The sequence below is a fragment of the Mus caroli genome, unplaced genomic scaffold (assembly GCF_978045245.1).
Source record: "Mus caroli unplaced genomic scaffold, Mus_caroli_1 scaffold_6, whole genome shotgun sequence".
Classification (NCBI taxonomy): domain Eukaryota; kingdom Metazoa; phylum Chordata; class Mammalia; order Rodentia; family Muridae; genus Mus; species Mus caroli.
In genome coordinates, this window is record NW_028227261.1 from 149,056,486 (window position 1) to 149,344,843 (window position 288,358).

General features: G+C 41.1%; 1 protein-coding gene, 1 non-coding gene and 1 pseudogene across 14 annotated transcripts; 2 read left to right on the top strand and 1 right to left on the bottom strand.

Moving 5' to 3' along the window:
* Positions 1–43,318: 43,318 nt before the first annotated feature.
* Fam110b (family with sequence similarity 110 member B) lies at positions 43,319–186,989 on the bottom strand. Of its 13 annotated transcripts, XM_029476528.2 has the most exons (6): positions 128,966–128,985; positions 127,348–127,487; positions 126,535–126,715; positions 126,323–126,436; positions 106,567–106,653; positions 43,319–46,228 (listed from the first exon to the last, which is right to left on the bottom strand). In XM_029476528.2, the coding sequence occupies exon 6, from the start codon at positions 45,911–45,913 to the stop codon at positions 44,813–44,815; it is 1,101 nt and encodes a 366-aa protein (XP_029332388.1). In that variant the 5' UTR covers positions 45,914–46,228; positions 106,567–106,653; positions 126,323–126,436; positions 126,535–126,715; positions 127,348–127,487; positions 128,966–128,985; the 3' UTR covers positions 43,319–44,812. The 13 variants fall into 13 exon arrangements, with proteins under 13 accessions (XP_029332388.1, XP_085695631.1, XP_085695630.1 ...); XM_085839505.1 differs by lacking the exons at positions 126,323–126,436; positions 126,535–126,715; positions 127,348–127,487; positions 128,966–128,985 and adding exons at positions 104,332–104,379; positions 151,525–151,620; positions 186,719–186,989; XM_085839504.1 differs by lacking the exon at positions 127,348–127,487 and having other exon boundaries at positions 128,966–128,993.
* On the top strand, positions 141,341–141,467 carry LOC115030993 (small nucleolar RNA SNORA17). The gene has a single exon (XR_003836585.1). It is a non-coding gene; the product is annotated as a small nucleolar RNA SNORA17 (small nucleolar RNA).
* A 50,460-nt stretch (positions 186,990–237,449) lies between the features above and the next one.
* Positions 237,450–237,869, top strand: LOC147004433 (serine/arginine-rich splicing factor 3 pseudogene; annotated as a pseudogene).
* Positions 237,870–288,358: the final 50,489 nt, after the last annotated feature.

The following is a 288,358-nucleotide window of genomic DNA, read 5'->3' on the forward strand; positions in this document are numbered from 1 at the left end:
AGTCCATCCTCTGACTGTTCCTTATCCCATTCTTCCTCCTCCATCTCCAAGAGGATGTCCCCACTCTCCCACCCTCACCCCACCAGACCTTCCCACTCCTTGGGGCCTCATCTCTAGAGGGTTAGGTGCATTTTCTCTCCCTGGCATTTGACCAGGCAGTCCTCTGCTGTATATGTGTTGGGAACCTCATATCAGCTAATGTATGTTGTCTGGTTGGTGGCTCAGTGTCTGGGAGATCTCAGGGAGCCAGGTTTGTTGAGACTGCTGGTCTTCCTATAGGGTTATGCTCCTCTTCAGCTTCGTACAGTCTTTCCCTAATTCAACAACAGGGGTCCCAGGCTTTTTCTATTGGTTGGGTGTATCTGCATCTGACTCTTTCAGCTGCTTCTTGGGCCTCTCAGGGGGCAGCCATGCTAGGCTCCTGTCTGTAAGCACACCATAGCATCAGTAATAGTGTCAGGTCTTGGAGCCTCCCCTTGAAATGGATCTCAATTTCGGCTGGTCACTGAAACTCCTCTATTTTTTCACTGCAGTTATTTTAGAAAGGAACAATTCTGGGTCAGAATTTTTAACTGTGGTATGGCAACCCCATCCCTCCACTTGATGCCCTGTCTTTCTACTAGAGATGGACTCTACAAGTTTCCCCTCCCCACTGTTGGGCATTTATCTAAGGTCCCTCCCTTTGAGTCCTGAGAGTCTTGTACTTGCAAGATCTCTGGTACATTCTAGAAGGCCCCACCACTTCTTACTTCCCAAGGTTGCCTGTTTCCATTCTTTCTGCCCTCAGGGCTTCACTCCTCTTCCCTCTCTCCAGGATCTGATCATGTTCCTCTTTTCTCCTCCATGTCCCCTTTCTCACCTAGGCTCTTCCACCCCGTGATTGCTTTCTTCTCCCTTTCAAGTGGGATTGATGCATCCTCACTTGGGCCATTTGTCTTGTTAACCTTCTTGATTGTATCCTGGGTACTCTGTACATTTTTGGCTAATATCCACTTATTACTGAATACATACTTTGCTTGTCCTTTTGAGTCTGAGTTACCTCACTCAGGATGATATTTTCTAGTTCCATCCATTTGCCTGAAAAACTCATGATGCCCTCATTCATAATAGCTGAGTAGTATTCCATTGTGTAAATGAACTACATTTTCTGTATCCATTCTTCCATTGTGGGACATCTAGGTTGTTTCCAGTTTCAGGCTATCACAAATAAGGCTGCTATCAATGTAGTGGAGCATGTGCCCCCATGGAATGATGAGGTATCTTTTGAGTACATGTCCAAGAGTGGTATAGCTTGGGACCTCATGAAATGGAAAAGCTTCTGTAAGGTAAAGAATATAGCCACTAGGACAAATCAGCAACCTGCAGATTGGGGGGTGGGGGAATCTTCACTAATTCCACATCCAAAATATATAAAGAACTCAAGAAGCTAACCTCCAAAAAACTAAACAACCAATCAAAAAATGTGATATAGAACTAAACAAAGAATTCACAACAGGGGAATCTCGAATGGCTGAGAAACACTTAAAGAAATGTTCAATGTCCTTGAGTAATAAAATTTGGCTCTAAGTAGCCTCTGTGCAAACCTACTATAATCTAACACAAGGCTGTACCCCTGTAAGCAACTGAGCCTCTGCCAAGCACATGCCAAAGGCTACCGAATTATGCTCAATAAAACAAATACCAAACTGTATTAAGGAGATAAACTTCATATGTCATTCTCTGTCTTTCTAGTATTTGAAACACATAGATCACTCTATTTTAAGTGGGGGTAAATGCTAAACCATCTTTAGTCTGAAATGCTGGTGAGTCCTAATACTTTCTACCCTGGTACGGTTAGTTAAATTTGAATAGGTTCAGTGTTTTCTTTAATATTTAGGATCCACAAGTGTCTAACTGGCATCATGTCTACTGTCTCTATTCCTGAACCCTCAGACCATCAGACATAGCTGTAAAAGTAAAGAAGCTTTTTTTATGACCACGCTAGCTCTGAAATAGTGACACGGAGTCCTGTTGGGTTTATTAATAAGCTTCTTGCACTATAGCTGAGCTACTCTAACCCAATTTCCCAGCCACAGGGTATTTATTACTTGGCATCTTACCTTGCTCTAGCTGCTCCTGTTCCATCTGTCCTCTCCTGAAAACACTCTCATCATAACCCTATGGTGAATCCTCATGGCCAATTGAAATGGAAGTTTCTAGTCATGTCATGTGATGCAGACTCACATGGTATTTGGCAGAGGCAAGACACATGGGAGGACACATGATTTTCAGAGAGAGTATAAATAGGATTCAGCTGACCCTGACAGTGTGCTTGCATGGCTAGCCTCACTCACAATGCTTTGTCTTTGCTGAATTTCACTTCACTGAGAGAACTTTTCATGGCTGAGAACTTTTCCTGGCATCCTGGCTGTTCCTGGTTGCTCCATGATGATTTGGAGAAGGCCTGGTTGTTCCTGCTGGATCATGCCACTGCTGCTTACTCATGGTATTCTGACACTACTGAACTGGGCTGCTGCTATCCTGACAATGGAGATTGGAATTCCCCCAAAGAACTACATCTAAACAGGTCCACATCCCCTTGTCCTAATTGCCTGTCTTTTTTCCTGTACCTTTGGACAGTGGGCTAGAAGAGGGTCAAGTCTAAGAATTTGAGAATCCTTATTAAAAATTGGTCTTAAGAAGTCTAAGCCTATATATAGCCAATTGCCTCCTCTCTCTCTGTCTGTCTCTCTGTCTCTGTCTCTCTCTCTCTCTCTCTCTCTCTTTCTCTCTGTCTCTCTGTCTCTCTCTCTTCCCCCCTCTCTCTGTCCCTTCTTTCCTCTCTCCATCCCTCCCTTCCTGCCTCGCTCTATCATTTTTACGGGAGACCCTTTAACTAGAATCCGGAGTCCTGCCTTATTCTCTCCTACTCAGATGTTGGCTTATCAGTTCTTTATTACAATCAGAGGTGATAGAAAACGATTTTTACACAATGTTGAGACAGGAGATGCTTGATAATGCCAGTTTCCAGGCTGCAACCAGATCTCTGGGCACAGCAATCAGCACCTGAACACACGGTGCACAAAACCATCCTCCAGTATATAATCTCCCTGCAGTGTGGTCCTGTGCCCTGCTCTTCTGCCTTCATGTGCCTGTCCTGATAGTGCCTGTACACAGATCCTCTTCGTTTTCTTCACCTTCTTACCTCACCTTCCAAGAGTGCCTCAGTAAACAAATGAAAAGGAGTTACTATAGTATGATGGTAAAAAAGCTTCACAATACTAAATACTGAGAGAAATCACTGTTCACTCTAAGGGTTGTTTAAAAGTATGTTTTTTATTGTTTCTTAAAAAAACCCTTACTTTTCTCGGAGTAGAGCACCTATTCAAATAATATACCTCATGTTTCTAAAATAAAGCTCGATTAAACATATGATACCCCAAAGTTAGCTTATGTTACCGCAGGATAACCCACTTTGCAGTAGTGTTTAATCTTTAAAGGTTGATGAACCATTCAGTACTGTGAAACATACATATCTTTTTAGGACTCCATTACAGCCTTTCTCTCTCTAGTAGCTTCACAGTCAATACTGATTTAGAACAACATTTCACAAACATAAATATTCAAGAATAAATGTCTTAATATTAGAAGACAGTACAATAGTCAGGAAGTGCTTTGTGCCCAAAGTTTGAATGAGGAACCTATAACAAAAGTGAGATGCAAACCTAAATTATTTTTGAAATAATGGAGAATAGTAAATGTAGAGTTTCTTTTCTTGTTTGCTTAATTCATATCTTTTCTTAGTTACTGTAGGAAAATTAAGCTGCCCCACACAATTATGTAACAGACTTTGGGGAAATTGATATGACACCTATTATTATCTTCCTGTTCTAGATAATAACCATCTCTTGAGCCAGGCAAATGCCCCACCCCTATCCAGAATCACACTAAGTTGTTCCTGGACTTAACTCTGTACCTCAGGCAAGCCTTGAATTTTCCATCCTCCTGCCTCTGCCTCCTGAAGAGCTGAAATTATAGGCTGTACCAACTGACTTTGTTAGGAGACAATTCTTATTACCAATAATTTTCTTTTGTACTTTTCTTTCTATAAATAGGAATTTTAGTAATTTTTATAGTAAGTATAAACCTGAACTTTGAAGCAGTCAACTGTAGTTCAGGATTTGGAAGATCAAATATTTAAATGAGCCTTGAGCTTGGACTAACACTTGGGCTTCTCCCACTTTTTTTTTTAGACTAATCCCTCACATCACAGAGAAACAGCTGTGCAAATGAAAATGTCAAATTATATGCTCATAACAGCCACTAACCCAAAGACTCCAGTCACAAATCCACCCCTTTCCTTCTGTTGCTGAATGCAAATCAGCTGCCTCTGAATCTCACAAGTGCCTCAAGTCAGAACACTTCCAATTAAAAACAAAAGCCTTCATGTCAGAAAAATTCTCTGCAAGGTCTAAAATATACCAGAAGAAAATAAGATGGTATACATGCATACATACATACATACATACATACATACATACAGATGTGTATATGTATGTCGATGAGTTATGAAGGATGAGCTTGTCACCTTATAAAGGGTATCTTGAGGAACCTATAACTTCTTTAGAATAAACACACAAATTATGTCTGTACCAACATACATGTATGTGGTTTATGCTAACAGTTCATGTTTTTATGGAGTGTGTGTGTGTGTGTGTGTGTGTGTGTGTGTGTGTGTGTTACATGCTCTTGGGAGGTCAGAGGAGAACATCACATATCCTTTATTGCTTTTTACCTTGCTTTTTTGAGATAGGATCTCTTATTGACTATGAAGCTGACTCTTTCATCTATGCTGTCTTGTGAGCTCCTGAGACCCAACTGTCTCTGTCTGTAAATGCTGGGATTACAATTACATGTGATCATGTCCAGCTTTTATGTAAGTGCTAAGGGATTTGAATTTGTGCCTTCTCACTTTCACAGCAAGAGCTTTTATACACTGAACCATTTATCCTACCTCTGGGAGGATGACCTTTGAAACAGTATTTGGTCAGACAGAAATCAGCTTATTATACCTGATACAGGTATTTGTTTATCCTCTCTCAATAAATAAGGTAGAGAGTGGTTGAGAAAGACACCCAATGTCAACTTAAGTCCTCTACATGCACAGGAACACATGTGCAAATATATCTGCATAGATACATATACACGCATATACTTCAATACACATAAATACATGTGTATACACCACACTCATACATGAAGTCAAAATACATACAGAATTTTAAATAAATACATAATAGTCTATCATATTGTTCATAGCATCTCTTAAACTATTATACAATTCTTGACATTTAGGTTATTTGGTTGGTTGGTTGTTTTCTGTTTATATAAAAGTGATAATGGATGAATATGGAAAGCAATGTGACATGTGCACAATGTAGACTTTTGTTATGCCACAAAGAATAAAATTATGTAATTTAAAGAGAAGTGGATGGAACTAGAGATCATCATATTATAAAAAATAAGCCAGTTTTATAAACAAATATATTTCCTTTGTATGTGGGATTTATGAGGGATATAAAGTACTTAAAAAAGTGAAGGGAAGTGAGGAGAGGAGAAGTAGAGAGCATTGTGGATATAGAAGGAGACTTGGTAGTCATGTCAAGGAAGTGTAGAAAAGACTGAATATGATCATCCTATGCTGCAGTTCATGTATGAGGAAACGTTATCATAACAAAGCCTCTTACTAAGAAAAGTTCATTGATAACAATAAAAAGTGATGCTAAACTTTTTAAAAAAAATTTTATTAGATATTTTCCTCATTTACATTTCAAATGCTATCCTAAAAGTCCCCTATACCCTCCCTCTGCCTGCTCCCCTACCCACTCACTCCCACTTCTTGGCCCTGGCTTTCCCCTTTACTGGAGCATATGAAGTTTGCTAGACCAAGGAGCCTCTCTTACCAATGATGGCCAACTAGGCCATCTTCTACTACATATGCAGCTAGAGACATGAGCTCTGGGGGTACTGGTTAGTTCATATTGTTGTTCCACCTATAGGGTTGCAGACCCCTTCAGCTCCTTGAGTACTTTCTCTAGCTCCTACATTGGAGGTCCTGTGTTCCATCCTATAGCTGACTGTGAACATCCACTTCTGTATTTGCCAGGCACTGGCATAGCCTCACAGGAGACAGCTATATCAGGGTCCTTTCAGCAAAATCTTGCTGGCATATACAAAAGTGTCTGTGTTTGGTGGCTAATTATTTCACTTCCTTAGTTAGAGTCATACCAGGGTATTTTATATCATTTGTGAGTATTGTGAAGGGTGCTGTTTCCCTAATTTCTTTCTCAGCCCATTTATCCTTTGTATAGAGAAAGGCCAATGATTTGTTTGAGTTAATTTTATATCCAGCTACTGCACTGAAGCTGTTTATCAGGTTTAGGAGTTCCCTGGTGGAATTTTGGGGGTCACTTATATATACACACTATCATATCATCTGCAAATAGTGATATTTCGGTTTCTTCCTTTCTAATTTGTATCCCCTTGATCTCCTTTTGTTGTCGAATTGCTCTGGCTAGAGCTTCAAGTACTATATTAAAAAGGTAGGGAGAAAGTGGTCAGGCTTGTCTAGTCCCTGATTTTAGTGGGACTGCTTGGAGTTTCTCTCCATTTAGTTTGATGTTGGCTACTGGTTTGCTGTATATTGCTCTTATTATGATTAGATATGGGGCTTGAATTCCTGATCTTTCCAAGACTTTTATTATGAATGGGTGGTGAATTTTGCCAAATGCTTTCACAGCATCTAATGAAATGATCATGTGGCTTTTGTCTTTGAGTTTGTTCATATAGTGGATTACGTTGATGGATTTCCATACATTGAACCATCCCTGCGTTCCTGGGATGAAGCCTACTTGGTCATGAGGGATGATCGTTTTGATGTGTTCTTGGATTTGGTTTGCGAGGATTTTATTGAGTATTTTTGCATCGATATTAATAAGGGAAATTGGTCTGAAGTTCTCTTTCTTTGTTGGATCTTTGTGTGGTTTAGGTTTTTTGTTTTTGTTTTTGTTTTTGTTTTTTGTTTTGTTTTTTGAGACAGAGTTTCTCTGTGTAGCCTTGGCTGTCCTGGAACTCACTCTGTAGACCAGGCTGGCCTCGAACTCAGAAATCTGCCTGCCTCTGCCTCCTGAGTGCTGGGATTCCAGCTCTTTGTGTGGTTTAGTATCAGAGTAATTGTGGCTTCATAGAATGAACTGGGTGGTGTACCTTTTGTTTCTATTTTGTGGAATAGTTTGAAAAGAGTTGGAATTAGGTCTTCTTTGAAGGTCTGATAGAAATCTGCATTAAACCCATCTGGTCCTGGACTTTTTTTTTTTTTTTTTTTTGGTTGAGAGACTATTGATGACTGCTTCAATTTCTTTAGGGGAAATGGGACTGTTTAGATCGTTAATCTGATCCTGATTTAATTTTTGTACCTACTATCTGTCTAGCAAGTTGTCCATTTCATCCAGGTTTTCTAGTTTTGTTGAATATAGCCTTTCGTAGTAGGATCTGATGATGGTTTGGATTTCCTCAGGTTCTGTTGCTATGTCTCCTTTTTCATTTTTTATTTTGTTAATTAGGATACTGTCCCTGTGCCCTCTAGTGAGTCTGGCTAAGGGTTTATCTATCTTGTTGATTTTCTCAAAGAACCAGCTCCTGTTTTGGTTGATTCTTTGAATAGTTCTTTTTGTTTCCACTTGATTGATTTCAGCCCTAAGTTTGATTATTTCCTGCCTTCTACTCCTCATGGGAGAATTTGCTTCCTTTAGTTCTAGAGCTTCTAGGTGTACTGTCAGACTGCTAGTGTATCATCTCTGTAGTTTCTTTTTGGAGGCACTCAGGGCTATGAGTTTTCCTCTTAGGACTGCCTTCATAGTGTACCATAAGTTTGGGTATGTTGTGGCTTCATTTTCATTAAACTCTAAAAGTCTTTCTTTCTTTATTTCATCCTTGACCAAGGAATTATTGAGCAGGGTGTTGTTCAGTTTCCACGTGAATGTTGGCTTTCAATTATTTATGTTGTTATTGAAGAACAGCCTTAGTCCATGGTGATCATATAGGCTGCATGGGATAATTTCAATATTTTTTGTATCTGTTGAGGCCTGTTTTGTGACCAATTACGGTCAATTTTGGAGGTTGTACCATGTGGCGCTGAGAAGAATGTATATCCTTTTGTTTTAAGATAAAATGTTCTGTAGATATCTATTAAATCCATTTGTTTAATAACTTCTGTTAGGGTCCATGTGTCTTTGTTTAGTTTCTGTTTCCAGGATCTGTCCCTTGGTGAGAATGGGGTGTTGTAGTCTCCCACTATTATTGTGTGAGGTGAAATGTGTGCTTTGAGCTTTACTAAAGTTTCTTTAATGAATGTGCTTGTCCTTGTATTTGGAGCATAGATACTCAGAATTGAGAGTTCATCTTGATAGATTTTACCTTTGATGAATATAAAGTGCCCCTCCTTGTCTTTTTTGATAACTTTGGGTTGGAAGTCCATATTATTAGATATTATAATGGCTACTCCAGCTTGTTTCTTTGGACCATTTGGTTGGTAAAATGTTTTCCAGCCTTTTATTCTGAGGTAGTGTCTGTCTTTATCCCTGAGGTGGGTTTCCTGTAAGCAGCAAAATGTTGAGTCCTGTTTGTGAAGCCAGTCTGTTAATCTATGTCTTTTTATTGGGGAATTGAATCCATTGACGTTAAGAGAAATCAAAGAAAAGTAATTGTTGCTTCCTGTCATTTTTGTTGTTAAAGTTGGGAATCTGTTTTCGTGGCTGTCTTCTTTTAGTTTTGTTAAAGAATTACTTTCTTGCTTTTTCTAGGGTGTAGTTTCCATCTTTGTGTTGGTGTTTTCCCTTTATTATCCTTTGAAGGGCTGGATTCGTGGAAAGATATTGTGTCAATTTGGTTTTTTCATGGAATACTTTGGTTTCTCTATCTATGGTAATTGAGAGTTTGGCTGGGTATAGTAGTAGCATTTGTGTTCTCTTAGGGTCTGCATAACATCTGTCCAGGATCTTCTGGCTTTCATAATCTCTCCTGAGAAGACTGGAGTAATTCTAATAGGCCTGCCTTTATCTGTTACTAGACCTTTTTCCATTACTGCTTTTAATATTCTATCTTTATTTAGTCCATTTGTTGTTCTGATTATTATGTGTCAGGAAGAGTTTCTTTTATGGTCCAGTATATTTGGAGTTCTGTAGGCTTCTTGTATGTTCATGGGCATCTCTTGCTTTAGGTATGGGAAATTTTCTTCTATAATTTTGTTGAAGATATTTGCTGGCCCTTTAATTTGAAAATCTTCATTCTCATCTACTATTATCTGTAAGTTTGGTCTTCTCATTGTGTCCTGAATTTCCTGGATGTTTTAAGTTAGGATCTTTTTGCATTTTGCATTTTCTTTGATTGTTGTGCCCATGTTCTCTATGGAATCTTCTGTACCTGAGATTCTCTCTTCCATCTCTTGTATTCTGTTGATGATGCTCACATCTATGGTTCCTGATTTCTTTGCTAGGGTTTCTATCTCCATAGTTGTCTCCCTTTGGGTTTTCTTCATTGTTTCTACTTCCATTTTTAGATCTTGGATGGTTTTGTTCCATTCAATTGCCTGTTTGGTTGTGTTTTCCTGTAATTCTTTAAGGGGCTTTTGTGTTTCTTCTACCTGTTTAGCAGTGTTTTCCTGTAGTTCTTTAAGGACTTCTACCTGTTTAGCAGTGTTTTCCTGTAGTTCTTTAAGGACTTCTACCTGTTTAGCAGTGTTCTCCTGTAATTCCTTGAGAAAATTTTGTGCTTCCTCTTTAAGGGCTTCTACATGTTTAGCAATGTTTTCCTGTATTTCTTTAAGTGAGTTATTAATGTCCTTCTTAAAATCTTCTATCGCCATCATGACATATGATTTTAAATCTGTGTCTTGCTTTTTGGGTGTGTTGGTGTATCCAGGACTCATTGTGGTAGGCATACTGGGTTCTGATAACGCCCAGTGTTCTTGGTTTCTATTAGTAAGAGTCTTATGTTTTCCTTTTGCCATCTAGAAACCTCTGGTGTTAATGTTCAAGCTGTCTCTGGTTGGAGCTTGATCCTCCTATGATTCTGTTAGCCTCTGTCAGCACTCCTGGGAGTCCAACTCTCACCTGAGGTCCAGTGGTCAGAGCACTCTCTTCAGGCAAGCTCTCCTCTTGCAGGGCAGGTGTCCAGCAGTCTGGAGCTCTGATCCACCTCCTAAGTCCTGGGGTCAGAGCCCTCCTTGTAGGCCGACTCTCCTCGGGCAAGGAAGGTTGCCAGGGGTCTGGGTCTCAGCTCTGCCTCCTGGCTAAGGATGAAGGCCCGATGGGATCCTAACCAAGAAGCTCATTTGCTTCTATAGTCCACATGCTCTCTGGTGATCAGGAGGTCCTGGGTTGCTAGGGGTACTGCAGTATGGAGATTCCTCTGGTGCTCTAGATGCCCTCGGCCGGGTTCACGCAGAAGATGCTGGGCTGGCCCTAACCTTAATTGATCCCAGCCTCAGGTCAGGCAGGGTTCCTTTGTCCCTGTTCCTGCTGGTACAAGACCCTCCTCGATTCTTTGGAGCTGATGTTGCGTTCTACTCACCTGTGATCCCAAGGTCCTGTGGCATTATACTTTACATTTCTACATACAAAATTTTTTAACTAATATACACATATGTTTAAAGTTTGTCTTTTTTCTTTGTTAGGATTTCTAGTGCTGTGATAAAATACCAAGACTCAAAGCATCTTTGGAAAGGAAATGGTTCATTTCAGTTTACAACTCTCAGGTCTGCCTGCTTCAGTGATGAAAATCAGAGCCACAACTCAAGCCAGAAACCTGGAGGCAGAGACTAAACCAGAGAAATGAAGACATGCTCCTTATTGGGTTGCTACTTGTGGCTCGCTCAAACTACTTTCTTATACCACTGCCTGGTGTTATGGGATCTAGTTTTGTCTTGTTGGGCTGTCCTCTTTTGGAGGCCTGCTGAAACAAAATACCCATGGAAGGAGTTACAGAGTCAAAGGATGGACCATCCAGAGACTACCACACCCAGGGATCCATCCCATAATCAACCACCAAACACAGACATGATTGCACATGCCAGCAAGATTTTGCTGAAAGGACCCTGATATAGCTGTCTCTCATGAGGCTATGCCAGTGCCTGGCGAATACAGAAGTGGATGCTCACAGTCAGCTATTGGATGGAACACAGGGCCTCCAATGGTGGAGCTAGAGAAAGTACCCAAGGAGCTGAAGGGGTCTGCAACCCTATTGGTGGAACAACAATATGAACTAACCAGTACCCCCAGAGCTCATGTCTCTAGCTGCATATGTAGTAGAAGATGGCCTAGTTGGCCATCATTGGGAAGAGAGGCCCCTTGGTCTTGCAAACTTTATATGCCCCAGTACAGGGGAATAGCAGGGCCAAGAATTGGGAGTGGGTGGGTAGGGGAGCAGGGTGAGGGGAGGGTACAGGGGACTTTAGGGACAGCATTTGAAATGTAAATGAAGAAAATACCTTAAAAAATTGAAAAAAGAGAAGTGGAGGAGAGTGTATCTTGGGGAGAGACAATGTGGGAGGGGCCGGAAGGAGTAGAGAAAGGGGAAACTGTGGTCAGAATATATTGTATAAGAGAATTCATTTTCAATAAAAAAGAAAAGATAAGAATATACAGCACAGATCTTTATGACAAATATCTAGTAACTTTATAACCAGCCATTCTAGGCAGCACTGATACTGGAAGCATTTCAACTTTTCCAAACTTGAATGCTAAAAATGATCTTTATTCTAATATCAATTTTTCATTTTCTTATATAAAGTTGAACATATTCATGTGCTTATGGGATATACCTATTTTATAAAGCCACCATGTATAAGGGAAGGTGCTGATTTCCTAATTGATTCTTGATTGAGTCAATAAAGAAGGCCTGGAGCCTATTGCTGGACCGAAAGGACAGGTAGGACTCCTGGGTCCCAGGAGAAAGAAAGGAGACACAGGGAATGAGCATGGGCTTTTCAGCCAGGCTTTGGCAGGAGAAGCACTGAAACCTTCTTGGGGAAGCTAATAGCAGTGGCTTCCACCACTGGCATATACTTAGAGATGGGTGGAGGCTGGCTGATATAGGCTAGCTGATAAGTTTAGGGCAGGAGATTCTGTTCCCAACAGTTGTGCTAGTAGGCAATTTCTAATGTAATAAAAGTGTATGAGTGTTTTTTTTATTCTGCAGAGCAAAGATGGAAAGAAAAAGAGAGAGAAGTGGGGAGGGGCGTACGGGGTGCAGGTGGGGAGGTAGCTGGTTGCTTGGTAAAGCTAGCTGGGAGAAACAAAAGAGAAGCAGAGAAGGAGCCACTGGAGCATGGACAGGGTTAGGGGATAGTTGTGATAGATCCTAGGCTAAGTCAGATGGAAGAAAGGGAACCAGGAGAGGTCAGAGTACAGGCAGAGCTCCTGGAAAAGGTGGTAACATGTTTATAAAATTACATGCAAGAACCATGAGATGGAACTGGTATATCTTCTTCCATATTACTCCAGTTGTTATAATTTTAATATCATCTCTTACTGGACACCATTCTTCATAAAATCCAAGGCTATAACATGTTGCCATTGCTTCTGGCAAAAATGAGAGTGTTTAGTTTTGATTCAGCAAGCTCTTCAAGATACTCATCCAGGAATTAGCCTGAAAACCATTTCATTGATAAAACCCATCATGACAAGTCCAATCACAGGAGGCTCCCTTCTTTCCTATTGAATGCACTAGTAAGCCTCAACTGAGATTTGAAAATAAAGTGTCTTCCAATAGATATTGGCAGTGTTTAAGGTGAGGCTTGTCTAGAGAAAGCTGGCCACTGGGTGCAGGCCTTTAGGGTTTTTAGTCATTACTCTTTCTTGTCCTCCTTTGACTTCTTGATTGTAGACACAATGGACTAATCACTTTCCACCTCTACTCTAATGTTTCCCAACTGTGATGGGGTAAATTCCCAAAAATCACGAAGTAAACATTCCTTTCTTTGTGTTGTGTCTCATCAGGTATTTGATACCAGCAATGAGAAAAGTTATTAATATACCTGCATGGTTTTGAGGATGAGAGAGTCTGTACTCTGCACAAACTGGATGCTTCAGAGCTATGAATTGAAGGCACTAGTGCCAATGTTTTTCATTTTAGGGTCTAGAATGCCTTTCTGATCACATTTTAACTACTTCTTAAAGCACTCACCAAGGGTCAGTATTTGTCTTAGTTTTAGAAGTGAACTTACTGTGTTTAACAAATGAACTCACATGGCGATAAACAAAAAGAAGCTAACCATCCAATTGTAAATACTACATCCAATTGTAAATATTATGTGTATATGAGGTTCCCCTGACAGAAAGTATGCAAAGCAGACATACAGTGAAAATAGCTTGACTCTCTAGCTGGAGGTGAGGAGTATTGGTTAGGGACAGCATGCAGGTTAATAACAGTAATGTCTACCATAACAAGCCAAAGAAATATGGAGTTTTATGACAATGGTCTTCATCAATTTTCCTGGATTTAGAAGAACCCAAGAGACAGATTCTAGGTGTGTCTGTGAGGGCATCCCCAGAGAGATCAACTAAGGAGGAACAGCCACTCTGAGTGTGGGTGGTACTGACCCAGGAATTAATGATCTAGGCTATAAAAAGGGGCAGGTAAGAGGAAAGTTCATGAGCATCCATCTTTTTCTGCTTCCTTTGGATAAATTGTGACCGGCCACCTAATATCTGCATGGTCATGTGTTCTGTACCATGATGGACTGTATCCTTTCAAATCATGAGTCAAGTAGGTTATTCCTCCCATAAGTTGCTTCTCGTTGGGTATTTGGTTGCCTCAATCAGAGAAGTAACTAATACATGTACTTTAATATTGATTATTCTAGATGTTAATGAAATTAACAGATTCCAAAAGGTCAGAAAATATGTTTCCTCAAGGGAAAAAAAGGCAGGACTGTGAGGCTTCCAGTTTTGTAATTATAACTTAATCTTTGTTGTTCAAAAGTTTTATAGTTAAAAAATAATTCTCTCTCTCTCTCTCTCTCTCTCTCTCTCTCTCTCTCCCTCCCTCCCTCCCTCCCTCCCTCCTTTCCCCCCTCCCTCCCTCTCTCCCTCCCTCCCTCTCTCTTCCTCTCTCTTTGTTTTTTGGTTTTTTTTTTTTTTTTTTTTGGTTTTTCGAGACAGGGTTTCTCTGTGTAGCCCTGGCTGTCCTGGAACTCACTTTGTAGACCAGGCTGGCCTTGAACTCAGAAATCAGCCTGCCTCTGCCTCCCGAGTGCTGGGATTAAAGGCGTGCACCACCATGCCCGGCTCAAAAAATAATTCTTATCTACTACATATATAGCTTCTATCCATCCTGCAAAATAAACTGTGATAATCTTTTGTTCTACCTTATTTTTCTTATTAAACAAAAAAGTTTGCTCTTGCCAATGGAAATACTGATGACATATCAGAAAAGCAAGCCTATTAAATTCTATGGCACATTCTAAAGGAATGATTTTTAAATGGAATCCCTCTTAAAAAAACTTGTATAGATTTGATTCTATTTCCTAGACATGGATATACCAATGAAAATATGTACTGCTAATATTTTATGTGTCTGTGAACTACTGCTATATGTTCTTGGAATTATTTCAGTTACTCTGTGCCATAATCCATTAAGGAAAACAATTTTTCATCCATGACATATCTAAAAGTTATCAGTTTTTGAATGCTCCTGAGAGGTGCTGTTGTGTGGCATTTAGTTGCTGGGCACTGAAGATGCCAATGTAAAAATGCTTGAAGATTATCTTCACTGCTTTGAATGTCTAAGTGCACACCTTTCTTTCACATCCCCTGTTAAATCTCATCCTAACTTCTGAGTATAATGGAATTTTAATCAAAATTCTCTTAGGGAATTTTTGGAAACATGCAAAGAATTCTCAAATCTATCTATAATTATATATGTACAATAAATGGATGATAGTTATGTAAAGAAAAGGTAGGAGTCTACTTTATCAGATACTAAAACAAGAAATTATAGTTACCAATCACTATCTATTGAATATTTACTATGGCCAACTGGATGTTCCCATAGCAATGTTGAGTGCTATGTGTTCTATTGAAGCACCATATACTGGTTGTCCATCTAGGTACTTGAGAGATAATTGTTGAATCCTTTGGGGAAGGAAAAACAATTTGTCCCTAGTGTCTACTCTGTATATGCTATTGATTATTATGTCCTAATCTTCTAGCACCATTATACTGAATGTGTGCCTTAGCATGATGTTACTTTTGACAGAGTTCTCATTCTCCATCAATAGGTATAGAATAATGGTTGATTGCTTTCTGAATTACTGATCCATATGTTCCATAGATTGCTATTGATAATGCTACAGTGGGTCTTGGCCTATCTGGTTTATGTGTTCTAATTTAAAGACTGACATGTTCCTATTTGCTGTGACATGTCCCTAAGTGGGGGATAGATGATATTGTAACTCTACCTATATAATTTCATGTAAGGCTTAAACTAAAAAAAACAACTGCACTAGATACTTTCTTATTGCACAACTGTATACCCAAGAAGTAGCAACTGAAAGAAGGTATCTATTTTGCTTACAGGTGAAATAGTTACAGTCCATCTTGGTGGTGAAAACACAGCAGCAGGAGTGTGAGGCGACTTGTCACACTGAGTTGACAGGAGAGAGAATAATGAGTGGATCCAGTTAAGAAACCTCAAGGTTTACCCCAATGACTCACTTCTTGCAGGCTGTCATACTTCAAGTCCCTGAGCTCATCTGGGATCAAGTGTTCAGATATACAAGTCCAGACAATTTACCTTCAATCAACAGAAAAAATGCTTTTGCAGATTTATGATATTAACTTACAGTACTAGGTATGCTCTCCCTACCCCATACAGTGCTATTCTCCCTTTAAGTGGAATCACAATGGCCTGGGAACCAATAGATATGAGACCATATAATTTCTATTTACTTGCTGATCTTGTTGAAAGGTACTGTAGTTAGAGATATTATATCTCAAGGTACATAAGTAAGTTATGTATTGCAATCAGAAAGAGTGCACTGCAATGTTTAAAGGCTTAACATCATAATTATTATTCATTCTGTATCATTTCATTAGGTTAAAAAAATAAGTAGACACAAATGGTTTGGCGAGTTTTCTTGTGATATTGTAGCCAGATGATAGCTGGGAATGGGTCAATCCAAGCTGGTATTCAGTCTGCAGAGGTCAGAGCAGTTGGAAGCTGTAATCTCTTCATATGGCCTTCCCAGCATGGCAGACTCATATTCCTGCTCTTCTGATATCTGCTCTGCTGACCTGAGAACTAGCAGAATTGTGTGGGACACAATTTCTTGGACACCAAATGGAGGGAGGGAGATGAAGAGATGGTGAGAAAAAATCCAGCAGGAGAGGACAGCCAGGAGGAACAAGATGAGCAGGAGACATCACACCTGTCAAGACAATTAGAGACTTTTCCAGGCTCAAGGGAAAGAGGAAAGCCCTTGGCTCTAGACAAGAGATTTTTAATGGCACACTAAAGGTAAGCCCATGAAAGGGAATATAGATTAATTTGGTGGTAAACTCCACAGGATATAGAATAGTTCCTTCAATTCCACTGACTTCAACACTGAGCCACATGACCCACTCATGACATGTGGTATCTGCATTTGCATGGAGCTCTGTGCTTAGAAGGGTTGTACAGGTCTCAAATGTTCTGTTGTTGCCATCTTGAAATTATTTCTACATCTTTTCAGCAGATATTACATTGCTCTCAAACAGTGGAGCTATATTACTGAGACTGTCTGGTTATTTCAAATTTTTCCTTTTGGCCAAAAATATTTTTTTAAAATTCTTTTAGAGAAGGTTAGATGGTTTACTGGGCTGATCTATTCTATAATCAAATCCCCAATAAAGAAGAGACACAGAACATTGTCTTCTAATGATCTGTGTATTCTCTGCAAAGGGCCAGGGTGATAGATAAAACTCACTCGTTACTCAGCCTGGTGATCTAAGTTGGTTCCATAAAATCCACATACAAAGCCTGACGTGGCAGCAGGCATATGTTAACTTCATACCTACAAGACTGGTGGCAGAGACAAGAGAGTCATCCAGACACTCACAGACTAGCTAGCCTGGAGTACATTGGGCAACAACAGTAAAAAGGAGACTCTGTCTCAGCTAGATGCAAGGTGAGATCTGACCCCCAAATTTCTTCTCTGACTTCTATACAAACACTAACATACCGAATAAACCTAATAGTCTAGTCTAGTCTGTAGAGAAGTATTGTCAAGGCAACATAGAAATTAGAAACAAAGGTTTCCCCATCCTATGAAAAGCTGGCTAAAGGCAAAGGGCTAGGTGGAGGACATTTTCCTTTTTCCATATATGTATGTTATGTGTGGGTTTATGGATATCTCTCTCTCTCTCTCTCTCTCTCTCTCTCTCTCTCTCTCTCTCTCTCTCTCTCTCCTGCCCCCTCTCTCCTTCTCTCTCTTTCTCCTTCTCCTCCCTCTTACTCCCCCTCTCTCTCACACAGTTGTCTATCTATCTATCTATCTATCTATCTATCTATCTATCTATCTATCTATCTATATCTATCTATGTCTATCTATCTATCTATCTATCTATCTATCTATCTATCTATCTATCTATAGAAAGAGGTGGTTATGGTATAATCTGTGGTAGAAATTAGTAGTTTAGACTAGATATCATCTATGAGGAATTATAGTTGAGAAATTTATCATCTGGGCATACCAACTTAGCTTTGCTTATAGAAGCTGGAAATACCGGATAGTTGCTTGTTGTAAAGGAAATATTCACAAGTCACAGGCCTTGTCATGTATGGAATTGAAGTTAGTGTTGCAAACTAAACCCAGTTTGCTGACAAGTCATGTGACTGTTAAAAATATCTCTGAAGACTTCAATGCTGTGGTATCATTTTGGGTAGTATATTTGGCCCAAGAACCACAATCCCAAATCTCCCACTCCTTGGGTAACTTTGTGTGCTACTTAGTGTTCCATGAGCAAATTTCATTCTTGATAACTTCAACCAGAGTACAAGTCTTACACAATAAAATCAGAATTAACATACATATGAAGGCAAATAAAAATAGTTATTAACATTGGGAAATTATTCTAAAATTTTTATGCAATCTCATTTTTAGGAGTAGGGAAAGGACATTTCTTCTTAAAAAAAAATACACAAAAAATTGGCTCTGCTTGGGAAGCCATTGCTGCTCTTGTGGAGGTAAATGTGGTTGTTTGTTTGTTTGGGTATGGTTTTGTTTTTAATTTGACATGGTGCTATGAAATGAAGATGGCAAAAGAAGCAGCATTGCTAGCTCTAGAAATCAGAGTTGTGCTGAGACCAAGTGACTTTGAGTGCCTGCCCTAATTGGGATGTCTTTATTAATCACCACTGCCTATTAAGGCACAGGTAAGGATATAGATGAGGAAGCAGAAAAAAAAATGGAGACGCATGCTGTGAAATGCTGTCTTCTGCATATGGCACAGCTAATGTTCTCATGAACCCACGGTAGCTGTTGTTATCTACGCATGACTTACACAAGATGAAGCCACCCAAAATTTGGTCAAAGATGGGGAAGGGGCTTTCTAGACCCCACCCCTTAACTGAGGAGATATTGGCAGTTGATAGCTGCTGTGAGAGAGAATCATTCTTTTATGAGGGTGTGACCTTTAGTAGGATTTCCGAGTTCTAGTGCATAGCTGACTCCCATAAACATATGTTCAGCACTATTTGATTTACTGACTACTCACATGCAAAAAAGATGTTAGGTTGGGAGAAGGGATTTGGAGGGGGAAATAGAGGTTGATATAATCTTAGTTCATTGTAAAGATAAATGTAAATAGATGTAAATATGAAATTCTTAAAAATAAATGAACTGTTTTTAAATTTTGACTTTGATTACAAAGTCATTGGGGGTGATGATGCCAGTTTCTGAGACAGAGAAGCTAGAGTGGGGATAGAAGAAGAGAGAGATATGTTAGGAAGTTAATGCAAGATATAATAGCATGGAATTTGAAAACCTGCTTGCTGTGTATGGATGAGATAAAATGAAAACATAGCATGGAAAGCTCCAGAAAGACTCTGGAACACTTACTTAGTCATCACCAGAGTTCTGACAAGAACCACTGTGTTGGGAAGTGCAAGACACAAAGAAGGCAGGGGCAGAGAACTCAACCATTCATCAGTCTGGCTATAAATAAAGAAGGGTAGGACACAGCTGGATGCAGGGCAGGGACTCATCAAAGAAGAGGCTTTCTTTTTAATGGTGCTTTAAACATTAAGGATTTGCATCCCACATGGGCAGGTAGAAGACAATACTGGGAACTGCTACCAGAAGGAACCAAACTCTTGGGTATGCAACTTGTTAGGCACACCAGGTAATACAGTTCCTACTTTATAACAGGAGTAAGGAGAGGTAGTCCTAGCCTACCTGATGCTCGACAAAAGACATACTTATCCCCCCCGCCCCCAGAAGCCATGATAAGAGGCCTGCTCTCGCCACATAGGGATGTTCGACAGAAGTCACCAAGAAGCCCACCTGCTACTTGATCCACTCAATGTGAGAGTCACTAGGATGTGCAAGTATGTGTTGGACAGATGAGAGAGAAAGAGAAGCACAACAGTTTGAGCACTATAAAGTGATGCAGAACTAGAGAGCCTAGGGTAGTGCGGAACAGCCCAGCCACCTAAGTTCACGGTCCTGTCCCCCCAAAAGAAATTAATACATAAAAATAATTTTAAAAATCTCACCATGGAAGCTGTACTATATCACAGTATGTCACCCAATACTGCTGCTGAGAGCAATGTCTGAGTCCATGGCCATGAAGTAGCAGGGTTCTGTGTTGATGTCCATGGCTCATGTTACCACCAAAGGCTATATCCGTGTCCCTGGCCTGGGCTGACAGCTGGGATCATGTTGATATCCAAGGAAGGGCTTTGCAGAGTTTGACTTTACCCCTCCCTGGCTGTGGCACTGGGAAGAGCTGGCCCTGCACCACGCCTGGGCAGTTCAGTAGAACTGGCCCTGGTGCTGGTGGTGGTGGTGTTGGTGGTGTTGGTGGTGAGCTGACCCTGCCCTTCATCTGCTGTGAGAGGCATGTGTGCTACAGAGATGCCCTCCCCACCCTTGCCTCTGACCACTTTCAGGAGGCAGGAGAGCTGGCCCCAGAAGTTATGAGAGTGGAAGAGCTGGCGCCGTTTCTTGCTAGCAAAGGCATTATCAAAGCTACCTGGAGCAGTGCTGGAGAGCTCACCATGGTGGTGAGGGTGCTGGAGAGCTGGCAGGCTGATTAACTCAGCTTTCACACAGGCACAGATGCAGGGCTTTGAGTTTGCTCACCCCAACATCTATCCCATCTATGAAGTGCTGGCGCACATGAAGGGGAGGGTGGGTCCTGCAGATCCAAAACTATAGGATCTCCATGATATAGGGCAACAACAGATTATATGAGAAGAGTCCTGGTGAGGCTCCTGTATTTGATAGTGTAGCAGAAGTCAGAGGCCTTGAAAGAGACCAATGACTCATTGCAATGAACATTTGTCAGTGAAGATGAGCAGACAAAAGAGTATATTGGGTGACATACTGTGATATACTACAGTTTCCATGGTGAGATTTTTAAAATTATTTTTATGCATTAGTTTCTTTTGGGGGATAGGTTGCAAGGGAAGAGGGTAGAAATGAAGGGATTGGAAGGTGAGTAAGATTGGGTTGCAGGATGTAAAATTCACAAAGAATCAATAAAACTTGATGGAAAAGATCCACAGCATATAAGACAATAGCCACCAATATCTGTATCAAAGTGGGGAGCTGTGGGAAGAAATTAATAATTCAAAAGTCAAAAGGGAAGAGGACATAGGATATCATTCATTACATGTGGTAGAGTATATTAAATTTTATACATGTCCAGAGATTTTTGGAAGAACTAGGTAAACTTTTAGTGCACAATAAGATAGGGACAGTTTTAGTGGCACAAAGGAAAATAAAAATTCTTTATTAGTTAAATATATAATCATGGTAGAAGGTTTTCAAATTCTTTTACCATAAAGAAAATTTTTATTTGCTTAATAAGGTGCTAGCATGTTTTATTTTCAAACTTTTTTTCTTGATTTGTTATTTCATTAGTTAATCAGGGAACAGAATTTAAGCATCTCATCAAGGTAGCGAAAATGATGCACTTTAATTTAAAACATTACAGAGTTTGGTATCCAGGATAAACCAAATGGCCTGGGATTTAGACTCTTTAATAAGTTCTGTGTTTTCATACCATTAGCCATCTGGTTATGTGGCAGACATTGAAAATTCAGGAATATGTGTTCATCTAATATTCATGGAAACCAAATAGAAGTTATTCTTTAGAAAAAATTACCAATACCTCTGGAGAAGTGGCAACATATTTTGTTCTTAGGTTATTGTCTGTTGTGGGTCCTTCCTACGCTCTTTACTTTGTTCTATATGCAACTGGTGCACACTGTCTGCTTTTGACTGATGGGTTCAAAATATCACCTGCTTTCTTTCTATAGGGAGCCGCTTAGAGCAAGGGGCACATTTACAGGTAAACATAATTTTCATTTCTGAACTGGCTGTCTTTGTTATTTTTTTGCTTTAGATCTTTCTGAGTGTGGCAGGTTCAGAGGTTCAATCATGACAGGCACGAAAAATCTGTGGTGTTTATCTTAGATCTGTAATAATCCACACAGAATCTTTATGAGAATAGTTTTCTTGGAAGTTTGCAGGTACCTCTGGTTCATTTTATATTAGAGATTCTGGGTGAATTCTGTCTCTTACCATTTTGCCCTTTTTGCTTTGGACTCTGACAGCGATGGGGAGATGGTAGTGCTAAGCAAACCTGTGAAATTTTTAAGAGACAAGAACTACATTTGCATGCTGATTTATAATGGATATCTGAGGAAAAAGGATAGCTCTTTTAGATATGAGTCACTGACTTACTCATGTTTTGTTAGTTTTAGTATTAATAACTTTAGTCCTTAAAATTATAAAGTATTTTTCTATTTCAGATACATTGCTTTGTATTCATCTGGTTTTTTTTTTTTTTTTTGGTTTTTTGTTTTGTTTTGTTTTGATTTTTGTTTGTTTGTTAAGCATTCATCTGGGTGGTGTCAATTGCTTAACCTGTCTTGGGAATGAGATTAAGCATTGGGTGGGCTTCTATTTCTGGGAAACTGGTATGCCTAGCCAACTCAAGAAGAGCTGTCTTTGCTCCTTCCATCCCCTAAGTGAGATACCATCTCTATATCTCCACAGAACTACAGTAATTGTTCAACACATGTTTCCACGAGGTCTTGTGAGTCCAGCACTGCAGCAGAACCAGAAATAACAACTATGACACTTGGCAAGGTACACACCTTCACTTCTTAGTCACATTCCAGTGTTTGGTCCAGTGTTGATAAGAGTATGCTCGGCTAAGCTTGTTTTAGGTTTGTTCCATTTAGATCTCAACTTCCTTGGGCTCCCAGTGTTCTTGTTACGGTGCTAACAGATGCACACACAGCAAGCTGCATCACACAACGTACTAAAGGTCTGCGCTGGAAAAAGCATCTCTGCTGCTCTCATCTTCGTGGACAAACAGGTCCATGAGCCAGGTTGGCCATCAGTAGCATGGTTATTCACTCTTTCCTTGGAGTCCTATTGAAGTGAGACACATCTGCAAATCTGTCATCTGTTCCTTCACAAACACCTACTACGTGCTAACATTTTGTAGGCTGCTGAAGAGTCAGTGCTTCCCAACAAATGCAGTGTCCATGTTTTTTTTTTTTTTTCCTACTAAGCAATGAAGCACACTGTGTCTCCTTAAATGCAATGTAGGCGATAATTAAAACCAAGGTCCAACCTGCTTTTGACAGTGAGGGAAGTAATTCAGAGTATTCTCTCTCCTGTAATATATTGCAATGGTCTCCACGGGCTGCTTGGTCATCTGTCTGAACAGTGGGTTCCCTCAGCAGCAGGCACGTGGTCTGCACCTAAAATGTTTTTAGGATAAATACTGAAACCCAGGTCCCTCCCATCCGCCACAGTGCTGCTATTAAACTAGTGGTGGGAGATGGATCCTTTTGTTGTGTTTTGTTTCTTCTTTTTCTTGTTTTCATTCTTGCTTAGAGGTTTCACTTTCAATCTGTTTCAGACTTGTGTTTTTATATTTCTACTCTATCCGATTAAGTAAACAAGCTGATAACAAACTTGAATATCAATGTTCTTTTTAAAAGAAAATCCTAAACATTCATTCTGTTTTACCAAATAAAGACTCAGGGACCAGATGCTGTGGTAAAAGCCTGTTAGCTCAGAGAGGCAGAGAAAGCATCCTACTCCACTGACATCTCAGAAGGCAAAAACAAACAAACAAACAAACAAACGAACAGCAGTTCTCTTCTCTGAAGTATCTTAAAAACCCTTCCAACTGAATGTCCCTCCTTTCTACTTCCTGGGTTCTCTTTATCCATCCTCCTGAATTCCTTTCACTCTTTATGCTTCTTTTGCCTTGTTCACTTCCTGTCAACTATTTACTTGTTCTGCCTTTTGATCTATGTTTGACTTTATTCAATGGTGTTTACAATAAACATAAGGATTAAAGGTATGCGCTAGAGCTGAGTCACACCACACCTAGTAACAGGTTTTCCCAGTACACAATCTCATAATGTGATCAAATATCCTTCAACACCCTAGGGCTGAGCCACACCACAACTAGAAACAGGTTTGTTTTTTCCCTCAGTATATAATCTTGGGGTTCAGAGTGTGATCAGATATCCTGTAATATATCAACTCTGAATAAAAATTCCTGGATATCTATTTACTGACTCTTATGGTTTTGTTTTTTGGGGGTGGCAGTGTCTAATAATATTTTAGTTATACAAACAAGCACAGGCCAGTCTTAGAACCTCAGTCAACCCCTGTTCTCTGTTCTCATTATATTTTTATGAACCAGTAGCAGTAAGTTTTTAGACAGGCTGCTGTTCACATATCTCAAGTACCCTGAACAATACTGCTCTGCATTTGCATGACAAATTCCAGCATCCAAGCAGATACCATATCTGAGAGCTCCCAGATGTTTCCAGCAAAGGGGAAAGTGTCATTTATTTTGGGAACGGTATTCTCTTAAACCATTTGTCTTCAGTTTTCTTTAAATAACCTGGAGACTCCTGTGAAAATACAGGAGAGGTGCGCAGGGGTAGAGACATCAATCTCAGGTTGTACCAACCGCCCCCTCCCCCCCAAAAAAAAGAAAGAAAAAGAAAAGAAAGAAAGAAAAAAATCTCAGATGTGCAGTCCATGGACTTCTGGGATGTTCTAACACCTTTCACATAGGGGTCATCACCACCAATAATAGAACATTCTATGATAAAGATGCTTTGGACATCATCCAGAGTTTTTAGGTAGAACCTTTGTAAAGTCAGAGTGTCTAGACAAAAACTATGGCTAGAGCATCAAATATTTCTAGCTTCCGTATATCTCATGCAGTGTTGGCTCTTTCCAGCTGTAATGTCAGCACTGGCTCTTTTTAACTACCTTTAGGGCCTGTGTCAGGTGCAGGGCCCTAAAGCATTATGTTTAGACCGGTCAATCTCACTGTGTCCTAAATTCATATTCAAACATGAAACTGAAAACCTCTGCTGCCTCTTATGAAGATCACCCCCAAACTTCTACAGCTAATACCCTTCAAGTAAAGAACATTTGAAAGAAAAAAATAATCCTTAAGCAATAGAGCTCTTTTATACAAAATTAAAATTTACTATAATTTTTATATGTATCAATGTTTGCCTACATATATGTTTGCATGCTACATGCATGCTTGGCACTCATGAAGGACAAAATAGGGTATAAAATCAGCTGAAAGTGTTCCAGATAGTTGTAAGATACCACATGTATCTTACAAACTCAGGATTGTTGCAAGAACAGTAAGTGCTCATAACTGCTTCTCTATCACCCCCACACCCCAAAGGATGGGGATTTTAGATGAAGAAAATTGATAGTACTCAAGAAAGTCTAAGTGGTTCAAGATAGAATTCAAAGTTACTTAACTCATTGACCTTTTTCATACTGTTGTTCTCTGTAGTCAACTGTATACAAAGGTTGGAGTGACTAAGGACTCACTCATAGTAAGAAGGTATATATTTCCACCTTGGGCTTGCTCATAGGGACTCTAATCCATTCCCACATGCGCAATCTATCTCTCCTTTATCCTCCCTGATCCAGGTCCCACATGAAGCCTTATTGATATCGTAGAGCATAATGACTTACAAATAACTGGTGTCTTAGATGTCATCAGAGTGAAGATATCTAGAAAACCTTTCCTTTTTAGGTTCTTGACAGTAGCACTTTGCTGTTTCATATATACCAAGTGACTTAGGTTTCCAACCCCTAGAGGCTTTTTATGTAATGAAAGATTAAATAGTAAACTTTGAGGGGTGTGTGTGTGTGTGTGTGTGTGTGTGTGTGTATGTGTGTGTGTGTTAGGGCACTGCAAGTTTTAACTTACTTTCTGTTAAAATAAAAGAGGTTGTTGAATGGGCTATGATTCCACATCTATTTACTCTTGTCTTAGACTTGAGATATTATAGTCATTTCACCAAAACCTCAGATTCTGATGAAAATTGTTCCTCTTAACACTTACATAGAAAATTGTATCTTGTATTATAGATGAATAGCAGCCAGGTGTATAACATGAATCTCCAGATAGAAAATCTGCCTTCTAGAACTAGCAGGAAGTTAAGAGGATGGATCCAACTTCAATCAGGTAACATTCTGGTGACATGGCTGTTATCATCCCTGCTAGGTGTTCATTTGTGTTCACATCTCCTGCTGGTAGCAGAAAGAGGAACGTAACTTGAGTCTCCTGGGTATCCTGCACTAGACCTCCCAGCCTTTGGTGGAGCTATTCTGTCCTCCTTGTGTATGTAAGGTCCTGTGAGGGGCAACAAAAAGTAGAGGGCAACTCATCCTGGAGCCACGAGTTCTGGATATAGGTCAGGCTCTGTCTGCTCCTTTCTGGTTTTCTGCTTTGGCTAGGTCATCTTTAACTTTACCAGGCCCTCACTTGGAAAAGAATCCCTCCTGTATCACAAGTTTCCTTTGTCATAGGGCTTGTGATGAGAGCCAAGCAAAGGTCTCTTTGACTCTTGGACCTCACATTCTTGATTCACAAAGTCCCTGTGTAGGCAAGTTCTTTCATTCTTGGGGCTTCTTGGAATATTTTTAATGTTAGTTTGCCCCAATACTACTGGTGTTAAGTGGGTTCCCTAAGTTACCATACTGCCCTCAGATTTATTTAGTATGAAGTTAACGTTTCCTTGGATAATCAGCTAGCTAAGTGTGTGTGAATGAGAGGAGACTGTCTGAGCCTCTGGAACTCTCCCTTTCCTCGTCAATGAACTGGAGCATCCTGTCTAAATCTATTTTTGTTGTGTGGATGGCAATATGCTTATTTTGTAACTCTAAGATTTCTTTATACTCAGTTGTATAAATTGGACCCTAATGATGTAACAGTGAATAAGACAGAGGCTTTATGTCTGAGCTTTTCATTTGATTCCATTAATCAGCAGGGCTGTTTTTACACCAATACCATGCTATTTTTATTACTATAACTGTAGTACATCTTAAAATCTGGAATGGTGATATCTCCAGTGGTGCTTTTATTCCTCAGGATTGTTTTAACTATCCTGAAATTTTATGTTTCCATATGAAATGAAGATTGCTTTTCCAATTTTTTTGAAGAAATGGGTGTTAAAAATTTGGTGGGGATTACATTCAATCATTAATTTGCTTTTGTAGGATTGACGTTTACAGATTATTAATCCATGAGCATGGGAAATCTTTCTATCTTCTGGCACCTTCTTCAACTTCTTTGTTGAATGTCTTAAAGTTTTTAATCATACAAGTCTTTCCTTTGGTTGGTTAGAAGCTCCTTGAGGGTGTTTCTTTTTGTTTGTTTGTTTTGATGATATTGTGAAAGGCACTATTCCCCTAAGGATTTTTTTTTTTTTTTCGAGACAGGGTTTCTCTGTGTAGCCCTGGCTGTCCTGGAACTCACTCTGTAGATCAGGCTGGCCTCAAACTCAGAAATCTGCCTGCCTCCCTCCCGAGTGCTGGGATTAAAGGCGTGAGCCACCACTGCCCGGCTTTTTTGTTTGTTTGTTTTGTTTTCTTTATCTTTTCCCTTTCTTTCTTTCTTTCTTTCTTTCTTTCTTTCTTTCTTTCTTTCTTTCTCTCTCTCTCTCTCTCTCTCTCTCTCTCTCTCATCTTTCTCTTTCTCTCTCCCTTCCTCTTTCTTTCTTTCCTTCTTCCTTTCTTTCTTTCTAGGCACTTAGTGCTATGAACTTGCCTTATCGAAATGTATTTGTTGTGTCCCATGGTTGTGTGCTGACTCATTTTATGTTATCTTGACACAAGTTAATTTTCTGAATCTAAATAGAGGAAAATCCCTCCATAAGATCCAACTGTAGATCATTTTCTTAATTAGTAATTGATAGATGAGAGCTCAGTCTATTATGGGTGATTCCATCCTTGGGTTGGTGATCCTGGGTTTTATAAGAAAGCAGACTGAGCAAGTCATGATGAGCAAGCTGCATGAATTCCTGCCTCCAGGTCCTGTTTCAGTTCCTTTCCTGACTTTCCCCAGTCATGGACCATTACCTGGAAATATAATTTACAATAACCTCTTTCCTCCTTATGGGGTTTCATCACAGCAATAGTAACTCTAACTGACACATTGGTTTGGATAGGTTGCATTCATTTTTATTCAATTTTAAAAGGGTTTTAAAAGGGTTTTAATTTATGTCTTTATTTCTGTGTTGACCTATTTATCATTCAGTAGTGAGTTGTTCGGTTTCCATGAATTTGTATACTTTCTGTTGGTTCAATGCAGCTTTAATTCAGGATGGCTATTTCAATATTTCTTAACAGATGGTGATCATAAAAAACCTGATAAAGCTTGGTGGTAGTAGCATACACATTAAGCCTGTAATCCCAGCACTCAGGAGACATAGAGAGGCAGAAAATTCTAGGCCAGCCTGGTCTAAAACAGAGAGAATTCCAGGGCAGCCAGGGTTACACAGAGAAACTGTCTTGAAACGCCAAAAAGCAGCTTTTAAAATGCATAGAAGGCAGAAAAACATGACGATGAAAGCACGTGTTTCTTCTTACTGCTAGTGCTATTCTTTTCCTGGGTGTTTTATAAAATAAGACCTTTCAAACTTGTAGTTTGCAGTTCTTTATCACCTGGTATAGTTCAGATAGAGGGTTAGATACCCCAGTAAGTTAGCTACATTCTAGCAATGCTCTTATAGACAGTAAACACACAAGGCAGTAGCAGAGAAATACCAAACATGAATAGTACTTTACATATTCTTAAGCTGAGATGACTATGTCTTTTAAAATTACTAAAATTGTATGTTTTTACCAAAAGAACATATGTTTTTCAGCAAACTTGCTGAAACTCAGGCATTCAATGAAGCTTACCACAGAGTAGCTTTGTGGGAGATAGCACAGCAGTTCCCTCCAAATGTGTTGCTTCTTAAAATAGTTGGGAGCTCTGCTTTCAGAAGGGTGCTGGAATGGATAACCAGCTGAGAACAATCAGTCTATCACCTGCTTTATAATTGTATCTCACTCTAAAATAAAACTACAATTGAATCATTCACATTACTCTCCCTCTATCAGATCTAATTTGTAGTCTGGATTTCAAAACAGATACAGTTTTTAAATAGGAAGATGCTCCTCGGAGGCTAACATGTATCTCCTTGCAGTGCAGAGCACAATAAGGTTCAAGTTAGCCAAGTTCAGTTCTCATATAAAGGACATCTGACCCAGAGACTAGGGCTCAGCTGGTCACTATACTGCTGGAATTTGATCTCGCAGTAAAAAAATGGGGGGGGGGGAGATCGAGTGTTGAGCATCCCAGAGAAACACAACCCTATACACCAGGTAACTGCATGCAGTATTTAATGAACTTCAAAAACTAGTGAAGTTGTGAACCAAGAGATTATGCAGGTCTGAGCAGAGCCAGCTGCTGCTCTGAGTCTTTCAGAAGTAGCATAAAGTGAGCTGAAGTCAGGGCAGTTCTGTATCCTGAGTACCAGGCATCATCTCTAGCTATGAGTAGCCTCTTTTGCATCTCAATGCTTTGTCAATTTGGTTTTGCATGGAACTTAGGCATATTGCACCATTTAATTAATTATTGATTGGTTATCATGTCTGAGGCATGCAGGCTGGATCTTACAACCATAGAAGAGAAGAAGACAGAGTCCTGTCTATGAGTTTAAACGGAAATAGGAAGGGCAACTGCTCCACCCTCATGCATGATAAGAATTATGGAAAAATCCTAATTTTGATCTCCTCTTCTTTTGTTCAGCATTCTATAAACACTGAACATTTCTTACATACTAAAACCAAATAAATCTATGACCTAAAGTGCCCATAACTTATACTGCACAGTTTTCCCCTTATGGAGGGACACTCTTGAGTGGACTGAGTAGTGGACTTTGACTGAGAAGTTCTTAACAGTTCTGTTAATATTTTTTCTTGGACCCTGCGGAGGACACAAGTGAAATTTCCATTTGAACACAATTTTCAAAGGGAATATAGGTCTGAGGAAACTGTCGCCGATCTACAGATCTACAGAGTCTAAACTATGTAGTCTACATACTGTCTAAGCCAATGCTTGCTCTCTCAACAGCACTACATCTGGGACCTTAGGCAGGACTTCACTATACGCAGCAAGAGGCCAGCTAAAAAGGACCTGTGAAAACAGGGAGGGGCATGTTTTTATCTCTTGCAGAACTAAAAACTGGACAGATGACAATGACTGCACCCGGGTCCTGTGTCCCCTGATCAGTTTCACGTCACTGGAATGCCTCAGTCCCCCTTTTCCCGAGTGCAGTCCCCCTACTACTCAAAGGGAGGACTGGAGACTTCTGTGTGGTCCAGAATACATGATCTTCTCTAACTGGCTTTCTCTAAGTCACAGGCACTCCATCACCCAGTGGTTTGCTGACTGGGAGTTGGATGGACAGAGAGGAAGTGGTAAGAAACTTGGAAATTTAATAGTAGTACCTCCCTAAAGAAGAGGAGAGGTGGACACTTGCCAAGGAAAACCATCAGTGTCCATAGACAAGGCTTCTCAGGACACAGAGGCATATCCAAAATTATTGTGGTTGAAAATAAGCAGCATGTGATTCCTTCATGGGAAACATGGGATAAGAAAAGGACAGCAGCACAGGAGCCTTCTTCTGATCTCCTTTACATGACAGCCCATGGGTGTAGAGCCTGGTGTCTTCTGTAGCTGCCTATATATGATACATTGGGCACCCATTAATGTAAGTACATTCAGAGTAATCAGATCTAAGTAACATCAACCTTGCTTGACAAATTATTTAGGCTTTCATTTGGAGCACAAGGAATCGTTCTCAGAGAGTAAGATGCTCTGAGTACATGTGAGTCAAAACAGAAAAACTAAACCCAAACCATAAGCCAGGATCCTTCTTGGGAGCACTCACTCTCCTGAGAGGACTTCCTTTCCTGGGAACACTCCCTCTGCTTTCAGTTTTGTGAGCACCATTCTTGGCTTGTCCAGTCCTCATCACCTATCTCTAGCTTTCACACTCTTTAGTCAGTTGACCTTAGAACAAAGTCTTTCCCCTTCGTTCAGGCAGCAGTATTGTGTGTGTGTGTGTGTGTGTGCGCATATATGAGGAATCCAGGGATCAACACTAGGTATCTTCTGTTGTGCGCACTTATTTTGAAACAGGGTCTTTCCTTGAACCTGGGGCTCAGCAATTTGTCTACATTATCTGTCCAGAAAGCCTTCCTTCACCTGATTCTGATCCACACATCCTTCTGTCTCCCCTGTGCTGAGACTACAGGCATATGCCACAATGTCCTTCATGGGTAAGTGCTCCATCCAAATCCATGCTCTCATACCTGCACAGAAAGCACTTTACTAACTAAGCTAGGTTCCTAGTCTCTGGTACAGATTGTGAGTCCTTACCTATGCCTTTAGGTGATACACCTGCTTTTGAGTCACCAATGCCACTGTGGGCAACATCAATGCACACACTGGTTGGCAAAGCTAGAATTGGATGGAAGCATCCCTTTGGTCTGTTCTGTATCTCGGGGGTGAATGGATGCTTATGTTTCATGTGGTGGCTCTCTTAAATAGAGAAAGAAATCTTTCAACAACTTACATAGATCATGGTTTTGAGGCAGACAAGAGTAGGAACTGCCCAGTGAACCAGGGTGCCCCCCTTTAAAAAGGTATAACGGGTACAAACTTTCCCTCCTATGGGTAATTTGTATTCAAACACATTCTAGTAGGAAAGATTCCCACCAACTCAAGTTACTATCTTGTATGTATGCTTTTCTTAGTTCAGGTCTTATTGCTGTGAAGAGACACCATGACCATAGCAACTCTTAGAAAGGAAAACATTTAATCGGGGCTGGCTTACAGTTTCAGTTACATGTAATGGCTTACATGTCCATTATCGTCATGGTAGGAAACACGATGGTGTGCAGGCAGACATGGTTTGAGAGAAGGAGTTGAGAGCTCTACATCTAAAACCGCTTGCAGCAGAAGGATTCTGTGTTCCACACTGGGTGTAGCTTGAGCATATGAGACCTCAAAGCCCACCCCAACAGTGATACACTTCCTCCAACTAGGCCACACCTCCTAACAGTGCCACTCTATGGACTGAGAATTCAAACACATGAATATATGGGGGCCAAACATATTCAAATCACCACAATATTGGAATGTATGTAGATATGCTTAAAACTGTGGAATGTACAGCTTGGCCTAGACATGTTCAAATTGCCCCAAACTACGCTTCAGCCAATATGTCAATCAGGGATAAAGATGCAGCCCAATCTCTGCTCTGATAATTGGCTTCTCTGTCTGTGGAGGCTCATAACAGCCTTTGTCTACACATTTTCTTAATCCACTTCCAATTCTGTCTTCTATGCTTTTGACCTCACTTTCCATGAGTCTTTACTTTGACTATTGCTTTTCTATGCTGCATTAAAGTCTTTGTTCATGACACAAAGAGCTCAGCTACTGCATTACATAAGACCTCTGAGCCCCCTCCAGTAACTGTTTTATGAAGAGACCAGACCATTGGTTTTTCTGGCCTATAATTGGCTGGTATATAGGGAATAGACTCTTGAGTCCTTCTGCAGGAGTCATCTGCTATGTGGTTTGGATTCCATCTTGTGTATTATCCGCAGGATTATTCATTTTTGTCTATAAGGTCTCTGATGAAAATTACATCAGAGTTCTTAAAATGCCAGGCAAGAAGGATGAAAAGTTTAAAGAAAAAAAAAAAACATAGCAGATTATTGTATCCTCTATTCATACAAATTCATAAATGCTATAGCAAATTCTCTTATAATTAAAAATGTATGAGCACACACACACACACACACACACATGTACACATAAGCACACACATTTGTATAGAAACCTTCCATATCCATAGCCCCTCAACCCCTTGATATTTTGGAAAATATCAAGTATTGGGTTCCAATACTTGATATTTCCCAAATTGTTTACTTTTCAATGGGTTCCAGAACACTTGAGTGATGCTGAATCTCTGAGGTATCCTGGGCTGTTTCTGTGGAGTTATTCATATAAATGACTGCTGGCATGCTCACAGATTTCACAGGTTTTGCCCAGTGTCCACTCCTGGCCTGTTTAACAAAATATTGTTTGTTGTGGGCTCAGTACTTATGTTCCCTCAGCATTCATATGTTGAAGCCTAATGCCAGCATGGTGGGATTGGAGGGTTGGAGTGGAGTCTTTGGAAAGCATTTAGGAAGATTTTGATGAGGTCACCAAAGTGGGGCTCATGTGATGGGATTTTGGAGGGAGAAAAGAGAAGTGGGAAATTATGTAATTATAATATAATCTCAAAGAACAAAAAAGAGTCTTTTCTAAAAAACAAGAAGCAATGTAAGAGGTATCAGGAAGAAACAGAAGACAATCACCTTCATGCAAGGAAGTGACCTCACAGATCCCATCTTGGGAGCACCCTGGTCTTTCTGTCTTAGAATTTTAGGAAAGAATACAGTTTAAGCCATCATGTCTGGTATTTCACTAAATCAGCCGATGCAAACCAAAACAGTGCCTTTCTTCTGCTTCAAGTTGAGTACCATAAAAACAACTCTCTACTACTGTGTTCTAAATGACTATCAACAGACACGAAATCATTAGTATTGGTTATCTACTGGGCATAAACCAAAACAAAATCCATGGAAAATAGTAACAAATAGTACTACACCAAGTTTGAGTTTAGTAATACAGGGTCAAAATAGTATACGATGATCTCCAGTGCACATGGGGAGTTGGTTGTAGGATCACATGCAGATGCTAAAATTCATACACACACACACACACACACACACACACACACACACACACACACACGCATAATACACTTATGTATCCTCTCATATATTTTAAGTTACTTCTACAATATAGAATAAATGATATGGGAAGGTTATTTCATTACTGTTTAGGGAACAATGGCAAAATGAAGAGTCTGGCTATGTTCAATATAAACACATGAAAATATTTTCAATCCAAGCTTCATTGGGTCTGCAGATGAGGACTCCATGAATACAGAGGACCATGCAGTTCTCAGGGCTGATTTCCTCTTCTCCCTGCCCCCACAGCTTACATTTTCTAACATTCTCATTCCTGTAGGAAGGAAGCCTAAGAAGCACAGTGGAAATCATAATTGCTTTGACTGTTAATTGACTACAGGCTTCTGAAAGATGTGGAAACCTACAGGTACCAGGGATGTCGTCTAAGACTTTAATTAACCACACATGTGCACGCGCTCCTACACTCCACTGCAATCACAACAGTTTCAAGACTACAGTTAATTTTTGTAAAGTGGTAATCAAACTGGTGAAAGTTCTTGAGCATAGCAGAGGAGGAGCGGTGCCCCAGATGAACCATGGTCCTAATGTTGGGGTGAGTGGGTTCCATTGACTTGCCAGTGGATATTTAGATAAATCTATATTAAAGCAACATTTTTTTAAACAACAAAACCATGGAGGACATGTCACCAGGCTGTACATAATTTATTTTGGAATATTCTCTACCAGGAATGATTACCACCTGCAAACACAAGAGGAATTAACTACCTGTGGACTGTAGGAATGGCATAGCTGGGGAAGAAGGTAGTTTGATTTATCTCAGTGGACTTTAACTGGAACTGGAAAAGAGGAAGGGACACAGGTGATTAGCTCCCCCTGGGCTTCTGTTCTCTTGCTGCTATCCTGCCTTCTGATGTTTTACAAAGCCCAGGACACTTGCAGGAAGCAGTCAGTAATCCTTTACTGCATTGAATAAGGGTTCCTGAGGCCTGTCTTTTCTTAGAGCTGCTGCCCCCGCCAGAATGACCATCCAACCTTCTGAGCAACTTCAAGCCCCTCAGGAAAGAGTCTTGCAAAGAGGAGGGGAGAAGGGAAATCCTTCGTAGATGTTTAACTCTTTTGAAAAGGTGTAACCTTCACAGAAATGATAGCCAGGGGAAAAAACAATAGCTCCATCTCATAGACAACAAAACGGAATCCCAGGGAATTTCGAGAAATAATTGAGGTGCACTAGGCAATTGGTAGTTGAAAGCTCCAGTCTCCAAGTGAGCTCTTATATTCTCAACTGGGGGATGTGAAAAGGGATTTCACACTTTTTGAGAGCAGAGAGGTGTGAGTAGTGGACTCTATCTGTGTTTAGTGACCACTGTCTGTGAGCAGGGAGCACTGTTTGTAAGTAGGGACAACTGTCTATGAGCAGTGACCACTATCTGTGATTAGTGGCATCTTGCCATGAACTGCTGTCTCTGGCTTCTCTGGTGAGACTGGATCATGTCTCAGACATTATCTAGTTGTTGGTTGGCTCCCATCAAGGTTTAGAACTTCTCTGGCTCTGAGAGACTCCATCTTGGACTTCTTTACTGAGCTTCAGTTCTTGGTGTGTTCTGTAGGAAGGGTAGTTTGTGGATATTCTCTCCATCTTGTCACTGAACCTCTCAGCTCTGAGCTTAGACAGGCTTTTCCAGAGACAACCTAGGACACACCTCTAAGAACATGTCAGCAGTTGTATGTGTGTATATGTAGTGTGGGCTGCATACTATATGTATACTCTATTACGTTTAAAGATATAAAAATTGTGTCCATTTGAACTATCCCTTATTTTCATTATCTTTATTAGTTTCCATTAACTATATACTAATATTTAAACAAACATAAAAGATAAACAGTGACAATTGCAGTCACTAATAGCAGGAAGAGCTGAATGGTTAGGACAAGTGACAATTCCCTTTAACTCTCTTCTCTTTTTTGATACTTCAGTGAGGTAGGCTTGATTATGATGGTCCTGGAACTTTGCTAGTGACAGGGAATGACAATGGGTTGGCCCCATTTCTTTTTGCTCCCCAGTCTCTCAACTTCTGTGGTTCAAAGAGAGCTATATTACCAAGGTTCCTCAAAGGAGGTTCTGACAGGAGGAGGCAGAGACTCTTATACACTAAATTCCCCAAGGAAATCCTAGAGAACAGACCTGTATGCATTTCACTCATGTTTTGGCCTTAAGGACATTTGATTGCAGGACATTGATTTGACTTTCACATAGACGTTTATTCTTTTTTTTTTTTTTTTTTTTTTTTTTTGGTTTTTCGAGACAGGGTTTCTCTGTATAGCCCTGGCTGTCCTGGAACTCACTCTGTAGACCAGGCTGGCCTCGAACTCAGAAATCCGCCTGCCTCTGCCTCCCGAGTGCTGGGATTAAAGGCGTGCGCCACCACGCCCGGCTTAGACGTTTATTCTTAAGCATCTTGTGATTATGGCCAGCTCAGCCCTCCTCATCCTACTGCCCTGCCTGTGGATTGTTGAAAGTGACCAGAGCCTAAATGGCTTCCAGTTATTTTGACAGGGACACTTGTCTTCAGTTTGCTTTGCTCAGGGATGCACTGTCAAATCCAATTCCCATCTTTACTGTTTTATCTTGTTTTCCCAAGGAGCTATTGTCATCAGATCACCAGTACATCTGAATTTCATAGTCTATTTCATCTACTCTATGTCTTTATTTAAAACCAAATTTCCCACCAAAAAAAGCCACATCCAGGTTAACAATTCTGCAAGACTGATTGGCCATTTCTGATTTTTGAAACAAGTATAGTGTAATGCGACCTGAAACACACTTGTCTGGAGCAAATTCCTGAAAGAATTCAACATGTGTACGCATATGAACACCCAGTCATTAAGTGCAGAAAATACAAAAACCCATGTCTGCTATTAAACTGGCTTTACAGGCATCAGGTGGTAATGTTAAATGTGGAGACCAGTTGAGAATGTGAAACACTATCCAGATCTCAATTCACAGATTCTTCACACCCAAGAATTCTCAACAGATGGAAGCAGCCCATAAAACTAGAGAAGGGGTCTTCAGGGGGGCCAGCCGGTGCTACAGCAGATGCCTGAGCACTGAGCTGCCCTGAGAAATGTGAAACACTGGGCAAGACACATTGGGCCTTTGTCCAGAGCTAGCAGAACAGGGCCCTCCCATCCCCAGCCCCCACTACCTCCACCCTCTCCCAGCCACAGACAGGAGCGATACACTTCCCAACCATGTGCAGTTGTCAGCTCAGGAGGGGAAAATAAAAGCTTTCATTGAAATAGCTACAGGCCTAGGATGTTACCAAGGCATATATTTCCGCACTTCCCTCCAAATTAAAATGCTCAATAACTCCAATGATGGCCTAGAACTTGCCCAGAGAGTGCAAGGATCAGGACATCGTCCAGCCTGGCTTAGATATACTCAAGCAAGGAGCTCACCTTGCTGCTGTAATCCCTCCATTATGTACAAGAAGAAAGCACTAGAAACATTTATGTGAGCCTACCAATCCTTGAAAATTGGTGACTCATTTATCCTTGAGAAGGCAAAGAATGCACTTAAGGAGGGTGTAGTGAGGTCTTCTCCTGCTTCTCACAGCAGAACTTCCAGATGTTATCAATTGAAAGCCACCAGTGCAGTTGTTTCCCACCAAGGGAACAATTGCATTCAAAAGTGGTTTGCTCCCTCCTCCTCAGCCCTGATAGCAGAATTCCAGAGAACAGAGGGTGAGCCTGTGGGTAGGCCAGTGTGCACAGTGGAAGCATGCATGGGTGGCTTCCGAGTCAGACGTGCTGCTGCTAATCTGCTGGGAGATCCTCATTGGTTAACATCCAGTAGCTCACTTGGAAGCCATTCCACAGACCCATTCTTCTCCAAGACTAGGAATCATAGAGAGATCCCAGATTCTATTTATCATGTATCTATTTACCTCACATCTCCTTCCAGCCCATGCCAGGTGGTCTGCTAGGCATGGGTCAGTCATACCATAGAGACAGTGCATATCTTCAGGGAGGGAACCTTTGGGAAACTGAGGCAGAGCCATGCTGTGGCAGCAGCTGTGGGTAGAGAGTAAAGGCAATGGGGGTATATCATAGGCAGGGGATGCCTGGGGTTTTGCAGTTATAGAAATCTGACTTGAGAAATTACTCCTGAGGACCACTAGCCATCTATAGATAAAGTATTTACAGAAGCAACAGTTAAAATGTAGGTAGTAACTTCAAAATTTCCCCAAATTTCTTAGAATGCTTTATCTGTATGAAGTTTTATGACATCTAGGGTTAAATAATAAACAGTTATCTAATCCTAATAGGAAAATTTGAATCAAAGTAGCCAATGTGTAGTTTTTGAGGCAAGAGACATGGGACAGGGAAACAGATACTCCAGCTTCCCTGTGAATTACATCATAAATTCACTGGAAGTTGAAGACATGCTGAAAGTATGTCTCATATGCCAACCTACCAACAATTCTATCTTAGCAAGCCAGTGAACTGCAGAGATCAGCTTCCAATGACCAGATTCTTGTCAGGGCAGGGAAGCAGCCAGTCACCTGCCTTAGGAAAGATCCAAATTCAAAGGGTTTCTACCAGATATTTAGGTTCTTGCTGTTTCATTTCGGCATCACGGAACACCTGGAGCAGGCTTGCTCACAAATTGCTGCTCTTTCTCCCCATGGCATACTAAGATTTGGCAGCGCCCATTATTCCTCCTTGGTGAGGTCAGAATACCAGCTTCTTCCATTCTAGTGCCACCAACCAGCCTGCAGGCTCTATATAATCCATGAGTGTCTTACCGTATTTCTCTGTAGCTGTTTCTTTGCTGTGCAACAAGCTGGAGGACCACTGATCACTCCTGTCAGTCCCAGAAGCTTCAGTCCTGATACAAATAAACATGATGAATTTTTGTAAACTACTCATTATAAGGAAGAACCTCCAGTCAGTACATACATTAGTTTTTCGTGTCGGAGAAAATTCTGCAATGCAACTTCCTGTTGAGGATCAAACCCAGCTTCTACCAGACTAGATTCCAAGATTCATTTTCATACATACAAAGGAGTCTTAGGATGTTTTATTAACCTTGGTTTGTTTCCTTCTTCCTAATTATTGAATGGGTGCCCTTGAGAAAAAGCATAATTTTCAGATACTCTGTTGGCAAGGTGGGTTCTTATTTAATCCTAAAATTCTTGAGAATGAAAGAATGTGACTGAGGGCTAATCCTAGAGCAGCATTCAAGACACTAATACTTGTTTAAGACTGAGATGAATGGAGTGTTCAGCTAGTGAAAGGCTCATTTTCATCCCCAAAGCACTGTGACTTGGTGTATGTCTGGCTGCATCCCATCTGTCAGCTTCTGTCAATCAGAAAGGCTAATGAGTCTTTTTGAAGGTCCCTTCTATTCAAGAAGAATCCTTTGATAGACCCCATTTCCTTTTCCAACCAACACTTGATGGCAGCTAGTGCATAAAGTGCCATTCAGTGCAGTGTCTGGGCCTCATCTGTCCCCTAGTCACCAATAAAATATAAGAAAATAATTTTCCATATTCTTTAAATGTATCTTAATGCTTCAAAATTCAAACTGTCAAGAAATACAGGCATTACATGATCCTGCCCTTTTCATCGGTGAGGAAATGGAGGTCTCCTGTTAAACAGGGCGGGGGTGGGGGGCTCAGATTGTGGAGGGATGAGATGCAAATGCTGAGCCATCTCCTCTGGCAGTCCCTTCTGCCAGGTTTCAGAGAAAGCAAGAGGGTGAATCCTCTTGAAGTCACCTTGGAGAGAGGTGTGTATGCAGCTTTAAGGTGGGGGTTCTTATAGTGTAGTGTGTGTCCAGGCAACAATGACACACCTTACAACCATTTCCTGAGCTAGTAATTGAATGAGTTAGGTTTGACATTTTCAGTCCTCTTTTCTGAGTTAAGAGGCTAGTTCAGCTTTAACTTATAGGCATCCTTGATCTCTCTGTTTCCTAATGCATCTATCTGCACAGCATGTACCCCCACCAGGCTCTGAGAACAGAGAGATGCTGACTCCTCCAACAGTTCTCATGTGTTTCCTGACTGTAGATTTGTGGCTATTTGTCTCTGCTCTTTAGCCTTCCAAACATCCTTGATCCAAAAAAGGCAGGATGTCACTTAAAAATCTGCAAGGAAGAAAGCTCTTTCAGAGAGCCCTGTCTCTCTGAATTCACTGATTGCTACTCAGGTTGAAGCAGTTGAAGTCTTTTTTCTAAATTTATGGGATCCCATTTAGGTGAACGGGGAATTGCTGGAAGTTGAAATGCCTTTGACACATTTACACACCTTGGCAGCAGATTTAATGGTCAAATGAGCTGAAGGTCCCTTCTGTTCTGTGCGTAAACTCTCGCTCTGGTTTTGAATAAAGCTCATAGACAATTGGAGCAGGGATTGCAGTGTTGAGTTCAAGTTTATCCAGCACCTGCTTCCCATGGGGTCTTCATCTCCTTCATCCCCTTCATCTCCAAGGGGTTGATGTTCTTCACCTCTAATGTATGGGTAGAAACTACCACTTGGGTCTCCTTGGGACAGAGTTTATATTTTAGTCTGGGGCTTAAACATGAAGCAAGGTGAATATGATTAAACATCAAAAATGCTCTGAAGTTTGAAGACAACTTGATGCTCTGAGTTCCTATTTTGGAGCATTTAAGATTTCAAGATTTTTGCATTATGATCATTGATTCGTAAAGTCTATGCAAATATCCTCAAATCTAAAAAGCTGAAAAATTCTAAATATTCTGATCCCAAGCATGTTTTGGATAAGGGATCCTGAGAGTAAAGATAAACACCACCATGCCTTGCCCACTGTTGTTGCCAAAATTTCACATCACTACCAGTAACCACTTATTTTATATCATATACTCTGGACTACTGTGTTATATATACACTGTGACGCCTAGGACTGTCATCCTAGGAGATTTTTTTCCTCTCTCACAAGGAATATAGTTATCAGCAAGCTATACTTTAATAATGGCACAATGTAGGCTTACACAGGCTGGATTTATGGCCATGACAATAACCACAAGCTTGCAGGGTAAGATTGCCCAGGGACTAAAAAAAAAAAAAAAAAAGTTACTGAACGGAGTGTTGTCTTGAAAGAGTATCTTTGAAACTAAGGGGAGAGTGAATAGTCTTCAGAAAACAACACACTCCTGAGCCACAGCAGCTCATGGTTTAAAATTATGGCTGCTTGTCCTTTGACTTTCATCCATTATCATGGGGCCTTCTTGCAGGGGGTACAGCCGCGTGGTAGAGCTTTTGTTTAGCATGTGCAAGGTTATGTGTTCAGGTTTTAGTTCTATTCCAAGTACCAGCAAATTAAAACCAACCAACCAAATAAGTAAATAAATAAACTCCAATCCAAAGCCATATTCATAAAGCACACCTTACTCTTGCCATGTGGGCTGTATTTGGGGATTCGCTTCCTCTAATGCTCTGATTGTAATAGAGGTGTAGGACACCGGACAGTCCTGCCTTCTTCACTCAGTCCTTAGTTATTCCTAAAGCATAAGGCAGATGGCTACTCTCTATTGTCATCTTGACTGCATCTGAAACTAACTAAAATATAAATGATTGGGTACACCACAAGGAATATTTATTTATTTTTTGTAGAGAGAAGACCTACTTTTAATCTTGATCTTTGAATTGGGATCTTTAATCTGGGACACATCTTCTCCTGGAAGCCTATGCAAAGGTAATGGAAGAAGTAAGTTTGCTCTCTGTTCTTGATAGCAAGTCCATTCTTTTACTGGCCTTAGAGTTTGTTTTGGGATCCTAATGTATAATGAAGGACAGATGAATCATCTGGTCTCTCAGACTGAACAACTACTGGATTTTTGGGCTTCTTCTTGGTAGACAACCATTGGTGGACTAGCTGAAACATAGCCCGATAGCCTGTATGCCATTGTAATTAAACCCAACTGTGTGTGTGTGTATTAGTATTTTTGTATATATTCATTCTATAAGTTCCGTTCCTCTGAAGAACCCTGATGAACTGATGAATACTGGAGAGAATTTTCCTGTGAGGAATTGAGGTTACTTGCCATGGAAGCCATATTAGAGAGTGACTTTCTAGCCTGTGCATCCCGATGCACTGCCATCTGCCATCTTGTGAACAGCTTCATGAAACAACCTGTCAGGAACCGCTTGGCTAAGCCAGTCCAGGGTTTTTGGTGCACAGACAAGATAACCAGAACTTACTGTTTTAAGTGGCTGAGTTCTGGGGCAATTTATTACACCATGTATTATAAAATGAGTAGGAAAAGATCTTGATGGTAACTTGTCTTTGTAGAATCCTGTGGGCATAGATGTGTCTGAAGTCTGAGAGGTAGATGTTGAACATTCTCTCTGTGTTAAGAAGTTAGGATTTATCCTCTCAACAGTCCACTCCATTTAACCATCTAACCATCAAGAAGGTGTCTGCTAGACCGAGGCATGTCAGAGGGCTGAGTGGGGTTGGCTGAGGGGAGGCTCCCATTTAGAAATTTTAGAAACAATACTTCAGATGATACGATCAAAGCTAAGCTAGACAGCAGCACTGTAATGGATATGGAAGAACTGCTTTAAGATTTGGTGGTTTTTCAGAAAAAAATTGAGTTTGTTTCCAGGACTCTTGAATGAAGTCACCTTATATTCACGTGTGTATGCCTACATGAAACTCTCAGGAGCTGGAGGAAGGTATACTTTGTTGAGTACTTCACATTTAGAAAATGAGCCCCTATTAAGCAATCTTTTATAGAAACATTTATAGAAACAAGCTCTCATCTCTCACAGGAACAGAACGCCTCACATTGTCCAGTATATAAATGAGGCTAGGAGAGTGGACTGATTCTTAAGGATACTAGCTATATAGTGAAGGTTGCAAGCATAATCTACAACCAAACTAGCCCAAGCCATGGTATACACTTGGCCAGGAAATGTTCATCTCCCCAAAGATGGCTTTCTTAGGAAAATAACATTTTTTTAGTATTTTAATCGCTCCCAAAATTGCTAAGTATGCCAACGCATCTATGTCTTAAAAAGTCACATTTCTATATATGCGACAAGTAAACAAACCTTTTGTTGGTTGCTTAGAAAATTTCTTATTCTATTAATTTGAAGATGTATCACTACCATTCACAGGAGAGTTCTAAAAAAAAAGTTTCTTCTGGAAAGTAGGGTTCTAGTCACAGGGGACACCAAGCGAAGCAGAATGAATTGAAAACCAGTAGGAAGAGTCAAAGATTCAAATTTGCCTTTCAGAAGATAAAATATATATCAGTAAAATAGGTTGACAATCATTAATGTTTTTGAAAATCCCATTTTTATAATGCTTCCTTATATTTGCATAAAGTATAACCTTAGAAGAAATTGTTTTCAAATTTCTTGATTCAGTACTCATTGACTCCTCAATGTTCAAGTAATAAGGCAGGACACAGTCCCTAAGGAATGGTGCTTCTCTTACAAAGTAGCTTCGAAAGTCTAAGTCCTTTTGCGGTAGAGGCTGTTGACCATGGTGGTCCAGGGTTTGCCACCTTGAAAGATGAATAAGTGGGTAAAGACATGACCACACAGAGTGGTACTGCCATTGAGCCTGAACAAATGAAAACAGGACTAACCATTTCAAAGTTATGCTCCCCACAGTAAGAATTCCAATATTTCAACTAAAGAGTTATTCTGAAAATTTTGAAAAAGTCCTGATGTTTAAGTAAAGGCAAAAATAAAATAAGTGTTAACTAAGTGAAAAGGTGGCATATTTTAGGGACCTTGCAGTAACTACTTTAGCAAACATGTACTGAAATAACTACAACTAAGAATAGCGTTGCTCATAATTGTTGAGATGGGGTGAGATCAATGTAATGGAACAATGTTTCTTGATGCCTATAAAAAATGTGCTTCTGACCCATAGTCTACAGTGAAATTCTTATGAAGAAAATAAAGGACAAAGAAATCAGCACAGGTAAAGCCTACACCAGAGCTATTTATTAACATAAGTTTCTTCTTAGATTCCAGAACAACTAAAGTATGTACAAAGTCTTACAGCATTCACTCCGTTTAAAGGCTCCTAGTAGCTGATGAGGACCAGGATGGTTCTGCTGCGAACCGAACCTGTGGGCTGTGAAGCAGTGCAGCAGCAGACCACCACTGGGGTCCTCTGCTTCCACTGCCAACACTCTGGCAGCTGGCTCATAGCTCCTGGAATCACCTCAGGGAGGGAGGGCAGATTATTATGGGAAGGGGCAACAAGAGACAACAGGGTGGAAAGCTACAGTGTTTCTACAGTTTTCTAGAGCTGTAACAAATACCCTCAGCCTGAGAGAGGAGTATAAACAAAGAAAGCATCGCACTGCTGCAATGTGAAGCTGGGAGCACGTGGACAAGGTGGAATGGAGACTATACTGGCATGAATGGTATCCTCACTTCCCTTCACGTCTTCAGAGAGTACAAACCTGCAGAAACCCAACCCATCTGCCCCAAACAGAACAACTACCAGGGGAGCAAGGGAGAAAAACAACAGGAGTTAGTAGTTCTTGGCCAAAAGCACAAAACAAAATAACATTTTAAAAATAGCATTCCATATCAGCTTTAACCAGCTGTAGAGTGGCACTTCCTGTTGGGGTAATACTAGAGATTTCCGAATTATCCCACTTTGAACAGCATCACCAGTCTCTCCACCCTTCTCCCAATCAATATTTAACCTTTTACATTTGCTTATCCCAGATTTTATCTGATTGTCTTTCCTGGGGTCATTACTACAAAAATACCAACTTGTACAGTGAATTGGAGTGAGGACTACACTGTTGCCCCACAGCGCTCCACGAAGTGGCAAGAGAATACCAAGCCTGAAGCACAGGAGCAAGGTCCTCCCACTTGATTTTACATAAAGAAACTCTAGCCTGGCTCTATCTGTCAGTCATTCTGTGTCTGGTGACAAGTCCCATATATTTTCCCAGTGTTATGGTCTCCCATGTAGGCAAAGTGGCTTTTTGTTTCAAAAAGATTCTGCTCTCAACTTAAAAGCCAGTTGATAAAATTTTTAATTAAGACACAATAGCGCAGGGTATAAAAACACAAAACCACATAAATATCGAAGAAATCGAAACCTTTTTTTTTCCCCCTGTAAACAGTTTTGCTTAAGAGCAAAGCCCTAATCAGATTCTGGCCGGAAACTTTTGGCAGATGAGTGTTCAGCAAGGTTCTGCAGAGGTGTGACCAAGGAAGCCAGGCCAGTCGCCATGTTGACAGGCATGCAACTTGAGAACATTGCACAACAAGCAACACAAAGGGTGGAGAAGCTCACAACACTTCAAGGAGACCTCACAACCTTCACAACTGTGTATGCACAGACAGACCCACCCCTCCCTCCTTTTCACCACTGTGCCTCTTACACGTGGGACACCTTCTGTGACTCTCTAGCTTGTTTGATGCTATATAGCCACTTGATGATTCTAGCATTTCTTTCGATGGCAGAAATGCCATATGGCACCCGGTCATTGGCACTGTCATCATTTCTAAGGTCACTGTTACTGTCCTGAGACTGTTCACAGTCTGAGCTGATCATGCTTGCGCTGCGGAAGTTGAGAGATATGATGTCAGAATTAGCCCTTGCAAAGTTCTCCATGCCAAGATTTTCCAGCTCTTCCGGGTCAAGTCCGCAGTAGTTGAAGAATCTCTCCACGTCTGCATCTACTCGGAAATACCTGTCACTCAAGTCTGACTTGGACCGCTGAAGGGAAGGTCTCCGGCTGACTCCACAGGCTGGTTCCACCTGGTCAGCCTCGGGGGATTTCATGGCAGCCACCTTGGGCTTGGGAGGCAGGGGAGGGGCTGAACTGCTGCAGGGGATGGCTTTAAGGGGCTTCACACTGGTCACTTTGCGGATGTCTGAGGAGCTGTGTGAGACGTGCAGGAAGGACTCCGCGGACTGCTCCAGCAGCCTCCTGCTCACATGGGAGCTGCTCTCCTGCGGGCTGCCATGGCCAGGTGTAGGGCACACCTTCAGCGACTCTGCGAAGGAATGCCGGTGCAGGTCAGTGGTGTCCCTGTGAGGCGGCCAGTTTCGGGAGCTATGCTTGTGGCCAGAGCCAGAACTGGACCCCTCTGAGCTGTTGATGATGTTCTTGAGGATCTCAAGCTTGAGGGTCTCACGTTGCACACCGCTCTCGGTCTTGGCATGGTTGCCGAACACCTTGAGAGTAGGGCTGCCCAGTGCACGCTTGGTTCCTGGGCACACAGGAGGCTTGGCCAACACGGCCGGCTTCACTGGCTCCTGCTTGGCATTGATCACCTCCTGGCTCTTGACGTATTTGGCCTTGTCAGCCTCCAGCCGCTCTACCGCACTGAGTCTCTTGGGGTTGGGCTCAGCCTGCCTGCGGAAGTAGTCCGGTCCTTTGTTCAGGATGCGCAGGGGCACCGCCGACGTGAAGGTGCCCGCGGGGCTGACAGGCTTCACCATGCTACCTGTCTGTAGAGTCTCCGTGGGCATGGTGGGCGGTCTTTCCCCGGCAGCCGTGGTGGATGCTCTTCTGGGTGCCTCTGGCGGGCCTGAACAGACACATGTACACGAAGCACAAAGGGCAGATGAAGGATCCTGGAAGCAGTGTCAGCCGCGGCTGCGCCTCATCTCACAGCTCATTAACCTCCACTGTGGCTTCGGTGCACTTTTCTCCCCTTCCAGGCCGCTCCTACACAAAAAGGCCACAAGCCACAAGTTCCTTTTAATAGGCTTGGCTACCTCCTTTCTTCTCCCTGAAGGCTGTGGGAGTCTCCTTCAGGTCTTTGTGCTCAACTGCAGGCAGAGCTGAAACACAAAACAACCAACCGCGGGTTAGGAGGGGCGGGTGACATCACAGCTCTAGCAACAGAGGAACCCCGCAGTGCTCCCACCTCCGAGGCACCCCTGCGTGCCAAGAGACCCCCTAAGGTCAGTGAGGCTTGCAACTGGCAATTCCCTGTTAACCGGAACGGAGGGCAACTGGGGCCTCTCATGGAGCCTGCGCTGCCTCCGGCAGCAGCCAGATGTGGGCGTTTGCCAGAAAGAAAGCAGCAGAGGCTTCCCACGGAACTCTTCCAGCTGCCTCCTCATTGGTGAGAACCGCCTCCTAAACACGCCTGGCTGGCATCACTTAGAGTGAGACCCAGGAAATACTCCTGAATTGAGAACTGAGGGTTCAGCCAAGCCCTGTTCCTTTCTGCAGCTCATTAAATGCTAGGGGCTTCCTAAGACCTCCATCTGTTTTCGCAGCAACGTGGGCGATGTGCGCTGCTGTATCCCTTTTGCAGTGCTGTAAAACTTGTTACCACTTCTGACCAATCTGTCAGTGAAACCTAAACCAATCATTTCTTTAATAATAATCAATTCTTTAATAATTCAAAAACTGGAAAGGTGATGAGAAATGGGGGTGGCAAGAAACAAATCAAACCACAAAAGACTGCAAGAAATACAACCAGTTTTCAGTTTTCTGACTTTTAGCAAGGAGTATTTCAAAGCATTGTTTTAGAAACCAAGAATGCATGTGAAGGTTTTCTCATTAAAATTTACATTTAGTTAAAAATAACTATTATAGAAATACTCGGAGGGAAACCATATGAGTGGATAAGTTAATTATAAAATGCTATATAATTTCTTATACTTGACAAGTGTGAAACATCGTCTTTCCTTTTGCTAGTAGGAGAGCCTACTTACCAACCATTAGCATTCCAAAGCAGCCAGACAATGACCTCACCAGTGTTCTCTTATAACAAGGAATATTAAGAGAGTGATACATCTAGCTAACATGCTGAGTTACAAATGTGAACAACATCTAAGGTGATATTATTGTAAGTTTTTCCTGTCATGTGAGATACTGAACACAGGGAGGAAATAACCCGCATTTCTCCTGATAATTTTCTCAAATGCTTCACCTCTAAATACAATCTATCCCGCTTTATTGAAGCCAATTTTCATAATCTACAAAGGGATTTGTTTTAATAAAAATGTGTTCCTATGCAATATTTGAGAAACCCCAAGGTGATGAATACATAGTGATTTCCTTTAATTGTGCGATTCTAGTTTGATGCCTCAATTTGGTGAAAAAATAAAATCAAACAGAATACAACACCCTGCCACCACCCATGAAAATGAAATGAGATTCTTTCTTTGAATGTAATTTGAAGAAAACTGCTGGAAGAAGCCCTAATTCCTTGAGCCTGTATGTTGGTTAATCTGCTATTTAGGTTAGGGTCCATCTCACTGGGCAGGGAACAGGGGAGTCTTGATGAAAGCAGCATCCTGCTGCTCTAGTGAGCAGACAGCATAGCAACCAGCAAGCCTGGGCGGGGAGGCAAGCCTGGCGATCACAGGTATGGAAGAGAGAGATGCACGCAGTCAGCCTATCTGAGGAAGGTGTCACTGTGGCCTTAGAAATACCTTTCTCTGTGACCTCCTTCTTTTTAACTTTGACCCCTTTGCCATAGAAGCCAGAGTACACCCCCCCTCCCTCTAGAAGCAGGGTATAGAACCCACAACCTGCCTTCCCATAGGTAGATCGTATGTTTTAATGTGCTTTCTGTTCATCAAAAAACCAGGTGGTTCACCTTCGGTCTTTGAGCTTTTAATCCAAAGGCTCTAATCTAATGTAAACCTATAATCAACTATTTTCCTGGATTTTTTGTTTGTGTTTGTTTTTGTTTTGGGAGTGTGAGAAACAAGAAAGGGTCTTTTATATAGTACTTTACCCCTGCTGGTTAACTATACAACTGTCAAAATGCCTCTGTGTCAGGGAAAATGCTGGAAGGTTAGGAAAGAGTGAAGAGTGGGCCTTAGATCTATGCCTAAAGAGAGTAGCCCTCCAAGGTACCCACAGATGGAACAGAAGGCAGCAGCTGAGTGACCTTTCATAGGCATGAGTTAGATAAAAGTCCTATAATCCATTCCTGCTCAGAAACCTTGTGGCTCAAGGACTTAAGGCAGGTACTCATTTTAAATTTCAAAATAGGCTGACTTAACTTCCCATGCTTTCTGCTCCGACTGTTCTTAGGGGAACTTTCTCCTGAGTAAGGGGTGTGGTGGTGATCAGACAGCATCACTAGTACGACATTCTGACATCCTTGCTGGCCTACGCTTCTCTCTGCTCTCCTCTCTTCCACTTTCACTCTATTACGATCAAAGGCACAACACATTATCGACACAGCCCAGCATGCCCAGCTACCTGTGAAGGCAGGCTTTGGTCACCTCTGAAACTCTAAAACCCATCAGTACTCTGAATTCACATGACTGGGAAATACCAATGCATCTTCTAGGAGCCTGTTCTAGAAAAATGTCTGTTCTTCTTTTCCTATTACTTTCTTTACTCCTGAGACTGGCATCATGGGGAAGGCTCCTTAGGTTTCTTAGAAACTGCTGGAAATTGGCCAACATGGAATTGTAAAGCCAACATGGAAGGATGATGTTAAAAACAGTAACACTTTGTAACCACCTCCTATTTCTTCTTTCCATTTCAAGGTCTTCCCTTCTTCTGGGCCATTCTCACTTCTGTAGTAATTTTTAAATAGTAATGAGAGAATACCCAAACAATCAAAAGGCACTGTGGGAAGACTCCAAGGAAAGGGAAAAGCTACAGATATGTTTGGTACTCAAGGATATTAACAGTCATACTTGATGTCTGCTATGTCCAATAGCTGGACGTAATGTGGTGGTGTAGGTTGCTCTCACTTAGTTCACGGCATCTGCTCCACTATTACACATGAGGAACTGTTGTCAGGGGCACAGCTGTACAAGCCAGGAGAGATAATCTGAACTGTATGGTATAGATGATCCAGGAGGTGCCCCAGAGCTGTTATCTCAATGTCACAGACAAAGTAACCATGGAGTCCTCCAGGGAATGCTGTAGAGCACAAGACCCTGACATCTGGCACAGGCTCTCTAGTGTGGCTGGCATTAATCACAGCAGTGAGGCCAACTGCTGGGCTCAGACTGGGGAGTTGAGCTTTTTTTAGGGAAAGGAAAAATTGATCTCGCTCTCATAATGTTCCATAAATAAAAGTAACTATAAAGTCTTGCTTTGTTTTTCTTTCCCTTTGGTGGTGGGGACAGAATCCCAGGCTTGTTTATGTAGAAGCACAGCCTTTATCACTGGCTATACCCCAAGGAGGGTTTACTCTCAGACTCCAGTCACATGGCTTAGGAGGCAGAACCTGACGGACAACCTGACAAAGGGAGAGACTTCCCCTCAGATCATGCTGGATCCATTCTATACCTGAAGGATAAAAAGACCAGGATAAAGAACCATGGTTGAGTTATACAGCAAAACAGCTGGGTATATCAGGGCAGATGTGAGCTCCACAGCTATTGTGGGTGGAAGTGTCATGATGTTTGATGGAGTTCTGGGCTGGGTGGAGGCTTCCTGGTCACTGGCCCTGTACTAGTCTCAAGAATAATACATGAGAATGCCAAGTGGGATTCAGGAGATTTCCATGAAGGCCCACATTCTCCATTTCTTGTTAGATCCTAAGAGATGCTATTGTATTAGAGTAGCAAGGAGGGAGGAGAGGAGGCCCAAGTCTGGCTTCATGTGTAAACTACAGAACTCACATTACAACATCACAGGAATGGCTAAAGCCACCTCAGATTTTTAAAACCAGTGTTTTGCATCCTTCTAATTTCTTCTTTATCAGTCACTCATGGGGTTATTTAGGTAAAGCCCTGTCTGACCCTCAAAATGATACGATATATTAGGGAACATTTAGAACCTTGAGGGGTTAGGGCCAGAAAATATCCTCTATGTACATAGTTCATCTGAAAACATCCTCTAGTCAGTACTCCTGAAGCTAGGCAAGACATGCCTAGCTCTGCGGGCTGCCGAGGGAGGGGAGAGTGCCCAGCTTGAACAAGAAGCCCCAGTTCAGGGCTGTCCAGGGACCTGCCTCTCTGTTGCTTAGGAGCAAATCCAGAATTCTGGATAACATTCTGTCTCATGAAACTCTGTAAGCCAAGTCTGCTCGATTGAGTTGTTTCTTCTCCTTTACTCCATGCATTTGGTAAATAAAAGAGGAGTACCCTCCAAATTGTAAGTAGGAATGAAAGCCACTAGAGTCAGAGCACAGTCTGTGGGAACTGAACACACCCACAGAGGTTTCCAAGTGTGAAAGTGGGTCACTCTCCCGGGCACTGCCGCGGTGTAAGTCCGGGAGCAATGCTTCAAAGAGCATGCCTGGCTAATTCCACTCAAAGTCTGCGGAACAGCTCAGTCTTGATTTGCTTATGTATAGAAGCAAACATGTTGGTCTGGTGAGCTGGAAATGCCCTGCTCATTCAAGGGAGTACACAGCAGGCAAATGCAGCTGCCGGGCCTCTGAACCAGGATTGCAGATCTAATTCTTTGGGTCTCTCCACCTCTGCGCACACAAGATCCAGTTTGTGTGTTACTGCACTCTGCCATGTGGCCTCTGGTCTAATGCCCCTGCTTTTACTTTGCAGGTTGGCTCTAGCAAGTCTTCTTTCTTTCTCTTCCTTCTTTCTCTTCCTTCCCTTCCCTTCCCTTCCCTTCCCTTCCCTTCCCTTCCCTTCCCTTCCCTTCCCTTCCCTTCCCTTTCCTTCCTCCCTGCCTTCCTTCCTTCCTTCCTTCCTTCCTTCCTTCCTTCCTTCCTTTCTTAGTTATGACTTTAAGCATAAAATTGCAACATGATTAGGAGTAATCCCAATATCTACATCCTAGAATTTTCTTTTTTAAAAACACAGTCATATCATTTTCATGCGCCCTTCTGAACCCTTCTCCAATGCAAGGAATACACTCAAACTATGAGCACTCACTAAAGTATGCACTGTGTTCAGCCTAGTGATTCTTATCTAATGACTGGGCAGTTATGAGTAAGCTATCAGGCAGAAAAGCCACAGACAACGTAGGGAAATTCAGGCTCATCTGCTGAAGAGTAGTTAAATAATGTGGTGGGAATGTCGTCAGCCTAGCAACAACATTCAACTAACTTGAAAGACACTGAAGGCCAATGAGCATGACAGGGGACAAAGGGACAAGACTGCTAGTAGGAGAGACAGGACATTCGATTTTATAGACAATAATGAGAGGCCATGAAGAGAAGTGAAGCTATAATAACATGGTCACAGTTTTACCTTTAAAACAAAAATTCCCTGGCCAGTATGGGGACAGGTTAAAAACTTGTTGCTAGGTTTCAAACTCAGGACAGGCTGAGGTGCATCCCTCGGTCCCATACTGCATCCTCCAGCAGACGGGCCTGGGCTGCTCTTCCTCCAGAGTCTCTTCTCTATATAATCCAGATGTTTCTGGCTACTCACCCCCCTTTCGTACCTTTGGTCTCCTGGCTGCTGCACCTTCCACCCCTCTCTCCCCTCTTTCTTCACCTCCCCCTCTTCCCACGTGGCTCAAGGTCATGTCCACTCTGAACTCTCTCAGATGTCTCTGCCTGCGCTATGCTCTCCCACACATGTGTAATAAGCTTTTCTCCTCTGCCATACCTAGGAGAAGCCATATCCATTCCTTTCCTTTTCTTTGTCCATTAATTTACTAAACACAACTGCAGAAGAAACAGCTGGAAAATGAGGTTAAAAACACAGATGACTAATATCCACTTCAACTTTCAACAAGTTCTCTAAACTAAAACTGGAATGTTTTCCATGCTCAGCCTTCTGCCAAAGCAGATTTTAAAATGCCTGTCTTCTGTCCCTGTCAAAGGTCTTTTCCCCTTAATAGTCTCCTGTCCCACCCAGTTGGTTCTACCAAGGCTGAGTACAAAATTGTTCCTGTCTGTTTTCCTGTTACCATCTCCCAAAGAATACAGTGTAACTATTTACAAATATTTACCTCTATTTGTCTGTATTACTTTTCTATTACTGTGACAAAATACTTGACAGAAACAATTTAGAAAGGGGAAAAGTTTTATCTTGGCTCTCAGTTTTTGAAGGTTTTAGTCCATTATAGTGGGGGAGGCATGGTAGAGCAGCCTACCCAATCAGTGATGGCAGAAACATATTATAGAGGCTGTTCACATGGCAACAGACCAGTAAGCAGAAAAGATGCTAGCACCAGGGCATGGGTATGACCTTCAAAGGCCTATCCATAGTGATCCACTTCAGTTAGTCAGGCCCAACCTCTTAAATGTCCTACAATTTACCCAAACAGCACTACTAGCTGAGGAACATATGTCAAAAAACCCAGTCCTGTGTGGGACATGTGAGATTCCAAAGGTAACAGTGGCATTATGGATAATCTAGGGATTACTTCAGTATGTATAACCTGTGGTGGCAGGCAGCATGTACCTCAGGGTCACTGTTGATAGAGCTCAACACAAAATCATAAATTTGCTTAAAACATATTGAATTGTTCAAGATACTTGTGTAACTTGACTGTGCAGTTCTTGTGTAGTGAGTGAGCTTTGTAGGCAATAATGTTGTACCACACATCAAAAGGCTAGATATGGCTGGCAGGAGGATGAGTGTAAATTTTAAGCAAGTAATTCTTCCATCTTAGATAAAGTATTTGAGCATCCATAGATTCTGGGTTGTAAGGGATTTCCCAAAGCATCTCCCTTATGGAAATCTAGAGAGAGGTGAGGGGATGGAAGAGGAGGGCAGGGGAGGGGAGGGAAAGGGAGGGAAGAGAAATTGGGGAGATTTGGGGGAGGTTATTTGGATTTTTATCTGGGTTTTTCATAGGATTTATAAGAGTACACAGAGACTTTGTCACAGTTAGACTTAGGATGAGAAGATGACAATGCTCAAAGGTGTTTATGATGCACACTACAAGGAACCTCAAGGTAGATAGAACAGGCTGTGGATTCCAGGCTGACTTCTGAGAAACAGACACACTGCATGCACTTTAACCCTCTCCCCCTGACCAGTCTTGCCAGACACTATTATGGCAGCTTGGGAACCATTATGCTTGTTTACACATTTGCTTTCCTCCCCCAGGCTTCCAACCAACTGGTTCCTGTGTATATTTCAGAGTTGGCAGTAACAGGTCATCACAGACAATCACACTGAACATGTACTAAGGAATCAAGCTTCCTGGGTGGGGGATTTAAAAGAGACAGTGCTATTCCTGGTGAAAAGTATTTACTCGTCTCACGGAATACGATTAGCCAGGTTGTCACGTTTGCCCCTTTCTGTCCTTTCCCAGTACAAGTGTACTTTTATACCATGGCAAGAACTTGTAAGGAATGCAAATATAAGATGGGTGTAGTGGCACATGTAATTCCAGCACTTGGGAGGTGGAGAAGGGGGGCATTAAGCTTATCCTGAGCTCCACAGCTAGTACAAGGTTGGCCTTGGATGCATGAATACCTGGGGCCCCTGGGGGTGGGGGGCGAGAAAAAGAAAAGAAAGAGCAAAAAGAAACAAATGTGAAGGTGAAGATCAGAAGGAAAAGCAAAAATGGGACTGAAAGGTAGACCTGTGCACCAGAAAAGACTGAATGTGCCACTGTAACAGGATGAAAGGTATGGATGCATCAGAAGAGACTGAATGTGCACACAGTAAACTGGACAGAAGGGAAATGTTTCCAACCAGGAGGAAAAATCAAGTCAAAACTTGAACCTCTTCAGGACCAGAATGATGTGTTTCTTCCCTTCTCTCTACAGTAAAATCCCTTGCCATCTAGAGTTTGGCAGATGAATTTCAATTACCCCTATCCCCTCTCTCTAAGTGTTGCCATTAGCAATCTGCTTCAGGCTATAAATAAAAATCACCTTCTTTTAACACCATTGAAACCTTTGATAACAGCCATTTATTTTATTTTATTTTTTTATGATGATGATTGTCTTAGTTAGTTTACTGCTGTGAACAGACACCATGACCAAGGCAACTCTTATAAGGACAACATTTAATTGGGGCTGGTTTACAGGTTCAGAGATTCAGCCCATTATCATCAAGGTAGGAGAATGGAGGCATCCAGGCAGGCATGGTGTAGGAGGAGCTGAGAGATCTACATTTTCATCTGAAGGCTGCTAGCAGAATACTAGCTTCCAGGTGGCTAGGAATGAGTGTCTTAGTCCATGCCACAGTGACACACCTAGTTCAACAAGGCCATACCTGCTAATAGTGCCACTCCCTGGGGGAAGCATAGACAAACCACTACAATTTTGATACGTGTTTTGTTTTTTTTTAATTGATTATAGTCAATCTTTCAACCAAAGTAATTCTCTAGGGAGATAGCTCAGTCAGTAAGCCTAAGGACATGCAGTTGTTTGATCTATAGAACACTGGTAAAAACAAAACAGCCAGGATTCTGGAGCCATCATTATCCTCAGCACTGGAGTGGGGAAAGAGTGTCTCTAGAGCTTCTTGATCAGCTAGCCCAGAGAAGTCAATGATTAGCCTCTATAAACACGCATCTGAAAACTTGCACACACATGGACATATAGCATGTGGATGTCTACAAATGTACTATACCCTTCCCCCTCTCCTCAAGTCTCTGGTCTTAGATTTCTATTTTGTTTTAGTTACATATTTTAACTTTTCATAACATAGTCAAATCATTTTCTCATGCTTTAATTTTATGTAATTCCTCATATCTGACTGGTTTTGACACATGCATTTTTTTTTAAACCAGAATATGGGGAGCTAATGTTGGGGCTAGTATGTAGATGCCAGGGAGGGTAATGCTCACCTGTCAATATTTGAATAAACATGGGTCAGAGAATGTAATATCTACTCTGGTGGATCATACATGGTAAGCTGATGGCCACAAAGATATACCATAAAACCTACCCAATGGTTCTGCTCAGTTTGGGGAAATTATTTAGATGTGGAGTTTATATACAGGGAACATGCCTTGTCTGAAAACCTGAAATGCCCCTTACTTTTCTTAAGTGGTGACATGATGCTACATGTGGGAAAGCCCACACCTGAAATGTGATTAGCTATGGTTAACAAGCAGGGGCATTCAAAGTACTGCACAGCATTTCCTTCAGGCTGTGCGTATAAAGCATACACAAAACATAAGTGAATCTCTTGCTTATCCCCAAGATATCTCATTACACACAGTCAAATATTTATTCCCTCACCCTGTCCCCACCAAACAGCAGGAATCTTACAGGTTTCTGGTACCAAACTGCTGAACTAATGGATTGTCAACTGTACTACATTATTCCTGCTGCCTCTGTGGTGTTCCGAACTGAGCTATTCCAGAGAGAGTTTGCTACCCACAGTGTTCTCCCATGACATCAGGCAAGCAAAGAAAGCAGGATTTGTGGATTGAAGGTGGGGCTGAGGAGAGTGCCTCAGGAGAACAGTAAGAGGAGAGCTGTGCTCAGAGCTTGGGTGTGCAACAGAAGGGCCACACAGGGAGCCTGACACAGGTCCTTTGGGGCTCAGAAGCCTGGGAATTAACTTGCAACTAGAAAGTGGGCAGTCAAAGTGCTAGACTCTAAAACCAACAAAGAGCAAGTACCTTTACACAAGTACCAGGGGAAAGGTTGCTGTGGACCAGGGGAGAGATGCAACTGTCTATCAGAAGCCTGCAGGGAGACTGCCTGAAGCCCCAAACGAGGAAGCAAGAAAGCAGTGAGCACCCGTTAGTCAGGGTGAAGACACAGTTCCTGCTTCCATTCGGCAAGCCAGAACCCTCTGAAATGTGGCATGAACAGGAACAGCGGATGCCAGCAGCAAGAGCCCAGAGAGCCCATGTTGCCTTCCCTTATACACACATTCTCTTTGGTGCACATCACATGTCTCCACAGGGCTTGCTCTGGATTGCAGAGGTGACACCTAATGACGAATGGGAAAGAGATTCAAGGAGGGAAGAGGAAGAACAATTTTACCCAAGTCTCCTTTTCCCCAGAGGCTCTCAGAGCAATTCAAGGTAGAGCTGGGAGAAGGAGAGGCTAACTGTATGTAACCATGAGGGCGGAGCTCTCTCTGTGACAGGAAGGTAAGACCTTTCTGCCAGAAACCGAGATGAGGACTCTAAATTATTTAGGGACTGCAAAGGCCATGTGTCACATCTGAGATACTAGTCAGGGGGACAAAGGAGAATTCAAGGCACTTGGGAAAAAGAATACATCTTTCATTTTACCTCTGAAGGGATCAAGGCCAGGAAACACCACGAGCCGCCCACCCCACCCAGACTCCCCTTTGCCTTGATGTTTGCATCTGGCTTCTGAGAACCACCTATAGTTGCAGTGCTTGGATCTTGTACTCACAGACATGAGGAACTCACTAGTCGGCCTGGCCTGACTACTTGCTGCTGTGGGAATGTGAGCACCCATCAGTCCCTGAGCTTCTCAAGTCAATACTACTTAGCATGATGTGGCCAGCTCACAGGTTTCTGCTCCAGTTCTATTAAGTGATAGCTCAAGTGCTCAGTGTGACCAGACCCCACACTCATTCAGCCAATGCAGGCTTTGCATTAACTGCTGAGCCTTCTGTTCAGAACTTGGCACTGATAATCACCATCATTCTGTTTCAAGATAATTAATAATAATAATAATCTTTAAAAGATCATTCCACCAACTCTCACATGGTAGAATTAGAACTATTTGCAGTAGTTCTGTGAAACTGGATTGCCTGCAGTTTCTGCCTAACAGGTCACCTGGATGCCCTCATTTTTTTTTTTTTTTCAACTTGAGGTTCAAAGAAAATAAGTGTTTTCAAATTTCAAAGCAAACAGTTACGGGAGCAAACTGGGCCAAAGCAACAAATGGAGCCATTATTAAAGATGAAATCCAGTCCAATGCAGGCAGGAGGAAAAAAGCAGGATGGAGCTCAGAGCCTGCTGGGTTCTAATGCTCTGTCCTTCGCCAAGGTCCTTTAGAGAACATGCACACACGTATCATTTTCACACAGAGTGAATCACCGTTAAGAGTGTCCACCTTTAAATGAACAAGCAAATGAAACAGAATCACAAACAAACAAAGTCACATTTCTGGCTCATTGTTCTTCCTTAGTATAAGCAAGTAATACGTGGTTATGAGGCCAGCAGTCTTTATTCAGGAGCTCTGCCCTTTATCTGGGAGAATAGAAATAGATGCTATGTGTAGCTGGCGCCCAAGGTCCTGTGGAAATGCAATAACAAAAGTACTTCACTGAAGTGTAAAGTTATCAGAGTTCCTAATGAGTAGTAATGCAAAGCCTGCATTAGCACAGTCATCCTGAATCAAACACAGAATGGGGCTGCTGTCAACTGGCTTTGTTCTCTTCCCTTAGCTCTGCCTTTACCTCTACCATCGTGTAAGTCTGTGCAGAATAAAAGTCCAGGGCCTCTGCCCTCTATGACAGACCCGTCCAGTCCCTTAGTTAGAGAGTGAGCTACCTGCCCCATTACCTGAGCCAAGAATAGCTGCCTGCAGCAGCAATTTGGTGAATGCTTGCCCCAGGAACTGGAGAGGAAGGGCAGGGCTCCTAAGGCCATCTGCAGAGGTGGCCAGGTCCCCTTTCAGGAAAAGTGTGGTTTCATGGCACACAGAGACCCCAGAGCAAGGCTCAGGACTGCTTGGATCTGGCAAGTTTTGTCCAGCTCTCTCTCCAACATTTATCTTATTTTTCTACCTTTTGCCTATCATTTTGCCTTTTGCTTTCACATTATTTGTGTACCTCACAGTAGCTTTGTACCCCAAGGCTCATAACATAAAAATGATTACTGCTGTAACACACATAAGCAGAATACTTCTGCAAGAAATTTCTCATTTCTACTGTATAGCCTTTGGGCAAAAATTAAAAGTTACACTGAAATAAATATTACAATTTGTGTTGTAAGAATCTGGGAAACATTTAAACTTGAAGGAGGCAAAATAAGGCAGCATTTTCTTTAGGAAGAAGGGCCCAGTCCTTTATGAATACATCAGGCACTTGCTGTATAATGTTCTTTAAAAGTTGTCTACTAAAAATGTCTGCTTCTCCCTAAACAGGGCTTTACCATCCATCCCCTTAACAGTGATACCCCTCATCACACAATGGGACTGCATCCTGATAAACCCATTGGAAACTGGAAAGGCATTAATCCACATTCCACACTGAGCCTTCTTGCTTAGCTATTCTCTGAAGCTGCATGCCAACTGCTTCCCACTGTGACCCAGAGAAGCACTGTGAGCTCTGGCTTGCTTCCTGTCACCCAGAACCACAGGAAAGGACTGTATGCCCCTCTGCTAGTCCTTGGGAGATCAACACTCCATGTTCAAAGAGTATTGTGTGTGTATCTCTTTTGTATCATCATATAGTCAAAAAAAAAAAAAAAAAAGTAAGTTAAGCCACTGGATCAGGAGGCTGGGTTTCTAAAGCAGGTACTACCAACTTTAAATGTCTGAAGTCACAATGGAAGTGCTCTGTGCCCCAGTGGAAGGGGCTTGACCTAGATGTAGGAACAGGGATACTCTACTATCTGACAATGTTGCACTGCTACTATGCCCCTTAAATATATGTAGGTCTCCTAAAGTCTATGTCTACAGGCTCTCTTCCCTCTAAGGCCTCACCTCTTCCCCATTCTGCTCCTCCCTCCTCCTTCTGCTCCTCTCCAATACCCCGCCCTCTTGGAACTTGTTAAACTGACAAGTAACCAAACCTTTGGGAATCCTTTCTAAGTTGTTCTCCTTCCTGTCCTTCTGTCCCAGGCAGTTTCTTCTGTCCCTAACTCTTCTTCCAAGCAGCCATCTGGCTCAACATATCCAGCACAATGCCCAGTGCTGCTGGAAGCAGAGCCTGGAACCCATGAGGAAATGATTTCCTGGTGTGCTCAATTCAGAATGCCTCTCCCTCAAGACAGAAAGACTAAAATCTACAAGGTTTCTACTGTGCCAGTCCATATAGTTTTGATGCTCCCCCCGCAACTCTGTTGTAGAGCAAGGAGGAAAAACACACCCCTGGGGATGGAGGGGGTGGGGTGGAGAGGTGGGGTGGAGGGGGTGGAGGGGGTGGAGGAGGTGAGGTGGAGGAGTGGAGGGGTGGACGGATGGAGGGGGTAGAGGGGTAGAGGGGGTGGAGTTCACTTAAGAGGCTCCCCAAGTATCCTCATCACCTAGACTCTTAGAGCTCAAATTAAAAGTAATCTAATAAAAATTTAAAATAAAAAACTACAGACATCTCGGGGAAGACCCTTTACTGGGCCTGAAAACTTCACCTAGAAAACTAGGAAACAGACCAGTTCACACTATTCTGACATAGCATCTCCTTCCAAGACACTACCAAACTCTGTCTCACAACTTTTAAAGCTTCTGATTCCTAGTTACCAAAGTAACTACCCTCTCCCTGCAGTTTAGAGATTGGCTTTGAGTATTAAGATGTGGTTTTTGTTGCTGTTGTTATTTTAACAACAACAACAACAACAACAAAAACTTGGCATACAGGTCAAGAGGTCAGAGCGGATGTTCAACATCCTCTCACTCTCTCCTGAGTGCTTCCACTATGGCCTCACGTCTGAGATATCCATTATCAGCCATGCAGTGGCCGTCTGTCACCTGCTAGCCAGCACACCAGGTAGGACAGCCAGGTAGGACACAAGCCCTTTACTACATCCTGGGTGCCACCTGAATGAGGACAGAATGAGGCCCAGAAGACTAGCTAGCATGTCTGGTTATGTCTTCTGCACACTCAAGGTCTGGCTAGATTCAAACCTGCCTCCTGTGCTGCTCTGGACAACCACTGGTGCTGACATCAGCAGTAAGCAAGGGAGGGAGGGCAGAATGCAGGCAGCAGTCTTTTATCAGTTCTAGCAGAGTCTGGCGGGACAGCAAGGGGAAGCCCCAACTAGCACTCCTGCCACAGGGTAAAGTAGGGAGAGAAACAAGAAGATAGGGAAGTGTCCTGAAAACTTGGTGGCCAGAGCCATTCATAAAATGTGAAAATAAGCCCAAAGAATCCAGTATGAGATAGAGACAACACAAGCTCTTTGTTTGATGAGATTCTCCAAGGGGCTCTCAAAATGTCACAGCACCCTCCTTCATGAAAAATAAACATTCTAGTGTTTTGCTAAGGAAATTAAAATATCTTCTGAGCAAAGGAAACAATAATAGAGTCCTGACCCGACCAGATAAAAATCAGAATAGGAAAGCCTCATCTTCTTGGGCTGCTCTGTGAGAAGGATCAAGGATCGTACAGACCATGGCACCCACTCACCAGGAGAAAGGCAGCCTCTCACAAGCTCTCTCCTCAGTGAGGCATGCTTAATCAGGATACAAAACAGAGGAACTGGAAAGAAAGAAGACACCTGTAGTGGGTCTATTGATCTAGAAAATGTTTACTGATCCTCTGCTATGTGGCAGGTAGGGAAAAATATGAATGACCTATGGAGCTGACCTGTGTGGCACACATAAAGATAGCACGTGGTGTGACATGAACAGATGCTGAATAGACAAAGAGAGCAGAGATTTAGCATGGGAGAAAGTGCTGTCAACACCCACAGAAGAGATAAAGGTATGGGAACTGAGGAGACCCCAGAAGAGGAGAAGGGAATAGGTTTGTTTCTTGAGTTTTGAGATGTACCGACTGCTAGAGGTGGGTGTGCAGAGCTGGGAGAAGTATTCACTTCAAGATGGCAGAGGTGTGGTATTTACGTGCTGATGGGAAATATACAGTACAAAGAAAAGCACACCTCTACATTGAAAGAAAAGGAATAAAAAAATAACTGCAGGGCTGGAGAGATGGCTCAATGGTCAAGAGCACTGACTGCTCTTTCAGAGGTCCTGAGTTCAATTCCCAGCAACCACATGGTGGCTCATAACCATCTGTAATGGGATTTGATGTCCTCTTCTGGTATGTCTGAACACAGCCACAGTGTACTCACATACATTAAATAAATAAATACATACATAAATAAAATAAATATTAAAAAAACTGCTGAAAAATTAACTGCAAACTGAACATGGAGGGACAGTGGGTCACAGGTGTCAGAGATGGAATAGGATGCTTCCTAACTGTTGTGTGACATTAGGGAGATGGCTCTGAAAGAATTCACAGTGTAGGTTTATGTCAACCCTCAGAGCACCAAAGTGGCACAGGGAAGGAGTGTGTTCAAAGGCTACAGGCTGAATGGAAAGCTGGAGGAAGTTTCCTAGACGCAGATAAGTTAGCAGTTACTTTAGAGCAGGCTGTGAACTACTACAGAGGCAAAAGCTAGTAGACACCGGAAACGTTAGTTCTTCATCTGCTGGAAATCTCCTGCCAAAAGTATATGGTTTGAATGAAAACTTTACCTACAGAACAGAGACAGGAAGTGTTGCTTCTGCAGCTTTGGAGTTTACCAATGGGGAACTGGAAACCCCAAGCAAAAAGAGCAGAAAGCACATAGACATTCAGTTGTGTGACCCTGATCAAGTGGTACTACATGCCAGGCACTGTGCCAGGTGCTAGAGGTGCTCACATGAAAGGGACAGATGCAAACACTTGTGCCCATGGCATCCTCACACATTTTAGGTCAGATTTCCTAGCTGGATTCTCACATAATTGTGCTCTGTGCACATAGGGAGAAGTGGTTGGGATGGCAGTGTGCATGAGGGTAAGCGCTGTTTGACCTGGGATTCACCACTGACTCCTAGGTGACCCCGAGTCATCTTCAGTCTCTACCCTAGGCTCCTTACTGCCAATGGCTTCTGTTGTGGGAGGTACTCAGATAAGCACTGGGGAAACCAGGAAGGTTAAACATATAGGGTTGTCCCTCAAAGGGAGGAATATATACACTATTTTCTGCCTAGAATGCTGGGAGTACATATGGTTAATAGTCTGGTGACCTTTGTGCTATCTGTGTGGCTGAGACCATACCAGATCCTCCCCCAGATCCTTATTACGAGCCAGTCAATGTATAGAATCCATCTTTATGGGCGATGTCACATGTACTTTACAAAGACTTTTGATGCAGTCACACCTTGAGCTTTAGTGTTAGTATCCACACTACATTGAGTTAATTGTCACGGGGAAAAATTTCACCAAATTGTGCTGTGCTTAAATATGCCAAAAGTGAGCTACGTGGGGTCAGACTCCCAAAGTTGAATCAACATCAGCTACTGAGTAACACTGAGGCAAATTAGCTCCTTCCCTCTACAGATCATTATTCTGCTGGCTGTGGAGGCTGTAAAGATCCCCAAATGTTGGTAATGAAGTATGGAAAAGGCTATCAGGTAAAGTCTGTGTCCAGAACAATTAAAATAGTCCAGATCTAGAATGAATTTCTCTGCAATGAGAAGAACTTTTTAACCCAGAGAAAGGGTTGGATAGAAGAGGCTGGCTTACTGCCTGTCCTATAATGGGTAGGAGAAGAACGTTAAGTTCCTTTAAGTTTTGTTCTAGGGCTCCGGAAATTCTCACTGCCTAGGCTGAATTTACTATTTTCACTGAGAAAAGAAAAACGTAAGACAGAAGTTTGAAGATAAAGTATACTAAGTGAGAAGCATGAAAAGCCTAATTGCAGTGTAATGAACTAAGACTGTGGCAAGAAAATGTATGTGAGCGATTAGGCCTGTGAAGAAACAGGTACTAAAGCAAAGGGTATAAGGGAAGTAGGCTAGATGAAAGTGATGAAGATAAACAAGTAGGGACCTGGCTTGCCTTCTGCAGGTGTTTTAAAAGTTGCACATCTGTACTGGGCTGATATTTTACATCCTATATGAACCCAGACTCCAGGCATAGAAGCAGAATGGTTTTAGGTATGCATGCATATGATGTTACTGGTGGTGAAGATTCTGAAACTACTGGATGGGAGTTTATGGCTGACCAAGAAGACCCTCAGGGACGAATCCCTAGGGATGCTCTCCTGGCGTTAGGAAACAGATGGCTGTAGCCCGGAAGTCTACCACAGGTGTCAAGAACAACAAAAGCTGATGTTCTCATAATTAACAGTGTTAAAATGATGTATTATATTTACCTGTAACTTGTCAGCTTACATTGGAGCTCATACTATCCACAACGCATCAGAAAACATTTAGCCAACAACTGCAGGCCAGAAACCAAGCCATTAAATCTTACAGTTAGACCTAGTGTACTGAGACAGGAAGTCCTAGTCTCAGAACTGAGGTGTGCCACATCCTCACCCTCAAGGGAATGCTTTGGGTTGCATAATTTCCCTCAATTAACTTGGAAAATCCAACTCTTCTGTGGAATTCTTTTCTTTTATTGACTACTAGAAGCACGGTATTAGATTTTTGCCTTTTGTGTAAAATCTTTGAAGGCAAACGGTGGCTTTTATACCCGTATCTATTTGACTTGCTGAAGCATTCTGTATTATTCCGAGTGTCTAAAAACCAAGGAGGCTGAGTCTTCCTACACTTACAAGTATGTCTGAAAAAACACTTTAGAAAATGAACCCTATGCATCCATAGAGTCGATTACTCCTTTTATGAAGTCATAATCAGCCACCAAATGAAATTGACTTCAAGAAGACAGTAGAACAATATGTAAGAAAGTTACTCTCTGTTTCAGAAAGTTTCTCAGTCAGTGCATTTTTAGTCCATGGACAAAGGATACCTAGCCTCTCGTTTTCCATGCCAGCTTTGTCAAACAATATGATACACAGCACAAAGTGACCTACTTCACAGCTAAGAAAGTGATGTGTCATTCCAAGGTCTGTTTCTCCATGCACAAGGAAAAACCAAACACTTCTACAGTCATTCCTCTCTGGGAAGGCTTCCTTTAAGCAAAATTCTAAAAAATAAAAGAAGGTGTGTGCATGGTTTTCCCCCCTGAAAAGCATGTGCCAAATATTTCCTTATGGTAGGACCATTTGCTATCCTTGGTTTAGCTCTCATGCCAGACTATGGATGTGCCGAACAGTGCCAGGTGGAGCAGTAGGGAATGAAGGGATATAAAGATTGCAATGGTTCTTCATAGAGTAGTTTCCTCTGGGAGAGTAACTCACATGAAAGAAAGCATGGCCCCAGCATCTCTACTCCTGTGGAAGAGTCATGGTACAGTGAACTGCAGCAGATGTTGGCCTTCACTGACCATGTCTGGACTGATGTCTTCTAGTGACCACTGAAGGTCATAGAACAATTAGCCACAGCAGATGTTAGCCTTCACTGACCTTGTCTGGACTGATATTCTCTACTGATCATGGAAGGTCACAGAACACAGTGGCCTTCACTGACCACATCTGAATCCTGTTTCTTATCTGTTCTCTGTGACCTTGAACTAAGAAATCCTCTTGGTATTCGCCAGCTCTCACTTGAGAACAGGAGCACTGTGCTCTAAGGCGGCTGGAACCATTCAGCACACAACCTGACACACAGACACTGTCGAGGAAATTCTACAGCAGGGAAGTTATTTTTATTGGAAAGAAATTCTAAGTATCCTGTGAGAAAAAATACTTTCTTGATAAACACATTGGTTGCAAAACCGTGTAAACGTAAGGACTTCTTATAAGATCAGACATACAGAAATGAAATCCATTATTTAAAAATAAATCTATCTAGAAGCTTGGGAGGTCCTACATTAAATTTATTACCTGTTTGAAGAAAATGCTCATGTTTGCTATAGTGAATTTCAGTCCCTAATAGGATTTTTCCCCCTCTCTCAGTGTTTTCTTCTTCTCAGCATGTCTTACAGCTTCCATTACATTGACATTTAGGGAGTTTATTTTTTAAAGTATTATAAAAATGCAATTGTATTTTTAATATCCGTTTTCTTATTCCTGCTGAAACTACTTCTAACCTGTAGTCTCGTATTTGAAGTTTTATAAATTCCTCAAAGTTCTCTATGTACACAATCTCACCAGACAGTCAGACAACAAAGAATAAGCTATTGTAAGAAAATTAGGCTAACGATATGGAACAAGTCTGGATTCCCATCATCAGATGAATGGATAAAGAAAATGTTGGGTACATACTAGAGTTTAAGTTAGCCATTCAGAAAACCTTAGTTCCCAGGCTTGTGTGGCCAGCAATTTACCGAATGAGACAAGTACCCAAGAATATATCTTTATAACCATATCTTTCTGTCTGTCTGTCTTCCTACCTATTTACCTATACTTACAGTAGGAAGGGCACTATTATAGGCAAGAAAGGAATCAGCAAAGGAGGGTGACAAGGCAAGTAATGGGAGGTCAACACAAAGTGCAGTGATGTAGGAACATATCCTAATGAAGCTAATTTGTTTGCTAGATATTTAAATACAATTAAAACATAATAAAAGTAGGCTGAATGAATAAGAAGACAGATAAGGAGCAAGCAAACCTTCCCATCCCTTATTTGCAAACGTACAAAATATCATCTAAAACTTATATGGAAAAGAGAAGAAGCCAAAAGAGCTAAAAGGGTTCTGGCAAGGAGAGAAGGTTGGTGGTACTTTACCTCCTGCACAGTCAGAGACATCCAGGGACAGTGCACACACATGGCAGGAACAGAGGGAAGAACACAGAAACAGCCCCACATTGGCACAGCCACCTCACCTGCAGCTAAAGTGCAAAGCGAATTCCTGGGAGGGGCAGGCTCCTGCACAAACAGTGCCGGAGTACCTGAGTTCCATGGGTCAAAGCATGAAAGACCTCAGCACCTCACACCACATCCAAATGAACTCAGAAGAGCCAATTTCACACGCAGTCAATCGGAAACAGAAATGTTTTCTGAGACAAAAAGAAAGGAAGAGTATTTATAGGACCAGCATTGAATGAGACATCTTCAGAGAGGACACGCAAAGTATGAGCCACGGAACAAAGAAGAAATGGATAAATGTGCCCAAATCAGGAAGGTAGGGTAGTGTTTACTAAATGGCTCCAAAGCTCTAAAAAGAAACTTTGTTGTTGTTGTTGTTGTTGTTGTTGTTGTTGGGGAAATCCTTTCTGTTACTATGGGTCAGGATTTGGTATGGTAAGGAATGCAGTCTGTAACTAGCACTGAAGGCAAAGGTACTACTAAGGAACTGCTCATATGCCTCAGAGACCCCAGGGGACGTATATGACAAGTTGGGCTTTGGAACGAAGGATCTGAATCTTTACTGTTCATTCGTACATGTACAGTGTAGTATGGAATTCGTGGTGTTCTGTCAATGTTGCTAACCATTTCTTATTGTTAGAAATCCTACTTTCATGTACAGGGTCCTATGTTACCACAGCTGTTCCCAGTTGCAGCTAGGTCTTGTTGCAGACAGCAATGCTTTAAGAATATGTTGATTAAGAGGTTAAACAAAGAAAGGAGAATATTCCTAAACTGGATATTTGTCTCTGAAACGTAGAACAGACCACTCACTCTCCTGATGAAGCTTCCCTGTGTTTTTCTAATCCATGTAGAATAAGAGTCATTGACAGCATACCTAACATTTCTTAACTTTCTTTTTTTTTTTTTTTGGTTTTTCGAGACAGGGTTTCTCTGTGTAGCCCTGGCTGTCCTGGCACTCACTTTGTAGACCAGGCTGGCCTCGAACTCAGAAATCCGCCTGCCTCTGCCTCCCGAGTGCTGGGATTAAAGGCGTGCGCCACCACGCCCGGCTTTCTTAACTTTCTTTATGTCACCTTATTTATGTATGTGATTGTTTGCTTGTTTATATATTTATTACTTTGGCTTTTTGAGATAAGGCCTCACTGTAGATCCTAGGCTTGCCTTACAACTAGCTCTGCAGCCCATACTACTTTCCAACACAAAATTCTCATGCCTCTGTACCTCATGGGACAATACTCACCAAGTTCTGCAGTTTTATTAAATTATTATTTTATTAGAAATAGGTGTAAAAAAATCCCAAATACCCTGAAAGTTCATGTTGTGTGTAAATGTGAAGGTCTGTCCTAATAACTATGACAGACATTTTTTCTTTTAAAGCTAACAAAAGAATTCTATTATTTCTCTGGCCTCCCATCTGAGTGCTCCATGTGGATTTTGGATACATCTTATTATAGTGCATCTCCCATCGTTGATATCCCTAGAATGTTAGCTTTAAGGACTATACACAGAGATAGTAAAACATGCCCCCTGGAGAATATGTGTACACTGTAGAGGAGAGTCATAGTCTGTGTGTTACTGGCCGATTATGTCTGTTTGCCTTTGAGACTAAAGTATGTCCGGTAAAGAGTGGAGGCTGAGAGTAGAACCCACAACTCATCATAACCACAGCCTATGAGAATCTCACAAGCACAGAGTAGCCAGGGTTCTCGAGATGTCCATTTGGGACAGCACAGCTTACTGGTGGGTGGCTAAGTCCTCTAAGGAATGGGGGCGGGGGGTTCTGCTAACGTAGACAGTGTACAACTGGAAGAACTGGGACCCATCCCAATAACTGAATGAACAATAAGTCAAACCTGTCTTCCCCTTTGTCTCTGCCACTACATTGACAAAAATAACCACTTTCCCCAAAATAAAAGTGGAAAAGGATGAAAAGGAAGTGGTATGAAGCACAGTCAGGTACAGAAGTAGAAAGAAAGGCTTCCTTCACACATCCCAGCCTCCTCTTTTCTAGAATAAGAAACACCATTTTCCTTATAAATAGAACAAAACTGAACCCCATGTCACAAATACTCTTAATTAACTTTCTGCTTTCATTCTGTCTTCTGAAGTGCTTCTGCAGGGTGAGAACTGTATTTCAGAACCTACAATCACAACTGCTATGAGCTTAAGTCTGGCACAACTGACAGATTTGTTCTCAATTCCTATTTATAAAGCAGAAACTGTGATAAGTCAAATGACTCCTGATTAATTTTAGCATATAAAGCAGCTAGCAGACCATGTCTATTTGTGACAGAATTCAGCATTTTCTGCACAATTCTGCTCTGAAGGGTTACACAGAACACAGTTAAGGAATTTGTCTGCCATTACTTGTATAACATACAAAAAAGTATTTTCCTAAAGATCCAAATGTTACTTTGGTTCAAAATGAAAGCATAGCTTGTTTAGTTAACGATTAAATTTCTCTAACCCCTTAAGATGGGAATTTAAATAATAATAATAATGGCAGACAGAGCAAGGCAGACACACAGTGGCCCTTTAGGTACTTGCTTAGTTGCTATGAGAAAACACCCGAGGAAAGTGGTGAGGAAAAGAAGAGAGGGTTTCTTTTCGCTCACAGTTTGCGACAGGTCCAACAGCAGGTGTGTGGGGCTGCTGGTCATACTGCAACTTCACCAGGAAACAGGGATGAAGGCTGGTGTTCCCCTACTCTTTCCATTCCTCAATCCCCCAGCCATGGAATGGTGCTGCCAACATTAGTGTGCATCACGTAACCCAACTTAGAAATCACAGGAAGGCAGAAGCTGGTCTTCCAGATGATTCTAGATGTTAACGTGACAATCAATATTACCATAACTGGAGGATCGTGCCATAACTAACTGAACAGAAATATAGGTGGGGTGTCTGGATGAGGTCCTGGTGAAAAGTGAGAGCATTTGCTTGGCACCATGTCCCAAAAGGACAGGTCCTGGAAGCAAGAAAGGAACAAAGAGGGCTGGACACAAAGCAGAGAACATGGAGTCTGTGAAGCTCCAAACACAACTGGGAGGTGGGGTGAGACCCAATCCTACCACAGCTGTAATGGAATTCTCCATGACAGTTCCCAGAAATTCTGAGTGAAGAACAAGGATGAAGGCAGTCTGTCAAGGACATCCAGACAGCTGTGGGACCTTATTTGTTCCTTGCTGAGTATGCCTAAGGTCAAGAAGTGGGACATCACACAACAGGAAGGAATTTTTGCTTCTTAGAGAAAACGGTCCCATCCTGGGAAGATGTTGTTTTAGAGGGACACCTGCTGAAGTTAGTTATCACAACTTAGATCCATGCATATGGCCATCTGTAACTCCCATCTTCATACAGCAAGATTTCTGATTGATTTGATCCACAGGAAATTTCTTAAAGTGTTAAAGGATTGCCGATCTGAGACTCTGACATGAAAGCCAGAACCCAATAATCACACAGAAGAAAAGAGGCCTATGGAAGATCAGATATTTAAAAGACATTTGAAGACAACTTCAAAAGACCGAGAAAACTGTCCAGAGAAATCCATGGAGCTACTGAAGCCCTAAAGTAAAAGCAAATGATTTTAAAAACATAAAACAGCAAAATAATTGAATTCAGAAATGAAATCTACCCTTCAAATAATTCAAAAATAAAGCTTGAAGAATAAACAGAGTGTTTCCTGGAGAAACATGGCTGAAGTCAGCCAACGCAGAGGAGATGGTGACAAGGAATAGGGCCCCTAGCTGGTCCAATATTCAAGGAAGAAAACCACCACTAGGGATGAAACAACATTGATCAAAAGCAAGCATTTCAGAACTACTACCGGAAACTTAGGAAGGCCCAGGAATAGCGAGTAAGAATATCAAACACCCCACAGTGAGGCAGCCACTGTACAACTTGAGAACGTCAGGGGCAAAATCTCAGTTTCAGAAGAAAAATACTTCCACCCAGGACACACAGGAATCGAGACAGCGCTGTTTCATAAAATCAGCACTTAATGTGTCTTCAAAACTCGGAAATAGGATCTTTTAAAAATAGGAAACAATGACTAATCTCTAGTGTGATACTCAGACAATCCTTCAAATGTAAGGACAGATAGAGAATCTTGCTGACAGGAAGAGAGTCAAGGAGACTGACCTCTAGATACTTTTACCTAGAAAGTGTATGAGGGTGCACCTCAGTACAATTACATAAAGAAAGAGACTTGGCATCCAAGCAAGAGGGAATCTCACCCAGAAGAGTGACTTCAGGTAGGTCCAGCCATAGCTCATGAAGCTGTAGCACAGCAGCTGCTAAGAGATGAGCCACAGCATAGAGATTCAGATAGGATGAGGGATAAACATGCACAAAGCATTACTCAGAGGCATATGCAGAAAGGTCAGGACAGGTGACCGTGAGAGCGGTGTGTACGTGACTCCAGTGTAAGTCAGAAAACAAGGCAAAGGACAGGGAAGAAGCATACACTATGAACAGGCAAGTTCCGGACAGACAAACTATGCAGCACAGTCCCAGGATACACAGCTCTGCCCTACCGATAAAAACTTAAAAGCAAACTCCTTACAAAGTCTCTATGATTTGTAAACACTGCTTTCTAGCATATTCACTCAGCAACTCAAGTATAAAACCAACCCTACATGAGTCAAAGCTTGGATATAGGTTTTGCATATAACACAGATTAATTTACAAACGGTCTACAATACAGACTAATATTTACAAACATATGTAAGTAAAGTATTTTCAGATGGCTACTTTAGAGTCTGGGAAGTGAATGTTCACGAACTCTCAATTATATTTCCTTACTTTGATGATCTCTCCCAGGCGTCTGGGCCCACATCAAAGGCGTTCTTATGCTACTAAATCAATGAGGCAATTTCAGATGCAGCCCTGGGTTTACTTACTGACAATGGAGTGCATTGAACCTCCCTGGCTTCCCTCATCCTGGTCTCATTCAATCTCCTCCTGTCACTTTCCCATTGCAAGACTGGCTTTTCTGTATTAATGTGTCACCAATTGGATCATCTAAATGTTCTGTCTGTGACCTGTTCTAGAAGCCAAGAAGCTACACTGACATATTAAGATACCCCACAGCTCAGCTCAAACATAGAAATCACCAAATACATAGAACTGCTTGAGAAAAGCAGCACATTTCTGCTCTGTCCCCAACCTTCTGCACCTCCATGCCACATGGGACACTTCAGCACTAACCAGGAATACCTCTCTCCAGGTGGTGTCCCCCAGGGAGGGCTGGGCCTCGAAGATTCTGACTATGGCTATCCCTCTGGGCTTCTCAATAACTGTTCTCTAGGTTTTAGATGAAACTTAGGTACAGTCAGTCCTTTCTTCTCACCTTGGGAATTTCAAGGATCCCAGAGGCTTGTACTTAAAATGAACATAGCTTTAAGATATAACACTTGGGCAATAAATCACTGTCTTGATGATGTGAGTTGAAAGTCCAACCATGGAATTCTCCAAACCTATCCTTGCCCGCAGTGGATGGGCAGTGAATAACTTCTGAGATGGAATACTGAAATTTATATGTGCATGACCCAATTAAAAAATAAATTACAGAGAAAGCTGCTATTTGTTGAAATATCAAAGACAAACCCGAAGTATCTTTTTCAGCCAGTGGGCTTATTCTCTCAATCTCCCACTGCACATCATTACTACGCAGTCTACAGGACAGTTCATCAAGGAAAGAGGGATGATGAAGGTGAAGAATGATGACTCATCAAGAGATCTCCCAAAGCAAAGAAGGCATTACACAGGACAAAGTACTTAGAAGCAAATGCAGTCTGGCTATTTTCTTTAAGTGTGCCATGTGCCCTTCTTCACCCCCGTCCCCCACTTTCCTTGAGCCCTTGCCTCCTACGGAAGCTGGCTTGTTTCCATGGAGTCACGGATTTACATCTATGATATAGGTCTTACTCATTTACTCACTTGTTTGTAGTCAAGCTCCAGGCTTGACTATGTAAGTATGAGCTTATAAGCTTGATGTTGGTAAGACCTGCCCCTGGCTCTGCTATATAGTGGCTGCATGACTATGAAAAATGAAACCATATAAGCATAGGTCCTGACTTGATGGTAAAGGAATGGACATTATATTTTGTCTTGCCAGATTTCTGGGGACATAAACTGAGATGAGTATAAAAAAAAAAAAAAACCAAAAAAACCATGGGACATAGTGCCAGGCAAAGGACAGGAGCAACTACATCTGTGTAGCCCAGACTCTTTCCACAGGCCAGCCTGAGAATATCTGATGGAGTGGTGGGAAGAACTGTTACCACCAATGTGTTTGTTATATACCATAGAGATTCCAACAAGACTATAAAAATTCAAAGAGAAGAGAGACTATTTTTAAAGCAATTTCTAAAAAAAACTCCTGGTAATGAGAAACAAGTTACTTTTGAGCTAGATCTTGTCACAACAGGGAATTTACTCACCACCATGACAGAGTCATATCCGCTTTCTGGTAGAGTCTAAATGTTTGTATCCCCGCAAGCCATCTGTTGACTCTCCAGCACAGCAGTACGTGGTCTAAAGAAGTGGGGGCTTTAGGTGAGTGAACACATCATGAGTCTCCACTGCCATAGCAAGGCTTACTGCACTTACAACATAGGCTGAAGAGACTGTGCTTGGCCCTTGCTGTGGTAGGACAAAGCTACGAAGAAGCATCACGAAATGCCACATCTGCTTGTCCCGCCATCTTGGACTTCTCAGCCTCCAGAGCGTCTATAAATACTTAAATAAACTTATCAGCTTAAACATTAATTACTTATAAAAGAAGTATGCTGGTATATGCCTATAACAGCACTCGGGAGGGAGAGCCAGGAGAATCAGAAGCTTGAGGATAGCCTTGGTTACTGGCAAGACAAGAGGGCAGCCTGGGCTACAGGAGACGATGTCTCAAACAAAACAAACCAAAGCAAAACAAATTAATTATTCAGTCTAAACTTTTTTTTTTAAATAGCAACAGGAATGGACTGATGTTCCAATCTTAAATGAAGAGCAATCAGGTTGAGAATGAAGAACAGGACAGTTCATGTGTTCCATCCATACCTCCTCCTGGCTCTGTTAACCTTGAGCCAGCAGGCGGCTGGAACACAAGTTACAGTGTATTAGTTTTTTGGTTTCCAAAGGCACAGAAATATCATGAATGATGGTAATTTCTAATGTTTAAAGGGATATATAAGAAGAATGTCTGTAGGCAATGGTGAAATGAGAATCTAAAAGCAAAACTGCTAGAAGCACTATATGGTTGAGTAGGGTTATGTATTTATCATCATGATTATTTGTTTTAGGGTAGTAAAGGGGAATCATTTTCCACAGGCAATACTAAGCTAACATCTAAAGTTATGTCCATAAAAGAAAGGTGGTTCAAATACTTTCTATGGTTCAAAAGAGGATTTTTAGAGTTTGTAACCCGCAAATGACTTAGGACATGTCAACTGATGTTGCTACAAATTCTGGCTTCTTTTGAATGGAAAATTATAGGAAAACAGGAAAACATTCTCTTCAGTGAAGTCTTTCCAGAAGCCTCTTTGCCACAAACCACATGGCTGTGTGCTGGAAGCCTGAGTTAGGTAAGAAGGGAATGGAAAAAAGGACAGACACACAGACACAGGTACAGAGAAGCTGGAATCAGTGTGTCACACACGGATAGAGATGCACAATCAGCAGCCTGGAAGCTCAATTCCTTTACACATCTGAATCAAGGAGGTGGGCCTATCGAAAGAACTGAGCAAAAAGGAAGGGTTATTGTATGCTGCTGGACAAGGAGGCAGGTTTACTGTACACAGCTGAATGAGGAGGCAGGGTTAGCTAATCCCTGTAGGGGCTCTCTACAATGAGGCAATCTGAAGCTCTAAATACCTAGGAGGCAGAAGCTGTGGTAGATACTCTCTGTACAGTCAACATCTGCACATGAACCAGGGAAACCAGGGCTTTACCATTTCCCTGACCCTGACCTGGCTTTGTTATTCCCATGAGGCCCTGGAATTCTTGACATCACCATGCTCATATTAACAACTCATATTAACTCAGGACTCCATCGCACACCCTTTTTCCCCTGAAGTACAGCACAAAGGTACGGACACACTTCTACAAGGAGCATCAGTGCAGACATGAGCATGGAACATGGAAGATGTTTCTTACCACTAATCCAATACCTGCCAGACCACCAACTGATCTCTTCTTTCTTAGCAAATAGATGAGAAGGTTCCTGATGGAAGAATGCTTGAAATCTGAGTGCCCTGGAATTCAGCTGGTTTTCTTCTTGGGGATCAGGATGTCTGGAAACTAGAGCTTTTCTGTCTGTCTGTCTCTCCTTTCCTCTCCGCCTATCCCCCACCCCATCTCTCTCAGGAAAAACAGGTTTTCTACAGGAGCTACTGCAATGAGGCAAAAGAGAATTCAGAACAGAACTGGATTCCATTCCAAATAAGTCATGGTTCAGGAGGGAAGACAGCAAGGGAGCAGAGCTGGGGCCAGTGAGTCAAAGTTACTGAGCAGAAATGTCTGGTATCCGGGGACTCTGGCTCAATGGACCTTCTATGGCTTTTATTGAAGGCAGGCCACAGGGGGTAAGAAGAAAAACCAAATTTGATAATGGTCATATACAGTGGGCAGGTAATCTCTTGCTACCACAGTGTGATCCAGGATCCAAGGAAGACAGGCCATGACTTTCTGGCTTTTGAGGCTTGTAAGAAGCTGACCATCCTGAGCACTATGGCAAAGGTATTTCCAGGACAGAATGTGTGTGTGGACCACATGTACAAATCCACAGCATAGAGCCATGCTCACAGCAGAGTGGGGAAGCAACACAATGAACTAAGTCCTTTGGGATTATGGACATTGTGTTATCAGTAAAACATTAATGACAAATGGTAAATACTTTCAAAACTAAAAGCTAATGGCAGGTGTACCCCAGAGTCTATCCACAGGCAAAGCTTATATATAGCATTACGCAATTATTTATAAGGACAAATATCTTTTGGTATCAATGTTTAAAAAGGTTATACATCTAAGTTTTAAATACATAAAGTACATTTATCTTTCAGTTTTTGAAATGAAGATATCAGAGAACCTAAATCTATTAGGCTTAATGCAGACTAATTAAGAAAAACCTGCAAAAACTGCTTTCTAGTTATAAATACAGATTATGTTTACTAATATACATATTCATGAGGCACTTATTATACAACCATTACAGAAATAACACTTGGTACAGGGTGCTTCTTGTGAATCAGAACTATCACAAGGACAATGACATAGTAACTCCTACTATGAAGTCTATGAGGCAGGAAGGCTGCATTTTATACATCAAGACACTGAGAAGCCAAGACATTAGGATGCTCAATAATTCATCCAAGAAAATGCTTGCTCTGCCTCTGCTATATTTCGAACATGGCAGGCTGGCTCCAAGAGTGATGCTGCTCATGGTCAGACAAGAAGAACCTGAGCTCTGAGAGGTGTTCCTTCCTCCTCTTATTGGCCTCCCTTACTCTTGTTCCCTGCGTATACACAGCAACAGATCTGACCACTCCTCAGTTTTCCCCTTTCTCACTATTCTCTGATGTGTTCTTTTTTTTTTTTTAAATTAGATATTTTCTTCATTTACATTTCAAATGCTATCCGGAAGGTCCCCTATACCCTCCCCCTCGCTCTGCTCCCCTACCTACTCACTCCCACTTCTTGGCGCTGGCTTCCCCCTGTACTGGGGCATATAAAGTTTGCTAGACCAAGGGGCCTCTCTTCCCAGTAATGGCCAACTAGGCCATCTTCTGCTACATATGCAGCTAGAGACATGAGCTCTGGGGTACTGGTTAGTTCATATTGTTGTTTTACCTATAGGGTTGCAGACCCCTTCAGCTCTTGGGTACTTTCTCTAGCTCCTACACTGGGGGCCCTGTGTTCCATTCTATAGATGACTGTGAGCATGAACTTCTGTATTTTCCAGGCACTGGCAAAGCCTCACAGGAGACAGCTATATCAGGGTCCTTTCAGCAAAATCTTGCTGGCGTATGCAATAGTGTCTGTGTTTGGTGGCTGATTATGGGATGGACCCCAGGGTGGGGCAGTCTCTGGATGGTCCATGCTTTTGTCTTAGCTCCAAACTTTGTCTCTACAAATCCTTCCATGTATATTTTATTCCCTATTCTAGGGAGGAATGAAGTATCCACGTGTCTTCCTTCTTGGTTTTCTTGTGTTTTGGAAGTTATATCTTGGGTATTCTAGGTTTCTGGGCTAATATCCACTTATCATTGAGTGCATATCAAGTGACTTCAAGTTCTCGGTTAGAGACTATTAGGTTCCGGGATTAGGGACTATTGAGGTAAGTAGGAAGATTCAAGTTCTCAGTTAGAGACTATTAGGTTCCCAGATTAGGGACTATTGAGGTTCTCGGAGTGAGACAATTAAAGTTATCCAAAAATTAAAAGAAAAGCAATTGGTTGCAGCCCCTGAAAAGGTGCAGAAGGGCAAGGTCATCCATTATTTGGGAAGCAAAATAACAGAACGATATATAACTCCACAGAAGATTCAAATCAGAACTGATCATCTAAGCACTTTAAATGATTTTCAAAAGTTGCTAGGAGATATTCAATGGGTTAGGCCTTATCTGGGTCTAACAAATAAGCAATTGCAACCTCTTTATGACATCTTGCTAGGAGCTTCAGCCCTGGATTCAGAGAGAGTTCTTACAGAAGAAGGAAGGGAAGCCTTAAAGTTAGTAGAGAAGGCTATTCAAATTGCTGCTTTAAAGAGGAGAGAGGGTGATCTTCCTATATCATTATGTATTTTGCCATCAGAAAATCAACCTACTGGAGCCCTTTGGCAAGGGGCTCCTTCATTATGGATCCATCCTAAAATTTTCCCCGTCAAAGTGTTATCCTATTATCCTGCCTCAGTTGCCCAATTGGTATTGCTGGGTTTACAGCAATGTGTGCAGCATTTTGGCACCCCTCCTGATGAAATTATTGTACCATATGATAGTAGACAAGTTGAAGTGTTGTCTGCCACTGTAGATGACTGGGCAGTTTTAAGATGCAGTTTTTTAGGCAAGATAGATAATCATTTTCCCAAAGATTCTATTTTACAGTTGTGTAAAGCTCACCCGGTAATTTTTTCCTGTGATTATCTCTCGAGTACCATTGAAAGGGGCTCCTCTAATTTTTACAGATGGATCAAAGTCAGGATGCGGAGCCTATTTAGTTCAAGGCTCTGCACCTATAGTTTTACAATTCCCCCCCTGCCTCACCACAAGTTATAGAATTACAGATTGTGATTAAGGTTTTTGAACAACATTCAGGGGCCTTTAATTTAATATCAGATAGTCAATATGTGGTTAATGCTCTTGATATCTTGGAGGTGGTTGGTAGGGTGAATCTTAGGTCCAGCATTGGGGATTTATTAAGTAAATTACAAAATTTGCTATTGCATAGATCCTCCACCTTCGTTGTTCAGCATATCCGAGCTCATACTGGGTTACCAGGTCCATTGGCTGAGGGTAATGACATAGTGGATAAAGCAGTACAAGCTGCTGTTTTTCTGGCATGTCCTGCCCTTGACCTTGCTCATGATTTTCATTCTAAATTTTATGTAAATTCTAAAACTTTAGCCTCTCGCTTTGGGATCACCCAAGCAGAGGCCAGGGAGATTATGAAGGCCTGTCAGGCCTGCGCTCCTTTATTACCTCAACCCTCCTTTGGAGTTAACGCACAAGGGTTACTCCCCTGGATGTAACTCATTTTGTCAAATTTGGAAAACTACAGTTTGTTCATGTTTCAATTGATACTGCTTCTGGAGTCATTTTTGCTTCTTTGCATACTGGAGAAAAGGCCTGACATGTCATAGGTCATTGCTTTGAAGCATGGGGCGCTTGGGGTCAACCCAAAGAATTAAAAACTGATAATGGTCCTGCTTATATTTCCAATACTTTTGTTAGCTTTTGTAAGATGATGGGCGTTTATCTTGTACATGGTATTCCCTATAACCCTCAGGGGCAGGGAATAATTGAACGTGCTCATCGTACCTTAAAAGAATGCTTAATAAAACAAAAAGGGGGAGTTGCCCTAAGGGTGACTCCCTGGCAATGCCTTTATAGCCTTATTTACTCTTAATATTTTAAATAAAGATAAATTTGATTGTACTGCTGCAGAGAGAGTCAGTTATCCTGATGCATCTCAGAAGGGAACTGTTAGGTGGAAGGACGTGTTGGATGGCCAATGGCATGGGCCAGATCCAGTGTTTGGGGAGAGGGTCTGTTTGTGTGTTTCCCCAGGACCGCAGCCAGCGTTGTGGGTACCTGAACGACTGACTCGAGTGCTGAAGGATGACCAGAGGTGTGATGCTGATTCTCCTGGGAATAGTGATGATGGTGGATGGTGACAGGGTGCAGGAGTGAGGAGCTACGATGGAGCATCATGTTGGTGTTTCCAAAGCTGCTACCCTTGACCCATTCTGCTCAAGTGTTTCCTCATTTCTTTACCTTCAATACATCTTTATAGCTACCCTTTTTACCTGATGATAAAGAAGTGGAACCGGTGATTGAACCTCTCCAGCTTGCCCTGTGAGGTGTATTGTGCTTTCAGCTTATTGTAAATATTTCTCAAGATAGTATGTGTGTGCAATTGTATAATCAGACTGCTGCGTGGTTTGATAGACCTTTTAATAGTTCAACCTGAGCTAATGCTACTTGGATCAGAGGAACTTGGCCTGCGAGCATACCCAAGGGCAATGCTAGCATTCCACCCCAACCACACTGGGCCCCATTTTGCAGAGGTGTACGAGACTCTTTGCCTTCATGGACTGGATGTCAATCCCGGAAGGCCGCTTGGGTGGTGAAAAAGTATTTTACCTTTTCTCCATATATCAGTTCCACAAATAATCAAATGTTTGTAAGTTATAATTGGACATATCAAAGCCTAGCACAGCGAGGGGCTAATAATCCTTTTAATGTATGGTTTTTATGTGGGGTAAATGGAAGCTGTACTGATTTGTCACCTCTAAGTATACTGATGGGTGGGGCCTGGGGAAATGCTAGTTTTTATTGGAACGGGTCTGATTTGTTTGAAAATTCTGTGTTTTGGCTTCGAGAAAAAATATGTCTTTTGTGCCTACACCTGTGTCTGTTTGGTCCCCTTTTGTGTTTTTAGTATATAATGGTAGTTATGATAATGAGTTTATTAATCATAGTAGTGATAATTGCTTTTATGGTATGTATTGGAATGCATCTGTATTTTCCTTGGCTGTGGTAACCCGTATGCCTAGATTTGTACCCTGGCCAGTGCAAACTCCATCTGTGATGACACTGTTTAGACCTAAAAGAGATTTTGAGATTACCACTGCCATAGTCACAGCAATATCGGACCTCAAGGAATGGGCTGGCATAGGAGGGCTGGGGATCATCTGCGTTGCCACAGGAGTAATGGCCCTGTGGTGCATTTGCCATATGCAAAATAGGCATACTCGTGTGCAGGCACTGTTGATTCAGGCTTTTGCAGCCCTAGAGCTGGGACAATCTCCTCAAGTGTGGTTTGGACTGCTAGAGAAGTAGTCAACGATGGGTAAGACTCCCTGGAGGTGTTACCAACCTAAGACAGGGACCAGACCACTGCTGTCTGTCCTACCGATGACAGGTAAGGAGCATTATCGCAGGGGGCAACCTAAGACAGGCATTCTCTCTGCCAAAATAATAAATAAGGGGGAGATTTGAGGGACGGCTGCCAGGTCTTATGACCTGTGCCTGACTTCCTCATTATCTCAGACTCAGCCACATCCCAGCCGTCTGCACTGCACAGACGCCATGCCTCGTCACCTCGCCTGAGGTGTCTTCACGTGCTGTGAACCTATTGACTGCCGTTATGTGACTGTGGTGATTGGGAGGAGTCAGTAGGGTATTTAAGGTGTGCCCCGGGGTTGTTTGGGGGATCCCTGTTCCTGCATTGAAATGCTAAGTGTTCCTGAATAAACCTGCTTGAAGAAGGACAACGTGGTGTTGCGTCTTTCCTGCTGGTTGGGGTGGATGTAACACAAGAAGTGGGAGTGAGTGGGTAAGGGAGCAGGGCAGGGGGAGGGTATAGGGGAATTTTGGGATAGCATTTGAAATATAAATGAAGAAAATATTTAATAAAAAAAGAGAGAGAAAAAAAGAAAAAATGTTCAACATCCTTAAACATCAGGGAAATGCAAATCAAATCAACCCTGGGATTCCACCTCCTACCAGTTGGAATGGCTAGGATCAAAAATTCAGGTGACAGCAGATGCTGGCGAGGATGTGGAGAAAGAGGAACACTCCTCCATTGCTGGTGGGATTGCAAGCTGGTACAAACACTCTGTAAATCAGTCTGGCGGTTCCTCAGAAAACTGGACATAGTACTACCGGAGGATCCAGCAATACCTCTGATGTGTTCTTAAAGATTGACTTTCTCATCATCTCACTGGGAACTGCATTTGAATCAAGCCTTCTTTGCTCTGTATTGGCTCTCCAGAGAGTACCATACTGAACATTACTAGCTTTCCTACACAGTTTGCCTTCTACTTTATCAGGCTTAGAGAAACCATTTCACTTAAAATTTCTAATTGGCTTACCTGTTATTGATTCCCCGCCCTCTCAAACAAATCACTTAAAGGATTCTGAGCACAACTGCACTAAAGTGCTATAAAATAAAACAGGCAAAGAGACTCTTAACTTTTAGCCATCCCAGGAGGGTTTGAGAGCTGTACTTTCTGGTCTTCTCAGCCATGACTGACGGGCACACGAGCTTGCATCTGGGCAGCAGATGCCCAGTGCCATGAGTGCCCCCGTATGAGAAGCTTGGGACTGTTTTAGGGTAACAGCGGTTCCTTATGCTCTATACTTTATCCTGTCTTTCTGCCTCTGGGTTTGAGAATGATAAACCTGAAGAGATACTCTGAATAAAAACAAAGGAATGTAATTGCATTGATAATCTGTGGTTTACTATCATGACAACTAAATTTCAGTGTCTGGGAGGAAGAAAGATGAAGCAGGGGAATGCTGCTTGATGGCTTGCTGCCCACAGCTTGCTCAGCCCATTCTCTTACCTCACACTTGATCACATGCCCAGGACTAACTCTGCTTATATCAATCATTCTGATGGAACCACTCCCTCAGTTGAAATCCCCTCTTCCCAGGTGGCCTCTAGTTTGTGTTGACAAACAACAAAAGATACATCCCCACCGCCACAAATGGAGACAAGTGGTCATTTTCTGGAGATACGAAAGTTAGCAGATTTTCATGCTTAGTGTCCCTTTCTTTGTACGGCTTGGTTGGTTTCTTTTCTTTACACCCCCAGAATATAACACAGTATATGGTATAGAGTTTATAAGTATCTGTTAAATAAAAATGAACTGACCAAATTCAAAACCCTGCCAAAGGCTGAGCTAGAATTCCAACCTGGGCCTTTCTGACTGTGAAGGCACAGTTCATGAACACTGTTGTTTTCTTCATTTTATGCTGTTTTTGTCTGGAATCTTTTCTCTGTTGAAAGGCATATTGGTAAAATAAATTTCTCAAGGTACGCTGCAAGACTAGTGATATGTGTGAGCATGGAAAACGAGGAGGGGAGGGAAGCAGCCTGCAAGAAGATCCCAGGACTCTGCCTGTAGCTCCAGTCACTGCAGACATAGCTGTGTTCTCATGAACAGAATTTATTGTTTACAAAAGCAGTGTATGAGTAGTAGTCTTTACTAGGCAAAATGCACACAAACAACAGTCTTTTCTCTAGTCCTAAAGAAAATGGAAAATGGAAGGCCATCTGTAAGGAACCAGAAAGGGCTGGGAACCCCAGTGGGCTATGAAATATTTACAGCACAGTGTCACGTTGAGCCACACATTTTGATCCATGTAGATTGGTCAACAATGTATATGGTGTCTGTTACAAATTAAAACAAAACTGTCTTAGTTAGGATTTTATTATGCTATGAAATAGCATGGCCAAGGCAATCTGGGGAGGGGAGAGCTGACTTCACCTTGAGGGTCTCAGGCCACACTCCATCACTTCGGCAGTTACGCCTGTTCTCTGTGACTCAGGTGCTCATGTCTAACAAGACAGAAAACAGTACCCATCTCCCACAATTGCAAACTGAATGAACACATGGGAAGTGGCTAGAACATACCTCAGTTTTATGGCTAGCTCTCCCTATGGAACATCATACATGAAACCACTGCTTTGTTTTGCTCTTCCAACCCTTGTCAGCAAATACAGGAGTGCCTTGTTAGACTGAAGTCCAGAAAGATTAAGTAGAAAAAAATTATAAGAATACACAACTCATAATCTTTAGATAATTTGGTATGCTATATTGTCATAATTATCCTACTCCACACATTGTTCTTAAACTCTTACCATGTCTGATTTATAAATTAGATTTATCATAGCTATTTATTTATAGGTAAAAGCCTAGATTATGGGTTTGGATACCTGTGACTTCTGAGATCTGTTGAGTCACCTAAATTATACAACTTGTTTTGATAAATAAGAAAAATGCCTGTTTTGGCTTTGAGACAGTGGGAGAAGCCCCCAGTCATATAGGATGGTCTTAGAAGGCACAGTGTTTCTGAAGTCAGTGTAAGGCTTTCTGTGGTGCTGGAGGCCGTAATGGTGGTATGAACACTGTTCAGAATGCTAGTTACATTGTATATAAACAACAGTATATTTAAGGAAATTCTGATTTTCATGAAAATATGCAAATTGTTCTTGTATCGCTACCATTATAAATAGTTATCCAGCACAAATCAATTTGATGCTTAAGTAAGATCTAGTATAGATTCTAGGAACAAGTCTCTTGGAATAATAAAATCCTTCCTTATAGAGAAACTCTATCAGGACATCTGTGTCTGCTCCACACCATAGTCATATGCTAGACAAGCATAGGCTCTTTGTACAAATACTAGCCTTTTAGTCATTAGTACATTTTTCTCTTCTGAAGTGACAGGCTATGCTCATTAAAGACCCAGAGGTCAGACCAGAGCAGACTTACTATTAGTGGCCAGATGACACTAATGGCTGGGCACCAAGAGATACTCTCAAGCACTGAATCTACAAATAAAGTGGCACGAAGGGCACGGGCTTCTTAAATAGGGGGTGACACACTAAGTGACTTGTGCTCCCTGTCTGCTTTCTAACATTGCAGATAAGATGTGAGCCTAAAACTATTACAGCTAGGAAACCTCATGAAATGACATTCAGGATTACTAGCTAGGATGCGTTCTTTATTAGCCAATCTTTCCTAGGAATAGATTTGCTTCTTTATTGTTGTGGTCTGCATGTGACCTCCTAACACTTCCAGGCTCAAACTTAGTCATTGGTGCAACCACATTAGCAGGCATGGACTGCAGAAGGCCAGCAGCCCAGGAAGGCAGAGCCCTGTGGATCTCCCTGGAAGAAAATGAGGAGGACTGAGTTCTCTCTGTCTACTGTGAGGACCTAGCAAAACTGCCCATCTATGAACCAGAAAGGAGACAATCTACTGCCATCATTACTTTAGTTCCAGACTTCTGAGAAGTAAATTTCTGCTACTGGAGTCATGCAGATTATGATCTTAATCATAGCAGCCTAGACAGACTGACACTGAATTTAAAAGAAACCTTTGAGCACACCTTGGGATCACGAAGATGAATGCTTCACCTGAGGCTGCATCAGGAAGCACACTGCTAGAAAGTGCTCCCAGGTTTATAAGAATAATCGATCATAGGGACTAGCCCAGGGTTGCATGGCAACAAGACACAACGTACTAGGAGAGTCCGGGGTCAGTCCAGCTGACCTTTAGCACTAACCTGCCCCATGAGAAAGTGACCACCTCCCAGAAGGTGGTTTCAGTTTATTGATAGTGCTATTAATATATCCTCAAGGGCCATACTTTGGTAACTTGAACTTTGGAAGTCTCTCTTTTTACAAGGTGATTTTTTTTCAAACGAAAATGAATTGGTAGTTTATCCCAGAAATTATGAAACTGTTGATATGTCAATATTAATTTTAAACTGTCTCATTGTAAGCGAGACTGTACTTAAGAACTATGTAAAGAAGATTAAGTTTTGTCATCACTGACTCGTGCTTGAAGTGTAACCAAGGCCAACTGTAAATACTCAAGGGCAAACTTAACTAACTTGTATCAGTTACATAAGGCATGGCACTTGTCTAACACAATGTCACCTACAAATCAGATGCTAAACAAATGGGTTAGAACCTAGCACACCTCCCTCCATCCCTACTTGTCAGCCACTAAGGGAGATTAAAACAAGCTTTAACTAACTAATCACTTTTATTTACAGGATGAAACAATTTGTTTAAATCAGTATTTGATAGCATAATTGAAAAGCAATTATGCATGTGTAAATATAGATCCAATTAACTATACATAAAATGCCTGAAACAAAACAAAACAAAACAAAACAAAACAAAACAAAACAAAACTTCACACTGGTGAGTATGTACAGACTTTTTCTCACCATTTTCTCCATAAATAAAATAACAGAGTTCAACAACTTACATAAGCATCCCGATTCTATGTGCAAACTCTGTTTGTAGGTTTGTGTATGCACTCCTCAGGAGGGCGAGCAGAGGTTATATATGTGAACAGTTGAGAACGTCACACAAAGGACTTGAACACCTTTAGATTTTGGCATCTGAGGAATCCTGGAATTAACTCTCAGTGGAATTGGTTGCACATCTCTGCTTACTGATCATTTGTACCTGTTGCACAAGCATTTTAATGTCTATGGTTTAGATTCCTAGTGTTCTACATAAATAAATCTGGACGCTAGTAATGGTCATTACTTTCATGTCCAAAGGTTCTCAGCACCTGTTCAATAATGTCTGCTTACCCACTTCAAGGTTTCTGCTTCTACTCTACTGTGTTAAAGAGTCAGATAACTAAAATTTTAAAATTCACATTAAAGATATGCAAATAATAATGTATTGAATGAGGCCTAGTATCTTAGGAAAGAAGAGCACAGCTCCCTGCTGACACAGGGAGGGAGCTGGTTCTGACTTCCAGCCTGGCACATGAGGGCTCAGGCTGGCTCAGCATTAATATGTGCACTTAGAAGACTGATTTCTGTTTGCAGGGAGGGATGCTCAGCATGGCAAATAAATACAAAACACAAAATTAAGTTTATGAAGACTAACAAGTCCACATTACTCAAAATGAGTATCTTCCTAACAAGAATTTAAGAATTATTATAATCAGGTAAAACGTCTGACCAATCAATTTATGAAATTATAAATAATGCTGTACTGAGAACAACAACATTCTAAACAGAGCATGAAGTGCTCCCTGCTAGACGACTGTGCTTTAGACTCCGTTCTCCCTGAACATACCTCAAATGCAGTCTTGTTTTCTTTTCTGTATCTCTTCTTAACATATTGGGCACAATCTAACATGGATAAGTTAAATGGTTTGTATATAATCACCTGAATTATTTACTTTTCTGTTGTTGTGAAAAAACCCCATGACCAAACATCACAAAAAAACAGTTTATTTTGGCTTATGGTTGCCATGGTAGAAAGGCTTAGCAGCAAGCATGGCAGCAGGAGGCTGGGAGCTCCCAGGGCAGCTACAGGCTTGAAGCACAAACAGTGATGGACATGGAAGGAGACTATATATACTCCAAGCCTATTCTAGGGGCATGCTTTCTCCAGTAGGTCTGTACATCTGAAATCTCTCCAAAGATAGCTAACAACTGGGGACCAAGTGTTTGTACATCTGAGTCTATTGGGTCCTTTGTTGCTTTATTTTTGTTTTTTGAAATAACATCTCTCTGTGTAGCATTGGCTGTCATGGAACTCACTTTGTAGACCAGTCTGGCCTCAAACTCACAAAAATCTACCTACTCCTGCCTCCTGAGTACTGGGATTGAAGGTATGCACCACTATTGCCTGGCATAACTGGGTCATTCATCATCATCATCAGTCTGTGAAAATTTTCTCAAAAACATGAAAAAAAGGTATTTTTTTCAGTCTAATTTTCTACTCCATTAACCTGTATTTGAAGGGGGAAAGGGGAAGCATAATATTTGCCCAACAATGAAGCTGAAATCATGTTTTAAATTTTCCAGAATAAGAAACAAGCCTTCTCCAGATTTCCAAATCTCAAGGAGGAATTTGTTTTTAGTATTGTATCCCACTGTGTAAATGTAGTTAACAAAGTGCTCTGTATTTCAAAACTATTAATAATAAATTTCATATATTCTAGCCATGCACCCAGAAAGTTAGATATAAGGCAATGGGTACATTAACTGACTTGATTCAATGACTGCACTCTATTCATACATAATGCCACTTTGTATTTCCAACAGTTAGAAAATTGTAAATTGTCAAAGTATAATAACAAGGAAATTTTAAGAAAAAAATGCTACCAGATAAGAGATCATTGAAATAGAGATGCTTTTGCTTAAATCCCAATTTAGTGTTCATTTTGCATGAATCCGAGCAACACTTACCTTATATTTTTAATCATGGTGCTAACACTTATATCTTCTGTGAGACTTATATTAGCCATTGGTTTTCTTAAGATTTAAAATTTTAAGATTCTTAAGCAGTGTCCTTTTCTCTATCATTAAAAAATGGCTAAGAATGTCATAAAGTTTCTGTATAAAGGTTTCCTCCTTTTCCCCTAATCACAGAACTTAATAGTCTTTTGTTTTAGAACATGTTCAACTAGTAAATACACATCACTACATCTTACTCCCACCAAAACACTAGGGATGATAGGGAACCATGTTCTTTGGAGGGCTTCCTAAATAGTTAATTCTGATCAATCTATATTTTTAAAGATATCCAAAAGCAGAACAAATTTCTACTCATTTTGAATCATGAATTATTTCTTTGGATAGAAGCTTCGGGTCTTCATGGAGCCTCACGTATCCACACTCAAGGGAATTGTTTCCCTGGCAGTACAGGAAGAGAAGCATGGTCACAGAAAGGGGGAGTGGTGTCTACAGCTTCCTTGGTCACATCCCTGGGCTTCTGAATGAATACTCTGAATAACCTCAGCACGCATGTGCTGCAGGCTCTGCTCACAATAAGGAGCTGGCTGCATAAAAGGCAGGTTAATGGCATGAAGACTGCAAGGTGTTATTTAGTCTGAGGGGGAGAAACCAGGGCAGGCTGCTGGCACTGGCAATACTACAACTTTCCTGTGTCTCTGGTGGAAATGCCTGCTGGCCTGTCAAGTGTACTGGGCATCTTGCCACTCTCCAGGATTCCTAACCTTCTTCCTGGACAGCCTTTCTACAACTGTGGAAGTGGAGCTCAGGTGTGGGGACAGTGTGAGCCAACCAGCATCCGCACTGCCCTCCTATGGAGCCTGCTTCATTCTGCCTAGCCCTAGACAGCACAGCCTCTGGGCAGGATTAACACTGTAGAAAAGGAAACCCCTTTTCAGGGCTGTTGTTAGGAACAGCCAGTGTGTCTTTCTTTAAGACTAATAAGTGAATTAAGCCCTGGGGCCTTCAATAGTTCTATTTTCATAGACTCTTGCCATGGCCAAATTTATTTAGTAGAAAATTATTCTTGTAAATATTATGGTAATTTTGTCAAATTGGATTATAGTCTTTCTTGGTGCCTGGACTATAGAGAACTTGGTACCTGACCTAAGCTTCTACTAATTCATTTGATCAGCTGACAAAAATTTATTTATAGAACAGGGATTTCTGGGCCATGCTTCAGACTTTGTTTGGTGTGATGTGACATACAGATATGATAGAGAGGTTAAGGTCTAGTAGAAAAAATTAAAGTGAAAGAGGTTGCCTCGAGATGATACTTGTACATATAAACAAGAAGAGTGCTCTACTAACCCTGCTGCTCACTGTTAGCAGAGTGCTCTACTAAACCTGCTGCTCACTGTTAGCAGAGTGCTCTACTAACCCTGCTGCTCACTGTTAGCAGAGTGCTCTACTAACCCTGCTGTTCACTGTTAGCAGAGTGCTCTACTAAACCTGCTGCTCACTGTTAGCTAGATCCCCAGAAACAGAACTAGCCCCCAGGAGTCCCTACTAGGATCTGAAAAGGTTCAATGTGTTGACATCATGCTGTTGTGTGCCCATGCACAGTGGACATCCCCACCCCCAGAACAACCCACTTGCATAAAAAGTAATGAGGTTCTTGGAATGAGTAGAAAAGAATTTCTTACATTAGCTGCAGCTTAGTAAATGCTGAAGTGGGAGGTGAGACAAGTATGTGGGGTACGTGGAAACCTTAGAGCAACTTAAGATAAGGGAAGCTAGGGAAGTAACTAGTCACGGGATGGATGAGGGAGAACACTGGGACCAAAACACTCCACGCCCTGGGCTGGATATTTGGGGATAAGGGCAGCAGCAATTTCAGGACAGCTGATGTCTCCAATATTCCAGAAAGTACCATGTGAGATTCAAGGTTAGGCTGGGCTTCATGTTTGTCTGAGTCAAGCCTGAGATTAGACCTGTCTGAAAGCAACATTAGCTTTCTGTCCGCCTGTCAACATGCCAAAGGACTGGGATATCAGCACCTGCAGCTCCCAGTTCTCCACTTTTCCTAGTCTCCAAATGGCTCTTGGCTATGGAGAATGCACAGTGGAATCGGAGAAGTACGAGAGGATCGGTCACCCGTTCATCACATCTGTATCCCTTGGGGTATATCAAGGATCGAGTCACCATGTCTGTGACACTCACTGTGTGTGGGGGATCATCTTCTCATCTTCATGTCTATCTTCTCTGTTAGGGAACATCTTAAGTCTATCCTCCCCACCCCACTGTGCTGCAGAGGGTCGTCTAGTCTCTACATCTACCTTCCCTCAGAGTTGGAGAATATCTTCTAGTCCTCTTGTCTTCTCTCTTTCCTCCTGAGATGACTTATAACTTAATCATTCCTTATAGGCATCTTCACTCCAGACTCAGACAATGTTTTGGAATACCTTTGAAAGTCTTATTTGGGTGGGGAGAAGGTAAAGTTGGTGAATGTAAGATATATTACATGAAGCTAACTGTAAGTTTTTATTTACAAGAGGGCTGAACCTCAAAAGGCTAAAAGCCACTGTTTCTTGTCTGTTGCAGAAGTCACTTTAGTAAAGCACTGAAAAGTTAGTATGGAAAGATCCCACTCCCAGATGGACGCTGAAATGCATCCCTTAGTGCAATTTAACCAACCTGTGACAGCACAGACATTGCTCAGATAACAGGGCATACTGCATGTAAGCAAGCATCCGGTAGTCTAGGGCCTTCTGAAGCACAGTAGAATGAGGCATCCAGGGGTGCTGGGAACTGTCTTACAAGCTGTAATCAAGTTTTCTCCCTCGGCCTACAAATGAATAAACTAAAAACACCGGGATCTCTTTATACTATTCATTATGGTAACATCTTCCAAGATCAATCGATTTTGAGGTTTTATAGTTATATATTATAAGATTGAATGATACAAGCTTTAATTATTTTAGACTTTTAAAAATAAAAATTGTATGCATATTAAAAAAACATCATGAACTTTGAATCTTGATGACTTATCCTAGCAAAGGATTCACAGCCCCCATGAGACTAGAACTGTCATTAGAATTTGAGCTGCCTATGGCCATCTGCCTGTGGACTGTGTTAGTAAAGCCCTTCCTCTGACATACAAAGAGCAAAATAAACTTCAGACTATAAAACGTTTCACTGAAAAGTACCACAGAAACACAAGTCTTTGAATATCCAGGCTTTAGATTTCTGACCCTTTAACATGACAGATATAAGAAGGTCCAGTGCTCGGTAAATAGAAGGCAGCAGTGACTATACTTCCCTGCCTGAATCTGTGAGGTCAGCATTCATGGCTCCAAAGTGAGGAGCATGGATTAAGAAAGAGGTAAATCTGCTAGGACTAAACCTATCTAGGGATTTTTCAGGTTACTCTTCCCCAGACAGCAGAGTTTAATAAGTATTCACATTGCATTATGTATCAAAAGTCATGTAAAGATGATTTAAAACCAATGGGAAAGTATGTATTAGGATATATGCAAACACTTATGTATTTTACATAAGTGATCCCTGAGGGTTTGGTATCTAAGAGGATCCCTGAAATAATCACCTACATTATCAACAGGCAGTGGGTTGCCTTTAAAAAGACACCAGTGTATTTGGAAATGCTTACAAATACAAAGGGTTATGGGTGAATTAGTGTTTTAGCAATCTAAAACAAAATGGCAAGGGCAGCTCCTGTCTTTCATGACAGTGTTTGCTTTGCAAAGTTCTAAGCATAAAAATAACCATATAAATGAGAGCTGTGCAATTTGTACTTAATGGTAAAATTATGACTGTTCTGTGACTCTTAAATATGTCCTATCATTATAATGAACACATAATGAAGATAACTTAAAACACTATAACTGACAAGCACACTGAGAATTTTCGTGTGTGTGTGTGTGTGTGTGTGTGTGTGTGTATGTGTGTGTTTGTGTTCCTTATTAGTACAGGTTGGAATACAGCCTACCTTCTTTATCTTATCACAGTACACACAATGTAGTGAGCATCTCTTCTATACTTGGACTTCTGTCCTTTCAGTCAGAGTCAGCTCCCACTTAGCTCTTTATAGTTATAGTAACTTTCAAGTCTGTCTCTGAGGACTTCTTTGTTGGCAAGCTCAGTGATGGCACTGGTCTTTGTCTATTTGTTCTGGTACAGCTGATCCTTTGCATCTTGTGCTGGCTAGTTTATGTCAATTTGACACATGCTCGAGTTATCTGAAAGGTAGGAAGGTTAGTTGAGGAACTGCCCCCATAAGATCTCACTGTAAGGCATGTTCTTAATTAGTGATCAATGGGGATGGCCCAACCCATTGCAGCTGGTGTCTTCTCTGGGCTAGTGGTCCTGTATTCTATAAAAAAGCAGTCTGAGAAAACCATGAGGAGCAAGTCAGTAAGCAGCACCCCCTATGGTCTCTGCATCAGCTCCTGTCTCTGTATCATGTTCCTGTTGCATCTGAGTTCCTTTCCTTACTTTCTTTGATGAAAACAGGGAAGTGTAAGTGTAAATGAACCCTTTCCTCCCCGACTTGCTTGGTTAATGGTCTTTCTTTGCAGCAAAAGAAAATCTTACTGAGACATGTCACAACATTCCTTACTCATAAGCTACTAATTTGGCCTTCACTAAGCTACTCTTGTTTGGCAATAGTCTCTAGGAACAAGATCTGGTACACTGGCAAGCACCTATAAATGTGGTTCAAGTTTCACCCCCAGAAGCACCACTTTTTCCTTATTATTCTGTATCGCCTTCCCACATTGACCTACTCTTGGCAGTCTTCTCTTGTTAAGTGTCTGTTTCTGTCCAAATTCTCATGAGTCAACACTGAGAGACAAGGAGGCCACACATCCACAGCACTCCTGTCTGTGCACTGTCCTGAAGATGACCACAGTCACACCACTGGTGGGACTCCAAGGTCAGGAAAGACCTGCCATCACCACGCACTGTGGAGGCCAGGCATCACTATTTGCACAGGGATCTGTGGAAGGAAGAGCTGACTCTCAGGTTTACATTTTGTATACACACAGTTATTATTGGCTAAATTTGAACTATGGTGTTGGGAAACTGTTTTTTATTGAAACTAGAGCACAATTAATTAGAAACCACACAGACTAGAATCATGTGAGCAAAAAATAATGATTAGGAGCAATCTAAATCCACTAGACACATTGTTCGAACCCAACAAGCTGGAACAGAGAATTGTTAATTTATTTATGCTGATAACAAAACCACCAGCTCCCCAAGCTTTGCAAACATTTGAAATTAAAAAGAATATCCAAATACAAGAAAAATAAAAATAAGAATCTGAAAATGAATCCATACTTTCACATTCAATAAAAAAAAAAAAAATCAGGTAGAAAACAGCAGACACTGGGCACTTCATATACACCATCTCCCTTGAATCACACAACCCCGGAGAAACCGAGGAACACTACAGTGAAGTAGCTTGCCTGATAGGCCAGAATGTCATTAGGCAACTGAGCTGTGACACAATGCTGGTGCAGGGCTTTGCCCCAATCTTTGGTAACAGGCAACTCAAAGTACTTTTAGGAAAATGCAAGTCTTGTAAACTGTCACATTATCCATATTAAGATTTGGTTTTTCAAAGCAACTAGTCCACTTGTTTCCCAACAAGTCTTGGGCTGTATGCTTGATAGGCACATTTCAGAGGAAGCTCACAAGCTCACTTATTATAAATTAGGCTATGGGGAAGACACCTGCTCGCCTGAAACCTCTTCAACACATCCAATAGTATGATGTGCTAGATGCAAAGTCACCGATTAAAATGTAAGCTGTACATTCAGAAGACAGGCACCATGTTTTTACGTTGAGTGAAATGGTTTTCTATGTTGAAGATGTCGCTGAGACATTCCACCTGAGAGTCTCTCTGGAATATTACCTTTTGGAATATTCGAGTGGTTACATGTGCATAGAAACAAACACAATTTCAAACATTTAAATAATACTGTAAAAGAAAACGGAGTATAATAAATTCTTGACAGCACCTATCCTATGAAAATAAAGACTTGACAAATTACAGGAGTAACTGTTTAAAATGATTAAAATAATATCTTATAGCACAGAAAGCTAGAAAGAAGTTTATTTTTAACACATATAATACATTTATATTACTTGAAAATATGTACAACTGCTGTCTTTCAATGGATAGTTTTCTCTCAGGTGCTCTCAACCAACTCCTAACATCATTATCATATATAGATTAAGGCAACATTCAGCCCTCATCCGAGACACTGCTGTTTGTGGTTGATGATGATCGACACAGAGCCTCTCAACTTGTCAAGGAGTAGAGGGAGAATAAGCAACTAGGTAATGGTCAGTCCTAAGTGGAACATATGTATTGCACCCCTACCCCAAGGGTTAGGGATCGTTGCAAAGGAGATGTGGGAAGAGGGTAAGGGGGAAACCACAAGAAAACAGTGTCTTCTGGCTACACCAAGGTGGGTACACATATGAACTTGTAGACCTTGTGACACTGTGTGTAAGACCTGTTCAAGCCCAAGCCAGTCCAAATCCCAGCATGGCAACTGTGAGCTACTAGAAGAGAGTCACTTTTCTATAGGAATAGAGCCCCTGATCAGTCAACTGTGTTCCAGTGGAAGGCTACACATCCAAGAATGTCTGGGCAGAACAAATTGACTTTGATGGGGTTAAGCAGACATAAAGTTGGGTGGGAAAGGAAATTAGTGTAGATTTGGAGAGGATGAATATGATCAAAATAGGTTGCATGAAAATATAGAAGGAAGATGAAGAGGAAGAAGAAGGTGAGGAGGAGGAGGGGGAGGGAAGAGGGAGGGGGAAGGAGGAGAGGGAGGGGGAGGAGGAGGGGGAGGGGGAGGGGGAGGAGGAACAGCAGCAGCAGCATGGCCACCACCCTCAACCCTGAACATTAGGTTGTAAAAGTTTTGTTACTATTTTTGGAGAAAGCGGGTAGATCTACCTTTCTACCATAACTCTACATTACATGCCAAGAAATATCACCCAATCATGTTTTTTGCCAGGTACATCCTGAAAGATGAATGCCGTAGGAACATCAAAGACTGCAATATGAGTAGTCTGAGAAAAGATGTCTCCTACTAGCCTTTCAATTATTTACCTAGCAAATGCATACTGAGGAAGCCCAGGTCACAGCAGAAAAAGCAAGTCAACAGACATTTTGGCCTCTATTAAAATTGAGTTCTCATTGAGGAAGGAAATAACGCAGTGGTCTAGAGAATAACTACAATTCACATTAACATTGGAGACTTTTAAGTTTTAAATGCTGCTCGTGGACCTTGGAAACAGCAGAAATAGTCAGCTACTGCTGTAGCTCTACACATGGCTCTCCCTGTGTTCTGGGATTCTCACTGAGACAGTGGCTCCTGCCTCTTGGGACCTAGTGTAGACTCGCAGCTTACAGGAAGCAGGCACCAACAGGTACAAATAGTGCTTAGAGGCACTAGGTCCTGTTCCATTTAGAATTATGGTTGCCTTGTTGGCTGGAAACATCTGTCCACCACAATCACGTTACAATGTAGTAGTAAAGGACTACTGAGAAATACATTTTAACAATGTGTCTGCCTACTAATGTAGTATATGAGAACACTAAGCATGCCCAGCAGAGACAGAGATCAGAGGAGTCAGGAAGTAAGGAAGAGTGGAGCAGACATGGAAAGGAAGCTTGCTTTCCCAAGTTTTAATGATATGCTTCATGCTGCTATTTATTCAGAACTTAAACTTCCAGCATTTAAAAATTTTGGATGGTCTCAGTATCATCTTAAAAATTATATTTAAATGTTTAAGTGCACCACAATTCATTATCATCAACCATTGAAGACTTCTGTTCAACTCCTGAGATTTCTCTCACCCTCTCATTAAGGAATGAACAAGCAAAGAAACACTACTACAAAACCTATTGTCAATGAGGAAAGTGAAGGTATGTATGCATTCCCAGCACTGACACAGGCAGGATAAGGATCATCTCTCTCCATAAGCATGTTAGGATTTAAAGTTTAAAAAAAAAGCACCAACAGAAGAGTTGAAAAAAATAACACTACATTCTTCCAGATGTTCTCCCCAAGCCGAAAGCAGGATGTGGAAATGCTAGCCTCAGTCAGGCACAGTAATGGGGGAGCCCTCATGACAATAGTAAGCCTGCCTTAGTATTACTTACATCACATTTAATAGCATCCTGATATTTGCAATTTTATATAAATGCTTAAAAAAATAAAACCAGAGTCTGATTCTAGATGAATTTTTATTTCCTAAAACTAGTATAAAGTTCAAATTTCAGGAACCAGGTTTATAAACTAGTAAGCTGTTTCCATGGCAACTGGCTGCTTTGCAGTGGAGAGATTGGTTCACATTTATCTTGTATTCTGGGGACCAGACACTAGGAAAAGAGATGCCTAAATTTTTGGTTTTCAGGGTAAGTAGCATAATAATTTGGGTTTTGATTTTTATAAGACTGTCAGGTGGAGAAGTTGACATTAATATTTAAAAGTTACCTAATCTTAAATGTTTCCCTATTCTTTGATCTACCAAAGACCAGCAGGGGATCAGAAATATTTTCTTTGGGATAAGCTGGTACTCAGTATACTTCATGTCATGCTATGACTTATAGCCACCTTGATTGCAAATTTCTGTTGTGATGGCTTGGGAGCAGCTGCTAAACCAAAGATGGGACACATGTAACCACATGTACACACATGTAACCTCATGTGTGCTGCAATGAGTGGACAGTATCCCCTAGGAACCTCCTGAATGCTGAGGGATGAGGGATTCATGGTCAATGGATAGTAGTGACTCACACATCCCTCCACTCACATAGGGCAGAGGCTTTCCTCAGCTGGAAGAAGAGGAGGCAATCATGTGTACCCTGAAATGAGGAGGGCACTATCTTCATGGACTTACTTCAGAGAAACACGTTGACTCTCCTGTGCTTCAAATATAACTCCTGGAAACAGATGTGTCAACAGATGTCACTCTTTGGAGGAACACTGACACGCAGTATGATGACATAGGAACATGGTGGGCAGATGGCCACCCTGGGAGGGAAGGGGAAGCTATGCCCTCAAAGCTCACCTATCCTGAGAAGAAGGCAGCCTCACAGGGAAACCTGGCTTCCAGTTTTCTCATCTGTTAAGAGGGGACATGCTGGAGATTAAGAACATCTTGGAAATGTTTTAAGAAGGGAAATATTAGATGTCATAATTATTGCTGCTGCTGTTTATAATTGCTGTTGTTACTAACATTAAGATTAGGTAGTATCCCTTCTCAGGCATTGTGTGGTGTGAGAGGGTGTGCTCGAACAAACGCATGCACACATATGGAGGGTGGGGCGGGTAGGGGCCAGGAGAGTTGACACATGCCCATCTTTACAGGTATTGATATGAGATCACTGATGTAGCTCAAATGAATGTTCTGAAGAGCATAAATACCTTAAGCTTTATTTAGAAAAAACTAGCAACTTGCAGGTGTGCTACCCAAAATGTGTTGATGCATGAGAAGGACAGAAACATGTATTTATTACACATGTATAAAAGGCAAACTTTCCTAAGCAGCATCATAATGGCAAATATTAGGTTTTTGTCTGTCTGCCTGTTTCTATGGTGGATCAATCCAAGCACCTTATGCATTGCTGGCCCAACACTAGTAAGTACTGCTTCTAGAAATGCTTTCTTCTAAAACTTACCTTATGGTCTAGAGTAAATAAAGAACTATTTAAACTACTGTAATGACTAACTCAGATGCTCTACTATTTCTTAAAGCCTACATATAATCTATGTATAATCTTTAGTTTTCTCTCAATGAATGTCTTTTATATTGTCATGAGCTTTAGTTTTGTTTAAGGACTATTTTTCACAGCAAATTGAATCCTAAAGCAAAACCATAGCCTCTATTGGGAAAAAGTTAAAAAGAAAGAAAAGCCCTTTGGATACTTAGTAGAAGGTAAGGCCTGTCAGCGCAGATCCCATTACACGTTTCCAAGCTAAGGGAGCCCACCCAGGCCCCTGTAAATACATTTAGCCATTAAGTCTAAGTTAAGGTGCCATGAAGACAGTGTATATACAAAAGCACAATGAAAGATAGCAGCCATTGGATAAAGGCACCACCCATCTCCATGTAGACCCTCAATGTAAATAGCAGGGCTCAGAAAGAACCTCAGTTCCTCAGGACAGTAGAAGGAACAGCCTGGACACAGATGACCTTCAAGTGACTAAATGCTTTATGATCCTTTTATACTAACATCCCCTGCCTCCAGAGGACAGTGCAAGGGGTGCCTGTGATGGGCAGGATTAAGATCCCACAGTAGATGTGAGATAAAACCGATCAGCTATGAAGGTTTTATATCAGCTCCTCTGTCCTTTGTTGGGCCATTTGATTGTCCTCCTAAAACTTCAGAGCCATACTGAGAATTTTTACCGCTGCTTACAGAATATTCATGGCACTCGTTCCTCATGCTGTCAGAGAAAATATTTATGTACAGAAGAACATAAAACTGTTGCAACAACAAAAATGCCACAGATTTACAAGGGACTTTAGTTACGAGGCAGCCAACGAGCAGTGCTCACCTTGACAGCCCTCTAATCCAAAGGCCAAGGTTAAAGGGAAAAAATAACTGTCCTTGATAGGTTTTGGATAAAATCCTACTTCATCTTCACGCTGACACTCTTCCTCTATGGCATGCGACCACCAAGTATAAAGGCATCATTCTGAGATGCTGCTCAGTTTCCTTCCTAGGTCCACATACATTCCAGTGCACACCATCAATCAGCAATCATAAACCTTTCTAAAGTTTGGGAAATGAGGTAACAAGAAACATAAACAATTCCTATACTCAAACCTCTTCCAGAAATGAAGGGAACACAGATAATGTTTTATAGTAAGAAAATGGAAATCACCGTTCAGAATTTCACTATAAAAGACAGACAGTCCTGTCTAGAAAGATCATTCTATTGCAGGAGTTATACAATAGATATATGACTTTTAACACCATTTGGAACTGGGAATTTATCAAATCAGTCAAATAATGTTGATGGCTGAGGAATACTGGGGAGAAAGACTTTTATCTAGACTCACTAGGTGTATACATATACACATTAAAGTGAGATTTAACAACGAAGCTAAATTATGGTCATTCCTTAAGCTTAATTATGACATAGATATAATCCGAACATATTAGAACAGGGGTACATTTTGACATAATCTATGCATTGATTAAAATACATAAAATTTTCTTTAGTTCTATTTATTTGGCATCCCTTTAAGGCAAAGACTGTAAGTTCTCAGGACTAAGTACTAGGTGTTTGGGAATGTTATGTCTGAAAAAGACTCTTGACCTTGGCCAATAGCAATATTTTGGAAAGCTACAAATTATTTTTATGAGCCAAATCACATTCCACTAATAACAACTGGCTCATGCCTGTATTGGTTTCACTGATATTACCTCTGTGCTGGCTCCTAACAAGCTTAGAATGTAATAACTTGGTGCTGAGTGAACTTTAAAGTGGTTTTGTTTCAGCTGTAGTTTTCTCTAGAGCAGCAGTTCTCAACCTGTGGGTCACAACCCTTTGGGAGTTGTATATCAGATATCCTGAATATCAGGTATTTATATTCTTATTCATTTCTTCCTTTCTTCCTTTCTTCCTTTCTCTTTTCTTCCTTTCTTCCTTTCTTCCTTTCTTCCTTTCTCTCTCTCTCTCTCTCTCTCTCTCTCTCTCTCTCTCTCTCTCTCTCTCTCTCTCTCTCTCTTTATCTCTCTCTCTCCTTTTTCTGTCTTCTTTCTTTTCTTGGATATTTTATTTATTTACATTTCAAATGTTATCCCCTTTCCCAAATTCCCCTGCAGAAACCCTCTATCCCATCCCCCATCCTCCTGCTTCTATGAAGGTGTGCCCCACCAACTCACTCATACCTGCCTCCCCGCCCTCTCATTCCCCTACACTGGGGCATTGAGCCTCCACAGGACCAAGGGCTCTTCTCCCATTGATGCCCAAAAAGGCCATCCTCTGCTACATATATAGCAAGAGCCATGGGTTACTCCACTTGTGCTCCTTGGTTGGTAGTTTAGTCCCTGGGAGCTCTGGTTGGTTGACATTGTTGTTCTTCCTTTCTGCTCCTTCAGTCCTTTCTCTAACTCTTCCATTGGGGACCCCACGATCAGTCCAATGGTTGGCTGTAAGCATCCACCTCTGAATATGTCAGGCTCTGGCAGAGCCTCTCAGGAGACAACTATATTAGGCTCCTGTCAGCATATACTTCTTGGCATCCACAATAGTGCGTTTGTTTGGAGACTGTATAAGGGATGGATCCCCAGGTGGGGCAGTCTTGCAATTATGAGGTAGCAAAGAAGTAATTTTATGATGGTGGTCACCACAGCATAAGGAACTGCATGAAAGAGTTGCAAACATTAGGAAGGTTGAGAACCACTGCAGTAGTTCACCTAGCTGACATGGAAAAGCAGTTTGTAATAAAGACTGACACAGAGCAATTTGGGCTGGAGGAACCCTACATTTTCACTTCAAATCCTAAGTCTGGCACTGTGGGTCTAAGACTCAGCAGTGGCATGCCATTCACCTGATGAGCAAGGGCAGCTCTGCTCCCAGGCATCTAGATGTGGAGCTGTGGTGAACAAAGAAATACATGGCCTTGTGGCTTAGCTTTTCTACTTACCCACGCAACTCCTTCATCTAAAAAGCTGAGATGCCAATTGTCTATACCTCACCACTCAAGTCTACTGAATGGAAGTGCATTATAAACTATATAGGCCTATGACAAAAAGCACTTCACAGCAGTGTCTGCTCTATTGGCAGGCTCAAACCAGATGAAACCATAGATGAAGTCAGGTAATTTGAACTCCAGAAAGCTAGGTAGCCCTGCCATGGATATGGACATGAGTATGATCTCTCTGAGAAGAATATGTAACAAACATGTCTAATAAATGAGAAGCCATGCCTTGGTCCACAGAATCAAGAGGTTTAGTAAATGGACAAGTCCCACACTGCTTTAAAGCAGTGATGGCACAGTACACCATGGCGGCCTGTGGTGGAGAGGCTCTGTTCATCTCATGGTGACAAGGATAAGAGGAGAGGAAGGCACTGGGATCTAGAGCAAGGGCACAGCCTAATGGCTCATCTCCTTCACACTAGGATGCCCTTCCTCCAGGATTGTCAGAGCTTGAGGAAGGCAGCAGAAAAACAGTACCCTCTCTTTCTGAATCAGGCTTATTAACCTCATAAACATGTAAGTCCTCTTTACTGAGCCAGATCAGTAGATCCAGAGTTAAAGCCACCTTGTTACTCTTACCCTGTCTATCATTTACCAGAATGCTGCAGAACAAAATCTACAACAATATCAGATGAATCATGATCAGTACCTTGTGTGTACTCACATGCTAACAAATGCCGAAGACTAGGCATGGACACTCTCTCAAGGGCCTCTGAGCACACACAATGCCACCTTGAGCAGGTACAAATGTAGGTCTAAGAAGCCTTCCCTGTGGAGGGAAGTATGAGATGGAACTTTCCTCACAAGGTGGGCCTGACCCAGGCATAGGTTCTACTTGCAAGTCTCTTGGCTATCAGGAATCTCTGTGATTTCTAGACAACATAATATTATCATCCGCCCAGTGACATTTCCTATATTATGTTTGTTAAGATACCAATCTATTATGGACATTTAAAAAACATGGTGTTTGTTTTGCTATAGAGAGACACCATGACCATGGCAACTCTTATAAAGGAAAGCACTTAATTGGGGCTGGCTTAGTCCATTGTTATCAATCATGGCAGGACGCATGGACACACAGAATCAATCATGGTACTGCAGAGGTAGCTGAGAGTTCTACATCTGGATCAATAGGCAGAGAGTGACACTGGGCCTGGCTTGAGCTTCTGAAACCTCCAAGATCCCCCTTCCCAGTGACACACTTCCTCCAAGACCATATCTACCTCAAGAAGGCCTAGTTCCTACTAGTACCTCTCCCTATAAACCTATGGGGTCCATTTTCACTGAATAAAGATTCAAGAAAGGCTTCTGAGCTGCAAATGCAAACAGATCCAATCCTCTTCAGCAGGCTGATGCATTCGTAGGACACTGAGGTGATGCAGGACCTTTAGCCAAACCCACAGAATGAGAAGAGTGTCCTGCTTGCTTGCTTAGATTTGCTTATATTTTTGAGCTGATATTTGTGGTTTTAATGGAAAAGTTGCAATGATTTTATCATATAGTTTGAAATGAACCATGAAATTGCTAAAAATCAGTACTAATTTCAGCACCACTTGTATACAGACAGTACTGTAGCATAGAGTGCTAACTGCACATCCCAGAAGCCCATTTATGAAGGCTGATTCTAGAGTGGCACTCCTGTGAAGTGTTTGGGACCTTTGGTAGGCTGACTTTATTTAGGTCTCAGGGATCTAACCTTGGAAATTAAATGACCCTTATCATTTTGACTTGAGATGTGATGGATTCTGTAATTCATACTCTTACATGAGCAGAATAGATATAGGTACTATGTCTTTGGTCTTCTAAAACCGTAATGTAAATAGACTTCTCCCTACTTTATAAGTAGCCTGTCACCGGTGTTTTATGTTAAGTTGGAAAGACATTTATTGTATAAATTACAGATTTGTTAGATGGTTCAATATTCTTGGATTCTGATAACTCACAGGGACGTGTGCATGTGCACACATACATATAAACACACACGCACGCACACACACACACACACACATACACACACACACGAGTGGGAAGAGGAAGCAGAAATCAAGAAGCCATCCCTAACTGTAGTGAGCCAGGTAATGCAGAGAAGAGTAACAGGCAGTGACTTCAGACAAGACAAGACTGGAGATGCTAGATAAGTGATGGTTCTGTAATATAAATGCATTAAGGCACAGGTAACTGTTAAATGAGGGATGACTAGGGGAGTAAGACAACAAAAATTTCCATTTGATAACTGGAAAGCAGGAAACTGGGATGGGCTAAGTCAGTAACAAAATTTTCTGGGAAGGAAAGATGGTCAGAGCACAGACTGCCTCAGAGAAGGGTCTATAGCACCTGATATATGAAGGAGCAACATATTAAGATCAGACACTCAATGAGGCTTGCTCTCTGAAGGTTTGCTCACTGCCTGTCATAGGGAACGTTGTTTGTCTGAAAACTTAGCATTGAATGTGTCATACAGAATTAGGTCCATTGTCTTTGTTCCTTTTACTGCTGTTTTGATAAAATACTCTGACAAAACAATTTAAAGCAAAAGGATTTCTTTTGCCCATCCTGTTGGAGGAATCAAAGCAACAGGGGCTGGCATCTTGTTATATAGTGTCTACAATCAGGGACAGACAGCTATGATGCATGATAGCTGACTTTCTCCACTTTATACCATCCACTGTCCCTCACCCAGGGAATGATCTCACAGTTAAGGTGGGTCTTTCCTCATAAATTATCCTATTGAAGAAAATCCCTACAGGCACGTCCAGATGCCCACCTGCCAAGTGATTCTAGATTCTGTCAAGCTGACAATTAACACACGACATTTCAAGACAGGGAAACTTGGAGAATATGTTAGCTAAAGACCAGGCATAGAAGGTCTTCTTCACTGACAAAGAAGACCTTCCCAAAGACAAGGGAATACAACCTGAAGCACTGTCAGGCTTTCTGTCCCACTTTTACGAACAGAAATGATTTCTTGAACTAATGCAACAAAACTGAGTTCTTAATACAATTTCATCTCACACTATGGCAGATATAGAGCAGAGTGAGGAGTATATATATATACTCTAGTACTTGCCAACCATGTGGTCTTTTGCACATGTGCCTCCATGCACATCTCAGTACATGAAACACTCTTTCACTCCATATGGAGAAATGGCAGTAGATACTTCAGACATTTAGAAAAAAATAAGAAGCTATATATTGCTTAGGACCACTGCAGCCACTATGCCTGCTTTCTTCTCTAATGTGCATGCTCTTATAGTCTCATGCACCAGTTCTTAACTTTAGTCTCTTTATTTCCCTTCTTAAACATATAGAATCATTCTAATACCAAACTAGACATCCTGATTTCTCTCTCTCTTTTTTTTTTATCATTCTATATCTATTTCCCATTCGATTTCCATTGTCCAAATTCCCACAGCCAAGTTCTCTGTTGTATTTGTTACTCTTTTGCTGAAGAGAAGTCAACTGGTGTCAAGGTTAAACAGCTTTGACATTAGGGCCCTGGGTTCACTCACAAGGTTGCCCTTTGGCCTGACGTTTACTCTCTTTGATCCCTGCTACAGTGTGAATTGGATTTTTGATGTTCCCCACAGGCCTGTGTGTCAGAGGCTTGTTTTCCAGGGTATGCTACTCCTCGGTAGTGATATGCCCTATAGTAGGGAGGTAGGTCATCAGAGGAACATATTTTCTATATACTAAAGGGGCTATAGGAAGCTACCCTTTCCTTCATTTTTTTTTTTGTTAGAGATAAAGTGACCATATTACTGTGTCACACTTAACAATAGAATGTCACTCTCAATTAAAAATAATGAATTTGTCGATCACATACTGGGACCTCCAAACTGTGTGCCAAAGTACACCTTTTCTCTTTACATATCAATTACACCAGGTATCTTGCTATGCTGTTGAAAATTTCATGAACATAGCCCCATTTCCTTTCATCTACCCACTATGATTCTAATGCTTTCATTTCAGGGTATGAGAGAAGAACAGATGTGGTATGAGCCACCTCCAGCACAGTGTTCATTTCCATATTATGAGCTCAAGTGCAGCCTGGCCTTCATTTCTGTAGATTCAATCCAGTGACTACCCTGACCATGATACTATTATGATCCATCTCTGTGGATAATTAACAACTGTTTATACAAGACAATAAAATTAGTCTTTTACTTGATTAAAAGGGCATTTGAAGTGTGTCAGAGATCTTAATTGGTGACAGCATTATGATCAATAATTCTTAAACCTTACAAGAAATATTTACTAAATTCTCAAAAATTGGCCTTACATTTTCTGTCCTGAGCTGGAGAATTTTTTTTTAGAGAATGAGCTATCTACTTCTTCTTACGGAAACCTTTTTAGAATAAACATTTAAAACCTTAACTGCTTTTGCAAAAGAATGCCCTATCTGTTCCTTCTTGTTAAAAAGCTCTGGCTGGCACAAGAGTCTCATTACAGAAGCTGACTTGCCCTGGTTCCTGAGGAGACCTTGCTCAAGGTCAGCTGAGAGGGCCCAGGGGGCATCCCACCTGACTGTGCTGGGGAACCTGAGCTCTGAGTCATTCTCTTGGCAAAGAGCTGTTCTGGGAAGAGAAAAGCCAGAGGTGCTGGTGTGAAAGGAGGCTGAGTCACCATAGGGAACACAGGGATCTTTATGGAGGAAAATTGAATCCAAAGGAAAGAGGAAGTTTGAGAAAAACTCACATGGTGTTTGAGTTGGGATCAGTTAACACCAAAAAGTGTGCAAGGGCTGAATTTACTCTCAGTGATTTCTCAAGCATCTAGTAGGCACAGTATGAAAAAATTACAATCTACCCCACAGAAGTTTTGAAGACATTAACTTTTCAAAGAGAAACTGACTTTATCAGTTACTTAAGTTTGATTAAGATAGCAACAAAGCAAAAGCAAAGGGAGCTATAAGTTTGTTTCCTGAAGCTGCATTCTCTAGAGGGCTTCTCATCTCAGTAAGTGGTACCCTCATCTCTTTTACAATGGTATAGGCCACACGTTCAGGAGTTCTCTTGTTCTAGGATAATTAAACTAAACAGGCATTTGGGGAAAAGAGCACAGTAGGTTCATTTTATTTCGATCACTTCATGCCTTCATTTCCCTTTTTAGTTTCTTTGAACAGGGAGCCATTTCAAGCACCCAGTGTCTACTCAAAAACAACATCATTCTAAGTACACTGTTGAGAGCACTGAAAAATGCTGGTGATGGAACCATACGGATGCTAACCTAGATAATGCACTAGCTTATATAGTAACAGAGGTTAAGGACCATTGGGGTGCTAACCTATACAATGCACAAGCTTAGATGGGAACAAAGGTTACGGACCGGACCATCGAGATGCAAAAAGAAATTGGCAGATAAAAGCACGTGGACAAGAGTAAAACAAAACACATACTTACATTTCTTGCAGCACTTAAAAGAATGTTTCTATGCCATTTAGGAGAAAACTGCAAAGGATTACATAAACAAATCTAAGTAATTTTTACTCACTGACCTGACCCTATCAGAATTAACCAGGGCAAGGCTAAGAATTGATATGGATAACCCAGCTAATATGTAGATAAACCACACTGTTCAATCTTTCTAACCATCCAAACACAGGATCTGGATCAGTAGCTCTGATAAAGTGCCACATAATTACTTAGGCCCAGGAAGGTACCCGACTGCCATCCCTGGATACCAAGAAGAGAACCTCCTCTCTTGTGCCAATACTGTAACAAATACTTTCCTCCCCTTCCTATGTCTAGACATCTTACCAATATCTCTATTGACTTCCTGTTATTCCCATTTGACATTTGGGATGAGATGGTAGACAGACAAAGGTGAATAGACCAATCCATCTGCTTGGTCCGAGAATGGGAGAGCTGAGGTCTCTTCCTGTTCCACAGATCTCCCTGGATATTTTCTTGTCTCTAGGGATGCAAGCACAATTGTTCCTAGCAGGTACCTGTTGATCATAGATATACATCATGTAGGCACATATGTGAACAGGAGTGCAAGGATCATAGCAGGTGTTGAAATGTCATGGTTTGTGCCAAAGCTTTCAGGCTTATCACCGTGTCTCAGGAGATTCCCTCAGTAATGGATTTACTAGGATGGCTACACACCTTAGAACACTGGATCTCAACTTTTCCAATGCTGTGGTGACTGCTCCCCCCCCCCAATAAAATTATATTCATTGCTACTTCATAACTGTAATTTTGCTACTGTTATGAATCATAGTGTAAATATCTAGCTCTTCTAATGGTCTTAGGTGACCCCTGTCCTGTGAAAGGATTGTTCGACTCCCAAAGGGGTCCCAACTCATGGGCTAAGCACTGCTGTTCTAGAACAGTGCAGAGTGGAGAATACAGGACCAGTTGGAAGCATTCCCTGCTAAAGCCACCTGTGCTGAGGTACAGTTTTATAACTCTAGCTCTACCAGGGTTAGAGAAAGAAGACAGTGAGTTTTGCTCAGCCAACTAAAGCCCCAGCTTCCACGTGAGAACCTACAGCTAAGATAATGGTGAATAAACCTCAGGGTGCAGTGTTGAGGGATGCCAGGGTCTTTCCCTAAAATCAGCCCCATGCTGTAGATTGCAGAATTCCACCTTACTTAGGCCGATTCTTCTTTGGCAGCAGAGTTAGACTGGGAGGTTCCTGAAGAAGTGATAACATCAGCCAAGCATATCTTAAAGAATGCAATAGAAGTAGTCATAAAATGCATGGTGGACTATGTAAGTGACGCCATATCACATGTGCATGCTGGGAAGGGGCTGGAAGAAAGCTGTCCATCAAAGTGAAGGCCAGGTTCACCTGCTATGTGGTCAGAGGTTGTGGCCCTGGTACTATGGAAGACCTTTCCCACTCCTTGTCTCACAGAATGTGTGATTCAACTAGAGAGAGAGATAGGGTTTTTCTATTCCATCCCAACATTTTTGGTTGATAACATTGAGCTCTCTGTCCTAGAAAGGGATCCATCTGCTTCCTATCGAGCCACTGTTTATCCCCTTCCTCAGCCTGTTCTTCGGTAAATGAGTTTGACGAGGAGAGGAGAAACAGAAAGATTTCTGTGTTGTCTCTGTTTGTGGGAGAGACCAGAAAGAAGACCTAGGAATGGCTGGCTATGTATCCAAGTACCTTGAGGCCAGGTCTGCAGGTCTGGCTGATCTGAAACATCTATCTGGTCCTCTCTGTCTCAGTCCCTAGAGTGGAATTCAGCCTCTGTTCTCATCACTCCAATTCTCATGATGGCCATCAGTTCACCACATCAGCTCACCACATCAGCTCCTAGGACCCACATCCTCATCTCTTCCCCAATCTCAGTGTGTTTACTTCTCATTCAGGGGCAAAGAGGCTCATTTCTTAAGTTGTCTTCAAACTCAGGCACACAAATAGAGCCTTCTGAATACCTGGGAGGTTACTGGTAAACATTCCTGTCCATAGCAAATGGCAATTATTAGCACATATACAGACAAGAAATGAGAAACCTTGGTGAGAACATCTTGGTCATGGCTGGGCTTACTTATTTATTTAGTGTCTGAGAGCAAAATATTTAAGATCTCAGGCTCTTTGTCTTAATAACAATGACACAGGTTTCAGAGGCAATCAATATCTTCTGCTTAGAATGGATGAAAGCAAAGCCATACACTTACCTAAAAGGCAATGAGTATTTTATGGAATACAGACAGAAGCCAAGGAAAACCTTCCTTGCTTAAAGCACTCTCTGCAGCAGGAGGTGTCTGAAACAAACAGGAAGAGAAGGTTGCTAGTGTTTTCTTATTTGCCAAAAATAGGGAGACCATTAAATGTATTCAGCAAGAGAAAATGGTAATTCCATTAAAATTAGCTAGTATATTTAAATACTAGGTAGCAGACACACAAGTAACACAAATGCATTCATTTTTGTATATTTTATTTATAAGGCACTTCTACATTTCAACCCCTGCTTTACTTTGTTTTTAGAAGAGAATTTCACCCCAAGAACAGAAAGACCAATATGAAGTGCGATGAGAGAAATCACATAAGCACAATGTCAGCGCTGGCTGCTGTAACCACCCACAGAGCAGGAGACCCAGGCCCACCCAAGGGAGAACCTAGTAAGCATCAATCAGCAAGCTGGAGCAAAGATCCTGATAGCCACCTCATGTCCCTGCTAAAAGTAGCTCTTCCTTCGTTCATTCATTCATTCATTCAGCAAGTACTGAGCATTTTCTGTGAGCCAACTACTGTTCAAGGCTCTAAGGGTATAAGACAAAAATCTGTGATTTGTTGGAATTTACAATCCAGAGAAGAGTAATTGGAGAAGAAAAACAAAATAAAAACAGATACCATCAATGTCCTGCTGACAAGTGGGCACTGAGAAAAGCATAATGGGATTATGGCTGAGAACCCTAGGGAAGCACATTCCAGGCAGAGAGAAAAGCCAAGCTCCTAAGGCCAACTGGCCTGGCTGTTCAAGGAACCCAAAGGCCAAAGAGGGGGGGAGGGAGTGTGACTCAGCTCAGGGGTGACCAGTGCAAGTATGTGGCACACATAGGAAGCCCACACAAGGCAGAAGCTTGGAGATGTTTACTTAGAAGACAGGCTGGAAAGAAGCAATCAGACGCGCCAGGCCTAAGAAAAGCGTGGCTTCCCCAGGCCATCATGCCTGAGTGCTGCTGGCTGCCCAGGCTAGCATCAAAGAGGAGCAGTCTTGCAGACTCAGCCAGTGGGGTGCTGTGACAGTTACAAATAGAGGCTACTCACTTCAAGGTTTGAAAAGGAAAGCACCCAAGCTGGTTAGGGAAAGCACTGTAAGAGGGGCTAGCAGGTTCTTTGACTAAAGAATGAACACAATACCAACTTTTCATTTAGTGATCTTTACATACAGTAAGATATGGCAAAAATTCTTGGCCCTTGAAGTTATACTCCCTTCCCAATTCATCAAGACTTAAAAGACATCTAAATTTAAAGCACATGAAGCTTGCAGAAACTACTTTCTACAGGTGCTGGAAAAGCAGATGCCGTAGTCATGGCAAGGTGCAGCAGAGAGCTATAGTCAAAGGCAAAGGTTTTACAAGCAGATCTTTACTGAGTAGCTGGAAAATAAAGGACAAATTATTTAATAATCAATTGGCACCCAAGACCAGAAAGTACGTTTTATGGCAATGCAAACAAATCCAAAATTAATTATAATTAATCATTGAATTACTTAGAATATAACAGTCATCAAAGAGTTTTCTGATTCTTTCTAGGTGAATTTCAAATAAGTGGGTACATTATTAAGTCCACTGTGATGCAGATTAACAATAAAAATATTTCCAGGCAGCAACCTTACATGCATTCTGAGACAAATCAACAGAGGAAGAGAGTAAATGATAGTTTATATTTCTCAGGTGTCGAAAATAGAACATGACGATACTTCCAGCATGAGTAGCAGATGTGCTGTATCAAGGAGAAAACTAGTAAGCTGTGGTCCAGGCTGCATCTTCAAGCCCCTCTTCCACCTCCTTGTAATAAACTGGTTCTTCACACTGGGATCACCTAATCAAGGCAGAGGTCTGCTTCTGCTCCCACTACTAGTTATTTAATGGCTGTCTTTCCAGGGAAGCACTTCTTACAGGAAGGGTCAAGCCTTTCATCCCCACCCCCACCCCAAACTAAACCAAACCAACCAACCAAAAAAAAAAAAAAAAAGTAAACAGAGCCTAGCTTATGGTAAACATCTCTTATGCAGAATAAAATAATAATAGAAAGAAGAATAAATCTATTTAAATTTTTTTCAGATCCAGGCAATTTCAAAAGAGTCAACCCTGAAATATTCATTAACCGCTAATGACATCTTCCCGTTCTCTGGGAATCACAGAATCACAGGTACCCAAGTGTCCAGTCACAGCCACCAACAGTGCTGCCCCAGAATTCCTGTGCCCAGCAGCTGCACTTCTCATTGCTCTTCTCTGTGACAATTATTTTTTCAAACCCTGCGCAGTCGTGCGATTTAGCGGCATATCACACTCTACCAACTGAACTGTACCCCACCCCCCTGAAAATGCTTTAGTTCTTAAAGTATCATATTTTATGTTCACACTGATACACTTATTTTTGATTGGTCAGAGCTATTACTTTTCTTCCAATGAGCTACAAAATTAGGAGGAGAATGAATAAAATTTTCAAGTATCAGAAAACAATCCCTTTTTATTTTCTTGTCTCAAGGATAGACTCTCCTTAATGTACAGAGAACAAAATAGCTAAGTGTAAGTCTGAAGATAAAAGTGTATGTCTTCGTGTTGCTTTGCAAAAACACCAACTTCTTTTAGTTCTGCTATGAACACAGCCTTGTAGTAGATGTTACCTGGCATCATGGGCCATCAGCAGACCATGCACAGTACACACATTTATACTTAAGGTTCTAAGAAATTCCTTAAGGCATGGTGATTCTTGAAGAGCCAGCCTCAGCCCCAGGGCACAGACATCACTACTTTCTAGCTTTTCCATTAACACACAACACTTGGGTGCAGCTCACAGGACGTGCCCTGTGCAGTCTGATAGGGGAGAGTGACTCCGCAGTAAATAATGAAAAGACAACAGCTATCTATTTTTAAGGTGATTCCCTTAGAGAGGTAGGGAGTATTCCAGCAGACAAAGAAGGAAGCAAGGGCTGAGGATATAGTTCAGTGGCAGACACTTTTCCAGCATGAGTTGGGCCCTATGTTAGATCCCAATCCTATAAATAAATAATTATTACATATAATTATGATATAATTGAGGATATTATAAATAAAGTTATCATATAACTACGTCAATGTATCCCTCCCCAGATGAGTGTCTGAGCCTAAGTTTTAAAAGGAAGAATGGTTCTGTCTATGTCTGCAATAGGAAGAATGTCAGGCCAAGAATGATGGTCATACAGAAGAGATGCCTGGACTTTTGTAGAAAACAAACAAACAAACAAACAAGCCATCATGACTGATTATAAATTTTAAACTGTCAGAAAATATCCATTTTTATTTTCTGTTCTCAAGCATAGATTCTCCCTAATGTATTAAGAACAAAAAGTTAAGTGATAGAAGTGTATGTTGTGTTACTTTGCAGTAACCAATCTGCTTTTATGAGTAGATGCTAGCTGGTGTTCAGAGGCCCGTGGCTGGGAGTGTCCACAGTGAGGGTGGATTAGGTTTGTATGCAGCAGGTGTCATATGAAGAATGGCTGTGTGTTCATTTCACCCCCACAGTGTCTCACAGCTGAGCACATCTTCCCACTGTCTCAAGGCTATCAAAGCCACAATGCCAAACTCCATTACTGGCCATGGAACTTCCACAATGCTTCTACTTTCCTCTTGAAATTGTTACCTGAGTAAATGCTGACTGGATAATTTATTCCTTCCCAGGAAGATTTGGGAGTGAAGGCATGTGGTATGGTGAGGTATAGTTAGTAACCTGAAGTGTTTCTCTGCCCAAACTGTGTACTGGACTGCTTTAAGCAGGATACAGACCTAGACAAGAGAAGTTATATTCACAGAGTATATAAACTGCAATCTTGGCTTTTCAGGACCAGGAAACAATTCCTGACAGTTTTTAGAATCTGCATGACTCTCTCTGCTGATAGCAGACGCATGGTGGCAGCTGGCCAGCCCTGTGACTGGTGACTCAGGACACAAGTTTCTGTGGAGTCTGCAGGCTGACACAGAAAGACATCGGTTTTCAAGTTTAAGGACTAGGAGAGAGAGAGAGAGGCAGGGGCTCTGAACCCAAAACAAGGTTGTTTCAGGTGCTTCTTTTAACCTTGGTCTGGCTAATAACTATTTTTTCTTTCATAATAGAGTACCTTTATTGCAGAACTTAAGGGTTTTTTATCTCCCTGTCTGGAAAATGAATCAGGCAATTCTTAATAGAATAAAAACTGTTGAACATGGTAAGAACACATCTCCCTACTGTGACATTCCAACTGCAAGAGCAGCATCTTTTGAACAAAGCCTGGAGGTGAATACTTCCTCAGGCGTGGTTGATAAATACCTACATGTGTCTATTTCCCAAAAATGACAGCTGCTAACACTCACTGTACTAAAGAGCTTCACTGAAACTACAAGAGGTGAGACAAAGAAACCCATCCAAAATGAAGGCTGCACACATCTGGGAAGAAACAATAGTACATTACTTCTCCAGCTAAAAGCCAGAGAGCAAATCACAAGCCTTCTGCCTTCCTCTAATTAAAGTATTAGCTACTAAATTCTCCTTGTTTTTGAATTATCTGGGAGTCAGGACTCAAAGTGAAGTCAACAGCCCTGACATACACTAACAAAGACACCTAGATAGAAGCAACACCAGCTTTCCCAAACCGAAAAGAACCAATAAGAATCACTCCCAGCACATGCACCCTTGCATTCAGGTGAAAACAAGGCTCCTCCGTGAATAGACAAGCAATCTCTCTCTGCGAGAATGTGTATTAGTATGGAGCACTAATACACAGTGCACAGACTGCGTCAACAAAGCAAGATCAAATTAGACAGATGACACTATCAGCACGCTTCATTTCATGCATGGCTGTGTTGCTCATAAGAGAGAAAGACTCGAGTAATTACCGTGAACTGAGACTCCTTCACTGACCTCCGCCTGCAGCTAGCTGCAGGTCCTTATTCCACCGAGCCTTTGCAACAAAGAACACCTGCTCTGCTGAGTAGGACTCCTTCTTTAATGTAACCAACCAAGCACCTTGCCTATGTTCTGCAAGAACACAGCACAGTGCCTCTGTATCTACGTCTCTAATGCAGCATAAAGATTACTGTGGAAACCTATCAAGCGGGTGAGCAGCAACGCCAGCCAATGAGGATAAGGCACATGCGGAGTCCAGCACATGCTCTCTGAGGCACAGGCTGTCACCAGCACTGAGCAGGCTGCTAATCTAATTATAGCTAGTTTGCTAGCACAAGAGTTACTGGAGCAAGGCACGGGAGCAAATTAAATTTTAATAAATTAAACCCCACAGACACAATCATCTTGATTTTCTGTCATTTTAAGGATTAATGTATCACCTCCTAAACCCTAAGTGAATTTTAAAGTGCGTTCTTATTTCCCTCTCATCTAGAGAAACAAAGAATATTTAGATCAATGAGTGTGCTACCTGCTGACTTATACTTAGACCCCAGCACTGAAGAACTCTAATCAATTTGGAGGCACAGACATACTAGTGAGGGAGCTAGAAAATCCAAGCCTAGCTTTATTTACCATGATTAGTAATTTGCCACTAATTTTCAAAAGTGCTGATCAATTAATTTATTCTCAATATAGCTTAAAATGCCATGCAGATTTCCATCCACAGTGGAAAAATGCTAACCAAGGTGTCAAAGATCATCATCCTGAGTATAATGATAAATAATTCACAGATCACAGAGAAAAAGTGATCGCAAGTCATTCTAAAAGGTGAATTTGCCTGTTACACAGTTTACTGAGAATGCTGTCCTTGGAGCCAAGTTCTGTGAGAGGCAGCTTGGTATAGACTGAAAAGCATATGCTGTAATTAGTAGCGTGCTCCCTGGCCTTACGAGCTAGAACTTTCATTCCCAAGTTGTATGACCCATGACAAGTATCTAGATGTCTCTGCCTCTCAGACATAACAGAAGGAGTCAAGACAAAAGGTTATTACCAGTGCGCTCTAAGCAGTGAGCACATGAGGTCAAAATTAAGCAATCATTTTTATGGAATAATTTGACCTGCCTTCCGTCCTTCCTTTCTTCCTTCCTTCCTCCCTCCCTCCCTCCTTCCTCCTTTCCTTAACTGTATCAAGGGAAGTAATAAATAATTAAATAATTAAATGATAAATGGTAATGGTGCTGACAGCAAGCCTGACCAACCACAGTTCTTTCACAAGTACTTACTGAAGTTTGGAGTCATTTCCCTACCTCTGTGTATGGAACATTCTTGGTTGTCTACGAATGCAATTATATATGAAATTATAATATATATATGAAATATATAATATATATGAAATTATAAACATAAGTGAATCTCATTAATGACAAACAGAGTAGACTATAAAACACACATTTCAGAAGTACTTGGGTTTTGTAATGAGAAATTAAACTTCAGAGCTACAATTTAGAAAGAAGAGGAAGAGCAAGCTCACCTAGTAAAGGCAACGTTAGCTGTGAGATGAACCGACCTGTGCTTCTCTCAGCATTAGTCTCCTTCCTCCAAACAGATTCTATAGGGTGAAAAGCTGAGCAAGTCTGCTCATTTTTAATTCCTGGACAACAGGCTGCTCTACAAAGCCAAGTTCCACTTCAAGGATGCAGTGTAAATCTCTTACTGTCACACATTCCATTCTTTTGATATTTAGCTAAAACTTGTCACAAAGAGCTGCTGTATTCCACAGGCACTGCAATTTGCTCAGATATTCCTAAGAATCATCAAGAGAAATGGAAAACAAGTACTGACCAAGAACACGTGACTCTTTTGGAAAAAGAAACCAGCGTGAGGAATGGCTTGACTCATGTATCCCCATGGCTGATGATTCATGAGTGATGCTCAGGCAGGAATGCTGACATCCACAGCAACCTGGAACTACAGGATAATGAGAAGCTTGCCAGGGAAAGTGGCTGCTGGCGTACTGCAGTGATGGGCAGAGCCCATCACAGTTCTCATAAGGCAGAAATCTAGAAGGAGCTCCCTTGGTCCCTTGGACTGAAGCACAGCTCTCTGCAGACTGTGGGATGCAGACTAGTAACACTTCTAAGCATTTATCTAGGAAGCATCTAACAGTTTCCACCTTCCTCTTCCTTTAACAGGCGGCTAGCTCTAAATAGGCACTAAAAAGCTGTTTGATTAATTTGTTTCTTGTTTATTTTGTTGAAGACATTAAACAGATACTTTCCAAGAGAAGGAAGCAACTGTCCTTTCTTGGATCTTAACCTCCAACAGATTCCAATATTTGTTTGAAGCAGAATAACAATTCATCAGTAGTCTTTCATAAGGCCATTCTGTGAGGGGAAACAAGGCAATGCATTATCTGTCCCTCTATGTATACACAAGTGCCTGCACATCGCACATGCACACACAGGTAATAAACATTTCTTGTTGAATTTCAGTCAACTCATCCTTGATTTTGAAAACAAAAAAAGCATTTTTTCACTAGGTATAAAGGCAGGCTGAGCTGGGGAACAATGCAGGACTAAGTGTTCTGATTCTACCAGAGCTTCCACACTGACAGGGAAACAAATGGCCACTGTGTCATTATTAATGAACAAATGAGCACTAAGGACTCAGTGAACCGCAGTGTAGCATAGGATTCTGAAGGTACCTATGTGGGTTAAGAGGCTGCTCAGTATTGGGGACCATTCTCTGCTGCTTCTGTGATGACAACGTCAGAAGTTGTGAAGGTTGTGAGAGGCTACAGAGGCTGGAAAGTGCAACAGGAAGAGAAACAAAACCAGGCCAAAGTGGTAAAAGAGTGGCAGAAGTCCTGAGGAAATCTAAATGACAGCTGGACTTATTCCTGTAGACCTTTCCTGTATCAGTCTCTCATGATCCCGTCCTATTCTCGTTGCTGTTGTTTTGTTGTTGTTACTTTGCTTTCATCAACTTGACACAAGCTAGAGTTAATTGAAAAAGAGGAAATCACAGAGGGAAAAAAATGCATCCTTGCAATCAGCCTGTAGGATCCAAGCCTGGGCGCACTTTCTTAATCAGTGATTGATGTGGGAGGGCCCAGCCTACTGTAGATGTGGCCACCCCTGGGCAGGTGGTCTTGGGGGTGTATGATAAAGCAGGCTGAGGAAGCCATGAAGAGAAAGCCAGTAAGCAATTTCCACAGCTCCTGCTTCCGGTTCTACCTTGGCTTTTCTAAATGGACTGTAGCACGAGATAAGCAAGGGAAATCAACTCTTTCCTCCTCAAGTTGCTTCTGGACATAGTGTTTTAGCATAACAATAGGGAGCCTGACTAAGGCCATCCTCCACCATACACAAGCCATCCTGCACCCCACTGGGCTTAGGGCAGGAGATGGCATAGTCTCTACTGTTGCCCTCAAGGACACAAGGATTTCCAGGTACACCCAGTTTCTCCAGTTTCCTCCAATTCTGTTTTGGTTTTATAAACTTGGAGCATGAGGACTAGAAATCAAGTGGCTTGTGCTTTGAGTATTTCCAGACAATCATGTTAGTTTTCTACCCTTGGAAAAATTCTAGGGCTTGCACTCTAAAAACAATGTGGTTAAAAGCCAGGATTTTGTTGCAGTATATTTGATCACACTGTGAACTAAGATATTGTGTTGTTTACTGGAAAACCATTTCTAGTTGTGATGTGGCTCAGTCTGAGCACACACCTTTAATCCCTCTGGCTGGATTCACAATATACACCTTTAATCCCAAGGTAAAGTTACTTTGTAGAAGGAAGCACCCATGTTTGAAAGTAATGTCTAATTGAGTGGCAAAGAAAGTGATGAATCAGAGAAAAATTTGACAGAATAGGATCTGCCCAGTTTTCACAAGAAGAGAAAGGAAAAGGGAAATTACTTGAGAGAGAGAGAGAGAGAGAGAGAGAGAGAGAGAGAGAGAGAGAGAGAAAGGCAGTTTGACCAGGACAGTTCTAGAAAGGTAGGTTGCAGAGAAAGAACAGGCCAGACATAGGTAAGGACAGAATGAGCCAGAGAATGAGAAGGAATCAGAAGATCAGAACAGATTGCCAACAGATTGCCAAGTTTGAGGCCAAGAAGAGCAACTCAAGAGAAGCCAGATTGAATCAGTCAGCTTGTTTGAATCAGAGTTCAGAAAGAGCTCGTAAGGTGAGCTTTTTCTCAGTAAGCCACAGAGGCTGAAAGCCTTCTAGGCCTAGATAAGATTGTATGAAGGCTATAAGCTTCCAGGTCTAGACCTAGGTTAACAGACTGAGACAGTGAGCCTTAGAGATGACAATTAAATCAGGAGAGTAAAAGATACTTTTACAGGGGTTGACATTAATGTTGGTTTGGAAGGTTCTTGTTCTCCTCAGCTAGAGGCTTCCCCAAATGCTTCCAGATGAATATTTTTTTATTTTAACCTTTATTGAAGAAAGGAGATAACAGGCTCAGGGTAGTTATGGATAGAGCTCAGACTTCGGATCCTATTTGTTTTCACATGGTCCTGGTCTAATATATGTATTCTTGAGAAGGGTCTCTTTGAATATGCTGGGCTAGTGTTCCGCCTAGAGCTATATTCCTAGTCATCATGCTTGTTCCTACACAGCAATAATAAATCCCCATGGGCACAATCTTCAGATTAGACAGTCGACCACAGATTCCTAATGATAATACACAATAACCTAGCAACAATGAAGCAATATAATTATAAAAATTTACTATTTACAGTGTCATCACTGGACACTCACTGTCCCTCTATCCTTAAGTTGCGGAATGCTTTGGATGTTCACAGCACCTTCGCAGGTCCTTGTCTGTCATCACTAACCTCTGTGTCCCATAAAGGATCTTACTGGGCTCCTGCTACAGTGATCATGAAAAATTACAGTAGAATTTAAATATTTTTTTAAAAATGGACAAGTGGCTGAGCATTGTGCTGCACACTTGTAATCGTATAGCACTTGGTGGCAGAGGCAAGGGATTGCACATTTGAGGACATCCTGCACAACACAAAGTTCAAGGCCATTCTCAGACACAGAGAACAAAAATCTCTTAACAAAAAAGCATGCACACATTTTAGCTGGGCTTGCCGTGTAAGACCCACATGCCTCAGTTGCTTGAAGACTCCTCTAACTTTAGCCCTGTGCAGTATCAGCACCACTGTCTTTTTAGTGCATCTCTGCATGTCTTGCTCACCATTGAGGCACATGAGTCATGAGTTGTGCACACTGCTACTTTAAGATGATAGTGCATGGAAACTTTATGGGCCTGCATGCTTACATATTCACATAGGGAGGCTGACCATTTAGATCTTAATCAAAGTACATCTATAATTCCTGAACATCATTTGCTATTCGTGTGAGAACTTCCCTGGAACTTGAAGGGAATGGGAATCTAAACAATTACTATCGGAAAGGGTCGTTTCAAGAATTTGGAAATCAAATGCTAAGTGCTCTAGCAATATTGTATCGCTAGAGTAGTACCGTTGTATAGTTTCCTAACAGTGTTTCCTAGTTAATAACTTTGGTAGATTAACTTCTAACGGATAACAAAACTAATTCAAAATGACAAATAACACAATATTGTTAGGAAAAAAGAAAGATCTGAATGGAAGTATACAAATGTCTCAGCCCCAGGCCCTCAGCAGAACACAAGAATTTGATGTGTCTTGAAGTTTCAAAGTTCAAAAAAAGCATACACACACACAAGCAAGCACACACATTTTTCAGGGCAATTGAGAAAAAAAATCCTGAAAGGTTTACAAATGTGTATATTTTTACCCTCAGCAATCCCATGTTTGAAAACTCTGCCTGAAGAAATACTGGACATGTGTTTACCCCACAAAAGGGGTAGTTTTCACAGTATCTTTTGAAATGCCATAGCCATAAAACTCCTGAAACTCTTAATAGTCAGCGACAGTCAATGATTAAATAAATGATAGAATGTTAGCAAAACTAAAGAAAAAGAAAAGAAGAAAAGCATGGTCTCCAGAGGTGTTACAGTCCTGGGTGTGAAAAGCCAAGAAGTCAGTACTGTGCACCAGGACTGAGACTGAACACAGACCCCCTGACAAGTTCATACACATGTATACTGCGTTCTTAGCACACTCATCCTGCCTCCCTCCTTAGCCCCACTCCACCTGACCTTGCCCCAAACAAGCCCACCTCCCTCTTTCATACTATTTTGGTTTTTGTCTGGTTTCAGTTTTGTTTACTTTGTGAACCACTGAGCTAAACCACAGCCCTGCCATGGGTATGCATGTGCACCTAGCCACTGGAGCCTGTGCAACCCATCAGTGGCACAGCACTGAGGGTGGTGACTCCCTCTCCCACAGCTCTCAGGCTGCTAACAACTCCCTTTCAGGGAGCAGGGACCCACAGGTACCTCATCCATCCACGACTGCACAATGGAGGACCCAGGCTTGTATAGGCTCTGTGCTGTAACCATATTTGCTGTGAGTGCATTGGGGCAGTGGCCAGGCATCCATGCCGTCCTCCCCAGCAGCCAGCTTACATCCTTTCTACCCTCTCTTCCTCTAGGATGGCATGGCCACATCATTTTACAGATACATGTAGCTCTATGACTTTATGTATACATAAAGGTCTTGCAAAAATGCTGGGTGTGTAATTTTCATGTCTAGATAGTAGAGACAATGGATGTATCTGAACTGTTTCATTTTATACATTATTATGCTACATTAAGCATAAATATTTTATAAAATGGAATCCTCCAATTTAGAATCAAGAAAGTAACAAAATTGTAGAAGGCATCATTAGGGATGACCGAGCCCAGGCATCAAAACATGAGCTCTAGCACTGCACTATACGGTCAGTGCCTAGGTGACCAGTTGGGATTAGTAGCAACCCACAGCTCCAGGGCACTGATTCTTGCTGCCTCATGCCTTGCTGGTCTGATCTGGCTTACCACCAGTCTATGCAGTACAGTCTGGCTCCACTAAACAGTTTGTAAAGATGGCCTCAGGAACAGGATTTTGATGGGCTAGCCATTCCCAACTATCACTCAAACAAGTGCGCTTGGAGCTGTGTGCAAATTTGTTGGTTACAGAGGCACTAGGAAAAGGGCCTGCTGGCACTAACGCAGTCCTCAGTGCTATATAAGCCTCAGCTATCTCATCCCTTAGATCTCTAGACACCTCTCTCCTTTTACCCAAAGAGATCTTTATACACTTGGATCATGTGGCCTGAGTTGAGAATCTCAGAAGAATCTGGCAAGTCTAAGGGATGGGGAAAATGGAAAGCAATTGATTTGTATAAAAAGTTAGAAACATCAGCATGACTCAAGATGGACTGGAACCTGGGTGTCTTTCTGAGGCTTGATGGTTTGTTACTACTATCCTAGGAATTGAAGTAAAACGAGGGAAAGAAAGCCAGCAGCATTCATTCCTGTGCCAGCTTATACTGACTACAATTTTACTTCCACAGTTCTGGAAAACGTGTGAATCATAGCTTAGTAACATTTGAAGATAATAGTTTTCTATGTCTCAAATATCATAAAGATATTTCCATTTATATGTGTTTTATGGTTAATTTCACTGTTCTTTGGGGCATTTGTTTTTTAAGTTCTACAAAAGAAAATAATGAGACAATGGGATTTCCTTAACAGACATTTACCTTTAAGCACATTGAACTGTATTCCGTCTGCAAGGCTATCTTCATCCAGGTTGCTACTGCTGTAATGAAACACCATGGCCAAACACAACTTGGGAGGGAAAGGGTTAATTTGCTCACAGTTCCATATAACAGCTCATCATCAAAAGCACTTACAGCACAAACCCACTCAAGTCACGAACCTGGAGGCAGGAGCTGATGTAGGGTGCTGCTTATGGGACTTCTCAGCCTGCTTTCTTATAACACCCAGGGCCATGAGCCTAGGGAGGGCACCATCCACAATGAGCTGGGCCCATTCCCCCAATCACAAATTAGGAAAATGTCTGACAGGCTTGCCTACAGCCCATCTTATGTAGGCAGTTTCTCAACTGAAGCTCCCTCCTCTCTGATGACTCTAGCTTGTGTCAGGTTGACATAAAACTAGCCAGTACAAAGGCTAAGTATGTAATTATCTATAAAGCCCAAAACTGTTTTTTTTTTTTCAATATAAAATAACCTCCTGCAGTTTCGTCTCAGAATGCTGTGCTTTTCATGACCTGTATCTGGCTGCTCCGTGTGTCCCCTGCTTATACATCACAATACAGGTACATGTCCTGTTCAAAGTTTCTTTCTAGCAAGGAAACAGTTTTCCTGGTTACATAATCCTGTTAAGAGCACTGGCAATAATTATCGTACCCTTTTCATTTCAGGAGTGTTAGTCTTCTACAGCATTCATCACTCAGTAATTTGAACAAGAAAAGTATTGTGTCCTTCAAGAATGATGAAGTTACATAAAAAATAATACTCTCTTGAAAGAAGGAACCAGAGAATAGTTTCTAAATAAAGATGAAAATCTGTGTCACATATTTAAGGATCTTTCTTAGGTGAACAATATACACACTATGGACACAATAAAAGCAGTTCCTTTAGACATTGTTGGGATAGCCTGTGTGTCTCTGGTGAAAATCTTCGTCTGAGCTGTGGGTTGTGGCTGCATACATACGGAGGGCATCATTCTAAACATAAAGGACCCAGCAGAATAAGCACAAGAGAGAGACAAGTTTATTCCTCTATTACTTTTATCATGTGTGTGTTACTAGTCCTGGAAGTGAACTGCAAGATACTATATCATTTCTTAGGCTTCTCTTTTATTTTATATTCAAAGTCTGATTGGAAGGGAACTCAAATTTGATTATATCCCTCTCAAATGTCTGTTCAGGGTCTCTGCCAGCCAGTGCCCTGTTTAGAGAGCTACCTTAATTCCACTGCAGGCAGATTCCCTCGGAGGGAAACTTTCCATTTCTCTTACACATACAAGAATATGACAGATAGGTTTTTATCCAAAAAATATGGCTCAAGCCCACAAAAGTGGCTTTGTACTAATCACATAGAAGCTTCAAATTAATGTCCAAGAATCATTCTTTAACAGGCAAGTGTCCCAAGTACCTAAGAGATTAGCAGAGAAGTGACCTAGGGTCCCCAGGGCAGAGTCCAGAACTGTCTGTGATGTACCCTTATGATATTCCACATGCCATAGACCAGAGATGTTTTGTGGCTTTAACCATCTTCCCCATGATGAATAAGGAGGAACTTCAAATGTATTTCTATTTTACCAACAGAAGCCATGTGATGCAAGCCCTGTACATACAAGGTACCTTGTGTTCCGTATACTTGAGGGCATTAGGCTAAGAGTTAGCTTTTGTGTTAGCTTTTAGTTTCTGTAACAAATATTGGAAATAAATCAACTTAGTAGATGAAGATGAATTTAGTGTACAGGTTTGGGCTTTCAGTTCATGAGTGTTCTATGGATTGGGTCTTATGTTGTGCATGACACAGTGACAGGGTACAGAGCACGGTAAGATTCTTCATTGCCTTGCTCCTCCAGCAGAGTGACATGGTCTGACTCCTGAGAATGAATGTTCCAGCTCTTCTGCTGGGATGCCTGACATCACAGAGCCAGGGCTCTCCCATGGGTCTCCTTTCTTGGACAGGAGCGACAGAGAAACAGGGAGGGAAGATCTTTTGATTTGCTTGTCATTTTCTTAAAATGCCCTCATTTTCAGTAGCTGTTACACACAATGTCTCCTTGTTCTTTTTGCAAAATCATCTATGCTCTCCCAAAATATGCTGTACACTCTGTACCTTTTGGGAAAATGTATTTTACAGGAAAAAAATCTCCATTGGTAACCTAGAAAAAGCAACTGTTGACAATACTGGTTGGTTTCAGCACTGCTTAATTAGCTAGAATTTTGGTAAATGTATCTACTATATCTTCCTCTTTGATTTCCTAGTGTGGGCAACTCCTTATTCTGTGTTCACTCATGCCTTCACACACGAATCCTTTCTGTGTGACTATCTGACCCACATCACAGTGAGATGGAATGCACTGCACCACATTTTTCATATCTGAATAAACTGAAGTCATCCAACTGCAGAATGTATACTCTACCTGCAAAACTCAATGTCAGAATCATGCATTAATGATGGGTGCCTTGTGGCAGTGTGAGTCACTAGGAGCAGCTCAGATGGGTGGTATAAATATTCACAGAGATAAGAAAGGATCTTCCTACCTGAGGAGAACAACTGAACTGCCCCATGCAGTAAATTTAAGAAGGAAAGACAAGTGTCTGGAAGTGTAACAGCACAAGTACAATTGATTCTGACAGATACATTCAGAAAATTCAAAAGCATTTCAATACACAGTAAGGAAACAATTGGATACCCATTTAAAGAAACAGTAAACTGAGACCCCTGCTTCACCAGAAACAGCCACTTGAGATAGACCCAACCTGGGAATTACTCAACACACATGAACACACAAAGACTCGTTCAGCAACATTTACAGTAGCTTTCTTCAAAATGCTTAAGAGAAAACCATCAGACAGTATTAATAGGAGCAGAGATACACAAATGGTGGAAAGTGCACACAGTGGGAAACTACTTTCAACAGGGTATGACTAGGTATCAGATATGAAAGATGATGCTCAAAGACATTATACTGAATGAAAGGAACTATCCCAGAGATTACTTGCTGTATGGTTTCATTTATTGCATTTAAAACTAGATCCAACTGACTTATGCTGTCAGAAAAGAGAAATCACTGATTCTTGTCCAACTGTAAAGGAGTAAAAGAGAAAAATTTGCTGAGATGTTGCAAATGTCTATTCTGTAGCAGTTTCCTCCAAGAGTAAACCATTCATCTAGGGAGAGGGAGCTCCTTAAGACGCAGAATATTTACACCAAGGTAAAATAAAAAGCAGGTGAAATAATCCAACCTGAGAGGGAGCTCATTAAGCTCAGAAGTAAACACCAGCTTCAGGAAGTTCCTGAATCAGACCAGATAAACAAGGCTTCTCTCTACACAAGCTTGTATTGTTATACAAGGACAACTGAAGGATACTCTCATATCTTCTGAGCTACCAAAAAGAAGCAGAGACCAGTCAAGGTGGCTGGAAGAGGCTAAAACCAACCGTGTCTACCTGGAAAGGATACTCTCCAACCTGTTAAGTTGACTGCAGGTTGTACAATGTGCTCCAGATTTCCATTTTTTGTGAGCTGTCACCCATACTAGGATGGCTTTGGTAGCTTAGCTGTCTTTGAATCATTTCTGTTCCTTTTAAGTAACCTCTCACCCATATTCCTGTAACTAACCCTAATAAAAGTCACTGGCTCACCAAGTGGAACTTGGTGGTACCCCTACTCAGGTCTGTCATCAGTTCCCTATTGGAGTAAGCAGATATTTTCCTGTAGGCATAGTGTCAAGGAACAGTCTCTATGAGGGTGAATGTATTTGTCAGAATTTACAAACTGTGCACCTATAGTAAATGCATTGAAGCAAACTGGTACATAGTAAGTTTTAAGGCTCCCCCCTACACATACACACCTGCCAAAAAAATTTCTCCAAAATAAAACACTGATCTCATTTCTTCTTAACTTAAAATCTGAGTCATACTACTTCAAAGTTTCAAGAAACAAGAACTTGGAGCTGGGCTCTGGTAGGTGAGGAAATTGTTTTTTTTTTTTTAATTTTTTTAAAATTAATTTATTTTTTACACTCCATAATCTATTCTCCACACACACACCCCATCTACCGTTCGACCATTCCACATTCCATACCTCTTCCCCATGCCCCCTGTCTCCACATGGATGCTGCCCCCCCCCCCCCCGCACCTGACCACTAAATCCCCTGGGGCCTCCATTCTCTTGAGGGTTAGGTGCATCATCTCTGACTGAACACAGACCCCTTAGTCATCATGGAAATGCAAATCAAAACGACAATGAGATTCCACCTCACATCAGCCAGAGTGGCTAAAATCAAAACCTCAGGTGACAACACATGTTGGAGAGGATGTGGAGAAAGAGGAACACTCCTCCATTGCTGGTGGGATTGCAAACTGGTACAGCTACCCTAGAAATCAATCTGGCGGTTCCTCAGAAAATTGGAAATATATCTACCTGAAGACCCAGCTAAACCACTCTTGGGAATATTCCCCAAAATGCCCCACCATACCACAGGGGCACGTGTTCCACTATATTCATAGCAGCCTTATTTGTAATAGCCAGAAGCTGGAAACAACCTAGATGTCACATAACAGCAGAATGGATACAGAAAATGTGGTTCATTTACACAATGGAATACTACTCAGCTATTAAGAACAAGGACATCCTGAATTTTGCAGGCAAATGGATGGAACTAGAAAATATCATCTTGAGTGAGATAACTCAGACCCAAAAGGGCATGCATGGTATGTATTCACTAATAAGTGGATATTAGCCAAAAAAAAAAAAAAGAAGAAGAAGAAGCATAGAATACCTAAAATACATTCCACAGAACTCAAAAAGGTCAACAAGCTGAAGTGCCCAAGTGAGGACACCTCAGTTCCACTTGGGAGAGAGAAGAAAGTTGTTTGCAGTTTCAAAAACAAAAGTATCCTTTTAGAGAGTTCTAAAGCATGCCAGTAAGAAAACACCATTGCTTGGGTAAAGTGACTCCAGTGACACTATGCAGGGCAAGCAAGAGTATGGCAGGGTGCTCGCCACTGAGTGAAGGAGAAGAAAGCAGTGCCAGTCCCTGGTCAGGTTTTGCTTCACGCTGTCCCGGGCACACTTATACATGCTCGGCCCACACTGGACAGCATCAGTCATTTGTTCCAGCAGCCACTGAGAAACATAACTGCTGTAGTCACATGGTGATGGAGAACACTGGTGGAGAGACCACTAACCTCATACAGTCCACACAGGAATAAACAAAGGAAGAAAATCAAAATTGAAAAGTAGAAAAGATGCTATTCTAATTTGCTGTTTTGTTGCTGTGGTTAGCTTATGATAAAGGGAAGGAAAAGGCTCATCTGGCTTGTATTGTGAGTAACAGTTTACCATTAGAGTATATTAGGTGCTCAAGCAGGAAATAAGTGGAACCCAGGGAGGAATGCTGCTCACGGGCTAGCTCACTGGTGCATGGTTAGCCCACTGACTCATACAGCTGGGGCCAACTAGCCTAAAGCATGATGCTGTCTACTGCGGGCTAAAATCAAAACAGTCTTTGACAGATGGAAGATTCTCTCTTCCCAGGTGACTCCAGGTTATAACAAGCTGACATTAAGAACTAATCAGGACAAATGTTTTAAGCCCCAAGGAAGTAAACCACAGTCTAAGTATCTCAATATCCAAGAAGTAGCCTTGCAAATAACTTTGCACTCAGCACTCAATTATGCCCATACACAGACACCTGTGTGTGTGTGTGTGTGTGTGTGTGTGTGTGTGTGTACCTGTAAGTGCATGAGTGTCAGCATGCGTGTACATGAAAATGTCCACCAACTCTCTGGGGCCTCTTATCAATGATCCCAATCCATTTCTCTATTTATGTCAATAGCTTGTATTTCAGGTTGTAACAGAAAAGAGAGATGCCTGAAGGAATCCATGAGTTTACCACCCCAAGCCCTAAAAATTAGAGAAGAACCCTGTAGGCTACCCACAGACTGCATAGCAGGAGCTCCAGCTAAGTGTGGTTACGGTAGTGAATTTGCTTTTAACATTGGTGTACATAAGTCAAGCAGTAATTAGATTTTGCTGCACTGAGCAAGAACTGTCTGTCAACCTCCCCCACCAGCCACAGACAAGTAGCCCATTGCCATTCAGAGCACAAGTGTCTTTATATTGAGCCTTGTCTTCAACCTTAGTAGTAAAGTGCAGGACTAGAGAGAGGTGCAGTAAGTCACAGAGCTCAAAAATCCATATTGTGTGGCAATAAGACTGGGGATGGGATGAACAAGGCTGGGGGAGGGGATATGAATTGGGCACCATGGAACATGACTTAACAACAAAGGGTCACATCAGTTTAACGAATACAGTAGTCTGAAAACGAACCAGCTTATAAGAAAAGCAGTGTTGCAATCTTCACAGACGCAGACATAAGACATGGACACAACACACAGACAGAGGACGCAGAGTGAAGTAAGAAACCATATGATTTTAGTCAAAGCAAATCCAACCTTAGGACATAAACATATCATCTTGGACACTTCCTACAGGAGGCTGAACCCCATCGGCACATGCATGAACTACATTCTCAGAAGAATTTTAGTTCTAAATGGTATCAAGTTCTGTGAAGGGAAAGCTAACTTTATAAACTTTTGGCACAATACTCCTTAAACCTAGGGCCATGTGCATAACTAGGCAAGCACTCTACCCCTAAATTATTTCTCCAACCCTCTTCTTACTTTTTATTTGAGTCAAGGTCACATTAAGTTGCCTTTGAACTCATTCTGTTGCCCAAGAAGGTCTTACCTTGCAATTCTCCTGGGCACACCTTCCCAGGAGGTAAAATTGCAGACCTTCACTACCAAACAAAATATCTATGTACCCTTAATCTGATCTGATGGGTTTTGTTTTGGTTTGGTTTTTGGTTTTTCCAACTTATTAAAAATTTTAAAACTGCAGAAATTGAAATAGTAATAGAAATCCAAATACCAATGAAGTATTATTTCAAACTGCTGACCATCTTCTATTAAGAACTCATCCTGGGAATTTTCAAAGCCCAAACATGAATTATAACGAAATCATTTTATGAAAGTTTTAGATTTTAAAAAGCTGTATGTGATGGCCTGAGGATTGGAACACTTTTCATCAACAACCACGCAGTGTTTCAGGTCATTATAATATGAAACCAGCCACATTTAAAGCCTAAATGACCATATATGCAAGTTAATAAAATGTTACCTGTATAACAGAAGAGTGGATTTGTCCCAAAGACCATAGGTTGCCAACCAGTAATGTAGATGAGACTAAAACATTATATAGATTTCAGCCTCCAGTACATATTGGAAACTGAACCTTCAGAGAAAGAAAAGAACAGAAATAAGCAACTGTCTGTCTCCAAATGTACATTATACATTAGATGCAGGAATTCCAGGCTGTTGCTAATTTCTCACCATGCAAGAGGAGATATAGACTGGGTATCTTTCCCACACAAAGCCTGTGAGCAGGTGCTAATGTGGCTCACTGCTGGAGACAGTGCATAAGCTGTATGAGGTTCAAGGATTCCGAAGGAGTGTCACTTGTAAGAGCATGGCTGATCTGCCTGGAATCAACATTCAACAGGCCCAGTACACACTGAAAACAAAAAAAGAGTCAGATGCCTTACTTATGAGAACAATTTACTAAACCTCAGGAGGGAACTGAAACTATCATGCTGTGAAAAACACATAAAATAATAAGGGGACCAGAGGAAAATAGGGCACATCCTTCCCAAATGGCACAACAGGGGCTGGGGGATTATATCACAAGCAAAAGAAAATAGTAGCTAAGACCCAGTCTTTACACAAGAACAGCACAACAGGGGCTGGGGGATTATACTCACAAGCAAAAGAAAATAGTAGCTAAAACCCAGTCTTTACACAAGAACAGCACCTGCCATGGACATAACCAGCACACTGACAGGCTCACCTGAGAATGTCACCTACCACTCTCTTTAGGATATCACACCATACACTGCAGCACACATCTGTCCCAGTCTTGTTTTACCATCCTTATTAGAAATCCCAAACTACACGTTTTTCTTCCACATTCTCACTTTCATCTCACTAAAACGAACTGCTCAGGAGTCAGAGAACCTTGTCTCTTTCTTCCTGTTGCAGACCTGGCTTTCAGGGCAATGCTCTGGCAAAGCCAGCTCTCAATAAATACTGTTGGAATTAGTGTGTGTCATACTCGAGGCAACTTTTCCATAAAGCACTGGGACCTACCATTTCTCTCTGCAGGATGAGGGGATGGCTGCACCCACTTTCTACTGCTGTGGAACTTTTGCTTAGTATAAAAAGATGACATTAAATGTTGGCCTTCCCATGGCAACAGAGCAAGAGTTTTATTTTCACTTTGAGCTCCCCTGTGAACATGGAACATTTTAGTCAACTCTGTGGTGAGAATTCTACATTGAGTATTTGAAAGCCAGCATTTTACTCTTATATAAAAACAGATGTCTCCACTCTCAGGTTCCCAGGCTCCAGATAAATTTTTTTGCTGTATGTTTTAAATTTAAAAATTATTTAAACAGGACAAAGAGCAGGAAGTAAAATTCAAACTTCCTTTGAATACAAATTTGGGGGGAATCACAGAATTCTGATCATGTGTGTGTGTTTGCAACAGAAAGGCATGGGTGTCAGAAACAATGCACAGCTTGTCACTATAGTAAACGGTACCAGGGAACCCCAGGCCACCTCATTTAAAGCAGTGCCACTTTTCTGGAATAGGTAGGGAACAAAGTAAGGCCAGACACCATAACCTCGTATAATGCGCACTAGGCGCCTATGGATGCATACTTCTCTGGCTGACAACTTCTATGAAGTGAGTTCAAGATGTACACATGAGTAAAGTATACCCAGGAACATACATGGACGCTCCTTAGTGAATTCACCCAGGGTTGCCTAACAGCACACCCAGAAATCCCCTCTGACAAGTAAGTCAGCAAGTCTCTAGAAAGCAGCCAGACTCCTTACTGTGTCTTTAACTCAGCTTCTTTTCTTATTAGCTCTGTTAATAATGATGTCACTACAATGCATTCTAAATTGCCCTTGTCTGTGATGCAAGCACATTTACGTCTTAATTCTTGACCATGTGCTGCTTCTGGACTCTTGCCGTTTGTCCTCACTACTGTCTACACCAAACCAGTGTTTGTCAGATCTCTGATTACCAACTCAGGCTGGCTCCCTGTAGCCCATCTTGTCAAGTTCACCATTCTCCCTGGGATGGGCCCTGACTGTTGATAACAAAGCCAGGCTAAACCTTTCACTTGGTCTAGTTTAGGTTTGGTGTTGAATGTATGGCTGCATGTTTGACTCCAGGCCTCATCTGCCCACTACTAACTAGGGGGGCAACTGACCAAAATATACAGATGAATGAATGAAATTATAAGCTCAAATCTCCCAGTCCTGATAAGTAACAACATACAGGACGTACTCCTTTTCTCTCCCATAGAAAAACTGTAAGCTTAGGAAGAAAGAATACCCATGAAAAGTAGCCTGCAACATGTTTAAGTGATATGGTTATGATGGTTCAGTGAATGATGATCACACACTCAACAGGGGACCCAATACAATGAGGTCATAGCAATGAGGTAGCGCAGTATAATAGTGTGTTTGTGGCACAGTGCCAGTCACATGAAAACAATACAAACACTGCTGGGCTGGGCACTCTTCTTGATGAGAAATGACTGTTGCTGGCATATGCACTATCCTTGCCAGTACTGGGATTAAACCTAGGGGCTTCCACATGCTAGGCAATTTCTCTAACACTGAATTACATTTCAGACCTTTAAAACAATCCTTTGTATCTTTTTTAATTAGAGAGAAGGTCTTGTTAACTTACCCAGGCTGATGGCTAAGCTGCAATCAACCTTCTGGAATATCTAGGATCCAAAGATATATTATACTTTTGTCATTATGGTAGACTTCTACAGATATCTTTATTATATACTTAATATATAGCTTCAAAAGAAAAACTGTAAAACACTCTGTTATGTTATTCTAGAAGTAGCCTCACACATCTGCTGCTGTGTCACTGGACTGCACCACAAGGCCACGTGACTGCCAGCCTCACAATTTCCATCTTGTAAGTATACTGCATGATGCAGACAGAATTACCCAAGGACAAACTTCTTAGAGCAAGTGAGGCATGACTATTTGAGCACTGGAGTTAGTCTGGCAATTCCCAAGCATTTTAGCTGAACTTTCTTGGGGAGGCAGAATCCTTAAGTGACCCTATGATTTCCACTCGCCTGTGTTCACCTGAAAAATGTCCTAAGACAGTAACTCCAGGATTTACAGTGCAATCTGGTCTGCAGGAAAGGAGACAAGACAGCCCCGGGCCATATCACAAGCTTTAAAACAGCTCTGTCTGGTTGTTGACATATAAGAAAGTGCAGACACCAGATTTGTGCTCCTGAGAAGGCCTGCATGACTGACCTGCAAGTAGTTTCAAGTGGAAACGGAAAACAGTCCCCAGCTAGCAGTCAAGACACTGGAGCCACAGCCCTGTCAACAACCTGAGCTTGCTCAGATTCACCCCCAAGGCCTTGCCTGAGAACATGGCTATGCAACGCTAACACTGTCAAATCTTAGCCAAGGATCTAGCTGGCCTATGGTGGGCTCTGGTCCTCAGAACTGGGTGTTGTTTGTGGACTTTTGGACTAGAGAGCATTAGAGCATTAATGTGCTTTCCTGTGTTCACAGAGAAATAACAGCATTCCGTATGCACTGGAAACACTGCTCACTGTCCCCACAGACCTGAGCACTCAGCCAAAGGCAGAAAAGCAGATGTCAGCAGCCGTCAAGAAGGCATCTACCCTCCCTACAAAACCGTGAGCTCTCAGAAGGCAGAGCCACAGGGCTGTAATGCCTTGATGACTTCTGTCTCCTGACCTATGTTTTCATAGGGACAATTTGCAAAACAATAATGGACAAGCTGCTTCTCTCAAGTGCTCAAACAGGAATCAGGCCTTTTGTGACATTGCATTAACGCCATTATCAATGACAGAAACAAAAGTAATAGAGCTTATTATTAGAAAGTCAGCAGCAGAGACTGTTTTGTCCGTTACTTTTCATCAGATAAATATGAACTACTAAATACAAATATTTATAAGAGAAATTACTGTTATTTCAATGTAGACCCACTTGTTCTGTGTCTACTCCATGGCAGACATTACACAGCACAGGTAAGTCAACCCTGGCTCTCCAAGCAGCCACCCTCTGCTAAGGAGGGGTGGGGATAGCTGCAGTAATGGAAAGCACTAACAAGAACTATGGTTTCAGAAATGAGTAAAATGATATATTTTATATTATATTTTAAGGAGGGTTGTAGTTTAAGGCTAACCTACAGTGTGTGATTTAAAAAAAGATACTGTTGTGAGGGGAAGCAGATCAGATGACTCGGATCCACTCTTCTAAGCACCAAAACAATGGGACAACGATAATTCCTTTTCCATAACATAGTGAGCATCCTGCGCGGAGCCCCACAGAACCTGTCCTAAAGGACACCTGAGCCTTCTATTTTTATCCTCTTGATATGAGCAGGTGATTTCCTCAAAAAATGTTTCTGCAGATGCTTTTGGATGAACTTAATTAGACAAAACCACTGCAAAGCCCTGTGGGCTGGACACCAAACTGCCAGCCAATGCTGAATGATGTGTAAGCAGGTAGTGTACAAAGCAGTTGAAGGAGATCTAGCACACAGATTTCCACAGAACACAGGATCCAGGGAATGAGAATCATAGGGCTTTCATGCTAGCAACTATACTAAGGCATAGGAAAAAATAATAACAGAAGTTAATGTTTAAATTAATTCTTACTTGGTGTAGTGGCTATTCCTGGTTGTCAACTTGACTATATTTGGAATGAACTACAATCCAGAATTAGAAGGCTCACCAGTGACCCTTATCTGGAGGCTTGGAGATCCTTATCTGGATCTTGGTATGGAGATCTTGAGCCATAGTGGCTATGGATTCCAGAAGATTAAATCTCCGAGTTTAAGGAGATTTAATCTGGGCTACACCTTTCATCTGGGATTAAAGGTGTGGTGGAACACACCTTTAATCTGGGCTACACCTTCTGCTGGAGACAATATAAGGACATTGGAAGAAGGGAGTCTAGCTCTTGCTCCTTCGCCTGCTTGCCGTGTGAGACTGAGCAACTGCTAGATCCTTGGACTTCGATTCACAGCTGCGACTGAACCATTGTTGGGAATTGGGCTGCCGACTGTAAGTCATCAATAAATTCTTTTACTATATAGAGACTACCCATAAGTTCTGTGACTCTAGAGAACCCTGACTAATACACTTGGACATTATATTTCCCTTTTAATTTTCACTCACTGAGACACCAAAAGGAAGCCAGTGTTTAAAATCCCCAAATCTCATCATTCATTATGTACATCAACAAGCACACAAAACCCTTTATGTCCTGTAACCAGTTTTTCACAAAAACAACCCAAAATGTATGGAGACAGGATTCCTGTATTACCCTGTGATAAAAAGTATGATTTAGTCTTAAAAAAAAAAAAGATAGGGAGAGGAGGAGGAAGGTGGGGGAGAAAGCAGACAGACAGACAGACACACACACATGCACAAGCACACACAGAGGCAGGGGCAGGGGCAGCGGCAGGGGCAGGGGCAGGGGCAGAGGCAGAGGCAGAGACAGAGTGTCAGTCGGAGAATGATGGACAGGGAACCTCGGGTCCACAGTTGTGTATTAGTGAGCCCCAGCTTGTTCTCATGGGCTCTAGGAACCTGAACAAGGAATTATGATTGAACAGGAGATGATCACTGGGCCCTTCCAAGGAAACAAAAATGGTATTGTAGATGTAGCTCAAAAAGTGCTCAGATAATAAAATTACTCAACCATCTTAAACCTCATTCCCCACATCCTCTCCAAACACTGGGCACACAGCTTCAGGTGTGTTTTCCTGTGGACAGATGAAATAAGCTGAAATTCTGAGGCACACTGTGTCACTGCTTTGAAGAATTGAAGAGTTTAACACAGGAAAGAAACCCACTAGATTTCTGTACTTCTGCTTAATTGGTGTCAGTCCTTAAATGGCAATTTTAGTACCTCTGGGAAACGTCCGTACTGTCACCAGGATTTTCTCTACATAACTTGTCTAATCATTTTTTCTTTGCTTTGCAAGTCTGGGACCATTACAGATAGAGACACCAACTCTAGAAACCTGACATATATAGCTAAGTCTCCTGACTTCAACATTCATGTCCTTAAAAGTCTATACACTATATGTGAAGCTAACTTATGTGAAGTTAACTTGCAGCTAACCCTGACAGCACAGTAGATCATGTCCCCATCACTGCTGCTCAGGAGAAAGCACAGTGGACAGTAGACTACACATGTATTTAAACCTAGCCACTGAGGTTGCCTGACTTGCAATCAATCAGTCTTCCTGTGAAATTAGTGTGGGGAGGTGGTGCATGCTGACAGGAACACTGACCTGCTGGGTGTGGGGGCCAGCAGTGCAGCTGCCTAGCATGCATAGGTCCTGCTTCCATACCCTGTAGCACCACAGGCACAAAGGAAAAGAAAGAATGGACTGCTTTTTGTCCTGGGGTGAGATCTGGACAAAGGTCTCGTTCTTTGGATCCCTGATCTAAGTGAGCAAGAAAGCAATTATATACATATAGAGTATACGGATATGGTAAAGGCTTTCTGTTCATTTCAGTTAAGTTGACAGGAGACTGTGCTGTAAAGAGAAATTTCATTATACACTGCACACTACAAAACAACAACAAAACCAAACCAAAACAACTACAGTATGTGGAACCAGAACTCCGACATTCATTTTTAATGATTAATGCCTGGCTATTAAAATTAAAACAGATTAAAAATATTGTATCTTATTATCTCAACTGTAAAATGAGCACTTCTCAGAATGACCCAAGTCATACAATGAATTAATTTCTGAATGGATTATGATGATTTTTTTACATTTCTGTATTTTATATGAATATTTAGAAAAGAACTTGTTTTGACAATTCTATTAAGTTAGTAATTCATAAAAAAGCAATATTTTACTACGTAATGCAGTTGAATTTGCTATCCTCATGCCTTAGCTTCCTAAGTATTTGTAAGAGGCACCAGGCTAGAACTGTTGTGAGAATTTAATTACACAAGATATAGAAATTAAATTATAGCCAATCTGCTCAATGAATATCTCATTTACTCCCCTTATGTTAAAATATTCTTAGCTGGAAGAATCATTTTTCTGTAGTATCCAATTGTGTATGTTCCCCTTAAGATACATATGTTGAAATCTAGTGAGCAAGGCAATGGCACTGGGGAAGCCTCTGAGTGGTTCTTTCATGCCCAATCCTAAGGGCAGAGTGTGCCTATGAAGGAGCCCAGCTTCTTCTTCAATTCTGCCATGTGAGACCACAGGAGCTGCATGCTTAAGGAAGGAGCCCTTGACAGTTCAGAGCCTGCTGATGGCTTCCAGTTGTTTCCACCTTCCAAAACTCTAAGCAATAAACTCCCACTGGTTTTAATTTACTTAGTCTAGTGTGCTTTATTATATCAGCCCGAATAGATTAGATACTCATTTTTTCTTTTAAAAGTATGGGTGGGTATTATTTTTCAACATGGACATTTGTGCACCACATGGATGTAGAGACTTCAGAGGCCAGAAAAGGGCATTAGATCCTGTAGAACTGGGATTACAGATGACTGTCAGCCACTATGTGTGTGCTAAGGATTGAACTTAGGTCCCCTGGAAGAGTAGCCAGTGTCCTTAACCACCAAGGAATCTTCCCAGCCTCAAATTAGATATACTTTTTGAAAGTGTGTCAGTCCCCTATTTGGTGCTATAATCTTAATACAGTTTCCTTACAAAACTACTCCTTGGTTTGCATTCCATACGGTATGGTTTTGACACACATCCAGAAGTACTTGAATTTTAAACAAAATTTGAACTCATGCAATCAATAAATGAACATGACCATAGGATGTAACTTGGATCTGAGTGGTTTTAGGGCAAAGGATAAAATGTGTATGTATCATCGAAAGGCATCACTTATAGAACTGTTTGCAGAAACATTTAAGTGTCCTACCTATTAAGCATGTGGAGACTGCTTTCAAACTGATGGGCAGATTACCTCTTCTACTTTGTGAGCATTTACTCAATTCCCTAAGTAGTCAAGGATGACCTTGAACTCCTGATCCCCTGCCTCCACCTTCAAACCGCTGAGATTACATGTGTGTGCCATTTATCAGTTAATATTCTGAGGAAAGATACAGTAGCCAGGAAAACTGTGAAGATGCTATCAGGGATAGACTCCCGGCACAGCATTCTGATTTCTACTGGCAGATCACATTCTCTGCTGCCACGTCACGGACTCCAGACCACACTTCCTAGGTGCGACATTCTTACTGCACAGACCTGCAACATACTATCTTGCCAATTAGTGTCACTCTACTAATTCTTAAAGTAATTAACAGACTACTAAGCTCTGACTTTTAACTAATTAAATCACGTTAAAGAGTTTTCATTTTAGCTAGATAAGTCACTATTGTCGAAAACAAAGTAGAATAAAATCTACATCACCAATTTACACAGAACATGTTTGTTTGCCCGATGAGTAGATAGAGGGTTCCATTTCCATCAATCCATAAAGTCTTCTGACAGTTCCAGGATATAAGATTATAGCCACAACCAGCATTTTGTTACAGTGTCCATGAGTCCCTAGAACAGGAGTCACATAGCTAGAAAGGCCCCTGAAGATAGGAAGTGTGAGCTAGCAGGGTTAGGACAGCTAGGTAAAGGTAGCTATGTGATATGAAAGGGAACATGGGGAAATCAGAGAGGGCTTTAATTACAAAAATGTAACCTCTCCCAAGCCTGAAGCTGGCAGAGCCAGGCCTTGACTTTGCTGCCACTAAGGAGATTATATAGGGTGGAGCCTGCCTCCCTAGATCACTCTATTGTTCAGCCACTGTCACTGTTCCTCTTCAAGATACTGCTACCTGCTGGGAAGCTGCCCAGCTATTCCTAAGACCACACCCTATCCTACACTCGGTCACCTGCAGCTGGGCTCCAAGATGAATGGTCAGGAATGGGCCTCCCCCTCCTTTATAAGCACATTCACCATTAAACATTTGAGCCTTGATCAGAACCTTGTCTTGGCTCCATTTCTCTCTCGTCCACCTAGTTCCCCTCTCTTTTCAGCCCCAGTTTGCCTCCCAGGTGTAACCCAGCTCATTTTAGCCGCAGCCTGGTTTCCAACAGTTTGGCGTCCGAAAGTGGGACCTGAGGAATGGCAGAAAAAACGCTGGAGGAACGCTGCTTGGTAATGGAGCTCCACGGAAAGGAAAGAATCAGAGAATTCGTATGGGGCACGGTGAAGCAACAGGTAAAGTGTTGCTGGAGGTGCGGAAGATACGGGCTAAGGTTGGAATCAGTGCTAACCCAATGCTAGATTCACTTAGGTCGGCAGCAATTTATCGGAACTAGGAACTGCTTTAGGCAAGAGGAAAAAGGGTTTAAATTAAATAATCAGGCAGATGTCCGCAGATGGGAGCTGCATCAGGCGGCAAAAACAGTGTTTGTAATAATAAAATAATATAGAGGAAAATGGATTTTGAAACTCTCCCAGAGGCAGAAAGAAATGTCGGGGATGCCCTGCCTTTTTCTCTCTAGCCCCTACAGCAGAAGTTCTCTGCCCTCTTTGTGTTGTCTAACATCTAGTGTCTGGTGCATCTCATGTCGATCCATGTGTGTTTTGTCTCGTTGTCTGAATGACTGAATGTTCTGTGTTTAATGTTGGAAAATTAAGATGGCTAAAACTTTATCTGCTGGTTCAGCAAGAGAGTGGCCACATGCTTTAGCCAGGATCAGACACAGCAGGAGAGCTCCTGCTGGAAAAACAGTTTTTTGAGAAACTGAGTTTGCAACCTCTTAGTTTTAAGGCAAATCGGCTGGTAGTGAACTTCCTAAGAAAATTCTCTGCAATCGTGATTATTGCATTAAGCTAATGACAAGGTGCTTTTTGTCTTATAATTATAGCTAGAAATTTTGAAATGCTTTGGTTGGTCTAAATTTATTAGGCTCGTGTAGCCACTTCATTTGGCTTTTTACTGGTCTTAGAGGTGTAATATGCTCTGTGTGTCTTCATCACAAGATTATTAGCTTATAAGTTATTGGGTATGATCTAAAAGGTATAACGCTGGTTACTAAAAAGTTAGTTTTAAATAGCTAACTCAGGTTTGGAGTCTTTCAAACACGTGGCATAAGGCAGGCCATGAGGCTGGGCCTCTAAAGATACTTCTAGCTGAGATAATATTTAATGTGATTCTTATCTTAGAAAGTAGAATTAAAGATAAGATTTAAAGCAATGTCTCTTTAATGAAGCATTGAAACTTGCACTGTCATGCATTCATAGGTATAAATTGGCAGCCAAATTTTGCAACATGATAGTGAAGTTTTGATGTTGATTCTAAGGTGATAAATTGTTTTGAAATTGGGTTTTGCTTTCCCAAGGTTGTAGTTATAGTCTAATATTGCAAAAGAAACTTAATAATTCCGAAATCTGTCCTCACAGCAAGAGGAACTAAGCTCAGAGCAGCCTCTACAGGGGTGTGTGTAACCCAATTCATGTTAGCCGCAGCCCGATTTCCATCAAAATAGGGAAGGAAGGAGAAAAATACAAGATAGGAAGAGGAGAAGGAGGGAAAATAACAATAAGGATGTCTAAAAACGTCATGAAGAATTATGGTTTTATTCACCCAAAATTGCATATATTACATATAAGTATGTGTGCACATATACATGAATAATTTAAATGAAGTTATCCTACTTGGGCTGATAATGGTCCCACCAAGAATCATTGACTCTAACAAAATCATCAATAACAGGCATAAGAAACCCATTTAAGATGTTAGTTGGGGGAGTCCAAGAAGCCCTCAAAACAATCTAGGCTGTTGCTGTTGACTTACGTTGCCGCTATGGTGTTGAAAGCGAGTCTCTATTGAAGAAGACACACATACTTTGGACACAGGACTCAGAAGACTCAAGTTGGATCTTAATTTAAAGCCTTCTTTCTGAGGATGAGCTTCCATAGTCCAGCAGGTATGAACCCTGCCAAGGGAGGAAAGCAATTGCTCTACCCAGCTGCAGCACCTATGAACCACAAGAGTAACCAGCACTGGCCGAGGATCAAAAGGGCAATGGTGACTCAAATCTTGGTGGTAACAATCAGATCTCTAATTGAACTTAAAAGACTCACTCAACATGGGGGGATTCATATTTGCTACAGAAAACCCAGCCAAATACCCAAGGCGAATAAGGTCACAAATCTTATGTGGGAGAACCCACAACCACCACTTAATAAGCCAGAAATATTTCTTTCTTTCTTTTTTTTCTTAGACATGGTTTCTCTGTGTAGCCCTGGCTGTCCTGCAACTCACTTTGTAGACCAGGCTGGCCTCGAACTCAGAAATCCAACTGCCTCTGCCTCCCAAGTGCTGGGATTAAAGGTGTGAGCCACCACCGCCTGACCAGAAATATTTCTAACTCCATTCTAAATATTTATCCTTGCATCCACAGATGAGTGTAACTCTCACATTCATCAAAAAACTTCTATTTGCAACAGGGACTAAAAGAGAAAACAAAAACTGGTCAAAATACAGAGATCAGGTGCTCCTAGGATGCCAAGTCCCAATGGACATATCTACTATACAATTCCCGCACCTAATGTTCAGAGATCATTACAGAATTGGTAAGGAGTTGAGCAGAAAGACAATAAGAGCCAGAGGAAATCTGTTGTGAGGTTGTGTCTCCTAGAAATGGCAGGGAAGTGTTAGCCATGATACCTCAACAATAATATAGAGGCCTAAACAAAACCAGAACCAATAGGAGCAATATAAATGCTACTGTGGAAGAGGGAACTCTCACTGGGCAAAGACAAAGAACTACAGGCAATTAAGAAATGCTGAGAGCATTATAGACTTCTCCAGGGATAAGCCCTTAACTAGTTATCCAGTACCCAGTGGTTAGTCCTGAGATACACACACACACACACACTCAGCACTAAATGATTCAGCAGGTATTATTTATTATATCTATGCGTGCGTGCAGTTGAGATGCAATTAGGGGAAAAACATGAATTGGAGAGAAAGCAAACGAGACACATTGGACTCAACAGAGTGAGGAAGGTAATAGGAAAAAAATGATACAATTATATTTTAGTTTAAATTTTGTAATGGCTAAAGGTCTTCAGAAAAAATTAATCAGTGATTATTTCTAAACAGCAGTGAAGGTTCCTGATAGAGAAGGAAGTTTTGAGGAGGTAACAGCTTTCCAACAATGGCCAAATCCTTACTAGGCAAGGCTTCATCTGGAAGGCATAGTCCAGAAACCCGAGGACGCCAACACCTGTTGGAGCACAAGGACCGCTGAGTGCACAGCTGCTGCTAGCACTTGAGCTGGCTCTTCCTGTGGCTTCCCCTCACAGTGAGAGGTATACTAGAGGACAGACATCTTCAGATTATGTAATCATCCAGGAACAAGACTCCATTCCTAGCAGGGTGCTACTGTCCCAAGGCTCTTATACCCTTCCTGCTGAGGGCCTGTTTTCTTTCATGTTACTTGAATGGCAGCCAATCACCAGAGTATGGCCTTTCCACCCTGAGAACCATAGCCTTCTCTGAAGTGTAATCAGTATTTAGATCCTGGGATCCCAATGGCAAAGAATGTTAGAACAAGCTGCAGAGCATCAGAGATCCAGGCCAATCTGAAGTATGAGATGAACACCTAAGAATCAGAAACTGACCTGGCATATTAATCAGCTTCTCTTTATCTATTTTCAACTTATTTTGATGTAGATGAGGTTCTTAGATATTGAAAACCACACATGAAAAAATTGTAAAAAGGAATTAAATGTAGATACGTAGTACTTCCAGCATCAGGCACACTGGTATGTACTGTGCTAGACAACTGCAAACCAGGCATGAAATGCTGGCATGTGGGCGGTACATTGTGGGACCTTGTGGGGTGGTGAGCTGTAATAGGCAGCCTGGTCCATGGTCCAGCTCAGGCTTAAAACCCTGGTGACCCAGCAGGTGAGTGTCGCCTACAATGGATGGAAGGTGTTTGCCATGCCCCCAGATACCAGGATCCTGACAGCAGGCCTCAGCTCTCCATAATTCTGTGGTTATCAGTCCCGTAGGGCAATGCCCCAAGCCCCTGGCATTCTGTCTGGACTCCACCCCCACAGTTACCTAGCAAGAACCAGGTATGCTCCTCCCCACAGTTACCTGGCAACAGCCAGGTAGGCCTGGCCCACTATAAATGGGGCTGCTTCCCCCCTCCTCTCTCTCTCTCTTACTCTTGCCCTCTCTCTTTCCCTCTTGCTCCCCCTCTTCTCCATATTCTCCTACCCCCTCTCTCCACGTGGCCATGGCTGACCTCTACTTCTCTACTTTCTCCCTCTCTCTGCCTTTCTCTGCCTCTACTACCCTCTTAGCTCCCCTTCCCTAACCTCAGGCCCACCCAGAGAAAGTGGGGTATGGTTTCACTCATCACAACTCTCTGCCATGACAACAAATGCTTTAAACCATGGACTGCCTCTTCTCATCAGGATCCACCACGCTAGAGCAATGGGGCAGGTCTTCCTTTAAAGAGCCACATCTAATCTCACACAGGAGGCCTCTCTGCGTTCTCAGCCACAGTCGCCACCAAGCCAAGCTGCCCTACTGAGCTAACCATGGACTCTCCTCCCCACGGGAATCAGCTGGCACTCTCCTCACCCCCTCTTTTCTCTTTGGCTCGGGCTAGCGCCCAGCCGAGGGCCCCCACTCCATTCTCAGCTCTTTCAGGGCATCCGGTGGAGAACCTGCCATCCCTGGCCTCTGTGCGGCTCAGGGAACCATTAACCAGCCCCGGCAGTTCCATGAAGACCTCAGACTGTGTCTCCCCACTGCTGGAGTGGGCTACTGCTGCTTCTCACAGCCTGATGCCTGCCCTGCAGTAGTGTGGGGTATGCGCAGTCCAACTTCCCACGTCCTGCCTCCATGAGAGGCTCTAGCCCTGTGGTGGACTGGATGCAGGACATCATTTTAACCCACAGTGTATGTGGCATTAGAATGGCTGGTCAACACTTAGTTCTCTTCTCCTAAAAATATTCTTTATTACACTCATTTGTTTGGTGTGTGTGTGTGTATCCAAATGTGGATCTCAGAGGAGATCTTGGGGAAAGTTGGTCCTCTCCTTCCACCGTGTGGGGATACTGAGATTTGAACTCAGGTTGGCTGGCTGGGAGGTAAGTGCCTTTACCTATGGAGCTAACTGCCAGCCCCAGTTCCCCATGTTTAAGCAGCCTCCTAAGAGGAGCCTACTGGCATAATTAAAACAAACACAGTAAAGGTGTCCAGGGAAACTAAGGGTCTGACTTAAAAAAGCTATCCACACAAGAACCAACCAGGGAGGAAATGGGCCCTGCAGATGCTGCTGCTGTTGCATGTGCTGTCCTCTTTACTACTGCCGCTTCCGGAAAATGCACACGCTACCCTTCAAATTAATTTACAACTACAATGTTAGAACTTGTTCATCCGAAATGCAATCAGTGCAATTCACTGGACAGAATATGTGGAAGTAAGAAGGAGTAAACAGGAGAGGTTGATGCAATAGCTCTACTCTGGCTGTGCCTTCCTCTTCGTGGGTAGACAGGAAGTAAGGCAGGAAAGTTGGGAAGGCAGGCAGGCCACTGCATATTTCATAAGACAAACCAACTGACTTTTAATTCTGAGCACTGCTTCCTAGTAGACAGCAGAACCAAATCCCATAGCTGAAAGTGAGAGAGGAGTGGATACAGGCAAAATGGTTTCTTTGGGCAAAGTCCTTATGTACTAAATGTTTAATACCACAAAATGTGGTTAACCCCAAATTGTTCTCGGCTAACTAGTGTAGCACAAAAACAATGTCACAAATTGGTGACATATGGTGGTTCCTAGTATGAGAGAACTTCATCCAGAAGAATGATTTCATTTTCTTAACTAATGAGCAACAAGACTCTTCACCTACTCTGATTGTCTTTGACTGTGGCGGATCTCAAATTTGCAGAATATAAAAAATAATGACAAATCTGCCTGTGGGATAGGGATATGCGCTCATCAGTTAACATGCTGGTTGAAAGATCACCATTAATTACTCATACTGAATCACTGATCATCCCTAATCATAAAAATGGAGGAAAATACTGCCTCTAGGGGCACTGCAGGTGTGGCTATTGTGTCACATGTACACTACTAGGTGGCAGATAGAGGCTATGCCTACATTCAGTGTTCTGACCTGTGAACATCTGAATGACTAATAGCCTAACATTCCCTAAAAAAAGTGAGCCTGAAACAACCACTATTATGGAGAGAGGGTACCCAGACAGGGAGTTTGTCTAAGATGACCACCAGACTGGGATGCAGGCCCAAATTGGCTCTCAGGGTGGGAAGTAGGCTGAATACTAGCAACCTGTCTGAGATTGCAATCCCTGGACAGATATGAGCTGAGACAGATGACCCTAATATAGGGCCACTTGAGCAGGCCAAGGTGAGAGATGACCCCAAGACAACCAGCAGACCAGTGCCATGGAGCCGGACAGCCTGAGATGACGAACAGTCTGGTGCTGAAAGGCCTACCAGACCAGTGCCATGGAGCCGGACAGCCTGAGATGACGAACAGTCTGGTGCTGAAAGGCCTACCAGACCAGTGCCATGGAGCCGGACAGCCTGAGATGACGAACAGTCTGGTACTGAAAGGCCTACCAGACCAGTGCCATGGAGCCGGACAGCCTGAGATGACAAACAGTCTGGTGCTGAAAGGCCTACCAGACCAGTGCCATGGAGCCGGACAGCCTGAGATGACTAACAGTCTGGTGCTGAAAGGCCTACCAGACCAGTGCCATGGAGCCGGACAGCCTGAGATGACTAACAGTCTGGTGCTGAAAGGCCTACCAGACCAGTGCCATGGAGCCGGACAGCCTGAGATGACGAACAGTCTGGTGCTGAAAGGCCTACCAGACCAGTGCCATGGAGCCGGACAGCCTGAGATGACGAACAGTCTGGTGCTGAAAGGCCTAGAGGACCAGACCAGTGCCATGGAGCCGGACAGCCTGAGATGACGAACAGTCTGGTGCTGAAAGGCCTACCAGACCAGTGCCATGGAGCCGGACAGCCTGAGATGACGAACAGTCTGGTGCTGAAAGGCCTACCAGACCAGTGCCATGGAGCCGGACAGCCTGAGATGACGAACAGTCTGGTGCTGAAAGGCCTAGAGGACCAGACCAGTGCCATGGAGCCGGACAGCCTGAGATGACGAACAGTCTGGTGCTGAAAGGCCTACCAGACCAGTGCCATGGAGCCGGACAGCCTGAGATGACGAACAGTCTGGTGCTGAAAGGCCTACCAGACCAGTGCCATGGAGCCGGACAGCCTGAGATGACGAACAGTCTGGTGCTGAAAGGCCTAGAGGATCCGACCATGCTCAAGATGAGCCCTGCTACTGAGACCACTCCAGACATGACCTAGATGCTCAGAGACCCTGGCCACTGCTAAGAGGAGTGAGTGCTGTAGAGATGAAACAGAAAGATGTAGGCACAATGAACAGTGCAGAACTGGAGACCCAAAGAAGAGCCTGATCTGTGAGTATCTAGTGATGCCTCCTGGCACCATGGTGGGGTCCTGGCTTGTGTTGCCACTGCGGGCCACATGTGCATCTGTGTCTCTGAAGCATCAGGGCTCTGTTACCACCCAAGGCCAGTCCAATATTCTTGCTGTGGGCTGCCACACAGGGTCAAGTTGACATCTGAGGGCTGTGCAGAGCTGGCTCTACCCCATCAGGACTTCCAGGAGGAACTAGCGCTGGGGCTATGAGAGTTGATCACACCCCTAGCCAGCTGCACACAGCCAGAGAGCAGACCCTCACATTTCAGAAGATGCTGGTGGGCTGGACCAGAGGATATGAGCATGGGTAAGCTGTCCCTACCATTTATTTCCTGTGCAATGGGGTGACAAGGGAGAGATGCCCTCATCTCCTATCCTCTCCCTTCCCCCTCCCCGCTTCTCCCTATAGCAGATGGGAGAACTGGCCCTAAGAGAGCTGCCCTGACCCTCACCAACTACAACATACAGGAGAGTAGGCCCTGGACCTTGACTGGGCATCAGGGTAGAGCTGGCCCTGGTTGCCAGAAGAGGCAGGCTAGTGAACCTGTCCCAAGTGCATAAGAGCAAGAGAGCTGGCAGGCTGACCAGCTCAAACATTGCTCAACCTTTGATCCAGGGTTTTGAATTGGCCCACCAAATGTCTACCCTATTGATGAATGCTAGAGTGCATTCAAGAGACTGGTCCTACAGATCCAAAACTACAGTATCTCCATTACACAGAGCAACAACAGGAAATCAGAGAGGTGACCCAGTGTGGTTCTAATACTCATAGAGTAGCAGAAGCCTGAAGCCTCAATCCAGACCAAGGAGTCACTGTAATGATCATTTGCATCCAAAAAAGTGTGGACAAAGGGAATACTATGGGACGCACTGTGACACAGTATAGCTCCCATCATGAAACTTTATTCTGTTTGGGGAGAGGTTACAGGGTGGGTGGAGATGGTCCAGAGGGACTGGCAGGATGGGTCAGACTGGGCTATTAGGTGAGCTCTTTCCTCAAAATGAAATAAATTTCCCATTCCTAAATGTTTACTTCAAGGGGTAAACACAGCATTTGTCACTATAGTTTATTTCAATAATATAGAATCATTTGTCATCAAGGTTTCTGAAGCAAGAATAGCAAAGAGGAAATATCCTAAAGTAGACACTTTCAGCCTCATTAGAAACGGAGTGTACACACACACAGACACATATACAGAGAGAGACAGAGACAGAGACCAAGCAACCTTGGGGAGAGCTGCCCTGCACACAGGCCACTGACACAGGTTTCTCAGTAATGACCACACTTCAAATATCATTAAATGAACTACTTAGAGAAGAACAAAGTGTTCTTGCCATCTGCTTGCTAGATAAGCAGGAGTCCCAGGCTGCAGGTGAACTTGCTCTTGGCAGAGAATTATTCATGCCCACAATAATAAGTTTTAAGAAAAGAAGAAGGAGGAGGAGGCTTACTAAGCAGATGTGCTTGGGTGTGGAAGATAAAATCTTTGAAGATGTGACCTTCAAAGGAGGCTAACTCACTCTAGGGACTTAAAATCATCAAAGATCATACCAGAAACAGCAACCAGAGGGGCCTGGCGTCCAATACAGTCTCTATCACAGAAGTAATTTCTTGAATGACTTATTTGGTAGAACTATCAAAAAGCACTGGATAAAAATTTAAGACCATGTAAATACTGTAGAATTCACAACAGTAAGATATTGTGTGTGTGTGTGTGTGTGTGTGTGTGTGTGTGTGTGTGTGTGTGTGATGAAAATTCAACAGTAAGGAACAGAAAACAGAACTGGAGACACAGGCTTTGGTGACCCTGAGCACAGACCTGAAAAATATTCAGGCCTGCCTCTGCACTGCCTCTGTCAACCAACAGCCACACTAAGACAAGTCATGCCATGTTCACATGGGGACCTACTCCATGGACACCACATTCTGGCTGTCAGACAGCTCTGCATTGTCAGCAGTACCCCAAACACAGCCAGCTCTGAGAGATGATCAGGAGAAGGCAGGGCCAGAGAGGTACAGTGGCATGAGCTTGTATGTGCATGAGTGTGTACCAGTCATGAGCCCAGGTCAGGTGAACCCCAGCCTGAACATAAGCACACTGAACCATCAGTGAGAATGACTCAGAAGGAGCCACAAGGAGCCTTTCTTTCTCACCCAGGTAACTTTTCTCAGAAATAACATGCAAAATGTCCTGGGCCATTCAATGCAAAGTTACAGCACAGGATAACAACTCTGGCTGATTAGCTATGGGATCCTTAAAGCTGAAGGCCAAGTTGCTGTGGGTGCTGGGAACATCCCTGTTAAGTAGAGCCTCATGATGCTGCTCAGGAATTCCCAAGAGCTAAGCATGAAGCTCCTCCATCTTTGATAGGCATGGGGGCAGGAGACGGTACTTTTGATGGGTGACTTGATGCACCTGTTCGTTTCATAACTGTTTAAATTAGGTATCTATGCAAAGAATCAACCTAGAAAAAAGCATCCCCACCACATTCTTTTGGCTGTGCTGGAGGCAGGCAGCAGTAAAACCAGTCCAGTTTTCTCAATCAGTGTTAAATATGGTCCTCTCTGCTTTATACATTTCAAGACTTCAGAGGCATAAAACAACACAGTTCTGAGCAGAAAGCAGTCAGTGGCAACAATCCCAGGACTAACGGTCAAGAATGATGGTAACTGTCACCAGATCCACAGTGAGTATCAGCCGAGACTTAATGTTTTAGCAAAATGAGTCTGTGGTATATTATGCATCATCAAACAGCTCTCAGTGAGGGAAGGCCAATGTGTCTCTCAATGGATACAATTACCTTCCTACAATACACATAAATTGGATGAGCTACTGAGGAAGAGACTCTAGAACTCATTTTGATCTAATGTACCCTGAATTTCAACCCAATCAACCCCTACAAGAGCTGTACTGTAGTGATGCCTATCCGACTAGTGACGGACTCTAAAGAAACTAGAGCAGTCTGAGATCAGAGGTATTCTGCAATGGGCAGAGAACAGAGGGAAAGTGAAGACATCAGGGTTGATGGCAACAGTGAGACGAAATGGCAGTTTTCCAATGCTAATGATCTGAGGAAACAAGTCAAGACACTGCTAAGAACAATTGCTCAATGAAAAGAGACTCCACTAGGCACATAAGCAGGTTGCAAGTAACATTCGACTTGAAAACAAAAGTTCATCATTTATGACTGGCATGTACCCTATAAATCAAAGATTTATGTCAGAATATAAGCAAGAAGGAAGACAGAAGTATATATACATTTGAGTGCATACTCCTGGAAAAAGCTAAAGGTACTGTTTTGATTGTTTAAAGGGACTCCTATATAAGCAGAAAAATCGGAGCACCTTCTGTAGATGGCTAATCAACCTCCATTACAGACTATGTTGTAAAGAATGTAACACATCATGGCTTCATTACACTGACATGTAAAAGGCCTATCACTATATAAACACCTCACAAAGTCAGGAAAATAAACCACACCTCCAGGAAACTGTATTCTACTACACATAATAAATGCAAACTATAGTGCCCCAGCCATGGCTTTACTTTCCACACCTTCAGTGCCAAGTGATCAACCACTGCAATCAATCAATCAATCAATCAATCAATATATGGAAAATTAAGTGGAATGATCTCAGATATTGTAGCTGCACGGTAGTTCACTGCTTATGTTCAAGCAATCTGTTATTTTACTTAACAATGCCCCCCCAAGTGAGAGCACGCACAGCAACACTGTTGTAGCTTTCCTTACCTGACTATTAGTTACTGTCATTACTCTCCTGCTGTAGCTATTTTATACGTTACACCTTTACCAGAGGAATATACGCATAAGGCAAAACTAAATTCAGGGTTCTTTGCCATCTACCATCTCAGTCAAAACTGCATCATTAAAGTATAACCTCCTATGGCTTAAGGGATTCATGATAATAAGATGCCAATCGCAAAATTCATTTTAGAATGATATAAGACTGGATTCTAGAAATTAAACATAATTAGTATACTCAGAGAAAAATATGTAAATCCTTATCATTGGCCAAGTTTAAAGAATTTCATGTTACTCCATGTATTCATGTTACTTCATTTCACGTAAGTTTAAAGAATTTCATGCTACTAGATGTATTCGGTAAATACATGTTACTTCATGTGTTCATACTTAGTTTGCTTTGATGATACATTTCAGACTGATAAAGGCAAATAAGATCAATATGAGAGGTGAAATCAGAGGTCCCTGTGGCCTTCCTTCACTGTGATAAAACGCCCCATAAAAACAACTGAGAAGATAAAAGTTTGTTTGGTTTAGCTCAGTGTTAAAGGTTTCTATCCTTGCTCAGCAGGCCAACTGCTCTAAGTCAGGTCTGTGGCAAGGCAAAATAACACAGTGGTACAACAGGAGAGAGAAAATCAGACTACCTTGTAACAAGCAGCAAAGACAAGACTAAGAAAAGGCATATTCATCAAAGGCACTGACCCCAGTGACCCGCTTCCTCCAACTAGGCTCTAAGAGCTTTTTTTCTCCTTCTTTTAGGATTTTTCTTTCAAAATTCATGATAATGTGTGTTTGCTTTGTAGTGTGTGCTACATATGTGTAGGAACCTGCAAAGGCCAGAAGCAGATGTCAGATTCTGGAACTGGAACTACAGGTAGTTGTGAGATACCTGATGTGGGTGCTAGGAATCAACCTTGGGTCCCCTGGGAAAGCTGTGTGTGCGCATAATCATCACCCCCATCTGTCTATCCAAATAGGTTCTATTATCTGATAACCACTGAGTGTGGACAGAGGACGGATCTACTGGCAATGAATCACCTGAAGAAGCCAGCAGCTCATGATCTAGTCTTCCCTGAACAGCACCATCAGCCAGGGATTCAGCCTTTGACACCTGAGCCTTTGGGGATATTTCATATGAGAAGCAGAATGTCTGGACAATGTATATTTAGGTGTGGTGGGGACTGTCTTCACTACCCACAGAACAGCACCTAACATCTTGGTTTTCAGAAACTTTTACTTTGCTCTTCCTCAACTTTTGAGAAGAACCTGTGTTCTTCTAACTTGTTTACTTATCGGACAATCCATAACCTACCTCATACAACCACGTACTGTGTCACCGTTCTCGGAGCAATGGGATCTGGGAGAATGGAGGCACTAAACTGGCATACTAAAGCCTCAGGTGATAGCCAACTTTATTCAGAGCCCCAGACAATGTATACTCTGAGGGCTAAGAAAGGTCACTTGAGTGAAACTCTCATGAGTTCAAGCTATATTCAATCACAAACACAAGCCGCATGGGCCAAAAACATTTTTCCATAGAAGCATATAAAGAATAATTGAAACCTTTAATTTGACAACAGCAGCAAGCAAGGAATAATCTGCAGTAAACTCACTCCTATCCATCACACCTGGGCAGAGCACGAGAAAGCATGCCAAGAACAACTCCGTTTGGAAGAAACTGAGGTCCCAAGACTCTTGCCTTGTTTCCTTGGAGTGCTCTAAAGAGCACTCAGGATTCTCTTCAGATGACTCACTCTATTCCTGGCCTATGTTTGAACAATAATGAAGTAAAAAGTGCAAATAAACTTCAAAAGTCATCATGAAAGGAGATCAGTGTCCAGTACTGAGAGGACACTTTTCAAGTCCAGGGCTAGATTTCTAGCACAGGATCTAATGCGATCCCTAAGGTTAGCAAGTCTTCATTTTGAACAGAACATACAACTTAGGCCAAAGCATGGTCCTTCCTTGTAAAATGCAGGGAGATTTGTAAAAATTCAGCCATAATACCGCTATCTGCCAGACGTGAGTAAGGACAGAACAAGTTCTTACAAAATTAGCTGAGAAAAGATGAAGCAACGGGCACCAATAAAACGGCCTCAGAGAGCAGGGGCTGAGAGGCATCGCCAGGGATCTCCACAGGGCCTAGGACCCTGCCCCCAGCACAGGCTAGGCAGGTCTGCCAGAGCAGAGGCTACAGAGCAGCAATGGCAGAAAAGGGCTATCAATGCTCAGAGTTGCTACTGTTGGGTAGGACACTCATCCAGCTCCCTTTTCAAGAGGTCCAGACCACAGGCAAGGAACCTTGGTACATCAGAGTTCTTACAGTAAGGTTCAGAGGGATGAAGCAGGCAGGCAGGAAAAGAAGGGTGGGAGAGAAGCAGCGGGAAGACTGCAGGAGGAAAGCAAGTCTGATTCCAGACATCTGCACCAGCATCATCAGAACTGCATTGAAATGCACACATCCTCCCAGTTCTTTACAATTCTCTTTCACAGGGAGATGGAGAGCAAATCTGAAAGTCATCATGCCCTCTGGATCTTAGCAAATGGGTTCTCATTTGCTCAGTCCCCTTGAAGCAGTTTCAGTTCAGTTCTCATCTGCCCTGTACGTGTCCAATGCTGGCATAGAGACAACGGAGAACGGGCACTACCAGCATGGTTCAGACACAGCCCCTTGCTAATTTATAAGATTTACAGTGGATTATATAATTCTACTTTCTTTTCTTTAAAAGCTCAGCCTCTGCTGTGTGTGTGTGTGTCTGGAGATAGAATCCAGTAACTTGTGCATGCTGAGAATAAATTCTACTCCTGACCTGTACCCCAGCTCTATACAGTATTTGACTGTTAGACAATGCCATTCATTTTAGCTGCACAGAAAGCAAATCCTATGAAATGACTGCTTAGGAAATTCTCTAATGTGACGGATTTAACTGTGCTTTCAGTTCAAAGGACACAGAAAAGAAAGCCAAAATTTAAGTAAGCTGCATTTAATTTATGTATAGTGTATGTGTGTTGTTCAATTTCAGGTTGGTTTTCTCCTTAAAGTTTTAGAAAAGTACATAGAATGAATGTGATAATATTTCAAAGCTTTTCATCTTTAAGAATAAGAAGAAACACCATCTAATAAGATAGAACCAATAAATACTGTTGTACATTTAATTGCTTTTAAACTTATAAAACCTCAAGACTATACTGCTCTTTGTATTTAGATAGTAATGGAAAGATCAGAAAGATTTAGAAATATAGAGCTATTCACTCCAATTGCCACTCAGAGGCATAGCTTTTATGAATGAAATTTTATGATCAAGGAGGAGGCAGTTATTTATTGAACAAACAATGAGGTTACTGAACTAGGAGCTTTCTGAATTCCCTCCTACTGTTGGGCTCTCGTCAGCACTCTGAATGAAAGTATTGGTCCTATTACAAACATACCATGGTAACACTATTGACTGATATCATGGTCATTGAGGGCTTCCTCACACAACAAGGTGTGCACTTTGTGCCTGGAACAGCATATTTTATATATGCCAACTCATTCGGTACTTGCAGAACTGTGGGGAAAAGTGTAACCATCTACATCCTGCAATCAGTAGAGCATAAACTGTGTACACATACAGGTTGTATCTAAATGGGAAATGCATTCATGTTATACAAAGACCTTGTATATATGGAGGGAAGGTAAGTTTATCTAGCCCTTTCCTTGTATATACGGAGGAAAGGTGATTTTATCTAGCATTTTGGTGCACCTGTATTTTTACTGTGAAATAGGACAGGAATAGAAAAAAAATTGCTCCTCTTGGACCTGCCATGCCAGGTCTCAGGTCTAGGGGAAATGTCTGTATGTCAGGTCTCAGGTCTAGGGGAAATGTCTGTATGTCAGGTCTCAGAACTAGGGAAATGTCTGCATGTCGGGTCTCAGGTCTAGGGAAATGTCTGCATGTCGGGTCTCAGGTCTAGGGAAATGTCTGCATGTCGGGTCTCAGGTCTAGGGAAATGTCTGCATGTCCGGTCTCAGGTCTAGGGAAATGTCTGTATGTCAGGTCTCAGGTCTAAGGGAAATGTCTGTATGTCGGGTCTCAGGTCTAGGAGAAATGTCTGTATGTCGGGTCTCAGGTCTAGGGGAAATGTCTGCATGTCGGGTCTCAGGTCTAGGGGAAATGTCTGTATGTCAGGTCTCAGGTCTAGGGGAAATGTCTGCATGTCGGGTCTCAGAGCTGGGGGAAATGTCTGTATGTCGGGTCTCAGGTCTAGGGGAAATGTCTGCATGTCGGGACTCAGAGCTGGGGGAAATGTCTGTATGTTGGGTCTCAGGTCTAGGGGACATGTCTGTATGTAGGGTCTCAGGTCTAGGGAAATGTCTGTATGCGGGTCTCAGGTCTAGGGAAATGTGTGCATAGTAACCCTCTGGGGAGCAATACTGTTGCTGCTGTGCTGACCCGTGAGTAATTCTATTCTAACAGTCCTAAGTGGAGAATAAATACAAACATAAAGTAGGTTCCTATAACTTGGGAAAGGCTGCTGTAAGCAAATGGCCAAGTCAGTCCACAGACAAGAGCGTTCCTCTCAAGGACACCCGGGGTGATGAAGGAAGAAGGTACTTGAGTAGCTGCTGGCCTCCATCAGACCAGCACCAGAAGCCTCTGGACTGAGGTGGGGATGACATTCTCAGATGTGTTCTCCTCCAGCCCCTTCCATGCCAACCAGACGGCTGCAGAGAGGGTTAAGGTATGTGTGTCCCAAACACTGGGCCCTGAAAGGACTCCACATGTGTGTGCTGAATAAATACAGAGAATAAAGGAAGCAAATAGAAGGGCAGGCGGGAAGGAGGGGAAAAAAGAAAGAGAAAATAAATGAAACTAAAACAATAAGGATACCAAGACTCCATTCAGCACATAAAAGAATGCGTTTACTTATGGGTGGATTTATATGTGAGTTTAACAATATATTTTAAAATATGGTTACCTTTAATTTCACTTCTAGGCCATAGAGTCCTGGAAGCTTTTGATTCAAGACCCAGAAAAGATAGGACTGACGTTCTCAGTGTCCAGCTCGGGATTTCTGAAAAGAAATGGACATAGACTAAACATCCTGCTGACCAATAAGAGGGATTTCAAAGAGCACTGAGATGAAACCAGTTTTCATTGAATATCATAAGGCACTGCATTTCCTAAAACTCTGAGGGGAAATATGGGTTGGAGGCCCTCCTATAGCAGGCTTTAAATTGGTTTGAGGAAACAACAAAATCAGAAAATGGGTAGGTGTGCTCTGTGTGCTCAAGCAGCCCCAAGGGACCTGAGAATTACCCAGGGATTCACAAGCCTGCAATGCAGCATCCCTTGGAGAATGTTGGGATTAGGCTTTAGCTCCTGGGACTGGGTGAGCAGGAAGGAGCTGCTAAGACACCACAGCAGAGCTCCTCAAAGGAAAGGGAGCTTGTACTTTGAGAACTCAGTTCTTGTAAAGGGAGAAAGGAGTGTATTTGTTACAGCTGTTCCTGTGCCCCAAATGCCACACTGACCTGGCCTCAGACGAGAGTGTTCCTGTACAGCTGTAGGCTAGGCCATTCTCAGGAAAGAAAGAAAGGGGAAAAAAAAAAAAAAAAAAAAGCTTGGATTGGACATGTGGCTGGCCCTAACCAACATTCTGCATTTTTAAAAACTGGTGAGAAACTGAGGCTCCCTAAGGGAAGTGGTTTCCCACATCTACTCCATGTGAGACTGCTTTCACTGTGTTTGGGGATAGCTGGATGAATCATGAAAGCAATGTTTATCCAGACATCTGGCAGCTCACAAGAAGACTCGGTGCTGGAAATTTTAACTCTCTCTTCCTCCCACATCTGCCTTTGTCAGATGCCACGGTAGCAAAGGACTGCATCTTTGAAAGTGAGAGGCAGCATGAAGCAGAGAGATTCTGGCTGCACAGACATCTTCTCTACTGAGAGGCACTTTCCATGCATGGATAGAAAAATAATTAGTATCTGAGGAATTACTTGAAATTGTAACGTTAAGGAACACACCACTGGGGTCTCTGCCAGACTCCCAGCTACCATGTGTATCTTTCTGGACTGAGGCATGGTGAATACTGTACATAAAGTTTATATTAGTAAGCCTGTGCATTGTGACCTAGATTTATATGGCTTCAAAAACTGCAGAGAAAGCCTGAAAATGTCTACTTTAATAACAACTAAGAATAATTCATGCCCCTCCTCCAACTATCACCTGCAAACCTTTCCACACTGTCTGCTTCGGTTTGATTACTCAGTGATGCGTAGAAAAAGCGCAGAGTAGATCTCAGCACTAAATTGAACAGAAATGACGACTGAACTTGTGTGCCTCCCTTTGCTTCCTTTGGTATGTGAAATGTAATGACACTGTTTTATATGGGATTCCAGGGATTTAAGTCAATAAAATCATATACTTTTAGAATCACATTAGAGCACTTTAAATATGCGTGAAGTCTGAGTTCAGTTTAATTCGTTGTGATCTAAAGTAAAATAAATGGTTTTGCACTATGCTATTTTGCAACCAGAGGAGTTTTGTTTGTTTGGGGGATTTGGGGGGCTCAATTTCTTTTTCATATTTATTATTATTATTGCCTACTTTCATGCTTTTGAAGAGAAAAACTAAACAACTCAATTCCATCATGATTTAGTGATATTAGAGTCCCACAGTTTGGGCTGAGATGGGGAGTAACATAAGTAAAGAAATCCAGTTTATCTTCAGAGTAGCCATGTGAAATCAAAACCATCCCAAAAAATAACCAACATCATATACCCCTGAGCCTTAGAGACCCTATGGCTATGTGCACAGCTGAGACATTTTTACTGAGGAGATGAAAGCCCAGAGTGGTTATGTGGCCATTTCAAAGCCACACAGCACACCTCTGGTATCAGTCTTCTTACACGCCAACTTAGTACTCTATTACATCACAGTTGATCTCTAATTTCCACAAAGCTCTGAAAAGCTTAATATTATGTCTATTTTAAGTGTCAAGTAAAAATATGCTATGAATATTTAAGGCATCTTAATATCATAAGGCAACTTAGTCACTATAGTATAAGCTACATTTTTGTTCTACTGTTTATATTAGCTGATGTGCTGAAGCCCCATGGGAAACTGAAGTAAAATGTGGGATATTCTAGACTCCGGTAATCCAAAACTACAATTTCTCTCTTGTTCATAGGCAGAACATAATGATAGGGTTTGCTAAAGCACAATTTCAAGTGATTTTATAGCCATCCATCAAGTAAACTCAAAGTGTACAAAAGCTACGTGTAAAGCAAGAATCTGAGATCCACTCAGTATCAGACCCGCCATGAAGAATCTGTGCTCTCTAAATCTCTAGAACTGCTCAGTTCACTTAGACCAGCACTGTGATCAGCAGTGACCTGCTGACTCCTACTATCTGTGTCAGTTGGTACTGGGTGCATGAGACCCAAAAAGCCTGAGGCAGTGATCTGAAGGCCCCAAAGAGCTGAGTCTGTGGATGCAGGATAGGTGTCACCTAGCAAATCCACTGGTGGTTTCTGTAAAGAGCATGAACTGACACACACAGGTAAGTAAGGGGTGTGTGCAAGGATGAATGGGAAATTCAACTACAAAGGGCAGCAGGGGACAGAGCACTCCACACATGCTACAGAGAGCAAACAGGCCAGGGAAAAAAAGGCCTCCGTTAGGAGGAATTTATTTCTTGAATCTTGAATCTGTGAGACAGTTAAGTATAGCCAGCCTGCTGTAGTCAATTTTTATCTTTGGATTTAACCAACAGTTCTTAGAAAATATCAGGGGACATTTTCATCTTAACTGAACTTACAGAGTATTTCCTGTTCCTGATCCTGAACAAAGTAATGTAACAACTATTCACACAGCATCTAACTATCCCACTATTCGAAATCAGCCAGGGGTGATTAAAAAGTATATGGAGGATGCCTATAGGTTCTATGAAAACACAATGTCTGTTTATATAGGTTCTATGAAAACACAATGTCTGTTTATAAGAGGGACTTGAGCATCCACAGACTTCAGCAAATGAGGAGTATCTAGAAACCAATCACCTCAACAGACCAATAGACAACGATGGCTTCCTTATATTTCTTCATATAAACTCACGATTATTATATAATCTCATTGTCAAATGACCATACTAAGGAAAAAGCAATGGGGTCTAGATTTCACACTTTGTTAACAAAGAAACATATTACGTAAGCATACAAAGAGATTGTCAGCATATTTTTTTAAAAGTACAAGAAATCCTTAATGATATCTATGAATTTGCTACTAGAATTGTTAAATAAAAATCTGAAAATGCAATTATTAAAAATCCAAATGTTACATATTCTCTGAAAAAATAATTTATCAGTTTTTTCTGAATCAGAGAACACATTTGTCTTAGTAATTCTCCTTCTAGGTATCAGGAACTAAAAAACACATAGTTTACACAAAAGACTGACACTGGAATGTTCACAGCAACCTTATTCATCAGGGTCCCAAACCCAAAATAACCCAGATGTTCATCAGCTGGCAAATAGATAAACAAAATGTTATGTGGAAAACACCATTCAGGAAAAAAAAAAAAAAAGATTGATGCAAATAACAATATAAAGGAATGAAGGACCACTGCATCCTAGGAAAGATGCCAGATATGAAGTACTAAACATCTGGTTGCACTTACTGAAAACTCTTGAGAAAGTAAAACTTCATCAATAGACATCAGATCAAGGACTGCCATGAAAGAAGGAGAGGAACTAACTACAAAACAAAATGAGAGACATGTCAGATGATAGAAACTCAGCCCATGAATGGAATAATGGTTACCTGTACATATCTGTGCTACTCCTGAACTATAAGACAGTAAGTTTGACTGTATATGCATTAATTACATATACATTGTACCTCACAGATATAATTTTTAAAAGTAGCCTAAGGCTCTCTCCACCTCATCTCCTCTTCTCTCTCTGCACATGAGCCCTTTCTCTCTTTCTCTCTTTCCTCTATTCCCCTCCCCATGAGGACTTCTCTGACCCCAGTCCTTGAGGTCAGTGAACTCGCCTACTCAAGAGCAGCTTCCCAATAAATGTGCCTTTTTATCTCCATCATTTACTCTAACAGCCCCTAACTTCACCTGTAAGACATGAAAACCCATTGTGGAATGGTTCTCCAGATCTTCAAATACCTAAGGGTCAGAACAGCTAACAGTGGCTACATGCCTGGAGACCACCAAAATTAAAGACATGCTCACAGGGAAATGCTTCCATTCTTCTACTATTTCTATAGCCTTGCTAATAGATTTCTTAGGTGAGCCTAATAATATTTAGTTCATAACCAATCTCTTCATTACAAGAGGATAGATATATTTTTACAATTTGATAGTTCATGAATGGTAGAATATGGGAGACAAGACATGCCAAAACTGTGTGGGGAAGCCAACTGTGAAAATTTGAATGGATGTGAGAAGACTGTGAATCAACTTGAAAACTCTTCTTAAAATACTTTGACTAAAATTTCCCAAAGGACTTCCATGTGTTGGTGTGGGGGACAAAATGGGGTCCCACGTCCACTCGGGGTAGGACTGCTGGGTCGGGTTGGATGCGGGAAGTTTGACAGAGTGCACCCCCACTGAACCACTGGGCAGGGCTGGTGTCGGGCTTTGAGAAGCCACGGGACCCCACTCCAGGGATGGGGAGGTGCAGTCTAGGGTCCCTGTGGGCCTGCCAGAGTTGGGCTCCAACTCTCAGGCACCACAGATACCACTGGGTACCAAGGAAGAGCTGGTTCTGGGGTCCCTGGGCCGCATAGAGTCAGAGACATAAGGTGTCTTGGACACCTCAGATGACACTGAATGTTGCAGAAGAGCTGAGAACAGAGTGGGGACCCTCAGGTGGACTGGGCCCAGGGGCTGAAGGGAAAAGGGGCAGGAAGGAGAGCGCTCTGGCTGGTTACTGCGGGATGAGGATTTGGCAGGGTTGCTTGGGTTGGTTGGCAGCTGTGGCTGGAGGGAGACCTATTCCATTGCTCCAGCACGGTGGGTCCCGGGTCCCAATAGAAGAGGCAGTCCATGGTTTAAAGGTATTTATTGTAGAAAGGCAGAGAGAGAGAGAGAGTGAGAAAGTAGAGGTCAGCTATGGCCATGTGGAGTGATGGGAGTAGGGGAGTAGGGGAGCAGGAGGGCAAGAATAAGAACAAGAGAGTGAGAGAGAGGAGGGGGCAAACAGCTCCTTTTATAGTGGGCTGGGCCATCCTGGCTATTGTCAGGTAACTGTGAGGGTGGAGTCCAGAAAGAATGCCAGAAGCTTGGGACTGGTCACACACCTCTCTGCAGGGGGTAGGGGACTGTGGGAGGTTGTAGCTGTGACAGGAAACAGGGACCCAAGAGGCATGACTGAATACCTGCTGTCCCATGCAGGCAGAAATCAATGCCCACTAGGTCACTGAGGTTCAAGGCCTGTGCTCGACTAGGGACCAGGCTGCCTGTGCACAGCTCACCACTCCACATTGGTGACCAGATAGAAAAATACATTAAGATTAGGCAAGAAAGTCCTTGCTCATACCAGGTCAACAATACCTGTGGTAGTTTGGTATGTTTGGCCCAGGGAGTGACTTTATTGGAGTAGGTGTGGCCTTGTTGGAGAAAGTATGTCACTGTGGGAGTGAGCTTTGAGACTCTCATCATATGTGCCTAGAAGTCAGTCTTCTTCTAAAGGTCTTTAGATGAAGATGTAGAACTCTCACCTCTTCCCACACCATGCCTACCTGGACACTGTCATGCTCCCACTTTGTTCATAATGGACTGAACCTCTGAACCTGTAAGCCAGTCCCAATTAAATATTGTCCTTATAAGAGCTGTTTTTTCCATGGTTTCTGTTCACAGCAGTAAAACTCTAACTAAGACAGATCTAATTCCTGATTTGAGTTAAGTCGTTTTAGGAAGTTGGTTGGATTTAAATAATTTTGGGAAATTAGGGTGGTATAAAAGGCTGAGAGTTATACATCTTGATCTAAAAAGGCTGCTAGAAGACTGAACTCCGTGCAGCTAGGAGGAGGGCCTCAAAGCCCACCCCTACAGTGACACACTTCCTCCAACAAGGCCACACGGCTTAATAATGCCGCTCCCTGGGCCAAGCAAAACCAAACCACCACAATACCAAAATTGCAATGTCTTCTATGGCAGAAGTCATATATATGTATGTGGAAAAGACTAACTATTTCTTGAAGTTATCATTCAACTGTAACTGCATCATAAATACAAAATAAGCAGAGACTGCACTGCCTGAAGCAAGATGCTCAGTATAACAAACATGAGTTCTATTTTATGAACTGCTTAGCACAAGTAGGGTGATAGTATGCCTAGGGTAGGCTCACAAGTTTCCTCCTAAAGCCCGTCTTAAAGGCCTCTTGATCTTTCATAGTATAATAGCCCTCCACTATTAAGGCCTGAAAATGTTGCATGAAACAAAAATTGAGCAAGCTAATGTTGACACAAAGGCATGCACAGCTAGAACAGTGTGGTGGTTTGAATGAGAGTGCAACTCACAGGCTCATATATTTGAATGTTTGCTGAAATGGTTTAGGGAGGATTAGGAAGTGGGGCTTTCTTGAAGGAGGTGTATCGCTGGGAAGGGGTGGGCTTTCAGGCCTAGTCTCCTTCACTCTTCGCTTCCAATTTCCAGATAAGATGTAATCTCCAAATTACTGCCTGACGCCATGCTCCTGCCACGATGGTCATGGACTCGCCTTCTGAAACTATAAGTGGCCCCGCCCAATTAAATCCATTCTCAAAGTTGCTTTGTGTACCTTCACAGGAATAGAAATGCAACTGAGACAAAAGAAGACCTAGAATATTTAAATCAACTACCAAATTTCAATAGCATGGAAATGGAGCAGTGGAGGGACAGCCAGCATTCTGAGTAGCAGAAGTTATAGAGAAGTAATATGGCTCATGGCAAGCACATTCTAGTAACTGAACAACATAATATTTGAAAAGGCTCCCTTGTAAAACTTGTAGGCCTGGAAGCAGCAATGAAGTAGTAATACTCTAACCTAATATTTAATAGGTATACTTCCTAGAGCGTATCACTGCCCCACAATATGTTTCCCAAAACTCAAGCTTCAACCTGATCAGCAGAGCTGACTATTCCCAAGTAGCTCTGCTCACCCCTCCATGCTGTGCTCATGCCTTCCTTGTGTTCTGGACTTCCCTTCTGTAGCCGATCTCCTTACACCATTTCACAGCTACACAAACTTAGCCTGATAGAGGATAAGGGCTTTTATGGATCAGCCCCATCAGCAGCTGTTCCTCATGTGCTTGGGCCCCAGGCACTCAGAACTGTGAGCAGAAGCTCCCAGCCAACCATCCTTTGTATTTTATCTTGGGTACATCCTGTCTGCTGTCTGAATGCCTCTATGTCCTGGCATGTCTGGAGACCTCAGATCACCCTGCTTTTGAGTGCATTCCCTTGGCCTATCTAAGCTTGATTTCTTATTCCCCCTGCCATGCCCTGGTGCCTTGCTAGGTCCCAGGTAGATACTCAGGTAAGATCATCTACTGTTGTAACTCCCATTGGATCATAAAACTTTCCTGGTTATCTCAGTCCCTAGGACTGAACCCAGGAGTGAGACTTCATATGTTTGTGAATGAGTCAGGGTTCCAAAGACAGAACAGTCATTTGTGTTCCTGATCTGAGCTGTCTCATCTATTCAGTGCTGAACCACTGGGTTATGTGGCCACTTAAGTAAGCCCAAGCAAATATTATTTTGAAGTTATTAAAGGTGGAGGGTTAGCAACTATCAAAACAAATAAACAAACAAGCAAAACAAAACAAAGCACAATGCCTCCTTTAACTGGGACATGGGGGGAAGCCAAAATGATGAGCAAAGGACAATTCTAGACATTCTGGTCACCTCTATTTGAATCCTGCCTCTGGAGCATGGTATGACTTAAGTAACTCATTTCCATTCTAAAAGCCCATCTCCATGTCTGTAACACAAGGAAAATAGAATGTTTACCTAAAAGGTTCATATTAAGGATTAAATGTCCAGGGCTCTGTCTACTCTGCACTGACTAGCTGTGCAGCAGTGGCCATGATAGGCAGAATCAGAACACATTCTGGCCACTACTGTAACTGAAGATCTGAGAGTCTCCTTGGGGAGATGGCTTGTTCATCAACAATGCAAACCGCTCTTATGTTAGATGAAGACATTGTGACAAACTGTAAAACTGCAGGGCACACAGGAGGCATGCCACAATAGGGATTGTTGTTTGTTTTCCTAACTCTCCCCCTCTCCTTTGCTTATGGATCACTGATTTCTAACAACCTGGACGTTTTCTATCTTGTCCCAAACAGGATTATACAATTAATGACAACAGTTTGAAACGCAAACTAAAATGAAAACAGGTACGGCTGTTTCCAGGAAATTAATTTATTTGCACTACACTGAAAGAGAGTCCCAAAAATATATGGTACACAGAAACTTTCATTAAATACACTCAAATTAAATTCACCCAGCCCATCATTTTTATTCATGGATTCTCTACAAACAGCCTTGGCAAACCACACAGTGGAAGAAAGGTTATGTCCATGTTCAAATGTCTAGAGAACAACTTGGTTGAGAAATCTCTGAAACTTGCTGCATGCCAGCATTCCACACCTTTTGAGGATGAGTATGTACCAAATACCCAGCTGTAAATTAACAAAAGAAGCATTCACTTGTAAAGATGCACATTTACAAGAAGAGCACTGTATCTCAAATGCACCCTCCCATACTCCTATAAACGGTACAGAGTCACACAGCTTATTACACATAAACATAAAATCTTAAATCTAGCACATTGTTAGCTGTATATTATTCAATTAATAATGATGCTCTTTCCCCATGGTTATAAGTCAGAAGCAAGAAAATTCCCAACCAAATGGCCAGAGGTGGCTAGGTGGGTCTCTTATTTATTCTAGATACAAGAATACAAACAAGAGCAGCTGAAACAGTAGCAATCAGATGGGAAGAGGGCAGTGAGGCCTCCTTACTTTAAATGTTACCAGCTGTGAAACTCTGATATTTCCTAAATCCACTAAGAGGTATCTCGGTAATGGTCAGGCCAGTCATTCCATAGTGACTATTCTTAGATGTCCAGTAGAAATGTGATTTGTGGTTGTTAAATTCTTATATGTAAAATCTGTTATTAACTTATGGAAAATATTTCTTTAAAAAACAACCACAGGAGTAGTGAACCCCCAAACACCTAAGGCAGAAAGAGTTGGTCTTACCTTGAGGGTGACCCCTAAAGTATTGTTTTTAAATGACTAGCTATTAAATTACTCATTGTGTTGTTTGAAAAATAAAAATTAGAGAATATTGTTTAAGTCACCCTCAGATATAATGCCAAAAAAATGGTGTCAACAAGTTTCTGAGTCCTATTATTATACACTGGCAATTTTCCCTCCTTTCTAGCCTCTCCAAAAACCACTGAAGGAACTTCACATAAATGAAGTCTTTCTTTTTACCTTAAAAAGTCCAGGCTAAGCTCATGTAGTCGAATCAGTGAGCTTCATTCCAGAGAACCAGTCTCAAAAGATAATAAACACAGCAAGTGTATACGCCTACATGCATGTGAACATGCGAGTGTGCTCACAAGAGTGAGTGCACACGCGCGCAGACACACACACACATTAGATCTGGAGATGATAGTAGCAGAGTACTGGCTCTGTGTACTATCCCAGTACTACGAAAAAGAGTCTTTACAATATATTCAATGTTGGGTTCAGGACACAATGTCTTAGCCCACTGAAAGACAACAGGCTCTGATGCCTGTCATTGACAAGGACACGGCTTTCCCACATACCTTTGTTCCTTGACAGATAATCACTAACAACCCTCCAGCTTGGTTCCCTCATCCTTGAGAGAGATATAATTGGAGTCCTCCTCAAGTGCTTTTCTGAGCAGGTGGCACTTATTTCAAGCCAAAAAAGAAAAATCTCTACTCTTGGCTTTTCCAAGAAGATCCATTCATCTCCTTCAGAAACAAATATAAAGAGATGTCAATATCAACACTAGTATTTGCTACTAGTCTACAAAATGAGGTAGAGCATTAGGAAAATGTAATGCAATGTATTGGGCACAACTTTTCTTTAAGGCTTCCGCAGGTTTTATGGAGACATGTTTTTATATTTTACATTGTTAAAAATTGGATAAGATATACCTTACATGAAATGTCTCATCTTAACCACTTTAATCATCCACTGGGTGATGAAACACACGTACCGTGCTGTGCGTCATTACCAGAATCCTTCTCTAGAATTATTTTCTTCTTGAAAATCTAAATGTTCTATGTTCTGCTCATTAAGCATTTCTGCATTCTTTTCTTCCCAGTCTGGGCCTTCTCCCTTTTCCTTCTTGGCTGCCTAAACTTGATACTTGGTACAAATAGAACCACATAATACTGTCACTTTGTAGCTGGCTTCTTTGAAGTTGCATAATTCCCCCATGCTTCAGCCATGCTGTCCCGTGTTTCACAGGACATTTCTTCTTGTACCAGAACACTCAGCCTTCATGACCAAAACAGAGGGCCACGTGCTTCTCAGCAGTAAACCCTTTGAATGTACAGCCAAAGTGCAGACTATTGTGTGACCCAAAACAAGAGCCTTCTTGAATTGTCAGGATATAGAGACAGCCCCTGCCCCCCAGCCTCAAAATGCTATTCACGGGCAATGTGAGCATCTCCCAACAAGGATAGGCAGGGGAGTGTGTTACCTCAGTCACATGGCATGCCTATAAAATAAAATAGGAGGATTCACTCTGGTTCAACTCTCTATACTCATTTTTTGCTTCATTCTATGCTCAGGGTTCTGAGAAAGTCAATATTTGGAAAAATGACTAGGCAGCAAAATCGAGACTATTCAAATTAATGCCTCCAGAGTATACACTTGAAACCCATGTCCCTATCATATTACTGGCAACTTTGCTACCTTAATAATGAAACACAGTAAGAATCTCATAATCACGTAACTGAGGCCAGAGTGCTTCGGCTTTCAGACTTTCACACAGATAAGGAGTCTTCTTAAGGAAGGAATCCATGTCTAAACACAGAATTCACTCTGTCTTACTTTCCCTACAAGATGTTTCTCAAGGTAACCTTGTATCCTCTCATGTCCATCAAGCTGCACTCTCAAATCAACATGGGACTCAGGAAAACCACTACTCAGTAGCCAATACATAACTGGTTCAAAAAAGGATCGTATTTACAGCTTAGTGGTCAGAAGTGCTCACTTGCTGTCAAACAACCCCCAAACGGAATTTCACTTCTTCTCGGAGTTTTTCTCAGAATCAAATACATACATGCATACGTACATACATATTAATGACAGGATATTGAAAATAGTAAATAATAATTACATTTCAGTTCCTAGTGGCAGAAATACTATACATCATATACATATGATATCAATACTATACTATACTACATGAGGATTTTCAGCTTTTCATGCTTCCTGACACCCCTGTCTACCACAGTAAAACCACTTCCTCTCTTGCCCTCATTGACACTGCAGAATTCAACTGACCATGATTCCAGGTGCCATACTGTTTAAGACCTTGGGCCCTGGATGTTATTTGTCCTGTCTGCTCACCTAGCTGATAAGCAACTGGCTTAAACAAGTAGCTGACCTGTGCTCTCATTTGATCTTCATGACAGCCCTAACACATCCTAAATACATGCTTCCCCAGGGCACATCGACTGAGCTGGGTGTACCCATCATCTTCCTTGCCCTGAGTGAGTCCCCTCTAGATACCAGAGGCACTAGCACAAAGCATCCCCTAGGAGAGTCTGGCTGAATAGTCAGAGTCAGACAGTTTAACCAATCTGGGATATAATGAAAGACACACACCCAGGCTCATCCTGGGTCAAAAATGTGACCTGCAATCCCGACAGATCAAGCAGTGCCAGGAAAAGGGGAGAGGGTGAGCTTATCCCTTCCCACCACTGACATGTAGAGCATGCCAGCTGCTTCAGTTACACCTTGACTGAATCCTGGTAGAAAACATGGAGCTAAATCCCAGAGCAGAGTTCTGAAGCCCCTGCTGATATGCAAAGGAGAATTGAGGTCATTGCTATCACTAAGCTTTGAGAACATTCATTGTGCAACAAGGGACAATAAAATTTTTACTTTAACTTCTAGCTTTCTTTCCTCCCAGTAAAATCTTTTATCTGAAAGTATCTATTTCACAGATTACAAAAACAACCAAACTTCATCAAAATGGCATTAGGAAAGTTCTCCTTCCTTCCAGCCACACTTACCCAGGAGAAATCAGCCTTCTCAAATGCTAGCACTGAGTGAAAGGTACTTACTTGGCTTGTTGTGTGAGACAGTCAGATTAAATGGGTCAACTACATAATTAAGCCATAAAAATAGAATGGATTTAATAATGTAATAATAAATAGTTCAATATTGGGGGAGTTAAATTCATTTCCAAATAAAACTAATCTTAATTGTAGTATACACATTCATTAGATTTCTACTTGAAATCCTCATAATTTTGCAAAAGATCTGATTTGGTTCACTGAGGACGTTTTGGCATTAAAAACTGAGACAAAGTTCAGAGACTGTTACATATTTCCACATATTTAATTAACGTAATAGCATCTAAATCAATTTTTGTTGGAATAAGAAAAAGTATTTCAAGCATGTATATTTAACAGATCTATCTTAAAGTAAAAACCAGCTAAGCTTTCTGAAAATAAAAATAGCACCCTGCCAACTATTAAAATCCTAAGAAAAAGACTAGATTTTCATTGGATAATTTTGGCTACATTTAAAAGTACTTTATTAAAGTAGCAAACACTGTACAATATATTTTCTTTTAAAATGAAACTGAAGATAAGTGGTTTACTTCTGGGTCTCTACCATGCTTATCAAATGGTATCCCCCAAAGCAAGCCCTGACTAACACAGGATTCTAACTGAGAATAAAGGCATGTCCAAAGAAAGTATGTAAGACTGATTCTATTAAAGACAAAGGATCATCTATGCCCGTGCTGGTGAGACAGGCTGTCATCCCAGCACTGAGGAAGCAGAGGCAAGAGGATCTCAACTTAGAGGTCAGCTTGTGCTAAACAGAAAATTTCAGTCAAGCCTGGACTACTGAGCAAGGCTCTGTCTCAAAAAAAATTCAAATGCGTGCATACATATATACACATATGCATGCACATGCATGCATACTAAAGAATCTGAAGGCTGCATTGGAGATTCCTGTTGAGAAGGCTCCAGTCCTGGCAGGGGCTCTTCCTATCCCACACATCCTCTGCAAGGTTTTCATCCGGCCAACCACATCCAGACCCCTTCCTTCATGCCTGACAATTCCAACTGAATGCACCTGTTGTCCCAGTTTCAACACTGGCACCTCAAAGGTAAAATTTCATCGGGCAGTTTAGAATCACCAGCAAAGATATCCCAAGAGTCAAAAACTAGGACAGATGGGCAAGTCTGTGTTTGAGTTAGGCTCCAGGTGACACTGAACTTCAGTGCAAAGCACTTGTCTGCTCAAGGCTTCCTAGTAACCTGTGTACTAGAGAAGATCCCCTGAAATCCCACAACCCTAGTCTAGAAAGGAGGTCACTACACAAAAGCCTGTCGTTTTAAGATTTGACACTTCAGACAACAGGGAAGGTCACCTTGAACAGCCTTTGCACAGAGAACTGGTAATCTGGCCTGCCATGTTAGCTCTGATAGTGTCAGTTTTGTTTGAGCCTCTTCCAAAATGGAGAACAGAAGACAAAACCGTAACACTTCCCAAGTGCACCAGGACCTTAATGCACAGACAGTTAATCCCCATTCACAGGAGGCCCATGGTCTAGTCCCAGTCACAGAACAGGAAGAGGTGTCCCAGAACTGAAGGTAGCAGCTTCACCCCTCCTGTGCTGTGCTTCTAAGTGTTTATCAGTTTTCAGTGGTGTTAAAAAGAGAAGTGACCTTATTTCACAACAATGAGCCCCTGAGAGGGCTCTGAATAGATTCCTCCATTAACTCTACCGTGGAACAGGCACAGAGCCTCCAAGGCCTGATGAAATCATCCCACATTGAAAAGAAGAAAAGATGTGTGAGAAACAAAACAGTCTCTGTAGGGAACGGACAAAGCCAAGAGGTACCAAGATGTTACAGTGTCTGTCTAGGAATGCAGGGCAGAAAGACACCGGGGGTTCAAACTTCAACCAACCCAGTTCCCTTTGCACACTGGCTCAGTCTGGACTGAGACTCCTCCAACTTCATATTAGCCTGTAATCTGCTTTCCTACCACTCTCCTTCCTGGATTCTGGTTCAGTAATTTAGAGGACTTACATTTCACTCATTCTATCACCTAGAAAGGCCTTTTTGATATAGCTTATTACTATTGATACAGCCTAGGAAGAGCCAGGCTGGAGCAGTTCCCAAGGAGGGAGAGATAGTACCCAATATGTACCATAACCCAGCATGGGAGCCTAAAGACAGTGTGCTCGCTCTCTCTCTCTCTCTCTCTCTCTCTCTCATTTCTCATTCTCTCACACACACCATTCTGCTACTGCAGTACTTTTGGCACTTCCTGATATGATATTCTTTTACCTACACAGGGCAAAGACAATATAACAGCAAGAACGTGAGTAGAAGAAATCCCTTCTGTAAGTACAGCCAAGTAGCCTCATACCTAGAGACAGAACACTAATTCCAAACATAGCCTGTAGGAAGGCATGTCCTATAACATCTCCAGTGTGGAGGCCTTCAACATACAGAGTGGCCTAAACCAAGTTAAAGGAGGGCACAGTCCAGGTAGACCAAAAGTCAGGGCCTCTGAGAGCCACTCTATTACAGCAAGCTCCAGTGTATGAGCCATCAGACACAAGAAAAGGTAAGATACTACCCAGCACATGTACAACTTGAAGCCTGTCTTATCTCTGTACCAATGCCTGTTATATAAGCAGCACAACAGCTGGAGACCCATGACTGGGATTCATGGGTCCTAACTTTCGTAGGAATATCTCAGATGCTTCTAGGTTTTTTTGTTTTTTTTGTTTTGTTTTGTTTTGTTTTTGTTTTCAGATTTGGAATATTTGTACAACTTGACTGAGAGCATCTCAGGGACCAGGGTACTTCAAAATCTCAAACTGATTGAAAGAACAGATTTCTAAAGTGTTCAGATTTTAGAAAATGTGTATCTGCAGAGGGTGGAGGGCATTGAATATATGATAATAACCCTGAGAATGTCCAGAGAATTGGAGAAATGCAAATGCAAATCTATGGGGCCCTTCCGATCGAACCTGGTAACCTAATGGAACAAGAAGAGACATGAAACCCTTGGTGTGGTCTGTGTTTAGGGAGCCCATTCTGCCGGCAGTTACTACTACTGTCTTCTGCTCACACAGGGCCATCTGCTGAGCAGAGCGCTGCCAAGAACACCGAGTCAAGGAATTGCAGAATCTTGCATGGCAGGACTCAGGAGAAACAGCAGGTCACAGCGGTGAAGCACATGCTGTCTTGGGTTTTCCTTTAGCCATAAGGAGTACAAGAGAAACAAGGGATGGACAGTATTATGGCTTTAGGCTAAGAAATAGAGAAAAATTATGATTACAGCAAATAATTCGTATAAAAAGTGATAGGTACTTGTCTTAGTCAGGGTTTCTATGCCTGCACAAACATCATGACCAAGAAGAAAGCTGGGGAGGAAAGGGTTTGTTCAGCTTACACTTTCACACTGCTGTTCCTCACCAAATGGTGTCAGGACTGGAACTCAAACAGGTCAGAAAGCAGGAGCTGATGCAGAGGCCATGGAAGGATGTTACTTATTGCCTTGCTTCCTCTGGCTGGCTCAGCTTGCTTTCTTATAGAATCCAGGACTCCCAGCCCAGGGATAGCACCACCCACAGAGGGCCCTTCCCCCTTGATCACTAATTGAGAAAATGCCTTACAGCTGGATCTCATGGAGGCATTTCCTCAGCTGAAGCTCCTTTCTCTGTGATAACTCCAACCTGTGTCAAGTTGACACACAACCAGCCAGTACAGTACTCTTTTGCCTTTTTTCAAATTGTTTCATATCTTCAAACCTGGGTGTATTTTCACACTTACAGACGTTTCAGTTAAGAAAAGCAACATTTTCCATGCCTGGTGAGCAGGGGGCCAGTGACCTCCCATAGCAGCCAGCACAAATGTGAGCTGAAGGTGCTTCCGGGAAAGATGGAGGCATTCACCTCCACAGCAACTCATCTTCCATCCTCCGTAATCTCTCGGGATGTACTTCCTCTATCCCAATGGCAAGCTCCTTCCTCATATTAGTCGTTCAGAACATCTTCCCTGCTCCACAGCTACCCCAGACACTGTTCCTCAGTCCCAACAGCAGACTCCTCCAGCTCATGAGCAAGTGCTCACCCTGACCACCCACACAACAGCAGAGAGTTAAGTCTGAAACAGCCAGCCAGCCAAGTCAGCTGGATCCATCGTGACTGACATCCTGTTTATTGCCCAGCTAAAACGTATTTTATGCCTCTGTGTTCAGGCTACTCAAGCATCATGAAGACACGATTGCTTCCTTTGTTCTTTTTATCAGAACACATAAGGTCAAAGAAAATTAGAGCAGAGACATTATAACGGGAGGCTTATAGATTGATCAAGGAGCATAAACCAGAAAGGAAGCAAAAACGAGCCTCAGACCGAAGGAAAGCCAAGTGTGGAGGCAGAGGTTGTCAGAAAGAGGGCTGCAGATGCAGGGCCCAAGCCAGGGAAGACCAGTAAAATACTTGATACTTTGTTTTAAGCACAGTCCAGGGCTTTGAGCAGCCAGAAGTGCAACTGGATGGTATCTCAGCTGACTCAGATGTGAGTACAGCAGAGGCAGGAAGACAAGAAAGGGAAAGAATTCCAAGGTGGAAAGGATGGGATACCCCAAGAATGCAGAAAGGACCTGGGAAGGGCAGAAATGCGGATGGGGGAGCTGAGGGATCCAAAGGGGTCTCAGTTTCCAGTGAGCTCCCACTCATGAGGAAAAACATCTGAGGAGCCTGCCCTGCCCTTCAGGCTGCAGTCTGGAGGCCTCAGCTCAGGGTACATTCCTGGTGGGAGGCTGTCTCAGTCCTGGGAAAGAACTCATCCTGTTCTAGAAAAATAGTCCTAGTTTTGTTGTTGCTTGATAAGCACTATCATCAAAAGCAACTTGGGGAATGAAGGGGTTTGTTTGGTTACAACTGGTTGCAGCAGGTTACAATTCATCCTCCAGGGAAGCCCAAGCAGGAACTAAAGGAATGGCTGCCTTTCCATGGCTTACTTACCCAGGTTTCAAATACAGCCCAGTACCACCTGCCTGAGGGTGGCATCACCCACAGTGGGATGTGCCCTTCCACATTACTTAGTAGTCAAGACAATGTCCCACAGACACCCTCTCAGGCCAATGTAGTGGAGGCAATTCCTCAACTGAGATCCCCTCTTCCCCAAGTTTGTTCTGAGGTTATTTCAAGTCCACAAAGGGAGCCAGCACTGTGGGCTTCCCAGGTCTCTACAGAGATGCGGCTAATCTACTGAACACTCTCTGAGCCCCAAGCGCTGCTGCCATATATGCTGCTTCAGCTTCCAGGAACTCGGCTCCTGTCTGCAGAACAAGGTCTCTGCTGAGAATTCTCTGTGCTACACATCAAAACGCAAGGGGAGCCATGCACTCTGACACAATGTTCAATATGAATTTCTTTTTCTTCAAAGAGGGGATCATTAAGCCACTGAGGCTGCTACTCTAGTAGATAGTATTTTATAAAAAATACCCTAAACAGAGTGGCCTATGATCAGAAATTTATTTCTCACAGTCTGAGGATGAGAAGTCCAAGGTTAAGGTGTCTACGGATCTGTTATTGGGTAAAGGTCCATTTCCTGGGTCATATATGAGATACCACTATATCCTTGAGAGCAGGAAGACGCAGAAGCTCTCCCCGACTCTTATAAGGACATCTCATAAGATTCCACATACCATCTGTGGACTTCTCCTCCCTCCTGACTTAATTACATTCCACTTCTCCCCAATACTAGCACTTTGGGGACTGCAAAATAACAGTGCCAGGAACAAATATGTAGTTGGAAAAGCCTGCCTCATTTTTCCATTTATTATGATTTTTTGGTAGACTTAAAAAAGAAAAAAAATCAGTCATAAAAAACAAATACTTTTAACTGAGTAAAACTAAAATAAATAAATAAGTAAATAAATAAATAACTACTAAAAGTACCTGTTTCCTTTGTGGAACTTCCCATATTAGATTTAAAAATGGTACAAGCCATCAGAACAAACTTATTTGATGTTGAAATCAGATAGCATATATTTACAAGTTTCAAAACATTTCCCTCTATTTTAAATCTCAAAAACAAATGAGAATGAAAACTAAAACTCAAGTCTAATTGGGTGAAACTGCTTTTATGCCTTAAATTTGAACAGAAGCAATACTAAGCATTAGTCATGAAGTGGAGAGATGCTGGTCTGTAAGGAGCTGACACCAATGTGTGCGCATGATCATCACCACACACCCCTTGTATAATAAGCTGAAGGGTACCAAAATTCCTCTGCCAAACAATCTCTACTAGAACAAACAAAAACAAAAAAAAACAAAACAAACAAACAAACAAACAAACAAAAAACCAAAACACCAGATCAGACACACAGAACCGGAGCAGCTGTATAAGATACAGCCATCATCTGAGAGCAGCTGTATAAGATACAGCCATCATCTGAAAGCAGCTGGTGTAAGATATAGCCATCATCTGAGAGCAGCTGTATAAGATATAGCCATCAGCTGAGATCAGCTCTGTACAATGCAGCCACCACCTGAGGACAGCTGTTTAAGATGCAGCCTCAACTAAGGGCAGCTGTGTAAGATGCAGCCTCAACTGAGGGCATCTGTGTAAGATGCAGCCATCAGCTGAGTTCATGGTAGATGTGCTGGTAGGAGGGAGGTGCTGGAAGACAGTCCAGAATGTCCTAAAGAGGACCCTGACTTAGGAGGACCTAATCAGCCCATTTCAACACATTGGTAAAACCATTATTTTCCCTGAGTGATTTACAAACATTCACTTAATTAGTTAGGCACACTGACCATGCCACAGGTACATGATAGCTAAGGCTACAAGCCAATCTGAATGACCTATAGGGTATCAAGGTACTTTGGCTTGACATTCTTACCAGCTGTGCCTATGTTTTAAGAGGATCTTATCATGGAATTGGTGGACTAGGTAAAGTAGGTGAGCAGTCTATAACCACAGAGAACAAAAAGGTGCAGGAAGACTGAATTCATTCATAGTCTTCCCAGTTCCCTGTCTGCCTGGCTGCTAGAGCTCAGTATCTAAGAATCAGAATGTTTCATGGGGAGAAATGGCTCCAGAAAACCCTAGGGGGAAACACCAGTTGGAGATTGAGAAGGAAAACTGCCTAGTCCTGTGCTAGCAAATGCTGAAAGTAGAAAAACCTGCAGGAGAAATCAGATAAGCAAGGAAGAAGTCACGAGTTGTGAGAGGGCAGAGCTGCTTTCACCTGGAAGAAAATGCAGCTTGCGGAGGATGGCGCCTCCTCTCTTTCTGTGTGTGTGTGTGTCCCTCTGTCCCCTGCCCAACCCCAATTTGTGGGACTGTCATCACTTCTAAGGAAAAGTTAATAATTTTCTTTAATTCAAGCAATTCCAATAGACCACAAATCTTTTCTGAAACTACTTAAGAATATTTCATCCTCTGCTCCCAGAGTCCTCTGGAACACACCATGCTGCCCTAAGCAGCCTGCAATCCCCTCTAGAACTCCATTCTCCTTCCACCTTCATCAGACCTGAAGAGCCTGAACTATACAGGTTAGCTTCCCTTCCCCCATCATTCCCTGCTTGCTGAGTCCTCTGGAGGACCCAAGCTGCCCTGAGCAGCCTGCCATACCCAGAGGATCTCCATTCTCCTGCCATCTCTCTGCCAACCATCATTGGCCTTGAGGGTCCTGAACCATACAGACTAAAAATACCCATCAGAGGCCTGCCACAGGACCATCAAGATTAACAACCCCCACCCCAATAACTACTACAACTAGAACATCCAGGCACCAAATTCACGAAGATGCCATAAGGTCCTCAAAAGAAAACAACCAAAAAATTCAGGGCAAATATGACACCATCAGAGAACAGCTACCCTACAACAGCAGCTCTGGAGATCCTAATAACTGAAGCACAAGAAAATGACCTTAAATCCAATCTTATAAAGATCACAGAGGTTTTTAAAGAGAAAACAAATAAATCCATTAAAGATATACAAGAAAATACAATTAAACATGTGAAGGAAATAAATAAAACTGTGCAAGACCTGAAAATAGGAAGAAAACCAATAAAGAAAACATAAAACAATAAGGGAATCCTGAAGATGGAAAACCTAGGGAAGAGAACAGGAACAACAGATACAAACATTACAAACAGAATACAGGAGATAGAAGAGAGAGTCTCAGGTGAATTTGATACAATAGAAGAAATTGATATATCAGTCAAAGGAAGTGTTTAATCTAAAAAATTCCTGACACAACATCTAGGAAATCTTCAGTAAGTGAAAAGTCTAATATAAAAATAAAAGAAATTGAAAAAATAGAGTACCAGCTCCAAGGCCCAGAAATATTTTCAAAAAAAAAAAAATCGTCAAAGAAAACTTTCCCAACCTAAAGAAAGAGATGCATATAAACATACAAGAAAATTACAGAGCACCAATTAGAATGCATCAGGAAAATCCTCCTGTCACATAATAATCAAAACACAAAATCTACAGAAGAAAGGAGGAATATTAAAAGCAGCAAGAGAAAAATGACAGGTAACATATAAAGGCAGGTCTATCAGAATTATACCCAACTTCTCAACAGAGACTCTTAAAGCTAGAAGGGTCTGGGCAGGTATCTTGCAACCTCTAAATAACCCCACGGATGCCATCCTAGACTACTATATCCAGCAAAACTCTCAATCACCACAGATGGAGAAAACAGGATATTTCAAGACAAATCCAAATCCAAATAATATCTATCCACAAATCCAGCCCTACAGAAAATACTAGAGGAAAACTCCAACCCAAGGAGGATTACTACATCCATGAAAACACAGAAAATAATTCCAAGGGAAGCAAACGCAAGCACACTAACATCAAAGTAACAGGAATTAAGAAATACTGGTCATTAATATCTCTCAACATCACTGGACTCAATTCCCCAACAAAAAGACACTGGCTAACAGAATAGATGTGAAAACAGGACCCATCATTCTGCTGCATACATGAAACATAATACAAGCAATAAATACAGCCATCACCTCAGAGTAAAGGGCTGGAAAAACGTTTTCCAAGCAAATGGACCCAAGAAGCAAGCCAGAGTAGTCATTCTAATATCTAATAAAATACACTTTCACCCAAAATTAATCAAGAGAGACAGGGAAAAACACTTCATATTCATTAAAGGAAAAATCTACCAAGATGATATCTCAATTCTGAATATCTATGCCCTAAACACAAGGGCACCCACATTTATAAAAGAAACACTTCTAAGGCTTAAATTGCATATCAAACACCACACAATAATAGTGGGAGACTTCAACACCCTACTCTCTCACCAACAGACAGGTCATCTAGACAAACACTAAACAGGGAAATAATGAACCAACATTATGAATAAAATGACCTAACAGACATCTAATAGAATATTTCACCCAAATACAAAAGAATATACCTTCTTCTTAGCACCTCATGGATCCTCTTCCAAAATTGACTCAGGCACAAAACAAGTCTCAACAGATATAAGAAACTTACAATAATGCCTTGTATCTTTTCAGGCCACCAGGGATTAAAGCTGCACTTCAACAACAGAAACACTGGAAAGCCTACACACTCATAAAAATTGAACAACTCTCTACTCACTGATCTCTGGGTCAGGGAATACATGAAGGAAAAAGATAAAGAATTCTAGAAGTCAACGAAAATAAAGCCACAGCATACCCACAGTTTTGGGACACAGTGAAAGCAGTGCTAAGAGTAAATTTCATAGCACTAAGTGCCTTCACAAAGAAATTAGAAATTTCTCATGCTAGCAAATTAAAAGCATACCTGAAACTCTGGGGGTGGGGGGTAAAGAAGCAAGCATACCAAAGAGGAGTAGAAGGAGGAAATTAATCAAAATCAGGCTGAAATCAATCAGTTAGAAACAAAGAAAACAATACAAAGAATCAACTAAATCAAGAGCTGGTTCTTCAAGAAGATGGACAAACCCTTAGCCAAACTACACAAAAGACAGAGAGACAGTATCCAAATGAACAAAATCAGAAAAGAAAAGGAAAACATAACAACAGGCTCTGAGGAAATTCAAAGAATTAAAGCCTATACTCAACAAAAGTGGAAAATCTGGATGGAAATGGACAATTTTCTAGAGAGATACCAGGTACCAAAGTTAAATCAAGATCAGACGAATGATTTAAACAGCCCTACAATCCCTAAAGGAATAGCAGCAGTTATCAAAAGTCTCACAACCAGATAAAGCCCAGGGTGAGATGGTTTTAGTCCAGAATTCTACCAAACTTTCAACAAAGACCTAAAGCCAATACTCCTCAAACTATTCCACAAAATAGAAACAGAAAGATCATTGCCAAATTCATTCGAGGAAACCTCAGTCACCCTGATATCTAAACCACACAAAGACTCAACAAAGAAAGAGAACTTCAGATAGATTTGACTTATAAACAGGAACACACCAAAAACATCATCCAGCATGATCAAGAAGGCTTCATCCAAGGGATGCAGGGATGATTTAATATACAGAAATCCATCAACAATCCACCAATAAACAAACTGAAAGAAAAAAAATCACACAATCCTCTCATAAGATGCAGGAAAAACCTTGGGCAAAAACCAACATGTTAAATACTTTATGTTAAAAGTATTAGAGAGATCAGGGATACAAGGCACATAGCTAAACATAATGAAAGCAATATACAGCAAGCCAATAGCCAACATCAAACTAAATGGAAAGAAACTTTAGTGATTACACCAAAACCAGGGCTAAGACAAGACTGTCCACGCCCTCCCTATCTATTCAATATAGTACTCAAAGATCTAGCCAGAGCAACATGACAACTAAAGGAGAGCAAGGGGATACAAATTGGAAAAGAAAAAGTCAAAGTATCACTATTTGGTGATGTTATAATAGTATACATAAGTGGCCCAAAAATTCTACCAGGAAACTCTTACAGCTGATAAACATGTTCAGCAAAGTGGTTGTACACAAAATTAACTCAAAGAAATCAGTAGCCCTCCTTTATACAAATGATAAAAGAGCTGAGAAAGAAATTAGGGGAAACACCCTTTACAATAGACACAAATAATACAAAGTATCTTGTTGTAACTCAAACCAAGTAAGTGAATGATCTCTAAGAAAAGAACTTCAAGTTCTTGATGAAAAAATTGAAGATATGAGAAGATAGAAAGATTCCCCATACTCATAGGTAGGTAGGCTTAACATAGTGAAAATGCCCATCTTACCAAAAGAATCCTACAGATTCAGTGCAATCTCCATCAAATTTCCAACACAATTCTTCACAGACATGGAAAGAACAAATCTCAATTTCATAAGGAAAAGCAAAAACCCAGGACTGAGAAAACAGTTCTTAGCAATAAAAGACTCTCTGGGCAATCACCACCCCTGACTTCAAGCCATACCACAGAGCACTAGTGTTAAAAATTGCATGGTATTGGTACAGAGACAGATTGTTGATCAATGAAATAGAATTGAAGACCCAGAAATAAACCCACACACTTATGTACACTTGATCTTTGTCAAAGAAGCCAAAAATATAAAATAGAAAAAAGAAAGCATCTTCAACAAATGGTGCTTGTATAATTGGAGGTCTGGGCATAGAAGAATGAAATAGAACCATATTTATCACCCTAAACAAAACTCAAGTCCATGTGGATCATGAATCTCAACAAAAAAACAGATATACCAAATCTTCTAAAAGAGAAAGTGGGAAATACCCTTGAATGCATTGGTACAGGAGACAATTCCTAATGGCTCAGGGTCTTAGACCAACAATAGATAAATGGGACTTCATGAAACTGCAAAGCTTCTGTAAGGCAAAGGACACTGTCAATAGGACAAATCAACAGCCTACAATTGGGAAAGGATCATCAATAACCCTATATCTGACAAAGTGGTAATATTCAAAATTTACAAAGAACTCAAGAAGTTAGACACTCACAAACCAAATAACCCAATTAAAAAATGGGGTACATAACTAAACAGAGAACTGTCAACAGAGCAATCTCAAATGGCCAAGAAGCACTTAGAGAAATGTTCAAAAAAGGAATCATAGGGGAAATGCAAATCAACACATCTCTGGGGTTCCATCTTAAACCTATCAGACTGGCTAAGATCAAAATCTAAAGAGATAGCTTGACATGCTGCTGAGAGGGTCAAGCAAGGGAAACACTTCATTGCTGATGGAAGTGCAAACTTGCACAACCACTTTGGAAATCAATTTGGTGGTTTCTCAGAAAACTGGGAACAGTTCTAATTCAAAATGCAGCTATACCACTCCTGGGCATATACCCAAAAGTTGTACCAACATTCCACAAAGACACTTTCTCGGCTATGTTCATAGCAGTTTTATTCATAATAGCCAGAACCTGGAAACAACCTAGATGTCCCTCAACTGAAGAACGGATAAAGAGAATATGGTACATCTACATGATGGAACACTATTCAGCTATGAAAATCAAACACATCATGAATTATGCTGACAAATGGATGCATATTGTGAATATCTCCCTGAGTGAGGTAATCTAGTTCCCAAAGGACATATATAGTTGTACACAGTTATAAGTAGATATTAGCCATAACACACAGGATTCCCATGCCATATTCCACAGACCTAAAGAATTTAAACACAAAAGAAAGCACAAGTGAGGATGTTTGATCTCATTTAGAAGGGAAAATAAAATAGTCATAAGAGGCATATAGAAGGAGGGAAATGGACAGGAGAGAGGAAGGGGAGGGAAACTGGAGGGGTGTTCAGGATCAGCAGTGGGAAGAGACAGAAGAAATGGCCAGATGGCCATGAGAATGAATGGAAATTTGCAACTGATGAAAGTGGGAGTTGGGGGCATCTCCAGGACATAACAGAGATATGGGATAAGGGAGGCACACAAGAATCAATGGGGTGACCTTAGCTGTGACTCACAGCATTGGAGTATTGATCCTGAAGAGAATACCTCCTGCAGCCCAGCAGGAACCTCAGTGGAGCAACAGATACACCAACCCATCCACAAAACATTCAGCCCAAAATTTATCCTGGCTACAAGAAATGCAAGCATGGAGAATAGAGCAAAGACTGAGGAAATGGCCCACAAATAACTGGCCCAACTTGAGACCTATCCCATGGGCAAGCACCAATCCCTGGCACTATAATTATACTCTGTTATGCTTGCAGGCAGGGGTCTAACATGGCTGTTCTGTGAGAGGCTCCACCAAGCAGCTGACTCAAGCAGATGAGGACACCCACAGTGAAAGAGTGGATGCAACTTGGGGACTCCAATGATAGAATAGAGGGAAGGATTTCAGGCCTGAAGGGGATAGAAACTCCACAGGAAAAACAGGGGAGTCAACTAACCTAGACGCTTGGGGCTTTCAAGAGACTGAGCCACCAACCAAAGAATATACATAGGCTGGACCTAGGTCTCCCTACACATATGTAGCAAATGTGCAGCTTCATGTGGGTCCTTAACAACTGGAGTGGGGTCTATCTGAAAAGCTGTTGTGGAATATGCTCTTCTAGTGGAGGCTGCCTTGCCTGGCCTCAAAGAGCAAGGATGTACCTAGCCCTTCAGTGACTTGATGTGCTAGGCTGTGGGAGGGGGAAATACCCAAGGGATGCCCTACCCTCTCATAAGGGAAAGGGGATGGGGGAAGGATTGTGGGAGGGTATTACCAGGAAGGAGGCAGTGAGTGGGATGTAAAGTGAATAAGTAAAATATATAAATAAACAACCAAATAAATAAAATAGTTCAAATTCCTGCAAAATATATATTTATATACAGATGATAATAGACTCTTCCACTATGAGCTATAAGTATAAATATATAACCAAGAACGACTATAAAATCTTCAATAAATCAAAGAAGAAAGAACTAAGTTTCTACACAGTCAGTCCTATCCCTTCAAACTCAATAGCCACTCTAGGCAAACACGGCGAGTTAGGTTGCATCCTATAGACCTAGGAGCCAGGTATGCAACATGCTGGAGTCAACTGCCTTCGGAGAACATCTACATCCAGTCATCTAAAAAGCAGTGGTCATTTCTCTCACTCACTCAGATTCACCCAATAAGAACAAAGTTTGATTAGGAAGAAAAACACAGCATTCCAACTAATGGTCATGGGAAAGAACACAGAGCAATAAGAATGTTTTTAAATGCATAAATCACAGCCAAATCTACAAAGAGCCTCCCAGTTCAACACTTTACTGTGAAAATACACACATCAGGCTATCACCCTGTGTCACCAGTCCCCACTTACTGAGCCCAATTTCCAAATGTCTATTATTCGTTGTTTTCACAGTGCTACGAATGGGTAGCACCCAGGGCCTCTGCACATTAAGCAAGTGTTTTCAACTCAGACTGTTTTCAACAAGAGTGCAAATGGTGGTCCTTGCTAAGCCAAGGGAAGAGAGGTGACTAATGTAGCTGTATGTGTGGCGACTAAAGGTGCATGCGCATCCATGACTATGGGGTATTGGCACAGAACTATGCCACCAGCAAGAAAGAACACTGAGAAAGACTAAAAGCTTAGAGACTGCCCAAGTGTTGTTATTTCTCACAGGATAGTTTTCCTCTGAAAACTGCAGATAGCATTTAAAACAAAGCACCAGCAGGTCACGGTAATGAGGTACAGTACCCAAAGTGACGGAAAACAACTAAGCTGGAACTGGGAGAGGAATCCCAGCCCAGAGCAGCAGCTGCCAGGGTCTTTGGCAACTGGAGTAATTCAGTAAGCACTGGCCACTTTCACACGGGTGACACTCGCCTGCTACCGTTACTCGCATTGCTTCTGAAATTTGTGATTATTTTTTTATTTATGGGTGTATGTATATTTTTGTATGGATATATGTCATATGTGTCCATGCCTGTAAAGGTCAGAAGAGCAAGTCAGATCCCCTAGATATGGAATTGCAGGCCACCTGACAGGAATGAGAACCCAGGTCTGGTTCTCTGGATTGCTACTTCTTCAGCCCAACTCCCGTGATTTTATTATATAATAATTGTTCACATTTTGTCTAGGCTCAGCCCCACAGTTACCTAGCAACAGCCAGGTGTGCCTGACTCACTATAAAAGGGGATGCTTGCCCCCTCCTCTCTCTCTTGCTCTCTTGCTTCTTGTTCTTGCTCTGTCCTCTCCCGCCTCCACCCTCTCTCTCCAGGTGCTCATGGGTGGCCTCTACTTCTCTTGTCTTCTCTTGTCTTCTCTCTCTCTCTCTCTCTCTCTCGCTCTCGCTCTCGCTCTCTGTCTCTCTCCTTTTTGCTGTCTCTCCTACCCTGTCAACTTCCCTCCCCATGCCCTGAATAAACTCTATTCCATACAATACCGTTGTGTGGCTGGTCCCTTAGAGGGAAGGGATACCTCAAGCATGGGCCCATAGAAGCACCCCTTTCCCTCACACCTGACTATACCTCTACCAAACAGATTCCTCTCTCCCTTATCTTTTAACAAAACATAACAATAATCAAGTATCTATATGAAGTATCTCAGGCCTCAGGTGACCTGTGTGGTGAGTGACATTCAGATCAAAGACCAAACATGCTTTTTCTCCCACAAGCCACTGCAAATCTACTGGCCCACAAAGAAACCCATGTTTCTAGGCACAACTTCTTCCTCCCTCCAACTTCTCTGCCCCCATATAATATTGCAAAGGCTGCAGAAAACAGGTATGCATTGCTCCACTGAAAAGCCAGTGGCTGCAGAGTGTATGCTGTGATGAAGGGAAAGACTACCTGAGATCAGGTCTTTTGGCTATGTCATCACAATCCCAGAGGATACGGGCCTCCTTGCCTGCAGCAGGGCACTGCAGCTGGCACCATGCTCAATGCCCAAACAAAATATATGTGAAGTTTTCATTAGGGATGAGGGCTATGGAGGAAATCAACAGTAGCTGAGAAAGGGGCTACCACTCTAGCTTCAGCAATCATGGCACACCAGATACAGTAACTTTTGTCCCAAGACCCAAAGGATAAATCGTAATACAGGGAAGGAATGAGGCACGAAATCCAAAGGAGAGAAAGACAAGAGTTCTGCACTTTGTAATCTTCTCACCTAACTTCCACAGTGGTCTTGAAGTAGGGTTTATAGCCTTTCCCATTTTAAAGACAAGACACTGAGGTTGTGCAGCCTCGAGCACTAAATGGACTTCAGTGAGCCAGTCTGCACCCTCACACAGGCTGGATTGGGAGACATATCCCTCTTCTCAAGGAACCTGCTTAGCTATTAACCCGCTACAAGTACACTTTTGACCTGGAATTCCCAAGACCTCAGCCTATGTAGTGATACAACAGAGAAGTGTGGGTCTCCCTCCCATATGCACGCAGAGTGTCTGAATCTCCCTGAAACACAGCGAATCTGGGCTTCTGAGAGTCCTGGTTTCTGTGATACCAACAACCTAGACTGTGTGTGTATATGTGAGTGCAATGCACTCTGGGATACCAACAACCTAGATTGTGTGTGTATATGTGAATGTAATGCACTCTAGGATACCAACAATCTAGACTATGTGTGCACATGAATGCAATGAACTCTGGGATATCAACAATCTAGACTGAGTGTACAGGACTGCAATGTACTCTGTGATATTAACAATCTAGACTGAGTGTGTACATGAGTGCAATGCACTTTGGGATACCAACAATCTAGACTGTGTGTGCACATGAGTGCAATGCATTCTGGGATACCAACAATCTAGACTATGTGTGCACATGAATGCAATGAACTCTGGGATACCAACAATCTAGACTGTGTGTGCACATGAGTGCAATGCACTCTGGGATACCAACAACCTAGACTGAGTGTATACATGAATGTAATGTACATCTCCTCACGTTTGTGAAGCTCACTAAAGAGAGTCTTCACACCTGGTGTAGTTTTCTGCTGCAGTTTCTGAGTTGGCAGATGATTCTACCAGGTGTGAAAATCTTTCTCCCCAAGCTCCCAAACCCAGGGCTTAACTCACTTTTGTCAGGGACAAGCAGTAAGATACAAGTTAACAAGTCCTCCAGCATTGATCCCCAATGCACTGATCCAAAAGCACACCTAGTTTCCTGTCTCATGACCTGGAATCAGGATCCGCATCACAGCTGGTGTTGTGTCACAGTCCAAGTGACACTGTAGTTCTATCCCAGTGGCATGGAGAATGATGATCCATCCCAAAGTCAGAGGTGTATTACATGAGGATGAAAAATTCAGAATCCCACAGATACCAGGCCCCTCACCCTTCTCTGCTTCCTTCAAGACTACCAAACACTGCTCCTCCCCACTCCAATACCTTGATCATAGCTTCCTGTTTCCACTTCTCTCAAAGGATCCACTCACTATCTGTCCCCTTCCCACAACTGAGGCTCCAAATCTGCAAATTAAAGCCAAATCCTCATACACACAGAATGGAACACACACACACACATACACACACACACACACACAGTGATCTGCAAGGCCAACAACTGACCAGGTTTTGTCTCTACTGTTTGTCTTTGCCAAAGGGCATTTGCATCAAAGGGTGCCTCCTTTTGTTTTGTTTGGTTTTGTTTTAACTAACTTTCAGCCCTTACTAAAGGTCTCTCTCACTGAGACTCTCCAAACCACAATTCCACACAGGTGGGAAGTCTTCCCCATTCTCAACTGCACTTGGAATTCCTTTAAGTTAGGTTTTTGCATATTCATTTAATTTGGCAATTCTCAACCTGTTAGTTACAAAGCCTTGGGGGGGGGGGGGTCACATGTCAGATATTTACATTAGTATGCCTAACTGTCAAAATTACAGTTATGAAGTAGGAATAAAAATAACTTTATGGCTGGGGTCACCACGGCCTGAGGAACTGTAGTAACCAGCAGAGTTAGGAAGGTTGAGGACCACTGATGTGACTTACTCCCTACTTCTCTATGCTTCACTCTAAAGAGCTTAGTTTTGATTATCCACCTGACCAGGTCTGGAATCACCTAGGCAACAAGCCTTCAATCACACCAATAAGGGCTTATTTAGGTGAGGCTAGCCTCTGAACATGACTGTGAAGGATGCTCTTGATATTATGTTAGATGAGGCAGGAAGACTTACCTCAGATGTCTATTTTGTACCCTAGGCTTCCCTTCTGAACTGCACAAACACAGAAGGCTAACTGGGTAGAAGCCACCATCTCCTGTTGCCTCCTGACTATAGTTGCAACACCTCACCCTCCTGCTCCTGTGATGCCCGTGGAACTATACACCAAAATAAACCTTTCTCCTTTAACGTGCTTTTGTCAGATACTGAATCATACCACAAAGCTTACAGTTAAAGGAAAAGCAATTAATATATGCCATGAATAGGCGAAGACCACATCTTTTCCTGGCTAGTGACTGTAAGCCATGAACAGACAGGGACCACATCCTTCTGGCTAGTGTTTATTTATTTATTTTTTTAAATCTGGCAGATAATGAATCCTCTGCTAATAATTTTTAATATATTAACCTTAATAGGACAAATTATTAACTATATCCTTTTGTATAATTACCCCCCCTTTTTTTTTAACAAAGTTCCAGTTTGGGGGACCAAAGCACTGCTGGTAATAATGGTCATTTTAAAGTATTATCCATGATTCTTCCTTAAGAAGACATCTAAAAAGGTGAAAATAATTTCTAGTGTCAGTAGGAAGGAAAAAAACCCTGCTTTTCATTACAACACAAAGACCCAAAATCCCATGTGCTTAAGATTGTGTTTGTAAAGGTCTTCTCAGGAGCTGGACAATTGAAACCACATTGACCTTGGCCTGGAGCACAAACCACACCCTGGGATTCTTACAATTCTTCCAGGAACCTGTCTGCTAAATGGCAGTTCCTCTAGAACTAGGGGGCTCTCCATCCGACGTGCATCCAAATCATTTGCAATTTTAAAGTCAGTGCAGGAAAAAAAAAAAGTCCAGTGCACACACTCATGTGCACACACACACACACACACACTTTCTTTTTTACTGTCAATGCTAGAAAAAAAAAAAAAAGCAATTTCTTTGGCTACTAAGCTTTAAAAGTGTGCGAGTAAGTGTGTGTGTGTGTGTTTGTGTGTGTGTGCTCTCACGAGTGCGGGCACACACACACACATGCGCACATCTTCTTGAGAGCACTCTAGGGGCAGAGGGAAGGGAGGGGCAGTTAAGGTTCATAAACACCAGGTCCTTATGTAGTCTCTCCTATTGTGACAACTTTATCATATGAAAAAGATTAAAATTCTACCCAATCCCCCATCATACACATGGAGAAACCAAGGTGTCAAAATAAGGAATGCACGGTACATGTTTATTAATATCACTTTGCAAAATAATCATTAAGAAACCTGCCCAAGTTGTCTACAAATAAGATGAGAAAGGACTGTGGTAGAGTAGAAAGGTTGGTTCTCATCTTATTGCTGCCATCACTGCTGTGGACAAGGAGAAGAGACATTCCACAGCCATCACGCAGTACTTTCATGGTCATCGACAGGTTTGGGAATTCTCATTGCCCAGAATCACAGTTCCATCAGGCTTTGGGGACAGCAGTGTGCCTGAGTCACAGGCTATTTTCAGGGCTTCTCAAGCCCTACTTGCCTTCCTACACGTATTTGTAGGGGAGTCAACTGAGAAATACCATCCATCTTTGTTTTTGAAAGATTAGTTGAGGCTGGGCCTCAACTGTGGTACAAAACCAGCTCCCAGTCCTGCGTCCCAGATGAAAGGGATCACAGTAAGCAAGCTCATCGATGGAGAGAGCGTATGTCACAAGGCCAAGTGTAGAGCTGGGCTGTCAGGAGCAAAAACCCCAAACAGACCCAACATGACTCACAGCCTCAAGGTCTAAACCGTCTCTATCAGCCTTTTATCTAATTCAAAGACACTCAGCTGCATCCTTCTCAACACTCAAACAAGTCATCTTTGCCACACATTGTAAGACTATTCAGGAAAAGGAAAAACAACTCGATTTCTCCTACTTTTGGACTGATGATCAAGCACTACCCTGAAAATCCAAATCCGATCATTGAGTGATGAGATTTTTCTGATACCAAACCCCTGAAGAAGAGGGCGGTCAGCTCCAGCAGCTAAGAGGCGGCAAAGCTTTCCCTCTCTGGGCAGTAGAAAGCCAGGCTCTGGTACTTACATCTTGCTATTTATTAGCTATGCCTCAGTCAAGTCACTAAATTCACCCACAGAAAGCAGATAACACAAGTATTGTTTGTTAGAGGAGTAAGAGGAAGCCTAGAGATACGCTGCTCGCAGCACTGGCCTTCACAGGTACGCGATTGGGAGCCAGAAAACCTTTAACTGCGTGGACTAATTTACTTCCTAGCCGGGTACACAGCCAGCATAGAATAAATTCAGAATCTTCACCTTGAATATCAATTCTCATTGTAACCTGCCAGGAGCCAGGAAAAAATGATAAGAGGTAACAACAACAACAACAACAAAAAGAGCAGAGGGGAGCAGAGCCTTCCCAAATAAATTCAAGAGGGGAATAGGTTCCGCGCCCTTTATTTCTCTGAACTGGAAGTCCATACTAGAAAAAGAAAAAGGCCAGGTTAGCTGCAGAGGCTCTTGGCTTAGCTTAGGTTAGTCCAAAGTCCACCTAACTCTAATGAAGAACAATAAAAGTGAGGAGACCAGCTAATAATTTTTATAAGCATTATACACTTAGCATCTAGAACATTATTGGACTCTAAAAAGAGAAAAGATTCTCCAGGTAAATGCTTGCCAAACGTTAAAAAATGCCAAGAGAAAACTTAAGAAACCGTGTCATTCCTAACACTTGCGCAGGCTGCTGTCTGTCCCTCCGGTTGTTTTCACACCTGGCCAGCACTAGTGCAGATTAATGCTGGATGTTCCTTAAGCATACCTGTGCCCTGGCTGAGCTGCCAGAGTTCCCCACAGCACCACCTACTGTTGATGGGCTATACCTACAGCAGTTCAGCTCATACAAAGCCTATCTGTAGCTAAACACTTAAGGAAAAAGATTTCCACTTAAAATTCAATAGTCGGGACAGAGGGTAAACTGATAGCTGAGTGACTAAAATATAAAATATCTAAGCTGCAAGCATTATCTTTTGTTACTGAAAAGGGCAAGTAGGTAATTTTATTTTTTTTTCTCAACCATTTAGTCTAGAGGTATCGAACCAAAGGCTTTAAAGCTAGAGTTATGATGTGCTATGAGGGGGTGATCACTCAGCAAATGCATTCATCTTTCATTAATGGCAAGCATAGACAGTGTTAACCAACTTCTATACCAATGTGAGTTTTCCAACTAGAAACTGAGAGTAGTATTCTACACCTAAGGAGGAGGGCGATTTGACGATGAGGTTCACAGCAGAGATTTTCCTTCTGGTTAAGCCCTTCATGGACAACCAAGTCTTATTACAAAACTCGCCAGGCCACGATTGAATTCAGACTCATAGACCAGACAAATACCAAATTCCCCATTCCCAGCCATTGAGGATACACAGAGCCAGCAGCCTGTCAGTCTCCTGCAAACAACCCAACCTCAATTCTGATCTAAAATTAAATCACTGACTCAAAATAGATCATGCTTTGAAAGATCTGGGATAAAAACAAACAAAAGACCCACTCCCCCCCCAAATAAAACAGCAAAAACATAGGTTGAAAATAAAAACAAAAATAAAAATATCTAACATTTCTCTAGAACCATCTTCCATGCCCTATGATAAGGCTTTTGCAGATTTTCAGGTTCAAAAGGTAATGCTGTCCCTGTGTTCAATCCGTGATTTTTAAGTGAATAATGAAGAGATGTCACAGATTATATGTAATGGGGTGAATCAATGGCACGTTACCATCAACATGCCTGCCCTTATCTTAAAATAACTATGCTTAATAAATGCCTCATTTGAATGACAAGGTCTCAATACCACAAAGTGAATACAAATACAACAGTAATAATAATGATGATAATAATAACAACAATAATAAACGATGCTAATAATAACATCAGCAGCACAGGTGCTTCCACATGACTTAGATGGTGGAAGCTAAATAACTCTTTCACACCAAGAGAGGAAATGAAAATGGAAGTCATATTATTCATACAGAAAAAAAATGCTGATTCTGCTATCATATTCCTCTCTGCAAAAATAGACTCGGCAGTCCTCACAAGCCAGCCATGCACTGTTGTCACAGATGTGCGCCAGATTTGCACAGGACATAACTTGGCTGGGGGGGGGGGGGGGGGGACCTGAATCTTAGGCAGGAAAGAATGCCTGTTCTTTCTTGGAGGAGAATGTGGTGACTGTCAATAAATCTGAATAGCAACTTAAAAGGGTCAGAAAAGCTGGGAGTCCGGTGGTTTTATTCTCACTTTGGGAAGTAATCAAAGTTATCGGTCTTCCTTCTCCACTGGCCACCACAGAAAGACTTGTCACTGCCGTTTTCACCATCAGGCTCCTTGCTATAACAAAAGGAGGGCAGCACAGACACCAGCTTCTCACAGCCTAGCATTGTCGCCAAGTTCTGAGCACCGCTAAGTGACAGGGGCACGAGTGAGCCAGGACCAATTTTATTCTATTTCCAACCCTCATGCTTTCAAAGAAAACAGACAACCGAGCTGTGGGAGGACTGGAGGGAGGAGGCGGTGGGGGCAAACAAACTTTCAGAGCCCCGGGATCTGCATTCTTGCAGGAACTGACAGCACACTGACGCGCCCACGGGATGACCTGGGTGGGGATGCAGCACGGAGTGGGGCTGGGGGCCGCCGCGTCCTCGCCCACCTTCTCCCCAGCAGTCAGCGCTCCTTCCGAGCCTGGGCCTCATCTCGGGCCCGGGGCGTGCAGCCGAGCGCGGGGCGGACAGCGGGCCAGGCTCCTCGGTGACCAGGCCCGGCCGAAGCGGGACCCTGAGAGGTACTCCCCACCCGCCAGCGCCCCCGCTTACCTTGGCCGCACTCCGGCCCCTGCAAGGCGGCCAGGCCAGGCACCAGGCTCCGGAGACCGCGAGAAGGAGCTTGGGCCCGCGATGCACTGCAGGCCGGGATGAAGTGGCCGCCGGGTCCCCGCCGCCGGCTCGGAATGGACCGGGTTAGCCGAACCGGCCCGGATCGGGCGGCAACGGAGGGCTGAGCTGACCGCGGCCGCGTTTGCTCCTCCGCACCGAAGGGGCGGGCTCAGGCAGGCTCCGCAGGAGAGCGAGGGAGGGAACTTGGAGCCAGTTGCTGCGGCCCAGAGCGCGTGTCCCTGCGCAGCCGGCACGCCCCCAGAGCGCCCCGCCCCCAGCCTACCTTCCCGCCCCACCCCCTCCGCACCCGCACTCTTCCTCGTTCTCCTCCACCCCGCCCACCTGCGCCTTGGCCCCACCCCCATCAGCCCCACGCCCACCCTGTGCCCTACTCCCCCACTGCTCCTACCCCTTGACGCTCTGAGATGTGACTCTTCCACTCCAGGCTATGCTGGTTCCTAGAACATGTGGGCAGATGTGATGAGCTTTTCTGATAGCCCCTTCTTGAAGATCTTGCCAAGTCTCCTACCTCACATGTGGTTAGTAATAGGGTTTTCTCCGTGGGCAGGAAGCATTTTAGAAAGACTAAGTATGTTCTAAATGAGTTTTGCGAGTGGGAAGTCTAAAAATTAAAATGCACGTATATCAAAATAACCGAATTTAAAGGAGATTAGGGGGATCACATATATATTCCTTGCCCCTCAAAAAAAAACTATTAAGCAAAATTTCTCTATTTTTAACCCTTAGTACTATGAAATGTAATGACATTTGTATGAGTTTTGCGGAAAGGCCATCTATACATATTTAAATTATGCAACTTTTGATTCCCTGTAGTTCAGAAATTATCAACTAAAAATCAGATAGCTACAACAAATTTCTGGCTATTTGCAAGAGTACTGTGTTAGCGTGTGATGTAATGCTGGGCTTTGAGTGAAGGTTGGCATGCAAACGGGGTCCTTGTCAGCCTCTTTGCCTACTCCAAAATCCCTGTCGGTGGACTGAAGCTATTTGTCATCATTATTATAGCAAACGCAGCCAGTTTCTAGCCCAAACAGACCCCACCTCTGCACTTGCTTGTTCCATTCCTTCTTTTAAGCCTTGCCACTTCCCACTGTGTGTGACTGAGATGCAAACTTCCATTTGAGTGCCCCGGACAGGCAAGTAAAGAATATCTTTACTCTGGAAATAGAGATGGGAGGAAGGAGGTCATGACCTACGCAGGAAGTATCAAGGTTCTTTCTCCGAAATATGTCCTGTAAGCCAGCAGCAGCTGAGTGTGCCCCACCAGAGAACAAAGGCAAGCCAGAAGGAAACCTTCACTAGAAGGGGAGTCAGGAAAACTCATGTCTCAACTAAGGTATCTGTGCAAAGTGGACTACACAGCATCAGCGTGGGGCTTCTGAGGACATGTGCCGCTGAACTGCCTTCTTGCTCCTTCAGTTTTGCAATGGGCTCCCGTTCAAAATGTTGACTTATAAAATCATAAAAGATTACCCTGGGCTTCGGAAATCAGAAACACACCAGTAGCTTCTAGCTTTTGTGTTGATCCAACCAAGTAATTTCTTGATAATGAAGTACAGGTCAAGAAGTCACTTAAGGCCTTTATTTCATGGCAAAGGCAAGCGGACCTCTGTGAACTTGAGGCTGCCCTGGTCTATGGAGTGAGTTCCAGAACAAGCAGGGCTACACAGAGAAACCCTGTTCAAAAAAAACAAAACAAAACCAAAATACAACAACAACAAAACCCTGGGTTTTAACAGGATTAAAGGATCTCATTGAGGGTGTTACTTTTCAATATAGAATCATATTATACTCCAAACCCAATAAGAGATGTGTTCACAGAACAAGAGTAAAACAATAATGTCTAAACCAGAATCTCCTAGTACATTTTCTGTCTTAACTATTAGTACGATAAGGTGTACTTTTACAACTCCCCATTGTCTGCTAATCTAGGATCAGTCTTTTCGAGACAAAGTCTGAAGGGCTACCATAGTCTTCTGGAAATTCACCACACTAATGTTTTTTGGTTTTTGTTTTAGTTTTTTTTTTTTTTTTAATTAGAATTTTCCTGTGCTTAGAGTATTGTTCCAAAGAAATGGGCCATTGGCCTGTGCATGGAATTCATTTGTGTCACAAAGATTTTTGTCTCATAAAGTACATAACAATGTTTGATTGGCTCTGAAACAAGCATCTGTAGATAGAGTTTTTCAGTATTAGCCACAGTCTCTGATTGCTTGACTTATTTCGTGTGGGAGAACGATATGATATCTACAAGAGGGGAGACAGAGAGCTCAGCGGTGCTATTGACACGGGGAAGAACCTAGTCTTTCCGTCACTGGTGACATTTCAGGAATATACAAACCTGTGAACTGAATAGCAATCTACTGTAAAGAGTTGTGCTGCCCACTGGAGAGACAAGGAAGAAATCATAGCTCAGCAGCTTGGAAGCAATGTTAAGGAAAAGATCCTTGGTATCCAGGCGCAGACTCCAGCAGCATCTGGACAAATGTTGATGATACTCCAGGGAGAATCTCACCAAAGGAGAAGAGTTCCCCAGCACCCTCAGCCAGGGTTCCAGTACAGTCTATTTCTTTGTTCTCTTTTAGTTAGGTCAGGGTCACACAGGTTCATTTGTCCAGAACTCCCCCCAAATCACAACATAATAGAGTGCTTTCCGGCAGGGGGCAGAGTTATCCAGAGAGCTCCTCACAGCATGGTGTCTCCAGAATGGGGAGCAGGACACAAGCATGAGGACTTTTTGTTTTTGTTGTTAACTTCTCCCAAGAGTTTCTGATGGTTGTTAAAGGTTAACTTGTGCTCTTCATTCTACAGGGAAATCCTTGAGAGATCTCATCCAAACGTCTATGGGTTTGAGTTGTATATAAAGTTAAAGTTATTGGTTGAACAAACTCCATTTGTCTTTTCCCTTCAACCATCAGTCTGAAGGTATAGAAAAAGCAGGGAGGAGAGATCAGAATGTGCTTCAGGAGGGGGGGATGGGTTAGAAACAGTAGGCAGCAAGAGAAAGGGCAGCCGCTGGCAAGAGAGAGAGAGAGAGAGAGAGAAAGGCCTTGTCAGTTGTTGCAGTGTGGTCACTTTTCCATCAGTAACAGCCTGGGTTTATCTAGTGCTGCTGGTCTCATAGTTTACCTTGCGCTCCTGCACAAGCTCAGGGCGCTGATGGGTGCTCATAGACAACAACCAGGACCTACATCACTAAACTCCAATAGCTTCCGAGATACTTAGTCTGTTAGGGCATTTGCATGCCTCATTTTTAGTTAACACAGGCCACTAACCATAAATATTATGATGAACATTCCATGAAGATATTGAGGACAAGAAAAAATAAGAGACATACCCAAGGTTAGAGTTAGCAATTACAAGATTTATGAGCTGATCCTTGTGACCTGCAGTCCATATATCTTCTACTCTAAATCAAACATGCTCACAGGTCCCACAAATCATCTGTCCAGTGGGTCAGGCTAACCACAAGAGGCCACCGGAATGTAAATGAATTGAAGTTTCAACACGTCTAAATCCCTTGCATTTAATTCTGATTCACTGAATTAAACTTTTTAATTTTAAATGTCAATGACTTAAATTTTTCTTCCCCACAGTAGATTCTTTTTTCAAGTATTCACTAACAACACGTGGCTGATGGCTGCCCTGCTGGCTGGCCCAAATTAAGACAAAAGCATTTTCATTCCCCTTCATACAGTTGTCTGTGTTGTCAGGTAAGGCAAAGTTTTCTATGATTCAATTATCTGACTATGTTTTTCCAGTCCATGTATGCTAACTGTTGTGTCCTAAAGGAATAACCGGTTTCTGCATCTACCTTCATCAGCAAGGCATGCTGGACTAAGAATCAAAGGAAGACGGACAGGCTGGGAAGTCACTCTTCAGGGACACAAATGGCATACCATGAGGCCTCTGCTTCCAGACCTCCCCACTGGCATCTTCTTGCAAATACCTGCCTGGCACTGAAAAAAATTGTGTTCCTTGCAAACCTTTTGCCCCCAATTCTGCTTCCATGCATTCATATGCTTTCCCTATGGATGGTCCTTTTCTAAATCCATGCCTCAGAACACAGCTGGTGTCAATGGGGGACTTGATCCCTGATCTTCACTGTTACCCAGGCCATTGTTAGGTGATCAAGTTTAATGTACATTAAATAGTGTAGTATTTGCATATAACCTGTGAATAATCTCCTGTAAATGTGAGCTCTTATCTGGCCTGTTTGTAATACCTAGTGCTCGGAGAATAATTGCTATATTCTATGGCTTAAGTACTGTTCTCTAAGTCATTTGTAGCCCTTTGTAAATGGCCGTTATGCTACATTGCTGATGGAATGGTAGAAAGGAGAAAGGTTTGTATATGTGTCACACAGACATAATGATTTCTGAATATTTGTGATTCATGGTTGATTTAATCCCTTGGATATGGGGGCACTGACTTTCGGCTTCAGAATTTTAACATTCAGTTTCCACCTTTTGTACCTCCCTTCAGAGCATTGTATTTCTCTAGCTTTCTCCTAAGTTTACTCAAAGAGCAGCAATGAGCTGTTTGTAACTAATCTAATATTCACCTCGAAATGGAAGCTTGCATTTTGACACTTTTATAGAAACTTAACATTACCTGACATTGCTTCATAATGTATGCACATAAAATGGTTGATAAACTACAATGGATTGAAAATTGGAAACAGCTGTGCCCGCTAGTTCCCGAATGCAGTCCCAGCCACCTGAGAAGCTAGAGCACTTAGTTGAAGTAAGTACATGAGCAAGTGCAAGATCAAGGTCAGCCTGGCTAGTGTAGGGAAACTCTGTCTCAAAATAAAATAGAAAGAAATTTTGAGATATACCTCAGTAGTAAAATGATTGCTTAGTATGAAGGGGGGTCATCAGAGCTTAGTTCTAGAACCCCCTTTGATGGTTTGAACAAGAATGGCTCCTATAGGCTTATATCTGAATGCTTGATAACTAGTTGGTGGAATGTTTAGGAAAGATTAGAAGGTGTGACTTTGTTGAAAAAGGTCTATTTTTAGTGTGGACTTTGAGGTTTCAAAAGCCCTCCTCAGGCCCAGTCTTTCTGTCTCTCAGTTTTTCTCTTTCTCTCTCTGTCTCTGTCTCTCTGTGTGTGTCTCTGTCTCTCTGTCTCTCTCTCTCCCTCTCTCCGCTGTCTCTTATTTGTAGATCAATCAGATGTAAGTAAGCTCTCAGTTACTGCTCCAGTGCCCTGCCTGCCTGCTCGTGTTATGCTCCCTGTTTTGATGCTTATGGACTTACCTCTGAAGCTGTAAGCAAGCCCTCAATTAAATACTTTATTTTATCAATTGCCTTAGTCATGGTGTCTTTTCACGGCAATAGACAAATATCTAAGACATTACCATTTCTACAAAATGAAAAAAGAAAAAGGAAGGAATAAATAACTTAAAAGCACCCACAGATAGATGATAGATAGATAGATAGATAGATAGATAGATACATAGATACATAGATACATAGATACATAGATACATAGATACATAGATACATAGATACATAGATACATAGATACATAGATACATAGATACATAGATACATAGATAGTATACTCTATCAGATCATCTCTTTCTAGGCCCCAGTACTCACCTCTACCTCCTTTCAGTGACTGATGTATTCATCACCCTTACTCCATCAGGTAAGCTCTAGTAAAACACAAGAAACTTAATGCAGAAAACTAAGTTTAAAAATAAAAGAAAGGCAGAAGTAGCAGTAAAGGAGTGTCAGCCTGAGCCTGGAATTTGGCAAGGGCAGGATACTCTTTCCCTGGGAGCACATACACTGCAGGTAACACCATAGCTGCCCTGGACATGGAGCAGGTTAATAGCAAAGGATCAGAATGTGTGCCCATGGGAAAAAAGCATGCTTCCCAAAGTCCAAGGCCATGAGGATACACAGGTACTTCCTTCTGCTGAGCTGACTTGAACTCTAGCATTCGTTGAAATAAGATGAGTTCTCATTATCACTGGGTCTGAGACTCACACCAACTTCCAGATTTTAAAATAGTTTGAAAGGATTATATTTTCAGAATTTGCTGATATCAGAAACAGAACACTGGTTTAACAGATGCCCTTCAATATCATCAGGAATAATATGAACCCTGATACAATACATGGAGTGTTTATAAACTTCTCATAGTAAAGCAAACTTAGAACATTAAGTTACGTGGTTGATAGCAGTAGAAACAATCTTCGCTGTAGTTTTCTTTGAGTAGGAGATTGGTGTGGAATGGATAACTGAAGCCCCAATGGCATTCAAACCTCTTCCTAATCAAATTCTAACTGAGTGCTTCTGTAGTGGACAGAAGAGAGTGAACCGATTTAAAGTGGTCTTTCCCTTGTTACTGTTGTAGAGAAGAGATGCTAATGAGTGAAGCAGATCTCAGGAAGAAAAGAGGGACAAGAGGGTCACAAGAACTGTGAGGAACAGATGGCACAAACATTGCTAACCAATTTCTCCTCTTAAAAATGCATTTAACTAGGCACACACACTTAGAAGACTCAGGGCTTGCTGTGCCCTTTGTTCTAAACAGTTTTTATTGTACATGTGATGGCTTCTAAATGTTTGGTGAGGATATATTCCAAGTCTCCTATAGACATTTTACTTTTCAGCCATCTAGTGCTAATATAAAAGATGAGCAATGGCGTGCATGGAATTTGTTGGAATCACCTGCAAATTGCCAGGGAATTAACAAAATATTAGAGTGCTCCAGGCACAGACATGAACTTGCCTGTCTTCACCTACTGTTCCTCACTTCGCCACCAAATCTCTCGTTTTTACTCCTGCATTTTATTATTCACACCGTACCTGCCTTAAGTGCAATATGTAATCATAAAGCAGGCTAGTACTTTCTGTCTTATATCTCATTTGATGATTCTTCTAGTATCAAAACTGGTTTAAATTATTCTTTTGAGCATTATTTCAGTGACACTGACTTAATTTTCCACTAGTCAAGAAACCAAAGCTTTGAAGCAGGTAACATTAGATCTTCAACATTTGAAATTTCCCATGGAAGTGGTTATAGAAAACCAATCAGACAGAAGAACAAACAGGGTGAGAAGTCAGAGAAGACAGAGGACAGAGGAAGGAGAGTCTGCATGTGTCAGCTTACCCTCCACCCAACCCCAAATTCTCCATTTAAACTGTACTAAAGAATACTCAGGAAAGGCTGAAGATAGCACGCTGTGGGAGAGCACTTGCCTAGCATGTACAAAATTGTGAGGTCAATTGTTGTAAGGGATAGAAAAATAGAAGACTAGTCATAGTGTTGTTGAGATATTTTGGGAGAAAATAGCTCATGTTGGCAATTCAATGGTTTGGACAAAAGTATAGGTACACAAAGCCATTGTACACTGGAGAAATAACAATAACATCACTGATACACACATCCTCCTCAAATAACCTCCACTTCTATGTAGTTGAGTCAGGAGTTTTAGGCTAAGAAGTAAGAATATAGTTTAAATATTAGTCCAGTTTTTTCATAAGTATAAATCATAATCTCAAATTATGAATTGGCTGGATTCTCAGGCTCCAAGCATGTGTTATAATTATGCTATCCTTAAAAGATATTCCTAGGCCATGTTGGATTTCATAACTTGCTTATTATAGCCTAAACTGCATTATGCACTAATAAGCGACCCAATGCAACCAAATGCTTTAATGATAAGTATGGCCACGGTGGCTCCATATTAACCTTACCGGACTGTAAGCTGCATGAAGGCTGGAGATGCCAGTGAGCCCTCTTTTGAAATCTCCATAGTATCAAGCAATGTCAGAGCACCTGACAAAGGTTCCTGAGACATTCCATGAGATCATACACAACTGATAATATCATAATTACCATGTCACTGTATGCACAGGAACTGCTATAGAGTCTTAATTTTGCAGCATCTGCTAAACAGCCTACTTATGAGCAAGGGTATGCCAACATCCTGAAAGGTCTATAAGCCAAATGCTGCCACTGTTGGCCACCAAGTCATATGCCCCTCCAAGAACATACATCAGAATCACAAGAGAAGGGGGTTTGCATTACAGGAAGAGATGATTGTTACTTGGTTGGGGAAAGATTTGTGAAGCTACATATTTAAGGATCTGAATGTTTTTGTGAATCTGTAATAAATGAAATATTGCATTTCTCTAAATTCAAATACTATATTTAAAAAGCTAAAACTATAATGAAGTTTCTTAAACCAAACACAATATGAACCACTAGCAGGTTTTGGTAAGGAACCACAGGAAATGAACTTCTTGGGCCAAGATATCCATTAGACGTACTTGGCAATAACTCTTCTTCTTACTTCCCCCTGCTTTCCTTTAGAGAAGGGAGTATTTCTACTATTTCCTTAGACTGTCATGGTAGTAATACAAAAGGGGGTGCAGTCTGGAGACAGCAAAGAGTAAAGGTATAAGCAGGGTCCTGAAAGACTTTTTTCTGCATTACCTAAACTGCTCTGGACACACATTATGTTGTTGGCTAAATAAAGCAGACTATACTCTGCCATACCCCTTTCCATCCTCCTATTAACACAGATTTCCATCACTCTGTAAACTGTCTACGATACTGCACATTCCATGTATAGACCTCCACATTTTCTACACATCTATCTTCACTGTACTGCCTACAGTACTGCACGTTCCATGTATAGACCTCCACATTTTCTACACATCTATCTTCACTGTACTGCCTACAGTACTGCACGTTCCATGTATAGACCTCCACATTTTCTACACATCTATCTTCACTGTACTGCCTACAGTACTGCACGTTCCATGTATAGACCTCCACATTTTCTACACATCTATCTTCACTGTACTGCCTACAGTACTGCACGTTCCATGTATAGACCTCCACATTTTCTACACATCTATCTTCACTATACTGCCTACAGTACTGCACATTCCATGTATAGACCTCCACATTTTCTACACATCTATCTTCACTGTACTGCCTACAGTACTGCACGTTCCATGTATAGACCTCCACATTTTCTACACATCTATCTTCACTGTACTGCCTACAGTACTGCACGTTCCATGTATAGACCTCCACATTTTCCACGAGTCTATCTTCACTGTCACTTAATAATACTGCACATTCCATATATACCTCCACATTTTCCATGACTCTATCTTCACTGTTACTTAATAATACTGCACATTCCATATATACCTCCACATTTTCCATGACTCTATCTTCACTGTCACTTAACAATACTGCACATTCCATGTATAGACCTCCGCATTTTCCACGAGTCTATCTTCACTGTACTGCCTACAGAACTGCACATTCCATGTATAGACCTCCACATTTTCCACGAGTCTATCTTCACTGTCACCTATTGCTGACATTTTGGTCAGCCACAGGCTTCTGCACTATGCACTGCCTGAGAAGCTTCTGTGACAAGGCCTGGGCACAGCACCAATCTGTGGATATAAGACTTCTTAGGAGAGAGTTTGAAAACATAACCATTTTGTAAAACAATAGGAGAAAGTCCAGGTATATTTAGGGCATCAGTAGTGATGGTTTAGATAGACACATATTTAAACATGAACAGACAACTATTCTATGCCACATTCTAAAATGTTTTTAAGTGTTTTGGGGGGACTACTAACAGTTGGGTACATGTATCTCTGATACTTTGCCTGCTCTTGGGACTCTTTTCCTCCTCTTGGGTTGCCTTGCTTGGTCTCCATGCGAGGGCTTTTGCTCTGTCTTATTGTATCTTGTCATCTCTTGGAGGTCTACTGTTTTCTAAAGAGGAAATGGAGGGAAAGTGGATTCGGGGAGAAATGAGGTGAGTGGGGGAGCTGGGAGGAATGGAGGGAGGGGACTGGTTTTTAGGATGTATTGTATGAGGGAAGAACTTATTTTCAATAAAAATTAATTTTGCCTGATGATATGAAAATAACTTTACTATTTCTAAAAGATATTGTTTCATATGTGAGAAATAACACAAATTATCTTATAAATATGAAAACTCATCCTGTCATTAATTTGATATAAAATAATTAATTTAACTTTTTAAAATGATGGTCTTAGTTTGAAACTGAAATGACCTTACTAATTTCTTTAGATGAAGTCTCATATAAAACAATGTAAAATCTTAACAATCATGATTCATTTGTAGGTAATTTAGCCTTTAAAAGGGCACTTAATATTTAGGTCCCGGCCATAAACTTGTTACTTTGACATACCACTCTATCTTATTCACATATTTATATTTTCATGTTATATTTAAAGTTTTAATGTCATATTTTGATTTTTGCTTTCTAAAACCTAAGTGGTCGATGAGAAATGTTGTCATTTTGACATCATGGGATATATCAGATTGTCAGGATATCCATAAGAATGGAAAGCCTCACTGACATGTGACTACAGACTTTTAAAGGTTACAATATCTTTCTCTGTAATTTTCCTGTTCCTGAAATGCTGACCTATATACCACACTTACCTGCATTGTCCAAGTTCATAGACCACATTGTAGTGGGTTCTGTCTAATGCTGCTTGTATCATGTTAATTTGGCTCCCCAAAATTGCACAAGAATCCTCACATCCACACAAAAGACTGAGGGACCCTGCCACCCTTTGGGTTTGATTGGTAAATAAAGTTGCTGACAGCCAATGGCTGGACAGGACAGACAGAGGCAGGACTTTGAGGATTCCCTGGCAAGGGACTGTGGAAGGAGAGAGAAAGAAGGAGATCCAGCATGCTTGGGAATGTGAGGAGATGCCCTGCCTGAGAAGGGCATAGCCAGCCGCAATATAGGAGCCTGGGAATAGAAACCCCAAGAAGGCTTCCCAACTGGGTCCAGGGCAGCAAAGACAGAATATAGAAGTTAGTAAATTCTAACTCAGGAATATCAGAGGGAGTGGATTGGCCATGTGGAGGTTGAGAAATGGCCTGGCCATTGAACTGCTTTGGGCTTATCAAAATATAAAGGCTGTGTGTGCGTGTCTTTTATTGAAGAAGCCAGAACATTGGGGCTGGCAGTGAGGAATTTGCTGCCCAGATCAACTTGAGTATTTAATTGGATACTACTATACCGCCCTGCAAACAGCACGCCCTGGGACAGAATACAGAGTGTCTGTGGTGCCAGACATTGTATTTTATAAATGTTTTGAAACTGTCAGAAACTAAATAACTTTATGATTTTTGGTAACTATTATAAAAATATTTCATACTGTAGAATGTAATATATTAGTGATAAAATTTAAATGTTCTGGATAATGTAATTCTAATAGTAATTGAGAATTATGTTATTTAGAAGAGAAATGCTATAAATTCATTGCTGCAAGCAAATCTGGTATAGTAACAACTCACAATTCTTCTTTTTTGTCTTTTCTGATGAACAGATCTGACTCGTTTTCTTTTCTTCCATAAACAAATCGCTTTACTCTTGAACAGACAATGTCCCCAGAAGCCTGTAGACTAGATTAAAGAAAAGTCTCAGTCGCAGGTATATGACAACTCCCTGTGAGGTGTTGGACAAGGGAGCCTAGAAGACACCAAAACAATGTAAGCTGTTACTTTTGCTCTTGGTTGCTCCTGAGAACTTAATGGTGAAGAAGGTATTGGTGAAAACACCAACTCCTTTGGCCATAGAACACAGATAAATCAAGCAAGAGCTGAGTTGGAAACCTCTTCCTTAATCGCTGACTTCATACTGACAGGAGACACTACACAAACCGCCCGGGGCAGAGAAGTCAAACAAGACATACCTTCTAATGTGATAGTGGCCTGACCCTGGAGGGAAACCAACTGTTTTATGGTGGAGTTTGAGCCCAATGGACAAGAAGGAACTCAAGCCTGGATCTATAAGCCATAGCCCCTGGGGACTATTATTTGACAAAACCATCACATTGTCCAACTGTCTTTTAAACATCCATCTACCCATAAATTGGTGCTGTGCTCAGGCTTCATCCCAGGAGCCTCTTGGGCAGTGGTTAGTGCAGAGGCCTGTAACTGGTCAAAATGTCAGGTGATGGTGGTGGTAGAGGACTTTACCCTAAACAAGACATTTACATCTCTACTCCAAGGTTCTGGAAGTCTAAGAGGCCGACACACTGTAAGGATTATAAGATGTGAGAGTAACAGCAAAAGCATGTCTTCTGGACATTACATAGCCAACGAACTCATGAGCTCTCAACAGCTATGGTTACCTGCACAAGAGTGTGCTGCCCCTCAACATTGCATCATTGATGGGGGAGGGCCCGGAAGTGCTTGAGGGAATGATTGGCAGTTAACTGTTGTTAGGGGAGTTGGTGTCATTTTCTTCTCAGTGGTGTAGGCACTGATGGCTTGCCCTTGCTCTAGTAAATAACCCTTGCCCATGCCTAGAAATAAACTCAGTGGGCCACATGCAAAGGAAATCATGAATCCAAAGGGGGCTTGTTGAAAAGAAGGTTTTCAGAAGGAGGGAAAGGGATATAGAAGAGGGAAATGGGTGGGGTGAATATTACTAAAGTTCATTATATAAATTGTGAATCTATCATACAAAATTAAAACAGAAATTTAACAAAAGTAAAAGCACTTTCTATTTATGGGATTTATGCGATGGGAACTATTTTGGTTGTGGTCAGCAGAAGGTGATTATGCTTTTTAATGGCAAGCATATTAATTACTCTGACACCTCAATATATGGTGTGTTCATTGTAAAATATTGTTGGAGAGAATAGCCATTGTGTTATATGAGACTATGACTACACAATATACAATGACGGGCTTACTATGTTTTTCCACATGTTGAGATCAACCACATAACAGACAAGTAGTAGACTAATTTCAGCCACAAAAATGCCTGCATATTTCCAGCTTCCATTCCTCCAGACTTCTATAGATTTCTCTCCTCTTCAGGGATAAGGAAAGCTTTAAGAGTCTTAACAGAGAGCTTAAATGTATTTTGGATTAGAGAAATCCCAAATGGTCTGAGACCATTTGGATGGTCACAATAGCAGAAAGTACCTTGGATGTTTCATTAAATGATGAACAAGTGTGGCCAGTTATGTACATGCAGGTGACTGATGGAAGATTCAAGAATGTGATACATTTATTTTCTGGAGAGAAAGCTTGTACCACTGTGGAGAAATCGAATTTACACATACAGAAAAAAAGATGAGACATTATATTCACATACTCAATAATATTTAAAAATTAATTATAGGTAATAGTTTTGAAATAGCAAGTCAGAACTAGGAGGAAGACAGAAGAAAATACATAATCAATAGGCTTAGCACGAGAGAGTTAATGCATCATTCATTAATTCACTTTTCACACTCCTGCATTTATTGCAGAGCATCTTAACCTAGGCTCTACTAAAAGCTCTAGGCAAACAGTAGCAAGGATCTTAGACTCACAAAACTTCCTGTTCTCATGGTGGGATAATAAAACCCAGAACTCAGAAAGGAGAGGCAGGCAGATCTATGTGAGTTCATGGCCAGCCTGCTCTACACAGTGAGTTCCAGAATAGCCAGAGCTAAAAACAAAAACAAAACAACAGGTACACCCTTCTCAAATAATATATAAATGTAATTTTAAATGATTGCAAGTTTGTTTTAAATAAGATGGTGCTATAGAAAACACGTGAATAGTCAGGAAGTGTTCACTAGTGAGATACAATTTGAACTGGGGAACCAGGAAGTAGAAGGAACCACCCACGTAAAGCTGAGAACCAAGTACATTCCAGGTAGAGAGAATAGCTATCATAGGGGCCTTTGACAGGGCTGACTAGATGTGGTGAGGAAAAGGTCAATGTGTTTGGAACTTAGAGAAGGGTAGCTTCATGTGAGAGCAGAGAAAAGAAAGAATACAGTAGATAATTCGCATTTTACTTTATATGTGATGAGAAACCTCTCAAATTCTGCATCCTGCTTTAAGTTCATGTACAGCAGTCTTCCTGGTGCCACAAACAGTTGGGTTAAGATAGGATGACAATGGAGGCTAGGAAGCCACTTTAGAAGATTCATACACAATGGTGCAGGGAAACAGATGAAGACAGCTTGCATCGAATTGTCAGTAACAAAAATGAACATTTATTGAATTTTGGTTGTAGTTAGTTTTTAATCCTTCCTCCCCCTCCCTCTCTCTCCTCCCACTCTGTGTGTGTGTGTGTGTGTGTGTGTGTGTGTGTGTGTATGTGTGTGTGTGTGTAAGCCATCAATTGATATCAAAAATCTTCTTCTATGCTTCTCCACCTTGTCTTTGAAGGTGGGGTCTTTCACCAACATGGGAGCTTATCAATTGCCTAGACTGATTAATCATCATGCCCCTGGAATCTGTGAGTCTTGAACTCCTAGAGCTGAGATCACAGGGCTATGCCTCCATGCTTAGCATTTTTTTGTGGGTGCTGGAAATCTGAACTTAGATCTTCATGCTTGCACAGCAAGCTGCAGCACTAGGCTATACATTTACAGTGGAGCTGATCAAACTTGAAATCAAACTGTATATTAGCTATGAAAGAATGTACAGCAAGGGGAAAGAAATGGTAAATAAACTGGCAATAGAAATTTCAAAATAAGTGCAAGATGAGAAAAAGTACTGGCAAGAAAGTCCTCTGAAGTGTGGCTTTTATGGTCAAGGATGTCCAGTGAAATCTCATAGATAAAGTGTTTGCATCGCTAGGGTAAACGATCCGACACCTTCTGTACAAACTCTTTTATGAAGAGGACGCCTTTGCAAAGTATTTCCTCAGGGATGTTCAGCTTCATACAGATGATCAAAAGCTGAGTCAACATGATATTGAAATGCATATGCAGAGTAAATATTTATTTCTAAGTCTCACAAAGGGCCTTTCTGTTTCTGTTTTGTTGGTGCTTATGACTAGGGAATGGTAGCAAATTTAAAGTTCATGGAAATGCATCCCAGGAGTGCCTCGGAAGGAGAAAATGTTTCCAGTTCATGAAGGTTTGCTGTTGCAGCAAACAAAGAACTGATAGGTTCTTCTAATTCCATAAAGGTTTAGGCATAAAGTGACATCAATTAGAAATCAAACATTCTATTTTGTCCAAAGAGGAAGAACATGGTAGATTTGAGAAGTAAAATACTTCAGTATTCCTTTGGGTCTTGCAGCCCTCCAAGACTGTCAGAAAAACAATTAGTTCTGGGTAATTAAGAGCATTTATCAAATGCAAAGGCCCACAGGATTCCCCAGTGCTAAAGCAGGCTTGTCTGTCCACCGAGTGAATGCAAAGCTCTCCCAGTTGCCAGATGTGATTGAGTATAGGCCAAAGTACACCAGGAATGCTAGTCACTCCATTTAAGGTCTAACAAGGACTTTAATCTAGTTAACACAGAGAGAAAAATGGTATTGCACAGATGTGACAAAGAGGCTGGGATGTAGCTGAGTTGTCTATCATATACAAGCTGATTGACACCCTGGCACTGCAGAAACTTGGGGTGGCGGTGCATGCCTGCTTTTTATATACATGAAGGAAAAAGGAAGGGCTCCAAAACGTTTGCAACCTTAATACACAGAGTAAGAATACAAATATGTACACACACTTTGTCAGTGTGAGTAAAACCTGAGCAAACCCATTTTTCATGAGCTAGCAATTCCAATTCTTTGCTATATACTCTAAATAAGTATGCCCACAGTGGATCAAGGGATGTGCACACTCTTCCCATGAGTCAAAGGCTAGTAACAAGTTAACAATAGAATGACAAAAGCCATTGTGAATACTAAAGAGAATAAAAATAAATTAGTTTCAAAAATGAACCTTGTAAACCTGTAATTAAAGAAAGCCAGACCCAAAAGAATGTAAACTATAGGATCCCATTTGTATAACATGTGATGACAAGAAAAATTTAGTTATGCCTTAAAATGTCAGGATGTGAATTACTTTTGGAGAATACAGTGGGCCTAAGAGGTGCTAGCGATTTAATGGGTTTTGTTTTCGTTTTCATTTTTGATTTTCGATGAGTAGTGACTCAGTCATCACTTTTGACCATTTAGCTAGCTCACATTTAAGATCTGTACATTAAGTGGGATCCAGACTAAGTAAATAATAAAACAATGTAAGTCTGTAAGTTACATGTAAATTAGACAGATGTAAGAATCATGTATATATGTTATGATTCTACCTATAATATACAAAGAAGAGAGTTAAATGACTTCAAAGTTTCTAATTGTGCACATTGTATTCTATTACTTATCAAGAAATACAAAATGATATACAATTAGTTCCAAAACAAAATAAATAAATACTAAAGAAATTTCAACAAATTTTGAAAATAATCCAAATATGCAGGGTGATATTTAACAGGTAAAAGCACACAGTTATTTTGGAGAAAGGATAAACTAGCCATAAGTAGACAAAGTACCTCCAAATCAAGTAAGGAATGTGAGCTGGGAGGCTGAAGTGGGTAGCACAGGAGCTCTCAGTGACTTCATTAACCTTTCTTTGAAGCAGCTAAAAATATGCTGAAAACAGAATAAAAAAAGAAGCCTGTCAATCAACTTACTTCAAAAGTAAGGCAACCCTCAGAGATAATTTTTCAGGAAGTATTTGAAAATCAGTTGACTTGAATTAGAATTGTAGTTGCTAGTCTGGAGCGATTTGATCAGATGAGCTGTGCAAAGCTAAGAGCAAAAATAGAAGTCAGAACACAACAATTTCCCCTTTCTACTCTGCCAACCCAAACAGTAATGCACGGCCTGCACATAAAGAGAGCATACAATGGCCTGACTATTTGTTCTCTTCCTGGCTTGGAGAAAGAGCTTAGAGACTGCCATTCCCTGAAAAGAAGGTAGAGTTATATGTGGAGGGCACAGTGCACACTCTGTCCAGATGTGTTGATGAACGCCATCAAAGGGGTATTACCAGGGAATACACAGAGGCAAACTTAAATCCATGAAATGAAAATCCGGACTTTGATAAATGCAAGAACAGTGAACTAATGGTATGAAAATATGTAGACCGATAAGATGATAGGGCTTTGGAGGATGGCTTGTTCAAGAAAGCTATATACACAGCCATCATGGTGGGTTCTAAGGCCCCAGTGACTCAATGGAGCCAGGCTAGTGACTAGGCTTTCCTGGAAAGAGAAAAATTAAAGTAACTGCTATAAGCTCATTCCTTCCTACACCCAGTCCTATAGTTCTAATAGTGATTGACAATTTAGTTCTGTTTCCTTTGAATTCTAAATTTGTGATTAAATGTATTTCTCTTACCCTGGATTAAAACCTAGAGAAATCAGTGATTGGAACTATTTTACTAAGTTTAGAGAGGCATGAGCACAAAGCTGTGGCTCAGATTCCCTCAGAGCAGGAACCTGTTTGCCCAGAAGTCTTAATTTCCAAAGGAGTAGAATTTTCTACTGTGTATACAACAATGAATTCCTTAACTGGACACTCAAACTGTCACATGACCACTCTGGGATCTTATCCAGCGAATCAGTGGCAAAGAAGGATATTTACTGCATTGATTGGATGATGGATCTGGACCCTTAGGGTACAATTAAGTGACTACTGCACCCTGGGGGGTAAGGAGCAATATGTCTGGAATGGAGGAAGTCCCCCAGGGAACTTAGAAAGTCCTGAAATAAAACTCAGTGGAAACTACAAGACCCAATTCAAGCAGGAGTTATAACATTCACACTTCTCAAAACTGAAGGTTTGTGTCACCCAAGAAGTAAAAAAATCAGACCAGCTAAGGTGTCCTCTGATGACAAAGGAAATATAAAATGGATGGTGAGATAAACTGATTATAGTTCAAGCTATGATCTCTGCGAACAGCTGATATTATCGCTTTGAGAATGCATCCCTAATTTTATAGAAATTTTTGTGTTTATATGGTAACAGAAATTTTTGTTTTGTTCTCTTTCTCAGTCTTTCCTATCAATATAATATGTATTACTAAGTAGCTTTGTGCCTCTGTGTTTATTAAAGGATATCAAATTGGGAGTGAGAATCAATGGAATGAACTGTAGACCCTAAGTTAAGACAAAGAAAGGGCTTCTGCCCACTTTTGGTTATTGTTTTATTGTTTGCTTCACATTTTGTGAAAACATGATTTTGTCATTTTCACTTGGAAACAAGGGATGGTTTAAAGTGATGTACATTGATCACAAGCTGACATGGAAGGGACTGATCAGTTTTATAATATGAAAATTTGTGCAGAATGAGCTGTGTATTTCATTGGATAGTTACACACATTGGATAGTTTACACACACACACATGCACTTAACATGACCCATAAGAAATATTCTCACGCATAAGTAAAGATTTAGCTTATTGGTGTGCATGATTGAGAGGCTAGGGCACATACAATCTGCAACTCCCTCCTGTTTCTTATTAACCGCTTGCTTCATTGGTTTGCTAACACCTAACTCTAACTGTTTCTCTTCCTTTAAATCCTCTTTCACCTTTCACTTGGTGCTAGATGGCCACTGGGTGGTCAATTCTTGAGTTAAGATTCTGAGAAATGTCAGACATCTGGCAGGTGCTCAGGGGTTTAGAAAATTCTCATAAAAAGGTTTCAATTTGTATCCATGGAGAAGGGTTAAACTTGACTCTCTGTTATTTTTCAAACCCAGGACAAAGGCTGGGGTGCCAACTTAACATATCAAAGAGGATGCTGGCCTCTGGGTTCTCCCTGCATCCCTCAGTCCCTACCTGTTACAGGGCCCTCCTGCCTAGCATCCCTGCTCCATACCCTAAACTTGTCCAGGCCAGGGACTGGGCTGCCATGATCCCAGCTGGTATTTTCTATATTATACAAACATTTTGTTTGCCTGGTCTTTTCCATCTATTCTTCACCCTCCTGGCTCCTTCATTTGGCTCTTCAGTCTCCTCTCTCCCTTCTCTTCACATGGCTCAGAGTCAACATACACTTTGTACTCCCCCAGATGTCCCTATCACTGGCTATGCTTTCCCCTATATCTATAATAAAAATTCTCTTCCACCATACCTAGAAGCACTCATGTCCTTTCCTTTTTATTTTTTTTCATTGATATGTTGCCAAAACCCAGGACTAGTCATGCCCTTTCTTTTTCTTTCCTTTCTTCATTCTCCACTTCTGTTTATCTTATCTATGTTATTATCTGCATTGTAGCTTTTAGTCTCCAGCGTTAAACACCAACATGGTAGCCTTAGTTACTTACAGCTACATTAGATCAAATCTTATTAATTCTATGTACAGGGGTTATCTATCTATTGAATCTATCATCTACATATGTAATCTTCAATGACTCTCTTGATCATTCATACCAAAAGAAGTTCAAAATATTCTCCTCTTAAGTCACAGAACACTGCAGAAATAAGTAATTAGGAAATACAAAATATATAAATAGAAAGATATATCAAATATTTGTGAATTGAAAGATCAAAATTATGAAGATGGAAGTTAACTTAAGATAATGTATATATTTGATATAATCCAAATTAAAATTTTATTTTATGAACTAGGGATAAACACAATGATGCAACACTTAGCTTAAATGAGCAAGGTCTTTGAATAGATTCCAGAACTAAAAGTAATCCTATATAGGTTAAATAATACATTTTGAATTATCAAGTGGGCAACTGAAGAAGTCAGGCAGAACCTTAAAATTTCCTAGAATCAAACAAAATGAAAGCATAACTTTGCAGATATTTTGGAATAAACTAAAAACAATTCCAAGAGGAAAGTTTAAGCAAGGAATTCATACATTAAAAATCCGAACTCTCAGATTTAAAAACATAATGATGTATTTAGATCTCAGAAAAACAATACAAGGCCAATTCCCAAATTACTAGTCTGAGGAAAAGAAATAGTAGAGCAGAAATTAATGAATGGCCACTGGAAAAAATTACAGTGGATTAGTGATAAAAAGTCTTAGGTCTTTGAAAGAATAAGGGAGATTGACAAAGGCTTAGTAAACACCCACTACCCAGAAAAGAAAAAAAAAAAAGAGTCAAATTTGTAAAATTAGAGATGAATTCTACTGAAATCTAGATGATCTTTAAAGAATTTGACAATTTGTATTGCAATAAAGCAGAAATTCCAACAGTGTTGGACCAGTTTCTAAAACATGTGATCAACCAAAATTGGACAAACAAAATACAAGCTCCTAAACAGTAAAATGAGCAAAAAAATTTATGAAGTTATAAAAAAATCTCATAGCGATTAAAAACACCAAGAGTAAGCAAACTCTACCAAGCCTTTCCAAAATAATATAAAACTCTATTTTTAGATAAAAGGATACAATACTTAAAAGACCGAAGGACAAAAAGACAAAGAGAAAACAACAGAGAATGCATACATTGAAATGTGTTTAGTGCATTCATTCTGAGTTAAAAGTAGTCTGAGCAACATTGAAAACACCACTACACACCCAATGGAATGACTGAAGCTTAAAGGCTGATCATGCTACGATGGGGAACAACCCTAATGTCACACTTTGCTTGTGGGATAGAAAATGAATCTGGCAGGAATGCAAATACATTTGAAAACTATTTAGGGATGTTTTAAATTGTCACACACACATCCAGGCAATGCAGCTGTTCTGCTTTCAGGGAAGTATCTAGGCAAAACAAAATCATATACTGGCACAAACCATTGTGTATAAATACTAACAGTGACTTCAATTCTAAGAGTGTTGACTGAGAAACAAGTCTAATCTATCAGTAGTTAAGAGGGAAAAGAAGTTATGATATATCTATACAATCCATGAATGAAAAGAAGTGAGCTATTGATGTAGACTGCAATATTGTTGATTTTCAAAGTCATTATGAGGAAAAGAATGGTGTAAAAAAGGTTCTGTTTATATACTGTCCTAGAACATGCAGTAAATTTTGCATCAGTGGGAAACAGGTCCATGCAAGAGGTACAGGGGGATAAACCAAAGGATGCATCAGAGAATCTTCAAAGACCATGAAGCTATTTATTGTACTCAGTCAGTTAGGAACTTCAAGGCTGCATGCGTATACCAAGCAGTCATCTCTGTATATTTTGAACACAAAATGTATTGCACTTTGGTTACACTATTAGTACAGAAAATATAACTAAGTTGTAAAAGAACAACAAAAATATTCATGCCATAGTTTCAACCTAGAATGTTCCTGAAGGACCCACGTGTTACAAGTGTGACTTCAGGGTCTACTGGAAAGGTCTTTGTTTACTTGACACGCACCCTCCAGGTCATAGAGAACTTGCCATTTTCTTTTCCTTGTCTCCTTTCCCCTCTTCTTCTATGCCTTTCAGTACTCTCCTTTGCTCCCTGGTCCTGAAGTAAGTTTTGCTCTGTTGCATATTTCTGCCCAAGTACTGCCTTCCTACAGGCCCCCAGACAACACAATCCTGTGAGCCCCACTGGAATCTAGAAGCTGAGCCAAAGTCTTTTCTTGCTATAAGTTGATTATCTTTGGACTTGTTATAATGCTAGGAAGTTGATACAAGCTTTAAAAATTAGCCTAGCATTTCTGTTGCCTTGCAGTGAACACATATTTTATATGTTTTTTTTTCCTTTTTGGATATGTGTGTGTGTGTGTGTTTGTGTGTGTGTGTGTGTGTGTATACACAGGCTTAGAGGAGGATGTGGTATGTTCTCCTTTCTCACATTCTTCCTTATTCCCTTGAGACATAGTCTCTTACTGAACACAGAAGTAACTCTTTGGGCTCAGAGGACTGAGATTTCCAGCAGTTTTCTTGTCTCTAGCCCAGTAGTGCTAGAGCCTTTTTTGTTGTTCAGGAGATCAGACTCAGTTCCTTCAGACAGAGCAGCAAGCACCTTTACCCAATGCTGTTAACCATCTCACCGGTCCTTCACTCTTTTTTTCCTTTCTAACAAGGTTTCTTCCTTTCTGTGGTTGCCAATTTCCCCTCACTACAATCCTGCAGTCACCCCTATACAATAAAGTTTTGATTCTCTCTGGGACATAGATAGGATGGAAGGCAAACTAAGATTCTTGATCTACGTTATAACTTGAATGGAGCTGAGGGAGAAACTGCCTCTTTCTGTAATTATCACCCTAGTGTGGGAATCTAGAACTACCTGAAGGTTCCTTTGAACAGTGTGAAGGATCTGTCCCTACAGAGGACAGAGCTGACATGCACAAAGGAGAGGTTGAAGGAAAGAATACACAGAAGAAGTAGGGGAAACGAGAAAAGCAGAAAAGGCTCAGAATAAATGAAGGAGGTTGGGAGACAGAGAGAAGGGTAGTAGGCAAGGTCCTTGGACTTATTTGCCCCTAAGGTTAACAATTGGATTGGCCTTTTGCATATAGATGAGCTGACCCAACATCCTTCCCTGTGTTGCATCATATGATAATTTAAGTTTCTGTCACTTCCAGCAGGAAGTCTAGCTGATATATTATTTATTCAGTGTCCTTCTTTGAGATGGGACATGAGAGGTGTGACATTTTTCTCTCTCACACTCAGAAAGTGGCCCTTCATCATATGAATTCAGTACACACACACACATACACACGAGAGAGAGAGAGAGAGAGAGAGAGAGAGAGAGAGAGAGAGAGAGAGAGAGAGAGAGAGAGAGAGAGAGAGATAAGTCTCCTTAGTATGGGTTTCTTTTGGAAATTTTCTTGCCTTTTTTTCTGGTTCCTACGGGGTATGTTTCTTTTTTCCTTGAATTTTTTTTGTTAGGTATTTTCTTCATTTACATTTCCGTTTATTTGCCTTATCCTATAAGGCTTCTAGGACACAGGCTGTGTTTTTCCAGGCAGTCCGTCTCTGATGGGTTGTAGAAATGAAAGTTTAAAAATGAATGAACTAGCTATAGAAAGGGTCGGATTCCCACAACTTGCCATTCTCTGTGATTCTGTTCCTCTCTTCATGGAGGAAGCAAAGCCAATTTTCCCAGACCTGGGAATACTATCTATGGAACTCTGATTCAGTGAGCACGCAAAACAAACTCTACTTCAATGTGGATACAAACTTTTGTATTTGATTTATATATTGTCTGGGGATATTAGTAAAAAACTTGGAAAGAAGTAAGCCAAGTAGTGCTCAAATCTTCCCTTGTTATGAGGGAACCTGGCAATTCAGGCTTTAAAGTAGGATTGGTACTCGTTTCCATGGGATATGTAATTCTAAAACATTTGTAGCAGCAGTCTATTAGTGTTTTGGAAATGAGTTAAGTTTCACACACACACATACACACGAGAGAGAGAGAGAGAGAGAGAGAGAGAGAGAGAGAGAGAGAGAGAGAGAGAGAGAGAGAGAGAGAGACAGAATAGACCTACTATATCTATAAAGTTGATCCTTCTTCCAAGACACGGAGGGTAGACAGATGATGCCTGTCCACCCCTTTCTCAAGTAGCTGGGTGAGCTGCCCTATGGGATATCCTCTGAGTTAAGAAGGGAGTTTTTCCCTTGAGTTTTCTCCTTTTTTGTCATGACAGATACTCAGTAAGGAGGCTCATGAGACTCAACGGCTGACTAAATGTTAGTGTGGTGATGGTGGCAAGTTTTGGAGGAGTTGGAGGGGAAGCCATGATCAGAATATATTCTTTAAAAATATTTTTAAAATAATAACCAAAAATAGTTAAATTAAAAAAAATACTGGAAGAGGTGACTTGCTACTAGATTATTTGTAGTTGAGATCTTTTTTTGTTGTTGTTGTTGTTCCAGAGTCATAATTTGGCCCTGTCTACAGCAGCATGTCCTTATCTAGATGTAGAATTGAGAACATTATTTAATATTTATATTTCATTTCTGAGCCTTTTGTGTTGTCTTCTCTAAATGGAGGAATGAACTCATAGGCAAAGAACTCACAGAACACAGAACTCAGCTGAACGTAGCAGTCCATGGAGAAGGCCAGATTTCACCTATCATCTTGCAGACAGAGATAGCTCAGCTGTACTCTTTCTTTCTTTCCCCTTTAAAGATTTATTTATTTTATTTATATGAGTACACTGTAGCTATCTTCAGAGAGTATGAAATCCCATTATAGATAGTTGTGAGCCACCATGTGGTTGCTGGGAATTGAACTCAGGACCTCTGGAAGAGCAGTCAGTGCTCTTAACCACTGAGCCATCTCTCTGGCTGTATTCTTAACAGTCAGGAAAAAGGAAACTATATAAAATTTATAGTCAAAATAGTTCTTATAAATATTCAAATAGTCCTTTTATCATTCTTTTATAAGAAAGATCCACTTTTAAAAGTAAACATTTAGTTTGTTGCCCTGTCACTGGATGCTCATTTGGTGTTTGCAACATTATGAATCTCCAGTACTTATGCTCAGAGAACCTGTCCTTGAAGAATAGATTTCTAAACAAAATATATTTTTCCTTGTTAAATTCAGATCATAAAAGGCCATGCAGCAAACATTTACTCTTTGTTATGTCATTATTTCCATAGGCCTTTACAGTGGTTTGAATATGCTAGGTTCAGGGAGTGGTAGTTTTAGCAGGTGTGGCCTTGTTGGAGGAAGTGTGTCACGGTCGGAGTGAGCTTTGAGACCCTCCTCCTAGCTGCCTGGAAGCCAGTCTTCTCCAGTTTGTCTTTAGAACAAGATGTAGATCTCTCAGGTCCTCCAGGACCATGCCTGCCTAGACTCTGCCATGCTTCCTTCCTGGATGGTAATGGACTGAAATCTGAACCTGTAAGCCAGGTCCAGTTGAATGTTGTCCTTTGTAAGCGTTGCCTTCCTTCACAGCAATGGCTACCCTAAATAAGACAGCCTTCAAGTAGATGAGAAGATGATGTAAATTTAATAATCTATGTAAGTCACTTTTATCTTAAACACATGTGCATAAATATATTAGTAGTAATTAGAGGTAGGCCAGCAAGATGGACAGTTTCCTCACAAAACCTAAAATAATTATAGGTAAATTTGTTAGGAAATTTTGAATACACATCTTAATTGATTACAATGTTTCTTCTAGTCACCATTTACTATGTAGCTTAAAATTCTACTGTATCTTGCTGATGTTCACAAAATATGATTTATTTATAAATAAAAATGATAAAGGCACCTTGCTAATCCTTGTGACTCAGTCATAAATCTTAATTGTTTTGTAATAACACACATTTGCAATAATGCTGACTACATTTCCCACTCTATTTAATTCTCTGGAGTTTTCCATACCTCATGTTCTTGAGATTATATACATGCTTCCAAACTAACGAGGTACACATTAGACTAGGAAAGCAATGGCTCATTAAAAAACGTGTGTGTGTGTGTGTGCATGCTGTGCTGCTGGCTCTTGTAATGTTTTCAAAAATTAAAAACACTGAGAGTCTTTTAGTATTTATTTGCTTATTTATTTAATCAAAGCAAAGCTCTATGGGGAAGTAGTCCTGGATAGATAAGGATCATGAGAAAATCCCACCAGTTGAGCTGGGGAGCTATGTCAGCTGTGGCATCTTAATGGTACTCTCTCCGTTTTGTCTTTGCTGTTTTTATATGTTTTGAAACATTTGAACAGATCTATTATGAACCCCTTGAATATATTTGCTAAAATTTAAAAATATAACATTATTCTCTGAAGTAAGAGTAAACAGTTGATTCATACAAGAATATTAACACACAGGAAATAGACTAAAGAATCATTTCAAAGAAGTTATGTATGCATGTACAAAACTACACAGAGTTTAAAGACATGGTTCTATCTGAGGTCATTTTTAAAAGCTTTATTTAATTGCTGAAATTTTACATGCACATGTAAGACCATGTGCATATATAGTGTCCAGAAAGGCCCTGCAGAACCAAGTCACAGTGCATTATGGATGCCAGGAATTTAACCCTGGTCTTCTATAAGAAAGCAGAAAGTACTCTTAATCCCTGAGCCATCTTTCCAGTTATTTTTACATCTCTGAAGGAAATCTCCAAAGTTATTTTTATGTAGAACAGATTTTAACATTACAGCACTATTTCCTTTATTAATAGAGATGAACCAAAGGTTAGAATGAGAACATCTTTGCACATAATAATTTCCACCATAGAATGAATATCTGTTAAGCAGTAGAGAGTATAAGACAAACAGGTAAGGAAAGTGTGACCCAAGCAATCATGGTCCAGGATGGCTGTAGGAAGCCCCTGGCTCTCGTTCTAGGTGAGGTAAGACAGCTGGGTGTTGGGGGACCAGGAGTTTGATACTTACCACAGCCTCACGTGCATGTCAACAGATTCTCTGTCAGTAAACAATTACCTGCTTGCTCTGTCTCACTTAGACAGGGTTACAAAACAAAAACATCATAGGCTGACTGTTACCAATGCCAGATAATTATTTCTTTTTTTTTTTTTTTATATTTTTATTACATATTTTCCTCAATTACATTTCCAATACTATCCCAAAAGTCCCCCATAGCGCCCCCCAATTCCCTACCCACCCATTCCCATTCTTTTGGCCCTGGCATTCCCCTATATTGGGGCATATAAAGTTTGCAAGTCCAATGGGCCTCTCTTTCCATTGATGGCCGACTAGGCCATCTTTCGATACATATGCAGCTAGAGACAAGAGCTCCAGGGTTCTGGTTAGTACATCATGTTGTTCCAACAATAGGGTTGCAGATCCCTTTAGCTCCTTGGGTACTTTCTCTAGCTTCTCCATTGGGAGCCCTGTGATACATCCAATAGCTGACTGTGAACATCCACTCCTGTGTTTGCTAGGCCCCGGCATCGTCTCACAAGAGACAGCTATATTTGGGTCCTTTCAGCAAAATCTTGCTAGTGTATGCAATGGTGTCAGCGTTTAGAAGCTGATTATGGGACGGATCCCTGGATACAGCAGTCTCTAAATGGTCCATCCTTTCATCACAGCTACGAACTTTGTCTCTGTAACTCCTTCCCTGGGTGTTTTGTTCCCAATTCTAAGAAGGTGCACAGTGTCCACACTTTGGTCTTCATTCTTCTTCAGTTTCATGCGTTTAGCAAATTGTATCTTATATCTTGGGTATCCTAAGTTTTGGGCTAATATCCACTTATCAGTGAATACATATTGTGTGAGTTCTTTTGTGATTGTGTTACTTCACTCAAGATGATGCCCTCCAGGTCCATCCATTTGGCTAGGAATTTCATAAATTCATTCTTTTTAATAGCTGAGTAGTACTCCATTGTGTAAATGTACCATAATTTCTGTATCCATTCCTCTGTTGAGGGACATCTGGGTTCTTTCCAGCTTCTGGCTATTATAAATAGGGCTGCTATGAACATAGTGGAGCATGTGTCCTTTTTACCGGTTGGGACATCTTCTGGATATATGCCCAGGAGAGGTATTGCTGGATCCTCCGGTAGTACTATGTCCAATTTTCTGAGGAACCGCCAGACTGATTTCCAGAGTGGTTGTACAAGCTTGCAATCCCACCAACAATGGAGGAGTGTTCCTCTTTCTCCACATCCTCGCCAGCATCTGCTGTCACCTGAATTTTTGATCTTAGCCATTCTGACTGATGTGAGGTGGAATCTCAGGGTTGTTTTGATTTGCATTTCCCTGATGCTTAAGGATGTTGAACATTTTTTCAGGTGTTTCTCTGCCATTCGGTATTCCTCAGGTGAGAATTCTTTGTTCAGTTCTGAGCCCCATTTTTTAATGGGGTTATTTGACTTTCTGGAGTCCACCTTCTTGAGTTCTTTATATATATTGGATATTAGTCCCTTATCTGATTTAGGATAGGTGAAGATCCTTTCCCAATCTGTTGGTGGTTTTTTTGTCTTATTGATGGTGTCTTTAGCCTTGCAGAAGCTTTGTAGTTTCATGAGGTCCCACTTGTCAATTCTCGATCTTACAGCACAAGCCATTACTGTTCTATTCAGGAATTTTTCCCCTGTGCCCATATCTTCAAGGCTTTTCCCCACTTTCTCCTCTATAAGTTTCAGTGTCTCTGGTTTTATGTGAAGTTCCTTGATCCACTTAGACTTGACCTTAGTACAAGGAGATAGGAATGGATCGATTCGCATTCTTCTACATGTTAACAACCAGTTGTGCCAGCACCATTTGTTGAAAATGCTGTCTTTCTTCCACTGGATGTTTTTAGCTCCCTTGTCGAAGATCAAGTGACCATAGGTGTGTGGGTTCATTTCTGGGTCTTCAATTCTATTCCATTGGTCTATTTGTCTGTCACTATACCAGTACCATGCAGTTTTTATCACAATTGCTCTGTAGTAGAGCTTTAGGTCCGGCATGGTGATTCCACCAGAGGTTCTTTTATCCTTGAGAAGAGTTTTTGCTATCCTAGGTTTTTTGTTATTCCAGATGAATTTGCAGATTGCCCTTTCTAATTCGTTGAAGAATTGATTTGGAATTTTGATGGGGATTGCATTGAATCTGTAGATTGCTTTTGGCAAGATAGCCATTTTTACAATGTTGATCCTGCCAATCCATGAGCATGGGAGATCTTTCCATCTTCTGAGATCTTCTATAATTTCTTTCTTCAGAGACTTGAAGTTTTTATTATACAGATCTTTCACTTCCTTAGTTAGAGTCACGCCAAGATATTTTATATTATTTGTGACTATTGAGAAGGGTGTTGTTTCCCTAATTTCTTTCTCAGCCTGTTTATTCTTTGTGTAGAGAAAGGCCATTGATTTGTTTGAGTTAATTTTATATCCAGCTACTTCACCGAAGCTGTTTATCAGGCTTAGGAGTTCTCTGGTGGAATTTTTAGGGTCACTTATATATACTATCATATCATCTGCAAAAAGTGATATTTTGACTTCATCTTTTCCAATTTGTATCCCTTTGATCTCCTTTTGTTGTCGAATTGCTCTGGCTAGGACTTCAAGTACAATGTTGAATAGGTATGGAGAAAGTGGACAGCCTTGTCTAGTCCCTGATTTTAGAGGGATTGCTTCAAGCTTCTCACCATTTACTTTGATGTTGGCTACTGGTTTGCTGTAGATTGCTTTTATCATGTTTAGGTATGGGCCTTGAATTCCTGATCTTTCCAAGACTTTTATCATGAATGGGTGTTGGATTTTGTCAAATGCTTTTTCCGCATCTAAGGAGATGACCATGTGGTTTTTGTCTTTGAGTTTGTTTATATACTGGATTACGTTGATGGATTTCCGTATATTGAACCATCCCTGCATCCCTGGGATGAAACCTACTTGGTCAGGATGGATGATTGTTTTGATGTGTTCTTGGATTCGGTTAGCAAGAACTTTATTGAGGATTTTTGCATCAATATTCATAAGGGATATTGGTCTGAAGTTTTCTATCTTTGTTGGGTCTTTTTGTGGTTTAGGTATCAGAGTAATTGTGGCTTCATAGAATGAGTTGGGTAGAGTACCTTCTGTTTCTATTTTGTGGAATAGTTTGTGAAGAACTGGGATTAGATCTTCTTTGAAGGTCTGATAGAACTCTGCACTAAACCCATCTGGTCCTGGGCTTTTTTTAGTTGGGAGACTATTAATGACTGCTTCTATTTCTTTGGGGGATATAGGGCTGTTTAGATCATTAACCTGATCTTGATTCAACTTTGGTACCTGGTATCTGTCTAGGAACTTCTCCATTTCATCCAGGTTCTCCAGTTTTGTTGAGTATAGCCTTTGGTAGAAGGATCTGATGGTGTTTTGGATGTCTTCAGGATCTGTTGTTATGTCTCCTTTTTCATTTCTGATTTTGTTAATTAGGATGCTTTCCCTGTGCCCTCTAGTGAGTCTGGCTAAGGGTTTATCTATCTTGTTGATTTTCTCAAAGAACCAGCTCCTTGATTGGTTGATTCTTTGAATAGTTTTTCTTGTTTCCACTTGGTTGATTTCACCCCTGAGTTTGATTATTTCCTGCCGTCTACTCCTCTTGGGTGAATTTGCTTCCTTTTGTTCTAGTGCTTTTAGGTGTGTTGTCAAGCTGCTAATGTGTGCTCTCTCTAGTTTCCTTTTGGAGGCACTCAGAGCTATGAGTTTTCCTCTTAGAAATGCTTTCATTGCGTCCCATAAGTTTGGGTATGTTGTGGCTTCATTTTCATTAAACTCTAAAAAGTCTTTAATTTCTTTCTTTATTCCTTCCTTGACCAAGGTATCATTGAGAAGAGTGTTGTTCAGTTTCCACGTGAAGGTTGGCTTTCTATTATTTATTTTGTTATTGAAGATCAGCCTTAGTCCATGGTGATCTGATAGGATGCATGGGACAATTTCAATATTTTTATATCTGTTGAGGCCTGCTTTGTGACCAATTATGTGGTCAATTTTGGAGAAGGTACCATGAGGTGCTGAGAAGAAGGTATATCCTTTCGTTTTAGGATAGAATGTTCTGTAGATATCTGCCAGATCCATTTGATTCATAATTTCTCTTAGTTTCACTGTGTCCCTGTTTAGTTTCTGTTTCCATGATCTGTCCATTGGTGAAAGTGTTGTGTTGAAGTCTCCCACTATTATTGTATGAGGTGCAATGTGTGCTTTGAGCTTTACTAAAGTTTCTTTAATGAATGTGGCTGCCTTTGTATTTGGAGCATAGATATTCAGGATTGATAGTTCCTCTTGGAGGATTTTACCTTTGATGAGTATGAAGTGTCCCTCCCTGTCTTTTTTAATGACTTTGGGTTGGAAGTCAATCTTATCAGATATTAGAATGGCTACTCCAGCTTGTTTCTTCATGCCATTTGCTTGGAAAATTGTTTTCCAGCCTTTCATTCTGAGGTAGTGTCTATCCTTTTCTCTGAGATGAGTTTCCTGTAAGCAGCAAAATGTTGGGTCTTGTTTGTGTAGCCAGTTTGTTAGTCTATGTCTTTTTATCGGGGAGTTGAGTCCATTGATATTAAGAGATATTAAGGAAAAGTAATTGTTGTTTCCTGTTATTTTTGTTGTTAAAGTTGGCATTTTGTTCTTGTGGCTGTCTTCTTTTAGGTTTGTTGAGGGATTACCTTCTTGTTGTTTCTAGGGCGTGGTTCCTGTCCTTGTATTGGTTTTTTTCTGTTATTATCCTTTGAAGGGCTGGATTCGTGGAGAGATAATGTGTGAATTTGGTTTTGTCGTGGAATACTTTGGTTTCTCCATCTATGTTAATTGAGAGTTTGGCTGGGTATAGTAGCCTGGGCTGGAATTTGTGTTCTTTTAGTGTCTGTATAACATCTGTCCAGGATCTTCTGGCTTTCATAGTCTCTGGTGAAAAGTCTGGTGTAATTCTGATAGGCTTGCCTTTATATGTTACTTGGCCTTTTTCTCTTACTGCTTTTAGTATTCTATCTTTATTTAGAGCATTTGTTGCTCTGATTATTATGTGTCGGGAGGTATTTCTTTTCTGGTCCAGTCTATTTGGAGTTCTGTAGGCTTCTTGTATGTTCATGGGCATCTCTTTCTTTAGATTTGGGAAGTTTTCTTCTATAATTTTGTTGAAGATGTTTGCTGGTCCTTTGAGTTGAAAATCTTCATTCTCATCCACTCCTATTATCCGTAGGTTTGGTCTTCTCATTGCGTCCTGTATTTCTTGGATGTTTTGAGTTAGGATCTTTTTGCATTTTACATTTTCCTTGATTGTTGTGCTGATGTTCTCTATGGAATCTTCTGCACCTGAGATTCTCTCTTCCATCTCTTGTATTCTGTTGCTGATGCTCGTATCTATGGTTCCAGATTTCTTTCCTAGGGTTTCTATCTCCAGTGTTGCCTCCTTTTGGGTTTTCTTTATTGTGTCTACTTCCATTTTTAGGTCTAGTATGGTTTTGTTCATTTCCATCATCTGTTTGGATGTGTTTTCCTGTTTTTCTGTAAGGACTTCTACCTGTTTGATTATGTTATCGTGTTTTTCTTTAAGGATTTGTAACTCTTTAGCAGTGTTCTCCTGCAATTCTTTAAGGGATTTTTGTGCTTTCTCTTTATTGTCTTCTGCCTGTTTAGCAGTGTTCTCCTGCATTTCTTTAAGTGTGTTATTAAAGTCCTTCTTGAAGTTCTCTATCATCATCAGGAGATATGCTTTTAAATCCGTGTCTAGCTTTTCCGGTGTGTTGGGGTACCCTGGACTGGGCGAAGTGGGGGTGCTGGGTTCTGATGATGGTGAGTGGTCTTGGTTTCTGTTAGTAAGATTATTACGTTTACCTTTCGCCATCTGGTAATCTCTGGGGTTAGTTGTTATCGTTGTCACTATTTAAAGATTGGAGCAGAAGCTGTGTTCCACTCACCAGCAGTCTCTAAATCCTGCGGCGGGGGTCGTGGGTAGCTGATGGTACCCCGGTGCTGGTCCAGCCGGAAGAGGCCTGTGGTCCTACACAGGCCGTTTTTCAGCTTCCCTAACTAATGCAGTCTCTGGTCCCGCGTGCAATTGGATTGGAGCAGAAGCTGTGTTCCCCTCTCCAGAAGTCTTAAGATCCTGTGGTGGGTGTTGTGGGTAGCTGGTGAGTGTCAGCCGACCCTGCGCCCCAGCTGCCCCGGTGCTTTTCTGACCGGAAGAGGGTTGTGGCCCTATGTAGTCCGGATTTCTCTCTCCCCAACCAGAGCAGTCTCAGGTCCCGCGTGATTGGACTGGAACAGAAGCTGTGTTCCACTCACCAGCAGTCCCAAAATCCTGCGGCGGGGGTCGTGGGTAGCTGGCGGGTGTCAGGCAACCCTGCGCTCCCGCTACCCCGGCGCTGATCCAGCCGGATGAGGCCTGTGGCCCTACTCAGGCCGGTTTCTGCTTCCCTAACTAATGCAGTCTCAGGTCCCGCGCAATTGGATTGGAGCAGAAGCTGTGTTCCACTCACCAACAGTCCCAAAATCCTGCGGCGGGGGTCGTGGGTAGCTGGCGGGTGTCAGGCAACCCTGCGCTCCCGCTACCCCGGCGCTGATCCAGCCGGATGAGGCCTGTGGCCCTACTCAGGCCGGTTTCTGCTTCCCTAACTAATGCAGTCTCAGGTCCCGCGCAATTGGATTGGAGCAGAAGCTGTGTTCCACTCACCAACAGTCCCAAAATCCTGCGGCGGGGGTCGTGGGTAGCTGGCGGGTGTCAGGCAACCCTGCGCTCCCGCTACCCCGGCGCTGATCCGGCCGGATGAGGCCTGTGGCCCTACTCAGGCCGGTTTCTGCTTCCCTAACTAATGCAGTCTCAGGTCCCGAGCAATTGGATTGGAGCAGAAGCTGTGCTCCACTCACCAGAAGTCTTAAGATCCTGTGGCAGGTGTTGTGGGTAGCTGGCGAGTGTCAGCAGACCCTGCGCCCCAGCTGCCCTGGTGCTTTTCTGACCGGAAGAGGGTTGTGGCCCTATGTAGGCTGGATTTCTCTCTCCCCAACCAGAGCAGTCTCAGGTCCCGCGTGATTGGACTGGAGCAGAAGCTGTGTTCCACTCACCAGCAGTCCCAAAATCCTGCGGCGGGGGTCGTGGGTAGCTGGCGGGTGTCAGGCAACCCTGCGCTCCCGCTACCCCGGTGCTGATCCGGCTGGATGAGGCCTGTGGCCCTCAGATAATTATTTCTTATGGTGAATAAGGTTATGAGACTAAGGCCGAAGAGTGAGCCAGATCAATTTCTGCTGAGGAGCATCCTCCTGGCTGACAGCTACTCATTGGAGGTGTCCTTGTATGAAGGAGGAAGGGAAGGAGGAAGAGGAAGGAAAAGATCTATGCTACATATACGTGTGCCCTTGAATATATGTGTGCATGTATGTATGTATGTATGTATGTATGTATGTATGTATGTTAGTTTCAATTGGTTACTTTTTTGGGAGCAGAAACATGCTGTTTACAGTTCTTCCTCCTGTGGACTTTAGAAGCCAGCACTATTTAAAAAAATGCTCTGCCATTGGTATGAAAGCACTTAACATTATGAATTTATTTAATATGAAGAGTTTTATCAGTAATTATACTAATATGTCCTTATGGTTCTGGTATAGCAAATTAAAAGACTCACTCTTGAAATTTCCTGATAGGGTTATTGACTTTAAAAGTCAAGCAAAGCAAACATTAAACATTGGTTCAGTGCTTTCGACTTCCTGGCACTCCATGCATATTCACTGAGATAAAAATTGCAGTTTCTGGCTGCTCACACGTTCCCTTTATGAGAAACTGGAGCACATGTGAATTCTCACTGAATCTGTCACCCTAAGTTGGACTCCAATAGAAGTGAGTTATGGGCCTTCTTGCTGGGAATGAGAACACAGGAAAGTAGATATTAGACGCAGGATAAGGGTTAGGGAGGAACAAAGGATTTTAAAATGGGAAGGATGAGAAGTGAGAGAGAGTCACTCCGGATGGAGGTCAAGGCAGTCACCTCTCCCTGAAGGCTTGCTCTGATCTCTTCTGTTTGTGTTACCTTCACTCTCAATTCTGGCTTATGATTTTTAATACTCGGGCTGTCACAGGATTTTACTTGCTCTTGGTGATAGTGTAATACATGTTTATGACTTTCATGGTTCAGTTGGCATTTGAATATGCTTGTCACTTCAAATGCTGATCATGATCACTGTGTCAGGGGTATTAAAATTTCTCTCTTCTACCTGTTTTGACATATATGATTATTGATGTAGTCACCTTTCTAGGCTACAGAACATTAGAATTTAATCCTCTGAATCAGTTATGTTTTTGTTTCTGTGTTACTCAATCCCATGTGTTTTCACCTTTTCCTTCCCATCCTACTACGTTCTACCTCAGTAAAATCAATCCACTTTAGTTTCCACATTTGAGACAACACTTCGGTGTTGATGTGTGTGTCTGGTTTATTTCACTTAACACAGCACTATCCCATTCAATCTATTTCACCTCACATGACACGGTTCCATTCTTTTCATGACTGACTGATATTTTGCTATGTACAGATGCCATATTTTATTCCACGAATGTTTGAATGTTTAGTGTTTCCTGGAAGATCCTATGTTGAGTGTTTGATCTTTAAGAGGTGTTGTCAGTGGTTGTGAGGGCAGAGACACAGCTCTTGCCACCCATTGCAGCAGCCTGGGCAACTCTCCTGACCGTTGCGAACTTCTTTTTCACTAAAGCTGCATCCTTGACTTCACCATGAGAAAGAATTTCAGGACAGCTGGTATAAAGTTGGAATTTATCCAAAGACAGTATACACAGCCCTAAGCGTGGGTTTAGAAGCGAAAGGCTCAATGAGAGAGTAAAACTCAACTGAGAGCCTGTGTGGGCTTCTCACAAGAGAGTCACACTTCTCTTTAGGCTTGTCATATATAAGATTTGGGTGGTTTAAATGCACATTATTATCTAGAAAGCATTGCTAAGGTACACTTGGGTTACAACTGATACAGGAAAACTAGGTTATAGGATGGTAGGACCTTAGTGTGTTCTCACTGGAAATACATAGTAGCAGTCATGTTTGTAGGATTCCCTACACATATGCGGTGGAGGATTAAAGTTCTAGACAAATGCAGGACTTCAGCCAGGGTGGCTGATATTTTAACATTCTTATTTGAAAGTATTTTTTTTATAAGATATTTGGGCTGGTAAGGTGACTTTGAGGGTAATGGCACTTATTACCAAGCCTGATGGTCCAAGTTCAATCACTGGAACTCACACAGCAGAAACAAGAAACAACTCCTGAAAATTATCCCTGACTTCTATACATGTCATTACACACACACACACGCACACGCACACACAATAGTGTTTCAGCAACTCTCACAACAGATGTTAACTGTGCTGAAAAGACCCCTTCTCTCTTTACATCCTCAGGTTTACCTGTCTTTCTATCCTGTTTTGGTTTTGTTTTGAGGAAGTTGGGGAAAGTTTCGGAAGTGGATCTTAACGAAAGGAAATCAGGTCACTGGAAGCATAGTCTTGACAGTTGTATCCTGTTCCTTGCCCCTTACAATGAGTTTTCTTTTTCCTCCCTCCCAAGTGGTGAACAGCTCTCTTCTGCCATTCTCTCATGTTGCCATGATGTTCTGACTCATTAGAGGCTGTAGTCAACAAAGCCAAAACTTACATCTTTTCTCTCATATCAGGTATTTAGTTATAGTGAAAAGGAGACTCATTAATGGGGTTATAGTATGTTTTCTGCCCTTTTGTACATGGTCATCTCACAATCCAGCAAACAGAATGATGGAGAGATTGATGGGAGGTATACAGGCTTTAAGCCATTTTTGTTGGTATCTTAACACACTCTTTTGAAAATATTTCTATGTAAAATATTGAGGCTGGCAAGATAGAGCAAAGTAAAGGTGGAAAGGTGTTCATAGCTGCAATAGAAAGAGTTGGGAGTGTTGTAGGATCCTCACCAGAGTCCCATCTTTGCACTCTCCTGCTCACCTCCCTCCCTGCTGCAAATGATCATGGGAGAAACTCATATAGTAAGTGGAAGATTAACTGAAGGGATACCTCATGAGTCAGCATCTATAATGAGGTGGGATGTTGTGGTAGTGCAGCTGTTTTAGGGTATCATCAATGCCCTATCTGAGGTGGATAAACATTTTTTTACATCTTCCCAGGAGAGTGAGCCCCATAATACAGATGACTAAACTGAGCACTGACTGTGACCGTTGATAATACATCTGCAAAAAAAATAACTGTGCAGGTATCTGGCTGGCTTACTGATTTCTTTTCTTTTGGATACACACTTAGTCTTAGAACTCAATGGTGATGCCCTGCTTCTATTTTTAGCTTATTGAACATGTTCCATGCTGTTTTGCTGAATTGCTGTATGAATTTACATTTTTTGTACCAATACACAAGTGTTCTCCCTCCTCTGTACCCTTGTCAGCCTTTGTTGCTTTCTGTCTTTTGGATGGTAACCATTCTATATGGGTTAGAGCTATCTAATGATAGCACACCTTGAACTTGATTTTCCTTTGATTATTAGTGACAATGAAGACTTTTTCATGTGCTTTGCGCATTTTCATATTTTGGGAAGTGGCTTACTTTTGATGCTGGAAATTGATCATACGTATGATTGCATTCATCCTAAGCCCAACGTTCCCCTCATCCATCTAAACTCACCTCATGGGCATGTTTTCGTTGGTGTGGAGTCCTTTTGATTCCCTGCCAGCTTTATACAGGGATGCCACATGGACTGCTGCATGCTGATTCTTCTCCTCATTGCTTGCTGCCTTTTGCATTTATTGTGATGCAGTCCCTTCTGAGGAATTGTGCTTTTCTTGCTGTCTTTTGAGGTCTTGCTAAAGACATTTATTCATGCCAGTGTCCAAAAGTATTCCCCATATGCTGCATTCTGTCTGCCAGAGTTTACCTTTCAGTCTACTTGGAGTTGATTTCATCTTTGCTAAGAGGTGAACATAAAAAGCTTGCAATATAATATACTACACAACTTGTCCATGGAAATGCACAATTGAGCTGCTTTTATTATAATTACAGTTTTGGAGATTCCAGAAGTTGTGATGGCATCTGCTTGGCCCTAGGGAAAGCCTTGGGGCAGATGGTATCACAGTGTGAGAGAGTGTAAAGAAAGGATCACATGGTGTGATAGGGAGCTTAGGGCATCCAGTAAGCTGCTAGGCAGCTTCTATTCTTCCAAGACCTTGAGTGCAAGGATGAGCTGCAAGAAAGTTTTCCTTCTTCTTAAAGGCCAAATCTCCATATCTCCAAATCTCTTAAAGGTTCCAATAACTTTTATACCAACACAGGAGAGTCATACTCAGATAGTGGCTTCCAAAGGTATTACCTGGAGTCCCAGGATAATAGGTTACCACAGACAATGAGTGTGCAGGGAGAACAATCATTTGGGGAAAATGAGAAAATAACCCCTGGGATCAGAGAAGATCCAAGGGAGAAGTACTGCCATGTCTTCCTGCTCAATGGTCTTTTTTAGTTCTTATAATAGGACTGAAAAGGAACTGAGGGCATATTTGAACTTGTCATTTTGTAGTTGCTGATACCCTAAGTGTCATTGGCCCATCCACTAAGAAGCTACATTTCCTAAGCATGCTTCTCTGCCCAACCAGAGGGTTATTTATCCATGTAGGGAGGGGTCACCTGGGTTGCTTAACTAACTCATGGTGCACCAAGGGCTCTATGTCTGCCTAAATGGAGCCTAGCTATTGTTTCAGCTTCTTTTGAAGGTTGGAACTACCCCTAGTTATAGTCTAGATATTCTCTGCTTCCCTGGCAACCAAGCATGTGAGCTTTCCTCCACATGATCCAGCTGAAACGTGCTGGGTTACTCTTGCATATCTGCTCCACTGTGGTAGACCGAACTGTCTGAGCCCCTGAGCTAAAATAAATCCTTCAGCCTTTAAGACAGCTCTCTCAGATATCTTATGACTATAGTGAGAAAGAAAGCTAATGCTCAGACATTGTGAGTTTCTCTGTATTCTTTAAAGTCCTCCCTCCCCACCAACCCCATTGATATCCCAGTACCTGACTGCTCTCATTTTTATTGCAGCTCACCCTTAGTAAGCCTAATACACTCACCTCTGTTTGGAACCCTTGGCATCTTCCAGTGACTCCAAAGTAATTCCAGATTCTTTTGCTCTTTATCACCTGGCCTCATCTGTACTTTTTATCTCATTCCTTCCCTCCTTCCTTGACATGATTCTAAAACTTCCTGCCGATATGTTCCAAACCATTAGATATATAATTTTTCTTGAACCAAGACTATTGCTTTCTATCTTTGCTGCCTAGGGAATGATTCCACATCCAAACATTTCACAGCCAAGCATGACATCAGCTGGTAAAATCCAAACTGCCCCACAGCTGTGGACAGAGCCCATTTCTGTATGGGCACTGTAGCGCAATGATTTCTCCATGCCGGTTTTAATGGCTGAGGGAAAGTTCTTCAAGACCAAAGACCATCCTGTCCAACTCACTGTCTTGTGCCTCTTGGCTGAGAGTTGGACTCAGGTAGGGTAGTGCTGAGTGAATGACAGCCAGTGTCCTTTCCCAGGATATCCTTATTTTAGTAGCTGATGACACATTTATTAGCTACTAGCCAGACTGCCACTTTAGAACTGGGCTGCTTTGCAGTTTTCAAATTTATGGTTACTTCTATATCTCCTTTCTTTGGTATCTAAAAATAGTCCTTCCAGCAATCCAGAAGTAAGACATCCAGTCTCATTCATAGACTGTGACAGTGTAGATATTAGTGGGAATAATGAATGAGCCTTTCTTTAGGATACAATTCCCATAAGGCCAGGTATTCTTTTAACCAGTGAGGTAGAGTGGAGGGCAGAGGGGACTGAATATAAGGTGGAAATAAGATTTCTCAAAGGTTTTGAAAGAATGGAGATGAAGGGAGAGAACAGTCACACTACGAATGTAACAGTATATTTTGAGCATAATTATATTAAAAAATCTGTTCTTCAGTAAATGCTTTTAATATACCAACCAGATGGTATTTTTTCCTTCTTTCATGAGATTTAACCATTGCATATATGCTAGATTTATGAGGAGTTATTTGAATTTAATCATTGAGATATTAAGCAGAAGCTAGCAACTGACATAGATCCTGTAACCTGTGCATGTGAGTGTGGAGGTTGCCCCTGCACTCACCCACTCTCTTCTACCTCGTGGGCATTTTTATGGCTGTTGTTTGCTTACCATGATTTAATATCGTTCTTGCCCTCTCCATGGATGGAAAGTGACAAGCCCTCCAAGGCCAACTGCCCCTGGTACCTGACTGTGCTTCTAGTGTACAGAAAAGGTTGGAACAATCAAGAGATTGTGTCATTTTAAGTGAAACACTTTGAGAGAAATTGTCAAGAACTCTGCAGAGACAACCAAGTTGGGCAACCTGCATGGCCCAAGTTCACATAAACTATGAAGAGTTGAGTATCACTAGATAGTTTCCTTTTCATTGCTATAATAAAATTCTATGACCAAAAGCCACCTGGAGAGGAAAGGGTTTAATTAATCTTACAGGAACTGAAGCCATGGGGTTACTGGCTGCTTCCATGACTTGCTCAGCCTGCTTTGTCTTCAACCCAAGACCATTTGCCCAGTGGTGACATTACCCACTGTCAGCAGGGCCCTCCCACATCAATCATCAGTCAACAAAATGACCCCATAGACTTGCCTACAAGCCAATTTGATGGAGGCATTTTCTGAATCGTGGTTCTTTCTTTCCAGATGATGCTAGCTTGTGCCAAGCTGACAAGAAACCAACTATTATAGGGGAAAGCAGCAGAAGCCAATGCCTCAACATTGGTTAGACTGCTGTGAGGCTGTGGCAATGTAGTTCATACAATGACATACACCATTATTCTATTCTTCATGGTAGATCAGTTCATTTTAACCTATGAGACCTGATAGAACATTAATCTTCTTGAGTTTCTGTCTCTCTCTGTCTCTGTGTGTATGTCTCTGTCTGTCTGTCTATCTGTCTGTCTCTTTTACTGTTGCAAAATCAATATGGTAAAGCTTCTCCAAATCAATGTCCTTTGAAACATCTTCTCAATGTAAATACTGGGAAACATATCAGGCACCTATTCCTGTTTTGTTCCAATGTGTATAGTAGCCCATTGGCAAGTATCACAATTTTGCCGTGTTGGTGCTTGCTCATATTAGAATGAACATTTTTTTGTGTCTTCCAGCAGCACCTTCATGCATGTGTTAGTGTAGGGTTATGTCAGCCACAGGGAGCACCACTTTCTGATATACAGAAGCACACATGTAGAGTATTGCTGTCCATTCGAGGGAAAGTATTTGCATTGATTTGAGGGTTATGTCAATGTGTCTCCAAAGCTTCATGTTCTGGAAGCTTGTTCCCTAGTGTAGTGGTATGAAAGCTGTTGGAATCTTTAAGGGGAGTAAATCTTTCTTACATTTCATCCTTGGGAGAACAGGAGTCTGGCAGCTCACTGGATGTACCAGTCCCTCTTACCATGTGGTCTTTTCTTCACATATTCTCTCACTCTATGATACCATCTGCCCCCAAGGTTTTTCCTAGAGCCAAGCAGATTCCAGAATAGCCTTAGCTTTCTTCCAAATTGTGAGCTAAACAAACCTCTTTTCTTTACATTTTATCTAGCATCAGGTATGTTGTTAGAACAACAGAAAATGGTCTGAGGCACTTCTAAGGTAAAATCTAATGGGACCGTGACAGTAGCTCAGATTTAGCTCCTGGTCACTTTGTGTAATATACTAAATAACAGTGTTGTTGTAGTTTTTATGGGGGGGGGGGCGAAGTGCTCATAAGATCGATTCACACACCACACACACAGTGACTACACCCAAAGAAAGCATTCTCCCAAGGCCTAACTTGGATGGAGAACAAATACATTTACAGGAGTTACTGGAGTTTAGGTGAGAGGTCACTTACAGACGAATGGATGCCTCAGAAGCACATGTATCACCATAGAGCCCAGCCCAACATGGTGAAAAGTCACAAATGTTCCCTGCACAATCTATAGGCAGCTCCAGTGGTGGGGGAGTCTGTCCCAGGTAAATGACCTTAAGATGAACGTTGGGAATCTGCAGTTACAGGATCTTCCAGAGGCTGTGTTTACTTCCTGAATCTTACAAGCCCTTCTCTTAGGCTGGAATGTCCAATTTGGAGGAGACTGCTAAATGACAAATGACCAAAACATTGTGCTCATCCATTTTTTGTCAACTTGACCCAGAGTAGAGTCAGGTGGAAGGAGGGAAGGTCAGCTGAAGAACTGCCTCCATCATCACAAATCCATGGGGAATTTTCTTGCCTAATGATTGACATGGGAGTCTCAACCCAGTGTGGCCAGTGCTACTCCTGGGCAATTGACTTTGAATTGTGTAACAAAGCAAGCTGAGGGAACCACAGCAAGCAAACCAGGAAGCAGCATTATCCCACAGCCTCAGCTTCAGCTCCTACCTCCAGGTTCTTGGCCTAGCTTCTCTCAAAGACTGACTGTGACCTGTTCATTAAAATATGCCATTTTATCCCACGTTGCTTCTGGTTATGGTGTTTCTTATAGCAACAGAAAAAATAAATAAGACAAATATCCAATCTCATCCTCTAGAATTTGTAAATGAACTCTTAGATCTCTTCCCAAAAGTGACCAAGTTACAGATGCTGAGGAAGTCATCCTTGTTTATTGTGGTGGGTTCCAAGTCCATAGAAAGAAAGAAGCTTGATTCTGGATCATACTTCTAGGGATACAAGTTGAGTATCCTCATATTTGATGGCCCCTTGTAATAGTAGAGTGTGAGGTATGCAGAGTAACACATGATAAGAGAAAAGGGAGTCTAGGTCTATGTGTCTCTGACCATAAAGCCAGCAAGCTTCACTCATGGGTGCTTGGCTCCAGTGACTTTAATTCCGATCAGTTGCCAAAGGCCACCTTTAAACAGCATTGGTGGACTGTAGTTCATTTTTTAACACCATTGTGGGACTAAATTGTGTATGAGTTAGAAAAACACAGCAGATTGAAGTCACAGCACAGTTTCTCCAAGCAAGGTGTTACTTAATCTCACATATATCGTAAGTGCTGGAATAGGCAGTGCTCTAATTGGCTCTATCTGCTGTGATTGGAGGGATTGTGAGTAGCTCCATCAGAGAGGATCCCATGACTCCCAGACTGCTGGGGCTGTGTTATGCTGAGTATCTTGCCCTGTTCAAGTACATATCTCATTTTGTCACTGATAAGGCCTTCAACAAAAAATGTTCAAGGTCTACGACTGTAAGAACAAAGCCTTTGACACTAAGTCATTGCTACTGATATGACTGAATAGAACAAAACTTCTTAGTGTGATAGCCTTGTAGCCAGAACAGCTTGTACAGATTTGTTCAGCATATCTATGTATCCACACTTATACAACTGCAATAGCTTTGTCAGCATATTAGGCAACCACTGTGTATGTTAATATAGAATGGATATCACACAACAGCACACTGAACCTTGGTATTTATTCAGGTTTTGAACAGGGAAACCAGAGCTAACCTACTCTACATGTGCATGCTCCCAGCTATTGTGACCCTACACTTTAACATAACAGTACTAGATCTTCTCAATGGCATTGCTGAAAATGACTTGCAGCTGTGTCTGTACTTGGAATATGATGATACTCCCAAACAGCTAGGTGGCAATCATTTATGGTATCCCTGCTTCATTGAGATAATTCTGAAATGCAGATTTCTAAAGGATTCTCCTCAAGCCTAACTGATGCCATAGCCCAAGGAACCAAAGAAACTTCAGAATTACTGTGAGCTATACACAATTACCTAGTGTTTCTGTATCACAAGAAAGAGGTGATTTTGGGGGTCACTATTCTAATCAAATCTTGGGGGCCACATTTGCTTGTTGTCTTCTTTTAAAAATATGGTTTTAAAATTCTTCAAATTTTTAATTAAAAAATTTATGTGTACAGATATTTGTCTGTATGCATGCCTGTGCATCACATATGTATTTAGAGCCCGAGGAAGACAGGAAAAGGGAACCCTGGAACTGAATTGTGAGCAGCCATGAGAGTGATGGGATTTGCACCCATGGCCTCTGGAAGAGCAACCAGGGCTCTGGAAAGCTGAGCCATCTTTCTGGCCTGTGAATGCTTTCTTGGTAGCAGATAGGTGATACAAAATGTCATATGCTAGTAAAAGGAAGGAGGGACTGAAGAGACATCAGTCCTTAAAAGCTCTTGCTGCTCTTTCTGAGGACCCAGTGCTCATTACTCATATCTGGAAACTCACAATTGCCTGTAGCTCCAGAGCCAGAAAGTCTGAGACCATGTTTCCCAGGGTCACCTGTACTCACATAGCATGCACAGTCACACGCATACACATATGAGGAAAACTGGGCGGCAGGCAAGGTGGTCTTGGGCAGGAAAGTCACCAACTGGTGGCATAGTACTAAATGGTCATCCCTAAAAACACAAATCCAAGAGCTCTATTCAGGAAAACATTATATTTAAGAACATATATGTATATAAATATACATATATGCATGTATTAGCAATTAGTAAAAAGATGGGCCCTAAATTTGAAGGACTGTGTGTCAGGATTTAGAGGGAAGAAAGGGAAGAAGAAAAATTGTAATTACATATGGTATCACAACTCAAAAAGAAGAAAACAAATTGTGTGCCTTTGTTAGTCCATTGGGTGTGTGGTCCTTTAGGGTCTCTCTCTGCTTCATTTTAAAACCACTGGGATTCAACTTAATCAACCACAATCAGCTCCCTTAAGCCTTGTCTGTAAATACTAGAGTTAGACAAAGTTTCTGTCTTCCTTCTCCTCCTTCTTCCTGTTCTTCTCTTTCATCTTCTCCATTCTCCTCTCTTCCCTCCCCTCCCCTCCCCTCCCCTTCCCCTTCCCCTTCCCTCCCCTCCCCTCCCCTCCCCTTCCCCTTCCCCTTCCCCCTCCCCTCCCCTTCCCCTTCCCCTTCCCCTTCCCCTTTCCCTTTCCCTTTCCCTTTCCCTTCCCTTCCCTTCCCTTCCCTTCCCTTCCCTTCCCTTCCCTTCCCTTCCCTTCCCTTCCCTTCCCTTCCCTTCCCTTCCCTTCCCTTCCCTTCCCCCCATTCTCCTCTTCTTAGTCCTTTTTCAATTCCAGAAGCCTTGGGGGTATTCACACCATGACACCTGAAGTAGCTCCCTGTCATTTCATGCTCACATGTGCAAATCATTCCAGCAATATCCTGGCTATAACACAAAATTTAGGATACATCCCTCCATTTCCAGGCAAAATTGTCAGTAAATAAATATAATTCTCTTTGTAAATTAAAACTGATATCTGATGCTAGGTGTGGTGACATATAATTCTGATCTTGACATTCTGGCGGTTGAGACTGGAGGAGCCCTATGAGTTCAAAGTCTATATAATGATAGTAACTTATTTTTAAAACTACATCATCTTTAATTTTTTAACATTTAGAGGAAATTTAAACATCTATTTATTGTGTGTATTTTTCTCTCATTGTGCATGTCTCTCTCTCTCTCTCTCTCTCTCTCTCTCTCTCTCTCTCTCTCTCTCTCTCTGTGTGTGTGTGTGTGTGTGTGTTTGTCATGATGCCTGTATGGAGGTCAGAGGAAAGCTTGTGAGGGTTAGTTTTCTCTTGCCACCATATTCTAAGGGTGAAAATCAGAACTCCCGGCTTAGAGACCAGAGTCCTTACCTGTTGAGATATCTCACACTTATTATGTCATCTTTAAATGAATCAGCATCAGGGTTTGTGAGAAGTAACTGGATGAGAAGCTTAAACTGTGGTTTATCATAGAGATATTCCTGAGGTCAGACAGTCACAGGGACACTCCTCAGATCACATAGTGATAGGGACACTCCTGAACACACATAGTCATGGGGACCTTCCTGAGCATGCACAGTCATGGGGGATATTCTTCATGGGACAATCCTCCTGACTCAGACATTTACTTTACATTGGTTTGGAATGGCATAAAGATGTAGAAAAAATAAACTTAATCCCATTCCAACTCCCCTCCCCCGTGTATAGAAATACTAATTTCAAAACTATGTAAAACCAATCATACAAATGAAGTTATACATTTCCAAATACATATATCAATTTTATCTAAGAATGTCCTATGTTAATGATGGTTCATAGACCACTAAAATATTTTCATAAGAGGATTATTTTTCAACTTATAATTAGTACACCAATATTTCTAGTAAAAAAAAATCCTTTCAAATGCTTTTTCTGTTATTTGAGTGTACCTTAAGAACTCTTAGCTAATTCTTGTCTCTCCAACGATTGCACTGAAGACAGAAAAGGAGCATTTGTTCAGTCTCTACCATTTTTCATGAGTGGCACTTGGTAGCACAACTAAGGAACTCATAAATCAATGACCTATTTTATCCAATTAAGAAATATAAATACTTTCATAAAGTACAATTTCAGACAAGAAAAAAACTTGTCATCTTAATTCACCAAAAAGTTGTGAATATAATTCAAATGAAACTTTAAAGCTGATGTGGTTTAAATAGATTTGGCCTCCATAGGGTAATGTGGATGAATGCTTGGCTACATAGGGAGTGGCACTATTAGGAGTTATGGCCTTGTTGGAAGAAGTGTGTTATGGTGGAGGCAAGCTTTGGGCATATGCTCTGCCCAACAAAGAAGACAGTCTTCTGGCTGCCTTCAGATCAAGATATAGAACTCTCCACTCCTCCAGCACCAAGTTAGCCTGTACAGTGCCATTCTTCCCACTATGATGAAAATGGACTGAACTTCTGGTATTGTAAGCCAGTCACAATTAAATGTTTGCCTTTCTAAGAGTTGCCTTGGTTGTGGTGTCTCTTCACATCAATAAAACCCTATCTAAGACAAGAGGCTTGAGGTCAGAGAGTGACAGATCTGACTTGAAACCTACCCAGGTTTGACTGTAGAAGGTGCCTGGGTTTTCATTTGAGAAGGCTATTGTGACTAGATGAAATCTTGAGGGTGTGTGACAGTTCTAACTGCCTCCAACTGTCCTGAGTCTTAAACTATGTCAAGTTGAGGTTGTGTTTGACAGGGATGTGTTTGTGCATACTCAGATACTTTCCACCCATGTTTACCCAGTACAAAAGAAGTTTCACAGATGGAACCGGCTTTATTTGGTGAGGAGACTGAGTTTGTGTCTGCCACGCTGGACTGAGAGTAAGCTCCTGTGTGTTACAGGAAAAGGTTCAACAGCACTGTCTCCAGTGATGGGGGTCGGTCGGGGGATGAGTGGGAATAATTCCCTTCTAGTTCCTATGGCAGATGAGAAAGGAAGAGAAAACAAGGGGTTCAGTGTCCTTTCTCGCTGGCCTGGTTGGGAGCAAGGGGCTCAGTGGCCTTCTGTATTAGCCTGGCTCTGAAAAGCACAGTGAGGCCGTTCACTAATAGGAAAAAAAATGTAAACCTTGAGGAAAAAGTAACGGAACTATTCAGAAGCTAAACAACTTTGACTTTTGATGAGTTGGTAAAGAAGTCACCAATGGAAATGAAAAAGGAACTGAGAAGAGAGGGAAGTGGTGGCAACCATGACAATGTTCTTGAAAACCTAGATTTGACTTTAAATGAGTATTTTACTTCAAGGAATAAAACACAAGAGAGGAATGAATCAGAGAATCTCAGTGGGGAATGATTTGAAGTATGTTTCATATATATGTACCCTGTCAAACAACCAATATTTCCAACACTTTCCAAAGAAGCCTTAAATTTCCACTTCAGGAGGCAGAGAATAGTGAGAAAGGGATCTGTGGCTACTAACCCTGAAAGGCTGTTCCCCCACCCAGTGATCTACTGTCTCCAACTATGGCACAGCTTCTGACGGTTTCCACAACCTCCCAAAACAGTGCTACCAGTTGGGAACCACTAGGTCTTCAAACCTGTGCCCGAGGAAGGCTTTTCAATACTAATAACCTTCATAACACAAAAATTGACTCTGTGAGTCTCCTGTAACTAATGGCCACATCTTTGACATGCTGCAAGAGAAGAAACAGTGGTCCAGATAAAGCTATACAGTCAAGGGTCTTTTAAGACAGGATACTTTGCTATCCTCTTTTCTGAGATAGAAAGTGTGATTAGTAGGGTTCTCGATGTTATGAGGCCCAGGTCTTTGACAAAGCTAATGAGAGCTGTAAACCCCTCCCCAAACCAATTTGCAAGCAATTTAAAACTTACAGTATGTTATTACTAACTATTCCTACAGGCAAGGCTGGATGGCTCTGCAGTTTTGTGAGAAAGGAGATAGTACATACTTAATGGTGTGGCAATACATGAGGGGAAGGCTTGTGTGGAAGCATGGCTTTGACCCTTATTGGCAAGAAATAGGTTTATGTGTAACATACAAAACCGTTTTTAGGAAGACTTGATGTAGAGATTACCAAGTTTCCACTCATTCCTTGTGTTGTTTCTGGCTTTGCTGAGGCCTACTCAGGACTTAGAAGAGAGGGTAGAGCAATACTCAGCTATCAACTTCTCTTGCCTACTTTTGATAGACATTGCCAATCCACACAGATCCTCTTGACAACAGAGGATACATATGGCCTTGATAACCTTGCCCACCAATGTTCTGGGAAGGCACCAGGAAGCTGGATTCATCACGCAGTGTCGGACTTATGCCTGCCTGACTTTTACACAATTAAAGTAGAAGCTCAAGGTGGGTTAGCATGTGAATCTACCTGGGTGGCAGTTTGTGTATCATCCAATCATTCCCTCCCTAGGTTACAGTACAGTCTAACTGGAAACTTTGGAAAAGAGCTTGAGTCTATTAGCTCAGGCCCTTCGGTTAGGAATGAGCTGCCTATCATAAGAGATAGGCAGAAGAGATACCTAAAGACTGTCTTTCAGGGGCAGGATGTGTGAAGGCAGAAAGATGGGCTGTCACTACCCTAGACTTGGTTCTAAGCTACTCTGGATAGATTCTGAGGCTCAGTATTAACTGGGTGTTACAGTTTTCATCTGCACTGTCCCTCATAACCTAATGATCTGAGTACTTAGTGCCTACCTTGCAGTACTACTTTGAAGGCCATGAAGTCTTTGGGAGGTAGGTAGGGCATGGCTGTCAGGAGTTAAGTTACCAGGAGAGGACCTTTGAAGATTATACTCAAACCCAATTCTAGCTACAGGCTCTCCTTTCTCACTGTGAGGAGCCTCCTCCACACACTGTCACAACCATGGGCTCCTTCATACCGTTCCCACTGTGATGAGTCCTTCTGTCTCTCCCAAGGTATTCGTCAGATATTTTATCACATCAATGGCAAAAGTAACTACTACATAAACACATATATCTAAAGAGATGGTACTCTTTCCGTTTATGTCAGATTCTATTTAAAATTTAAATTAAATTTATTTTTAACTGACATGAAGATAAAAAGTATTCATATAAATGGGCAAAGTGGTGTTTCAAAATTACACTTAATAATGTAATGGCTTAAATGTTGCTAAACTCACCTTGCCAAACCTATGCCATTTTATAGTGAATATTTCAAGAACACATTTTCCAGGTATACTATGAAATGTGCAGCTTGTTACTGTCAGCTATAGTCATGCTCACATAGGACAGATTCCAGAACTTCTACTCCTATCTAATGCCGAACACCCATTGCTCAGCTGCCTGTGATCACCTCCGCCTTCTACTCTTCCTATCCTCTATCACAATTTTACTCCACACTTCTATGTGGCCTACATATTATATTCTAAATGCACGGGTGATCATGTGGCATTTGTCTTTCTGAGCCTGCTTACTTTACTTAACAAAATGAACTTTGTTTCTATCTACTTTGTTGTAGACAATATAATTTTGAATTTTATGGCTTAATAGTACTCCACTATATTTTTTTCACTGTCTTTTTACCCATTCATCTGTTCACATACATGTAGGATGATTCTTTTTCACTATTTTGACCAGTGCTCAATGACATGAGAGTAGTATTATCTTTTCAACATACTGATTTCCCCCTCTCTTTCTTGTTTCTTCTCTCTCTTTCTCACATGTACACCACACACACATACACACACACACACACACACACACACACACACACACAAGAGCATGCATGAGAGAGAGGGGCAGGGAGAGAGGGAAAGGTAGGAGAGGAGTATAGTAGAATACTACTGGAGGTATGATAGATAGTTCTAGCTTTAATTTTTATGGAACCATCACGTTGTTTCCCACAACGACTATATAATTGTCCCTTACTCTTTATCTCACTTGTTCCTCTATCTTATTTCTTAATCACTGTGAGTGATTTCTTAATCATTGCTACTTAAGAGCTGTGGCAGAGTTCCCATATTCTAGACTTCCCATAGGTAAGAGAATATTAACTACAGAAAACACAAGGCATTAAAAATTATTGTTCCACTCTACCAGAAAGAAGGGTTTAGTTGAGTTGTTCAGAGTCCTAGGCCTACATGGGTTTTCCAGGCGACATCTGAGCAGAATACTATTATATAGAGCATCTCCCACTGATGACTCCTTTTCATGGGCAACAGTAACATCAATATAGTCCTAAGATTCTTCAGCTGAACACTGCATTGTCCTCTCTATAAAAAGTGTCTGTCTGTCTCAAAATAGCTACTTAATCAGAGACTCAAGAGGGAGACTCATAAACTGACAGAAATAAAAGTCACACATTAAGTTGTCAACATTCTAAACTTATTTACCTCATTAGTTTAATAAACAGATTCAATTATTCTTTAAAAATTCTAGAAATACATGAATTATGATTTTAAAGTTTGAGTTTATTTTATTTCTTAGAGAAGGCTACTTAAATACACACTGCTGCATTTTCTAGTCTCCAAAATAAGTGTATTAGTTACTTTTTTGTGGTCATAAAACATCGTAGCCAAAAACAACTTATGGAAGCAGCAGCAGCTTAATTTGGCTAATGGTTCCAGAGGGAGAATCCATGATGGTAGGAAGCATGGCAGAGTTGGCCAGAGCAGAAAGCTTTGGAATTACATTTCCACTCGGGAGCCAGAAGCAGAGAACAAACTGGAAGTGGAAGAGACCATAAACTCTCATATCCTGAACCCAGTGACATATTTCTTCCAGCTCAGGCCTTCCATGTTTAAAGGTTCTATAACCTTCTCAACCAGTGCCATCAACTAGGGACTACACATTTAAATACTTAAGCATATAGGAATATTTCTCATTCAGACCATAACAATAAGTACAGGCAGAGATGGCATAGCTAGAGAATTAAGCATACTTTTTTGCACTACTCATATTTTGTCTTTCTAATTCATCTTTAGAGCTGTGATGGAAAACCCAACTTACTGAAATATTGTGAAAAACCTTAATAAGCAATGATTTATTTAAAAAACTCTTCAGATATTTTGATGTATAGGAAGATATATTATTTTCTTTAGAGTAAATACATTTTTATTCAAATATACTTGGAGATCTTGATTAAAAATATTGTATTTCAGCCACTTTCTGGATGCCAGGGTACAGAGAACATCTGTGAGAGCAGAGTCAGATGGGAGCAGGAGGGCCTACTGGAATGTTAGGAGTTGAGCTTTGTCCTTTTGGATCCAGGATCTTGAAATGAACTGATTCCTGTCCATTGGACTGTAACATTCATGTAGGTAATCTTGGAAACCATGGGAACAAGACTGAATTAGACGGGCTTTTGGCTAATATGGACCACTCTAAAGTGTGTGTGTTGCTAGACACCCTTCTGGCTTAGCGTCAGTTGAATTCGAGATGCTGCTGAGGCTGTCCCAAGCTGGATGAAAGAACACTGTGTGTAAGAGTGGAACAGTCAAATGGTGAAAAGTGAAGTTGAAATCCTGGTCCGCCTCCCTCATGGGGTTGTTGCCCACCTCAAGAAGATTGTGTTAGGAGGAGCCTTCCAACTCAGCACAGATCTCCAAGGAGAAGCTTCACTGGAAGCCAGAGCATGTCACTTTCTAGAGATAGGAGAGGAGAAAAGCCTGTGTCTCCTGAGAGAAATCACTAGCCTTCTTGATCCTTCTCTAGGTCTCATTGCTGACCTGGGTCAAATGAAAGGAAATAGAAGACCGGTTTGCAAAAGAAGTAGTGTATAGGACGCGACATGATTTCACAGGAGTTTGTACAGCAAATTAAAGTTTTGTTTGAGACTTCATATGCTTGGTGCATTTTTTTAGATGTTTTATGTTGCCTGTAATTTTAAATCCTTTGCCTCCTTTGCCTGGGACCCCAGCCCTTGCTAGTTCTCTGCTTAGCTCTGGATCAGCCGATGCTGATACCCCCACCACTCTGTACTTTGTTGTTCCTCTTGGCTTAGCTCTGCCAAGCTACCACCTTTCCTGGGAGTTGTGATCATGCTGTCAGCTTGCTTCTTCAAGCCGCTATCAACTACCCGGCTTCCCTCTATATCTGCCCACCTTTGCCCCCTTGAAAGAAAAACATTCAGACAGCTTTATTAATTTAGAACGAGTCAGCACAATGGTTGGGCTCAGACTTTGCTGCCCTAACCTCATCAGCTAGTCTACATCAGCCAAACCTGCTTGGTTAACCACTCATAGAGGAAGCCATAGGTCCCAAAGCATGGCTGAATAAGCCCCTGTCCTTTCTCCGAGTCTCTTTTTTTTTTCTCCTGGGACCCAGAAGTCCAATCTTTACCCTTCACCCAGCAATTGGCAACCACCTTCTTTATTGACACAATCAAGAACATATTAGGGAATCAGCACCTCCCCCTAAGTTTTAGCTGCTCAAATTTGTTTTGTCTCTTGAAACGGTGACACGAACATAATAAAGTAATTCTCTATGGCTTCACATGGATCATTTGAGACACGTAACATGAAGAATTGTTATTGTACAGTATTCCTTTAAGGAAGATTGAATTTGCTTGGAATTTCATAGACATAGGTTTTTCATAGACTGAAATAAACATAGGTCCTACCCAGTTAAAGTGTGATGTGCTAATGATATAGAAACAACTGGCAGAAATTGAATAAAACTTTAGTTTCTCTAGTAACAGGGATACTGTGGAGCTGTGGGAAAAATAATAAGCAGTCTTTAAGAGCTGCTATGAACACAAGCCAAGGGGCAAAGGGTAGGGACTCTACTCTGAGGGCTTGAAAAGAGGTTCCTTCCTGGTTGCAATATATGGATGAATAGCTGTTTGTAACATTCTTTATTTGGCAATGAAAGACTAAGATACTACTGTATCAGTTTAAGGTACATAGTAGAGCTGAATTTTGTAGATGCTGTGCAAGATTTATGCCATCATTTTAATATGTTTGTGAGAATCATTGGGATTAAAGGTTTGGTTACAAATTAAAAAAAAATAGTTTGGGAGTTCAGTACAGTGGTAGAGCATTAACCTAAACATGTTTGATTACAGGCACTATAGAAAAATAGTCATAAAGATGTATATTGGAGACAAATGACAATTTGCATGTGAATTAATATATTCAATCTTAGGTGTAATTAAGAACTTACAAAGGGTGGGGCAGTGGTGGCGCACACCATTATTCCCAGCACTTGAGAGGCAGAAGAAGGCAAATTTCTGAGTTTGAGGCTAGTCTGGTCTGCAGACTGAGTTCCAGGACAGCCAGGGCTACACAGAGACACCCTGTCTCAAAAAAAAAAAAAAAAAAAAAACAACAAAACAAAACAAGAAGAACTTACAAAGAGCTATTCCTTCACTTGCTTAGTCTTTCCTCTTGACTCAGAAACAACCAGCTCACGGAGAGAAGAGATCTCAAAAGTTTGCTTCTGAGCATCTGTGTCTGGTGAGTTTCCTACTGTATTCTTTTTTTTTTTTTTTTTTTTTTTTTTTTTTTGGTTTTTCGAGACAGGGTTTCTCTTTATAGCTCTGGCTGTCCTGGAGCTCACTTTGTAGACCAGGCTGGCCTCGAACTCAGAAATCCGCCTGCCTCTGCCTCCCGAGTGCTGGGATTAAAGGCGTGCGCCACCACGCCCGGCCCTACTGTATTCTTAACCATGCTTGAAGCAGACAGGGTTTACTATGAAGGCTCTTTTAAATGCAGTATTAGGAACTGAAGGAAAGAGGATGCAACCTTTTGTAAACCTTTGAAATCTGAGATGGCTTGAAACATCAATGACCGCCACTCTGTTTCTACTGCTATCTATATTGATTCATGGAGCCAATGGATTAATTTTTTACCAGACAAAAACCTACTTTATCGTTTACAGGTGCCCTTGTAAAATACTGTCCAGGGTGGAGTATTTCAGGTAACAAAGATTTTCCCACTAGAATGATATTGGGGTTTATCTTCTCTCATAAGAATGAGGAAACCTGAAGATGAGTTAGCAACTGCCATATATGTTGGTGGATAAATCCTGTCAGCCTCTATTTCCTTACTTCCTTCTACACATAAACACATATTTAGTGTCAAGAAAGCAGTGTGTGGTGTTGCAGACACAGAGTCAGTGTCTAATACCTCACCCTACCAGAGTTTGAGATGTACCTGGGAGAATTTATGTAACTGGACTAAAGTTTCAGTAGCCTTGAACAGGTCAACTTCTCAGAGATGCCAGGTATGGACCTTTCCCTTTCATCATCCCTCTGCCTTTATGGTACTTCCATTTCATTCCATGAGAAGAAGGGTATCTGAGTGGGGGTGCAAGGGCCCAGTAGTGTGACATTCTTAATATTTTTTTTTTATTTTGCTATGATCCCTTAAGGGGCTATGCTAGATTAAACAGGCACAGTGAAAATGAAAATGCTTTACTAGCTGGCTTGAATTCAGTTCACTTTGTGTGCACATCAAGTTCATCTCTCTGCCTGGGAATACTTGTCATCTGAGACACAGTTGCTCTGGGCTGGTCGCTCTGATCCTGATGCAGCATACTGTTCTCTACTGAATAGACTAGATACTTTAACTTCTCTCAGAGAAGGTGCACATCAACAGCCTGTGATACACATGTGACCTACTATGCAAATGGAGGAAGGAAGAAGATTCAGGGAAGAAAGAGAAGGTAATGAAGGAGGAGTAGAAAGTCAGATGGAGAAAGAAGGAACAGGATGGAGGCCTGGAGAAAGATGAATGAAGGAAGAGAATGGAGGAAGGCAAAAAAAAAAAAAAAAAGGAAGTGGAAGAGAGGATAAAGGGATGGAAGAGGAAAGAGAAATGTAGAGAGAGGAAAATAAAGTAGGATTGAGGAGAATGGAGGAGGACTCAAGAGGATCATTTGTGTCTTTGAATTTCCTAGGTACGTGGAGGGGTTTCTCCCAGTGTCAAAAAGTAAAAACAGGAGCTGGGAAAGGAGAAAGAAAAATTTTCAAGGGGTAGAGGGCATAGAAGAAACTTACACAAAGGGGCTGCCCTGTGTGTGTGGTCCTTCCTAGGAAACCTGTGATGACCTTCTGAAGAAAGATATGACATCTCATGAGGAACTGAGAAAGAGTCTGTTGTCATCAGGCTCAGGGACTCCCTGCAGAAAGAAAGGCCAGAAAGAAACAAGAGGCAGGAAAGAGGAGCTTGAATTACAATGAAAATATATCCACACAAGTCTGTTTATAAACATGAGTATTCAACGGGCTATGTTAATCCTGTTTATCACCTCCAGATGATCTGTTCCTCCAGTACTCATTGCTCTCACCTGCACATGAAATCTGAGGCCTGCACTGTTCTGTCTTCTGTTACTAGACAGAGTTTGGGGTCTTTTCTAGAGTTCCAGCTTAGCTTCCTCCATCTGGTTGCTAGTATCAGGATTTCATTGCTGAGTGGCATTCCATTATATGAATATCTGGATCTATGCCTTTTGGTCATTCCTTCAGCTGGCTGTTAGGAATAGCCTGCTGAGCAATTAAGGGTAAACCTTAGTGAGAATACATATGTTCATTTCTTTGGATAGAATCCTAAGTGAAATTCTGGATCGTAAGTTGAAATTCTGTTAGACATTTCAGTACTAATCTATTCCCCAAGCTGTTTGTACTTCTTTACCTTCCCAGCAGAGTATAATATTCTTACTAGTACCATGTCTTAGTCAACATGTGCCACTGTGGACCTTTTCAATTCTAACCTTCTGGTGGGACATAGCATAGCTGTCATTTATATTTCTCTGATGACTACTACTGTTAATTATATATATTTACTTATTAGAAAGTCAATGTACTTTTGTGTTGATGCATGAAAATCTTTTTGTCTATATTTTTAGCTCTTAAAATTTATATAGTTATGAAATGTTTCATATCTCACAAGTGTTTGTGAGATTGTTTAGCATTGTTGGCATTCTTCTATGTGTGTGAGTTTTCAAAAGCACTAATTTTTACTTGTTTTAGTTTCCTTATAGAGGGATCTTACATCCGTAATTATTTTATCTAATATCATATTTAAATTTCTTTGTCAGACTACTTTAAATTTATCTATGAGATTTTAATGTTTTGTTTTTATTTCCATCCACTTTAATCCATCAAATAAAAACAGTAGAGTCATCACAGAGACACATAGAAACTATCAATAAGCAGACATCTACTGGTAAGTTTGTTTATTCTTCTGTGTCTGGCTTGCCTTAGGACACACACACACACACACATACACACACACACAAACACACACACACACACACACACAGAGAGAGAGAGAGAGAGAGAGAGAGAGAGAGAGAGAGAGAGAGAATCTGTTCATGTGTTTGTTGACTCTTCTGTGTCTGTCTTGCCTTAGGACAAACACAAGCCATTTTTTAAATTAGTTACATTGGTTCTTTGAAAATTTCACATAGTATTATAATGCATTTTAGCTAAGTTCATCTCTAACATTTCTTATCTCTCTCCCATCCTTAATAATCCTCCCTTCTCCCTATAAACCCTTTCCCAGATTCATCTTTTTGTTTATTCTTGTGTCTCAATGGAGTTTAATTAAGATTGTTTGTGTGATTCTTGGGTCTGGAGGTATCCATTGGAGCTTGGTGGGCTTACCCATTGGTATGCATCTGAAGATAAACACACTTGCTTGCCAACCCCCAAACTACAAGTAGCCAGTAGCTCAAGAGCGAGATGGGGATCCCCAGAGCCTCTACTTCATTCAAGATTGCATAGGCCTGTGCTTGTAACTAAACCTGCGTTGAGTTTATGGTAGTAGTGGTTGTACCATGACCAGAAGAGACACTTCAAAGCCCTTCTCTCTATCTTCTGGCTCTTTCTGCCTTCTGCAGTATTTCCTGGGCCCTAGAGGAATGCTATAACATCTTTGTTTTGGGCTGAGCACTCAATGTTCCTTTATTTTCAGCATATGGACTCTCTGCATTCATTACCATTCATGGCAAAGGACTGATCTCTTATCAAGGCTCAGTGTAGCATTTGTCAGATAGGTATTTAACTTACAAAAACATAGACAATTGGAGAATCTGCCATTTTCACTAAACATGAATAATAAGGTCTCCCCTGGGGTCATTGACTTCTTCAGTACCAGGAATAGGTTCCCTCCTCTAGTTGTTTAGTTACTTATAAATATCTGGCTAGAGGTATTGAAACTCTGAGGTTAATCAATAAAACATGACAAATTCCTTCACTTCTGGATTTTATTGTTAGATTCATGAGGATGACAGAATTGGAGAGTATGAAAAACTAAGAATATGCAGTCTGGCATTATGGTCTGTGAAAGCCAAGTGTGGGATTTGTAGACAGGATCTGGTTGAATTCTGATTCTTCTTTGAGAAATTCAGTAAATTAATTAATCATTTTGAACTCTGCTCTATGTGTTTTCAAAGTAGGAATGATAACACAACTTAAGTTTTGAATGATATAAAGGATTAGAAAGCAAAACATTGTAATTCTGTAATTTGAGAATAACCTCATTTACTAAGAACATTATTATATTATGCTTTGTGTGACATAAAGAGCCCTTAAGGATGACTCTGCTGCTTTAGTTAGCTGAAGTATGGCACAAGTAATACTATATTCAGTAAGATATTTGATACCAGTCAGATAACTTATTTTTTTATTAATGATGAGGCTCACCTGTGCAAATAGGGATCAAAACCTAGGGTTGACATAATGGACTTCATGGCAGAGGAGGTATCCTGTGTCAAAGACCCTCAGCAAAGCTGATGCAGAGGATCATGCAACACACAACACACAGATCTTGCTCCAAAGGAAAGAGGGCACATTTCACTGTGAGTTAAATGTGAGAGTCCATAGCCCAGGGTCATGATTTTCCTTTGGAAGAGGAAACATGAACTTTTTATTTTCACCAGACAAAAGAAAGTCATAAATAGCTTTGTCAAATCCATTGGTAGTGATTCAAGTTAAGTGAGCTACAGTAGAGCAGGGCCTCTCCATTGTAGATTTCTGAAGTTATCACTCTTAGGGTTAGAGTAGGTGGAAATGTGTGCTCTGCTAAATGTAGTAATTCATTCCAAAGTCTCACATAGTCTTCACAAAGATGTTGATTGTATATAGAAGTTGGTGGCAAGTGCTGTTGAAGGGACTAAAAGTAGTTCAGTGTCATTTTGACAACGGATATGGAACATGCATCTCCTCACAGTCATGATCTAGTTAGGCAAAGCAATTTCCAGGATCTTCATCATTGATGTGGCTTCTCCAGGGAACTTAACTTCAAATCTACTACCAGGAGGGCAGGCAGTGAGTTCTGACCTAGACAGACAATCTTCATGATTAACCTGCTTGTCCTACTGTTATATATAGGATGCTGCAGTTGTCCCATTTGTTTAGTTGAAGAGCTGTTTTAATTTCTATCACATTCCTTCCCTTGGACTCAAAATTTAGGAGAGGAGGGTAATGGGCAACAAACTCCATTAGCTTACTTCTCTGCCACTGACTCTGCTGACTGCTGGCTTCTTTAACTCTAACTCCTAAAACTGCAGTAGTGGACAAGGACCTGTAAAAGTGTTGGAGTTTCTGAAGGGCATTAGAAATATTACTAATCATTTCATTTCATGTCAACAATATCAGTGAATCACATGACAATGTTTCTAAGACAGGAATACAGATAAGATGTAATCAAAGCGTTTCAGAATTGGAGGAAGCTTTGAATGTACTTTTTCCCAAATGAATAGCTGATCTTTGCATGAACAAAGCAAAACTTCTCAGATTATTTCCATGTGATAATATATTTTACCTCATTAGAAGGAAGCTTGTTTGTAATGGACTATATTGCCAACTGGAAAAAATTTAGAATCACCCTGGAATAAACCCCTAGAGATGCTCGAGAAAGATTATCTAGACTAGCTTAGATTCAAGGCATATCTGGAAAGGGTTACATAGATTAGGTTAATTGATATTGGGAGATCCAATGTAACTGTGGGTGACACCATGCCTTGGCTTTAGGTCTTGAACTAAAAAAGTAATAATAATAATAATAAATAAATAAAAAGATGAAAGGGAGCCAGGTATTGGCAATCATCACTCTCAGTTAGTGGGCTGTGGATATAGTGTGACCAACTGCCCTATATCCCCACCCCACCCTGCCACCAGGCCTTTCCCACCATGATGGAAAGCCTTACACTTTGAGCCAGAATAACTCCTTTCATCCTTTTATTTCTGTTGTTAGGGTATTTTTAAAACACTAATAGGTAAGTAATTCAATGTCCTGAATAATATTGCCCGAACTTGTAACAATAACCTTTCTTATTCCATGGAATAATGTTTCTTATGATACACTTGGGAATTTCTTAGGCCCTTCTAGGATCCATTTATATAATTCCAGAATCTTATACATGGATATCTTCTAGAGGAATTCTTTTATGTTTAAATGCTATTGCTCTTTGAATTCTAAATGGAATTTTATTATAAATGTCAGCATTAATTTCGTTTAGTTTATGTGCTACCTAAAACTCATGACCTTAAGAAGACTTATAGTTAAGCTGACATGGTTAATGAATTAATGCCAGCCTGTACAAAGGCCTGGGATTTTATCTCCCACCTCAGATCTAGGCTTGTCATATTTAATTTGTTTTATCAGTGAGTCAATGCAGAAGTTGGCAAACATTTTCTGAAAACAAACAAACAAATAAGAAAACAAAACCAGAAAGCATACTTTAGGGTTTTCTGATCAAATGATCTTTGTTGCATCAACTCAATTTTTTTATTGTAGTGCAAAATCAGCTATGAACATTATGCAGTCAAATGAGCATGGCCATGATCCAATAACCCTGAAAACAGGAATCAGGCCAGGTTGGGCCTCAGGACTGATGATTGCCAGCTTGTGACTTTTAAATGAAGATAAAAAAAGGTGATGACCTGCTCTGCAGATGACATAATGCTACCATACTGCAAGGGGTATGTATTTGACCGAGCACAGTTTCTGATATTCTTAAAACAGGAGATCTTACCTTTATTATTGCCATTCCTAAACATATGACTCAATGTCCTAGTGACCTTAAAAGGGAAACAGTAAATGAAAAGAATATAATTAGAATTTAAAAGGATATGTGTATGATTAAAGTAGTGGCTATTCCTGGTTGTCACCATGACTATATTTGGAATGAACTACAATCCAGAATTGGGAGGTTCACCAGTGACCCTTATCTGGAGATTTGGAGATAGAAGTTTCTGATCTGGATCTTGGTATGGAGATCTTGAGGCATAGTGGCTATGGATTCCAGAAGATTAAATCTCTGAGTTCAAGGTCATCCCAGATTAAAGGTGTGGTGGAACACATCTTTAATCTGGGCTACACCTTCTGTTGGAGACAATATAAGGACATTGGAAGAAGGGAGTCTTGCTCTTGCTCCTTCACCTGCTTGCTGTGTGACACTGAGTAACTGCTAGATCCTTGGACTTCCATTCACAGCTACTACTGAACCATTGTTGGGAATTGGGCTGCAGACTGTAAGTCATCAATAAATTCCTTTACTATATGGAGACTATCCATAAATTCTGTGACTCTAGAGAACCCTGACTAATACAATTAATTACTGTCCATGTTCCTGAGATGAAATGCCTAACAACAGCAATTTAAGGAGGAAGGATTTCTTTTGACTTATAGTTTGAGGGCTCAGTCTATCACAAAATGGAAGCTGTGGTGGTAGGAGCTTGAGGAAGCTGCCACATTGCAGAATATGTAGTATACTAGTAGTGATTTCATCATTTTATTCATGGAATAAATGAACCCAAGGCATAGTCTCACCCACACAAAAATAGGTATTGCCAATCAAATTAACCTAATGTAAACAATATGTTCAAAGACTAACCTAATCTAGATATCCAATCAGACGCAGGCCTAAAGGCTTGTCTCTTAGATGATTCTAGATCTTGTCAAGTCTACAATTTGCATTAACCGTCACATATAAGTACTCAGTTTTTCTCCAAGAAATAGTCTGAAAATCTGGGCTGCAGAAATAGATATCTCAGGATAAGGACTGATAACTGTAAGAGCCCTGAGGAGATGACTGAATGCAGAGCTAGACTCTAGAAGACTCTATGAAAGTTTATTTAAGCAACTCCCATATACCTGCTGCTGAGATAAAAAGCTGCATGTGCTGGGAAGTGGTGGTACACACCTTTAATCCTAGCACTTGGGAGGCAGAGGCAGGCAGATTTCTGAGTTTGAGGCCAGCCTGGTCTACAGGGTGAGTACCAGGACAGAATTACACAGAGAAACCTTGTCTTGATAAAAACAAACAAATAAATGACAAAACAAACAAACAAAAAAGCTGCATGTTAATTTCTGAAGAGGGTCAAATAGTGAGTGACTCCATAAAGAGGACACATAGGGCAATTATAAGCTATTGTGCTCTGCTGCAGGCAGGTAAATCATGGGAAAGTGCATTTAGAATACAGAAGGCCATTTACTACCACCTCCAGCATCTTTCCTTAGGATGCTCCAATCAGAATATTCTAATATTTCTGTTAATTTGAATTACCTTGACAAAAAGACCTAAAGGCACTAACACAGGAGGTTATCCAACTAATTGGCTCAGGAAAAAAGAAAAAAGGAAAAGAAAATCAATCAGGATGATGCAAAGATAATATAGAAAAATAACTTAAAATAAAAATGAAACTATTAAAAGGAAGATAAAGGAAGTATTACACACTGAAGGAAGAATGGGTCTGTACACATAAGGAGCATTTTGGGAGGACTTTGAAGGATCCCAAACAAGAGACATGTATTCAATAGATAGAAATTTTTATTATCCTTATTTAATCACTATGCATAGTACACATGTAGTGACTTATCTTGTGGAACCAAAATGCATAGTTAGTTGAGTGCCAATTAAAAAATTATAAAGATATATTGATCAATGGATAATAACTAAGTTATAATTATGAAGGAGAAATTATGATGTTATTCTGTAGTAGTATCCTATAGATAATGGTGATATAATATATACTTGAGGAAGCTAATAGAGGGCCAGTAAGATAGCTCAGTGGGTAACGGTGTTTGCCACCAATACTAATTAATCTTGTCTGAAAACAACAAATTACAGTATCTCAGTAAGTATAAAGTGGTGAAAGTGTTCTCTTGTACATAAAAATAGAAAATCAGAAATAATAACTGTAACATGATGACAGATTGATAAAGTTCTCAGAAAGCTCAGCAAGAGACAAAGTATCCAAAATGAGAAAAGGTATGAACATCAGAAAGTGTCCAGAAGGCTTTACATCTGAATAAAAGGCACAGGACAAAAGAAGTATGTAACAGAGGAGAAGGAAACATTGAAGAAGAAATTCCTCTGTCCCAGAAGAGAAACAATAATTTGGACCAAAGGTATTCAAAGCACAATGTAGAGGTAGATGTAGATGAAGATGTCTTTAGAGCCAGAGACGTCATTGTTAAATTTCAGAGTATGGGTAGCAAAGATATCACAATATCTTCCAGAGATAAAACAATGTAACATTGAAAATTGTACCTATGAAAGGCCATCAATCTGATGAAATCAGTTCTTATTACAACCACGGGAATCAAAAGTCAGTGAGTGATACTTTCAAAATTCTGAGGGAAAATGGTTTCCTGACAGATACATGCCAAAGATATCAAGTAACTGAGAAGGCAAATAAAGCCTTAAACATTTAAAACCTTAGAGTATTTGTACACTTCTTTTTCAGTGAGCTACAAAGGACTGTGTTCCAACTATATACAGAAATTAATCAGAAAAGAAAGAGATATGGGATCCAGAAAATAGAGAGTCAAGAAAAGGAGACAAAGGAAGACCCAGGATGGGAAGGGGACTTGGTGTGGGTATAATCTGAGTCAGAAGTTCTAGAGTGTAGCGCACACACAGTACAAATTTCAGGTATGTATATATATATATATATATATATATATATATATATATATATATATCATGTGTGATGAAGTCAGGGTGACTGGCATATTTATTACCTCAAACACCATTTAGTAAAAATGTAGTTACTCTTATTTTTATGTGTATAGGCCTTTCTTTTTCTGCATGTCTATCTGTGCACCATTTGTGTGCAGTGGCCCCAGAGGCTAGAAGAAGACATGGATCCCCTCTAACTGAAATTACAGACCTTTGTGAGCCACCATGTGGGTCCTGAAACTCAAACTCAGGCTCTCAAAGGGCACAGTCAAGGGGCTTTAACTGCTGAACCATCTCTCCACCTTTACTTGTTAATTTTTCATGGTATATTTCAATATATGCACTTATTATCACCAATGGTAGTCACTCTATTTTGCTACAGAACATTAGAAGTGATTTCTCCAGTTTAGTTGTATCTTTGTAGCCATTAGCCATCTTACCTTGTAGAAGGTGGATTTCATAATTACTAAAGTTTCTTTTAACTTTAAAATTCTTCTCTCTGACCTCTCAAATATTGGCAGTGACCTCTAAGACCTGCTAGCATGATGTGCACAGAGAATCCATTATCCACAGGGTTGGTGAGCAGCTGTTTTCAATTTCCATTGTTGACAGATTGAGAGGAAATGGCCTTTAGTAAGGATGGTGAAAATGTCAGAGGCGAGGGAACATGAACAATGAGAATCTGATACAGTACACAATACTTAGGGGCTTAATAACTTGTCTTTTCCTAAAGACCTCAGCACATATACCATTCAGCTTCAAAGCTATATGCAATAAGAAAAATATTAGATGGTAATACCACTCTACCTAACTCAGTGTTGAAGGTTCCAGATTTAGGAGACAACCTGTACCCTATGTGTAGTAAGGCCAATTATTTGAATCAGAATCCTCACCACTCACAAGTCCCACGCCTCTTTTCACTCCGAGGAAGTGGCATTTCTCCATGCTTTCCTTGTACGGCTCAGAAAGGTAAGTGCTTTGCATGAAGCCACATTTTCAGTGACTTGTCCAAGCATCTCTCATGATTGTAATAAAATCTTAGATCAAAGCTTTGCTCAGTTGTCTTAAAAACTGTCCCCAGGAAGATCTTCATTTTTATTGTTGCTACATATGAACATTTGGGAATATGTTGGATGAAGCTGTGAGAATACAGAATGAAAACATTGTAAGTTGTCACAGACAGTGAAACTGGATGGGATCTTAGCATCTAATTATACTTTTTCATGGATGAGAAAATGCAGATTAATATTTAGACAGTTTCATTACATCACTTCATAAAGTATTTCATAGAGTAAATTTTAACTATTACTATGCCTCACTCATTCACTTGCTCATTCATTCATTCATTCATTCATTGTCCTATATTGACTACTACGTGGCATTCTATACAGTAAAGTAAAACACTGGTGTTTGTGCATAGTGTGTGTGTATGTATGTATGTGTATATGTGAGTGTGTGATTGTTTTCTTCACAATACAGAGAATTCTCAAATCTTCAAAGCTCATCAGCACTATACAATTCTGACCAAGAGTACATTTTACTTATTTCAGTGTATTTCACCTGTCTTACTATTTCTAAATGTTTTCTTACAAATATTTTATCCATAAAATTGAAATAATTTTATTAAGCACTATTGATAGTCAAAGAAAAGTCAGCAAGATTAATGCATAGTGCTTTACATAATTTTTCTTATATTTTCTATCTAAATTGTAACATTTTGGAGTATGACATCATCCAAATATGTCACAATATATGTCACACACATACATATATATTCATGACTGAATTTATAAACATGAAACAGTTATTTTCTGCAAATGCTTGAACACAAACATGCATATAGAATACATATATCATTATATACAACTCTATAAAAATATTCACATTTATTTCAGCTCATAAAACTCAGTGTGCTTACAAATTATAAAGTTATATTACATAAAACAATACATGTGTTGATGAAAAGTACTTTTATCTGAACTTTAACTGAATTTTTATCTAAGTTTAGCTCCCAATTTGAATGTATTTGTTATTAATAGGTAATGTGGAGAAAATACAGATCTGGAATAATAAAACTACAACACAAAATTTAACTTCTGGCTAGGAAAACATCCTTGTGTTTATCTTTTGAGAGTCAAGTTTTGTTGCTGGCAGGAATTCCTAAGATATCTCCCAGGATTCCTGTCCTCTGATTATTCTATGAAAACCTCATCTAGATTCTGCTCTGAAGGGGTTTTCAGATCTGATTAAGGTTTCTAATCCTTAACATTGAGAAATTACCCAACCCTAGTGCTTCAAGTAAGTGGAGTTCTGAGACAGCGGGAGAGTAAAAGCTCTGTTATTCTGTTGATGGAGCACAGAGCTGTGAGTGGACATTGAAGGCCAAGAAAGACCCACCACCAGTCAGGGGAAAGCAGGTCTTAAAAGGTGAGTCCAGCACTCAGTTGACTGAAACAGGCTCATTGTTGGAGCTCACCAAAAGTGGCACAGCTGCAGACACCTGGCTCTGAGCTGTGAAAAGCCCTTGGGATGGACTGCTGATCTCCTGCTAAGTTTGTGTTGATTTGTTCTGCCTGCAATAGAATGCAAGCACCAACACATGGACAAAACCATTTTACTTTTACTCCCATGTAAATAAAAAGCAGTATTCTGAAATGGAAAAAAAGTAAAAGGGAACAAATAAGGTGTAGCTTAACCAATTAACACTTATCCCCGACTAGCTTACAAATAAATCAGAACTCAGACTGGTTATTTTATTTGGCTTTGAAAATTACTGGGGGGCTATCCCTAGTCTACTCTTGTAACTGCTGTCCTGGCTACCTCCCCAGTGATGTACCCCAGATATTTACTGTTTCTTCTGGCCATGCACTCATCATCATCCATCTACCCTCATGGAGGCTTCCTCTCTTCTTTCTTCTTCCTCCATATTTCCCTGATCTCTCCTCCTCCAACCAGGTCACTCCAAACCCACCTACCTCTAATTCCTCCAGTAATTGGCTGTAGCTAACTATTTAATGAATAGTTTTAAGTCAAGGAACAAGGTTTGCACAGCAAAAGCTTGTAAACCTGAGAAGTCACTGGCAGGCCTAGACCTTCTGGTATAGAATGCAGCATTACAATACTTAGCAATAGACCAACTCTCAATAACAAGGTTACTTTCCTCACTGAGAATACACACACACACACACACACACATGTATATGTAGTATGTATGTATATATTAGTATATAGTATATATGTGTGTGTGTTTACAGTATGTATAATGGTGACTTTTATGTCTCAGAAGTAGAACAAGCTTTTGGTAATGCATAGTCATATCACTAGACACAGGTGGTCCTGACTTCTATCATAGGCTCATCCCCACTGTGCTAGAATGTCATCAGTCTGGCATTCATCTACACCCTGATGCTACTTTGTGTTGTTGAGATTTCTCTCCCATATACATAATATTTTCTACAAGAGTCCTACTCAGGCTAAGAGGCCATTAGCAGATCCTTCATGCTAGTATTGGCAGTCAGTCAAATAGAAAATCTAGACAAGCTGATGAATGAGATTGTGTGGTGAGCGAAAGATAGGAGGTGGTTTGGCATGTCCCAGCTCTGTGACCTGGGGCAGGTTTCCCAATCTTATTATGTTTCTATTTCCGTGTTTACCTAACTCAGTGATTGGACAGACCAAGGTCATACACACACAATGCGCAGATGAGAGCTGACACATGGTCAGCAGGTATTTGGGTAGCTATTAGACTTTTTAACTTATTAAAGGTGTGTGAGAATTTAAAAAATGATAAAAGTTTTTCTTTTGTATGGAAAAAGGCTGTTGAAATTGATGCCAAATAGTACAGGATGAGAGAAGACAGGTGACTTTACAGAGAGTATCAAGAGCATTTGAAGAGTCTGGTTGCAGTCAGATAAAGTAGCTGTCACCAGAGAAGGATGCCAGGAGGATGTGGCAGTGTAACTGGCAATTCTGGCTGGACAGCATGCTGGGTGTATGATTGAACTGGGTGAGAAAACATGGTAGTCCATCTAATGAAACACCTGAAACAGGTTTCTTAATAAGACAATGCTTATTTAATTCATAGATCTTGAGATTTCACTGGTTTGTGCGAGTCTTGGCTCAGTTCTAATAAACTCTTCCTAGCTGGATCCAGAGGGAGAGAGAGCACATTGTCAAATAGGAATGAGAGAGTGCTTGGGTGGAGCTCACTTCCACACGCTATATTCAAAAGAACTAACTCAGAATCCCAGAACCATGAAATCCTTTTTGATCCAGTAAGATCTAAGCATCTCTCCCTAGCTATTCCCCTTGAGGGTCCCAGTGCCTCTCTCAACACATCTTGAGGGGCCCAAGCCTCCAACATAGAAACCCTTAGGGAACCAACCAATTCCAAACTGGAACAGAGACCCTTGCTTCTTAGAATCTGGCACTGAGCCCACACATTTGATTTTATTTTAACTTCGAGCTATCGGTTAACAAACAACTTCGCTTTCTTGGTACCCTGCAATGAATGAGTAGTTTTAATTTTAATTGATTATCATTAAGATTTTCCCAATATCAATATTAGAACTACAAGGGATTTGTCAGGTCTTTTGGCACTTTTCATGGCTGACAAACCTTATTAGTCTAGGGAACTGTTTACACCTATGTAAAGGCTTTATTAAACGCACTGAATTCTAAGTTAAACATTGTATGCTTATATTTAAAGAAGGAAACAGAAATTTTGTGTTCACTTTCTCTGTTCTAGATGCTGTAATGACAAGTGCAGAGAGATGGACGTGAGTCTCTAAGGGCATGCTCCTGTCCCTGCTCTGAGTAAGGCATCTCATGAGCACTCCTTCCTGTAGGTCTCCTAGGATCCTCTGTCTTGGAGGTCATTACAAAACCAGTTCCTTGTCAGGGGTTCATTGTCCTGAAGCACACCACTCTTGTTCACCTTGTGCATGGTTTAATGACTTGTTTTGTTTTTCTTTACACATAAATATGTGTGGCTGAGAATGCATTGATATAGAACTGTTTCAAATTACAGTTCAGTTCCTCAGTTATCATCTTTATAGACTAAGCAGATGGATACTAATATTTCACACTCACAGAGAGAGAGAGAGAGAGAGAGAAAGAGAGAGAGAGACAGTGAGAGAGACACACACACAGAGAGAGAGAGAGAGAGAGAGAGAGAGAGAGAGAGAGAGAGAGAGAGAGCAACTATGGAATAGAGTAAACCCAAGTGCTTATGAGGTGGAGCTTTCTCGAAACCATTTGAATAACCCTACTTCTTTGTAGTTCTAAGATTGTGCAAACATGGGTCATTTTTTTTAGTGTCAAGTGGAAATAATGCTGTCAGATTATGTTATTGATTACCAGATTTCAAAGCTTCAAAGTAGTTTTTAGGTCTAAAGTTACTATCAAAGAACCAACATACTGTGTTAAACATATACTGCAGCAGAACTCTGTGCAGATGAAGGTAGCCCTGAACTCATGGAGCTCCAGTTGTTTCTGCCTCCTGAGTGCTGGGATTAAAGATGTGTGCCACCACGTCCAGCTTCATAGATACAGTTTTCCTAAGACATGCCCATGAATCATTTGCTTTGGTGATTTTAGAACTTTCCCCTAAAGTCTGTGCATTAATAACTTCTGTTGCTGTGCTAACACCACCACCAAAAGCAAATTATGAAAGAACGTATTGAGCTTACACTTCCAGAGGGATAGGGTTCATCATGGAGGGAAGCAAGGCAACAGTCAGGAAAGTGATGGGGTTGGAAATAGGAAACAAGTTGATCATGGTTCATCTATCCACAGGAAATAGAACAGAAATAAAATGGGAAGGAGGGCCAGGCTATAAAAACCTCAAAGCCTGCCCCAGTAATATACTTCTTCCAACAAGGTTCCAGGACCTAAGGGTTCCATATCCTTCCGGAACAGTCCCACCAAATGGGAAGCAGATGTTCAAAGATCTGAGCCTACGGTGAACATTTCCTCTTCAGTCTATCACAGTATGGGAAACTGATGAAATTTGGTTTACCACTGACATAATCTAGATTCGTAATTCCAAATCTATTTCTGGACAGCATTAAGCCTTTGACTCTCTCTTGCTGTGACATAGTCTACACATCTTAAATCCTGTGGGTTTCACCCTTTGCTCTATAGTGTTGGGATGAACAAAGCCGGGGAGTAAAGCTAAGGGAAGTACAAAAGCCTCTTTCCTTCTCTCCTTCTTCCTGTCCCTCCATCCCTCCCTCCTTTCCTATCTCTGTTTCTCCTTCTTCCTCTCCTTCTCTATCCCTCTCTTGCATCCTTCCTTCTGTCCTTCCTTCTCACCGTTTTACATTCTTTAGCTATGCTTCATGATAAAGAGAAAATGGTTAAATCATTTTAATACACTTCAAAGTACTTCTGCATAATAGTTAGCTTTCTTTATACAGCTCTGCTTTGTTCTTGCCACTAGTGAAATCAAGATCGAATCACTAGAGATATTGCTTATCTCTAATACTTGGGGGAGAAAATGAGCTTCACTATTCTGAATGGTCTGATTGTGAAAGCATGACTTCAGCCCAATCACTATCAGTTAGTTGTAATCAGCCTGAGAAGATGGGGCCTCCTGTTCTACCCTGGAGGAAGGCTAGTTTATCCACAAAGACCTGCTCAACTGCAGCTGTCAAAGGTGCAGTGTTGGTTCCCCATGTGTTCCTATAGTGAGAACCTCAGACTCTTAACCACAAATCACACAGTGGCTGCACTATACACAGAAGTAACAGAAGAAATCCTCAGGGAGACTATTGGAGTTGCTTGGCTGGATCCAGAGGTGAAGCAATTGAAGCAGTGGCCAAGCTGGAAGCTGTTCAGCTGTGGCTTCCAAGAAGCCAAGGATCTAAATGCTTTCACGTTCCTTTGACTTTGCCAAGGAGAAAAAAACTGCTGCAGGTGGGTGGATACACACTGTGGGAATCGGCATGCCTGAGAAAGTCTCATTTACTTCCCTGTGGGGAATTGAGCCTGTTGTCTGGAGAAGTTCACACTTTCCTGTGGGGAAGATGACAGAGATGGTTAAGATGGTTAGAAACACATGGGAAAGTGTCTTCCCACCCCACCACCCAGCTCCAAAGAGCAGCTGGCAACCAAAGAGATTTATTTTTTTGTCCCTTTCAGGGCTGGTCGGTTCTATATGCACATGGCTTAGCTGATAAGGCAGAAGCGGAACCCTTCCCAGGAGCCACATCACTCATCCATCCCTCAGCGAAGAAGCTGACACTTTCTCAGTAAGTCTGTGTAAATGCAGAAAATGCCAGTGTTGCTTGATTTATGATTGCCCCCATGAAAATTAACACGCAAAACTTTAGAACTTTACTGTCTTCTGGCAGAAGAGGAAAAGGACAAAGAAATCTCTGGAGATACTTTTGGGAGAAGGTTGGCCAAATTACTTCCTAAGGCAAAGGATCCTGACTGGATGCTGAGTTGATGTCGTGTTGGATTCTAAGCAAATCTCCCTTATACTTACTACCCACTGAGGGACTGAGTTAGGCTCCTGGCTCTTGGTTGTTTTTTTTTGTTTTTTGTTTTTTGCTGTTGTTGTTGTTGTTTTGCTTTAGTTTAAACAGGACAGAGCTGAGTGGTTGGAAGTTAAGAACAAATTTGGTAGAGACAGCCAAGTGAGTTGGTATAGCATCTATAGTGTTTAGAATCTATATTTATACCATGATCCCAAAGTGTTTCTACCAGTTCAAGAATGGGGCACTACCTAGCTTTCCCCAGCAGACCTAACCAGCAGTCTGTGCACTGTGCAATGCAGTTCTTTTTCTTTTCTTTTCTTTTCTTTTCTTTTCTTTTCTTTTCTTTTCTTTTCTTTTCTTTTCTTTCCTTTCCTTTTCTTTTCTTTTTTTTCTTTTTTATTGGATATTTTTATTTATTTACATTTCAAATATTATTCCCTTTTCTGATTTCCCCTCTGGGAACTCCCATCCCATCCTTCCTCCTCCTGCTTCTATGAGGGTGTTTCCCCCACCTAACTACCTGCTCCTGGCTCCCCTCCCTGGCATTTCCCTACACTAGGGCATCAAGCCTTCCCAGGACCAAGGGTCTCTCCTCCCATTGATGTCTCCCTTTGCTACATATGCAGCTGGACCCATGGGTTCATCCATGTGTACACTTTGGATGGTGGTCCCTGGGAGCTCTGGGGGGGGGGTGCCTGTTTGGCTGATATTGTTGTTCTTTCTATGAGGTTGCAAACCTCTTCAGTTCCTTCAGTCCTTTCTCTAACTCCTTCAATAGAAACCCTGTGCTCTGTCCAATGGTTGGCTGTGAGCATCTGCCTCTGTTTTTGTCAAGCTCTGGCAGAGCCTCTCAAAAGACAGGTAATAAGGCCGCTGTCAGCAAGCACCTCTTTGCATCTGCAATAGTGTCTAGGTTTGTTGTCTGTATATGGGATAGATCCCCAGGTGGGACAGTCTCTGGATGGCCTTTCCTTCAGTCTCTGCTCCACACTTTGTCTCCATATTTTCTCCCTTGAGTATTTTGTTCCACCTTTTAAGAAGGACTGAAGCATCCAACCTTTGGTCTTGCTTCTTCTTGAGCTTCATGTGGTTTCTGAATTGTTCCTTGGATATTCTGAACTTTTGCGCTAATATCCACTTATCAGTTAGTGCATACCATATGGGTTCTTTTGTGACTGGGTTACCTCACTCAGGATGAGTATTTTCTAATTCCATTGTTTCATGAATTCATTGTTTTTAATAGGCAAGTAGTACTCCATTGTGTAAATGTACCACATTTTCTGTACCCATTCCTCTGTTGAAGGACATCTGGATTTTTTCCTGGCTTAAAATAAGGCTGGTATGAACATTGTGGAGTATGTGTCTTTGTTAGAAGTTGGCGCATCTTTTGGGTATATGCACAGGAGTGGTATCGTTGGATCCTCAGGTAGTACTATGTACAATTTTCTGAGGAACTCCTATACTGATTTCCAGAGTGATTGTACCAGCTTGTAATCCCATCAATAATGGAGGAGTGTTCCTCTTTCTCCACATACTTGCCAGCATCTACTGTCCCCCGAAATTTTGATCTTAACCATTCTGACTGGTGTGAGGTGAAATCTCAGGGTTGTTTTGATTTGCATTTCCCTGATGTCTAAGGATGTTGAATATTTATTTAAGTGTTTATCAGCCACCCAGTATTCCTCAATTGAGAATTCCTTGTTTAGCTCTGTACCCCATTTTTAATAGAGGTATTTGGTTATCTGGAGTCTAACTTCTTGAGTTCTTTGTATATATTGGATATTCGCTCCCTATGGATTTGTAGGTTTGGTAAAGATCTTTTCCCAATCCTTTGTTTGCCATTTTCTCCTATTAACAGTGTCCTTTGCCTTACAGAAGCTTTGCAATTTTATGAGCTCCCATTTGTCAATTCTTGATCTTAGAGCATAAGCCATTGGTGAAGGGTGTTGTTTCCCTAATTTTCTTCTCAGTTTGTTTATCCTTTAAGTAGAGGAAGGATATTGAGTTAAGTTTATATCCAGCCACTTTGCTGAAGTTGTTTATCAGCTTTAGGAGTTCTCTGGTGGAATTTTGGGGGTCACTTAAGTATACTATTATATCATCTGCAAATAGTGATATTTTGACTTTTTTCTTTCCAATTTGCATCCCTTTGATCACCTTTTGCTGTCTAACTGTTCTGGCTAGGACTTTGAGTACTATATCGAATAAGTATGGAGAGAGTGGGCAGCCTTGATTTTATTGGGATTGCTTTAAGTTTCTCTCCATTTACATTGATGTTGGCTACTGGATTACTCTACATTGATTTTACTATGTTTAGGTATGGGCCTTGAATTCCTGATCTTTCCAAGACTTATTGTGAAGGAGTGTTGAATTTTCTCAAATGCTTTCTCAGCAACTAATGAAATGATCACATGGTTTTTAATTTGAGTGTGTTTATATAGTGGATTAAGTTGATAGATTTCCACATATTGAACCATCCACACATCCCTGGGATGAAGCCTACTTGATCATGATGAATGGCAATTTTGATGTGTTCTTGGATTTGGTTTGTGAGAATTTTATTGAATATTTTTACATTGATATTCATAAGTAAAATTGGTCTGAAGTTCTCTTTCTTGTTGGGTTTTTTTGTCCTTTAGGTATGAGCATAATTATGGCTTCACAAATGAATTGGGTAGTATTCCTTCTGTTTCTATGTTGTGAAGTAGTTTGAAGAGTATTGGTATTAGGTCTTTGAAGGTCTGATAGAATTCTGCACTAAAGCCATCTGTTCCTCAGCTTTTTTTGGTTGGCAGACTTTTAATGACTGCTTCTGTTTCTTTAGGGGTTATGGGACTGTTTAGATGGTTTATATGATCCTGATTTAACTTTGGTACCTGGTGTCTGTCTAGAAAATTGTCCATTTCATCTAGATCTTCCATTTGCTGTTGAGTATAGGATTTTGTAGTAGGATCTGATGATATTTTAGATTTCCTTGGTTTCTATTGCTATGTCTCCCTTTTCATTTCTGGTTTTGTTAATTTGGATATATTTCTGTACCCTCTGGTTAAGCTGGCTATTGGTTTATCTATCTTGTTTTCTCAAACTTCTGATTCTTTTTATAGTTCTTTTTGTTTCTACTTGGTTGGTTTCAATCCTGAGTGATTATTTCCTGTCATCTACTCATCCTGCATATATTTTCTTCTTTTGGTTATAGAGCTTTCAGATGTACTGTCAAGCTTCTAGTGTATGCTCTCTTCAGTTTCTTTTTGGAGGCCCTCAGAACTATGTGTTTTCTTCTTAGTACTGCTTCCCTTGTGTCCCACAAGTTTATTAGAATGGCCACTTAAGCTTGTTTCTTTGGACCATTGATTGGAAAAAATTTTTCCAGCCAAAAACTCTGAGATAGTATCTGTCTTTGCACTAAGGTGCATTTCCTGTATACAACAAAATGCTGGGTCCTGCTTATGAACCCAGTCTGTTAGTCTATGTATTTTTATTGGGAAATTAAGTCCATTGATATTCAGAGATATTAAGGAAAAGTGATTGTTGCTTCCTGTTATTTTTGTTGTTAGAGATGAAATTATGTTTGGGTGTCTGTCTTCATTTGGGTTTGTTGAAAGATTATTTTCTTGCTTTTTCTAGGGTATACTTTCCCTCCTTGTGTTGGAGTTTTCCATCTATTATCTTTTATCAGGCTGTTTTTGTGGAAAGATATTATGTATTTTTTTTTTGTCATGGAATATCTTGGTTTCTTCATCTGTGCTAATTGAGAGTTTTGCTGGATATAATAGCCTGGGATCACATTTTCGTTCTCTTAGGGTCTGTATGACATCTGTCCAGGTTTTTCTGCCTTTTATAGTCTCTGGTGAGAAATCTGGGGTAATTTTTATAAGTCTTCCTTTATATGATGCTTGACATTTTACCCTTACTGCTTTTACTATGCTTTCTTTGTTTTGTACATTTGGTGTTTTGACTATTATGTGACAGGAGGAAATTCTTTTCCAAACTATTTGTAGTTCTGTAGGATTCTTGTATGTTCATGAGCACGTCTTTCTTTAGGTTAGGGAAGTGTTCTTCTATAATTTTGTTGAAGATATTTACTGGCCCTTTAAGTTGTGGATCTTCGTTCCCTTCTAGACCTATTATCCTTAGGTTTGATCTTCTTATTGTGTCCAGGATGCTTTTAGTTAGGAGCTGTTTGCATTTTGCATTTTCTTTGACTGTTTTGTCAATGCTTTCTATAGTATCTTTTGCACCTGAGATTCTCTTTTCTATCTCTTGTATTTTGTTGGCGATGTTTGCATCTATGACTCCTGATCTCTTTCCTAGGTTTTCTGTCTCCAGGTTGTCTCCCTTTGTGATTTCTTTATTGTTTCTTTTCCATTTTTAGATTCTGAATAGTTTTGTTCAACTCCTTCACCCATTTGATTGTGTTTTCCTGTAATTCTTTAAAGGATTTTTGTCTTTCCTCTTTAAGGGCTTCTAGCTATTTATCTGTGTTCTCCTGTATTTCTTTAAAGGAGTTTTTTATGTCTTTCTTAAAGCCCTCTATCATCATCATGTGATGTGATTTTAAATTTAAATCTTGTTTTTCCAGTGTGTTGGGGTATTCAGAACTTGCTGTGGTGTGAGAACTGGATTCTGATGATGCCTTGGTTTCTGTTGCTTTTGTTCTTGTGCTTGGCTCTTGTCATCTGGTTATTTCTGGTGTTAGTTGGTCTTGCTGTCTCTGTCCAGCTTATCCCTTCTGTGGGCCTGTAAGCCTGTGAGCTTAGGTGTGTCAGCACTCCTAGGGAAACCAGCTCTCTCCTTGGTAGGGTGTGGGTATGGAAGGCTGTGAGACAGCCTTAGCTCTAGGACACTGATGGAGACCTAAAGGATCCTGTCTCCACACTGCTTTTCTTGCTTCTTCTGTGCTTCTCTTTGCTCTGCCCTTTGTCTGGGCTCCTGGCTTCAGGAGCTTGCTGAGGGCTGGTTCCTACCTCTTGGAAAACCAGGTCACCTTTCCTCTCCTTTGCTTTACTTGGAAGCCAAAAGTACTGGGGACAAACTCCCTATTTGCAGCATAGTCATTTTCAAACAAGATTTTTCTTTTGTTCCTCTTTGTTTATTTGATCAGAGTAAGCTGCCATGCCATTTATTTCCAGGTAGGAGATGGTGGAAACTTTTGCAAATAATAAAATATTGTATTTTGGTGAAAGCTTTAAGCATGCTAGTTCTACTTGCTAGCTTTTTGTGAACAATATACAGAGAACTGCAGTACACTTAATTTATAGGACAGGGGAGACATTAAATTGTGATCCAGTAAACTGAATATCCTAAAAATTAGGTATTTCAGGTATTAAAGCCTCCAGCTCTCTACATTTGCTAAAGTATGTTTGCGTGAATTAAATGAGCCGGTTTATAAGGTTGTCAGAAAAAAAAATGTGCCTGTAGGGTTTTCCTTCTTGTATTTTAGATACTATTTGAAGGAAATTAGTGGAATTCTGGCAGATTAAGTAAGTACCACAGAAGTAGGTGTCTTTGTTAATGCCAAAAATGTTTGAAATTGAGGTTTAAAAGAGAGTTCCCTGTGAGACAGCTGAAACCATGCAAGTACACTCACTCACTTATGATCTGTGGCTACCAGGTAAATCTTAATCAATACTACAATTATATGGACTGTTTTATCCAAGATAATTTACTTACTCACTTTACTTACTTACTTACTTACTTACTTACTTAATTTATTTATTTATTTATTTATTTATTTATTTATTTATTTATTTATGGGGATGTGATAGCCATTCCTAACTTGATGGCACAGTGGTTTTGCCTGGCCCGAAATGAACTCCTCTATCCCAGTCATTAGAGCTCAGATCTAAGTGATAATTTACACAGGTACTGTGATGGCTAAAGAAACTGACTATGGAGCCAGGCATTTTTTAAGGGCCTTAGCTGTGGAATGCCTGGGAGGCTCTAGTGGCATGTATGTGAGATAAGATAGGATAATGAGTTGTGAGGTATTAACAGTTGTGAAACCTGCTTATCGTTATGGGAAAGGGATGAAAGGATCTTTTTATTACTATATAGCAGTGAAATAAGAAACAACTGAGGGAAGTTAAATGCTTTTTCTGCTCAGTTGTGGATTCCACGGATAGTTAGGAAACACACCTTTCTGATGTTCCCTTTAAAATGCCACCTTAACTCCCCACTCCCCTTTCTGCAAGGCATGCTATATTGACTCTAGGGCTGCCATCCTCCTAGTATCAGTAAAAATAAATTCATTCATTTGACCAAAGATGAATTGAATCTGAGTCTCTGGTTTCTCCCAGTGGATTCAAATGCCACTGAGATTTGGTTGCTTCTCCAAATATTTTGGGTGAAGTTAATATTTTAAAAATGAACACCCTCTAAAAAAATATACTATTTCCTAAGGAAAAATATATTCAAGACTTTGGATATACATACACACCCTTGATCAGTATATATTTGCATTAGTCAAGGAATCTTGTGACATAATGTGTCATTGAATATTAATTTGGTTGGCCAATGTTAAATTTCTCCTTGGTTTGAAAGAATTGTTGGCTAGGAGGCAGTTGTCTTGGGATAGGTGGTATAGAAAGGACAAGGCTTCCCAACTCAGACAATGACTCCTGAAATTCTGATAGTCCCTGAACCTGGAAATGACTCAGGACTGGAGAACATGCATTTGCAAACTGTGGTAATGAAGCAAGGTTGGACAAGAGGGTGGCTAGGCCTCAGTGAGACAAGGAGTGTTGCTCTATCATGGCATTATAGGGAGTTTGGCATAGCTGAGGGATGGTTAGCAGAAAAGTCAGGCCAACTGAGGCTAGCAGAAGGTGCTGACTCTTTGAGCTGTGGAATATGGCAGACTGGGCTCAGGTAGCTGTGGTGTAAATGAGAGAAACTTTGGAGAAGGAGTTTCTAAGATATGACAAGTGATTGAGTGTAGAGAATTAAGGAGCAGTGATAATCACTACTTACCAGCATTTGCTATATGGGAGGTGTTATATAAAATAGCCACTTCTTATATAAGCACCTGGCAGAAAGGGAGAGTGTGTTCCTTATCCAAAGTGCTTGTCTTAAGAACCGCAGGAGCACTTCTGTGACTGCACAGTATGATCTTCATAATTTGCTAAATTTGGTGTAATACTTTTAGTAAAAATCTTACTTTGAGTTATTATTAAATACATTCATGCACTCTGTCTACATTATGATTAGCCGTTAGCCACTCAGAGACTAGAAATACTGGGAAATAGTATTTAGTCAGTTGTAAAATTAAATAAGGAAGTGAGCATTCTTGAAAGCCAAGAAAAGCCCTGCATAGTTGAAACCTTCACCACAGGCTGCTTATCATATCAGATGGTGAACTGAGAAATCCACCCTTCTCAATTCTGTCAGCCTCCTTAAATCAGTGGATAAAAATTGGAATACTTCCTTCTTAGTGAGGATTTCAGATGAGCCCTTTCCTTAAAACAGACATGCTGTTCTGGGGCAGTTTAAGGCACAATCCCAGCCTGGTTTATGAACTCTGTAGGTCGTTGAAGACTCAGGTACAATTTCCAATATCTACTCTTTATTTTTCAAAATAAGAACCAATTGTGGGTTCACCTGTACCCATTTTAAATTTGTATGCTGAAGCCCAGTAACCAGTAGTAACATGTAGTCAGGAGGTGGGGCTTTTGGGAGTAATGAGGTTTAAATGAGGCTGGAGGCCTTATGACAACAACATTCTTCCCCAGAGGACACACTGGAGTGCTCTGCCTTTATACTGCTTTCTCCCTGTTAATCTGCTCCTTCTGCCCTGTCAGAACACAGTAAGAGTACTGTACCACAGTGTGCAACAGGGCATATGTGTTCTCAGATGACCAGCCTGTAGGACTGTGAGAGAATAAATATCTGTTGTATGTTATTATTCATAGTCAGCCTGTGGTATTTTATTATAGCAGAACACATTTTCTTGACACAGAACTTAAATTATATTGCACCCTTAGCATGCATCTGGTCTTATGCTGGATTTCCTTGTGCTCTATCTCATTAATCCTCAGAATATCACTAGAAGCTATATTTTTATTTCTATATTACAGAAGATCAAACTTTACTGATTAAAAATATTTACTCTAATGGAGACAATCAATGAAGGACAGTGGCAGGATTTGAACCTCTTTCTAACTTCTTTTTCTCCTCATTATTTCAAAAGGGATCCCACTATGTAGTCTCCTCTCAAACTTGTGACCCTGCTGCTTCTAATTCACAAGTGTGGGGCCTACAGGCACCACCTCATGGCAGTTACTATAATTCCTTTCAACATTAAACCTAGAAATAGTGATTACTCCAAGCTGACTACAAGAACATTGAGATCATCCCCCATGAGAGATAAGCTAAGAAACTGCTGGAGTCACCCAGGAAAAAAGAACATTGGCAAATTTAATTAAACTGTTTGTAAATAAAAATTTGCACACTAATTTTTGAGTGACAGATATCAAGACAATGGAGATATTGATTGACACTAACTATCAAGGATTGTATAATCTTGTGCTATGATGTTGCAGCAAACGCATATCAGAGAGGATCCTTGTCTTGTCATACAGAATTTGTCTGCAATTAAGCCATAGAGAAGTGCTGTCCTCTGACCTCAATTTCTTTGTTATAGCAGCATTTTCTAATTTCGCATCCTTTACCTACAGTCAGGTAGTTATGGCTTTGCCCAGTTACTTTACAGGTTTAATTCAAATCCATAATGATGTAGAACTGATTACATGAGTTACTCTTATCTGAAAAGAATCTATGGAGACAGAGAGAGATTTCGTTCCATGCTTAGTATAAACAAATAAGCTGGGTAGAGGAGGTCTCAGATTAAATCAATTTAACATTACTTTGAAAAACTCCACAGGGGATTTGATTTATTAAAAAGGCTCACACAAGAATGCATTGCTATGCCAAATGACTCCAAGGCACACCAGCATTTTGGAAAGAAGGAATGGCTGCCAAGGCTCAGCATAACAGCTGCACAGGGCAACCTGCACCTGGATTTGGAACCCTAGTCTCCCCTTTTAGATAGGATTTATGAAATTTCCTTCTGTAAGAAGAGACTTCTGTAGAAAGAAAAAACTTTAAGAAAAAAGGCTCCAGGTGGGAAAATAGGGAACAGGGAGCCAGTGAAATTAGTAATATACGAAATTCTCACTGAAAGCAATGAAACGGGGCATCCAATTAGCTCATGAGGCATCCTGTTAACTCACAATGTTTATGAAGAACTATTATCACTTGTGAATTTAAAAAAAGGCCTCCCTTCAAAGTTTGTGTTTGGAGCCGTGTGGCTATGAGCAGTTCACATAAACTCAATGAGTGAAAGGAATCTTGCCTGTACAAAAAGAAATAAAGCTATCTCCCCTCTTATTTCTCCAGGACTTTTATCAATAAAATAAGGAGCAACAACATTACAGAATGTGGTCAGTGTTAGGTCTATTGTTAGATCTATGATCTAGAGTGTTCCCTCAGCTAAGTCTAATTAAGTTGTGTATACCTTCTTGTTTGTTTGACTACTAAGGGTTTCCTAGCATCAGAAGATCACTAGCCCTGACCTGAGGACATCTTTTATACCGAGGTATCAATCTAACCTTTAGAGGTCTCCCAAAGCCCTCACCCTTCTTTGTCTGGTTTTGAAAAGAAGGGTCTAGAAAACACTGATGATTTGGGTCAGCGGCTGAGCTCATCTAACATGCCGAATGGAAAAGCCAGAGAGATGGGAAGAGAACAATCTCTACTATACAAGAATGACTAGAGCAGTTGGATGAAGCACAGACCTGGGGTTCAAAACATGAGTTTCTCAAAGGCTCCCAGAAATACCAACAGGTCCTTGAAACTCTATTAATACATTGATCTATGGTATATCCCAAACCTATGGAAATAAACTAGCACTTAGATATCTTCTTACTATTAAATCAAATCAAAATTACTTTAAAATATATTTATTTAATATAAATATGTCTAATTTCATAATCTTCCAACAAACCATGAAAGTTTTATGAGCATATTTTTGTTTATATATAAAATTACAAACCATTTTATATTTATTTTACATGCATGGATATTTCCTTGTGAGTCTTGGTGTGTATCATGCACGCCTGGTGCTTGTGAGTCTTGGTGTGTATCATGCATGCCTGGTGCTTGTGAGTCTTGGTGTGTATCATGCATGCCTGGTGCTTGTGAGTCTTGGTGTGTATCGTGCATGCCTGGTGCTTGTGAGTCTTGGTGTGTACTATGCATGCCTGGTGCTTGTGAGTCTTGGTGTGTACTATGCATGCCTGGTGCTTGTGAGTCTTGGTGTGTATCATGCACGCCTGGTGCTTGTGAGTATTGGTGTGTATCGTCCATGCCTGGTGCTTGTGAGTCTTGGTGTGTATCATGTATGCCTGGTGCTTGTGAGTCTTGGTGTGTATCATGCATGCCTGGTGCTTTTGGTAGTCACAAGAGTAGCTATGGACACCAAGGTCCACGAAGTTACAAAATGATGTAAAACAACATATTGACGCTGGAAAGAAAATCTGGGCCCTCTGAAAGGGCAGCAAGTGATCTTAACCACTGAGCCACCTCTCTAGCCTTAATTTTTTTTATTTTTATATTTACTTTTATAACAGAAACAAATGCAGGCTTGTAGAAGAACTGCAAGAATTATTCAAACTTCCTGTATATTCATCAACCAGTTTCCTCTTATGATCATGAATCATTTACCATAGATAAAACCTATTTTTTATGCAATGCTATTATTAGATAAAGAACAGAAGTTACCCACATTTCACCAGTTCTACCCTAAAAGCCCTTGCTTGAATGGGGATCCAACATTGTCTTCAGCTGCATAGTCTTTCAATCCCTTCCCTCTGGAACCTTAGTTTGACTAATCTTAATAAGTATCAGACACTTAAATAGAACGTGTTAATTTTTGTCAATTTGATACATAAGAAGGGACCACAACTGAGAAAATGCTTCCAGAAGATTGGCCTTCGGGAAAGACTGTGGGACATTTTCTTAACTAGTGATTGATATGGGATATGATATCCAGCCCACTGTGGGGTTGCTCCCACTGTACAGGCAGCTCTAAGACGTATAAGGAAACAGACTGAGCACGCCATAGACAGCAATCAAGTAATCAGAGTTTCCTATGGCTTCTGCTTCAGTTTCTGCACCCAGGTTCCTGCCTTGAGTTCTTTCTGTGATTTTCCTCAATGATTGTGATATGAATATATAGAATGAAATAATCCATTTGCTCTCCAAGTTTCTTTTGGTTTTAACATTTTATTATAACAGTAGAAACTCTGACCAAGATATATGTTGTTACCAGGAGTGAGGTATTGAGTGACAAATCTGATCATACGTTTCTGAGATTGTGGTAACAGTTGAATTTTGGACAGGGGAAACCATCGAGTGCTCAGAGCTCAGTAAGTGGGGAAGTGATCTGCCCTGCCAGGGGAGAGTATGTATGATTTACATAACAAATTGTATGGGCTTTCTGATTCCATCCTCCTTTGCTGTCTGGCAATTTATAGTGTTGTAAGTATAGACAACTAAGAGAAAAGCCAAATGATTTTTTTTTGTCTAAAGACAGATATTCCTTCTTACTTTGTAGTAGTTCAACTGACTTCCCTCTCCTACCCCTGTTGAAAAATAAGTTTTCCTTCATTTGCACGTGCTTTCATAAAACTCCTGGTCTACAAATATGTTTGTGTTCCACATTCACTTTAAAAAAAATCTCTCTGTAATATGTGCTTTGCTCTTTCATTGATTAATGAATGGGATCAAATCTTGAATCTGTGCTCTTTGTTCTATATACAGGAGAGTCTGGGTTTACCAGTTTAGTGAGGCTATATCTTAAGGCGACTGCTTTTGTGTCTGAGTAAGTCTTTTGTGGCATAGTGCTCTATTGATGATTTGTATATCATGTAAGTCTGAGAGGAGTCTGCATCATACAATCCTTCAGGAGGAAAAAGAATGAGGCTTCTTTGTATTCTTTTAAAAATATACTTAGTTTTAGTTAGCAGTCAGTTTACCAAAATCCACTGTGACATTTTCATACATCTATTTCATTATAAACTTTGATTTCATCTCCCACAGCTGTCAACCCTACTTCTCTCAGTATCCTCTTATAGGCCATCTTCTTCTTACTAGATAGTTTTTCCTTCTAAGTTTATGTCACATATACCATTTCTCTCTGTGTTCCCCCTTTCTCTCACCTTACACTTCTTTCTCTCTTCTAGCAGTCACCTCTATACTTTTATGCCTTATATACATATTCATATACAAGTACATTTAAATTTAAATCTAGTTCTCTATATGGAAGTTAAAGTTAAATTTGTCTTTCTGAGTCTATCTTATTTCACTTAACATAATGGCCTTTAGTTCCCATTGCCCGAAATATAACACCCTCATTCTTCCTAGTAGCTGAATACAATTCTATTATTAAGTGAGCGGTGATGTATTGAGACTGTAATCTTAACATTTTGGAGGTCAAAAGTAGGAGAATCTCCACTCATTCAAGGCCCGCCTGGGCTGTACAGTCAGAGTCAGTTCCAGACAGTCCTAAGCATTTATCTCAGGCATTTACCACATACATGCACACACGAGTACAAAACAAAAAAATTTCAAAACATATTTCAAGATATAGACATGGCAAAAGCTTTCTGAGAGTTCCAATAATACTATAAACAATCCAAAGTATTGCAAATCATTACACTAAATTAAAAAGTTTCTGCACAGGAGTACTGTTCATTAGCAGAGACTCTGTAACTAAGAGTATCTTAGTTTTAGTTGGCAGACTTAGTCTACTAAGAGAAAATTGACCTGTAAGGGGTGATGGAAGACATGGGGAAGGCACCTGTAGGAGATAGAATCAGTATAACAATATAAATGTGTGAACGTGTCACAGTGGATTTTGTTAATCTGACTGCTAACTAGTCTTAGTTCCGGGCCATGCTGTTGAGATTGCTGAAGGAGTGAATAGAAACCTTTAGGTGTCATCTGTGGCTTGCTGCTTCAGAATCCACCAGCTATGGTGGAGCAGACTTGGGTCGGATGGCAATTCCAGGGTTAGGTGTTTGGGGAACCTGTACCTCAGAACCACCTGACCAGTTCATTCCTCCCAGCAGTGAATACCTGTTCATCCTTCTCCACACCCTTGACAGTTGTCCAGGTGACAGCCATATTGACTAGGGTACGATGTAAGTTCAAAGCAGTTTTGAGTTGGTGTGCTCATATGGCTATAGATATTGAACATCTTTGCAAAAATTCAGTCCCTTGGGGAATTTATTGATTGATTAACTTTATTGATGTTTAATTTTGAAGGTTCTAGATATCAGTCGACTGTTGGAAGTACAGTTGGCAAAGGTGCCCATTCTGTAGGCTGCTTGTCCCTGTTAGTGGACTGTGTTCCTGTGCAGAAATGTTTTAACTTAATGTAATGATTTTCATTTCTTTCAACTGTCTATAGCTCTTTTGTATTCTTGAAGATGTTTTAGAAAGTTCTTGCCATGCTTATATCTTGAAGTATGTTTTGAAATATTTTGTTTTGTATTTGTGTGCGCATGTATGTGGTAAATTCGTGAGTAGTTGCCATTTGATGGGTATTCTTGCTTTTTGGTTTTTTTTTTTTTTTTTTTTTTGGCTCCCCACATGCTTGGTTCTGTTTTTTGTTAGTTAATTAGTTTGTTTGTTTGTTTTGCCCTGCAATAATCCACCAATGACTACAGTCAGTTTTCATTCCACCTAAAAATGTGGTTTACATTTTACAAACTACATTATTAATTTAATCAGCCTGTTATAAAAGCAATACTCAAACTCTGTATTCTTCTTGTTTCTGTGCATTCTATCTACTGACATGCATTATCCACCCATGGCTATGAAATCTGGGAAATGCCTTACTGAGTGGTCTTGTTGTATTAACAGTATAACCTTGCTAAGAGACTTAGATATACATATGTAGCCTGCCAGATCCTGGTCTATATGGTGTATGTCCTCAATTATGCAGTCTATCATTGACACAATGCTTTCCTACAGAACCTGGCTGTGTTAATATTTGTCATTTCACAAAGTAAACAGAAAACTTAAGAATATCCCTTTTTTTTTACTAAAAATAACAAAGCCAGTATATTACTTTCTCAGTTAAAAGATTTATAGACAGTAATTATATGTGAATGAGAAAAACAGTAATGAGAAGAGTTACACCATTTTTCATTTTGGCAAAACATTTTCATGGCTGACTAGAGAAGCTAGCTATGTTCTCTTATCTTATTATACATATCAACTTCTTATGTTACATATTATATGGCCTCTAGCAAACTTCACAGCATGCTCAAAGAAAAATAAGACTGAAAAGGCTAAGGGTATAAAATGATTATGAAAATAGTTTTGATCTGTGACCTCTTTGTAGTAGCTCAGAGAGCTGATTAACTGGATCATGCTTTTGGAACTTACGTTACTTAATTTAAACTTTAGATAACATTCTGCAGGTACTGGAATGCTAGGTATTCTACAATGGGCTATAGAAGTAGCCTGAAGTTAGAGAAAGATCCTAAGCTCAGCTCCACCTTCTCTAATATGGCTGCTAGACTTGTCATTAAGTATTTTTATTAATTCCTTGAGAATTTCATACAATATATTTTCATCATAATCATCCTCCATTTCTTCACCTAACTTCTCTAAGATCTGCTCCCTATATCCTGCCATTTCATTCTCTCTCTTTCCGTCTCCCTTTCCCTTTCCCTCTCCCCCTGCTTCTCCTCCCCCATCTCCTTCTTCCCAACCCCTTTTGAGGCCATCCACTGGAGCCTGGTCCACCAACCAGCAGTCACATCTTTAGAGAAGACAAACTTGCTCCACAGGAATCCATAAGGAGTTCATAGCCCTTTGTTAGGCATGGGCGCTCATGAACTCCTCACTCAGTGCTAGAATGTTGACCGGCTAGGGAAGGTCTTGTATAGACTACCACAGCTGCTGTCAATTCATGTGCTCAGCAATCATGTCCCGATGACACTACTGTACTCCAGTCTTCCATGACTACTGCACTTACAGCCTTTCCCATGTTACTCAGTGTTGAGTCTTGGGGAAGAAGTGTGATATGAATGCCCCATTTGAAGCTGAGCATTCCATTGATAATAATTCTCTGTACTTTATAGACAGTTGTGAATTTCTGCATTAGCCACCATCACTGCACAAAGAGATGTATCATAAAGTGTCTCAGAGATGCACTAATCTATGGATAGAGTAGTACCAGTTAGCAGAATAATACTAGAAGTTCCACCCCTAGGAGCTCTGTGAGCTCCCCAACCATTCTTGTCAGATATCTACTACTAGAGATGTGATTTTTACCTATGGAATGGACTTTTAATTAATCAGAAAGTAGTTTCTTATCCCCATAATACTTTGACACTATTGCACCTATGACATATCCTGCCACACTTACTTTTATTGTAGTTCACAGGGTTCCCAGCTGAGTAAGACTTTTTGATGACATTTTTGTCCTCAGGTACCTGCATAGCAGCTTCTAATTTTATGAAATCTAGCCATCATTGAGAAAGTATCCTGGTCAATACCAATGTGATTTCTCCATGTCCTATGAGCAAAATGTGTGTTATCAAAGCATGTGGTGTCTTTAGCAAAAGAATCTTACCATAATGTTCTGATGGGCAATCAGTCACAAAGGGTAGTACCTTGCACAACCTTGTTTGGAGGATTCTCCATGACACTTTTGACCAGTAACTAGAGGGAAACTGTCTCATACTTGGCACTGGGCTTTTTAACCAACAACTTACATGTTCTGGGACAAGAGTAAATTTCTTTGCAAAATAACTCCAGTTAAGTCTTTTATATGGATATTTGTATTTAAAGCTTATACAATACAGGTTTTGCATATGTCTTTTTCAAATATCCTTGGTGTTAGTTATTTTTCTCCAAGCCAAACTCCCTCACTCTTCCTACCATTAGGTTCCTCCTCTCCTCCCTTAAACCTCCCTCCCCATTATTCTTCTTTTCCTTTTAGATCACCTGAGTTCTACTGTGTCCCCTCTTTCAAGATCTTTCTTCCCTCTCTCCACTGATGATTCCTTTCTAGTTTCCTGGATCCAACAGATACTCCAAATTTACTAACATCTGTGCAAGTGAGAAACTGTAATGCTTGTCTTTCTGAGTCTGGGCTACTTTCCTCAGTGGAAACATTTTCTGGTATGATCCTAAACCTGCATGTTTTTCTTTAGAACTGGATAAAATTCCACTGTGTAAGTATGACACTGCTATTTTTTTAGAATCCTTTTCTCACTCCTTCAGTCCCCCCTTTTTTCTATCTTTCTGTGTGGCGTTGGATATGAAATCCAGGTCCTTGCACATTCTAGGTAAGATCTTACTCCTGCTCATATCACCAGTTCACTAGTCTCTTTTTCATTTCTGTCTTATCCTCAAAACATTCTTGCTAGGACATTTAGGTCCTCATAAATTTCATCTCATGATTCCACATAGTCTGCCTTAAAAAAAATCAAAATATCAAATTCTGTTTATTTAAGAGAAATTGTGTCAGACCATGCAACATTAGTAAGAATGAGTTCACCTCTCTTCCACCTTCAAAATTCTGTTTCTATCAAACTCAGCTTTGCACTATGCAAAAGTAATGAATGTTTTCTTTTGTCAAGGAAAAAATAATTTCTTTTATTAAGAAATACGTAATTGCCAAAGCTATACTTAAGTCTGGAAAGAACACTAAACTATATTTTTTTCTTTAAAACCATGGAGAAGCAATGGCCCAATGACTTATTACATATTTATGAAGAAGGAAAGTTCTGGTCTGAAATCCTTAGATTTAGAATCACTTAGATAAACACATACCCTCACTAAAGTGCGGCGTTTTCTCACAGTAAGCCTTACTTTGCAAAATTACAGTGTGTGATTATCTCTTAAAAAATGATAAAGCCTTGATTTTTATGGTTGATTAACTAGGTTATTGTAAATCACATCAGCTTTGAGTTTGGCCCGTCTCCCAGAAAGCAAACTTCCCAGGGTAAGCTCAAAGTTTCTTTTTCCATAACAAAGATTTGGATCCACAAAAATCCCCTGGGATTTCTTGCATCCAAAGCAGACATTTCCCAGGGTTTCATATGGTTTTCTGGAAAGCTCTTGACCTACCAAGTAGTTCCATATGGAGGCACCCGAGCTAATGAAAGTTCATTTCCTGTGAGTTCATCTTACTTGAGTCATTCTAATTTTTTTTCTCAATAATCACTAGTCTCTTGTTCTCTTATTCCACCCTGTGCCATGTTGAAGGAAGCCATAGTTATCACTGTGACAAAACATACAACATGGAGCCTATTTTTTTTTTAAGCAATCAACTTATCAGGTCATTTATAGTTTGAGATTTTCTGGGGCACTTTGGGTGACTTTGTGGCATGTTTTCACAGAGTGAGTGACAGTTAGATTTTGACCTATCCCACAGTTAATAGACTAACAGGAATATTGTAAGAAAGGTTTCTAGACAATGGAAGTTTCAGGCTTAAAGACATATGATTAACTCTACCCAAATCCTTGGTTGGGAATCTCTTCACTGTTAATTGCACCCATCCTATAAGCCTGTGTCCTGTTGCTTCTGGTAGTTGTCACCTGTGGAGATATTTTAGTTAACTGCTCACAGGATCTCAGTTGACCAATATGAGGGATCCTGAAATGCCAGAGACTGCATTTCCCATTCTTACTGCCCATAGTCCTATCATTGGTACCTACTAGGGATGGGGACTTTAGGTAGGAATGATATACAGACTTCCTCCATGGTAGAGCTCACCTCACATGTCAGACAAGTGCTCAGGCTTTCTTAACATTGTATCATTGCTAAACTGGAAAATACTTCCTACCACAAAGCTTACTACACAAATGGGATGGCATAACATTCATGGAAATATCATAAGTAATAAAATGTCCCAACATAAAATGATTTGTTTTGCTTACAAAACAGCAACTTTTAGATAAAGATATCTGAGCAACTGAACTGATACCATAATCTTCAGTTTGGACCCAGTGGATTTAAATGAAATCATGGTAAATTAACATGTAGATTACTTATTAGTTAGCAACTCTTTTCTCTAAATTAAGAAAATTGCTTGTTTAAACTTGGGTAAAAGGCGAAGAAAGCTCTTAGAACACACAAAGAAGGAATCCATCTCATTTTAGGGCAGTGGGATTCACTTTTTGGCTGTATACTTTTTTGATTGTATACTTTTTGGTTGTATTTAGTGTATTAAGAATAAATCCTGGACTTTAAAACACATGTATCATAACATTTGAGATTTTTTTCAGTGAATACATGAAACATGATCCTTTGGTCAAGAAAACATGTAGAAGTTAGTATCACTTTTCCTGACTGTGTTCCTTTCTCAAAGATAACACTTGAAATTCATGGTGCAAAAGTTAGTACCAAGGAAGCAACCACACTGAGATGTCCTTGTAGCCCCAGATCTTGTGAATGGACCATGCAGGTCATGTCCATCATGTCTGCCTATTCCTTCTTTGATGCTTTTCATGTTAACCCGTGAACTCTGAACTGCCACCCTAGTGATTAGTTATACTATACACAAGCTTTGTGGAAGCATCAATACCTTCAAGCCAGTGCATCTAGGTCTCATTAGGACTTGCTTAGAGAAATTTCAAATGGCCATAAGTGGGTTAATGTCCTGAGTGTGGAGTAAACAATAATTTAAATTGAAGAAACCTCCTAGTTGCTTAGTTTCTTTAAATTATGAAATGTTTTGATGGGGATACTCTTGAGAATGTCTTATCTTGATAGTTCCCTGGTGATTAATAATTGTAGATACTTGTATGATTGGACACAGTATAATGCATGCAGCTAAAGTTTAATGAGAAGAGAGGAAATCCAAGAGCATGGATGAAGGAATATGCCACCAGAAGCATTGCAGACAAAACTTGTTGAAGAAGGGTCTGAGTTGATATTGTGAGAGGAATGGAACTGTGGTATCTGTTCTCAGGTATCAAAAAGACAGCTGAGTGTTTAGGTCAGTGACTTTGGTAACCATATGTAGAAATAAAAATGATTATAGGTAAATGGGCTGTTGACTTAGCTCCAAATAACAGGGCTGGTACCAGGGCAGAAGCAATATAAAAGCAAGATGAGCAAGAAATAGAAACATTTCTTAAAGAAGTGGGAAACTTTGTGAGCAACTTGATGTACCGGTCAAAAAGAGGAATCGAGGTATCTATCAGCCAGTATCTGAAGTAGATGGTTCAGTTCAGTGCCTGCCATGCAGTTATCACGTGACTGCTCCACTTACCAGGTGACTGCTGGCATGAATTATTTGAGGATCTTAAGCTGGATATATGTTCTTGGTTTTTGTCCTGCTTGGTGCTCTCTGAGCTTGTATCTGGTTCTGTAGCTTGGAGTCTGTCATGAAATTTACAATGTTCTTCACCATTATGACTTCAATATCTATTCTGTTTTGTTCTAGCTTTCTTTTTCCAGTGTTTTGATTACTTACATGTTATACCTCTTATGTTAGCCATAATTCTTTCATATTCTATTCTGGTTGTCCCCTATTCTTAAAATTTTATAGATTAATTTCTTTTTATGTATATGAAGGCAGGGACTCCTGCACATGCGTCTGTGTCCATGTTTGCTTGGTGCTCAGAGAAGCCAGAAGAAGACATTGAATGCCCTGAAACTGGACTTACAATAGTTGTGAAGTGCTATGTGGGTTCAGGGAATTAAACTCAGGTCCTCTGGAAGGACATCTTCTGCTCTTAACTGCTGAGCCATCATCTCTCCAGCCCTAATTTTAATTATTAAGAAGACTATTATTATATTTATTTTGTGTGATGGGGATGCTTACGTGTGGTGTTGAGGTTAGAGAACAACATGCAGACACTGTTAGTTCCATTCTCCCACCATGTGAGCTCTGGGAATTGAACTCAGGTCTTCTCCAGGGTTAATGGTAATCACTTTTACCCACTGGGCTACCCAATTGACCAATTGACCTGTACTTTTTCAAAAGTGCATTTCCCTTTGACAAATGTGTCTGAACCTACCCCAGTGTCCGTTCATTCTCTCCGTGGTCATGTCTGGTCTGCTAATGAGCCTTCCTAAGGCACTGTTCTGCTATGCCATATTTACTTTTCATTTAGATTTTTCTTAACATGCTATCTTGTTTACATTATAATTTGTCTGTACATGACACATGCTTTTCCCATTATGACCCTTACTTTATTAATCATTGTTACTTTAAATTTATTTCTGAGAATTCCAACATCTGTCACATTTGCATTTGGTTCTGATGTTTTTTTTTTTTTTTTTGTCTTTTGATTTTTTACTGGAGATATACATTTATACCTTCTCCTATACCTTATGTATATATGTATGTATGTATGTATGTATGTATGTATTTATTTATTTTTGCTAGGATACATACTATATTGATTGGATAAGAACTGGATAAGTGGTCCTCTAGTGTGAAGATTTGTGTATTTATATGTCTCTGACTAGATGGTGGGTTGTGTTCAGTGTTTCTTGGAACTACAGACTCTGTCTCCTGCCCCGGCACTGCGTTCCTCTAGGTCCTTGCTTTCAACTTGAACTTACCTAATTATTCTCTTCAGAGTGTGGGTCTTGCCTTCCAGTTGAGTCAACTGAAAAATCAATTTTAAATGGAGCTTTGTTGTGTTGGTGATCAGATGAGAAAGAGACCATCTTATAATTAATCATTCTGTTACATCTCAAGCCTTTAATATATCGTTTACTTTTACTTTAAATTAAATGTATGTGTCAGTGAGGCATTTGTGTGAGGGTCTCTGTGTGGGTGTTTGCATGTAAGTGCAGGCACCTGGGGAAGCCGGGAGATGGTGTCAGATCTCCTGGAACTGGAGTTACATGGGGTTGTCAACTATCAGATGTGGGTGCTTGGAATTAAACACAGGTCCTCTGCAAGAACAACAATAATATTCTTAGTGGCTAAGCCATTACTCCTGCTCCCTTTAATTTGCATTTTGTAGGTCTCACATCAGTGAATTGTGGGGTCTTTGGTTTTATCATTCTCAATTTAGTTCATTGAAGTTCTAACCCTTTCGTTTGTGTGTGTGTGTGTGTGTGTTATTTTTGGTGAGTTAGGCAAGAGAGAGCTAGAGTTAGGAATAAGACTTTTTGTCTAGCTGAGATAAGGTTTCAGAATTGCTATCTTGAGCCATTCCTTCACTTGAACAGCAGGCCTCTGTTACGGAGAGGGGAGCTGAGCTTTCTTGACAGTGTGGTTAGTCTTTCAGTCCTTTTGAGAAGAGTGACAAAGAAATGTAAGAGTTTGGAGGAATTCCTGAAAGGAAACCACAGGAGAATGAGGGGTTTTCCCTAATGCTACAGACATTATGCTGTGTTCCCCTCAGGGAATATTCCCAAGTAACCGGTTGTTCTAGCAGCTCGGAGTTATTGTGACTTGTGATGGGTCTCAGTTTCTGCACCTCCCTAGCTATACTCAGATCTCTGTATTGTGGGGCAACTGTCTAGACAGGTCAGTTCTTTCATAGGCTCAAGGAATGCTGCTAACTTTTTAGTTTGCCCAGCTTTTGTCTGATATGGATAGGCACTCGATTTCATATTCTTGTGGTATGTTGAGGTTGAAACTGAAAGCAGATTGATTATTTTGAAAAAAAAAAAAAAAAAAAAAAAAGAGGAGCCAGATGAGCTCACAGAGTGTTGTTGTTTGGTCAGTCTGACCAGTGACAACTCTGGGTACTCCTCCAAATCTTTCACCTTCATAGTTTCTACACATTCTATGTTTTTGCCTAAGACTAAGCTTTCTGTTTCTTCCCTTCCTCCTTCCCCTTTCTTCCACATGGGTTTACCAAGCTTCTTTAGCTATTCTGCTTAGACACTGAAATCCCTTGTAATTGTGGAAGATATAGCCAGAACACCTGACTTGGCAGTTTGGTGCAAATTGTGGTCTTACTGGCTGTGTGGGAAGATGTTGATCCTTCCATATCCTCAGCATGCTGGGTACTTCATTAGCAAATCCTATGCTGTGCCAGTCTCAGAGATGCAAATATTTTGATCTTCATTTTTAAATTATCCTCAAGCATTCTTGCTTTATTGCTAATTCTTGATCACTTGCACCTGCTCTCTCACTTCCAAGCTGCTCGCTGCCACATATGTGAGGATAGGCCTCTTCCATGTCCTGCCTCTGGCTAGTATCCCCTGTACTTGGCAACCTCTTCCACTTCATTTGCTTTCCCCTTCTTGTAAGGAGCCGCCTTCACACTCGCCATTACAAGATGGCGCTGATAGCACTGACACCCATGTTCTAAGTAGTAAACAAGCAAGCTGCGCATGTGCCGGGGTAGCTTTCCACGTCATGTGCTCTGCCTTTCCCGTGACGACAACTCTGGCTGATGGGCTGCAGCCAATCAGGGAGTGACACGTCCGAGGCGGAGGACAGTCCTCCATAAAAGGGAGGGGGCTCCGCCATCTCTCTCTGGCTCTCTCTCTGGCTCCCTTCTCCACTGGCTCCTGATGGGGTAAGCAATAAAGCTTGTGCTGCAGAAGATTCCGGTTGCCCTGAGCGTGTTCTTACCAGGGGAACACAAAAAGCGGTGGGCAATACCTTCTTCCATCAACAGTGACATTTACCATTTGATTTCTCCTGCTGATTATTACCTTCTGGTGTTTTAAGAAGGAAATAGGCCTTAATGTCTTGTCTTTTGATTTTCAGTGCAGAGGGTAATATAGTCCTTAGAATAGGGAGGTTGCCATATGTTGAGATGCTCTGAGGTTGGGGTATTAGGCTGGAGGGGAGAAAGCAGGCAAATATAACATTTCTTTTGAGAGGATTGATAATTCAGTGTTCTCACTGTTTATTGTTTTTGTCTTGACAGCTATTTCTACAGCCTACTTGCAGTGTTTGCCTTGTTAATGATAGATTGCAAACTACATGCAACATACAAATATTTGAGCTGCAAAAACTCCAATTATAAAGCTGCAGCAGGTGATTCCCTTTATAGTTCTGTCCTATGAAGAACAACTGCTGTTAATCTCCCAATTAAACCTTTTAGAGTATGATTAACTTCCTGTAATGCCTTCCTGTAAGATGTGTGATAAAGAGATTTTAAGTTATTGTGTTAATAAGTATCCCATTACTCTAACAAAATATTTGAGACAATAAATTTATAAGAGGAAAAAGTTATTTTGGCTCTAAATGTTTTAGTTTTATTCCATGGCCACTGGAGTCTTTGCTTTGGGGCCCATAGCCAGATACTGTCAGGGTGAGCATGCGTAGAAGAAGCATCTTCATGGTCAGGAGGGAAGGGAAATTGGAAAGAAATAGAGTCCTCTTAGAAGGTCCAACCATGAGAACAAGACGACCACCCAACTATACCTCACTCTTTTAAGGTCCCAGTACCTCCCAGTAACAATGGAATAGGAATTAAGATATGATGGTCAATATCGATTCCTTATTTGTTTGAACAAATTATGCTTCTTGGTGTATATTTTGGTGTTTCTAGAAAAGATGAACTAAGTGAGATGTGCAGCTTTGAATGTGGGTTGATATGATGATGTCTCAGGTGACAGTCTGTAAGGGCAAAAGACTCTCATTCATGCAGGTAACCTGTGATGTTTGCAGCCAGACCATGATGATGTAAACATTTCTGCTTTTATTCTGGTATGCTCACTGTGCTGGACTGAAACCTGTCATAGGCCCAAATCAGTCTCTCCTAAGTAGTTTTTCTCAGGTACTTGCCACAGCAATGGATGCCTAACATACTGTCCTATGGCACACAGCCTTTGGAGGCACTCATCTAAGCCATAGCCAATGTTTATTGCCTGTGGTTGCTCCTTCCCATGACATGGATTAGGGGGGCTTTATGCCCTTGCCTTACTTAAAATGTTTCCATGTGGAAATAGGCTCTTAACATCAGGTGAGTTGTTCAATCTGTTCCAAAGTGAATCTCTGTGTACATTTTAAAAGAGTATTACTCTGCCTGTAGAAAATGACAATTTAACCCCTGCTGGCAATGTAAGATGCGTGAAATCTCTTGAGCAAAGAAAAAAAAAACATATTACAATCAAATATCTAGCAAAGAGGAGGAGGGGACATCTCAGAATCTGATGCATGGGGCTGCAGAAGTGAAAACTCAGGATCAGGCATGTGGCTGCATATTTCCTGTAGAGTTCCACTGTTTGGTTATTCCTAGGGAAAGTTTTAAAGGATTTCCAGTAGTAGCGTGGAACATAAGGGACAGAATACAAAGACTTGCCTGTTTCTGCATTATTAGTGAGAGGTACGAACTGGGGCAGTTTGGAAATGAAGGATTCTGCTTGCAGCATTTCTCTCTGAATTATTTTAATCTGAAAACTGGAGCTTAAAAATTGAGTGGTACTACTTTTCTTTCTTTGTTTGGATCAGATCTCTCTCTCTCTCTCTCTGTGTGTGTGTGTGGTTTGCATATATGTATGAGTACATGCTCACTCGTGTATATGCATGCGTATGCACCTGTGTGGAAGCCTCAGAAGATGGAGTTGATGACAGGCACTTCCTTAATCATTCTCAATCTTTATATTCATCCAGGGTATTTCAAGATATCCAAAGCTCCTTTTTCCTCTAGTGTGTCCTGCCAGCCCGCATAGCGGCTTTCCCATCTCTGGAGGGTCACTGTACCATTTATGTGGTTCCCGTAGATGCAAATTCAGCTCCTCCTGCTTGTGGGCCTGTGCTTTACCTGCCGACCTATCTTGCCAATCAAAAGTTACTTTTAACTTGAAGACAGAGGGGGATAGACATGTGCCATCCTACAAATTCCATTTATAGTTTCTCATTCCCCAGGTTTTAACTTTTTGAAATGACTGTAATTCTAGTCTGATTAGATGTGTTCATTTTCTACTGCTGCAAAATCACTACACAACAACTTTCTTGAGCTTGCACACATGTACATTCTGAATTTGCAGATACCTTGTTTAATGCACTCCCAGAAGTTGCATTATATGGATTATAATGATTTATATCCAGCTAAAAGGTTGTAAATAGCATGCTAATGTTTTCGTAAATATTTAACATTGTTAATACAATACAATCAATTGTATCTCAAGTCCTTGTTAAATATGAACAATTCTTATTTTAAGTAAAATAAATATAGATCAAATAAAGTTAGTTCTTAGAGAACTTAACTGTATTCCTGTTGAGAAGTTCACATGCTCTTTTATACCCTCTTGAAAAATGAGCAAGATTTAATATTCTGCACCAGAGATGCTTGGATCTATAACATGTAACTTAAATTGCCTCTGACCAGTATTGTTAAATAATCTCCTTAATGTTTCTAGCTCAAAGAATAAGAACAAATATAAACAACCCCAAGGTGCTGCTGAGTTCAAAATGTAATGTGAAGCAGCCACACCCAGTTCTCAGTAGCTAGCTCCTGTGAGAGGTAGTAGGGATCTTGAGAGCTCAAAAGGCTTGGGAAGATTCTCAGCTTTACTCTGATGAGGTGAGACAAAGCTTGGGTTGATCAGGTTAGAATGATCTTTTAAATGGATTTTATATGCTTAGGGTTCCAGTGTGAGTGTTTGTGTATGTGTGTGAGAGAGAGAGGCAGAGGTAGAGGGAGGGAGGGGGAGAAAAAGAGAAAAAGGAAGAGAGAGAAGAGACAGACAGGAATAGACACACAGATAAAAAGATTATAATGTAAAAAATTAAGTGTCAATCACTCAATTTAGGTGATATGAGCAGTTGTATCTGCATCAACATGCAATACTGATATCTAGACAGTGGGCTTGTCAGATAGATAGCTCTCCTAAGTTCTCGATGATTAGTGGTAGGCCAAGAACAGGAAGCTGAGGTTGAATTAGCTAAGGGTAGCCTAGGAGAATATGCAGGTTCCAGAGAGTGATTCCAGATATAACCCCAAAGGTACCAGTTAGAGATAAAGCTAGAAACACAATTTATAAAAGGATCCAGTGATAACTATCTGAAGAGATAGTTATAGAACATAAATTAAGAGATGAAATGCCACTAAACGAAATTTGTTCAGAAGAACAGTCAACAGGTAAAGATGCATCCCTAGGTCAAGATGCGAATTTGAGGTCACAGGTAGAATCCATCAAGTGCAAGTTTAAGACACAAAGGTTAGTGAGTAGGACAATGGGTAGACCCACAGAAATGGCTTAATTTCTTTTTGACAGGGGAAAAATAATGAATATAATCTATCCTGGAATACTTGACTTTATAATAATGCAATTCAAACACTTCCATGCCCATAAGCCTTAGTGTGCCCAAACTCTAAGAATTTGTTATAGAATCTTTAAGAATTCTCTCTTAGAATTTCTGTTTCATAACTGTTGAAGCTGGTAAGGGTTCTCAGGAAGATATAGAGAAAGGTGTGTGATAGATGGTATGCTTGAGATAGACAGAGGACCACCCCCCCTTCCTCCTCATTCCTCTTATCCCTTTCCCAGTCAAGAAACAACGTAGTATGGTAGACAAAATAGTGTGGTTTATCTTGACATTGCCAGTCCTGTGTCTAGTTAACTAGTATGGGAGACAGAGGACGGCCCAATTTAAAACCAAATATTCAACAATACTTTTAACTCTTCTGTAATCCTAGAGCTGCAATTTTCTGATATTCAGGACTTTACTCGAACTAGGACAACAAACCAGGATAGTTGGTGGTGTGCTTTGTAACTTCCTAGTGTACTCTACTACTCTGGCATCAGAATACTGTTGCCAGCTTCCTGGGAGGTCTCACAATTCTTCTAAACCAGTGATTACCAAGCCTGGTACATCAGAATCATCTGGGAAGCTTGTAGAAACACAGAGCACTGGGATCTCCTCCAGAGTTTCTGATTCAAACATTCAATGGCAAGAGCCCTAGATTTTGCATCTCTAATCAAGTTTCCAAATGTGGCTGCTGCCCTCAGGGAATGATGGTCTAAACAATTGGAGTCTCTCTGAGAGACAGTAAGCAGAGTGGCTGCCCTGTTCACTGTGCCCCAGTGCTCTGTTGTGTACCTTACAACATCATTGATGAACCAAGACCTTCATGCCCAGTTGGAAGCAAATGTAAAGGTGCCCACCCAGAAAAATTTCTTGATGGATGATGTCATTAAGAAAGATTCTGTTTGTTGTTGGCTTTTTGTCTAGATTCAGATTCCTGAACTTTTTCCACTTGAAAGTGGAAGGAGACTTTAGGAGGTTCTAGGTCTGTTGTATAAGAATAATTTGAGGGGCTGGAGAAATGGCTTATTTGCTAAGGGCCATTGGTGCTCTTCTGGGGACCTCTGGCTTTGTTCTCATCAACTATGTCAGGCAATTAACTGACCTGGGAATCTGACATTATCTTCTTGTTATTATAAACATCTGCATATATGTGGCATACATAGATACATACATACACACATATATGCTTGCTTGCATAAATACACACACATATATGTATATACACACACACACACATACATAGAGATGCACAAATACAAAGAAAAAATAAAAATAAATCTTAAAACTATTTAGAATAGCAGGCTCAAGTTACAGTGTTGCTACTACATGAAGCATGGATTTAACTAAGTTAACTAAATATAGTTAAAAGAGCATGTCAAGTCATTTTGGTTGCTTTGCTCTATCTATGAGTTCAGATTATTTTCAGAGAAAATGTAGTTTGCCTTGAGTTAGCTTGACCCTTTCCCTGGCCCCTTGCTTAGAGGAGAGTTCATAACTGATCAAGTGGGAGGGAGCGCTTAGACCTGGAGTCACAGAGCTGCCATGGTTCCTGGTAGACTCTTCCTTTGGGATCTGAGCAGAGATGCTGACTTAGAGTCTGAACTCCAAGAGAAGCTAAAGCTAATAATATTTTATTAATTATTTAGCCTATTTATTGACCATAAACTTTGTGTCCTGTAGCATTTTCAGTGTGAGATTCTAGCAGTGAGCATAAACAATATGCCTTATGCTCTACTATAGTGGTATAATATAAAAAGAAATCTCAGTTTTCTGTATCCATAATATAGGTCCTTTACTTGCAGAGTTGACTAACAATTGAAAAAGTCAGAAAATCAATTACAACTGTTTGAATCACATGCAGAAAATTCCTTATTATTCCTAAACAATATGATCTAACAACTTTTTGCACAGTACTTATGTTGCATCAGGCAATAGAATGCTTTCAAGGAAGTTTACAGTACCTAGGAGGATGTGCAAATCTCCTGCCAATATGACATCATTCCATTCAAAGAAGGAGAGCAAAGGCCTGAGGTGAGGTATAGATCAGGTGGAAGAATTGGTAACCCTCTAAGCCCTCAGGAAAGATTAGACTCCATATTAAAAGTCATGTTTAGAGACTTATGTAGCAGAATTGTAGAGCAACAGACAGTGGGTCAGAAGTAGCCTTAGGTAGATAGAAGGGAGCATGGTATAGTCTTGGAATTCCCACCCTGTCACCTACGGGGTGAGATGCATGTTCTGCGATTTTGCCATTGTGCTAAGTTCCTACCATCATTGCAGGAAGTTAAGAGATAGATAGGACAGCATCTATCCCCAGCAGCTTGCAAGCCACCATTGTTGGTTTCAGGAAGAATTATTTGGAAGCACTGTACTTCACAGTTGCTTTATGAGAAACAGTTTGTGGTCTTGAGTTATGAGGAAAGGAGAAATTGGCATTACTGGGGCATTAAAACAGAACTAGTTTCACATAAACCACCAGATTAAGGTAATACAGCTTTATTATCTGTGATCTAAAACATGCATCCATTCTACCATAAATAGTTACTATTATATACCACATAAATAGCTAATTTACTTACCATCTCAAAAATAGGTTTTCTAGGCTTTGGGTGCCATATAGTTAAAAATGAGAGAGAAAGAGAGAGACAGAGAGACAGAGAGAGGGGAGGGGGGAGGGGGAGGGGGAGGGAGCCAGGTAGGCAGGGGAGGAGAGAGGGAGGGAGGGAGGGAGGGAGGGAGAGAGGGGAAGGATTTGGACAATCTTACTTTCTAAAGCAAAAGATGTACATCAGAAGCAGGTGTCCAGTAACTAAGAAAATATGAAGAATTACCCTACTTTTCGTTTCCAGGAGTGATGGCTTCTTTTACAATCAGTATTGCTCTTACATTTTTAGAATAGCTCAAGACTTGAATTCGCAAAGAAAATATTTCCCTGACTTTTAAGATCTTATTTCTCAGTGATTTTTGCTACCTAAAAGCACATTATGGTCTGTTTGAATATGAAGCTGTCTTTGAGTCGAGAAGACAAATTACACAGACAAACTATGTGTCCATCCTTTCTTCTGGTGTCTATCAAAACCCCTCTACCCTCAGGGATTGTGTCTCTGTGTGTAGCTTGTCTGCTGACACAGTGACAACTGAGGGTTGAGCTTCAAGAAAACCAATATGCTCAGCAATTCAGCTCTACACTTCTCTTTGAAGTACAGGAAATGATTTCGTTCTAGATGGTGCATTGTTCCTTTCTCTGAAGCGATATTTCCTATAGTGATTATTAAAAGTGTGATTCTTGAGGCCTGCTTTATTTTTCTCATGTTTAAGTAAAACAACAAAATGTTTCAGTTTACTAGTAAATTGTCTCTTGCTTCTTTTTTTTCTCTAAAAAGTAAAGCTGATGCTATGTGCAGGATGCTGTGTGAGGATGGGGACTGTCTCAAGTAAGAACGGAGTGAAGCCAAGAAGAAGCACATTATTCAGTTGATAAAAAGTGTTTTCTGTGAGGACACAGGTTATAGCTCCAAAGTGGCTGTGGATTCATATTGGAATTGAATAGTGCAGTAAATGTTTTACATGATGGAATCCAGATTTCTCAATGAGAAGTAGAAATCTAAAGTATGTAAGGAGAGACACGCCAATGATCTGTGTTGCAGAATGTGAACTCATGTTAGTGTAACATACATACAGATGAATACATGTAAAAATTCTGGGCAGCTTTGTTCACAAAGACTTGCACATGCATGTCTCTACCCTGACAGCTGGAAAGCAGTGACAGCCCCCATAGCACATCTGTATTACAAGTTTTAGGTTCTAATTATGTACTTGAAAACTGCACTTCATGAAGAAGATGACTCAAATAGAAGACAAAGATGATCACAGCAGCTTCTCTCCTTAGAAAATCCAGAAGAGAACACATTATGTCCCCACATTTGAGATGCCCACCAATCTGTAGTCCAGGGGAAAGCTGAAACAATCTGAGGAACACAACTACAGAGTATTGAATTCCAAGGAAAAGTCCAAAGTAAGAAACCATAGTTCTTAGTGAGATACATAAAGTATAGGGATTACATGGAATGAGGAAATTTCCTTTTGAGTTCAAAGCATTTGACATACATACTTCATCCTCACAATTGCCCACATTTAACATGTGGGCTGTGTCTAATGCCCTCCTCCTTGAAGAATAGAGTGTGGAAATGGAAACCAGACCTCAGGGAAAGGGAGAAAAGTGACAAGCACCCACTCCGTGTTCAAGTTCAATATTTTCACTGAAAGATCAAGTTGGTAGAAAAACCCTCCAAATTTGTAATTTTTATTTTAGAACTGTTAAGGTAAGTTAAGCGTGGTGTGGCGGCTTGTGCCTGTAATTCTAACTCTCAGTATGCTGAGGAAGACGGGGTTAGCCTGGGCTACAGACAAACAAACAAACAATAATGAAATGGGGAAATTTCCATAAAGCTCACAAGAAGAGTTGGAAATTGAGAAAGTGTCACAGCCACAGGACACCTAAGGAAAGAAACCAGTGAAGTACTGCATAGGGACCTGGAGGTGAGGTAGCCCTAAGGATGGCTGAGATAAGTGTGGGTTTAGTTAACAACAATATATAAGCATTTCCTTTTTAAAAGAAATGTACCACACTAATATGTTGGCAATGGTGGAAGCTGGATGTGAGCTATATGACAATTGTGTAACATTTTTGTTATTTTTCTATAATTTCAAAATTGTATTAAAATAAAAACATTATTTTAAAAATGAATATAATTCAAACTTATAAGACCAACTCATATATTTTATTAAGCTTAGATAGATATTCTTCCTGTTTTGTGTGTTTTGTTAACTTAATTGCTAAACTACAAAAATTGAAATAGAACAGAACTCCTTATTTATTACTGAAGACTGTGTCTGATGGCATATTCTGACTTCTGCAAAATAGTAAGAACATTTTAAACAGAAGGCTTGCCCCTACAGAAGTATTCTACAAAAACCAAAAGACAAAAGTACCATGCACTTTCCATGCTACTGCTGTTAAACATGTTGTTCCTGAAAATATTTCACTTAGTATAATCCAATGTGAGAATTCTAAGTATATAAAGAATGCTCAGTATATACTCAGTAAGTATATGCACATTATTTTGGGTTATTTCCCTATAACCTATGGGATTTCAACCTGACAAAATGCATATTTACAAATATCAGAGCTAAAATGTTTCAGTAATTAATAATGGCTAATAGAGCTATTGACATGCATGAAATTTATGACAATTATGGAGAGAGCAAACTTGCACATTTGTAAGCACTGTCAGAAGATCGACTTGCTCTTGATAGATTGTGCAACACGTGGCATTTTTGTTAAGGACAACCTCAACAATATTATTAAACCCACAAACCAGGCTTCAATATTGTTTTTTTCTATACTTGTTAATTAGGTGTAAAAATTGCATCATTTTGTAAAATAATATCCACTGTACTCAGAAAAGTACAGAGTTGCGATTGAAGGTCCACTACAGTACACCAACTAGATTTTGAAGATGTTACTCCATCAATATTTTACTGAGAGTAAAAAATGAGCACAAGATTATTTGTTTATTCTCTCC

Excerpts from the sequence above, each read along its gene's own strand:
- Fam110b (XM_029476537.2), bottom strand. The coding sequence starts at position 45,913 with ATGCCCACGGAGACTCTACAGACAGGTAGCATGGTGAAGCCTGTCAGC.